General features: G+C 44.2%; 1 protein-coding gene and 1 pseudogene across 1 annotated transcript; both read right to left on the bottom strand.

The window, feature by feature from the left end:
* Positions 1-2,386: 2,386 nt before the first annotated feature.
* On the bottom strand, positions 2,387-3,876 carry LOC132425336 (toll-like receptor 2; annotated as a pseudogene).
* A 26,926-nt stretch (positions 3,877-30,802) lies between these two features.
* On the bottom strand, positions 30,803-191,125 carry TMEM131L (transmembrane 131 like). Its single transcript, XM_060012170.1, has 35 exons — positions 190,952-191,125; positions 190,214-190,284; positions 181,107-181,150; positions 118,299-118,367; positions 113,939-114,062; positions 112,490-112,606; positions 111,529-111,639; positions 90,361-90,438; positions 90,008-90,161; positions 88,344-88,402; positions 87,919-88,027; positions 86,208-86,298; positions 85,531-85,684; positions 84,801-84,971; positions 83,426-83,495; positions 82,224-82,341; positions 73,919-74,060; positions 73,352-73,461; positions 72,300-72,372; positions 69,506-69,633; positions 66,671-66,813; positions 64,807-64,993; positions 64,411-64,596; positions 63,557-63,706; positions 62,599-63,224; positions 56,604-56,752; positions 48,484-48,608; positions 45,607-45,773; positions 44,360-44,545; positions 41,607-41,685; positions 39,933-40,015; positions 35,460-35,580; positions 33,935-34,026; positions 32,454-32,593; positions 30,803-31,775 (listed from the first exon to the last, which is right to left on the bottom strand). Exons 1-35 carry the CDS (start codon positions 191,073-191,075, stop codon positions 31,500-31,502), a joined length of 4,827 nt encoding a protein of 1,608 aa, XP_059868153.1. The 5' UTR covers positions 191,076-191,125; the 3' UTR covers positions 30,803-31,499.
* Positions 191,126-222,342: the final 31,217 nt, after the last annotated feature.

Here is a 222,342-nt window from a genome sequence, read left to right as displayed (position 1 = left end):
TATCCTGGCTGACATCCAAGTTCCATACACAAGTTGTCATTTATAGACGTTGACGAAGTTTTAATGGCGTGAAGCCCCCCCGGAGCAGAGACCAGGCTCGGGGTTGGGGAGCGAGAGTCCTAGGCAGATCCGAGTCCTGACCCTGTCCCATTGCTGAGCCCTGGTGGCCGAAATCCCACCTTTGGAAGTTGGGTCCCAGCGGTAAGCAGTGAGCGCAGACGCACCGCCAGCAGGACGCACCTATGCAACCTTGAAAGCCTCTACCTGAACCTCGTCACCGCCGCTCCGAGTGAAGGGGGCAGGGGCGACCGGGGCGCCCTGAGCCGCCGGCGAGAGGGCTGCCCTTCGGGAACTGGAGCCACTGGCCACCCCGCCTCCCGGAACGCGGCCGGCCGCAGCGCGGAGCCCGCGGAAGCTCCCCGCGGCGCCCCATCGGAGGCTGGATGGCCCCGCCAAGGCCCGCGGGCACCGGGACGCCAAGGGCTGGGCGAACCTCGGCCGCACCCCCGTCCCTTTCCGTGAGGTACCGCTTCTCTCACCTCGGCGGGGCAGGTGTCCGCATTCCCGTGCGGGGCCTAGCAGACGGGGCTGCAGGAGCGTCGACGGCCTCGGGGCCGGGGACTCCCCCCTTCCCCGGGGCCGCGCCGCACGACTGGGGTCCCGGCTGCCGCCGACTGGGAAGCGAGGATGCCCGGCGCCCGCGTCCGCGCCTCGGCCACCCTGGGACCCTGCCCGCCCGGTCCGGGAAGGGCTGCGGAACGAGGAAGCCCGCCGAGCGTATTTTCGGCCCGATGTATCCGGAGAACGCGCAGCTGCCGCCAGGCCGCGCCTTCTGCCGCCTCCGGCCCGGACCTGCCCGCGCCCCGGAAGAGTGCGCAGGGACGCTGCGTGTGGCCGGCGCCCCCTTCTCCAGGGTGCGGGGACCACCCGTTCCGCGGAGCGCGCCTGTCACCTGTGGCCTGGGGCCCGCCGCCGCTTCCCTTTCCGCGGGCTCCGTCGGGTGACCGTGACCCAGGTGCTACCCCACCGCCGCCTGGTGCCCGGACCGGGTCGGAGGCGGGCGCTGGGGCCAGGGTGTGGGGAGACGCTTAAGGCCTCCGCGTGGGATTCCCCCAGCACAGAGTTAGATTTCGAAACCAACGAGAAGGCTTATTACCCAACCACTATTTTCTTGAAGCCTCGGGCACCCAAAGCCTCTTACTGCCCTGAAACACGCCGTCTCCATTCTTCTGCGTCCTTGGACGCCCAAATTCAGGCTCACGAATCATGCCTCTCATCCTCCCACCCCCACCACGACCTTTTAAACACAATTTCCCGGTCAGTATATCTCCAGGGTCCACTTCCACCCGCAAGTCTATTCTCTCCTGCATTAAAATAACTCACCAGTCACTATCCAAACCAACGCAGCAAGATTTTGCCTGAAGAGCAGATAAGGACAGCCCAGATTTTTTAAAAATTTCAATCTTGTGGCGGTCCCCTGGTGGTGCGCTGACTTTCCCTAGCACCCACCTCCCATCCCTGCTCTTACCGTGAAAAGATGTGGGCTCCCCCTTATGTCTAAGATTTTGAACATAAGTCCTTCCCTTGCGCGTTTCCATCCCTGTTTCTCAAAATGGGTAATTCCCAAAACGAAGTCTTAGATTGGCTTTCTTCATTGCCACAGAAACTAGTGAGACATGTTTGTAAGGGAAACTAGCTACCTTTTCAAAATTAAGCTGCCTTAATATTCATAAACTATATTTTATTTTCATAATTACATTTGACCTTCCCAAATTGAGATTGGAGGCTGAAGAAGCATTCTAGTTCCTCTTTGACACAGGAGGAAATGCCATGCAAATTCTAAGTGCCAGAATTGAGATTTGAAACCAGAATTTTACCCTAAACCCAGGGTTCTTTGTGTTACCCTATTCCACATGCCTAGTCTTCATCAAAGGCTCCAGCCTTAGGCAAACTTAATCTATAGGCATGAATATGAACTTGAGGGGATGGAGTCTGTTTTTCTATACAGTTTACTGATTACCGTGGGGACATTTCTCTGCATCCCTGACCATCCAGGCTCTCCAGCTGTCTGAAACACTTTCTTCTTATTACTTCAAAATCTCCCCCTCTCTTCCTCATGATTTCTCGTGTGTCCTTCAGAAAACTTCTTTCCAATTTTTTGCCCTGAAACTGAAAACCTCTGTTCTTTCTCTATATGTCTTTTCTAGTTGAGCTGCCTAGATTGACTGATGTTATTGCTTTGTAATCCCAAATTTGATTAGAATATTCTGACAAAGTTAAGTAGAAATTATGTATTTACCCGCAACTTACTACCAGTGTCATCTACATGCAGTGTATCTTTCTCTACACTCTCAGCAAAGCTATTAGCACCTTCTACTAAGGCACATCCTTATACGTGTTCAGTTCTTCACGTTTTCGAAGCACTTTCACATAAATCTTTTCACCTGAGTCTTATAATAACATGTGAAATAAATAGTTCTGATATTATTACGCATTCAGTTCAAGTGATTAAAGAACTTGCCTCAAGTCATATGGCTCAGAGCCAAGTGGCAAATCCCAGGTTAGACTCCAAAACGCCTTAGCTTCTTTTCAGTATAAGACCTCCTCTAACTGCCTACACAGCTTATTTAAAAAAAAAAAAGTTAGAAAATGAACACAATATGAAAAGATAATTCGGTAAAAAGTAACTCTCATGGTATCTATTTTTTGAGAATCTGACTGAAATTCTAAAATGAAGTTATCAAAAAACACTGTCTTGTTCACATAAAATATTTTGTAATAGAGAAAATAATAAATATATCCGTCAAAAATCACTTAATGAAAATCTGCTGTAATCCTTGCACTAATACACAGATTGTTGTACGCAAATGCTCATTCTTCAAAATTTTTCTACTTTGAAGAGATTTCAATAACATCTGTAACTTTTGAAGAATACTATTTATTAGTGCCTATGCAAAATCATAATAGTAAAACTCTGAATCAACATAGAGCTGAATTTTGAAACCTGAGAATATTTCATTTTATAGATATTTTTCTTTTAAAAACTAGAATTGTTCTTCAACTGAAACCCTTCCTGCTGGGGATGGCCTTTTTCTCAATGGGCTCCAGCAGAATGAGAATGGCAGCATCGTCGTTCTCATCAAAGAGACGAAAATGGGAGAAGTCCAGCTCGTACTTGCACCACTCACTCTTCACAAAGTTCTCAGAAAGCACAAAGATGGTTTTGTGGCTCTTTTCAATGGAGTCAATGATATTGTCGATAATCCACTTGCCAGGAATGAAGTCCCACTTGTGAAGACACAACTTAAAGGGAGGTCTGAAGTGCTCCAGCTCCTGGTGGGTTCTCCACCCAGTAGGAATCCCGTTCACTGTAGGACACAAAGGCGTCATAGCAGATGTCCCTGCGGGGAGCCTTCCTGGGCTTCCTCTTGGCCTGGAGCCAGGCCCACATCATCTTCATGTACCACAGTCCGTGGAAACGGTGGCACAGAACTCCCACGAGCAGGAACGACAGGAAAAGGGCACAGCACACGGCAGACACCACAGCTGCCCTGTGGCATTCAGAAGGCGAGAGCCGGGTGTCCCGAACCCGCTGGCCCCGCACGGAGGATGGAGAGTCACACAGGTATTCTTCTGGCCAGTCGATCAGGACCTGGGCCAGGGCCTGCTGCCCCTGTGTGAAAGACAGGAAGTCACAGGAGCAAACGAAACTGTTGCCACCAGCTTCCAAAATCTTCAGTTTTTGAAAAGAATCAAGTTGCTCCTTAGAGAAAGTTTTATTTTCTTGCTTACTTTCCAAGAAGAAGGAAGTACCTGGGAGCATCTTCGACATGTACCTGAAAATGTAAAGTTCTTTAAGATGTGACAAAATAAAAGACTATATTGCTAACATCTAATATGCCTAGTGTCTGGGAAACATTGAGTGTTAGATTGTATAGTTTGACACTGGATAAATTCAAGTATGTTACCTTTTCTGACCACTGGTAAGAGTTAAGTAAAGAACCAAGTGTACACTGACAAAGATCAATGTTAGTCAGGTTTTTCTAGAGAAAGCAACATTGTCCCGAGTTTACAGATTATTTTGTCTTAAAATCAAAGTATGTAGGGAGAACCTTTGAACTGACTGTTTCAGTTATGCTCCAACCATCAAATGTTCACTGAGGTCCGAGTATCCTGTGGATTTTAAATATTGAGAAGGGAGATATGGTATTAAGCAAGTTTTGGCAGTTTCAACTGTGAATATCTTTAGTTAATATAAAAGCATGTTTTTAAAGTTCTGTCATTGTGGAAAATTCTCATAGCTAAGCTCTGTTGTTATTACAGTTTCTGTTGGGCCTGGTCTTATCATGGAATTGCAGCCATCCCATTTTCCATTTTCCTGAAGTACAGTCTTCCAGTTCTATATTCAATAACTGATTTTCAAATCTTATTGTTTAGTTACTTCAACTTGTTTTACTATTAGTTTTTTCACTGTGGGCCTGAGTGTAAGAGTGTATTCTGTTACTTGTGATCTCATATGAAGAGCAGTATTTCTGAGTTCTAAATATTTTGGAAACTTGAAAGATTGACAAAACCTTTCAGAGTGAAATTGACCTCTTTATATGTGGTCAAAAGGTACAAATTTCCAGTTATAAGATATATAGTTCTGGGAATGTAATGTACAGCATGGTGACTATAGTTAGTAATACTGTTTTAGTAATACTGTTATTATACCTTCAAAAGTTGCTAAGAGTAGATCTTAAAACTTCTCATCACCAGAAAAAAATAGTAACTATGTGAAATGATGGATTTTAACTAAACTTATTGTGATGATTATTTCACATTATATATACATATATCAAATCATTATGTTATACATCTTAAACTAATACAATACTACACGTCAATCATATCTCAATAAAACTCGGGCAGGGGGTACACATTGAGATACCACTACATGCCCACTAGAAAGGCTAAAATGAGAGACTGACAATACCGACAATACCGAGGATGTAGAACAACTGAAACTCTCATACATTGCTGCTGGCAATGCAAAACAATACACCCACTTTGGGAAAGTTTGACAGTTTCTTATCAAATTAAATATGCACTTAATGAAGCAACAATCTCAATCCTAGGTAATCACCCACGAGAAATGAAAAAATAAGTCCACACAAAAGCATGTACTTTATTCAGAGCTAGAAATGACCCAAATATCTATCATCTCATGAACAGATAAAGAAATCGTTGTATGTGTATATGATAGAATACCACTCAACAATAAAAAGGCAGAGCTGCTGAAATATGCAAGAATATTGATGATCTGAAAAGAATTATACTAAGTGAAAGAAGTCAGACACAAACAAATACATACTATAGAATTCATTTAAATGAATTCTACACAATTCATTTAGATTTAAATTCTGCACAAAGCAAAACTATGACAGAAAGCAGGGGTATCAGGGAGCCGGGTTGGAGAGGGGATTGATTGCATAGAGGCATATGGGGACTCTTGGGGGTGATAGAAATGTTCTGTATCAGGATCGCGATGGTGGTTACATGACTGTATCTCTTTGTCAAGTTCATCAAACTGTACTTTTTATATTGATAAATTTTATTATATATAAATTATATCAATAAAACCAACTTTAAAACATCCTCTTCTCTCCAAGAGCAAAGGATGGATATATCAGGCCTCCAAAATGGAGAAGCTAACCTTTTGCTTGCCTTTTAGAGAAGGAAGGAGAAAACACCTAATTTCTCTAGCAGGCCATCCTGCCTTGCTTATAAAATGTCTCCTTTTACTTTAATAAGTTCACATTAATTTCTCTCACTTGCAACAAAAAGAGACCTGACTAAAATATTTCCTGATGGAAAGAAAATTGTTTCTTAAGTAACTCAGGAAGTCCAAACTACCTAGAAATATAAAATCTTCTAATATCATATTCAGATGGTTTTATCCCTTCTGGAATGCTCATTTTCAGCTTTCTGCCTTGGAATACCACTCCATGTGTAATCAGAGCAATTCATCACCCAAATTTTACAAAGTCCATTCCAGGACTAAACTCATCAGACTATAATGATTCCAGAAATTAAGATATTCCTAGTAAGAATGGTCTAAATGTTCATTTTTTTAAAAAAGAAAGGAAGAAAGAAGAAACAAAGACCAATAAAATCTCTTAGAGTAAAACTGACTGCTTCATCTGTCAGCCCAAGTGACTGATCTTCTACATTGATTTCAGACTTCTTGGTACCTAACTCCAAGGATTGGAAGCATCAAACTTAAGTTAATTCAGAACAGAAAGTCCATAAAAGTCTTGGTTTTTTTTTTAATTTAGAGAATCTGTGAATATTTCAGGAATCTAAAACTTGGGAAAATGAAAAAAGAGAGGGAAAGAGACTTTACTTCAAGTTCTCTGATGCACTATCCCAGATGCAAAGGGCCAAACCATGAAGATGATATATGAGGTAAGTTTGTATAGGTTAGGTCCAAATATACAAAACTCTCAAGGGCAATTCAAATAACTTTCATCTGTTGCAAGACTGGTGGTAGATGATAGAAAAGGAGATTTCAAATTCACACACAGCTGCTGAATGTGGCTGGATGTAAATTTCATGAGGTCATGGACTTTGTTCTCCTTTGTGCAAGGAAGTATTCCCAGCCCTGAGAACACAGTAGGCACTAATCAACTATTACTTGCTTTTTTAAAAAAATGTTTATTTATTTGGCCAATTCGGGTCTTAGTTGCAGCACGCAGGATCTTTTGTTGTGGCACGAGGGCTCTCTAGTTGCGGCACGGGAGCTCCAGAGAGCATGGGCTCTAGTTGTGGTGCACAGGCTTAGTTGCCCTGTGGCATGTGGGATCTTTGCTCTCCAACCAGGGATCAAACCTGCGTCTCCTGCATTGGAAGGCAGACTCTTAACCACTGGACCACCAGGGAAGTCCCAACTATTACTTGTTGAGTAGTGGATTGACATGCCTTTTCAGAGCATCAGTTGGGTCTGGAGGAATGGAGTATGGACATTGCAGACACAGGTGGGCCTGCAAAGGAGAGAAGTCTGACCAGTGGCTTCTCGCCCCAACTTCCTACCCTTGCTGCACAATAGCTGACCTTGTTTAAAGATGAGAATGAAGAAATATAGTGTATTGTTTCCAAGCACAGAGTCAGACAAAACCATGAGCAAGCAGCTGGTATCATTTTAATATCTGTATGGCCTCATCAGTCAGGAAGAATATGAAAAGAAGGCAGAATTTTATCAATTTCTAAGTTCTTTGGAGTGCCTTGGGAAATATATTGAAATATCTTAAGAATCAAATAACTGCTAAATCCAACCATGTGATGTGGCAGTCTGGGTAGAAGTTGCTGCCTTCCATGTGCATGGAAAAAATGAGCTCATGATAATAACTCAGAGCCAGGGACATGAGCTGTGTGACCACTGCCTTCTCTAGGTTCAGTCCTGTTACAAAGCATAACTAGGGTCCAGTGTGTACCAGTCACGGTCACAGACAAGAATATTGCCAGCTTCTTAGGCCATATCATTGGCCACCTCTCTATGAATGAATTCCCAAATTATGTATGATGATGTAATGGTTTCCTACGTGTGTGTAAGTATCTTTCAAAGCCTGGAGGTTGCTGTCTTCTTGGCCGTTGTATGGACAGTCATACTTGACCCAAAAAGTTTCTGGATGCAATCTCTGGAAGACTTATAATTAGTATTTATATTCATATTTTGTGTTAAGGAATCTATGAATATTTGGGTTTTAAAGACTTGTCACATTTTTTAAATTTGGTGTGTTAGAGTCAAGGTCAAGCTTGTAATTCCAACTTAAAATGTATATTTCATTTATACTTGTGGTTTTAAGTTGAAATTTTTCATTGTTTGTAGAAACACGGATTGAAACATTCATCATACATTGAAACATTTAAGAGAGCTTAAACTTTACCATATTTATAAGTGTATTAGTTATATTAGAATTGTTTAAGAACTCAGGAAAGTTTTACTAAGTCAAACAATTGACACTTAAAGAGAACATCAAATATATTACATTTATAAATGCTGCTAAAATTAATTAAAAGTTTAATTAGCTAAGTTTGTAAATGGGACCAAACAAAAGCCAAAGTCCCTTTTAAACTGATGTTTAAATTTAGTAGATTTACGAATAGTTAGTCAAACCTAAAAGCTTAAGGAAGTACAAGATTTTTAACTTAGCAAATTTAGTTATTTAGATATTAAATCATAAAGCCAAAGCAAACTCCTGAATTATCTCTTCTGCAGACAAAAAATTATGAGGACTTTTTTAAGAAAAAGCCAACATTGACAAAATTAAATTTGTCACCAAAGAAAAAATTTGCCATGTGTTTCCTTCCTCTTCTGCTGCCTATGGCCACGGCTTCCTCCGGCCTGAGTCGGTTACGGCCTCATCTTCTGGTCTGATCCTGTGTGTCCTGCCAGTGTCCTTCTGCTCCTCCCTCAGCTATGGCTTCCTTGAGCTGTCAATCACTGGAACAGATTTGACTGTGTATACATTATTTACCATGTGCCAGCTCCAGCCCTTTTAGATTGCTAAGAGATGATTTGTACTAAATGTTGGTTTATATGATGGGATTAAATCTATGGGATTAAATCCATGGTTAGGGTTAGGGTTAGGGTAGGGTAGCGTAAGGCATCATCAGATCCAGGAACTCCACTCCCTGATCAAATGTGTGAGTCACTGACTTATCTCCCCAACCTTTTGTAAGAAAACCAGTCCCTCTGAGGCTCCCAGCTCACATACGCCATTTGCCCTCATGCCCTCCTCTGTCTCTCACCATCAGCTGACCTCCTACTCCCTTCCTCTCATTTGTCGAAGACTTTGGCATCTGCTCACAGACTTCTTCTTAAGATCTTCCAGGAGCCCAGCTGCCTCACTGTTCACAAAGATGACCCACTCATCACCTCTCGGTTCCTATACCCCTTCGTCCCCCGAGCTCCTCCCCTGAACTACCTTGGTCTCTCCCTGGACCCGGGGATTACAAACAGTTGTCCAAGTTCAAAATGACTAACTCAGCCTCCTGCGTCTTGCTCAGAGTCCACTGTTCCCTCCCCTTCCCCCAACCCGTTGGTCATCTCCTGCCTTGTCTTTCTTCCTTATTTAGTGTAGATTCAGGCCAATGCCTGGTGCAAGCTGGAGCTCACAGGTGGAAGGGTCAGCAGAACCCAAGGTTCCCATCCTCTAAGCATTCTGTGGAGAGTCATACTTGGCCCCAAATTTCTGGTTCGCTGGGTTCTTCCCCCTTTTTTACAGGGAAAATACCAGCTTGGGTGTGGCCACCGGATGGTCTGAATATGCATGCCCGTTGCACAGGGGCACTGGGGGTGACAGAAGGAGGTCTTGGGGAATTGGGATGATGCAGTCTTTCTTACCTCAGAATCTCCAAGACACACTTACCACCCCCGCAAACCCTCTTGCCAGTGGTGTCACCAAACACGGAGTGGAAGGAGAGGGCTTTTCCCTCCCCCCAATCTCCAGAAACCTTCCCTGCCCTTCCGTATGAACAGCTGGTGTATTCTCACTATCATGTAATGGAAAATAGTGTACAAAAAGCTTCAAGCCCTCTCACCCCTGAGTCAGATCACCACTTCTAAATAGAAATTCTAGAGCCACCACTCTCTTTTCCTTATGTTCCTATTCCTCCTGTGTGACAAAGTCCTAAACCTGAAAGGTCCCTATGGACTTAGAGGAGACCAGGCACTTTTATTACGCTTTTCTAGCCAACCCACCTCACCCTCCACCCTCCTCCAGCCACTGGCATTCTCTGCCTCCCCACATGCTCTCGGGGATGACTTTGCCTCTTATTTCGCAGAGGAAATTAAAGCCATCCACAGAGATCCCTTCAACTTCTCACTGCTGAGCTCCTACCCACACCCACCCTCCCCTCCTGCTGCAGTAGGAGAGGGCTTCCTCCTAGAATGGCCGCCAGCCCCACCTGGTTCAATCAAGACGCTCCCTCCCTGCCATCTCAGGAACCATGTGCTGCTTAGTATCCTTTCTCTCTCCTGTATTTTCCACCGCTCCATCTCAACCAGATCATTCCTACCAGTGTTTACACATCCTCAAGTCTTTTCCATATTTATTTCAAATAAACAAACAAAAACAAATTCTCATCTCCCTCAAGCTTCTCTCTCTCTCCTCCTTCATAGAGTAACTTCTGGAAAGAGCTCTTTATACTTCCTGTCTCTGTTTCCTCACCTCTTGCCCAGTCTTTAGTCTACTCCAAGCTGGCTTCCACCCCTATCACTGCAACCAGCACTTGCAAAGGTCATCAATGACCGCCGTACTGCTAACTCCCAGATACATTGTATTCTTCCTGTTGCCTAACCTGTCAGAACAAATCTCCTTGCTGACACTCCTTCCTTCTTTGCTTCTCCCTTGGCTTCCATGACCCCACATACTTAGGCTTCCTTTTCAATGCTCCTTTACAGACTTATCCTCCCTTACCCTGTTTCCCAAGTCTAGGTCCTAGGCCACTCCTCACTGGCTGCTTTCTTCCTAAGGAGTCTCATTTATTCTCATCTCTATGCCAATACCTCTCAAATTTAAGTCTCCCATGCAGACATCTCATCCGAGCTGCAGACCTAGATGGGCAACTGCCTTCTGGAGACATGCGTCCACGTGGATGTCTCAGAGCATGTCCACTCAGCATGTCCAAGTCTGAGCTCATGATACTTCTTGCCAAGGCTGGTCCTCTCTTAGTGTTTTTTATTTCAACATGTGGCACCACCATCTATCCAGAAGCATCTGCTACAAGACTTAGTTCTGCTGATTTTACCTCGAATCCATCCAACTCCTTTTACTCCCACTTCCATCAACCTAGTTAGAGCTACCTTCACCTCTTGCCTGGACTATGAAAACAACCTCCTGATGGTCTCACCTGCTTCGCCTTCTCCGTAGCTCCTCCTTCACGCTGCCTCTAGAGAAGCCCCCTCTAATGAAAATATCATGGGAGCTGCTTATGTAATTTTAAATGTCCTAGTAGTTACATTTTAAAAGGTAAGCAAGAAACAGGTAAAACTGATTTTAATTACATTATATTTAACCCCAAGTATTACCATTCCAATATGTAAAGATTATGAAAAAAGTAACAAGATATTTTACATTCCTTTTTTACACTGTCTTTGAAATCCAGTGTGTATTTTACATTCACAGCACATTCCAACTAAGACCAGCAACATTTCAAGTGTTCAATACCCATGTGTGGCTAGTAGCTACCATTACTGGACAGTAGAGATCTAGAATGATCTTTTAACAATGCAAATCTGATCATTTCACCCCACCTCAAGTTTAAAATTCTTCTGTGGCTTCCAAATTGTTCTTAGGATTAAGATCCAGGTATTTAACATAGGCTACAAGTTCCTGCAGGGTCTGTGGTGTGGCTTGTGCTTCAAGTTCTGGTCTCTGCCTCTTCTCACCCTCACCGTCTGTGTGCTGCCACATCAGCTACATCAGACTTTCAGGTTTCCAGACCGACGGAGTTTCCACCCACCACAGACCCTTTGCATATGCTGTTCCCTGTGCTGTGGATACCATCCTCTACTACCATCCCCTCCACCATCACCAGCACCTCCACCACTAGCACCAGCATCCCCACTGCACCATCACCACCACCTCCACCTGCACCATCACCTCCATCATTACAGTATCACCAACACCTCCACCTGCACCATCACCACCACCTCCACCTGCACCATCACCACCTGCCATAGAGACTCTCACTTCTCCTTCAGGTCTCCACTCACCTTCACTTCCCTTACTCTTCAGCCTAGATGTGTGTTCCTTTCCTTCATAGCATTTAGCTTAGTTTGTAACTATATCCTCCCACATGTGTGATTAGTGCCTGTCTCTCTCACGAGGCCATAAAAAGAATTGTTTAGCTCACTATTGTATCCTCAGTGCTTACCCAGTGACTTGTATATAGTATGTGTTCAATAAAAACCTTTGAATAAATAAATGGATAAATCAAGATAATCAGGAAATAAAGAACCATAAAATGGGGCACAGAATAGAGCTTGAAGAATGGAGGAGAAGTCAGGGAACACTGTCAAGGTTGGCAGGTAGGCTCCAAAGCGGGATGGAGGGGTGGGAGCAGATGCTTATACTAAGACTGATCTTGTGTTAATATCTCCACTTGAAGTTTAATGTATGTTTGTTTAATGCCTTAACAAGTCTATGAGGCAGGCATTATCTGCATTTTAAATTTAAAGAGGCTCGGAAGGGTTCAGGACTTGTCAAGTGACATAAGTAGGATTGGAACCTCACTGTCTGATTTTAAAGTCCCTGCACCATGCATTTCACTAGATCTCCATAGACAAATGCCTATGCTTCATAAGCTTGCTAGTTTTACTCAATGAGAATAATACTATTCAATGAGAATGTGACTGAACCCTCAAATAATAGAAAAGGCTAGATTTTTCCTAGTGCGTATGTAAGTGCCCCTATTTTGTTGCAAGATTTCTTCATACAAATGTTGCCCAAATGCATTGCGCAATTCAAGTGTGATTGCCTCATATGAGACACTTAAGCAAAACAAACCTTGTCTGAAATGATACCATTTACTATTTTGAGAAGGAAGCTAAATGATGATTGTATGGGACCTTCTCAACACCAGTTGACTTTCCCTCCTGTTTAAGCGAGTTTATGCATATAATGTGCTTAACAGAAACTTGGCATACAAAGAGATCAATAACTGTTAGCTGGTATTGTCATGATCATGACCGTTATCCTTCCTGGCTCATAACAGCTTTTCCCTTATTTCCTGCATACATACTAAAATATAAGTTCATAAGAATATGCTATTCCAGCTCTAAAGGACTCACATGAATCGCTGCCATAAATCAGCTTCTGGACTGAATCAGTTCAGCCGCCAACCGTGGCCCATGCACCACAGAGCACAGATCCAACGCCGAACCCGACTGGTTTCCAGGCCTCAGCATAAAAGAGTCCTGCCCCTCGTCCACAGCGTTATGGGGACAATGGAGCAAAAGGGCCAGAGCTTTGTCGTCAGACTCGCGTTCAAACCTCTTCCACATGCTAGCGTTATGACTGAGCAGATCACTAGACTCAGTTTTTACATCTGTTAAAGGGGAATGATAGCTCTTAGCCAGGGTATAATGCCCAGAAGCTGGTACAGGCTCAGTGTTAGCTATTATTTTTTAAGAGGCATTTAAACTGTGGGAACTTAGTTCCTGCTCTAGTTTGCTGTAGGTCAGCCAGTCTAACCCAAATGTTGATGGATCAGGAGAAAAATAATGAGAACATTCGTCCGGGGGAAGGGATCTCACACAGTCACTTGCTCTGCCCACAGCCACCTTTCTATTTCCTGATTCAAGGGGCCATTGCCCCCAACACCCCAGAATCTGGGGGGACAGCGGAAATATCACCTCGACAACCATGAACCTGCCATTGCTACAGTGGGGTCTGGTCCTCCCTTAACTGTCCATCTGTCCAACAGTCCAGATTGACTTTTAGAAAGTTAGGATACTATGACTCTTGTTTGTTGTGAGAAATAATATTTCAAAGTGTTTTTAAAACAGGTCTTCCATGAAAGTACAGTAGGGAGGCCGTGTGTGCTGTGGTTACAGATAGAAGTTGTGGGTCCCCTTGCTAACTGCGTGACCCTCTCCAGTTATCATCTCTGTAAAATGAACTTAATAGGGTTGTTATGACGATTAGGCAAAGTGCCTTCTGCAAAGCACAAGCAGTGCCTGGCCTTTGGGAGTGCTATGAGTTGTTTGTCAGTAGAGCCAAAAGAATAATTGTATTTATTTTGTGGAAAATCAACTGGAGAAATGAAGCTGCCTGTCCATATCTGTGCACAAACATTCAGCATATGAAAAATAATCTTTGGTGACAAAAGTACACAGTGGTGGGGTGGATGAGAAGAGAAAGCAGACTGTGGCTCTGTTGACTGAGGAACTCTTAGACCCATGAAATTGCAGAACTCAAAGCTGTGTTGGCAGATAATAAAAATTCCGAGATAAAATTAAACAATATGAATGGGTGTGGATATCTGGGTAGATTTTTTTCCCCCCACTCTTTCCTAAAAAAGCATTTGTTTCTAATCTTAAGCTGACTGCCAGGAAAATTACCAGATAACTGTTGCCACTCAGATAATCAGATCCCAAACCTATCTTTCTGGTCCAATGAGGGCAGAAGACCCAACAGGTGAGAAAAGACCTTATCCAATGTCAACCAAATATAAAGTCACCGACCCTCCCCCCATGTCACTCTCAAAGAAGCAGGCGTTATCAAGAAAGAATTATTCCTTGAGGGACCTGGAAAGGACTAACTGACCAGAAATTCTGTATGAAAATGATGCCATAGAGAGCGTTCACTTGGACGAATAAGCCCCTTTGATAAAAGGTAAATACACTAAGGAATGTAAATATTATGGGGCTTCCGACTTTAAGATGAATGTTGTTTCCCTCTTACCAACTAGAGAAGCTCAGTTTCTCTCAGAAAATGAGGGTTTGATGACACAGGTGGAGGTGCAAATTGGGAGCAAATGGTGTGGCCTCAGGCAGGTTCAACTGGGACAATGAAGGCAAAGTATTAGGGAAGAGGCGGGGACCCCCTCAGAAGCAGAGAATAGAGTCCAGGAAAGGGGAGGGGACAGAGGAAGGAGGAGGGGAGGAACCCACTCCAGGAAACCCACTCCAGGGGAGGAACACACTCCATTTGAGAACATGTTTTGCCTCTTTGTCAAGGAACGGCTCCAGGCCACAACCGAAGGCCCAACAATAGCATACTGTTCCTTTTGGAGGAGAGAGACCTAGGACTGCTCTGGGAGGGGAAGGTCGCTGCTCTCCTTTCCAAGACCGCGGGCCAGCTCTGCTGAGGAAGCTTCCCTGCACCGCGGGCACACAGGAAGATTAGTTCTGCTTGAAATCTCAGAAACTTGCACAACTGGACCAACCCCAGCTCTGCCAGGAAGCGGGCAGGACAACTCTGTCTTGCCGCAGGCTGTCCAGGGAGTGACTTCAGTCAAATTCCACTCTTGCATCACGTTTCCAGAAATTTCAGTTTTAGGAAATGAAAGCGACTGCTCTGGGGGACCTGAACTTCCTATTGGAACCACTCCATGCCCAGCACAAGCCATCGTGCGGGAAGCCAACCCAGAAAGGGGCGGCCTGCCAAGGGAGGGTGTCAAGAGACCAGGACGGTCAGGCACCTACGAGGGGCCAGACATTGGCTTTCTGTTGACAACATTTACTCAGCGTGTCCTTCTGTCAGACATGGAATTAGTTGCTGGGGTGAACAGCACAAAGTCATGGCCCCTGCCCTCGAGAAGCTCACAGTTTTAAAAAGGAATAAATTTAACAAAACAGAAACAGACTTACAGATACAGACACCAGACTGGTGGTTGCCAGAGGGGAAAGGTGTGGGTGAGAGGCAAAATGAGTGAGGGAGATTAAGGGGTACACACTCGTAGGAATAAAATAGATAAGATGCAAGGATGTACTGTACAGCACAGGGAGTATAGCCAATATTCTATAAGAACTTTACATGGAGTATAATCTATAAAAATATCAAATCACTGTGTCCTACACCTGAAACTAACGTAATATTGTAAGTCGTACTTCGATTGAGAACAAAAACTCACAGTCTTACAGGGAAGACATAAGTTGTGCAAGTAATTCCAAGAGGGACAACATGAACATTACACATAAGGCGAAAGTCTCTCAGCATCCCTGTGAAAGATTTATGAACCCCATTTTGCAGATGGGCACACCGAGGCCCGTAGAGGTCAGAGAAGCTAGTAAAAAGCACAGTCATGATCTGAACTCCAGTCACCTAATTCCATAGCCCATGTTCTTTCTATCAGCTGCCTTTCAGTCTCTACCATGTGCATGTCACCAGGGTGAGAGCTTGAAAAACTACTCTGAGCTTCATACCTTCCGAGGGTGAAGAGCTACACAAATGGGTGGATTTGCCAAGAGTAGTAGAATGAAAAATGGCGACAGGATGTGGTGACCCCACCCTCACTGGGTCGGTGGTCTTCTGCATGTCAGTCAGTGTTTCTGGGCCTCAATTTCTTGGGAGTGTTACCTTTTTACAGGGTTGTTAAGAAGATTAAATTAGATGGTGGATGTGAAAAGTAGTTTGTAAGTTAAAACCACTGTTCTCATGCTTATTATTCTTACTACTACTTTTCAGCATTGGAAGATACAGTAGTACCTTCCTTGGAAGCAAAGAGCAGGCGTGCTTACTGCCCAATTGGAAAGATTTGAGTTCCCCAAGCTCAGCGATCCTCTGCTGTCATACACCCCACTGTGTGTGCAGGTGTCACGGGGCCCTCGTCACCCTGCCCCATGGGAATCTGGGCTCAGTGAACCATGCAAAATGCTGGTACTCTAGCTGCTGCCATTGCTGTAAGAAATTATCCCTTGTCACTGGTCTCCTGTGTTCTGCCAGCATCCATGGGACTGTGGCAAGCCAACTGGTTAGCTTGCCTTTGGGAGGTGGAAAAGGCAAGGAAACGGACTTTTCTCCAGAAAGGATTTTAGCCCAGTGTCCGACCTCCAAAACTATAAGATTAAAATTTTTTTCTTGTCTTAAAGACACTAAATTTGCAGTAATTTGTTAAAGCAGCAATAGGGAACTAATACAGCACTGTCCAGAAGTGATCGTATCTGAGGTTTTACCCCAATTGCAAGCTAACCAGTCAAGGAATGACCTTGACTCTGACACTCTGGTCTCCTTCTTTCATTTATTAACACACTTATGATTATATTGGACCCGCCCAGAGAATCTAGAATAATCTCCCCATTTCAAAACCAGCTGATTAGCCTCCTTAATTCCATCTGCAGCCTTAATTCCTCCTTGCCGTGTAACATAACATATTTACAGGGTCTGGGGATTAAAATGTGGATGTCTTTGGGAGACGATTATTGTGCCTATCACAAGTAGTAGGAAAGGAATCCACAAGTGTGACGGTTGACAAAGGGAAGCCACTTTGCAATATAACATTGTCACAAAATATCTACATGTTCGAGTCTGGCTGTCCCAATTTCTTTCATTTCTCAGGACAAGTATAACCATCACTATGAAATAAATCCTTATGAAGTCCCCTACATGAGAAATGGCTTTACTGTAAATCGAGGCCTGTCCTCATGGCTTTCATTCTGAGGCTCTTATTTGACAACGAGATTCCACTATGTGACTTCCTGTTCGTTATGTAGCCTACGTTGTAAACCAGACTATTCCAGACATACTCTCCAAGTTTGGCAAAAATACTAACAGCCAATTTCTCATGACACGGTTAAGACCAATGAAAGTTTTGTTTTATTTATCTGGATTAAGAAACACTCATTTTATATTGTCCTATTTTTTTTTAGCATAAATTTAGTTCCTACCATGGATCAAATCATATCATCCTTGTGCATAATGAGAATTGGAACTCAGTAAGAAACTCATGACAGAGTTTTAGTTGCTTTAGACTTTTCAAAACATACTATATTTAACATGTTATATTTAATGAATAATTTATTATAGGCAAGTGTCTCTCTCTTAAGTTAAACAGAACAAAGTTCTTTTCCATTTATTCGTTCATCCAATAAATATTTATTGAGTGCTCACTATATGCCAAGCAATGCTGGGGAATTAGAAGCGAACAAAACAAATCTCTGCCCTCATGGAGCTTAATTCTTGTCAGGTGGGTGGGTAGGCCAACATGGCAGCGTCACTGGGTCCCCTGCTCAGGGTCTCATCAAGCTGAAATTCAGATACTGACTGGGGCTTTCATCACAGCCTAAACCAGCAAAAGAGTCCTTCCAATATTTCTCAGGGTTTTGGCTGAATTCATTTCCTGAAGCCGTGGGTTGAGGATTTGTTTCTAGCTCAGGGTCACTGTTGGCTCCTAGGGGCCACGTGAGCGTCTCTAATACAACCATTTACTTTATGACGGCTGATACTTCAAAGCCGGAGGCACAGACAGAGTCTTCTAGCAAGACAGGGGTCTTATACAACGTGACATGATTATAGGACCGACACCCCATCACGTTCACCACATTCTATTGGTGAGAAGTAAGTCACAGCTCTTGCCCATACTCAAGAGGAGAATATTATGCAAGGGCATGAACACCAAGATTTAGGGATCGTGGGGACCAGCCTAGGGTCTGTGTGTCACATTGGGACCCAGGATGAGTCCAAAGGGGCCAGTTGTTGTGCACAAGGGAAACTCTGGAACACGGCCCCATCCTACATGTCCAGAGGGCGGAGAGATGGAAATATTTGGTGAGCAACATTAATGACCTCCACAAACAAACATGTAAATATACAACATGTCAAGTGATAATAAATACTATGGAGAAAATAAGGTAGTGTAAGGGGAGAGGGATTGATGGCATGTGGGAATGGGTATCAATCAGGATAGCTTAGCTTATGCTGCTGTAACAAATATACAGAGACCACTGAGGGTCCAGACAAGTCTCCAGGGAAATTTTGCTCTAGGTAGTGACTCAGCAATTCAGGTTAATGTAAGCTGCACCCACCTGTGGTCAAATCATCTGGAACATGTGGTCTGCCCTCTCACTGCAGAAGAAAGCAAACATCAATATTATACATTGACTCTGAAGTGCTTCAAACCAGGAGTGACGTGACTTGTGCTCAAATTCATTATCCAAAGCTTCAAAAGTTCATAAAAAACAGAAGTAAAACCAATGTAAAACTTAAGTAGGAATTAGTAACCTCACTTGTCTTGCAAAACTAAGTTAAACTAAGCTTTGCTTGTATGACGACTCAGGAAATTCTCAAGTCTAGTCTCCATCTGTGTTTGATTTTAACAAAAGCGATAAAGGGCAAGGAAGTACAGTCTCCACGTGGGCAATAAGGTGAGACCAGGATAGAAGCCTAAAGGGAGAGAGGGAGTATCATGGGGACATGTAGGGAGTGAGTGTTTTGTCTGGTGAGAACAGCAGGTGCATGGCCTTGGGGGCAGAAGCTTTCTTGGTGTCTTTGAGAGATGGTAAGGAGGCCAGTGCTTGGAGTAAAGTGAGAAAGAAGGGCAGTGTGGGAGATGGGGTGGTGGGAATCCTGTCATGCAGGCTCTTGGGGGTCATGGCTCTCACGTGTCATGGAAAGCCACGGGTGGGTATGGAGTGCAAGTGTGACACGGGATGACATATTGAAAGTTCCGGCTCTGGTTGCTCTGTTAAGAATAGACTATCTCAACACCTTGTCATTCAAACCAAAATCCCACACACTCCATAACCCAACCTTTGTAGGTGGGGCAAGCAGAGCTCTCTTAAAGCTTGTCTCTCTCAGAAGTCACTTGTAATAGGTCTCTGAGTATTGGATCGTGGCATTATTTTAGGTACTCTTTCAGAATGTATCAATTCTCCATTTCACCTTGAATAATTACTGGGCAGAAGCTTCCTATCCAGTCATTCTTAGAGATCTGATCCCATTTGCAAACAGTCACCTTTCAATGATGTGCTTTTTATGATACCATCAGCTTCGGAGGTTCTGTAGAAAACAGAGAGAGTAGGTATTTGGTTGTCTCTTTCTGAATCCCAGGCTGAAAGACAAGCCTCTATTTGAGCATGCCCTTCGGTGGCAGAAGGGAAGCGTATGAGACAAACGGCCATGCGGCGCCTGTTAAATCTTCTCCTGGAAACTAGCACACTGTCACTCTGCCCACATTTCACAGCCAAAGCAAGAAATCAGGCCAAGCCTGACAATGGGGCATGGAGTATATCCCAACCACAGGGGGTGCTGTTCAGAGAGGGAGTGGATATGATCTACCTGGGTCACTAGATCAAGTCAGTCTGGTCTGAGATTCCTTAGGAGGTCCTCAGCTTAGAAGCGCAAGTTCCAGCTGAGCGTGGGGCTCTTTGGGAAGGAGGAGAAGGCGGCGAGGGCCCAGTCACGCTGTCACTCACTCTTGGAGGAAGAGTGAGGCCAGGAAGAGGAGTGGTTGTGAGGAGCCGAGAAGCTCCGGGTCACAGCGTCTGCAGTAGGAGAGGTTCACGAAGAGAGGTGGTCTGCAGGAAGTGAAGGTCAGTTGCCTCAACGAGAGACGGCCAACGCCACTGGGGCTGTCTTCCAGCCACGGACCTCCTGCTTCAAGTCACCGGGATATGGTAAAGGCAGCAAAGCCAAGTAACGTCTGCAGCTCAGCCTCCAGCTTTCGCTGGTGTGAGCTTTTCAGTCCCATCTCACTTTGCTGTGCACAGGTCACTGTCATTTGTTGGACTGCCTGTAGCACCTCCCAGGGGCTAGGCGCCTCACTGAGGTGGGGGGAGTGGGGAGGGGGGGTGTGATTCAGGAAGGCGCACGAGGCACTTGTATCAGTACATATGCTGAAAGCAGGATGCCCAGTAGGAAGATGTCTGAGGAACAGGAAGCCCTGCCCTGTGCCCTGTGCCCTGCTCAGTGGCTGAGGTTGGGCGGGGACCAGCTTTGGTCTCTCCCAGTCCTAAGTTTCCATGACCACGCCTCTGTATTAGGCCAGCTTTTCTCACAGGAATGACCTGAGAAAAACAAAAGGCAACAAAACTTCAGTATTTAAAACATGGTGTTTTATCAACAAGGTGGGGCTATTCCACAGTTTATTCTTTTGGCAACAAAACACACAGCTGAGTCTTCCTCTGGCTGACTCACGGCTGCTGACTCAGCTTGGGTTTAATATCACATCAAAGACCCCAGTGGTCATGTTCTCACCTAGGGTGATCAACTATCCTGGTTTCCTCTGGACTGTCCTGGTTTTAGCCATGAAAGTCTCACGTCCTAGGCAACTCCTCCATCCTGGGCCAGTGGGGTGGCTGGTCACCCAACTCATCCTTTTTTTTTTTCAATTTTTATTTATTTTTAAGTTTTTACAATGTAGTGTTAGTTTCGGGGGTACAGCAAAGTGAATCAGTCATACATATACCTATATCCATTCTTTTTTAGATTCTTTTCCCATATAGGTCATTACGGAGTATTGTGTAGAGTTCCCTGGGCTATGTAGGTCCTTATTAGTTATCTATTTTATATATAGTCGTGTGTATATGTCAATCCTAATCTCCCAATTTATCCCTTCTCCCCCTTCCCCCCTAGTAACCATAAGCTTGTTTTCTAAGTCTGTGAGTCTGTTTCTGTTTTGTAAATAAGTTCATTTGTATCATTTTTTAAGATTCCACATATAAGCAATATCATATATTTGTCTTTCTTTGTCTGACTCACTTCACTCAGTATGACAATCTCTAAGTCCATCCATGTTGCTGCAAATGGCATTAATTCATCCTTTTTTATGGCTGAGTAATATTCCATTGTACCATATCTTCCTTATCCATTCATCTGTCAATGGACACTCAGGTGGTTTCCATGTTCTGGCTATTGTAAATAGTGCTGCAATGAACATTGGGGTGCCTGTATATTTTCGAATTATGGTTTTCTCCAGATACATGCCCAGGAGTGGAATTGCTGGATCATATGGTAGCTCTATTTTTAGGTTTTTAAGGAAACTCCATACTGTTCTCCATAGTGGCTGCACCAATTTACATTCCCACCAACAGTGCAAGAGGGTTCACTTTACTGCCCACTCTCACCAGCATTTATGGTTTTTAGATTTTTTGATGATGGCCATTCTGACTGGTGTGAGCAGATACCTCATTGTACTTTTGATTTGCATTTATCTAATAATTAGTGATGTTGAGCATCTTTTCATGTGCTTTTTGGCCAACTGTATGTCTTCTTTGGAGAAATGTCTATTTAGATCTTCTGCCCATTTTTTGATTGGGTTGTTTGTTTTTTTAATATTGAGCTGCAGGAGCTATTTGTATATTTTGGATATTAATCCCTTGTCAGTTGCTTGGTTTTCAAATATTTTCTCCCATTCTAAAGCTTGTCTTTTCGTTTTGCTTATGGTTTCCTTTGCAACTCATCCCTTCTAGTGGATTCTGCAATGAACTGCAGGGTGCTGCTGGGGCAAATACATGGATTTTAGCATCAGGTAGACCCAAGTTCAAATCTTTGTGTGTGCTACGTCACTTCCAAGCTGTGCGATCTTAGGGAAGTTACTTGTTATTCCAAAACAGAAACAGTATTTACCTTGTGTGATTTGTTACAAGGTCTGTTATAAGGTTCTCACCTCACCAGTCACCGTGTCCCCATCACTCACTTTCTTCCACGTTACTGGCCTCTGTTCTCTTCCTCAAACACACAAAGCTCTCTGTCCTCCTGTGCACTTCCTGTTCCTCTGTCAGGGAGGCCTGGGTATTCCCAGACAGGATCCTTCTTGTCATTCAAGTCCCTGTTTACCTGTTCCCTCCTCATGAGGCCTCCCCTGCCCGCTCACTCAGGAGTCCCTTTCCCAACACTCCCAGGCACTCTTTGTCTTCTCCCTGTTTCATTTCCTTCCAGAATGAGCTGGAATTGTCTTGTCTATTTATGACGGGGGCAGGCAACCTTCTAAAGTGGCTCCCGAAGGCCCCCACTTCCTGCTACTCATCGCCTCCCCTTGAGTGGGGGGGCAGGACCTAGGGACTTGCTCCTAACAATATGGCAAAGTGATGGCAGGTCACTTCTGAGATTATGTCCTAGAGGCATGACTTCTGTCTTCCCTTTCTCTTCCGATCTCTCTCTCTCTCTCTCTCTCTCCCCCACCCCCAGCCCGCTTGCTTGTTCTGCTGACGCGAGCTGCCCTAATGGGGAGGTGCATGTGGCCAAAAACTCAGGCCAGCCTGCAGCCAACAACCAGCAAGACGCTGAATCCTGCCAACAACTACATGAATGAGCTTGGAAACAAATTCTCCCCCAGCTGAGCCTGAGGTGACTGCAGCCCTGACTGACACCCCAAACGCAGCTGTGAGAGAAACTCTGAGACAGAAGGCCCCAAGCTGAGCTGTGCTGATTCCTGACCCGTAGAAACTGTGACATAATAACTGTTGTTATTTTAAGTCACTAAGTTGGAGGTCATCTGTCAGGCAGTAATCAAGAACTAAGGCAGTGATGTATCATTTTTTTCCCCCTCTAGATTATTAGCACCCTGGTAGAAGGGAGCATGCCTGTGTTATTTACTGTGGTATGTCCAGAGCACAAAACAAAGTGTGGCACATAATAGCTGCTCAATTTTATTGAATGAGCAAATCATGAGGACACGGGCTACCTACAGGGCACGTCAGGACAGATGAAACAAATATTTGTTGAATGAATGAGTAATTTAGTGGCCAATTAAACGTGAGGAGGGTTGGGAAGAGAGAGTGTCAGGGCTGACTTATCTGTAATTATCAAGCGCCTAGGCCCCTACTGTGGACTCAGAAGGTGGTAAATGAATAAGTTAGTAAATGAACAAACTCAGGCATAGATTTAAGGTAGGGATAGATTAGAAGTGCTAAGTTTCATGTGGACACATTGAGAAATATGGGTAAAATGTCTAACAGGCATTCAGAAATAAATCTAGCTTTTCATAGAATGTTAAATGAGAAAAGCAATTCACGGAATAGTGTGCATATCCTATTTTTGTAAAAACACATATACACAAGTCTCAAAGGAAACATACCGAAATGCTGACTGCTGTTTGTGGGTGGTAGGATTACAGTGGTTTTCTTTTCTTTTCTTTTTTTTCCTTTTGCTTATCCATATTTTCTACAACAGACAGAACAAACAATAAAGGTATTTCCACTTATTCTTAAAAAGTTGAGAAAGAGCCACGATGGATGTAAGTCAGTACCATGTAAGAGGTCATTCCCGGGGTGGAGAAGTAACCCAGTGAGAGGGAGAAGAGAGGATTATGGTTGCTGTGGGCAAAACCCCCAGCATTTGTAAAGCAAGATTTCTGGTTGGGCCAGAGAAAAAGCATTTGGTGTTGACTGTCAGCAGCACGGCCACCTCCTCTGCGGCCAAGCTCCCTCTGCCTGCCCTGACAGCCCCCTTCTCTGAAACATGTCTCAGGCCTGCCTTTCAAATCCACTTCTGGCCACACCCCAGCCTAGCCTTTTTCTCACACTTGCACGTCTACTGTTTCCTGCTAGCAACCAGCTTTTCCCAGCCCTGGAGGCTGTCTCGCATTTGCTATCTAGAGTAATATCCCACAATTATTTTCATCATCCTTCTCATTGTAGCCTGGGCATAAAATCGTGAGCTTAAGACTGCTTCAGCCTTCATCTCATCCCCAGTCGAACTTGACCAGACTTTCACTTCCCATCAGGAAGTGAAACATAGGAAACCAGCCTGTGACCTCCTCCAGTATAACCACTATCCACTTCTCCAAGTTCTGTTTCAGATTTACTCCAGCAATGATCCCTTTCTTGGCTACCTGGGTTTCAGGCCTACTAGTTACTCTGGCAAACTGTTTTTGAATAGCTATTCAGTAATTGACATATATTTGTGCCTGTGACCTTAAACCTTATTGTTCTGAAGTAGAAGCAACACAGGGAGCAAACACTGTGTTTGAGGAGCCAGGTTGGGCTCCTAGGGCAGACACAGACCGCTGGGACTGTGGGCTGCATCTAGTTCCCCAGGATGTGGAAGCCTGTCAGCGTGGGTGCCGGCCGGGTACACGGAACAAGCACTCAACTTTGAGGAACTCCCGGAATGGCGGGGCAGCAAGTCATATTTCCACTGGCACTGCAGGGCCTTCTCCCCACAAGGAGGCCCAGGCCTTGTTGGCTGTGTGGGGTTTAGACTCCATAAACCTCTCCAACTAGGGGGGAAATAAAGAAACCTTCTCCAAGACTGTACAGCGTGGTTACACATTAGGAGGGCTCAGCGGCACCTGCTACCCGTTGCTCGGACACGTGAAAGTCTCTTTCCCAGAGTGGGACCACGCGACTGGTTCCTGCCAACCAGCTGTAGGCGGAAGTGACGTATGGGCGTACTGTACGTCACTGCCGGGCCAAGCCCGGAAGAGCAGGCTGGGTCTTGTCGGATCCTCCTGTGGATGTAAACGGGGAAACTGCTTGCGGAGATGGTCAAGTCACAAGAGCACAGTGGCCTCGATACTGAGTCCCACCAGAGGACAGTTACCCTGGAGTGTCATTAGGGCCTGTTTGCGGATCCGTTTCTTTCTGCAGCGTAACCTAGCCTTTCCCAACTAATACACACTCAGCCCTGGATTTTGACACATTATTCTGATTTAATGAACTTTTTTAATTAAAGAAGGAAGGCCAACAAGTGGTTGGTTTCTTTTCAGCAGCACTGTGGTTCAGGAACACGTGATGGATTGGGGGACGTGGCCTAACCCACCGCGGCTTGCTCCTTTCGTGGCAGGAATTGCTTTTCATATTGAAATAGACTCAGTGGTCATGTTTCGAGCCAGTGTTGCAGCCCACCCAGTCCTGAGGTCACGGCGCTTGGTCTGTTCCTTCCATTTTTTTTGTTGTTGTTGTCCCTTCCATTTTTTAAACATTGTCAGTAAGTTCTGCATCTACAGCGAATGAAGAAACATCCAATTGGAATAAACATCCATCCGGATGAAATGACTCTGGGTAAAGTTCTTGTTTGTTTTCAGTTTCTGAAGTAAGAGTTTTCCTTTATAAATACTACATACATTCCAGGTAGACAAATAAATACATTTTATTTTACTGACATCTTCTCCATACTCCAGCGGGAGTATTAAATTGTTCAAATGTCTGGGTCACACAGAAATAATTACTTTGAAATGTTAATTAGAGTTTGTATAAATATTATATGTATCTTTTTAAAGTTGTATTTAAAAGGTGATTTTTATAATACTTGCCCTGTATTTTAACTAATTATAACTAGACTGCATTGCATTTTGTATGTTGCCTACGAGTGTTTAAAGACATTCTTATACGCCTTTAATCCTAGCCCAAGTAATTACTACATACCTCATTTTATAGGATTTTTATTAGGGAATGCTTAGTGAAAGTTTCACTTTGCCTTTGCCTTTAAATTATGTCATTTTATAGCATAATGTAAATTTTATTAGGACTTTAGCATTTGTTTTTTTTGTTTGTTTTTTTTTTTGTTTTTTTTTTTGTGGTACATGGGCCTCTCACTGTTGTGGCCTCTCCCATTGCGGAGCGCAGGCTCCAGACGCGCAGGCTCAGCAGCCATGGCTCATGGGCCCAGCCGCTACGCGGCATGTGGGATCTTCCCGGACCGGGGCACGAACCCGCGTCCCCTGCATCGGCAGGCGGACTCTCAACCACTACGCCACCAGGGAAGCCCAGCATTTGTTTTTAACATACTTACTTTCACCATTGTTAAATAAAATATATTTTCCCTTAAGATTTAATTAAAAGTTTTGGGAGGAGGTGGAGTGATAGTAATTACATGCTTATACTAGACGATCCAAAAAAGTATATATCAATACAAAAAAGGAAATGAAAATCACTCACAATCCCACCCACCAGATGGTGCAACCTCCCACTGCCCCTGCCCCAAATTCAGTATGGGCTCTTACTGCGTATAAACTGTATCCTACCTCTTTCATTGCCTATGTCATTCTCTTACAATGATTTTTAGAGGCTTCCTCATATTCCAACATCTGAATGTACTGTAATTTAAACCTATTCCTATCGTGGGACATTTATTTGCAATTCATCAGTGTTCTAAACACTGTAATGAATCTGCTCATACATCATAGGCAGAATAACAACCCTGCCCAAAAGATGTCCACATCCTAAACCCTGGAACCTGTGAATATGTGACTGCATAGCAAAAATATGTGACTTTGAAGGTATGATTAAGTTAAGAACCTCGAGATGGGGAGTTAAACTGGGTGGAGCCAATCGAATCAATCACATGAATCCTTAAAAGAAGAGAAACTTTCCCAGCTGTGGTCAGAGAAAAAGATGTGATAATGGAAGCATGGTCAGAGGGGTTCCACATTGCTGGCTTTGAGGATGGGGGAAGGGGGCCATGATCCAAGGAATGTAAGCAGCCTCTAGAAGCTGGGGCAGTCGAGAAAGGAGCAGATTCTCCCCTAGAGCCCCCACAAAGGAACACAGCCTTGCCAACACCTTGATTTTAACCCAGCAAGACTTGTGTTGGATTTCTGACCTACAAAACTGTAAGAAAATACATTTCTGTTGTCTGAAGCCCCCAAGTTTGTGGGAACTTTTTACAGCAGCAATAGAAAACTGATTTTTGTGCACAATTTTTTTTTACTGTTTTCCTTGGGAGTCAATTCCTAGAAGAGTTTTCAAGGTACCTAATACACATTGCCCACCAATTTACCATCTCATCAGCAATGTACAAATGCCTGCTTCACTTGCCCCTTCCCACCCTGAGACTTAAGTTCCTATGTACCCTGTTGTTTCATGTTCTTTCATTTAAATTGATGACAGTAATTATATGGAATACTGAAAGTAGCCAATTGAGGGTTTACTATGTGCCAAGCACTATCTAAAAACTCATTCATTAAATCTTCCCAGCAACTCTATGAGGTATGTTACCATTATTATACCCATTTTACAGAAAGAGGAAACTGAGGCATGGGAAATTTAAGAATGTGCTAAAGCTGGAGTTAGACCCCACGAAGTCTGGCCCCAGAGGGGATGTCCGTTGATGAGTCTCCCATTAAAATCAAAGCTCCTGATAGGCAGGGTCAGCCTCTACCACCTTACCTACTCTACTTACTGACTCTTACTCAGGTTTTCCCCAGTGGTAACATAATCCAATGTAGTAACAGTTGTCATGAAGAGCTCTGTACATGGAGATTGGTATGTAAGAGCATGTATGTATGTATGAGTGTTTAGTATGTAAGGAACTGTGGTAATTCTCCTGCCTTTGCTTGTGGTCAGCCACAGAATAATCGAAGTATTCCCTAATTATTAAGACTCACTTCTTTACTGCCAGATACTTGTGCTCACACACACCCCTCCCACTCACTCCTTTCCACACACTCCTGTGTATCAGACACTATGCCAGGCACCAGAGACAATACTGAACCAGACAAGAGAAGAGCGCTGTATTAGCGCTGATGCTGTAACACAGACCCCACACAGCCGTAGCCAAACAAGAGAGAACTTATGTGTTCCTTCCCAGTGCAGTCGGAGCCCAGGGCTGTGAGGGCAGGTGCCTCTGTGGTGTCGGAGACCCAGGTTCCTGCTCTCTTGTTGCTCTTCCGTCCCCTAGAGCAAAGATCAGCAAACTTTTTCTGTAAAGGACTGGAGTAAACATTTTAGGCTGTGCCCTGTTTGGAAGAGGAATGAGGAGTGGCTGTGTTCCAGTACAACTTTATCCACAAAAACAGGCCAGAGGCCATGATGTGCAACCCAAACCTGGGCGTCTTGTCACTTCTCTCATAAATAGACCTATTCTTCAGGTCTCTGCCGTCCCTCCCACCATGGGAGGTGAAGCGCCCCTGTCCGTCCAGGCTCAGGTGCCTGTAAGTGACACCCAGGGCCCCACCTGCCCCCTCTCTGCCCGGGCCTCGCCCTCAGTACGCACGCAGCAGGCCCAGCGCTCTCCCACCTTGGCCTCGTGTCCCTGCATCCGGCTCCCCACAGCTGGCCTTCTCCACTGCCACCTCCGTCTCCCGTGTCAACTGGCTGCGGCTGGAACAGCTGAGGACACCACAAGGGTCATGGGCTGGATGCAGTCCTCAGGGCTCCCTCATCTGACGGGTCCCCCAGCCTTTGACCCAGCCTGAGCCACTGTCTCCCCTCTGGGCCTCTGACCTACTCAGCGATTCCACCTCAGTCTTCTCTGCCGCCGCCTCCTCTTCTAAACACGGGGGCCCCTGGCTAAGTGCTCAGGACCCTTCTCCTCCCCGAGAGGCCCCAGGCAGTCCCATTGCTCTAGAACCATCTGGAGGCCGAGGATGGACGCCCCCCCAGTCTCCAATCCTGAGCTCCACCGAACTTCAGATTTGTTGGGGCCACAGCCTCTGTGCCGTCTGCACTTGGGTATGAGGCCTCCCACACCGAATAGTCCAGCACAGACCTCTCGACCACCCCCCCTGCCCCCCCCGCTCCCAACCAGACCCTCCCCCTGCCCCGGGGCTCTTCCTCTCGGTCAAGGGCATCAGCAGGACCCAGCTCTCGAGGCCCAGCAGGGGCGCTGGCCTCCCTATGCCCCTCCACCCCAGCCTGCTGGCACTGTCCTGTCACCCGCTGCTGCAGGTGACTGACTGCCGGGACTGTCCCTCCCGCCCCGCCCCCCCAGGACCTCTCTCCATCCAGCCCTCAGTGACTCTGACACTCAAATCAGATGACATTCCCTCTCCCTTAAGACACCCCAGTGGTGCCCACTGCCCTTCCCATCCTCTCCTCACAGGCCTACGAGGCCTTAGGGAGGTGGCCTCTGCCCCGCGGCCTCTGTGCCTGTGGCCCTGACTCACGGGGCCCCAGCCGCCCTGGCCTCCCGCCGCGGAGGCTTTGTCCTCGCTCTTTCCTCTGCTGGAGGCTCTGGCCCGCTGATCCGGGCACCGCCGGCTTTCTCGTCACCCAGGTTGTACCTCAGATGTACCTCCGCAGGGAGATTTCCCCTGATACCCCAGGTACCCCTGCCACCTCCCCTGCTGGTCACGTCACCCCTTGGCCTCTCACCGCTCACCAGGACCCGAAATACTCATTGAACCTTTTGCTTGCTTCTTCCCTGACCCTGCTCCTGGAATGCCCCAGCAGGACCTTGTCTGTCCTGTCCTCTGCTGCACCCACAGGCCCTGGACAGGTCCCAGCTCCCGGGAGGTGCTTGGCAAATATTTTCAAATGAATAGAAACTTCCAGTTCCCCCGTCACTGAATTTAGTCTTATGGCTGAAGATAATATTCCCGCTCAAGCGCAGCGTTTTACTTTCTTCTGTATAGAGTGGAATAAAAACTTGCTTTGGTCTTTGCCGATGGGGAATTGAAGGATCAGTGAAAGCAGGAAAAAAAATTAGATCAACGATCTGAGCAGAGAGAAGAACGAGCATCTAAATGTCTCAGACTGTCTCTGGTGGGGAAGTTTTGAATTTGATATTGAAAATGCTTTGGGGCACTTTTCATCAACCTAAATTATTTTATTTTGGTAAAATACACATAGCACGACACTTACCATTTTAACCGTTTTTACGTGTACAGTCTAGTGGCATGAAGTACATTCGCAGTCATGTAACCATCACCACCATCCATCTCCAGAACATTTTCAGCTCCTCAAACTGAAACTCTGAGCTTATTAAACATTGACTCCCCACTCCCCTCCCCTTCAAGCCTCTGGTAACCTCTATCCTACTTTCTGACTCTGAATTTGACCGCACTAGGTACCTCATATAAGTGGAATCATACAACACTTGTACTTTTGTGACGGGCTTATTTCACTCAGCATGTTTTCAAGGTTCATCCATGATGTAGCATGTATCAGAATTTCCTTCCCTTCTAAGGCTGAATATCCTATTGTCTGTATATACCACATTTTGCTTATCCATTCTTCCATCAGTGGACATTTAGGTTGTTTCCACCTTCTGGCTACTGTGAATAGTCCTTCAGTGAACATGGTGCACAAGCATCTGTTTCACTTCTTTTGGGTATATACCTAGAACCTAAATTACTTTTCAGCATTATTCAGTACTGGGGATGAGGGATTCCAAGTCGGTAGCCTGAGAGGTTTCCAGTAGCCGTGCATGCTCGGAGGTGCTCCTTGCAGGAGGGCAGTCCCGGGTTACAGTACACTCAGCCTTCGCCCGGGGTCCCACACAGCCAAGGCAAAGAGTAAGAAAAAGCAAGTGAACCCAGCATTCCACTCAAAAATCTCTCCCATTCCATTTCCAATGAAGACAAAACAAAATGTAAAAATAAGACATTTTTATTAAAAGCTGAAATGTTTTCAAAGTTGATACATGCAAACAGATAATTCCATCACATGGATTTCTAAGATCACTGACAGGCAGATACAAACCAGCCTAGCAAACACGCACCAGCACCCTCAACCGCTCAGTACTTGGACTTGGACTCAGCCTGTTCGCTCGGAGGGAAACCGGACACTTACCAGCATGTCCCTACTGCTGTCGTGCCCTTGGTGGCTGGCCTGATGGCGGGGAGGGAACATCCCTGTCACACAGAACAGTGCCACTGTTCTGCTGCTCCACCCCAGCAGCCCTGCCCACCAGGACTGGTCCGTCCAGGCAAGTGACTAGCAGCTGGCTTCCCAACACTGGAGGCTCGTTTCAATCAACGGAGCACTTGAAACAAAATCCTGGCTGCCTGAGCCACAGGCCCATTACAGCAGCATCCCTCGGAAAGCCACCTGATCAAAGTCACTTTCCGCAAGCTCCCGGGGAGTCCGATGCCCACGGAGGGGGCAATCACTGCAGTGCTTTTATTTCTCAACTCTTACCTTCTTAGAAGCCGCCCTGGTCCTGATTTACACATTTGCTGTGTCTGACACGCTCCTTGAGTTATGAAGTTAGGACACATGGATGCTTCGTTTCTATCACTGTTTTGTGAAGGATTAAAAAAAAATAGAGCACCCAGATTTCATTAAAAAATTTATTTTCATATAAAAGTGCCAAAATAACCACAAACGTCAATCTATGTCAACAACCAGTTTACGCTAGTAATCAAAACACAAGCCTCTTTATTCACACTGTTCAAAACTCGAATCTTGTTCACACGTTCCCACAGTAGCTCGAGTCTCTGGACAGTGGGAAGTTTGCGTTCCTGTTCGCGGTACTAGTCCATATGTCCAGGTCCATATAGGCACGGAATGGGTTAAACCCAGGGTAGTATTCCTTGCACATGACCGCCTGGTTTTCCATGTGAGTCGAGTGTTCCGTGGTGGGGTTGATGGGGCAGCAATTTTCATACACGTCGCTTTGCGGGGCCCAGATGGAACCAAAAAGTCCAGACATCGGAGACAAGCTTCGGGTGCTTGTGAGGTAGGGCTGAAGGATACGTGAGGAGAAGAAAAAAAAAAATAAAGAAAGAAATGTTTAAAAAAATAAAGAAGGCTTAGAAAGGCAATGGCAAGGTTGACTATGTACCCGTGGCTACCACAGTGTAATCAATCCAAGCTACCTGGACATTATTACACTATTCTCAGCCACCTGGGTGGCTTTAATTCCATTTTCCTCAAACAGAAGGTCATGAAATTCCCATCAAACTATCGATAACCTTTTATCAACCCAAGGAAGGACCCACAGGTCGAATGCCCTCCATGTGTAAAGAAGCAGCAGAGTGGGTGTCAGAGAAGCACAGAGGGTGTCCCCAGGCAGGAAGCCCTCCAGACCTGTCGCTGACACTGCCTGACCTTCCTGGAAGGTTCAGATGAAAGGTCAGCGAGGCCACAGGAACACAGCTGCATCCCAGAGGTCTTCCTGGCCCAAGTTCAACGTCATCAACAACCATCTCTCCTCGGTGTGGTTTGGGGCGTCTTGGCTGCTGGTGTCTGCAAGCCCCTGCCCATCTGACTACGTGTGAGCCCCCTGCAGAGCGTGGCTGGTGACCTAAGGGGAACAAGCCGGGCTCTGGCTGATCTGAACCCAACCCTAAAGCTACAGTGAGACCAGGATGAGGCAGGCACTGGAAAGAACCCAGGCACAGCAGGACCGGGCGGCACTGACCGGAGAGCTGATGAGGCCAGCGTGTCCCCAGGCGGTCGGCACATTTGGGGGGCTGTTCCAGGCAGACTGGGAGCTGTGGTCAATGAAGTCTGTCTGAACTTCGGCAGGACAGGGGAAGCCATTGGGGTAGTTAATGTTTTCTACAAAGAATGGGAGACATCGACAGAGGTGAACATTTTTCTGGAGACAATGGAATTCTCACTCTCAGACAGAAAGCTCTCAAGGCCTTACTATATTGACAAGTTAAAGATGAACATAAAATAATTACTCCATGACACACACCACCTGGGAAGCCCTCAGGAAGTTCTTCCTCTGGGCTTAATTTTTTGTATTTGATAATTTGATGGGACTCTTTCTAATACACAGAATACACCAAAATACTGCTATACTTTTATAGTAGTAGATACTACCATAGATTTGAATAGTGTCAAGGTTCTTACCAGTCCTTAAAATTTTCTTTTATTGCCTGTCATGCCAATGTCGGCCGTCTCCACATACACCATATGCATTGATAAAGTAATAGGAAACCAAGCCCTTCTCCAACAGCAGTAAGAAGGTATAAACCCAGCCTCACAGGCAGAAAGAAAGTTACCACAGCACCCCCTTGTGATTATCATAGAGCACTGCATATATCAAAACCCAGATAAGTACAAGCATCTTGTACTTATATTTGGGCCCAAGAATCTGCAATTTTTCACAATTTCCCCTTCAAGCTCCTTCCCTTCCTTCTGCAGCACCATCCAGGGGCATAAGCATCAGGACATGCTGAGGAACAAGCAGGTAAATGATTCTACCTCACCTGGGACTTGTTTGCCTAAAAAGAGTAACTAACCCCAGCCTCCCAATGGATAATCCAATGGATAATCCACAGTTTAGGTCCACATAGATCCAAATGACCCCGTTCTACCTAATTTGAAGGACTAAATAGATTAGGGTTATTTGTACAAGTTCCCAGACACCCGGGTTTAGAGGGCTTTTTTGGGCCATATAAAATTACATATGGCAGGCATGCTGGACCCACACGAAGAACTGACTCAGCAGCATCCTGGAAGATCATTCTCAAAGGCACATTCTCTGCAGTTAGTGTGTTGAGTCCACACTGCTTTGACTTTCTGAGAATAAAAGAATGGCACTGGGGGACTTCCCTGGTGGTCCAGTGGTAAAGAAAGAATCCACCTTCCAATGCAGGGGATGCATGCTCGATCCCTGGTCAGGGAACTAAGATCCCACATGCTGCGGGGCAACTAAGCCCGCGTGCCACAACTACTGAACTCTCGTGTCTCAACAAGAGAGCCCGTGTGCCGCAAACTACAGAGCTCAAGTGCCCTGGAGCCCGTGCCACAACTAGAGAGAGAAAATCCACACGGCACGACTAGAGAGAAGCCCGTGCACTGCAATGAAAGATCCCGTGGGCTGCAACTAAGACCGACACAGCCAAAAAGAAAAAAAGAATGACATTAGGATTGTCCAAACAGCTTTACCTTCCGGAAAGGCATTGTAGTCGTTCAATTCCAGGGGGCAGTACACACTGGGAAACTGGCCTTCACACGTTGCATTCCAATCAATGAAACTGCTACAAAAAACAAGGGGTCTAGTTTCAGAAACAGGATGTCAACAGATCAAGGAAAGAAAGAGGAGTACGATGTTATTGCCCAGCATCCTCATCGCTGCTAATTCCTCAACTCTGGAAAATTAAAGAAGTACTTTATTGTCACTGAATCAAAGACTTACTAACTCAACGCTCATCACCAATGACACAGCACTGCAGGATGGATGGCTTGGACTGGATGCCCACTTCCTTTCAATGGGGATGTAATTAATGTACAGCATAGGAAACATAGTTAATCACACTGTAATACTCTGTGTGGTGAGAGATGATGACTAGACTTACATGGTGATCATTTTGGAACGTATAAAAATAATGAATCACTATGTTGTACAACTGAAATGTAATACTGTATGTCATTTATAATTCCAAAGAAAGTCAGAGATGGAGTTTGATCTGTTGAGTACAGAGAGCCAGGGACTCAGGGAAAAGTGGGGGCAGGGGAGCTTTTCTTTAAATGAGACAAGAAAAAGCAAATAAATTATGTCTAGATAAGGGGAATGGATCAAAACCCGGCTTTCAGTTTGCCAGAGAAGTACTTTCACTTAGACTGTAAAAAACTTGCCCATGGTTAGGTGTAAAGCATGTAAGCAGGACCAAGATTTGAAAGAGAAAATTGCTCTCACTTTTAACTAAAAGGTATTACATTAAAAAAAAACAACAACAAACTAAAACCCACCCGCGTTTGTTAAGTCTAACCAGAGGCAGAGCCCGTGGCTGTGGCTTTGTCAGCACGTGGAGGATGGGACACTGCCGAGAGGGTCCCAACACCCACCCAGGGGGCTCAAACACATCCGCTACGAACTGCCACCTTCCGCTTGGGGCAAGGCCAGACTATGACTCATGGTAGATGCTTTGATCCCAACTGCAATCTGGATTTTCATTATAGAATAAGAAAGTAACTACCTCTATTATAATAAGCTGAACTCCCCAATAAAACTTCAACTGGATTCTGATTAAACATAGATATTAACATTTTCTCAAGGTTTCATAATTGAATGATTAATCTAATGGCAAGTCTAAGAAGCTGCCACTTGTGGAACTATTTTTCAATACTCAAATTATTCGATCTTTAAACTTTTTAAATGTGTTCAAGATTAATGCCAAGGAAAAATGGAAATTTTTATTCTGTTAGCGGGTAGGAATTATGAGGAACTGTTTTTGTTTTTTCAGTTTTGCCTCTAATATATGAATAGCTCGTCTTTTCAGTTTAAAAAGGAAAACACTGACGTGGTCACCGGCTGTTACTTTTTTCCTTCCCTGTTTCTCTCAATTCCTGGCTTGTAATTTTTCAGACATCACAGCTCAACTCCAAAAAGCAGCTGGCAACACCCAGCTCAGGAGCTGGGGAGAAAGCCCGGACCCGGCCGCTGCTGCCGTCATCCGGATGGAGCGCATACCTGCTGTGCACCGGGGCGGGCGCGGGCAGCACGGCCGGCCCGCTGCTCTCCAGGGCGCAGCCGAAGCCGCTGGTCACACACACGGGCTGTGCGGGCCACAGGTCCCCCGGGGGGTAGAGACCTGCGGAAGAGAACAGGCCTCTCAGCCCCCCTCCTTCTCATGCAGCCCTCGGCCACCCTTCCTGCAAGGACCAGCTCGACTTCTCCTCTCTCCAGGAAGCCCCGCCCCCAGCCCCTATCACCCGCGCGGCTTCACCGCTAGAGCCCTTCTGTCTGTAAAGTGCAAGGGCCGCGCGCTGCTTTGACCTGCACTTCAGACGGGACACAACCGTCTCCTGGCCCGGATTACGAGATCATGGTAGTGACTCAACAAGCACTGCAGGGCCTGCCTGCTTCCTGCAAAGCCCCGGCAGGATTCCCAGGACACAGCAGTGAACACGTTGACATTCAAGTGAGCGGAGACAAACAACAAACAAAAGAAGTAAGAAGCTGGGAAAACGGTGCTGTTACAGCCCCAGGGATGAGACACAAGGATTCTGTGGCAGTGGAGGGGGCCAACCTCAGCACCAAGGGAGAGAACACCCTGCACCCTGCAGGTACCGGGCTTGGAGTGACGTAAGTGAGCCCTGTTTTCCACAATTGCCCCTGAGGCTTCCTCGGGAGGGACCCTGTCCCGGCTCGGCGCTCCCAAGCCGTGGAAGCGCCTGCCTGCTGGGTGTGCCAACAATATGGTCCTGACCTCAGTTTGAACACCGTCCCCCTAAACCTTTCCAGGGGACACCCGGCTCCTGCTCTTCCCAGCAAACACCTGCAGCACCTCTGCTTGTCTCCACCTTCACCGCCACAGCCGTTGCTCATACGTGGGATGCACGGATGGACGCCAGTGGTTGGTGGCATGGATTAAAGGGGCAGACTGGCCATCTGCACATGGGCAGGAACTCCACAAAGAAAGAATAGACTCAACTATTCGAAATGCACTGGGAACCCGAAGGTCTACCAGCCAACCAGGCCACACGGGGACGGGGGGAATACATGGACAGGAATACATGGACACAACTCTCGCCTTCCAAGCAGCGTGCGCGCCCCCAGGGCTGCACCCGCATGTGGGAGCCGGCGGCAATCACCCGCCTGGAGACCCAGAGACCTGCAGCTCACGGTGGTCAGAGAGACCTTCGAGCGTTTAAAGAAACACCACCAGAGACCACGTAGCTGTCATAGCTGTGGGGGTCTCTCAAGGACGAGGTCCACCTCCTAAGGCCGCCCTGGTGTTTGGGGCCTTGCTCAGCGGTTGGGCAGGCACCCTACGGTCAGTCCTGCAGGGCGGGGCATCCTGCCGTGAAAGTCCTGTTGAGTATCGCTGGGACCAGAGGCTGCATGAGCCGATTAAGATCAGATCAACCAAGAACCGCCTCTGCACTCAGGTGCTCATGAACAAATGGACCGGAAGCCAAGACCGCACAGAAACGAGGGGTGTGTATGCTGCTTCGAGACGATCTCTGTGGGTCTCACGTTTCTTTGCTTCCTGGAATGGATGCTCTGACTGCCCACGTTCTGACCTATCTTTCCAAGGATATTTGCTAAACAAAGCCTCAGAAGATGGAGACAGGATCTCCCCCTAGAGCAACGGGCAAGTTTGCTTCGTCCAACATAATAAAGATAATGTCGCCCACCTGGGCGGCCCTGCATCGCCCCCAAGGGACTGGAGGCCTGAAGGAAGTGTGCTTACAAGATGCTCAGGCTGCTTGCTGTGCTAAGCGTCCTATTCTCTGACCCAGGAGCCTCTTGTCCTCTGGCAGAAGCTACAAAATCATGGCAGGCTAACTTGTTAGCTCGTAATAAGTAGGGTAAACGCCTCAGACCCTTCCCCGGTCTCGACAGTGATGTGATCTGACTCACGTTCAATATCATCCCTCTGGCTGCTGTGCTGAAAAGAGACGGTAAGGTGGTGGCGGATGTTCACCAGCGTTACCGTGGTGATCGTTTTGCAATATGTACATATGATGAATCATTACATTAGTTATACCCCTGAAACGAATCTAATATTATGTATCAATTATATCCCAAAAAGAAAGAAAATAAAAGACAATGGGATAGTGAGGTGAGGTGAGAAGTAGAGAGACCTGTCGGGAGGCTGCGGCGAGAAAGAATGGTGGCCGTGGGGAGAAGTGATCAGATTCTGGGTCTGTTTGGAAGGCAGAGGCAGAGTGAGACAACAGATCCCATGTGGGGATGAGGAAAAGAGTCCAGGATGACGCCCAGACTTCTGGCCTGAGCAACAAGAAAGCCCGAGTGGGAGACTGTGCGAGGAGTAGGGCTGAGCAGGTGAGCATTCTGTACGGGACACCGGTGCAGGCCTGAGGACAGATGGCACCGGCAGCTGGCTGTGCAGAAGTGGGAGCTGTCGGGGGGCTGGAGGTGGACGGACCACCAGGAGAGCACGACCCAGATGAGCATGAGAGCTGGGGGAGCCGAGGGGAACTGCACCGGGACCCCCGAGGTCACAGCCCGAGCAGAAGGTCTCAGGAGGCCGGAGTGCGGGGCCCCGGCCACGGAGATCACTGGGGTCCCGCAGACACTGCTCCGGTGTCACGGCACAGCCAGCCCCAGCGGTTTCAGGGAGAACAGGAGGAAAGGAATCTAAGCATCAGGCAGACAACTGCCCCAGGCAGCTCTCCCGGAGAGGAGGGCACAGAAGCAGCCAGATAAGGGGGCGTCAAGGGAGAGTGGCTGCTTCTGTGTTAAGGACGGGATGGGAGGTCTCACGGTATGTACGGATGCCGGTGGGGACGACCCGTTAGAGAAAACCCGACGCTGGCACCGAGCCGGAAAGGGACCCCACAGAGGAGGGCAGCCTGACAACACACGGGCCGCAGCAGGAGGGCAGCGGGGGTGGCGGGTGGAAGACGGGGCAGGCGGAGCCTCTCTCTTCCCCAGGTAACGGGAAGCATGAGCTAAGAGAACCCGGCAGAGGACTGACAGGTGGGCACGGGGGGCGGGGTGGAGGCTGGTGGCCGGCCGGCTGTGTGCGCTGCTCTCCAGTCTCGCTCATCTGCACGGCACAGGGCAGAGACACTGGAAAACTGGGCCAAACCACGCCCGTGGCTCTGCAAGGAGGGTGCAGCGCAGGGGGAGGGGGCCCAGAGGGGACGTGACAGCAGGTGGGAGGACTGAGGCTGGGGCGCGTGAGGGAGGTGCGGGCAGAGGAAGGGGACGGCACCGGCCCTGTGGACAGTGACTGTGAACAAGGGCTGTTTCTGTAGTGACTTTAGGGCCTCAACAGGGATTGTAACGGGTCATCAAAAAGTAACTGCAGACTATTAACAAAGACGAGGTAAAAAGGCGCTTGAAACACATACACACAACATGGATAAGACACTAGATGACATACGATTCTCCAACTGACGACAAAAACAAAGACAGGAGAACATGGCAGGCGTACCTGTTTTGACACAGGTTTTCTTTTTCCTCACCGTTCATTAAATCCTCTCCCTCCTCTATCACCTCCAAGAGAAAAGGTGGTACCTTCTAAACCTCCCTAAATCTTGCCTAAGCAAATTACTGAATTTAAGAGTATTTTTTCATCAAAAACACTTATTTTTATTGGACCAGTAGGCAGATCCAACTCACAAATAGTTTATTTCTGTTGATAATCTGACAGCAGATAAACTCTCTGTAACCACAGAGCTGGAAGCCTCCTGCCTTCAAAGTAAAAGTGCCCACTGTGCTGGGCAGCCTTTAGTCCAGCACGATTCACGTGAGCAAAAGCAAGAGCTCGACGGTGCCGCAGAGGGTAACAACCAGGCTCATCCTGCCACCATTCCTGAGCCTGGTTAGGCAGGAAGGAGGCGCGAGGAGAAAAGAGGAGAAACGAAGGCAAGAGAGGTGAAGGGAAGGAGAAGGAAAGAGAGGGGGCCTGGAGCTAACCTCCGGGGCAGACCCTGGGCGGAGCGGCTTCCCTCCCCGGGCCCCGTGTCCAGGCTCCTGGGCCGCCGTCCCTGCCTGGCTGAGGCCGCAGAGCTCAGCGCTTGGCCTCAGCACCGGTGCAGGAGGGAGGCTGGATCAGTGGACAGGCTTCTGAGACAAGGGGGAGGAGTGGGGACGGGGGACAGGCAGAGACACGGGAGGTGGAAGTCAGCTAATCGGGGCGCCGGACCCTCCGTCTGCTCCCCGCTTTTCTGCCACCCTAGATGGGAAAGGGAACTAACGGCGGAGGCAACCCCTGTAAAGGGGCCCCACCTTGCTCCGGGGCCACAGGCCACCTGTGCCTTGTGTCCCAGGATGGAGCTCAGGGTCCGTGCAGAAGGGGCAGCCGAGGCCAGGGGCCCTGAGGACGCCAGGGCAGAGGACAGGGGCCTTCCCGACGCTCGGGAGCCGGGGCACAGACAAGCCAGCTCTGTCTGTTCTCAAGCTCCCCGGCCAGCAGCACGACATGGACACCTGGCCGGTGTCCGGAGCAAGAGCAACGGGCCTCACCTTTATCTTCTTCAACAGCCGCAGGCCCAGCAGGAAGGCTGGGACAGGGGGCGTCCACGTGTCGGGGGAAGCTACTCACGTCTCTGCGGGGAGAGCAAGAAGATGAGCCACTGACCCTCTCTGTACAAGGAAATGCTGGATTTCTGTAACTAAGTCCGTGCTTTTTTTTTTTGTTTTGTTTTGTTTTTTGCGGTACGCAGGCCTCTCACTGTTGTGGCCTCTCCCGTTGCGGAGCACAGGCTCCGGACGCGCAGGCTCAGCGGCCATGGCTCACGGGCCTAGTCGCTCTGCGGCATGTGGGATCTTCCCGGACCGGGGCACGAACCCGCGTCCCCTGCATCAGCAGGTGGACTCTCAACCACTGCGCCACCAGGGAAGCCCCTGACTGCGTTTTTACATGAATTCTTCCCCTCAAAAACCATAAAGATACTAGAGACATAAAGGTATACACCCACAAAAGGGCTGAGGAATATTAAATTCCCAAGATCCAGAGAAGTCTTTTTTTTTTTTAAATAACATCTACCTTCAATCTTCTATTTTGGTGTAAGAGTATGTATGTATATATGTATGTATGTATTCATTCATTCATTTATGGCTGCGTTGGGTCTTTGTTGTTCTGCGCAGGTTTTCTTTAGTCGTGGCGAGTGGGGGCTACCCTTTGCTGTGGTGTGCGTGCTTCTCATTGTGGTGGCTTCTCTTGTTGTGGAGCACGGGCTCTAGGTGCACAGGCTTCAGTAGCTGCAGCACACAGGCTCAACAGTTGCGGCACATGGGCCCCAGAATGCGTGGACTTCAGTAGTTGCAGCACGTGGGCTTCAGTAGTTGTGGCTTGCGGGCTCTAGACTGCAGGCTCAGTAGTTGTGGCGCACGGGCTTAGTTGCTCCACGGCATGTGGGATCTTCCCGGACCAGGGGTCGAACCGTGTCCCCTGCACTGGCAGGTGGATTCTTAACCACTGCGCCACCAGGGAAGCCCCCAGGGAAGTCTTGTTTTAACAAACACCAACAGCACAATGCTAACTAAGGTAGTCTGCAGTTTCCAATCTGCCTTTCAGCAGCTGGCAACAACCTCCCACTCCTGGTTTACTCTCTACCCCTAACAGTAAGAGCTCGCATAGAGCTTTCCTCATCCATTCCATTTTTATGACACCACCCCCTGTCCTCTCATGGTGCCTAAAACCTAACCACACTCCTCACTCTGAAACCCTCTCCTTCTAACATACCCTCCTCTTCTCTCTCTCAGTAAATGGTGCTTGTTTATTTTGTCCGATGCTGCAGAAATCATCACACGGTGAAACCGTAAACATGTGTCTCCTAGGTTCTTGCAAACTTTTCTGAACCATCAGTGCTCAGTTTTATTTCAAGTCCTAGAAAAGAGTAGCTGGTTCCCATCCTTACTGTTACTACTGTTCTTCCTACTTTCAGGAGCGACACCTTCTAACGCGGCCGTTCACTGAAAGGACCAGCGATACCAGGGACGTCCCCACACAAGCGTGTTGTCTTGGAAAGACTGTACGCCCTGAATTATTAATAAAATCAGATTTTACTTTCTCACATCCTTAAAAGGTTTTCCTATTTTAGCCTGCAGAACCAAGTACAAAGAAGAAACACACAGAATGAAAGAAAAAAGCAGTACCTAAAACATACTGTAAAAGCTGGAAAACTAAACACTTACGTGGGATTGCAGATGTTATGAGAAAGATTCAAGGAGATGGGAGCTTCAGAGGGAAAGTCATTTTGTGAAACACTGTCTCCTGCATAAAAACAAAAAGGTGATCACAAGTTTTTATAAGCATAATTCAACTGTGTATATCCTGTGTTAAGATGCAGATCGCTAACATCGTTAACCCCTATGAATGATTTATTTTTCACATTTAATGGATATTCAGTCAATTTTTTAATTAAAAAAACTTTTACGTATGAATGTGTATAAAACTTGGATCATACTTCAAAAATACTTTGTGTTTTTGATCTTTTACACAATTAATCATATTGGGGGGGGACTTCCCTGGTGGTCCAGTGGTAAAGAATCCGCCTTACAATGCAGGGGAAAACGGGTTCCATCCCTGCTCAGGGAACTAAGATCCCACACGCCGCGGGGCAACTAAGCCCGCATGCCACAACTACTGAGCTCATGAGCCTCAACTAGAGCCCTCGTGCTACAAACTACAGAGCCCACGTGCTGGGGAACCCGCGTGCCACAACTAGAGAGAGAAAACCTGCACGCCACAACTAGAGAGAAGCCCACGCGCCACAACAAAAGATGCCGCATACTACAACAAAGACCTGACGCAGCCAAAAATAAATAAAATAAATATGTACATAATAAATACATCTTTTAAAAAATTATATTGGGGACATTTTCCTGATATTTATTATACAACCTCTGAACATAACTAGACTGAGTCTTACGCCCTGTGTTACAAGCAAGGCCATCACTCACCTTTCTCATTCTCCTGCTGTTGGCCTTATCCCCCAAGCGAGAGCTGCGCTTCTATTTTTTTATTGATGTTAAGCACCAATTTTAAAAACTCTCGCGTTAGCACCATCAGGCGTACTGCCTTCAGTGGCCAAGAAGACCATCCCCGCCACCAAACAAAACACCGCAAGCCGTCCTGCATCCAAGCCCTCGTGGCGTTCTCCAGCACACAGTAATAAACAGATGTACGTGTATGTCCGTGGGGGGTCACTAGGCAAACAGTGTCTAAAAAGGCACCTGCAGGAAGGGCCAATGATGTGAAAAAGGCTGAGAAACGGACTGAAATCACAAGTGGGCACGTGTCTAGGTTTTTATGGTGCCAGGGCCCAGGTCTCCCAGACAGGAGCTTCTTTATAGGTAATCACTGCTGGCGGGAGACACAGCAGAGGCCGCTGTAATGAGCGGGAGGCAGTGGGAAGTGGGCTGGGCTCGGGGGGAGTCAGAGTCCCAGGGCGTCCAACAAGCCACGCGAGCTCTCTGAGCCCAGGTCCTTGGAGGCACGGGGAGCGCCCGCCGTGGCCCTGCGTACAGAGTGAGCGTCCCATGGATGCCACGGTGACGCCAATGGAACCCCTGTCTCCCCCCTGTCCTGATAACAAAGCTTAACCTGTACTATGTTGACCATGACAGCGAAAAGGAGTGAATTAAATCTTTACGTAGACATGGAGGTAGGACAAACAACACTGAGTGAAACAGCAAGACGCAGCATGCTTACTGAAGCGTGATCTCCGTTATGTGAGTTAAAAACAATTCTCTGGGGCTTCCCTGGTGGTGCAGTGGTTGAGAGTCCGCCTGCCAATGCAGGGGACACGGGTTCGTGCCCCGGTCCGGGAAGATCCCACATGCCGTGGAGCGGCTGGGCCCGTGAGCCATGGCCACTGAGCCTGCGCGTCCGGAGCCTGTGCTCCGCAACGGGAGAGGCCACAACAGTGAGAGGCCCACATAGCGCAAAAAAAAAAAAAAAAAAAAAAATTCTCTGTTTTGTTGATATATGAATGTAAAATAAAGTATGGATTAAAAGAATACACAGCAAGTCCATGACAGTGGACAGTGAGTCTCTCAAGCAAGAGGAAGCGGAAGACTATAAAATATTACCTCTTAAAAAAAAAGGAGGGCAAATATGACAAAATTAAGAGTTATTAATTCTAGGTGACAGAAATATAGATGCTTCTTTGACCTTTCCTGTACCTTTAAATTTTTCAAAAACAAGGGAGGACCACTGTTCATAGCAACATTATTCATAAGACGCAAAAGGTGGAAAAACCCAAGTGTCCATCAACAGATGAATAGAGAGATAAAATGCAGTCTATCCACAGACAACGGAATATTTATTATTCAGCCTTTAAGAAGGAAGGAAATCCTGACATGTCACAACATGGATGAACCTTGAAGACACCATGCTAAGTGAAATAAGCCACTCACCAAAGGACAAGTATTGTATGACCTCACTTACCAGATACGAGAGTATTCAAATTCACAGACAGAAAGCAGAATAGAGGTTCACAGGGCTGTAGGAGTGGGGAAGGGAGAGCTACGGTTTAATAGGTACCGAGTTTCTGTTTGGGATGGGGAAGAAGGCCCAAAGATGGATGGTGGCGATGACTGCACAACAATGTGAACGCATTTAATGCCACTGAACTGGACACTTAAAAATGGTTAAAATAGTAGATTTTGTGTTATGTATTCTTTACCACAACAAACACATGTACAAGTGAAAAGATAAACGTGGAAATTCTTTGAACTGTTTCCAAGATACAGACTTTAAAAAATAATAATAATAATGGAGGGAGGCAGGAAGGAAGAAAGAAAAAAGAAAGTGGATAAAATGCAAAGCAAAGCAAGCACGGGAATGCAGAGCCCACCGCGGGCAGGCGGCACTGGAAGGCAGATCAGGCCCCTGTTCTGGGTGCCGGGGCAGGAGGGCCAGGAGGCCTCAGTCCCAGACTCACCAGGTGGCAGGAAGTGCTGAGGGCCCAGCATGGGCTTCTTGTCCCCGTCAGAGCTGCTGGCACTGCTCCAGCTGCCCCAGCTGCCCCGGCTGGCACGCACGCTGCCCGAGGAGCTGCCACAGTCCGAGCTGGAGTCTGAGCAGGACTTCTCCATGCGCTTCTTCCCCGGCTTCTGGAAGTAACCCTCTGTGGGAAGTGAGAGAGGAGTCGTGTTTCGCTTACAGAGTTTTCAACCTGATGCCACTTCCAGTAGAAGGAGAGAGGCCAAGGTATGAAGAAGGCAGGGCTCAGCTTCAGGATCTGCCCCCTCTGCCCATCCAGCGAGAAGGAAGACGCTCCCTGAAACTGACGATGGGCCCTGAGGAAGCCGCGGGGGCGAGTCACGGGCCCCACAGGCTCTGCCGTGGGCCGGACAGTGAACGTGGTCTAGCCTGAGACAGTCAACACCAATGATAATCGCGACCTAAAAGTGGTTCTGGAAATAACAAGTACTTCTCTCAAGAAAATCAAGGCTACTCTCTCGGACTGGAGACGTGTAGGTAATTTCTCTCTCTTGTATTAAAATGTCCCCCAAGATATACGTACGACTGATGCACTCTGCTGTACACCTGAAACTAACACAACACTGTAAATCAACTAGACTCTCATAAAAAGTGCTTTTAAATGTCCACCGAGAGTTTCACAGTATTATTTATGTGTGGGTGGGAAGAACCTCCAGGAAGACCGAGAAACAACGCACACGTGTCTGGAAATGTGCGTGTCGGTGTCCCACACCCCTCCCCCCCCCCCCCGCAGGACCTTCCTCTCCTGCCACCCTCCACCCCTCCCTGGACCCAGCCCCGGGGCCCCCAGGTCACCGGCCAGCAGCCCTCGGCGGAGCAGCAGCCTGGCTCTGCAGGAACCACCTGGCGCAGGGGTGTGAGGACGGCCGCTGTTCTCCCCTGGCTTTCCCCTACCTTCCTCTTTCACCAAGGGAGTCCTGTCCTGAGCCATCACCCACGGTTATTCAGCCGTCGGCATGACACAGTCGAGAGTGGCCAGATTTTAGAGGAGTGGGAGGTAGGCGGGGCAACCCTACGGGCCTGCCCAGGCTCAGAAGAATCGCAGCCTACTGTCTCATCCGGACAGCTTTCCATTCAGGCTTGGGTGAAGTGATAAGCTCTCACACTGGGCACTTCCCCGAGGAAATAACAATCAACAACAATCCCGACAGAAGCACTGTTTGGTAGCTCCACGCGGTTCCATACCTGCCTCTCCCTGCGAGGCAGGTAAGCTGCTTCCAATGCCAGCATCTGCTTTACATGCTTCCCCAGGGTTTTCCTGGATACACCAGCTCCTTAAGTCGATGTCACTGCTCAGCTCAGACCTTTCAAATTCACTGCACACCAGCTTTAATTCACTCTGTTCCGAAGGCCTGGAAGAGCCACAAAAAAATCATGTCTGCATTTTATCGTGCATACACACATACCTGCTTTCCTTGAGACTTAGCAGAGGTGAAAAGGTGAATCTGGGACAACTTGAGCCCTCTTCTCTCTGGGTCTGCTGGGAGAAGACGATAAGTAAGGGAGAGAGATTAGGAAGAACAAGATTTTGCTGTTTTAGAACGAGAATTAAGTTGGAGCTCATTTAATCTCTTCATATTTTACAGTGAGAAGAGTAAAACTCTACAGGTTAAATGAGTCCCCCAAGGTCAACTGGTAAGTGGCAGGTGCAGGACTAGAACCCATGACTCTCTGTATGTCTTCCTTGGTTTTCGTGTAAAACATGACTCTCAGTAGATGAACCTGCTCCTTGGCGTCTGGGGGAACGTCTGAGCGTTAACTGAAATCTTTTCTCATTCATTCATTTAGCAAACATTTGTGGAGTGACGACCATGAGCCATGTACTGTTAGGAAAGGTGTGGCGTCTACAAAGAAGAATGAAGTTCTTCCCCCAAGGAGTTCACAGTCCAACATTTATACCTCTCTAACTAGACTATGAACTTGCGGGAAAATCTGTAATACAGCTTTGTAAATGGAGACACAGAAATGTGTCAGAGAACGCTCCGTGAAGACCTAGGTGATTATTTCACACAGTCCAACTTCCGCACCTCATGTCACATCTGTAGGAGGACAGGTGTGAGATGAAGCCGATGGTCTCAGTGGTTTGTGACCACTCAGGGTAAAGAGTATAGAGACAGAGTATAGAGACAGATTGGCAACAGACAGTCCAACAACCACCACCTACGTAAGCATCACGTTCTCAAAACATTCTGATTACCTGCAAGCTCCTTGGAAGTTATTCTTTAACACCGTAATTTGTTTCTTTAGCATGTCAGAAATCTGCTTTCAAAAATATATTGTAACATTTAATTGGTGAAATTCCACCCTAATTTTATATCTTTCTATATGTCCACATCAGAAAAACATGCCACTTTAAAGTGACCACATAAGTCCATCAAATTTTTATGAAAATACAAGGTGTGACTTTCCTTTCTATAGGAGACCACATTGCAGCTTTCAAATAATTTAGCCCAGGGCTGCCCAGGTGGCGCAGTGGTTGAGAGTCCGCCTGCCGATGCAGGAGACGCGGGTTCATGCCCCGGTCCGGGAAGATCCCACATGCCGCAGAACGGCTGGGCCCGTGAGCCATGGCCGCTGAGCCTGTGTGTCCGGAGCCTGTGCTCCGCAACGGGAGAGGCCACAACAGTGAGAGGCCTGCGTACCGCAAAAAAAAAAAAAAATAATAATAATAATAATTTAGCCTAAATAAGAATAATTACCCATTAGTAAGTAGTATTTAATAATTTAATAATTACCCATCAATAATCTAATAATGTGTATCTTTCCTTTTTTCCTGTTTGCATTTTGCTGATTGCAGGACACAGAACTAGAGCTTGAAGCCCCCCTGGGGTCGCCTGGCCCTCCTCCAGCAGAACAGGACATTCGAGGAAGGGGGGGCACGTGTTACAGGGCTGAATCCCAGGGTCCAAGCTCCTGATCGCAAAGGGGGCAGACACTGGAAGCAGCATGTCACATGCCTCCATGCGGGGGTCCTGGCCACCACGTGGGCGGTTCTGCCACAGTTCCCTCCCAACCACAAGAGCAACCACTTACAGCAGGGTGGAGTCCCTTCCCCACGCAAATCTGGAACTGCTAGAGAACACATCTGACAGCAACACATTTAAGTACCTAGCTGAGCTCACAAGAAAGAGAAATCCCCAGATGCCAAGGCTCAAAGGAAGAAAAGCCGGAGCAGTGGAGATGGAGGGGCAAGGTGGGAGGAAACAGGCTCCGAAGCCCACTTGCGACAGGAATCAGGGAGCTCGTCAGCGCGAGGGCCACCTGAGAGGCTCCCCAGGGACCAGGGCAGAGGGCGCAGGGGCACAGGTCTGCCAGAGGCACTCCGTATGTGACATCAGAATGGATGCGCTGCTGACCTGGTGGGAAAAAATTCTCGAGCTACGGAATTTCTGTAAAATTAGGCTTGGAGAGCTACTTCTGGGAACCCAGACACATGGGATCCGCACGAACACGGCAGCACCTTAATTTTACAGGTTAGAAAAGAAGCAAGGTTTCCCAAGGAGGCTGCCTGACTGCCTGGGGTCATGTCTGGCTCTGCCCCCCGACCACCTCTGGGGCTTCAGGCAAATCTCACAGTTATCTATCTGCAGCTCACTTCCCACAGCAGAAGAACCTACCTTCTGCTGGACGATCAATCGGGGCAAAGATTCTATGCGTGGGGACTATTCTCTTGCATTATCGGGACCCCAGACAGTCAGGGTCAAGCTGGGACTGTGGGCCTGCCTGTGCCCAGAGGTCCTCTACCACCTGCTCCACCAACGCCCCTGGTGTGGAGGGATGGCTATGCTTTTTCCCTAAAACCTGCTATAGCTTTTTACATTTTATTAAGTAAAATTTTAAAATTTTGCTCATCTTAAGGGGTTTTCAACAAAATAAATAAAAACATAACCAGAAGATATGTTACTTTTAAGAATATATCTTTATCTCAAAACACAAACATCTACACTCTCATATTATCTGTATCCAACGTAACAAAAATAAGATGGAAACATAATAGCTAAATGTAAAATTATAGAGTAAATAATAGATGAAAAATTTAAAGGGACTGTAAAAATCACACACCTCAAGACCTGGGCAGCACCCCTTTTCTTGTTTTTTCTACATGCTCGATTTTTATTCCAATTTAAATTTTGTAAGTTTCCTTCTTTTTTCTCCTGAAGCCTCTTCTTCCTATAAGGATCTTCCTGCTAAAGAGGAAAAAGAAAAGTTTTAGTAAGGGTTGCAATCTACTAACACAAATAAAACCTGTGTATGGTTTTTTCTTTTAACTTTTGAAGACCAACTCCATCTGAATTCAGAACATTCCACCACTAGTGAAAACAGACATACATTTCTCAATCTCTAGTCTGTTTTCATTTCCCTTCTTTCTCTACCTCCCCTCAGCTTCTGCAAAAAGAAAAAAAAATTGTCGCCTATAAAATTTCTAAGGGGCTAAAAAGGAAAAACATCTGTTAGTAATTTATGGTCAGCTTGCCCGTTAACCTCAGCAGCAGTAAATCCTCCGACCTTCACCTGTTTATTTGGTATGTGCAATTCACATGAATTACTACTGAAGAAAAATCGTGTAAAAACGCAACTGAGGAGTAATTTGTGTATTTATGTTTTTATTTGTTTATAGATGAACTTTAGGAGAACAGGCAAAACTCCAGAGAATGCTCCAAACTAGTTTAAGCTTTTCAAGTAAATAATGCCAAGAATATGCTTGATGTTTTTTTAATGTGGTTCTGAAAAACTTAATTTAGCATGAGACAGAAATATATTATATATAATATGTATATATATATATATATACGCATATAAATAAAAATTTTTTTAATTTGGGTTTTTTCCTCTTCTAAATGTTAGGCATGGTCTACTAACAGGCCCAAGGGGAGGGGGATTCCCTTTTTAAGTAGCTCCTATCTCTAATGTCTACTAATACTTTCTCCTTTTCTTCCTTCCACCATATGCTGCCCCTTTAGCAGAAGAAAAATAAAAGGTTTTAGATGCCTGCACATTACATGTCTGGGGTACTGAAAGCCTCATGCTTCCATCAAAGCAATATGCTCACTACAAGAGACGAACACTAGAAATAAAATGATATTTTAAGTGTGCATGTGGTGGGATTATGGTATTTTTGCTCTCTTCTTTACACTCCTTTATTTTTTCTCCCAATACGTATTACCTTTTTTCTCATTCTGAAGGCATTTTAAAAACATGGTAAGTTAAACATACAAAGCCCTATCCTACAGGACCGTATGCTAATCGTTTAAGTTTGATGCTAAATAGACACATTAAAGACGTATGATCAGATGCGATCCAATGTTAAACTTTAAATACAAACCACATTTATTCAAGTATTGCTCTCTGTGAATTTCCAACTTTTGCTGTGGGGGGGGGAGAGTCTGCCCCTGCCCTGCCTCACTCTGTCCACTTAAGGGCCAAGAAAGGCTTTTCAACACAGCGAGTACCTGAACCTTTCTGTCCCTCCAGGGTCACCCACAAATAAAGGACCAGCCCCAAGTGGAGCCAGGAAGGGTGATCTGAGCAGGAGTCACTCTGGACGTGGCTGCCTTCTCAGCACAGCCTGGTTAGAATGGCATAACAGGCCACAAGAAGGGAGGCACTGGAGGGCTACACCCAGCGGGGACTTGGTGGTCAGAAGCATCGCCACCTACTGTGAGTATCAGAGAGTGAGTTTCAGGAGCACGGGGGACATGCTGGACAAGGAGGTGTGGATGGAGTGCTGGAGAAGCAGCACACACAGGAGGGCTGGGGAAGAGGGGCGTGCGTGCGTGCGTGTGTGTGTGTATGACACAAAGAGAGACCGAGAGAGAAGCACGGGGCAGTGCAGAGGCATGGGGCTGGGACAGCTGGGGGCGGACAGGCCCGCAGCGGATGCCGCAGGTGGGGCAGAGGGGAAAGCAACCTGAGAGCCAAAGCCAACAGACTTGTCAGGAAATAGGAGGAAGAAGACAGGGGCAATCGGCTCTTTGTTTTCTGGTGGGGAGGTGCCTCATGTGACGAAGCAGGACTAGCCAGCATCGGAAAGGGTCCACGCAGACCTGAAATTAAGACCAGTCTCTGTGGCCAAACCACCTGGTCTGAACCTCACTTCGTGTGACAAGCTGACTCATCTTGGGCAAGTGACTTAACCTCTCTTTGCCTCGGTTTCCCAGGTCTTCCAAAAGGCTGTTGTGAGGATTAAAGTACCTGACAGTGGTAAGCAGTTTACATAAGACTTAGCTATTATCATCATCATTGTTGAATTATCTGAACTAAGTTCTCTGATCTCCCTGAATGAGGGACAATTTAACTGGCCGCAGGGTGAGGAAATAAGATTTCCTAAGCTTTAATAGTAAAAGAAAAGAAAGAAATCAAAGAGAAATCACAGATTGACTGCACGAAGGCATTCTTAAAGCCACTGTACATAAGTCAAAGCGAATAAAAATAAGAGGGAAATGACAAACTAAGAAAAAAATCTGATACTATTTGATAGACAAAGAGCTAATACCTTCACCTATGTTCTCACAGAAAACAAGAAAAAAACAGTGACACTCAATAGAAAAGTGGGTAAAGGACATGAAATGCAAATTCACAGAAGAAATAGAGAAGGCCAAAAACATGAAGAGTTCCTCCAAAATATTTAATAATAAAGTATGTTTTTAGAAGAGACCAATTACCTCATCTTTCCATTTTGGCTTTAAAAACACAAGTGTGTTGACACTGCGTGTTTATGCCTGCAAACACGAGGACAGGCTAGGGAAGCCGCGTGTGGTACCACGTGTGTCTCTCAGCAGGGCAAGAGAAACCAGGTCAGACATTCACCTCTTAACTTAGAAAAAATATATATATTTTTAAATGTCAGTGGCAGGATCGTGGATGAATGACTTTTTGCTTGTGTTTTTCAGAATTTTACAAAAAATGAAGGAAAATGCTTACTTTTCCCTAGTAAGGGAGGCAAACTGAGATGAGAAACAAAACACCATCACTTACCTATCCCACTGACTAAGATTTTGCCAAAAAACGGTGCTGCCGAGACCAGAGTAACACAATGGCTGTCGTGCACCAGGCATGAGGGGAAACAGGGACCCTGCTTCCGGAGAGCGAGCTGGCGGCACACACCAGGGGCCCTGACAGTCGACACTCTAATTCTATTTTTAGAAACCTATAGCAAGGACGTACCAGATATACAGGCCAGACTTAGTTCATCATGCTACTATGAAAATAAAAAGTTGCAAACAACTTTAATGTCCAACTGCTGGGGAATGGTTTGGATTACGGCACAGTTAAATGATGGAATGTTATGTAACCACTGAAAACAAAGTTTCCCATTAATTTCTAACATGACAAAATTCAGAATTACGACATTATAACAAGGTTCCATATACACAATAATAATTATCCCAAGTTTTAAAACACTTGCATAGAGAAGGAAGAGAATACAGAAAAATGCAAAAAGTGGTCCATTTTGGACAGATCTTGCCCTCCCTTCTTTATGCTTCTGTAATAATCATGAATTCCTTTTCTAAGGGGGAAAAAAAAAGATCTGCTTACAAGAAAATAAACAGCCAGGGCTGGGATTAAAATTTAGTTTGCGGCTCCCAAATCTGGTCTTCAACCTCCTCTGCCAATAAATCTGGAGGAATGTTCCCCATGTGCTATAGACAGATCTGTACAATTTTCTAAGCTGCAAAGTCAGGCTCCAAGAACGTACAAGAAAAACAAACACTGAGCACTGCGCTTGGGAATGTGTTTATTGAGAATGATTTTCTCCAAATGAACAATGGGATGGAAAGTACACTCAAGGTGGTTTAAAGAAGAGCCTACAAAACTGAGCGTGGCCCCCAGAGCTGGCAGAGAGGAACGCCCACAGCTCCGCCCCCATCCCGCCCAGGTGACTACAAGCAACCTCGGAGCCCCAAGCACAGCCCAAGCCCCCAGACCCTCGGCCCCGCTGCAGCCCCCCTGCAGCCCGCACCCAGAGCAGACGTCCGTCCTGCCCAGGATCACAGACCAGGAAGGGAAGGAGGAACCCACCCAAGCCCTGGGACCAAGGCCAAGAAGGGTCTGAGTGCCACAGACAGGGATCAAGACACGGCCCGTGGCCCCCTCAACCTGGTGTGAAGACACGGCCGGGGGCACCGGCACACGGGGCAAGTCTGGACGGGAGCCAGGGGAGACTTCAGGGCTGGGGGGCATGTGAGGTGGGGGCACGGCACCCACACACACGGAAGACGGCGCAGCATCCCCAGCCTGACCTCAGGGTCCCCTCCAGACAGCCCTGCACCGAGGGCCCTGCAGTGATCAGTTCCCACCTCTCCTCCCAGGACACATCTGGGAGGGGTCGGCACCACTTAGCTTCGGCTTCCACTTCATTGCAGGGCAGCACGGACGTCCCCGCTCCCAATGTGTCCAGTCTCTCCTCCCCCAGATCCAATGACTTGACTTCCGCTCCTGATTTGCATGCCCTGTCTCCATGGCCCGGCCGGCGTGCCTGCCCTCCGTCACTATACCTGCTCCATCAAGCAGACTCGGGCCGCTGGTCTCCGCGCACACTTCAGAGAATTCACGTCACCCTTCAGTTCTAAACTCCACGGGAACAACTTCCACGTCCCAGGCCCAGGCCGGCCTCACCATGGCAGCTCTGGCTCGGTATCTCCCATCTACCAGGCTCTGCCACGTCCAAGTCCAGCCAACCCCCTCTGTCGGCAATGACCACAGTCACACCTGTCACCTCTTTGATTCTTACTACTGGGCAGTGCTTCACAAGTGCTGCTATTCTAACCACTTGCTATATTCACTCCTCCAGTCCTCACAAACCTAGGAGGCAGAGATACTATTATTACCCTCATTTTTCAGATGAGGAAACTGAGATGTTGAGTAACTCGCCCAATGTTACAGAGTAAGTGTCGAGCTGGGCTCACACCAGCTGCAAAGTCCATGCTGCTAACCACGAGGCAACACGGCCCTGACAAACATAAAAATGAAGCCCCAATTCCCCATCTTTTAGTTACCCAGACTTAAAACCTTGGAGCTGTTTTTTGCAAGCAAAGCCAGCTCCTCCCCTTTACGCAGCCAGGTGCTAAGAAGTCCTGCTGGTCTTTCTTCTACACTGTCTCCTACCTCCTCTTCCCGTCCTTCACCCCTGCTCCTGCCCAAACAGAATCTTGATTACATCACACCTCCCAGCAGAGAAGCAGCCTCCCGGTGAGAAGAGAGCTGGTATCCATTTCTGCCCTCCCCAACCCAGCCTCCAAAACACTAGGACTGATCCTTCAGAAATGCATTATTCACACATTCATTCAAGCACTCGCTAAACCACCACACTGGCTCTTTGTAACAGGTGCCCTGCCCATCTCCATGAAACTGAATTGAAAGATACTCAATTACGACCTTCAAGAAGATCGCAGTCCACAGGTTGTTTTCCATTTCTCATACACCCTCCTCTACCCGCCACCCCCTGCCCGGTTCAGGACCCTTCGATAGCATTCCATGATTTGCAGCAGGGTCCCCAAACTGGCCACCCTCAGGCCAAATCCTCCAAAAAGACTTTTCTGTTTGGACCAATGTGCTTTTAAAAATTTGGTCCTGAAATTCCTGAGCAGGCAACCTTCCCTTCCTAGTGCGTGTGCTTACTTACTTCCTTGTGTCTCCCACTGAGATCCAGGGACTAAAGTCTAAACTCTGAGTTGGCATACGAGGGCCTTGGCAAGCGGGCAGGACTCTGCCTCTGCCCTCCCCTTCCTTCCCCCTCTTGACTGAGCTCCTTCTCGGTCAGACGACTCCCTCACTGCTCCCAACCATGCCACGAGACCCGGTGGTGCCGGCTGCCCCCTCGCCTCCTCTGCTTCTCTACACTCCCCCTGCACAAGTTCCTTCCTCCTCGGGGCTTTCCATGGCCCCTGCAAGCTAAGCTGACATTCCCATCTCTGCAATCCCCTCTACTATGCACTGACTTTAGCACTTGACTACATGGAAATGTCTTTCTCGACAGACCACAAATTCCTGGTTTGGAATGTCTGCGATTTTCTTATTCGGTATCACTCTCATTCCATTTACTTAAATGAAAAATGCATGCTTTTTGTGGAGTTTAAGCAAAAATTGAGTAGCATAAAGGAGGAAAAAAGAAATCATGCAAAATCCCATCACTCAGAAATAAGCAGGTTCTCCCACTGATTATTTGGCAAACCTTACTCTTTAATGTCTTTTTAAGAACCTATGCATACATAAGGATGGGAGGACAGATGATGGGAGAAATTTAGAACACCAGGACCATGCATTATTTTTAAATATAAATTTAAGGCTCAATTTTATTTGAACTTAGAAGAAAACGAAGTAGAACCAAAGGAATGCCAACTTTCAATAACTGCTTCTTCTCCACATGATACATTAATTGCCTAAGGATCTCTCTAAGGTTAAGAAAAAGATGGTGAAAGATATTTTCTACGAAAATATCTTTTAAACTACTTGTTTTTAAACTACTTGTTTCAGTTTTGCACAGGATTGGCTAGCTACCAAGAAAGATAAAATTAAAACTTACTTTCACTTACCTTTCAGTCCCACCCCGTTTTTTGCAGATTTTATTACTATTTTTGTTTTGTTAAAGTTTTAATATTTGCGATCCACTTTGCAATCATAACTGCCCACTGTTTAACCAAAGTTCTGGATATAAAATGGAGAGAAACCTCAGAAGACCTTTAACACAGCTTCCTCAAACTTCTATCCTGGTTGGCTAAATTTCACTAACTTCATTTTTCAAGGAAGGCTCCCAAGTTCATTTGAGTTTACAGATGAATGTCTGCTGCTTTCGTGCCTGAGTGCCAGCTTCACTGGACATAATGTTCGTGTTCACATTTTCATTCTCTCGAAGATACTGTTCCACTGTTCTCAGACATTCGATGTTTCTACAAAGTCTGAGGCAAGCCTAGGTGTGTCTTTCTTGATTTTCCTGCCTTTTCAGCACAATTCTTTAAGCTTTAAGTTCAACACCTTAACCAGATGTGCCTATGTCCAATATCACACATCAGCTTTTCCTGGTGTACACAGTGTGCCTTTGGATCTTTAAATTCAGTTTTTCACTCACACTGGCAAATTTTTCTTCTATTACATCTCTGAATACTTTTCTGATCCACTATTGGGCCATTTACTGAGACAATCATTATTCTGATGTTGGACTGTTTTTGTCTTTGTCCCCTTATCTATCATCATCTTTTCTCCAAAATCTACAATCTCTTAAAATTTTTCCTCCACATTCACTCTGATTACCTCAAAGCCTTTCCTTCAGGTCAATAAGTCAATTTTCGGCCACTGAATAGGTAATGTACTATCTACATTTATTGACTTAACTTTACAATATCTCTTCCAACCTCATCATAGTATATTAATTTGCCTTTAAAAGCTAGAATTTTATTGAATTCACAGTCTATAGTGTGAAGCATTTCCAGAGTTCCCTTCAGGTCTCTGGATATGTTTTCATCTAGATTGGGATCTTGGTCTGTCTTCTGTACGTTCTACTCCTTTCCTTCATTTTTTACTATAGTATATTTGAACAGTTGCAATGCTGTTTTTTTTCACTGTGTTTATGCTAATACACAGATAGCTCTGTCCTGCTGTGAAGTAGATGAATTCTCCGAAATCCCTTTCCCACCTTTATCTGGGAACTTTAGTTCCTATGAGATACAGGGCTGGGTTCTGCTTTCTAGACACTTTGCAGTGGCCTACACAGTGGGAAGGGAAAGAGCTGGCTGGGCACAAGCTTTGCCCTCTCTTCTGGGATTCTGTCACACCAGGGCCCATGAACTGAAGCTAGAAAGGCATCCCTCTCCTGTGGATCCTGGATAATGCTTTTAACTCAGCAAGATTTTGCCCTAAAAATGGATGTTGGGTAACAACTGGAGAGGCAAGATATGGGATCTGGTTCTACTCCACCATCTTTACCCAGGAGTTAATCCACTTGCTTAAGAAAAGCTTCTCTTGAGAATAAAAGCTATCTGATATCACCAAAAATTGTTTTAGTATCTCCTGTATAATTAGAAGATAAACTTTCTGAATACATGAACCTCACCAATTATCAATGTGGATTCAAATACATAGCTATCCTCTTTGAGAAGTATGAAATACAGACGTACAGTTAGATATTTGCACTCGAAGTCCTAAACTTGGGTTTTGTTCTAATAGGCAAGAAAAAAAGGAATACAGACCTCGACTGAAGGTACGTCCTGCTTCTCAGAACATACGTCTTCTTTAGACGCTTTGTGAATCTTCTTTTCTGAAGCAGACCTTGTGTCAACCTTTTTCAAAGTTTCACAATTGTCTACTTCATTCTTGACAGGCACTTGCTGGTTATTCCCTTGAATAAATAAAAATGATTCAATTTCTAGCTAATTATTTCCATTCACATTCCCCATAGTTAAATCTTCTTCCTACACCAAACAATCTCATTTGATTTAATGAGATTTAGACTTAAGGACTGTTTTGATATCCACAATGCTCTAGAAATTTATTTTGCTTACAGGTGAAAATGTACTTATATTAAGAGTTTTACAAACAGTCATTAAAAGAGGTCATGGGAAGAAAGAGCAGGGGGCACACCATTATTCATAGCGGCATTATTCATGAAAGTCAAAAGGTAGAAACAACCCAAACGTGCATGGACGAATGGAAGGATAAACAAAATGTGGTAAATACCATGGAACGCCATTAGGAATGATTCACTGTGCTACAGTGTGAATATAATTAGCATTACTGACCTGTACACACAAAAATGGTTAAGATGAGGGAAAAAAGGAATGACGTTCCGACACATGACACAACATGGATGAACCTTGAAGACATTATACTGAGTGAAATAAACCAGTCACAAGACAAATATCGTGTGATCCTATCTGTTTGAGGGACCTAGAGTCATCAAATTCATCGAGATAAAAAGTAGAATGGTGGCTCCCAGGGGGTGCGGGGACGGAGTACGGGTAATTATTGCTTAATGGGTACGGAGTTTCTGTTTGGGATGATGAAAACGTTCTGGAAATGGATGACATGATGGTTGTACCATGATGTGAATGTACTTAATACCACCGAGCTTTACAATTTAAAATGGTAACTTTCAGGTTCTACATACTTTACCACAATTTTTTTAAGTTAGGGGAGGGAGAGAGGGAGGTAAGATCTTGGGTTCTGGTCATGACTCAGGCACGAATTAGTTTTACTAATCAGAAGTCAGTCTCTTAAGCTCCCTGAGCTCCAGTTTCCTTATTTATGAAATGACAATACCACTTCCTCTGCCTACCCTGACTGACTGTTATGGAGCTGCAACCAGAACAGACAGAAATATAAAGGGTCACCACCAAGAGACACATGAACTGCTGGAGGGCAGGGCCTTCTCCTGCAGGAAACGCCCACCTGCCCTGGGAACAGCACCCGCGGGGTGAGAACCAAGTGCGAGACAATCACGCTGGCAAGGTCTGCACCGGCAGGAACCACATGTGAAACGTGACCTTTCCTTTTTTTTTTCAAGTGACGTAATTCCTAAGTGTATTTCCTCTTCTATCTTTGACTTTGACGTATGGTCAAACAGACTTCAACCCCATCGTAACTGGGTTCAGTGATCTAATATGAATCAGAAAGGATTTCAGTACCTTCCCCTTTTTTCTTTAACTGAAAATCCCTCACGACACCTTGGCCGTCTGAGAAAGTGTAGATGCCTACGGTGCAAATACATCATAGCAGAGCAGGCTGCCGGCTCCCATCCGGCCCTGCTGAGGGGCCTGGGGCTGCACGAGGCTCTCAACCCAAAGACAGGAGGGGTCAAACGCCCTCCAGACCCTGCAATCCTGAAGCTACAAATCAAGCTCACTCAAAGCAAGATGCATACATTTCAACAATGATGCTTAAAAGGTAAGCATTCTTTTATTTTGTTAACGGAAAATTATGTAAATATTACGTAGCCATAAAAATGCTGGGGAAGCATAAATTCCTCTGCAACACAGATTGGGTGTGAGACGCCCACAGAGGAAACCATCCAGGACCGCGAATGAGCCAGGAAAAAGCCAAGAGCAAGGGAGACAGGGGTCCAAACAGAAAAAGACATCATAAACAAAGACATCACTTCAGATGCCGGAAGCCATCGGTATGAACGGAATATAGATATTCTCCTCCAAAAATGTGCTGTGACTTTCCTAGGGTCTTAATTCATGAGAAAATGGTTTTCTTCAGGCCAAGAATCGCACTAAAAGTATTAGCCATCAAAGTTTCTTAGGAAGGATCCAAATTTAATATCCAACACTAAACTACCCCCTAAAAAGGGATAAAGCACAGACTCTCCGAAAATTACTAATGCCTATTGTGGGGGCCAAGAATTAGGACCAACAATAAAATGAACTCAAATTCAGCCTTTGAGAAATTCTATCACGACAATATTCAAGAATTCAGAAATACCGTGAGCGTACACTTCATTTAAAAAATGGAGCCATCCCGTGGCATCCTACTAAGTGTGCTTACTCACAGCATTATACACTCTTCTGCCATTTATCTCACGGAGTAGGAGTATTTGAGCCACAGAGATAACAAAACAAATACAAGAACAGGAACAAGTTAACGGGCCAGAATCCTGCTTGGATTTCTACTGAATCAAATCTAATTGTATGATATATTTTGAGTAAACCACTAGATCTTCATTTCCGGTTACTAGTATCTGTGCAAATGAGACTATTTTTTGAATTTCTGCAAATATTGGTATTTCAGAAATTTTGGAGGTATCTATCTAATTCAGTGAAAACTTTCATGTGCTATTAATTTCAAGGTTTTAGGGTATTATTAAATTTAAAAGTTCATTATCCTTTACATTATTATAAGCAGAAACAACGAAAAAATTGCTAACTATTCCTGAGGCCAGAAGCAATTTGCCTCTAGCCCTAATTCTAAGTCTGTATTATTTTGATCATATAATGAAAAAATAACAGTTATAAACAGTTTGAAAAGAGACAAATTTCACCTTACATGACACATAAAGCCCTGCTGTTGTCAGAGCATCAAGAGACTCTGGACCATGTAACACATGCTTGGAAGGCGTCGCTGTTTCAAGGTTGTTTGACAGGCTGATGCCAAAAAACAAGTCAAGAGACTGCATTTCTATCAGGAATTTTAATTTATGATTTACTACAGGCCTCTCAGGAGGAGGCAGGAGAAAGAGCAGGAAAGGGGTGACACATTTTCTGTTATTCAGAAAACACTCTGTTTCTCCACAACAACGGTGAGCACGTAGCCAGAGCCATTAATATACAGCCTGGAAGATTTCGTTCTCACACAAGAAGTTACCCTCAGAAAAAAAAAATTGTCTCAGAATAAGAAAAGGCCCAGTGCTTCAGGCATCTCCAGGAGTTCTGGAGGGTTCGGGATGCCATTTCAGGCACTCTCAGGAGAAAGGTCACCTCCCCAGTCCCCCTTCCCAAAGGCAGTCTTGTCACTAGACCTGGTTCTAAGAACGTCTGTGTACTTTGGGAGAATGGCTAGAATGTGGCACAGACACTGACTGGTTTCAACTGAGTGAGTGGAAGTTCCCGAGGGGCCATCGGTTCAGCTCGCAAGACTGAAGCTGTTTTCTTCAGATTCTAGAAAGGATCTTAAAATGGAAACACAAAGTGAAATTCTTTTCAAAATAAGAAAAGAACTGATGCTCAAAGTTGGAAGGGAAAACTTGGAAGGTTCTTACGTTTTTGGTTTTCTCATTCTTGAGTGTCCTTTACACCCTGTGACCCCCTGCCTGTCGCCATCTGCCAGCTTATTACAATGCTTTCCTTCAAATTCTGACAAAGGAACCCTGAACCCTCAATATGACCAAAAGACTCCGTATCTTACCTTCAAACTACAATTTGCTTCCCCTAAATTTCTCAGTCCTTTCTTATTTTTAAAATTCTCAATTCTTTAAAATGTTTAAATTGTAAATTGACGGCAGGCCGCTTGTTTACTTTTTAACCTCTTTGATATTTTCCTAGAACAGTGATGTAAAAACAGTCAGAACCAAATACATGTCAGTGAATGGATTTCCCTGTGAGGAACCTCCTGCTGACAGATTAATTCTGGCGAGAAATACAGGGCTGCAAATTAGCACCTTTGAATTTGCTGGTATGAACATGGTGGAAAGCCAAAGTTCTTTCATCAAATCTTATGTGATCTGACCAGCAATCACCCTGATACTGCTTAACAGGCTGACAAGTCAGCTAAAGAGCAGTTTTAAAAAAATTCTTGAAGTGAGAGATTGGTTTTCATTTAAAGCATCATAAGCATACCAGTCATCTGTACAGGGAGGAAAGGTTCGGGGCGGGTTTGCCATCTACAATGATACAAGCAAACCCTATGTTTGTGGGTTCCCTTGTTCAATTTACTCACACTTGCTGAAGTGTTATTAGATACTATATGGTCATCCAGGCTCAACTACGGGCATTAAACAGCATGTACTGGACAAGAGTATCCAGGAGCACCAAGTCGAATCCTCTGACCCCCCCGGCATTACATGGCTGGCCCACGCCCTTCAAAGAGCTCTGAGGCAGCAGAAGGCCTTCCCATCCACCCGCCCACAAGGCCACAGCCCTTGCGTTCTGCAGGCACATCTACCCAGATGTCTGATGGATGCCCTGGACCACAGAAGACGCACTTCTGGAGGAGCAAGTCCCTCAAACAAGTCTGACTTGAAGTTTGTGTAAAGTCAGCCTATGCCAAATACTGTCCTCAGGCCTAAATGACACATGAAACAAGAGAAAAACCCAGCTAGACTCACTCCATAATTTCACCCTTTCACAAGAGTTTTGTAGTCTGGGCCCTAGACAGTGTCAGGACAGAAATGGATGAACAGACACCCCTCTGCCCCGCCATCAACACCCTCAGACAAGGAATGCTGCGACTTCATGGAGATCTGGTAGAGGCTTCATCCAGGGGGCGCACTCACACACTGGGGGAGAGGCCGTGGGGATAGCTGGCCCTGCAAACAGGAGTCCTCTTCAAGCGCGCGCACTGCTGCCAGGGAAATGGCACCAACAGGGAGGAACAAGGGGCACTGGGAGTGATGCACAAATCGCCCAAACCATGTTCTACTCAGAGGACCCTGCCTTCCTTTTGAATTAGAAACGTCCTTTGATGGAACATTTAAAATTCAGGTTGGTATTTTCCCTACTAAATGCATCAAGCTCATTAGAATCAGCCAATCTATTAATACAATCTTCTCTACAATACCAAGGAGTGAAAAATATGTTATTTATATTTAGATGTTTCAAATAAGATCAAAGGTAACTGATTCTTCCAGATTAAAAAGTGTCAAAAAGCTGACTCTTAATGGGAGTAGAAATGTGCTTATCGAAATGATCAGGATAAACACACAAAAATAAGCACAGGCTCTTATGCCAGAAGCCAGAGGGATCAGTTAAAGATTTAATGACAAATGTATGTGTAGGTAGGCTTCCTAGTCTAGTTTTGCTTGCATTTTTATTAACTGCGTTTGCTGCGAGAGAACATCTACCTTCTTTTAACCAAGGAACACGACCAGAGAAGAACCAGGGAGAAGGAGCATGCAATGGTGGCAGCTGTTACATAGAGAGAGTTGTTAAGTTTTGTTCCATCAGAAACATGTCATAGACTGATTGATTTCTGCAAACAGTCTGAAAAGCCAAGATAAAAGATACTTCGGGGGCTTCCTTGGTGGCGCAGTGGTTGAGAGTCCGCCTGCCAATGCAGGGGACGCGGGTTCGTGCCCCGGTCCAGGAAGATCCCAGATGCCGCGGAGCGGCTGGGTCCGTGAGCCATGGCCGCTGAGCCTGCGCGTCCGGAGCCTGTGCTCCGCAACGGGAGAGGCCACAGCAGCGAGAGGCCCGCATACCGCAAAAAAAAAAAAAAAAAAAAAAAGATACTTCGGAAGAGGTGTCCATAAATTCCAACAATACAATATGATATTCACATCATTCTAATGAATGGACTGAAAAAAGTAAACTTCTTAACCACGATGCTCTAAAAACTTGGTGTCCCGTCCTAAACTTTCCTTCTTAGAAATGGTATTTCAACATTTAGACCTTTGCTAATAAAACTTTGTGTGTGAACTAAAAATTCAGCGGCCACAGTTCAAACTAAAGTCATAGATGAGAACAAATTCCACTAAGAACAGACTGGAGACAAACAAGAGAGAAGAGTCACCAAGGAGGATGGAAAAATTACCATTATTTTTCCTGGAAATTTCTGGCAAGTCTGACTGGCACTGAGGTGAATTTCTCGGCAAGTGATTTTCAGGTAGTTTCTTAGGGGTCTTCAGAGGACAGACCTCTCGCTCCTTGAGCTCGGCTATGTTTTCTGAAATCTGAAGGTCCGTTTCCTTAGGAAACATACATGTCTGTACTCCCTCCTTCACGTGACACTCGGAAGAAGTATTACTGACAGCAATTGCGTTTTTCAGTGTGTTTTCTTCTTTACTCAGTAAGTTTTGGGGAAGAGTTAGATTCTTCTGCAGGTTGACGTTTAGGCCACCTGTGTACTTGAGGCCCACCCAGGTCTCGCCCATCCCGGCAGGGCAGGCGTCCTCTTTAGCAGCAGCCAGGGAGCCGCCTGGGGCCGAGGCCTGCTTGTCCTCTGCGGGGGCGCTGGTACTGCCGGCGACGGCTGCACTGGCTTTGTGTTTCCCGTAATAGACCGAGCACTTGTGCTTTTTCTGCGAATGGCTGTAGGTGGCCGGGCTCCTCTTCGTCGCGTTCTGGATCCTGCTCTGCGGGGGGTTTACCGGAAGACAGCTTTTCCCTCGACCTTTATCAGAGGGGCTGTAGGTATCGAGAAAGTTCTTGCAATTGCTTCTGGATTTAAGAAGAAAAACATTTAACATAAAGGCAAACCAAGTAAACCTCTCCCTCTCTGTTTCTAACTCCATGAGAAAGAAGGAGCAGTCTGGGGTACACCAAGGAGCTCTCACCTTTCGTGCTCCCAAAGCTCCAGGAGTTTAATAAACTAAGTCCTTACGTGAAGGCTACCTTATAGTGAAAGAAATGGTGCAGCTGTCACAACAGTGACTTAAAGAAAACGGTACTGAAACAAATTTGGAACCAAAATGTATATGACCTTAAAATAAAATCAGAAATGAGTCATACCAAAGGTGAGAACCCTCTCCCCACACTACAAGAATTCTTACTTGTGAGAATGGGAGCTGATTACATCCATCGGACTATTGCTTTGCTGTGAAGAGGAGCTGGCATTCTGCCTCTGTCTCGTTTTCACGAACTCCATCAGAATGTACTGTGCTTGTTGGAAGGCTATTAAAATCACACCCAACAGGGACAAACTGAGGACGAAAGCAACGGGGTTCATTACTGCCCGGTTGTGACTGGCATTAAAAAGACTAGCTCACTAACACAACATTGTAAATCAACTATATGCCAATAAAAAAAAAAAAAAAAAAAAAGACTAGCTCTACAGAAGAGCGGTGAATCAATCGATGGGAAAAGTCTAAAGAAATGCTATTAAGATTCCGTATCTTATGGATATGGAATGACTCCATAATTTCTGACATCTCTTAAAGATTCAAAAAAACTGTTTCTGAAAATGTGAATATTTATAATTCTGACATACCAGTTCAATTTTTAAAGACATTTCCAGGATAAAATCACATTTTAAAGGGTCATTCTAGTCTTCTAATCTCAAACTGCCGTTGCACTGAGCTAATAACACATCCTATGTCACAGATGATGTTCATATATCCTAAATGTTACGTATAACATTCACATCTTCCACCGGGACGGCCAATGAACATATATGGAACACAACTGTCCATTACACTCCTAGGTCCTATGACTCTCCTACAATTAGTTTAGAGAATAGTAAATTCTCTTCAAGCATACCAGGAACTACTTTGTCTACTTCACGAATGTCAAAATTCCACTCAATTCATATGCTTTGATCCCACCGGGCAATATACATTTCCAGCAACTCGGCTGGATGGCGTCTCCACTCAGTGAGGGAGGAACAGTGGAGAAGGTGGCAGCTTACCTGACAAAGAAGACGGTGAGCCTCCAGAACGACTCCTCCCAGCTGGGTCCCGGAACCACGTCCGCACACAGAGGCAGCAGGTGATGAGGGAGGGTTACGTTGAGAGTGAAGCGAAACTCCAGGTCTGCCGCGGTGGCCAGAGTCAGCTCGCGGATGACCCAGGAAGAGGTGAAGTCTGGAGTAAACCTGACAGCAAGAGGCATCTTTACGAACTTTGATGGTTTTAATTTTAGGCACAAAACAGAATAATCATAATGGCAGCAGAATTTCTTACTTCTGCAAGATAAATACTAACATGAAAACAACTCAAGACGTCTTACCAATGAAAAAAAGTTTTTCCCCACAATATAGTAAATGTGACCCCAAACTGAAATGAGGTTAAAGTCCAGTGCTCACACAATGCTGATGTCCCGGGATGTGTTGGGGTCCAAGGAAAACTGCTGACAGTCTAGAACTTCAAATCCATAACCTTGGCAATTATACCCATTAATTTTCAGAGATGTCACAGTTATAGGAAGTGGTCCGATATTCTCAACCTTAAAGTTCTTTGTAATTGATAAAATTTGCTTGCTGTCTTTCAGTTCTAGTGAGGATGAAAAGTGATATTTAGTACAGATGAACTGAAAAATTTATTTAAAATAATTTACTGAATCAACATTTACTGAATCCACAAACCATGATCTACATGATTAAAATGTAAAAAAAAAATTCAATACAAGCTCAAAGTATGATTCCTAGCTAAATTCTAGAACGGTTCTAGATTCTACTACCAGAATATGATAAAAATACTTAACTAGTCAAGGTTTTTCTTAAGTTAAGTGATCTGCCTACGTACCCAAAGTAACCCAAATCTCTTCTTTGTTCTTTTACTGATTAAAGGTTAAGGTGAAAAGTTTATTCTTCTCAGAAGCTTAATAGTTTGGATTTACCACGAGCCACCATGCACCCTGTGCTCCGGGAGCCTCATTCACACCCGACAGGACCAGTTTGGAGGGTGTGTGTGCTTCTGTGTAAAACCATCATGGACACTAGAAACACAGTTCAAACTCCCATTACATGAAGAGGTAGTAAATAGTTAAATCCTTGCAAATAATGAGAGCACATTTCATGTTGGGAGTTTAAAAAAGGAAGAAGTATCGATTTTTAAAATATTCCTATAAATTTATAACCCACAATTTATTCCATATTAGGACTAACATTTTATCTGGTTCTACGGTTTATACTCCTCCATAACTCTAACTTTCCAGGCAACTCTAAACTATTGAATGAATGAGTGAATGAATGAATGAAAAAAAATGAACACTTTGATGAAGATTTTGAATGCAAAATGGCCAGTCTTTTCAAACTCAGTGCTCATTTAGCATAGTTTTCTAAAACAAAAAAATTTACAATCAGGCATTAAAATAGCTCTACAAATTATCCAATGGCTTCACCAATCAGTTTTCTCCACAGGAAACATACTGTTACACTAAAATGCTTTCAGTGTGTTCCTGAAATTAAAAATAATAACAGGAAAACAAGACAGAATTTACCAAAAACATTCTACATCTATTGTTTTACTTTTGGCTTAGTTCTTAAGGAAGTTCTTGGAACTAATATAAATAGTTTAAAAGCATTTAATTTAAATACATGTAAAACTTAGAATTTTCTAATGGAACACTTAAACACATTTCTAAATCTGCACTGTCTGATACAGTAGCCACTAGACACATATGGCTACTTAAATTTAAATTAAATTTAAATTAAATAAATTTAAAAATTGAGTCTTTCAGTCACACGAGCTATATTTTAAGCACTCATTAGCCACATGTAGCGAGTGGCTGCCGTACTGGACAACACAGACGTAGAACATTTCCATTACTGCAAAAGGGTGGTTAGTTCACCTTCAGCCTTCTCTCTACTTATCATTTTGGTGTGATTTTTTAGGATTAGGTAACTGATAACCAAATTAACAGTTTCACACTATTTATCTTAAATATTTGACACTCTACTGGTAACTTAACATTATACTTTCCCCCCCATACCTATTATTTAAGTTGGGTTAAATATCTAAGGCTATTGTTTCTAATCAAGTGGTACCAGCCTACATATGCTCAAATGTTTGCCTGATTTCATTATTAGCATCAATACAATGAATTTACTGTAAATTTTTAAAAGAATCTTCTCATATCTCCTTTTGCTCTTGGCTTTGGCCCCAAGCCTGTCCTGTCCGAGTGCCACACACACAGACCACACACACGGACCACACGCAGGGACTCACGTCTCCGGCAGCCCATCAGTGTGGACTCGGGCACCTTAAAGCGCAGTGAACCTCCAGTGCCAGGAAGTCTCCCGCCCACCTTCAGTAGCTCTCTTGCTCCAAATCCTTCCACGCCAATCATGTCGATAACAGTCAAGTTATTCCTACAGAGAAAGGAGATGCAACTAAAAATGCACTGCAATCGAGGTGTCGCAAGATACAATGAACTTGAATTGAAAAACAAAATTTTTTAAGTTTTGAGGAAAAACTCAGTTGAAATAGTGTGGCATCTCCCGCCATCTCAGAGCACAGAAACTGCCAAGCCCGGCGGCGTCAAGGCAAGCTGAGTGGGCAAGAACCAGCAAATGACCAGGATCGCTCTCCAGTTTCCACCCGAGAATGGAAACCTATATTTTTCTAACCGGGCACCAGGGTGGTGATCAGACCTCCAAGAGACAAAAAGTGAAGGAGTAAACTGGGGGGCCACAAAGAAACATTAACAAATTTAGACAAATTGATAAAAATTGTGTATAGGGTGAATTAAGGAGTTTTCATAGTAACTGTGACTGTAAGAAATTCTCCCTTAGGGATAATTCTAGAAATGAAATCCTATCCTACCTTTCGAACCAAAGATTTAAAATAGCATCCTACAAATAGCATGTATCTACTCAAGTTCTTATCAGTCAAATAGTAATTCAGACTAGCTTTTGCCTTTTCATGAACTGAAATCAGGATTCCTAGGATGGAAAGTTCAGTGGAAATGATGTTTAAATGATGCAGACTGTACTGAAAGTCAGTTGCCATTAAGGTAAACCCTAGAAGCAAAATACACTGAGATATCTTTACACCTTCATCTAAAGGATTAAAACCTTTATTGAACCACTTAAAAGCCTTTAAAGTGATGTTAGATGAGTGATACTGTTTACAGAAAAATGTGGTGTCTCTCAATACAGAAACCACCAAAACTAAATTAACTACTATAAAAAACTGAGACTTTCTTTTCAAGCCTGGCACAGCTTAAGCTGGGATGAGGTAAAGCTTATCTCTACACTTCCCATGACCTTAGTTCTTCAACAGAGAACGGGTTTAAAAGGACACACGTTGTCAGCAGGGCACTAAAATGCTTACTAGAACATTAGTTATTAGTTTGTTCTAGTCAGCATTACTTAAAATGCTTAACAAAACAGTCTCTTCTTTTAATTTAATTTTTTATTGGAGTATAGATGATTTACAATCTTGTGTTAGTTTCTGCTGTACAACAAAGTGAATCACTTATACATATACATATATCCACTCTTTTTTAGATTCTATTCCCATATAGGTCTTTACAGAGTACTGAATACAGTTCCCTGTGCTTAGTTATCTATGTGGCAAATCTTTGATATAACACCAATATTCAACAAGTGAAGTCTCCTGAAGGTTCTTTATGATGTGAAATCTGAAACTATATTAATGAATTTTCATAGTTTGTTACATTAAAATCCAGTGGTCTATCTTGCACATTTTACCAGGGATGATTTTTGGATTATCATAATTAGTTATTTGGAAAAGACTGTTCACTGTGATATGTAGATCTTCCCAATGCTGACAAATTTCATTATACTTATAAAAATCACATTTGTTAATATCCTCACTATGGTTAATAGAAAAGTACTTTAAGTACTGAGAAGCTGTGAAGCTCACAGTGGCAGATACAAGTTTTCCAAAACTCTACTTTTCATGCGAATGCTCAAATTTTATCATTGGCAACAAACACTACCCTTGAAGTGACAGGCTCACTTTGTTCATTTTCAGGAAAATGTTTGCCAAGCACCTGAATCTGAAACCACCACAGTTTTTCTGCTAATCATCCTTTCAAGTAAAAATGGTGTTCCATGAAAAAGAGTGGCTAATTCAGCTTATAATTCAAACAGTCGCCAACGTATTTTTCTTGGAGACAACCATGGATGCAGTTATGAGTGCTTTATGGGTACTTCTTTTTTTGGCAGGGGGCGTGTATAGTTGTTTTACAATGAACAAGCAGACTCTTTTAAGAACTTTATCTTAGTGCATTTTCTTTTTAGCAGCACTCACTTGCAGAAGAACAAACTCATAGATTAAAGGAAGTCCTGAATAAGAAAGTCTTTTGCCAACTGGAATGACACTGGAAAAGCTTAAAAGATATATATAACTAAAACGTCATTAATGAAAAAATTAAATTTGTGTTAGAAGTCTCACCAATGCAGAGAGAGCTTCAACAGAGATCTGTAGTTACTGTAAATTTTTGAAAGAAGACTCAATAAAGAGTAAAGAGGAAAAAAAAAATTCAGAATGAAAAACATTTAGCTGCTTAAATCAGCTGGCAATAATTGTTCATTTAGAAGGAAGGAAAAGAAGTAAAACAAGCCAGTGGGCTCAACTAAGGACTTTTTCCATTGCCCTTTGGGGCTACAGAGAATTCCAGAAGCAAGAGAGACATGAGAACAGTGTAAATCCAAACACCACGGAATGAAAACATATATGGCAGCGTTTCAATTATTCTTCTGAGCTGAGGACAGAAAAGTAAGTGTGGATGTGTGTGTGTGTGTGTGTTCACGTGTATGCTCTGCCCTCTGTGACGGTGTTTGAGATGCCGCGGGAAGGGTACCACCGCCCTTGGCGAGGTGGGTACACGCTCCCCACGGTACAAGGCAGGAACCTGACACACAGGAGGCCTAAGTGCGGAGCCTCAGGGAGCCGCTCTCCTCAGCCACTGCCTCTCCTACCCTTGGACACAGCTCATCACTGAGGGCCTGAGTGAGTCAACGTCACCTCTTAGCTAAAGAGATTCTTGAGAGAAAGAGAGTCAGCCAGCCAATGAGAAAGGGACACACCTACCGGATTAGGATGAGGGAGGTGACTTTTCCATAGTCAGCTGGCGTGAAAACTACACCAACCCTTTTCCTTTCCAAAGGTTGCAAATGTAAGTGGAGGATGCCAAACCTGGATTCCTCAGAATGCACACCCTGCAAGTCATTAATAAATGCAATTAACTCCTACAGAACAAGATTCCATCTTCATTAAAATGCATAAACATGACTGCTGTTTCTTTAACGTCTGGATCTGACCACCCAAATCAACCTGTGGAACTTGTTTACTGCGAGAGTTCACACCCATCAAAAGTTCCTGAGCCCGGCTGAGAAGCAGAGGCAGAGGTTGCAGGACAACCTGACATGGAGGCTGAAAAGGGGACTTGCCGCCTGGACCAGATGGGAGCTGGGGCTACAGGCCTTTGATGCAAAGATGCTTTGGATGTAAAACATTACTGAGAAAACAGAGCAATAGCCTCTGCTTGAATGCTACAGGGATCTGACCAAACCACATGTCCACTGCTGAACAACCCTAAATTCTCTTTAAGTTTATAAACAAACCATCTTTATTTAGTTTCTCCATTTAGGAGAAAGATCTTTATTTATTCATATCCTCCTTTATTCTCCCCAAGATTTCTTACTTTCTCTGAATAAATTTTGTGTTCTAAAGTTAATATTCAAGATTTAGTTCTTTGGGCTTCCCTGGTGGTGCAGTGGTTGAGAGTCCACCTGCCGATGCAGGGGACATGGGTTCGTGCCCCGGTCCGGGAGGATCCCACATGCCGCGGAGCGGCTGGGCCCGTGAGCCATGGCCGCTGAGCCGGCGTGTCTGGAGCCTGTGCTCCGCAACGGGAAAGGCCACAACAGTGAGAGGCCCGCATACCGCAAAAAAAAAAAAAAAAGATTTAGTTCTTCATCATTGTGGTAGACTTTCCCTCTTTCCAATGTTTTCTCTAGCTCCTTCTCACTAAAAATAATTTATTAATTCTTTAGAACTGTAACCATGTAGTCTACATAATATTTCTCTTTTCTATATTTTTAGTTTTTAAATTTGTTTTATCCCTCAGTTATTGCTCGCATTTCCCATACTATCTGAAAGAAGAAATAGTGATGGTATTTGATTCATTTTCATTAAAATTATAAACTTCATGAAGTTTATAATTCATTACAACTTCATTATACACATATGAATGTTGAAAAAAAGCTGCCAATTTAGGGTATTAAAAGCATAATAACAACAGCACCAATTATTAAATAAAATAGTTCTTATATGCCAGACTCTGGAATATAATTAGGTATATAAAATGCTAAGCATTCTATAAACCTATGGAATCTTCAAACATTATTATGAGTTTGAAGGAGAAGACCTGGAGAGGTTAAATAATTTACCCAGGACTACATGGAGGAGCCTGGATTTGGAACTTTGAATGTCTAATTCCACATGCTCTTAACCAAAGGAACCGCATTTCTAAAAATAAACCAACAAAAATGTAGGCCTTTCTTATATGGCAAAGAATTCTAATAAGAATTTTAAGTTAAATTTGTAGTGTCTCAGAGACATTGATACTGACTATTCTTTCTGTCAGTGTAATAAATTAACAATAGTGATATCTCCTTTGTCACAAAAGGTATAACATTCTCGGGGGAAATCTTCAATCACAGATTAAAAACTTTTTGCGAGTTCCACCATTTGTTTAAATCTGAATAGAACACTGACATGTAAAAGAAACTGGCATTATTTTTGGAATTTCAAGTTACATGTGGTTAAATAGTCGTGGGACAAAATACCTGTCAGCATTTTGGACTCATTTACCTCCCAACAGTCCTGGGAGACTGCCTGGTGAAGAGAAGAATGAGAGGGACAGGGCAGGACAGGCTTGCTAACACAAGACCCTGCTGCCTAGACCACTGACAAAGGGAAAGGAACGTTACTGCTTGCGTGTTTCTTACTATAAATAACTCTCTGTTAAAAATCCACTTAAAAGCTTGCTTTGATTCGTTCTAACTCACAGTTGGAGGCTATCTGTGGCCCCCCTCTTTCAAGTTAATCTACAGCCAACAGTGTATCTTTGGAGGGTTATGGGTAGAGAAAGAAGAAAATACCCAAGGCATTTGAATACATGTGTGTATTAGAACCACAGTGACATGCATATGTGTGTCTGTGTATTTTTTTAAGAGATGCTTCATTTTTAATTGGTCTCAAGCACAGAATACCAGTGACGCACAGAACGACTGCGTGAAAACTCAGAAAGCAGGCTGCCAGTCCCCAGTTAAGCAATGTCCTCGTCACGTGGCATGTTTACTCCCTCCCTGGGTATAATTTATGCGAGACCTCATGAGGGCCCACAGGCTCAAGACTCCCAGGAATCCTTTTTTATAGAGCAGGTGACTATCACAGAAACTGGGTGATCTGCTAAAAACATGAAGCCAGTTTAGTAAGAGAAGATTTCTTTTTAACGTATTTGTTTTTACCTTATCTTGCCCTTAAAAGAATTTGATGGGGCCAAGGAATCTTAAGACAATTATAAATTCTGGGATCTCGGGTTTTATGGTTTTCTACATAGCTCTGATTCAATTGTTATTTCCTCACTCACATGAATCTAAATGATCAAATTAAAATGATTTACAGGCTCACATGAACCATGGGCTCCTGCTGCATTAGTTAATTGGAAAAAGCTGCTATGTATACTTAACTCCTAGAATATAAAAATAGAGAGCCACACATATTACATAAAGACACTTGAAACACAAATCAGTGAGGCCCATATGCTACGTGTCTAGTTGGTCAGCATTCTTTTTTCTGTTTAAAGATGGCATCCTACCCGGTAAGGGCAAGCTTTGGTGAGCTGGAATTCACTCGTTGTGAAATTAATCATCTGCACATCGGTGCCAAACCTATAAAGAAAAAAAATGTTTAAAATAGCATTCAGATCACCAAGAGAGAAAGAAGAACATACGTGTGCACATAGATACGTATGCATTTGTTTGCACACAGACACAATTCACCCCAACCTGTCACTCCTGTGTCCCAGCCCCCCACGCTGTACCAGGCATGTTGTAAGAGCTCAATAAATATTGTTGAATGAATCATGTTGGCAGCACAGAATGTAAAGAATCATATGGTGACAGAAGCTCCCAACATGAAGCAATGTTTTTTTCCCCAGATGGTTCACAGCTATGGAACCTGATAGGAAGTGACTCTCAGTCATGGACCGTTCTATCTCCCAGTGGACATCTGGCCACATCTAGAGACACTTTTGGTTGCTGCAGCTGGGGAGGTCCCACTGGCATCTACTGGGTGGGAGCCAGGAATGCTGCTAAACATCCTTCAAAGCACAGAACGCCTCTACCCCCACCCCAAACAGAGACTCATGTGGTCCAAAACATCAGGAATCCTGAAGCTGAGGCCCAGGGATGAGCCAGAAGAGGAAACATGCTAAGTGAAACTGTGACTACTGTGCAAAAATAAGATGTAACGGACGTGAACTATGATCATATTTTGTATAACAACACTAGGTTAAAACACACTGAACCACTAAACTCATTTCTTGTGTTGCCCAGAGGTCACTGTGATTTCAATTCTAAATTTTAGGAGTACATGTGAAAAATCATGATTGTAAAGGTTCCCTGACAAGAAAAGAATATTCTGCTGGGCCCTGGACTTGACATGGTAACATTCAAGACCCACACAGTACCCAGAACTGGGAATTGTCCTCAGGGGTCTGCACTGAGGAGACGGGGGCTGTGGTCACAGGCTGATCCCATGCACACCCACACACAGGTCCCAGGGAAAACGCAAAGGACGTTAAATAATTCTGGGTCTTAACAGGACCTCCCAACACCCCGTGAGAGGTCTCCACCAGCTGGGCATTACCATTTGTGCAGCAGGCGCGTGGCAGCCTCGGGCTTCGGGTACAAGGAGACAGGCAGGAGCTGCAGGGAGACTGGCCATGAGGAAGGGTTCTTCACCACAAAGTACTTCACCTAGACGTGCAGAGAAGAGAGTCAGACCCCAGGGAAGGCAGAACCACTCCTGAGATGCCCCTGCAAAAGTGCATCACCTGCATCTAACCACGAACGATCACCCAGTCAACTCCTCTCCCCTCTGAACTTCAAACTCACTCACTCCTACTGAAGCCCGTGTTAGTCAGGATGTTCTCTGTTGTTGCAGTTGAATACTTTCTTAGCTGATAGATTCTGAACTGAATACAGACTTCATAAAACGTGTTTGTTTTAAGCACTTTCAGTCTGTTCACGAGTTTTACCCCTTACTTTGTTCTTCTGACACCTCCCTCCTAAAAGCACTGAATGGCATACGTGCGTCACTTAATTTCAACTAATTTTGGTTCTAAAACAGTATCTCAAGGTGGCGATACTCTGATAACATAAAAACCCAAGAGCTGGGGTGAAATGAAGAGATGAAAAGACGCAGGACTCTCACCACGCTGTTCCTCAGGGCAGTGGCACTGAAGTTTATCACGAGGCCAGCCTCCGGGATCAAGCGAGGCAGAAAGAGAGCAAAGGGTTCGGACTCCTTGGATTTCTTCGAGTGGGCAAACCGAGTCATGCCTAAAACGTTCCTCCTGTGTAATTCGTAAACAAAGAAATTATGAAAAATAATTTTGACAGAAAAAAAGGAAATCACTTCCACTAAGAGGAACAAGGGGATCTTGGAAAAAAATGATTTATTTGGGGCCTGGGTGACACAAACTACAAGATGATCCTGGAAGGTCCTGTTTTACTAGAGAGCAAGGAAGTGCTCAAAGAATGACTGGCACACAGCGCTCCGATCAGGCAAATCTGGGACAAGTCAGCATCAAAAATAATAATGGTGGTAAGGACCAAAGAATCCATAGTGAAGCTCAAAAAGAGTGTAGAATGAACAAAATAATTAGAAACATCACCATTTTTGCAGCCATCCATTCAACAACTGATCCCAGGCAAGGATTATCAATGGATGCCAAAATCATGGGGTGAAACATTCTTAGGGAACAGGAAATGTACATGGTCTTGAATTATCATAGCACATATTACGTATTAATTGCAAAAGGAAAACTATCTACAATGGAGAGAGTCCAATGATTCAACTGAGCAATGTCAATAATGGGACAAATTGACATTTATGTCCCTCCCTCAGGTGATGAAATGATAAGGACACAACACCGACCAAGTAATTAGTACTCTTCCCCGAAATGCTCAACAGGAATGTAAACTTGAAGAAGCAACCCCCAAAAAATCCAACGTGTTGAATGTTCTGTAAGACAACTGGCTAGGACGCTTTAAAACACTGACACTATGAAAGACGAAAAAAAGTGCAGACACTAGTCTGAAGAAAATTAAGGAAACATGACAACCAAATGTAATGCATGGTCCTTGAATGGACTCTGGATTTTAAAAAAGGAAAAAGAGAGGAGGGACCTTCAAGATGGCAGAAGAGTAGGACGTGGAGATCACCTTCCTCCCCACAAATACATCAAAACTACATCTACACATGGAACTGCTCCTACAGAACACCTACTGAACGCTGGCAGAAGACCTCAGACCTCCCAAAAGGCAAGAAACCCCCCACGTACCTGGGTAGGGCAAAAGAAAAAAGAAAAAAAACAGAGACAAAAGAATAGGGATGGGACCTGCACCAGTGGGAGGGAGCTGTGAAGGAGGAAAGGTTTCCACACACTAGGAAGCCCCTTCACTGGCGGAGATGGGGTGTGGGCAGGGGGGGAAGCTTCAGAGCCATGGAGGGGAGCGCAGCAACAGGGGTGCAGAGGGCAAAGTGGAGAGATTCCCACACAGAGGATCGGTACCAACCAGCACTCACCAGCTCGAGACGCTTGTCTGCTCACCCGCCGGGGCACATGGGGGCTGGGAGCTGAGGCTCCGGCTTCGGTCAGATCCCAGGGAGAGGACTGAGGTTGGCTGCGTGAACACAGCCTGAAGGGGGCTACTGTGCCACAAGTAGCCGGGAGGGAGTCCAGGAAAAAGTCTGGACCTGCCTCAGAGGCAAGAGACCATTGTTTTGGGGGTGCGTGAGGAGAGGAGATTCAGGTAACCGCCTAAACGAGCTCCGGAGATGGGCATGAGCCGTGGCTATCAGCTCGGACCCTAGAGATGGGCATGAACCGCTAACACTGCTGCTGCTGCCACAAAAAATTCTGTGTGCAAGTGCAGGTCACTATCCACACCCCGCCAGGAGCCTGTGAAGCCCGCCACTGCCAGGGTCCCGTGATCCAGAGATAAGTTCCCTGGGAGAACACACAGTACGCCTCAGGCTGTTGCAACGTCACGTCAGCCTGTACCACCGCAGGCTCATCCCGTGTTCGAAGTATAACTACTATACTCCTCCCTCCCCACCCCCGGCCTGAATGAGCAAGAGCCCCCTAATCAACCACTGCTTTATCCCCATCCTGTCTGGGCAGGAACAGATGCCTGAGGGTGACCTATAAGCAGGGGCAGGGCCAAAATCAAAGCTGAACCCCAGGAGTTGTGCAAACAAAGAAGAGAAAGGGAAATCTCTCCCAGCAGCCTCAGGAGCAGCGGATTAAATCCCCCCAATCAACTTGATGTACCCTGCATCTGTGGAACACCTGAATAGACAGCGAATCATCCCGAAGTTGAGGCAGTGGACTTCGCGAGCAATTGTAGAGTTGGGGTTGGCAGTCTGCGACTGATTTGTTTCTGATTTTTATGCTTACCTTACTATAGTTTTTAGCACTTGTTAACACTGGGGGATTTGTTTATTGGTTTGGTTATTCTCTACTTTTCTTTTTATTATTTTTATTTTTGATTTTAATAATTTTTGAAATTATTTATTTATTCTTTTCTTTCTTTTGTCTCCCTTTTCTTCTGAGCCATGTAGCTGACAGGGTCTTGGTGCTCTGGCCTGGTGTCAAGCCTGAGCCTCTGAGGTGGGAGAGCCAAGTTCAGGACACTGGACCACCAGAGACCTCCTGGACCCATGTAATATCAATTGGCATGAGCTCTCCCAGAGATCTCCGTCTCAATGCTAAGACCCAGCTCCACCTAATGGCCAGCAAGCTCCAGTGCTGGATGCCCCATGTCAAACAGCTAGTAAGACAGGAACACAGAGAGGTTGCCTAAAATCATACTAAGTTCACAGACACCCCAAAATACACCACCAGACGCAGTCCTGCCCACCAGAAAGACAAGATCCAGCCCCACCCACCAGAACACAGGCACCAGTCCCCTCCACCAGGAAGTCTACACATCCCACTGAACCAACCTCACCCACTGGGGGCAGACACCAGAAACAATGGGAACTACAAACCTGCAGCCTGCAAAAAGGAGACCCCAAACACAGTAAGTTAAACAAAATGAGAAGACAGAGAAATATGCAGCAGATGAAGGAGCAAGGTAAAAACCCACCAGACCAAACAAGTGAAGAGGAAATAGACAGTCTACCTGAAAAAGAATTCAGAATAATGATAGTGAAGATGATCCAAAATCTTGGAAACAGAATGGAGAAAATACAAGAAACATTTAACAAGGACCTAGAAGAACTAAAGAGCAAACAATGATGAACAACACAATAAATGAAATTAAAAATACTCTAGAAGGAATCAATAGCAGAATAATTAAGGCAGAAGAATGGGTAAGTGACCTGGAAGATAAAATAGTGGAAATAACTACCGCAGAGCAGAAAAAAGAAAGAAAAGAATTGAGGACAGTCTCAGAGACCTCTGGGACAACATTAAACGCACTAACATTCGAATTGCAGGGGTCCCAGGAGAAGAAGAGAAGAAGAAAGGGTCTAAGAATCCCCATAAGGTTAACAGCTGATCTTTCAGCAGAAACTCTGCAAGCCAGTAGGGGGTGTCAGCACATACCTAAAGTGATGAAAGGAAAAAACCTACAACCAAGATTACTCTACTCAGCAAGGATCTCACTCAGATTGGACGGAGAAATTAAAACCTTTACAGACAAGCAAAAGCTAAGAGAATTCAGCACCACCAAAGCAGCTTTACAACAAATGCTAAAGGAACTTCTCTAGGCAGGAAACACAGGAGAAGGAAAGGACCTACAATAACAAACAATTAAGAAAATGGTAATAGGAACATATATATCGATAACTACCTTAAATGTAAATGGATTAAATGCTCCCACCAAAAGACACAAACTGGCTGAATGGATACAAAAACAAGACCCGTATATATGCTGTCTACAAGACACCCACTTCAGACCTAGGGACACATAAAGACTGAAAGTTAGGGGCTGGAAAAAAATATTCCAGGCACATGGAAAGCTAAAGAAAGCTCGAGTAGCAATTCTCGTGTCAGACAAAACAGACTTTAAAATAAAGACTATTACAAGAGACAAAGAAGGACACTAGATAGTGATCAAGGGATCAATCCAAGAAAAAGATATAACAACTGTAAATATTTATGCACCCAACACAGGAGCACCTCAATACATATGGCAAATGCTAACAGCCATAAAAGGGGAAATCAACAGTAATACAATCGTAGTAGGCGACTTGAACAGCCCACTTTCACCAATGGACAGATCATCCACAATGAAAATAAATAAGGAAACACAAGCTTTAAATGACACATTAAACAAGATGGACTTGATATTTATAGGACATTCCATCCAAAAAATATATACTACACTTTCTTCTCAAGTGCTCATGGAACATTCTCCAGGATAGATTATATCTTGTGTCACAAATCAAGCCTGGGTAAATCTAAGAAAATTTAAAGTGTAACAAGTATCTTTTCTGACCACAATACTATGAAACTAGATATCAATTACAGGACAAAAACTGTTAAAAATACAAACACATGGAGGCTAAACAGTACACTAATAAATAACCAAGAGATCACTGAAGAAATCAAAGAGAAATAGAAAAATACCTAGAAACAAATGACAATGAAAACACAATGACCCAAAACCTATGGGATGCAGCAAAAGCAGTTCTAAGGGGGAAGTTTATAGCACTACAATCCTACCTCAAGAAATAAGAAAAATCTCAAACAACCTACACTTACAACTAAAGCAATTAGAGAAAGAACCAAAAAAACCCAAAGTTAGCAGAAGGAAAGAAATCATAAAGATCAGATCAGAAATAAATGAAAAAGAAATGAAGGAAATGATAGCAAAGATCAATAAAACTAAAAGCTGGTGCTTTGAGAAGATAAACAAAATTGATAAACAATTATTAGCCAGACTCATCAAGAAAAAAAGGGAGAAAATTCAATTAAACAGAATTAGAAATGAAAAAAGAGAAGTAACAACTGATTCTGCAGAAATACAAAGGATCATGAGAGATTACTACAAGGAACTATATGCCAATAAAATGGACAACCTGGAAGAAATGGACAAATTCTTAGAAAAGCACAACCTTCTGAGACTGAACCAGGAAGGAATAGAAAATATAAACAGACCAATAACAAGCACTGAAATTGGAAGTGTGATTAAAAATCTTCCAACAAACAAAAGCCTAAGACCAGACGGCTTCACAGGCGAATTCTATCAAACATTTAGAGAAGAGCTAATAACACCTATCCTTCTCAAACTTTTCCAAAATATAGCAGAGGGAGGAACACTCCCAAACCCATTCTACGAGGCCACCATGACCCTGATACCGAAACCAGACAAAGATGTCACAAAAAGAGAAAACTATAGGCCAATATCACTGATGAACACAGATGCAAAAACCCTCAACAAAATACTACCAAACAGAATCCAACAGCACATTAAAAGGATCATACACTATCATCAAGTGGGGTTTATCCCAGGAATGCAAGGATTCTTCAATATATGCAAATCAATCAATGAGATACACCAAATTAAGAAACTGAAGGATAAAAACTATATGATAATCTCAATAGATGCAGAAAAAGCTTTTGACAAAATTCAACACCTATTTATGATAAAAAAAAACTCTACAGAAAGTAGGCATAGAGGGAACCTACTTCAACATAATAAAGGCCATATTTGACAAACCCACAACCAACATTGTTCTCAGTGGTGAAAAACTGAAACCATTTCCTCTAAGATCAGGAACAAGACAAGGTTGCCTACTCTCACCGTTATTATTCAACATAGTATTGGAAGTTTTAGTCATAGCAATCAGAGAAAAAAAAGAAATAAAAGGAATCCAAATCTGAAAAGAAGAAGTAAAACTGTCACTGTCTGCAGATGACATGATACTATACTATAGAATCCTAAAGATGCTACCAGAAAACTACTAGAGCTACTCGAGCTACTCAATGAATTTGGTAAAGTAGCAGGATACAAAATAGTGCATAGAAATTTCTTGCATTCCTATACAGTAATGATGAAAAATATGAAAAAGAAATTAAGGAAACACTCCCATTTACCGCTGCAACAAAAAGAATAAAATACCTAGGAATAAACCTACCTAAGGAGACAAAAGACCTGTATGCAGAAAACTATAAGACACTGATGAAAGAAATTAAAGCCAATACAAACAGATGGAGAGATATACCATGTTCCTGGATTGGAAGAATCAACATTGTGAAAATGATTATACTACCCAAAGCAATCTACAGATTCAATGCAAACCCTATCAAACTACCAATGGCATTTTTCACAGAACTAGAACAAAAAATTTCACAGTTCGTATGGAAACCCAAAAGGCCCCAAAGAACTAAAGCAATCTTGAGAAAGAAAAACGGAGCTGGAGGAATCAGGCTCCCTGACTTCAGACTATACTACAAAGCTACAGTAATCAAGACAGTATGGTACAGGCACAAAAACAGAAATATAGGTAAATGGAACAGGATAGAAAGACCAGAGATAAACCCACACACATATGGTCACCTTATCTTTGATAAAGGAGGCAAGAATATGCAATGGAGAAAAAACAGCCTGTTCAGTAAGTGGTGCTGGGAAAACTGGACAGCTACAAGTAAAAGAATGAAATTAGAACACTCCCTAACACCGTACACAAAAATAAACTCAAAATGGATTAAAGACCTAAATGTAAGGCCAGAAACTATCAAACTCTTAGAGGAAAACATAGGCAGAACACTCTATGACATAAATCACAACAAGATCCTTTTGACTCACCTCCTAGAGAAATGGAAATAAAACCAAAAATAAACAAACAGGACCTAATGAAACTTCAAAGCTTTTGCACAGCAAAGGAAACCATAAACAAGACCAAAAGACATCCCTCAGAATGGGAGAAAATATTTGCAAATGAAGCAACTGACAAAGGATTAATCTCCAAAATATATAAGCAGCTCATGCAGCTCAATATCAAAAAAACAAACAACCCAATCCAAAAATGGGCAGAAGATCTAAATAGACATTTCTCCGAAGAAGATATACAGATTGCCAACAAACACATGAAAGAATGCTCAACATCACTAATCATTAGAGAAATGCAAATCAGAACTACAATGAGGTATCACCTCACACCAGTCAGAATGGCCATCATCAAAAAATCTACAATCAAGAAATGCTGGAGAGGGTGTGGAGAAAAGGGAACCCTCTTGCACTGTTGGAGGGAATGTAAATTGATACAGCCACCATGGAGAACAGTATGGAGGTTCTTTCAAAAACTAAAAATAGAACTACCGTATGACCCAGCAATCCCACTACTGGGCATATACCCTGAGAAAACCATAATTCAAAAAGACACATGCACCTCAATGTTCATTGCAGCACTATTTACAATAGCCAGGACATGGAAGCAACCTGAGTATCCATTGACAGATGAATGGATAAAGAAGATGTGGTACATATGTACAATGGAATATGACTCAGCCATAAAAAGAAATGAAATTGAGTTATTTGTAGTGAGGTGGATGGACCTAGAGTCTGTCATACAGAGTGAAGTAAGTCAGAAAAAGAAAAACAAATACCATATGCTAACACATATATATGGAATCTAAAAAACATAAAAAAGATTCTGAAGAACCCAGGGGTGGGACAGAAATAAAGACGCAGACAAAGAGAATGGATTTGAGGATACGGGGAGGGAGAAGGGTAAGCTGGGACGAAATGAGAGAGTGGCATGGACATATATACACCACCAAAGGTAAAACAGATATCTAGTAGGAAGCAGCTGCATAGCACAGGGAGATCAGCTCGGTGCTCTGTGACCACTTAGAGGGGTGGGATAGGGAGGGTGGGAGGGAGATGCAAGAGGGAGGGGATATGAGGATATATGTATACATATAGCTGATTCATTTTGTTCTACGGCAGAAACTAACACAACATTGTAAAGCAATTATACTCCAATAAAGATGTTAAAAAAAAAAAAAGGAAAAAGAAAAAGACAGCTATAATGGATATTTTGGGGTCAACTAGGGAAATGTGAATCTAGACGGTATATCAGCTCACATAATTGCATCAGTGTTAAGTTTGCTGGGTATGTAATGGCAGTGTAGTTATATGGAGGAGAACGTTCTCCTTCGAAAAGAATGTCTTTCCTAATAAAGTACTGAGGGTTGAAGTATCATGATGTCTACAGCTTACTTTCAAATGACTCAGCAAAAAGAAAATGTATGTATGTGCACATAGATACAGACGTAGAGAGAGAGAAAAAAGCAAAAGTGGTAAAAATGTAAACAACTAGTGAGTCTAGATTGATTGGGAATATTTGAATATTTACCATACTATACTTTTCAAATCTTCTGAGGTTTGAAATTTGTCAAAATAAAAGGCTAGATATTAAAAATTCGGTGTTGAAATTTCAATAAAGTATTATGTCACAATGTCTCCCCAGTGCTGAACAAAGAGAGGTGAAAACATACTTGCAGACGTCACCATTTTTTAATTTCTTCCATCTTTCATACAGTGTATTTGCAAGTTCGGAATCCACATCCCAGGTAGACCAATCCAGAGAAAGGCTCCCTTCCCAGTTAGGATTTTCTACAAGTTAAATCAGATGTACTATTTAGATGTACGGAAAACACAATTCACTTAGTAAATAATGCCAAGGGCTGAGGGTTAAAACTTCTCAAACTGAGAGGACGGTAAAGTGATCAATGCCCCCCTGTCCTCGGATTGCTCTACTAAAAGTCCCTCTAACTCAATGGCAAATGATATATCAAATCAAAGAAACGTATAAAACAAAACTAAATCGAATTATGTGAAGGTAATAACATAAAAGACACATGGCTCATGAATACAGTCTGAAACAAGTTAAAAATCATACTCGGACCATGTTTAACAGCTTTATACCTAAAAGGCTAAACTGCTTCCACGTAAGTGCTAGTCATCATCTAAGCCGGGTTATTAGGCAGAATGCTGATGCGCAAACAGCAAGCCTCAGAAGAGAGCCCAGAGCAGGGCTCAGTCTAGAGAAGGTGCGTGTTTACATTTGTAAGCTGGTCTCCGGCTCACCTTGCCCTCTCTAGTTATCTGTTCTGTCTTGTCTGTGCTAAAGAGCATTATCAGGGCGGAAAAGTGGGAATCTCCCAAAGGAAATCTCTGTGCTATAACACTGTCCTTAGATTACATATTTTAATAAGTCAAAAAGCAGGAAGAAAACCAGGAACAGCTTTCTCTGTCAACACTCTGGCCCTCAGGCTCAGACAGCAACTAGCGCTCCCTATACGATGTTTATGCTCCTGTACTAGAGTCTTCAAACACAATTCCAAATTATTTTTTTACTAACTTCTAGTCAGCCCTTTTATAAAAGAACCAGAATCTTCCAATTGTTCCTGGCAACGAGGTTGCTATGATGATCAAATAACGTGTCTGAAAAAAATCCCTTACAAAAGTAGAGGCTAAGACTTCAGGGGGCTTTAATTACACAAGCACTCGGATGTTTCTGGAGGATTCTTAACAATTTCAAGTCGTTCTATTAATGATCATGCTCTTAAAGAACAGAATATGATGCAATGACGTTAATAGGACTAATTATTCCATCTACAAATACGAATTTTCCTCACTACTTCCCACCCAATCCCAAACTAGAGTTCTACAAAAAGCCTAAGGGCAAAATACTTACCCGCTTTTGATTTTCCCATGAAATAATGCATGCCACAATGTGCTATCACTTCAAAACCCAGACTCCCTTCCTAGATTGAAAAGTAATATATGAATAACTTACAACACAACACTAAACACAAAAATCCTAATGCACTCAAATGCGTAGCAGACGTTGGCCTCCACCTCAGCGAACTTCCCTTTGTCCAGAAGCCAGACTGCTAGAAAGGGGTTTCTTGGCTTCCTTTCTCCTTGAACGAGAGCTCTAACTGTCTATACAGGCAGGGTCACTACAGTGGATTCTGTGCAATAATCAGTGCCCACAGTGACACACACCCCCTGGGCCTGACAGACACCAAGCTGCCTTCTGAAGTCAGGATTAAATTAGTCTCAGGACATTCTTAGTAGGGTTTGTAACAAACTGTACTCTAATCCATAGTAACTCCTAAGCTACTCAGGACATTTAAATGAATGTCGCACTTCCTAGGCCCGGCAAGCAGACCTGCTGCTTCCACACATTCCTGCAGCCTGCCTGCTCCCTCCCAGTCACGCTTCCAGTATGCACCCTTTGATGGGAAAAGGAAATTTCCAAGAAACCTCCCCTGCTCAAAATATGGATGAATGAAATTAACCTTATATTTTGTTTAGCGCAATTTTAGAAGCCCTATCTTTAAGCTTTTAGCTAAACGTGAGGCACTTCTATCTATGAAACACCAACGCTAGTAAGTGAGAAAAATCATAAAGATGGTTGCATGAATGTCTCATAGTGGAAAATTAGAACCCAGCATTATACAGAAGAGCTTGGATCAAAAAGAAGCAATAACAGTAACTAAATGAAAAGAAATAAACATTAAGAAAAAATGAGGCATGTTTAAGATAAGATCTAGATTAAATACAATTTACCCAGATTTTAGAAAGCATTTTCTTAATTGTGAACCCTTTCAGGCTTTAGATTTGGCCCGCTAAGGAAATTCAAGGATTATGAGCAGCTGGGAGCCAGTTACCAGAGGTCTAAATAAAACATTTAATGATTTAGTTTATTTGAAGTCATTGCAAGTTTGTTCTAAAAGCTCAACTGTGTTTGCTACAGCAAGCACATATTCCTTGCTCCATACACTTTGGAAATAAGTGAAAATGAGATCTATCGACCTGTAATGCCTTATTTCATTTGAAAATTACCTCATGTCACTTTATGAGAAATAGAAACTCTTTTCAAATAAAGATTTCTGTATCTGAACAATTTATCATCTAAGACTGGCCGGGTAATATCCTTCAATTTCTTAGGCAGCCTTAAAAAACATGAGCTCAATAAAGTCCAAGCACCGTAAGATAAGTTAATAAAAAGAAACAATAATTACTACAAAAATTATAACACATATGTACTGTGTAAACAATACCTTGGTCGGCGCCAAGTAAATCTGTAGAGGTACTGCAAAAACAGCACCTACGTTTGTAGTCAAAAATACACGGGTGAATAGATTTATGGCAAAGTCTTTAACGGCAAGTTTCAAAGAAAATATTTTCCAACAGCCTGGAGGTAGAAATAAAGGGCCAGTGAAATTCAGAATCTAAAAAGAAAAGAAGTAAGAGAAATTACTTTCCTAACTAACGCTAATTATGATTAAAATCATTATAATGTGTGATACTAAAGTTCTTCTATACTTTGAGAAATACAATTTTACTCAGTTATTTCCAGGTCCAATATTGAAATATTTTTATATAAATGATAGGTTTCACTTAATATTTAGCATGCAACTGTTTTTAAATTTCACAAAAGTAATCTTGAAATGTTCATAGGCAGTCTTTTACAAAAACCTAGTATTGTATCATGAACCAGGCTTCTTTTTACTAAATATAATCTTTTTAGAATAAATTATAATTTATAATATTTTTAAATAATGGTAACAGCAAATATCTCTAAAAGATGTATCCTGGTCCCTTTGAGCTCCTTGAACAATAGTTTGAAAAAAATAAAGAGAGCCTAAATGTAATTCTGAAAACGTTAAAAGAAACACTTGCTTTAAAATTCATAAGTGAAAGTAAGATTCTGTAAATATCAGTTTCATAGTATTTGACACTAAACAAATCTTAAAATAGGCTAAACTTGGATAAAAATACCATGTGTACCTTTAAAACACGCTTGGTCTCCTTGGAAACAAACACATCATTCAATACAACACCACGGTCAAAATGGTTGAGGTACCACATTGACCAAAGCCCCGATGTGTTCTCATTAGTCTCTATGTGAAACTGGGTGGCAGAAGAGTCCATTCGAAAATACCTGTGAACACAGGACATGCATGCCATCAGCCCTGTGTGTACAACAGCTGTCAGCGTGCGAATGAGCCTCTAACTGCAAAAATAGTAGCCACATAACATGTCAGAGAACAAATGTAAGTACTGGCAAGGACCAGACAAGTTGCCTTCTTCAACCTTCCTGCCCACGAGTGGAGCATCTGAAGGCCAGAGGGTGCAATGGAGCCAGGACCAGGATGGCTCACAGAGGCCACCAGGCAAAACCAGGACCCAAATGTAACTCAGAAACTGTGCAGGAGTACTTCTTCCTTCTCCCACATGTGGCCGCCTGGCCTGGATCTGATCCACAACCTCCGTCATTCAGCTTCTTCCCTCCCATCCTGCAAACCACCCTTTCCTTCCTACTAGCTGTGCTAATGTAGGGAAGGCAAGTCCAGAGACAGAATCATGCAAGTCTCCGTTATATTTTTAAATCATCTCTAGATGGATTGGGGTGGATGGGGGTGGAGGGGAACCACTCAATACCAGAGAAAGCGAAATTCACCCACCCTTGAGACACAGGAGAGGAGAGGCACGCTTTTAGTGTCGGAGTGTTTTTTTTCTTCCTGTCTTCTCTCATCCCACTGTCACAGGATGGAGCTGTTTAGAGGTAGGAGGAAATAAATGTGAAGTATCAGTATCTTTTCTTTCATTATGCCCAAACAAAAACAAGATAAATGTTTTATTTGTAATGTTTTAGTTCCTTCACTCTTCTGGCTCCAATAAAATCCTTTCTTGAACACTATCTTTCCGCCTTCCTGGCTGTGTGCCCAGGAAGTTACGGAGAACGTGGTGTCTACCTACCCACCCCTCTTTCCTAAAGCAACCTCTCATTTCTTCTTTGGCGGGGCGGGGCGGGGCGGGGGGGAACACAGTCAACGCTTTGTGGCTCTCCTTTTACAAAGATCTTAAGTAAGAGGCAAGTCCTTAGGTCTGCAGAGATGACAAAAGTGAACAGTGAAGAGGCGTGGTGGAGGTGTGAGTGAGAAAGGAGCAGCTCAACCTGAGAGCACGGAGGAGATCACAGCCAAAGTGGGCCTGCGCTGCAAAACACTGCTGAGGTATCAAGTCACTTTCAAGCATTCCTTGAGCCATGGCAGGACATCAAAACACTGGTACTGAATTCTTGACTCTGATACTAATACCCAACTCTTTTTTTCTTTTAGCTATATATATGGTTCCCCCCAAACTTCAAACACTAACAAAAAGATGTGAAAATAAAAGTCTACCTTTCCCCCTGACTTCCCCATTACCTTAGACAAAGGAAACAACTGCCAACAGACTCCCAAGCATCCTTCCAGGTGCTCTAACATATACAAATACACAGATACCCTTAGAAGAACGACACTGCTGATACTGCACGCCCACGTATGCTTCTTAACACCTGCAGACGCTAGCCCCCCCGCCCCCAGGGATGAACTACAATTCTCTGTCAGTGGAGGCTTATACTGTTATGCTGCCGCAAACAATGCATATTCCTATATTACAGTTTTGAACAGCTAAAGTGTATCTCTAGATAACCTTCTAGAAGTAGAATTAAGGATCAGAGAGCACATAGGCACATCTTCAATTTTCACAGAGACTGCCAATTTTCCCTCCCAAAAAGGCTGTATCAATGTATACCCATGTCAAAAATATGAGGGTTTTTTTCTTCCTAATCATTACCAACACAGAATATTAACATTCTGTTTGACCTTCATAGATCTAAGTCATAAATTATACCTCATGTATTGCTTTAAGTTAACATTTCTTTCAGTGTAAGTGAGGTGGTGCTTGTTTTCTTATGTTTAAAATGCATTTCTTTACAGAAATCTTTTGAACTATAAGTAAGACCCTGAAGATAGGATTGGGTTTATACTCGCTAGACATTCTGCATTGATTTCTACACAAAGAAACAAACCTGGGGCAGCTCAACCTCTCTGTGAAAGCAGTATGTCCATCAGACTCATATACAACCTGGTCTTTCAAATCACCAACTGAATTACGATCTATAAACTCAAAATCCTGCACATGGGGCAGAATAAAAGCAGCATCACCATCACTTCTTCCATCACGCTACCTCTTAAAACTGTTAAGTCTGTGGAATTGAAACCGAGCCCATTCACTTCCTAAAGCCTTGCCTACGCTGTAGTTGTGAGTCATTTCACAGAAAGAACTGCAGGCATAACAACTGGATAATGAAAATAAAGAGACAATCTCCAATATTTTTAAAATCCGTACCTTTGCAAGTAAAAGAGGCAATTTTTGTAAAGTTTGTTGTGGAAGTAGGTAGGAGTACTGGTTCAAACTGCAGAGACAGGGCATCTCTCTGTGAGAAATGATGTACATCCTGTAACAAAAAACAATCCACAGTACTGCTCTTAGCTGGAGAAGACTGATCCAGTTTGAATCAACCCTGTTAAAATGACTAAGTAGCTCAGACCGGCATACAGAACAACTGCTCAGCAGATGTGCCTGTGATGGTACGAAGGGGTGCTGACGACCTTCGTCCAAATATGGGCTCGAGCAAGGGAGAATGGGTTTAAATGAAAGCAAAAAATAATAGATACAAGTGTTTTCTCCAAAATCTTCACAATTCTGCAATTCTGCAATTAAATACACACTTGTAAGTTTAAAGTACACTTTATGAAAGTATTTACAATTACCTGTATCCATAGAAGGCTGTTTCCTGAATGCAGTATATACATGTTCACTGCCGAATCATCTGTCCAAAAGAATCAGTGCAATGAGGTTAGAAGAAAGGGCCATCTCATCCTCACACCTTAATATAGTAGTTAAACCATCACATTACACATCTCTATAAAAAAATGTAACTCACTTTTCAACAAAATTGAAGTGAGGAGCTATTTTCTGTTGATTAAGTCACAAGAAAAAGGACCTTGGCAAAAAGATTGACCTGTCAACACAGGTTCTCTAAATGATGAACTACCAGTGGAAAAAGTCTGAGTTCAGGGTCATAGTACTACTCCCCTGGATGAAACTAACCAACTGGACAGCTTCAAATAAAGTTAAGGTCTCCTACTGATTAGACAGCCCCTCGTTTCCTTATTTGACAACCACACTTGGGAAAAATAAAACCCTGGATCTCAAAATGCAGGCTTCCCTTTAATCCTCACCAACAGAAGTGCTCCCCATGGGACAGGAGTCTTCTCTACACTGATGTCTACCTGGCCATTCTGGGAATCACCAGAAACTATGAACCCAAGGACAGGAAAGCTCTCCTGCTGACCCATGCCTACTACAGCCAATTCTGAGGACTGGAAAGTAAACAATGTTTGACCAACAATTAAGACTGCCAATTTAAAACTGTATTTTGGTACCCTTTCTTTCTCTGAATGTGTATATGTGTGTACATACACACACACTCTCACTTACCAGAACAGTCTTGATAACCAATGGATAAGAGCAAACCCTACATGATAAATCACACGGATCATACGTGTCTCCTACAAAATCTCTCAGAAACTTAAACTGATAAACTAGGTTATTTTTGGTAAGTAGGACACACAATTTCAAAGATAAAGTTCACAGAAATGAACACTGAAACTCACACTACTCTTACTGACCAGGCATCCAGGAATAAGCAGCAGACAACCAACTATTAGAAATATAAACAGCATGATTTGGTCAACTGAGCTTCTGCAAATCAGTAAAACAGAAACAAGAGACACAAGACTTCAAAGACTTCGTGAATATTTATATTAGATTGTCGTGCCCATTTAATTAGTTTACCATCTTCAGAACGCCAAGAAAAATTCTTCCCAGGGAAACACAGAATGGTTTGCCGTTGCCACTTAATTTATTATTTATTTATTTGTTTGTTTGTTTATTTATTTTGTTGCTGCACGCGGGCTTTCTCTAGTTGCGGTTAGTGGGGGCTACTCTTCGTTGCGGTGCATGGGCTTCTCATTGCGGTGGCTTCTCTTGTCGCAAAGTATGGGCTCTAGGTGCATGGGCTTCATTAGGTGTGGCACGCAGGCTCAGCCTGTGGCACACAGGCTTAGTTGCTCCGCGGCACGTGGGATCTTCCCGGACCAGGGCTCAAACCCGTGTCCCCTGCACTGGCAGGCAGATTCTTAACCACTGCGCCACCAGGGAAGTCCGTTGCCACTTAATTTACTCCAAAATAATACAGCCTTACTAGCAGGTGCAGATTGAGAACCAGTTACTACTACACTGTGCTAATAATGAAAGCAAAGGCTCTCTGTCGTGGATTGCAATGATACGATCTATAAGTAAATGATATAGAATGATGACACAGGTTAATCAAAATATGTTGTAACAGAAAAGTTTAAAGATTCCACCTTACCTGAGGTCTCAGATTTATCTGTAGCTACATAAATAATAGAGAGATGATCTAACAAATCTTGTGTGTTTTCTTCAAATTCTTTCGAGGCGTTTTCCATTGTTACAATTATGCTCATTTGTAGCCGTAAAACATCGTCTGATTCCACATAGCAACTCTGAGATCGGAGGGATGGAGAAAAAGGAAAAACTCAAAAATATCATCTGAATTTTTTCGTTTTGAACTTCACAGGGAAAAAAGCACTTAAGGTAAGGGCATGTGCATTTCTGAGAACAGAACATGCTGTTTTATTTTTTATTTCTAAGCAAAGAGGCAGGAAGGAAGGCAGGAAGAAAACACTAAATTTTTTATTTTACCTTTAGTTGCTGACACACTTTATTATGTAAACTGCATTCCAGTTGCACTTGCAAGAGGCTAGTGTTAGTGGTTTCTGCCTAAAAGCAGAAAAAAGGGGAGAAAGAAATTAAAAGGAAGCAAAAGGCACAATCTACTGTCAGTAATAAACAATCTATCATTTATTCAGAAAGGACATTTCTTCATTCATTCACCATATATTTGAACGTCTGCTAAATGCTAGGTAAAATTCAATTTACTGGAAATACAATAGTGAATAAAACAGAGAAAAATCTTTTCTGTCACTGAGCTTACATCTAATGGAAATCATAAGCTCTCCCTTGGGCAACATGAAAATTCCTATTATGGCAATAAGCAGATAAATATGTTCTAAATATACACAGGAACACTGTCGTTTGGCATTTCTTATACTTTTCAAATATTTTGTTCCAACGTAGGAGTCTGCTCTTATTTTAAAGTAGGTTCACCCAGTAAGAGCCAATCAACGGTTCTGATGTCTGCCTCCCATCTGTAGAGTGAGCTTAGACGCTATGAGAAAACCACAAGAGATGCCCAAAATTCAACCGGCTATCATTTTTCACGTGTGGAAGAGACGTGGATGGAAGAGACAAAAGTATACGCAAAGACTGCAGAATTTCATAAAGTTCAAAGATCTTAACAGCCACATGGGATGATATCGACATATTGTGAAGACAAAGAAATGCAAAGTCAATCCAGGGATACAGCCATTTGGGTGGGAGGGCGGGGGCAGCAGACGGCGAATACACAGAGAAGTCAGGTAGTGCAGCACGTGAGTCTAAAGGATCTCCGCTGTGAGATTTCCCCTTCTGTTCAGTGTGACGTGTCTCGCATAGTGGTTATAATCAAGGCACTTGGCTTGGCAGTCACAGTCGGAACACCCGAAAATCTCAGCAAGGTAAGAAGGCATCCCCCAAATCCTCGGCTGACTTTCGTTTTACGTGGAATCACCACAATTACGTTTAATTTGTTAGATTTATAAGAACTACCTAAGTACATTATATAAAAACACATGCTTAACCACTTCAATTGTCATTCAGCAATTAAAGTACAAAACAAGAACAAAACACAGTTGATCCTCTGTTCCATGGATGCAGACCGGAAGGAACTTGAGCCTCCTTGGAGTGTGGTATCCGAGGGGGGTCCTGGATCCATTCACCCACAGATGCCGCGGGACCAGAGCACATTACTTTTTTTTTTTTTTTCACATTACATTTTAAAGTGTAGTAAAAATTAGTTAGGGGGTTTAACCAAGCTTGTAAATAGGACCAAACATTAACCAAAGGCTCTTTTAAAAAGTAAGTGCAGGTTTCCCTGGCGGCGCAGTGGATAAGAATCTGCCTGCCAACGCAGAGGACACAGGTTCGATCCGTGGTCCGGGAAGATCCCACATGCCGTGGAGCAACTAAGCCCGTGCGCCACAACTACTGAGCCTGCGCTCTAGGGCCCATGAGCCACAACTACTGAGGCCGCGTGCCACAACTACTGAAGCCTGTGCACCTAGAGCCCGTGCTCTGCAATAAGAGGTGCGCGTGCAGCAACGAAGAGTAGCCCCTGCTCACCACAACTAGAGAAAGCCCGCGTGCAGCAACAAAGACCCAACACAGCCAAAAATAAATAAATAAATAATGTTTTAAAAAAGAAACGTTTAAAAAAAACAGTAATTGCTAGTATCAGTTAGACTTAGAGTAATACCACCTGTAAACTGAACCTCAAATCTTAAAGAAGAGCTAGATCTTCGAATATGTTTTTCTGTGAGCAGGTCCCACATTAAAGACATACACAAAGAAAGCCCACTACTCCCTGAAGCTGTGTTAATCAAAGTTATAAGTGACCCCCTCGTATCCAAACCTGATAGAAACCTCTTTGGCCCAACACTTCTCTGCCACGTCGCCTTCTCTCGGTGTTCCTCCATCCTCTTAGGCTCCTGCTTCGCTGGCTGTTCCTCCTCGGGCGCCAGCTGTTACTCACTCCAGATTCCACCTCGGCCCCCTTCCCTCTCTCCCGCGGGGGGTCTGCGACACGCTGAAGCCCCCCACGTTCATCTCAGCAGCGCAGGCCTCTCCGCACACCCACACAGGGAACCGGCGGCTGGGCGCCCCTCTGAATCCTCACCCACGCCCAGAGAGCCAGGTCCTTGCTGTGGGTCTCGTTACTCATAAAGTGGTTTAAGCCAGAAACCTGGAAACCAACCTCACTGCGCCTCCCTCACTCAGCTCCAGCAAACAGACCCAGACCCCAGGTGTGCTGACTGGACCTCCTCAGCAGCCCCTGGATCTGTTCACTCCCCTTTATTCCTAACAAACACCTGAAGGATCAGGGGTCAACTCGCTATGCCGGTAGGCCAAATCCAGCCTGCCAACAATTTAACTATAGGTCTTAACCTGACAAGGCAATTTTCTTGCCTAAAATACTCCTTCACATGTTGAAATTATGTTAAAGTTCAAAATTATGACTTTGAACATGATTAAAAATCCTATCTGCACAGTGATTTGATGTGATTTAAAGCCCAATATTTTGTCATTCTTGGTGACAAATTTATAATTTACTACGAATGAATTTATAATTTACCATGTTAAGTAAGATTCTTCTGTTAGCTGAAAACATAACAAAAATAAACTGCAACATTGTTTCGTTTGCTGTACAACATATTTCAGACTCCCACCAGGGGGAGTTCCTACACCTCCAAACGGCCCTTGAAGCATGCTGGTTTTTCTCAAAGAGAAATTTAAATGTTCATGTCTTTCTCTCCCAAAAGAACAAAAGTATTGCAATCTCGACTTAAAATCAGAAACTATAACCAAAACATGAGCCACCTGGGGCAACCACAGGCACACTGGGATTACAAATTACCTCTGAAAGGACCCCAGCTGTTTTGACATTTGTTTCGACCCCTTATGCAGAAGTGTGCCTGGGCAGATTATAAAAGAAAAACAAACAAAAACCTACTTCTCTACTTTTGAAACCTCGCACATTATTTTAATAAATTAATTCCTAAATTTGACAGCTAAAAGAAACAATAATTCCTTAGTAGTTTTTTTTACGATTTTTTTTTTTTTTGATGTGGACCATTTTTAAAGTCTTTATTGAATTTGTTACAATATTGCTTCTGTTCCCTGAGGCATGTGGGATCCCAGCTCCTTGATCAGGGATCGAACCTGTACCTCCTGCACTGGGAAGCGAAGTCTCAACCACTGGACCGCCAGGGAAGTCCCCTAAGTAGTTTTCACATAAGTGTATGATACTATTTTAGAAGATGGGAAAAGATGTGGTTTGGAGGGGTTAAATGACTTATCAAAGGTCCGAAGTTTAGTTAGTAGAAAAACAGAAAAAAAAAAACAAAACAGCAGTTCTTTTAACATAAGTCATCAGTATTTTTTCCAAGTAAATCTGAACAGGCCAAGTCTATTTCTCCTAGGTACTTAAAAGCCTAAAAATTCTTCAGCATGAAAATATGTCTTACAAAACCATACCAGGAGATAATGTAACAGTCCAGAAAATAGCCCTGTTAAGACTTCTTTTGTATGGCATATATTTTGTGGAGAAGAAGTATGAATTTAGGGAATGGGATGAAAGAGAAAAAAAATCACCTTCCTCTACTTGCTAAAAAATTGGTCTTTGTGTACCAGGCCAGGGGCAGAGTGTGATTCTGGGGGTCTGTGTGCAATTAAACAGGAAAGAAAATGATAGACAAATTTCTAAGTCATTTGAGATGACTTTCACTAACAAGAGTAAACCATAACCTGACAAGAGTATATGAGAGTCTATAATGCATTAATCCAGAGAGAATGAACAACAGATATGAAATTATGATGTTCCCAGTACTGATCACATATGAAAACCATTCATTTCAGGAACATAATGTATGAAATATAAAGAAAATTACTTAGATATATCCCAACCTGAGAGTTCTCCTTCTCATTTTTCTTCCCTTTCACAATTCTGAATGCTAAATTGTAGAAGTGCTTACAAAGGTAAGTCTCTTATACCCACGTGTGTCTCAGGAACACAGAGCCCACATAAGCCACGTGACCATTCCAGCCAGTGGCCCACACATATGGTGCTACACACAATACATTCTATACAGCAAAGCATTTTGTATAAAATGAGTGCTTTCCTGGGTCCCTTCTGCACAACACTCACACTCTTTAACTGAACTCCTAATTTAGCGTCTCCTGCATAACAGACAGGCTCAGCTGAGTTCGGTTGCTTCACCCTAATATTAACCATCAGTTGTGTTTCAGCCCTCACCACTACCACTAACCTTCTGGTTCTCAGATCTGTAATCACTGAAACAATATCAGATCTGTAACCACTGAAACGATATCAGACCCACTCACGAAAATATTTGTAAAACCCTAAGAACTGGCTGAAATGAGTTGTTTTTATTTGTTTTAAGGGAAAAAGGGTTGAATATTAGCCATGAAAAGGAACGAAATTGGGTCACTTGTAGACATATGGATGGACCTATAGTCTGTCATACAGAGTGAGGTGAGCCAGAAAGAGAAAAACGAGTACCGTATATTAACGCATATATGTGGAATCTAGAAAAATGGTACAGATGAACCTATTTCCAGGGCAGGAATAGAGATGCAGACATAGAGAACGGACATGTGGACACAGTGGGGGAGGAGGAGGGTGGGATGAATTGGGAGATTAGGACAGACATATATACACTACCATGCATAAAATAGACAGCTAGTGGGAACAAGCCATAAAGCACAGGAAGCTCAGCTCAGTGCTCTGTGACGACCTAGACAGGTGGGATGGGGGGTGGGGTGGGAGGGAGGTCCAAGAGGGAGGGTATATATGTACAATGAGGCTGATTCACTTCATTGTACAGCAGAAACTAACACAACATTGTAAAGCTGTTAGACTCCAGTTAAAAAAGAAAAGTGAATAGTACTTGGTCAGAGCAACAGATTTCTTTCCAATATATAATTTAATATTAGACATAAATAAAAATCAATTTTATCATTAAAGAAAAGCATATGTATCACATTTTCCCTTATCCACATCTTTTTGAAAAAGGCAGTGTGGCCAAGTGGCTTTGCAGTCAACATGGACTGAAGATGAAACCTTGGGGATAATCCCTACCTTTTCCAAGACTCAGCTTCCTCTTGTATAAAACAGTTAATGGACTCACAGCCATGCTACCAGCATTAAATGTAATACATATGCCAGTCACAGTGCATGAAGCAGGCCCTCAAAAGGGAGCATTAGCTTTTTCATTCACAGTTCATGCATTCATTTAGTCAAACTCCACAACAAATCATTTAAATGCTTCTAGGAAGCATTTTCCCCACATCAAAGTTGTTAGAAGGGAAACTCCTCTTCCCCAGTCCTTTGGTTTCCAAGAGAAGGGATTTTTTGTCTTAAACGTTTCAAATTCTTCTCGTCTTATTTCATAAATGGTTCAGAACCGAAGAAAAGAGAGAAGGGTCATTGACTGCACACCATCTCCCACCCCCCTGAAATGTGCCAAAAACCATTAAAGACAAAACACAATGTGGAGAACAAGTTAACACTGAAATATTAATACTTTTGGTCGGACCAAGTGGCAGTGGCCTGCGTTGTGCAATACCCTGGACTTTTACACTCTGGCAGCTGGCCCTTAACGACCACAACCTGGGCTGGCAGTTCCAGGACAGCCATGTGGGATTTCCACCTTGGTAGGTCACGCAGCGTACAGAAGTGCGATCCAAAGACAAGCAGCTATTTTTATACAATTGGCTGCCGCTGGGCCTAAAGCAAATGGCAAGTGAGCCCTGAAGGCCTGGCTCAGCCCTTGAGCTTGGACCCACACTCGGCCCAAGTTCAGGCTCTGTGATGCAGGCTGCTGTGGCTTGCCCTTGAGCAATACAGCACGGCTTTGACCTAAGTAAGCATGGCACAGACAAGGATGTGAAAGAAAGGGTGTTGCAGTGGAAAACAGTACAGTGGTCCCTCAGAACTTTAAACACAGAATTAAAATATCCAGCAGTTCCGCTCCTGGGTTTACACCCAAAAGTGACAGGAGGGACTTGAACAGGTATTTGTACACCTATATTCACAGCAGCATTACACACAGTAGCCAAATGGAAACATCCCGAAATCCACCAATGGATGAATGAATAAACAAAACACGGGATATATATACAGTGGAATATTATTCAGCCTTAAAAGGGAAGGGAGGACTTCCCTGGTGGCGCAGTGGTTAAGAACCCGCCTGCCAATGCAGGGGACAGGGGTTCGAGCCCTGGTCTGGGAAGATTCCACATGCCGCGGAGCAACTAAGCCCGTGCGCCACAACTACTGAGCCTGCGCTCTAGAGCCCACGAGCCACAACTACTGAGCCCACATGCCACAACGACTGAAGTCCGCACATCTAGAGCCCGTGCTCCACAACAAGAGAAGCCACCACAATTAGAAGACCGCGCACCACAACAAAGAGTAGCCCACGCTCTCTGCAACTAGAGAAAAGCCCACGCGCAGCAATGAAAACCCAATGCAGCCAAAAATTAATTAATTAATTAATTTTTAAAAAGGGAAAGGAAGGGAATTCTGACACCTGCTACAACATGGAGGAACCGTGTGAGCTAAGTGAAATACGTCGGTCACGAAAGGACAAATACTGTATGAGTCCATGTACAAGGGGACCTAGAATATTCAAATTCATAGAGACAGAAAGTAGAATAATGTTTATTAGGGGCTGAGAGGAGTGGGTAATGAGGAATCACTGCCCAATGGGGGACAGAGTTTCAGTTTGGGCAGACGAAAAAGTTCTGGAAGTGGACGGTGGTCACGGCTGCATAGCACTGTGAGTATAATTAATGCCACTGAACTGTACACTTTAAAACGGTTAAAATGGTGAATTCTGTGTTATGCATATTTTACCACCAGAAAAGAAAAGCGAAAGGGCAGGGGAAGGAAAAACAAAACAAAAACAAAATGGTGTCCCAGTCAGGGCTCTCTCCTCAAAATAGAGAGAGCTTCCAGAATACTATCTGGAATACTATCTTGAAGAAACTGTGTTGGGTCCAACTCCAGGCAAGCGGTATAGACAGGCTGCTCCAAATTCTCTTCCTTTTTATGCCTTATCTTTATGGATATGAGTCGGAACTGTGAGAAGGTTTATTTTAAGTTCATGTGGTTGGTCCACAGACTCAAGAGTTCCCCTCCAAATCCCTGGCCCTACAGCTATTAATCACCTAAATGCTAACCGCTGCTTCAGATTTTCAAGATCCAAAGTGGAAGATACATAGATGGGGGCAGATTTTATAAATAAAGAAGTAATAAGGATAATCTTATTAAAGAGATATGCTGTCATCTTGGGTTGAGTCAGAAAAGCAATTTGACAAAATTACTGCATGCACGAAGAAGGCAACCACTAAGGGCTGTCCTTGGAACGATTAGGCTCATTCCAGAAACCAGAAAGGTGCTAGAAGCTTAGAACTTAGAACACTCTCTCATCTTCCTGTCAGGACAAGAGGAACAAAAACAAAACAACAAAAATAAGCAAGGCAGGAGGCAGAGAGGGCCACCCTTTGGAGAAAGGTTGACATCTTGGGGAATAACTGGACAGAGCTGCAACAGAAAAGGAGACCTTGACACCCGGTTCAACAGACAGAGACAGGGACAGCCTGGAGTCTAACTCACGTGAGGGAGCAATATCTTTGTGCTTGTTTGAGCCTTAAAAAAAAAAAACCAAAAACCTCTAATAAAGGAAGACAAGTGAGATCTCAGGACTGGAATTGCTCCTCCTAAAGGAACCAGGATTCAGTTGTAGGAACTGTGGAGAAACACACTTCTAAAGCCAGGTACAAAACCCACAGTGAGAGCAACTGAGGACCTACCCGCATCTCCAAAGACTGACACAGCTCTACCAAGGATTACACAAACTCTGGACAGGCTGTGAGGGGTGGGGGTAGCGGTGGAGATCGGAGATCAGACGAAGATGCTCAGAGCATGGCAGGTGGAGGGACTGTCACCGCCTGTGCCCCGAGGGAACACACTTGCAAAGTTTATGGAATTAGGACTCAGTCTAAGAGAAGGCACAGCATCGAGGAAACCTACTAAAAGGGAACCAGGGAGAACAAGACAGACTGATGCCAGCCCTAAATTAGATGCTGGTCTATTGGGAGAGCGTCTCCGATGTAAGAGCACCCAATGCAAGGAATAGAAGAAGATTCGGCAGGCCCAGAACTTAGCAACTGTATCTCTCTTGCCTTGGGAGAAATCACAAGAAAATATCTAGAGGAACACCTAGAGGAAAAAAATAGATTTAGAGCAAAAAGGAAAGAAAACGGTTTAAAAAAAAAAAGAAATAGAAAAAGGAATGCAGCAATTCCAGCAGACAGCAGTAGATTACAAGCATTAGGGAAAAAGAGACCGGCAAAAGCAGCTGGTTAAACAGCAAGAAACTCATCTAAGCCTCCCTGACAGGAAAAGGGGACAGGAAGAGACCAGCACATCCTGCAGGCAGAACACAGCCTAGAGACAAAGAAGGGCACACGCACAAGCTGGAGGAGACAGCGTGGGGCTCGGGGGCCAGAAGCTACCTGCACTGGGCCCCAAGCTCCCCGAGTGTCAACAGCAGTTCCCCGCCAGGAATCTGCTGCGAACAAGCTCCACCTGAAACAAGCCGGACGAAAAGGGAAAAACCTTCCCAAAGAAGCAGGTTCCAGAAGCCTCTGTGTGCTCCTGGTAAGAGGCAACAGAAACCACACCACAAACAGGTCTCAAAGTCCCCACCCACAGATGTTCCATCCCTTAACAGAGCGGGGACACCACTCAGCACAGGAGTGCCGGAAACAAGGGCTCCCTGCAAAGAGGAGAGGACAGACACACCTGGTGACTGGACTGCCCCACCGCGAGGCTCTGACTCTGAGCACAGACCCGAGAATCCGAGCATCTCGGTGTCACTTCTGAAGAGAGGAGGTGGCTCCTCCCCAAACTCGCCTCCAGACAGACAACCTCTGCCCACAGAGTTTAAGGGCGCAGGTCTTGGCCTCAGAACAACTGGCATGAGCTGAAGCTGAAACCAAGGTGATGGTTTCAGCCTTCCATCCCTCTCTTTGGCAAAGATGAAGTACTGGGAACAATTCTGCCCAAAATTAGTGCCTTGAGGGCTGGGGGGCATGTTTTCCAAATTTGGTGGATGTAAGGTTGATAATCTAATATTCCTGTGTGTCTTGTTAAGATTCTAGACTTGGGCTTCCCTGGTGGCGCAGTGGTTAAGGATCTGCCTGCCAAGGCAGGGGACACGGGTTTGAGCCCTGGTCCAGGAAAATTCCACATGCCGCGGAGCAACTAAGCCCGTGCGCCACAACTATTGAAGCCCGCGTGCCTAGAGCCCGTGCCCCACAGCAAGAGAAGCCACTACAATGACAAGCCCACACACCACCACGAAGAGCAGCCCCCGCTCGCCATGACTAGAGAAAGCCCACATGCAGCAAAGAAGACCCAACACAACCAGAAATAAAATAAAAGAAATAAATAAATTTATTAAAAAAAAAAAAGATTCTAGACTCAAGCTCCACTTGAAACAAGCAGAGACAAGAGAGACTTAGTGTTGAACTATTGTAATTTCTGAGAAGCCCTGGGGAAGCCACGCACATCCTGGCAGGGGGCTTTCCGAGAAGTCCTGGGCGGGGGGCGGGAGGAGTTACCCCAGCTGCACACAGGCATGGAGAAGCTCTCTGGCTAAGACCAAAAAAAAAAAAAAAAAGGAATTAGGGAGGACTTCAAATTCTCTGCATGTTAACTCACAGGCCAACATAATTTGATATGGGACTAGAACCTTGAACTTTCATGTCTTGCCAAGGATTACTTCTCTGAATTTTAAATTTCTCCCTGAGAGTTTCATAATAGGAGAGGGTTTATATACAAAAACTTTTTTACGTGATAAATGCATTTTAGCTATGTGCCAGATACTAGGTTCTAAGCGTTCTACATGTATTCATTTATTCAATAACTATAGCACTCCTATGAGGTAGCGCTATTGTCTGTTTTATAGATAAACTGAGACATGAAAGGGTTAGGTAAACTGGCCAAGACCACTCAGGAAGACTTTTACTCAGGTGGCCTGGTTTTAGAATTCACTTTCTTATTCACTTCACTATACAGTTCTGTGATGGGGCATCCTTATAAGGCTGGGTTGTTTTTTTGTTTTTGTTTTTTTTTTTGAAATATCTTAATTCTGTTATTTGATCCCCTTTCAAAGCTCTGGTAAGCTTTATTGGATACTTGAAAAGAATCTGGGATGGGAAACAGATGAGGATATGAACGTCAGACCTGGGGCATAGTGTGGCTTTGGAGCAGATTACTGATGAATTATTATAATGCATCTCAGAGCTTTCCAGGGGAAAACTCAACTGTGCATCCCAGTGGTCCACAGAGGATCGACAAAGCAGGGCTGGTGCCAGCAGGAGAAAGAACAGGCTCAAGAAGGCAGGAGCACGGCCACGGGAAGTCTGCTCATCTCCGTGCAGAGAGGGAGGGCCATGGGCTTAACAACGGGTAAGCCCAAAGGGTCGAAAGTCCAAAACTGAGGAGCGGTATCAGGAAAGTAAACACTAAACACTAAATACTCCTGATACTCCTGTTCCTTTGCCCCAAGCCTTCCTCTACCCTCAAGGTAGAGGCAGTTGCCTATGAGTGAGCCACAGACAACGACCCTGCACTGCAGGCAGGGTGACAGGGCGGGGGCTATTGGAGGAGTTGGTTTCTTTTCTCCTTCTCTCTATGTCCTGGGTAAGGGTGTCTGTCCTTGATTCAAACATCCCTTCCATAAGAGGAAATGCAGATGGTCAACAGGCACGTGAAAAGATGAATGCTAATCATCAGGGAAATGGAAGTCAAAACCACAATGAGATTATCACCTCACACCTGACAGAATGGCTATCCTCAAAAAGAGCGCAAATAACCAAACACTGGTGAGCATGTGGAGAAAAGGGAACCCTGTTACACTGGTGGAGGGGATGCAAGTTGGTGCAGCCACTGTGGAAAATAGTATGCAGGTTTCTCAAAAAACTAAAAATAGAACTACCACATCCCAGCAATTCCACTCCTGGGTATATATCCGAAAAATACTCATTTGAAAAGATACATACATCCCAATGTTCATAGCAGTTTTATTTACAATTGTCAAAATATGGAAGCAACCTAACTGTCCAACAACAGATGAATGGATATGGATAAAGAAGATGTGGTGTGTATATATATATATATATATATATATATATATATATGTATATACATATATATATGTATATACATATATATATATATATATACACACACACACAATGGAATACTACTAGCCATGAAGAAGAATGAAATTTGCAACAATATGGATGGACTTGGGGGGTATTGCGCTAAGTGAAGTAAGTCAGACAGAGAAAGACAAATACTGTATGATTTCACTTATCTGAAACACAAAACAAACTAGTGAATAAAACAAAAAAGCAGCAGACTCACAGATATAGAGAACAAACTAGTGGTTACCAGTGCGGAAAGGAAAAAGGGGAGGGGCAAGACAGAGGTAGGGGATTAAGAGGCATAAACTATCATGTGTAAAATAAGCTACAAGGGTACACTGTGCAACACAGGGAATAAAGCCGATATTTTATAATAAGTATAAATGGACTATAACCTTTAAAAATTGTGAATCACTATATTGTACACCTGTAACTTATGTAATATTGTACATCAACGATACTTCAACTAAAAAAAAAGTCCCTTCCAATGGGCCACACCACAGTCTACCTGGGGGCCGCGAGTTAGCAACTCCGACCCTCTTACGTCAGCTGACACAGAATGTGTCTTATCAGTAATATAAATTTAGTTTTCTAGCTTCTGATTCTTATAGATCCACCAGTTCAGAACCTGAGGAAGAGAGGTGCTATCTATTTACTGGGCACCTTCAAGTCTTCTAACAAAAGTTTCTGGAATATCCTAATATAGTGAATGTTGGCAGAATTATAATTTCTTGCTTTTTACGGTCATTTATTCAATTCTCAATCATTTATTTACTATGTGTTCTGTGGCGAGGCTCTGTGCTAGGTGATAAGAAAACAAATACTGGTTAGGACACGATTCCTGCTCTTTAAGGAGCTTATAATCTTATCAAAGGAAAACACATACACAGAAACAAAAGCTTTTGCATACTATCCTTGCTAAGACACGGGTCTCTCAGGGCTTTCAGTAAGGAACTAGTCAATTCTCCAGGAGGCAAAAAAGGGACTAAGCAAGTGCTGAGTTAAAAAGAGGGTCCGAGGGTTTCCCTGGTGCCACAGTGGTTAAGAATCTGCCTGCCAATGCAGGGGACACGGGTTTGAGTCCTGGTCCGAGAAGATCCCACATGCCGCAGAGCGACTAAGCCCGGGCACCACAACTACTGAGCCTGCACTCTAGAGCCCGCGAGCCACAATTACTGAGCCCACATGCCACAACTACTGAGCCCATGGACCTAGAGCCCGTGCTCCGCAACAAGAGAAGCCACAGCGATGAGAACCCCAAGCACCCCAACAAAGAATAGCCCCCGCTTGCAGCAACTAGAGAAAGCCTGCACGCAGCAATGAAGACCCAACACAGCCAAAAATAAATAAATTAATTAAAATTTTTTAAAAAAGGAGGGGCCGAGAAACTGTTCTCTCCTGGAACACTATTCTGTCCTGCCCAGAGAGCAGAGATTTGAGAGAAGCAAATGGGGCTGATGGGGGGAGGAGACTCCACGGGCTGGGGAGATTGGGGGGCAGGGGGAAGCCGAGGAAAGGGGAACACCCCCACCCCTGGGTACCTCCTGCAGCTTCACCAAGCTTCCTTCCTGTCTCCCATTCACCAGCCCTCTATCTCTTCCCAAACTCCCACTCCACTGAATCATTCTCACTGGAGGCTCCAATGAAAAAAAGAAAAAATTTTAAATTTAAGCAATTTCCTTGCTTTAAAAGCTGCATTCAGAGGCAAGTAGGTTAACAGCGTATATTTTCCTAACATACAGTAATAACTCTCCAGAGTCTGACAGACTAACATTTTTGTGTTAAAAAAGGTAACTTTTAGCAGGCAAATAAATGTTATTAAATATGTTATGTTCCCACCCAGATTTGTAGGAATTCTTAGCTATCACACCCAGAAAATCTGTGTATTTCATTTAACTTATCCTGTAAGACATCAGGAAAACAGGGCAGCCACAGCGGCCTTTAACCTTTCCCTGTTTTTATTTTCCATCTCCAGATCCTCGTTCAGACTTCTGAAACTTAATTTGTTACTGAGAAACCTGCCCCTTTCCATTTCTCCTCTGTAGAACTGTGATTGGAAACATTCCTTGTCCTCCTTCCCACACTGAGTTTATAGCTTCCCTTCCAGACCACCGCACTTACTCGGCAGGGATCAACACCTAGGAGGCGAGTCCTCCGACAGAAACATGGGGCACCCTCCCCGAGCCTGGCCGGCACCAGGCTCCATGCAAGCTGGCACCGCAGGCCTCTCCAACACCTGTCCCGGGCGGGCAGGCAGGCACAGGGCCTGACGGCAGCACGCCAAAGCCAGGCTGTGCCAGTCTTAAAAGGGTAGCAACTCCTGGTCTGAAGTGTTATCAGACATCACACACAATCCCCAGAAATAATCTCTCCTTTACACAATCCGGTAACAGGATACTGCAGACACTCTGAAAAGTTCAGAAAGGAGGTGACAAAATATTCTTCCTGGTCACCTATGTTGAGTGTGACTGTGGTCTTGGGGCTTATTTCTAATTTTTCACTTCTCTGGTTTCCTGTGTTTTCTTATAATTACACTGTAATTTTTTATCGTCACAATCTCCTTTTGAGAGAATTCAATACTATGATACTAGGTTAGGACACACAGATCCACTGTTACTTCGTGGGAACTGTGTCGTCGGCTTTCCTCTAATTTAAAACCTCTCTGTGTTTCCCATATTGCCTTATAATTCCACCTTTAACAATAAATATTATTTTACAGTGATTCCAATAATAATAATTTAAGTTCTTTTAACTCTCTGAGACAAGGTTATTGCTATAGTGACCCTATATGCTAGATTCTGAAAGAATGACAATTTCAAATATTGTGTTGTCCAAATAAACCACTGAAACATTCCTCAAATCTCAATGTCTTGGATCCAAAACAACACTAAAGAAAACGTTAAAAAATAAAACTTCTTCTGGGCCTCCTGGTGGCGCAGTGGTTGAGAGTCCGCCTGCCGATGCAGGGGACACGGGTTCGTGCCCTGGTCCAGGAAGATCCCACGTGCTGCGGAGCGGCTGGGCCTGTGAGCCATGGCCGCTGAGCCTGAGCGTCTGGAGCCTGTGCTCCGCAACGGGAGAGGCCACAACAGTGAGAGGCCCGTGTACCGCAAAAAAATAATAATAATAAAAATAAATAAAATTAAAAAATAAAACTTCTTACTTTTTCATGAGCCTAACACAACTCTATTTACATATGACATCCCACCATATACTTTACAGTTACAATCATAGAGTACAGTCTAGCTTATATTCTACTATTCGCTTGTCAGACATTTCTACATAAGCACCATAATTGTAACTTGGAAGAACTACTTAATATTCTACTATGCTGATATATTTAAATTTATCAAATCCTTTTTCGACTGGTGAGGTTTTAGGCTGTTTCTACTGTTTTTGCCGTTATAAAAATGCTGCCAAAAAAATTTTTTTTGCATATACCTTTCCTGGAACATGAATTACAAAGTCAACAATATGAAAATCATTACCTGGGAAAAAATTTAAAGCATACTGAGCCAAGACTGCCAATCCCAGCTCTGTCCTCAACCTCCACCAAGTAACCTAAATTCTAAGACCATTCTACAATTTCTAAAATAAGAATAATTACCACCTGCCCTGGTAGTAAATCTGTTGAAGGTCATCTGGTTGATGTGGTGAAAAGGTGAAGTTAGACAAATCTTAGATATTACGACTGGAGATATGCTATTTGGGGCTCTTAACTTGGGTGCCCACTGACTCATCTACCTATGAAAAACTCTGGGGGCTGCCCTCAATGTACCAAATACTAAGGTGATGCTGAGATTATGAAAATAAAAAAGAAACAGGCCCAGGCCTAGAGAGTCTCATGGAAGAACAGTGGAGGGAGACAGCCCGGGACACTAAATGTTAAAGCAGCTTTGAACCAAGCGTCGTGGGACCAGAGCAGAGACTGGCCTGGGAACCTGGAGAGGAGGTGATATCTGAACTGGGTCTCAAGCGACAGAATTAGAAGTAAAAGTGGAGTCAGAACGGGGGAAAAGCTTATGAAGGGGAGACAGTCTGTACAAAAGGATGGCATGGTCTAGCAGTGACGGGAGGTTTGTGAGGCCAGAGATGAGAAGAGCAGGGTGGTACCCCCGAGGCTGGAGAAGAAGCTGGACCCAGGTGACGAAGGACCTTGTAGGCCACGCTTGGGTGCTTGGGCTGGATCCTGCAAACAACAGGGACCCAGCAGCGTAGTGACCAGGGAAATAACGAATAGTTTTGTTTAAGAAGATATCACCAGCATGCGCAGCAGGTGCACCGGAGGGGAGAAAGCCTGACTGGGGGATAATCCAGGTGCCAAATGATGACAGGACTGCAACAAAAGCAGAGGGACCTCAGATTCTCACTCAAACCCACTGTCACAGTGACGTCTTGTCTGCTAGGAACGCTCACTCCATAAACGTCAAAGCAAATGAAAAAGAAGGACTAAATGAAAAGGCAAATTAATTCCTCATGTCTGCCCCCTCCTTCCCCTGAGCAGACACACATGTGCAGCAGAGAGGCTGCAATGCACACCCTCCTCTCACTGAACTCAGCCCCTGCTAGAGAACTCCTGGCCAGCAGGAATTTAGACAGAAGACTAATCACACAAACACTCTCGGCTTCAGCAGAAGAGTGAGCCACTTAATCCAGTTCGACTGAGCAGGAAAAATGCAAAAGTAAGATATGGATGGGCACAAACAAAAAGGACTGGAATGAGCTCATACTACAAAAAAACTGAGATAACCCAACGATTTTTTCACGGGCACCCTAGTTTATTTCACAAGAGGGACACATTTTTTTTTTGTTATTCCAAAAAAACAAACTGAGGTCTTGAACCAAGTACAATCTCTATGACATTATAAATAGTCACACTCTTTTTCCCCCATCCATAGAAATAAGATCAAATAAAATGGACATATTTCATCTGACCATTTTCCCTAAATGTATGCTCTTTCAGAAAAGGAGGATGAAATATAAAACAATGCCCTTTTCAGGGGGCTTTAGTAAAGTTATACTCTGTGACCTGGGGTTGGGCTCTGTCCTGGGGCTTTACAGGTGTTCATTTAGCGATCCAACGAGAGACAGTGAGCTCAGTGGAAGGAGCACAGGCTTGGAAAAAGACAGACAGCGGGAGGAAACTGGCTTTTGACCCTCATGGAAGTACTTAATTTTTCCTCCAGTTTGTATCCCTAAAATAAATCCATGGGTTTTTTTACTAGCATTATTTAAATTTGATTTTGTCATGCTAACTGAATCTTTTAGCAGCTCAGGAGACAAGACCAAGTGCTGCCACAGTCCCTCTGTGTGAGGTATCATGCGGTAAGCTGCAAGGGTAAGTGAGCCAAAGTGTTCTGATTACATAACTTTCTAGTTGCTACCTTAGGAAGCAATTTTAAGTATGTGTGAGCAAAGGCCAGTGACAATCCCTGTATCTGAAAGACTCAAGACATATTCATTTCTGCCTAAACCTTCTCGCTCTTTAGCTTTCTACCAGATGCACTTTCCAGCTCTGTTCTGGAGAAGATTCAGTCATGAGCACTCCTTCCCCCACCCTCCTTCCCCGTTGAGAGAAGAGACCTCTTGAACTCAGCACCCACCCCAGATTATGGGTTCTGGACCACGGGCAAAAGGTAGACAAAAACACGGGACAGAAAGAATATCAAAATAAAGATACTCCTTTCTGGAAAAGGACAGCCGGCAACCTTACAGCCACTTAAAACACAACTTGAACGCATTTTATGTGTGCAGTTTAAATGCGAAAATATTATAGTCAGGATTTTTTCTGAGGAATGCCATAATTATTTCTTAAGTCTAAATTTTGTAGGTTTTTGTTTTTGTTTCTAGGTGTAGTAAGCCTTGAAAAAAAGACTTTAAAGTTTCTTTTTCTGAATCACTGTAAAAATGAAAGAAATTTAAACAACTGCCTTTTAAGAAATATTTTTTGATATTTAGACCTCTCAATACTGGGTTCCAACAAAAGATCAGTCAAAAAAATTGAGTTTTACCTTCAAACTCTGAAATGTATTCTACATTGTCACGTCATAAGAGCAGGGACACTGTGCTGTGTTCACTGCCCTATCACTTCCTGGAACATTCAAGAAATGATACCTAATAACTAACTGTTGACTGACTGATGGGGGGAGCTATGCTCAACAGGGGCAGCCTTAGACAGTGACTTGACTAAACTCATAGATCCCAGTATAAATGAAAATGGAGAGAATCTACCATTGGGAACAGAGCTGAAGCTGAGACAGTCAAGGAGAACGCCGAGACACTCCAATGGGGGAAGAACTGTCTTTTCAACAAATGGCACTGGGATTACTGGAAATGCATACGAAAAGAATGAACTTGGATCCCGAGCTCACACTGTACACTAAAATGAAGTAAAAATGGGTCACAGACCTCACTACAAGAGATGAACTATAAAACTCAGAAGAAAACACAGGAGTAAATCTTTACAACCTTGGACCTTGTTAGATTTGACAATAAAAGCATAAGCGACCAAATAAAAAATAGGTGAACTGGACTTCATCGAAATTAAAAATAAAAAGACAACCTAAAGAACGGGAGAAAAATACATACAAACCATGTACCTGATGAAAGTCTGCTATCTAGAATATATAAAGAACACTTACATCTCAACAATAAAAAGACAAATAACCCAATTAAAAAATGGGCAAAGGATCTGAATAGACATTTCTCCAAAGAAGATACAAAACTTATCAAAACACTCAACATCATTAGTGATTAAGGAAACGCAAATAAAACGCAAATAAAAACCACATGAGGTATCACTTCACACCCACTAGGATGGCTATAAAAAACAAAACAACAACAAAAAAACAGAAAATAACACGCCTTGGCAAAGTCGCAGAGAACTGGAATCCTCATATATTGCTGGTGAGATTGTAAAATGATAACACTTTAGAAAACAGTTTGACAATTCCTCAAAATGTGAGACATAGAATTACCACATGACCCAGCAAAATTCCACCCTTACATACACACCCAAGAGAACAGAAGACATACGCCCACACAAACTTGTCCATGAATGTTCACAGCGACATTATTCATAATAGCCAAAAAAACTAAAACAAATCCAAAAAATGAAACCAATTGATAAATGTTTAAACAGAATGTGGTATATGCCTATACAATATATCATTTGGCAATAAAAAGGCAGGAAAAACTGATAACATGGATGAAACTTGAACACACTATGCTAAGGGAAAGAAGCCAATCACAAAAGACCACACAATTCATTTACATGAAATGTCCAAAATAGACAGATCTATAGAGACAGAAAATAGAGTAACAGTTGCCAGGGACTAAGGCAAAGAAAATGTTCTAAAATTAGACTGTGAGAGAGTGGTGACTGCTGCACAACTCTGTGAGTATACTAACAGCCAGCGGGGGTATACTTTAAGCGGGTGAATTTTGTTGCATGTGAATCATATCTCGATAAAGCTGCTAAATATAGATAAAAATGCAAAAAAGGAAAAAAGAAACAAAACAGAGTTTCGTACCAGCTAAAGCAGATACAAGAAAAGCCAAGTCACCGCCGTGGTAGGGGGAGCTGGCCAAAACTCGACTCAGCCCAAGCTCATGGGCCCCTCCAACGGCAGGCCCCGGGCTGGGCCGGGAGGATATGGAAAGCCAAGTCAGGTGGCCCCCGCTTTCGTGGGTCTTAAATTCCACGAGTGAAAGAGAGAGTGGCTAAGTAAACACACTATGTGGGCGTGGGATTATTTCACCGGATACGAGTCCTAAGGGGGAAGGAAGTCAGTTGTACTGCGGGCCAACCGAGGTCTGGAACTGAATGGGAGAGACAGCAAGATCCTTGGAGAACTCAAGATGAGAGAGGAAGGATGAAGTGAGGGTTAACTGTGAGAAAAGCTGGGGGAGGGGCGTCTGGGGAAATGGCAGGCACAGAGGTCCAGGGGCAGGAGGGGAAGAGGCAGTGTGAGCAGCAGAGGGAGGGAGGCGTGGGAAGGACGGCGCCAGACCGCGCAAGGCCTTCCAGCCACACGAAGGGTTCCGTTTAAGTCCTAAATCCTACGGGAATGCACGGAGAGCAGGTGACTGACGAGGTCCAACTTGCATTTTGGGGAAGAGGACTTGAAAGGGCTGAAGCAGACGCTGGTAGACCAGTTAAGGGGCTGCTACAGTGGCCCAGATGAGGATGGCCTGGATGTGGGGCAGGGCAGAGGGCACCACGGCAAGGACGGGATCTGCCAGGAAGAGCGGATGGCAGGCACGCTCTCATCACACCAAGGCCTCTGAGGCCCTTAATTCCACGTATCCTTAAATTAACAGCATTAACTAAGGTAATCTGAACACCCGCCTCAGTTTCAATGCTTTTATCACCACTAACATGGCACCAGGCACTCAAAGCTCTCAGTCACCAGAGAAACCTGGCCATTCCCAGCTGCCCTCCCTCTCCCCCCGCTGAAGGACAGCCCCAAGATAAGGCTGAAAGTGCTCACAGGAAAAGCCCTCGCTGTCAGCACATGCAAATTAAACTTTCTCTAGGCCTTCCAAGCCCTTACAAAATGCAGGTCAGATCACAGCAGTCTCCAGGCTAAAACCTTTCAATACTGTCCCACTGGTTTTAGAACTTAAACCAAATCCAAATTTACAAATAAAAAGAAATCTTCCTTAAAATCCTGAGGAAGGGCTATTCCATTTTATTAAAAAATGGAAATAGTATGTTAAATCCCTAAGAATGACCTATTGGGTGGCAAAGCACCCAGACATTACATTACAGGTAAATTAATTTTGCTTCTCTCTCCACTGGAATGAGAGCTCCATGGAGACAGAGGTGCCAGACTCATGCCTGGCCCAGAGCAGAGGCGCAGTGAAACTGATGGTGAAGGAAAGCCTGGTTACCATGACCTAGAAGAAGTCCGAGCAGTGGGCTTTAGTTATTCATTAAAAAGAAAGGGTAGGGCTTCCCTGGTGGCGCAGTGGTTGAGAGTCCGCCTGCCGATGCAGGGGACACGGGTTTGTGCCCCGGTCCGGGAAGATCCCACATGACGCGGAGCAGCTGAGCCCGTGAGCCATGGCCGCTGAGCCTGCGCGTCCGGAGCCTGTGCTCCGCAACGGGAGAGGCCACAACAGTGAGAGGCCCGTGTACCGAAAAAAAAAAAAAAGAAAGAAAGGGTAGGTAAGGTGGTAAGCTTCACAATATGTTGGGTCAAGTGCTTTTGGAATTTCAACAGTTATCCACAGTTGCAGGGAAATATAAATAATCGAAGGGAAAAAACGGCCAACCCTATAAGCGATTAATGAAATACGCATTAAAAGAATTTTAAGGTTCCATTATATACCTACTAAGACATTGAAAACATTTCTCTCCCCTGAGCCACACCCAGGCAGGACTCATGGTAGGAGGGCGGGGAGAGGGAAAGACGCTTGCAGGAATGTCATTACCAGTGACCAGGGAGGGTCTGGCTCCCTGAAAAGCACCCTGGCGAGATTAACAAGCCCTATAAACCGGTTGGTAGTCTTTAACTACAGAATCCTCTTTACAAAATACACCCCAAGGAAACACGTAGTCCAAAGGAGAAATAAAGAAACCTGTAAAATATGTACACGGCCTAATGGTAAAAATAATGAAAAACTGGACACCCTGCAAATGACCAACAACAGGACTAAGCAAACTATGGAATATCAACACCGTCGACTATACAGCCGTTAAAAAGAAGTATACGGATTTCACTGACACTTTACATACATACATTATCTCCATATGTACCAGGATTCTTTCCAAAAGCGGAACATGTTAAAATCCCACTTCTGACTAGGTAAAAAGGTCTGTCTGTACTCTGTGTAAGACACATAAATGTAGAGGCTACAAAGTTTGGTATTTATCAGCATTCAAAATAAATGTCCTACGAAAATCACCTGTGTTTGTGAAAGCTGAACGCTCTGGACCTGTGGAAGCAGAAAGTAAGCATTTGGTAGCTGTTTTATGGACCCTTCTGCAGAGATTCTGCGAGTGCCAATGCCAGATACCTGCAGGGGAAAAAAAAAAAAAATCTATTACTTTTGAAACACATTTGACATCATGCTGAAATACCTTTCCAAAGGAAATCTGTGTTCGTCAACTTGGCCGTCAAGACTATTAATCCAATTATTATATTTATCTTCGTCCCCAAAAAACAAAAATGCAACAAAAGTTGCTGTACTTAAGCTGAATGTTCCTCAATGCGGCAAATCTCTTCAGAAATAGACAACTTTTCTGATATGGGACCACGAGTTACATGAAATCCTGTAAGAATTAGCCACCAAAGTGACAGATCTTGGCACTTAAAAGAAAGATGTCACAGATACCGCTTAAGATAAAGATTCCTGACTATTTCTGTGACCAACAACAAAATGACTCCTCTCACTCACTCCCCAGTGCTTTGCCAGAATAGGGAGCTCCCTGGGAACGGGCCCCCAAGCATGCAGTCCGTGTCCCCAGAGCAGAAACAGTCCTGAGCCCGGGAGAGGAGGAAGCAAAACCCCCAGGGGCCGCCCTCACAAGCTTCCTATCCCTGGACTGCTGGAGATGAGCGTCGTGAGTTTTGAAACCCCATTATATTTTATACTAGAAAACCGTCGGATAGATTTCTCTGTTTTGTTCTGATACCCTTTCGAGATCCAAGGAGCATTCCAGCCGTGCACCTTGCACGAAAGATGGCCACCTGGCCCGTGAGGCAGAGGAAGGAGGAGGGCTGGTTAGCTGGACATCAACTAAGCAGCCTTATACTTGAATGACATAAACTAGGTGGCAACATTTCCAAAAGGCTTTTCTTTAACACCCGAACTCCTTCATTACGTCAACAGCCAAATTATACGACCAACAGAAAAAGCTACTTACGTGATAAGAAAGAACTCCATGTGAGGAGGTATTAATAAATAAAGAACTTTCAATGCTTCCTTCTTCAGTAGGTAAGAAAATAATTCTGAAGGACGTTTTCCCCATCGCTGGAATTACCTGAAAGAAAGCTACCTCATTAGCCACTTGGAATGGCCCCTCTTTGACAAATTGTCTTTCACAGACTTTCTTCTTGACAATTCCTGTTAACAGATATTTGCGTATTCTTGCACCCTTGATTTATGTATATCATGAATCCCCGAGAATGTCCAAACAGATCAATATCCAACAATCTAAGAGAAAATATCAAAGAACACACCGCGGACTTAGGGCAAGACAGCTTTCACCCCGAGTGGAGCCACGTGCCTCATACCTTTCCTTTATCCTCCTCTTCCTCCCCCATGTGTTCAAGGGCCTGTGTCTAACACACTTCCACCTCCACTTAAGTAAAGACAACCACCGGTGTACCGACATGTTGCTACTTAGTAAAAGTCAGGGACGGCGTTTATCTGGATAGACTGTCATGATCAAAATACTGGGCTCCCCCTTACTCCACTTCCTGAGTCCCAGTATTAAAAAATAATGGGGATAGTAAGGAAAATAAACTCTAGTAGTAACCTGGATCTTCATTAAAAGTTAAAGACATTTTAAAAGTTTAAAAATTAAAAGTTAAATTGAATTAGTAAAATTAAGACTATTAGGGACTTCCCTGATGGTCCGGTGGTAAAGAATCTGCCTTCCAATGCAGGGGATGCGGGTTCAATCCCTGGTCAGGGAACTAAGATCCCACATGCCGCGGGGCAACTAATCCCACGCACCACAACTACTGAGCCCACGCACCACAACCAGAGGGAAGCCCACGCTCCGCAACAAAAAGCCCGTGCACCACGACAAAGAGCCCGCTTGCCACGATGAAGACCTGACGCAGCCAAAAAAGTAAATAATTTTTTAAAAAATTAAATTAAATTAAAACTATTAGAAGATCAGGGTTTTGAGCTCTGTGTTATGGTGCGTATTAGCTTCACAAGGAACCACTCACCCCCTTTAGGCCTGTATTTAGAAAAGAGTCCTAACCATCCTAGCACGCTCGCCAGGTGAAGAGATCACCACTGTAAACTTGTACTAGTTACTAAATGCTTCAGCACTGGTAGTCACTACGAGACAAGTAATATTAAGGTTCTTTAAGTATGAGAAAGTCGTATTGAATACACACGCATTACTACCTAGTTTAAATTCGTTAAACTTTTTTTTTCCCACATAATCAAGAGCCACCAAAATTATGAATCTGAACAACTGAAAAAATAAATGCTAAAGCAAACACATCGAAGGAAAGCGTCTGGGTAGCAGAAAAAGGGGAGACAGGCAACAGAAAGTGAACAAGCTACAGGCAAAGAAAGCAAGAAAAGCTGGCAGCCCGCCACAGCACAGCTTCCAAGACGCGTCCACACTCACCCTGCAGTGAACGGGAGGCACATGGAAATGTCCCGCAGCTGTAAACACGGAATTCACCACGACCTCGCTCTCCCTGCTAGGGTTATACGCATAGAGAATCTTTGCTGCAGGGTGTCCCAGGAACCTAGGCGGGGAACAAGGAAAAAACGCAAGGGATTGTATGGTTATAAACAAAATCATCCATCCATCCATCCATATATACACTCTAAACCCAGAAAGCTGCTGAACTTCATTACAAAGTTAAAAGCAACAATCCTATTGTTAATAAAGCATTCTATCCACAACAGTCAAAAAAATTTTTAATCCTTTCTTTTACAAGACACTCACCCCAACCCACAGTAGCACCCCAACTGATTTTTGTATTAGAAGAATTCAACCCATCGAGGCCATTGAATGCTTCCCAAAAAACAGCTAGGGGGAACTAGGTATCTGTCTGACGTGGGTCTCTAATGCAAATGGAAATATGTTTAGGTAAGAAACTGTACTCATAGAAAGAGCCAATATTCTTAGGGTTCATTTTCTGAGCAATACATTTAAAGATACTTTCGGGGGGAATGGATTTCAACTGGCAAAGAGACTGTGTTAAGTCTTATAAAAGAAAACTTAATTGTTAAACACCATTCTTCCGAGAAAAATGAAAGCTCTGCAGCACTTTCTAGCTTTGGCTGTTATCCATTTAAAGCATGAGTCTTTCAGAAAACTCTAATGAAAGCTTTGGCTCCTCCATCCACAAACATGCACACAAAAGTGTTATACATACTTTCAAAACTTTCCATGACCCTCAGAGTTAAGAATCTCTGCTCTTCAGCAAACACCCTAACTAATGGAAACCTCGATGTTGAATCTTTTCCACAGGGCTCTCCATCTACAAGGTGGGCTCTGACAAAGGAACTTCAAGAGGAAAGGGGCCAGTTTCTAGCCCAGCTGCCTGGAGCTACCTGCAATGTTCCCTCGAATCCTTTACTCCGATTGCTACTACCCAATACCAAATTCACTCCAGTTAAACCGTGTTGTGATAAATAGAGAGCCAGCAAAAATTTCACTTAAGTCATCTTTCCAGTTTTAACACCCTCAGTGGCAGAGGCCCAAATAAACGGTTCTCTTTAGTATGGCCTAGAAGTGAAACTATATTCTAAATACAGGAAAAAAATCATCTACATTATGTTTGTGTTTTTCTGATTTTGTTCCAATTTCTCTTATATTAAAAACTAGGGGTTCAGGGTTTCCGTGGTGGCGCAGTGGTTGACAGTCCGCCTGCCGATGCGGAGGACGCGGGTTCGTGCCCCGGTCCGGGAGGGTCCCGCGTGCCGCGGAGCGGCTGGACCCGTGGGCCGTGGCCACTGGGCCTGCGCGTCCGGAGCCTGTGCTCCGCGGCGGGAGAGGCCGCAGCCGTGGGAGGCCCGCTGTACCGCAGAAAACCACCACCACCAAAAAAAAAAAAAAAAAACTAGGGGTTCACAGTTGAATATTAAAAAAAAACATGTGCTTTAGGAAAAATTAAGTGCATGCTGTTTCTCTTATATACAATAGGATTTCCAAAATACTGTATTAGTGTCATCAAATCCTTGGAATTTTTCTTTCAGCTTTTCCTTCTACTTTTAATCACAAGTCTTAGTTGGAGACTCAGTATGTCCAATATGTATTTTAAAAGTCCTTAACAGCCAGTTACAAATAAAATACAGTAAGTGTGATTAAAATGTTGATTTTTTTTAGAGTGTTCTTAAATAAAACAACTAAAAATTTTTTATACTATCATAGCACTTCAGAAAGCCCTGTGTCAGGAGTACTAGGCTCACATCTGCCTTTTCCCTCAATTAAATTAAATAAATAAGAACTTCCATGATTTTAGGTTTTACGTGAATAATATGAATCAATCAGCAGTTATTAATACTTATCCTCAAAGCTTTTGTTTCCTTCACATAATTGGAATACAAGATTTTTAGTTTCAAAGGATACAAACGTCTCCCCGAGAAACACCTTAAAAAATAAGACCACAAAACTGCAATGTAACAGAGCCCAGTGGCTGTGTCCACCAGAAACCTCACCAGACCTAACAGAGAATGCTGGCTGAAACCTAGTCACCACAGTACTATTTTTATCTTATTTTTTTTTAATTCTATTTTTAAAAGTGTTATGAGGATAAGAATTTCCTTCACTAGTGACAACTGGAAGATACTCTATTAATTTAATACTACAAAAGAATGATTAAAATTTCTTATGAATGATTAGCACGTTTAATCTCAGGACCAGCAGAATATTAACCCTTAACATAAACCCTAAGAAGTACGCAGGGGGCAACTGAATAACATGATCCTGATTCTGCATCCTAGAGGGAAACCAGAACTGAGAAGGAATGAGGTTTGCTCAAGGTCAACGCCAAAATAAACAATAGCAAAACCTGACCTCGGGCAGTGAAGAAAGGAGAACTCTCTGGTTAAAATGTATATCTCATGCCTATGGATTAGACCGTTTGTTAGATGCAAGGTAAAACTTGACTAATTTTTTTAAAGTGTTCTGATTTAGGCTATATTTTGTTATTATTGAGTTTTTTTTAACTTCAGCAAAAATAATTTATTCCCATAACCATATCCTGGATCTCAATTATGAGAAAAATAGCATGGTACAATGCTGGCTTAGAAATCAAAAGATTTACTCTGTCACTTCCAGTAAAATGACCTTGGGAAAACTGCATTACTTCTCAGCAACAAATATATGAGCATTTGTAGTACATGCTCCAATACAGAGATATTTGGAAATGATTCTCTCTCTTAGACAACACCTACCTCCAATATCCTTCCAGGATTGCGGTTAAGACTCAACTCACAAGAGACAAGCTTGTACTTTAAGAACTATAAACTACTACATAAACAAAACTGAATTATCCAAGGGTGATTCAAGTCTAAAACTCAGTAACCTTTTCAAATCAAGAACTTTAAACATTCCTTTTCAACATGCTTCCGGCTATTAGAACCAGAAATTGATGTGCAGAGCTAATTAACATACACAGATAATACATACATACATCCAATCATGTGCACTGACGACTGTAGGATATTTTTATATTACTGAAGAGTAAATATACTATGGACAGCCAGTGTCCCATGAACTGGAATTGTTATCCTAATCTAAGTGTATTTACTACTAGCCATCTTGTTATATCTACCAATCTGTAACATACACTTTAAAGTAGGTTCTGCACTGAAATTTCTTTTTACAATACTTTTGACAAAAGCAAAGTGAACTCAGAATGTGAAATCAGTGAGGTTTGATTATAAAACCTCATTCTTTACCTAAGAATAAAAATATAAAAATTCAAAAACAAAAAAGTAGGCGCCTAGACTCTTGTAAAATCAGCAAGCTCCCTTCGCGCTTTTATCACTTCTTCCTTTTACAGACTCTCCTTAAAAAGCTCAACAATGTGCTTTTAAATTTAAAATTCATTATTCTTCATGGCAGCTCTGATATTTTGATGATCAGAAGGAAATGGAAAGAAGGAAACCAGATGAATAAAGGAGAGCACACCAGGAGACCACCACTAACTCACCCCAGATGCTCTCCTAGCACCATGGTTATTTCACTCACATAACTTTTCTTGTAACTGAAAAAAGTTCTTCATAAAACTGAAGTGACGTTCCAGGCTGCTGAAACAAGCAGAGTTTTTAATCCTGAAACACTCTTTTACTTCCACCTCGAAATTCGACTAACGTGAAATCACATCTACTCAGTGCAGCAAAATTCTGCATCCAGGGAGTCTTAACACTTCATTACAACCAACATGAGTCCTGAAGTTCCCTCCTGAGCACAGCTTCACCCTTCTCTTCCTTAATTTCTCTGAGTTCCCAGATCAGTCCCTCAACCGACACTCAGATCACATCCCCTTCATCTCATGGTTCTCAACAAGATGTACTACAAGGAATTACAGCTTCCATGCTGTCTTCCCCACTTAACTTGTTTCCAAAGCCTCAATCATAGTAACTAATGTATGTACAATTTTGAATCCCAAAGCATAAGGAGCAGTAAAAACTGAGTGAATAAATCAATCTAATTTTAAAAATTCAGAAACCATCAATATGTAGAGTTTTTCGTTATAAAATAACCTGCTTTGTTTCAGAAAAACAAGGACTTACTATCGACTTAAATTATACGGTACATTCATTAAAAACTAAAGAAAGGGCTAAAACAACTCTTACACTCTCCTTTTCACAAAAATGTTCCTTTTAACAAGTTCTAGGATCAATCTCTCTTCATATTATCTATATATTTAAAATATATTTAACATCATACATATACATAAGAGATATCCTGAAAGCAAAGAGTGTAAATAATAAATTACTAAAAATTATAAAGAGAAGATACTTACTGAACTCCAAAATCTAGAACTGATGGCTGAAAATGTAAAGCTTTTCCACTAAATAGCTTGTCTGAGAAGCTAAAAAAGACAAGACAAGACAGATTAATTTTTGTTGTACTTTTAAAATTTGAATGCTGAGTTAAGAGGATATACTTAGGCCGATAGCTCTCGTAAGATATAATTTTACTCCCTTATAAAGGAGTCGGAACTAGATTTTAAATGTTAAAGCTGAATTATCTGAAGCCTAATATAATTCTACAGCTGCAAAAATTTAAGATACTCTTAGATTATGGTTGGTATAACTTCATACCAAATATATAGATTCTATAAGCATTCAGATAAAAAATGGAGATAGATTTAATTTTTAATAGGCTTCATTTCTGGGCGAATTCAGGAAACATATCTATTTTCACAAACCCCAAATCAAGAAAAGACACACAAGGGCGGGAGCTGAGGGTAAGGGGTTGCAGAGGGAGGCAGCTTCGGCCTCCACATTCGTTAGACAAGTTGTAACAGGGAAAGGATCAGGAGCATAGCCAGGGTTGCTCCCAAAGGCTGAAACCATCACCAGGTCTGTATTTTTAAGATTAACAATCAAATAAAATCTCATACGGCAGGTCATATTTTCAGCAGTTGTTAATCATTACTATGATTTCATTTTCCTTCAGAACCAAAAGCCAGAAATTAAAATACTAAAAACCATATAAAGACATTAAAAAATAAGCTATAACAATATATATACATACTTAAAGACTTAAAATACAAAATATATGTAAAAATATATATAAATATAAAATATATACACGTGTGTGTATCAAGAAAGTATTAACTGTCATACGACATTTCTTTTAAGAAATTCTTTTTTTAAAAAAAAAAACAGTAGGTCCTTGTTGGTTATCTACTTTAAATATAGTAGTGTATACTTGTCAACCCCAAACTCCCAATCTATCCCTCCTCCCCCATCCCTCTCCCCTGGTAACCATAAATTCATTCTCTAAGTCTGTGAGTCTGTTTTGGTTTTGTAAATCAGTTCATTTGTATCTTTTTTTTTTTTTTTTTAGATTCCCCATATAAGCGATATATTTGTCTTTCTCTGTCTTACTTCACTTAGTGTCACAGGACATTTTAAAAGCCATGTACTCCAAAAATACTTAACTGGAGAAGCTCCTAAATGTAGCATGCATAACTGTTTTCAGAGACTCAAGTAAGTTTTCCAAAATACAATCTTTCCATGTTCTCCTCCCGCAAAGTAGCCCTCCAGCAAGCACAGTCCAGAGGCTGGTCCAGGAATAGACATTTGAGTTTGAAACTTGCCGGCCCACAGAAACGCTATAACCTTCAGCAAGCCCCTCTCCCATTTTTCTTGAAGGTGCAAACAATACAGAGAACCCCTTCCAAGATCCTCATCTCATAGGAAGAATCCTGGTTGCAATCTCTTCTTCCTCTCTCCACTTTTCTGTCTCTGGGTAAGCTTCCCTTCCCCCATCCCCTCTCCTAAGAATCCTTTCTCTGCTATCTCTTACCTGTATCTCCTTTATTCTACCTCAGCATCAACTGTATTAATAATAAAGGTGACCTCAGTGTCCATCTGCCAACCTCCTCCCTCGTGTCCAGCTCGGGCAGGTGAGAGGTATGCTATTTACTGGTCTCTCTCAAGCCCCAAAAGGCCAGTACTAACTCCATGACTTGCTTGCAAAAAAAGGCCACAAACACACACCCCGTTGCCTCCAGAAATGTTTTAAAGAGCCACAGGAGGCGACATAAAGAGTTGTCAACATCAGACGCACCACAGTCACCCCCACTCCAGACAGAGATGGTCAGGGCTCAGCATTCCAGAAGGAAAAGAAAACAGGCAACTTCACATGCCAAGAATGATCTTAGAAAAGTCAGGCTACTGTATTAGTAAAAAGTAAAATAACTAATGAGAGTCTTCTTCCTGCCTTGGGTACTGAAAGTGGATTTATCATCAGATTTCACACACAACTTCTGAATGAAGACGAGGTTTTGGAGGATTTAAGTAATTCACCCAAGATCACATAGTCACTAAGAGGCACAGCCAAAATTCCAATGCAGATCTGTCTATCCAGGTCAGAAACCTGAACCCTGCATGGAGTTCAAGTCCATCCAAGTTCACATGACCTACCCAAGGAACCAAGGCAGTGTCACCTGCCAGGACAGGGGCAGGGCTTCAGAGCTGAGACCCAAAGCCGTCACTTAACTTCTCAAAAGTCCCAGCCTTAGTATCTGTAACATGAAAATAACAACGGTATCCACCTTATAGTTATCATGAGGTTAAAATGAAATAATAATGCCTTTGCTACACGCCTGGCACATAGTTAAGTGCAATAAATATTAGATCGTGTTACTAAGAGGATGACTGTCATCTAACAGCAAAAGCAATGAGAACAGATGGAGAGGCCAACTGAGCGTGGAGTCAGAGCTGACCTCAGGATTTAGAAGTCCCAAATGGGGTAGTAGTAATTATCTCTGAATAGAACAAGTGAAATATAAACCTGGGCTGTCTCACACCATAACAAGAGTTTTCTAAAACCCACGAGCAGGAAGTTTTTCATACCCGGTGAAAATCAGACATTTAAGCAGTATGGCAGAAACTTCAAAGAAACTATTTTTTGACCTCACAATGGAGAAATAAAACCATGTCAGTATTTTTTCCTAAAAGTCACAGAACAGATTTATCTTTCTCATTTGGTCAGTTTCAGCTCACTTGACTTTACAATCTGGAAACCAGATCAAGTTGTACAAGGAGATTTAACATCACTATATGAGTTAAAAAGTTAGTTCCCATAGATAAAACCATTTTAGACACAGGTACTGACCTGGAAGGATCTCACGCACATACCTATGACCTCGAGTATTAAAGACTGACGGGGGAAAAAAGCAGCAAACTGCCAAAATTTAGTCAACCATGGACATCAACAATTATCCTCAAATATCAGTGCTAGCTAGGAAATCATAGGACATCATACTGTGTTTAAAGATGCCAAAGTTTTCATTTCTAAATCGACAACATCAAAGAAATAACTTAAGCCTCAAGAGCTTCAGAAATAAAAGATACACTGTCTTCCCTTTCCTTTTTCTCTCAAAAATCAGCATTACCCTCTTCACATCTGTACCCTTAACAATACGGATGATTCTTTTATGTGGAAGTCCACCTGGCCTCTGGTACTCTTAGGAGTCCCCACATCTGCCATAAAATAAAGGCATGCATCTTGTAAAACTAAATTATAAATTCATGCCATGTATTTCTAACTCTCACCCTTTCCCCATCTGCAAGATGATTACAAGGAAAAGCCCTTTATTAAAAGAGAAAAATAAGAGCGAGCCTGTTCTGCTTCTACAGCAGGAACGAGGCACAGAAATAAGACATAAAATTGACAGCAAACTGAGGCGAGGCACTCTTGTTATATGGACCCCATCCCATGCCCACTTATTCTGAAGATGCCCTCCTCCTGCAAAGAGTCGCGCCTTCCCTCAGCTTCAGGACATGTGGACAAGGAATTCCACACATGCTTTTTTGAAAGAATACCTTTGCTTAAGATTACCTGACTTTTTTATCTTCTTTCTCTCTCTTTTTTTTAACTTTGGCCATTTTTTTTCTCTGTATATAAAACAAAGAAACACAGTTCGAAAAAGTGGCTAGTAAGAGGAAAGAAATTTCACTAGAAATGAGAAGACCTTGGGTCAGGTCCCAGCCAGGAGCTCCCACGTGACACAGGCTTGGTCTCCTCTTCAGAAAATCGAGGGGGCTGGGCTGGATGATGCCAAGATCCTTAGAAAAGCACTCGGATGCCCAGTCCTCCTTCCTAGGAAAATTAAATCGATCTGCGAATATCAGACACACCCTTTAAGAAAATTCAATCCAGTAACTTGGATATAAAAATGAATTAACTATAACCAACTGTTCTTGCCATTCACAAATGTTATCCAACCAAAACACATCATTTCAGACGCAATGCTCCTCCTCTTGGGAACGAGCATCAGGGCCCAGGGGCTCGGGCCCCTGCCTCACAGCCCTCGGCTGAATTCGGTGTGGCCCAGCTGCACGGGGCGCGGGCGGCCGGCTCAGAAGAGTCTCCCCTGAAGATCGTGATCCACGAGGCCGGGCCAGGCTTGTGTGCCAACAGGCAAAACTCAAAGATCAAGAGAGTTCGAAGCGCAGGGGAGGAGACACTTACTGAAAGAGTCAGGAAAGGCTTCGAGGGCTGGGCTCCACCGACAGCAACCCTCAATGGAAACTGAACCAAGGCACCTCCAGCCAAGCTAACAGCTTGAGGAAGCACAGGTCACTTTGGAGAACACCCTCTGAGCATCTGGTGGCTCCAGCCAGATGCAGAGTGGGGAGCACAAAGCCGGGCGGGGCAGTGTGAGCAGGGAGGAAGGAGAGCGCAGACGGGAGTGCAGCCCTGAGACTGAGAAGGCACTGCCACTGACAAGGCCACTGCATTGTTAATCCCCTTGGACCCTGAGCAGGAAAGAGGGACTTCTAGGACTCAGCTGCTATTCCCAGGGACCATGGAGGAATTCAGTACTTCTCCCTTATGCAATGGAACTGGAACCCACCGCTGTACAGATATAAGAAGCCCCAGCCTGCAGCAGCCCTTAGGAATCTTGCCCACAGTCAGACTGGCCACCGCAGGGCAAGGCCTGCACAGCCCCACCAATGGCACTGACGCTGCCCTGAGTACCCCTCGGACCCATCGGTACCAGCTCTAGGGCCTTCAGTTGAAGAACAAACGGCCCAGGCTGCATGATTTATGAAATGAGCTCTGTAACTACACGAGTTATAAAATTCTACATCATAATTTTGGTAGTACAAACTGTGTTCTGCTTTACTTTTAATTTAAAATTACTTCTCCCCAGAAGTCTACTGAAAGGAAAAAAATATGAAATACACAGGCATGTCTACTTAAGTTAGAAATGTCATTCTTCCTGGTAAATTAACTATTCGCAAAGAACAGCTTAAAAATGGAGGCAGAGGGACTCCCCGGCGGTCCAGTGGTTAGGACTCCGCACTCTCCCCGACGAGGGCACAGGTTCAATCCCTGGTTGAGGAGCTAAGACCCCGCAAGCCGCAAGCCAAGAGGCACAGGGGGGAGGGGGAAATGGAGGCAGAAACTCGTATTCTTCCCCATTAAATTCCCAGAGGGGAAAAAAGTCATTTGGTAGTAGACGATTTTCCTAGTTTCTTCTACTGTAGAAGCCCTGGGCTTCAAAATCAAAGTCGAGGAAAGTCCTTGGAGCAGTACCAACAGTGGTCTGTTGGAGGCGGTCTCACTGACAAGAGATCTGGGATTTCAAGCCACCTGGCGCGGTGACGGCCAACCCCTCCAAGGCCAGGACAAAAGTCCTCCACAGCAGTCCACCCCCTGAGTTGCTGATGTCCTTCTCCATCCAGAGGAGGTGTTCCTTCTCTCAAAGACGACCCCTACCTCGCCTTTCTGCGTGGGTCCTGGGCTGATTCCAGGGCCTCCCAGCCCCATCCTGCCCTCCCCAGGGTTTTCACCATCTCCTTACCCGCGCCGTCTTGCTCGTCCACTTACACACGTGAAACTCACGCCCCTTCACTTGAGAAGAGGCCCTGATGCTTCTCACCCGCTCCAAGCCCTCTCTGCCCTTCGCAGCAAGCTGCCGGTGAGAGTACCGATGACCGCAAGCACGTCTACCGAGCACTTACAGCGCACGGATGCTGTGTCAAGCGCTTGCTTACCCCGTGTAACCCCGTACACCCTGTGGGCACTGTTAGTACCCCGCTTCCACACACACGGACACAGACGCGCTGAGCGCTCGATTACCCCGTGTAACCCCATACACCCTGTGGGCACTGTTAGTACCCCGCTTCCACACACAGGGACACAGACGCGCTGAGCGCTTAAGTGACCTGCCGAAGCCCATGTAGCCCACTTAGCAGCCGGTGGTTGAAGGGGACCGTGAACCCGGCTCAGAGCCCCTCCCCACACTGCCTCCGGCCCCCTTCTCTCCCGCATCGCCCCCTCCCTCACCGAGACTGCTCTTGCTAAGGTCTCCAGGGATAACAAGCTGTGACCTCGGGGACCGCGCTGACTCACTCTCGGGGCTACTCTCTCCCGGAGTGCCCTCCCTTGGTTTCTAAGCCGTCCCGCCCAGTCTTCCTCCCACCCCTGGGGCTCCTCCTGCTCACCTCTCCCAGGTCACCCCTTCCTCCGCCCTTCCTCAATTCTCACTCTTTCTGGACCATCACACTCACCCCTTAGGCTCACCCATCACCAACAGGCTGATGCTTCCCATACAGACATCTGGATGTTTCTGGCTGTCCAGCATCTAAGCTTCCTTACCACATTCACAGATTTGCCACTGTCACCCCTGCTGAGCTGTGAAAGGGCCAATGACAGGTGACCTTGAACAACACTGGGGCTCAGGGGCTCCGCCCCCACACAGTCAAAAGTCTGCAATAACTTTACAGTCAGCCCTCAGGATCCGCCCCCTAGCTGCGGTTCTGCGCCCACAGGTTCCATCAACTGCGGATCGTGTAGTCCATATCGATAGAAAGAGAGCACGTCTAAGTTCACCTGCACAGCTCAAACCCGAGTTGTTCGAGGGTCAACCGCCCTAGTTTTAGTGGCCGAGCTTGCTGCCGGGCGCCAGCACACGACCTAGACTTGGCCAGGCTCACCGGCCCGGGGCAGGGCAGCGGCTAATGATGCCACAAGGGAGGAAGGAGGTGGGGCTGTTCTGGGGTAGTAGCCACCACAGACGGGGAGCGGCAGGGGCCGGGGCGTCCTCAGCAGTCTCCTTCCAGGACACGCTCTGGCTGTGGTTCTCGCTGCAAAGTCCCCTGCTTGCTCGTTTGTTTTCTGAGCCTGGTTCTTAAGTCTTCCTCGAGATTCTGTACGCTGCCCAACATCTTTTCAATGAATTCCTTTTCTGCTTAAATCAGCCAGGGTCGGTTTCTGTGGTCTGACTGATTCATTTCCCAAGCCTGTGTATCTGTGGCCTGGACTCCTCTGCTGAGCTTCTGACTCGTGCTTCCATCTGAAGCGGACACCAGCCCGCAGACGGCCCCCCGGAACGCCCAAACACAATCCAAGATGGAGCTCAGCGTCTTCCTTGGTCTCCCCAGTGGTTCACGGCGCTGTCTGCCCCTCCTGGTGAGCGACAGCCAACCCGCCCAGCCGGGAGCCCTGCTGACACCCTGACTTCTCTACCTTTCTTAACTCCACACGCGGCCGACACTGAGGGCTGTCCTGGCATCTGACACGCTGATACCACACAAAGCCATCCCCTCCTTCTAGTCTCACTAGCAGGACCTTACATTCAAAAGACGTTACATCTGCACGTTAAAGAATTTTAAATATATTATTGCGTTTACACATTTAATCATACCACAGTCCACATGCTATAAAGAACGCCTTTAGTTAAGTGGTTAAATAACCATGCAAAAACCTATAAAAGAAAAGGCCAGTAATTAAGCGTGTGTTTCCTACTCCCAGCCCAACTTTCTCTTTACTGTAAAACATGGCTTCTCATCTACAGTTTAAAGACTTAACATCTTTTCCTAGACTCTACTATATGTTAAAATAGTTTAAAATGATTTTTAAACCTGCAAAATACATTTTGCACTACCTTTCAGCTCTAAGACAAGTTAGCATGAAAAAGTAAATCAGTACTAGACGTCTCCAGCAGTAACAGTCTTGGCCAGATGCTACACGTGGTGAAGAGGAAGCCAAACAGAAATTCACACAAACGATAAGTGAATGGGGAGACTGGGAATGAAGGCCTTTTCCTCCTCAATCATAAGTGGACAATGCCAGCTTGTGCAATACGGTAGCTATATTTAGAAAACCAACCAACGTGCCCATATAAATTTAGATATTAGTTCTCTGAACATGAACAAGCTGGTTGGTTTTCTTTTTTAACTGAACAATTGTTGACTTACACTATTGTTAGCTTTAGGTGTACAGCAAAGTGATTCTCATATATACACGTTCTATTTCAAATTCTTTTTCATTATAGGTTATTACAAGATACTGAATATAGTTCCCTATGCTATACAGTAAATCCTTGTTGTTTATTTTATATATAGTAATGTGTATCTGTTAATCCCATACTCCTAATTTATCCCCTGCCCTTTCTCCTTTGGTAACAGAAAGATACTCGCTGACATAGAGAACAAGCTATTTTTTAAAGCTCAACTATGACCCTTTAAGCAACTTGGTATATAAATATCACTTTTTCTTCAACAAAATAATTTTATTTCCTAACACATGGCAAACATATATATCCAATGTGTACTCATCTTGCACATTTATTCACAGATGACTTCCAAACTACAACCGCCTTGATATTTAAGCAGGAACTAAACATTACCTTAGTTGATATGAAAAATGCTTTTAGATGGATAACAGTATGAATATACTGGATTGGTCATAGCAGAATTTGATTAATTAGATTACTTCTATCAACTTAAAGCTTGGGAAAGCCACTACTTTTGCATCTGACGCTCTCAGACGAATAGGATGCAGCAATATCGGCTTGTATTCCAGAGAAATTCCTTTAGTTTTTCTGGTGATGGAACCACCATCACCAGAAAAAAAGCGGCAATGTCAAATGCCACCAACACTAATTCCTTCACTCTACCTGCATCAGACATTACCGCAGCCAAGGCAGTTTGACCTAAGAATCCAAAGAAGAATAAGAGGCTGCCTGACTTCCATGGGCCTACAGTCTCACATATCACTCAAGGTGGAGCACAGTCCAGAAGAGGGAAAGATGCTGTGAAGCAGGTTCAGAAAAGCTTTCTGGACGAGACGGCGTTGAGCAGGACCAGAAGGCTGGATGTGCCGTGTTCAGGTGAACATGGAGGAAGGGGTTCCCGACAAGGGAAACACAAGTGACGGCGCACGGACTTCAGGAAGGTTGGTAACACAAAAACGGAAGAACCTAAGGGGATTTCTTATAGTTTCTTGGGAGGATGAAAGAGTCATCCTATATAACTTCAAGGTCCAGAACAACATCTGAATTCAAACACAATGCACTGATTGACTTTTTTAATCCCAACGTGAGCAAATATATCAAAACAATGTCAGGCAATTACGAAGAATATTAGCAATATTGTCCCAAAAAATCTAATGAAAAATGCCTAAGCGTTTTAACTGTCCTTTGAAGGGCCAGCCCTCCTGGCCATGGCATCTGCGCGCTGCAAAGAGCAAGGATTCGCGTGCTCTGAACATGCCCCTATTCAACAAGCTCAAGTCCTCTCCCTTTAAAAGAGAAAAACAAAATCTACCCTCTGAATGAAAATTTTTTTTGAAAACAGGAATGTAGAAGAAGCTCTTCTGACTGGCCTGTCAGGCTTTCCACTTAACATACTAACACAGAGCCCACACTTGCCCACAGAGCATAACTCACTACTGCCAAGCTCACAGCTTACACGATAGAATTCCACCGTCAGCATGGCTTAAACCCTGATTTTTCTCATGTGAAGCCCAAGGCTTACTGACACTGGAGAAACCATCCCGAGTGTGCCCCGAAAAACAAGGACTCCTTAACACGGGACAGAGAGACTGGGGTTTTCTCCTAGGGATGGAGGGGCTGGTAACTTAAAAATGTATTATGTCAAAACCAATTTGCCCTTGAGAAATAATGGTCACGGTGTCATGGTTTCTCCCACAGGGTTCTGTGGCACAGACTGGCCCTCAACATTCCTTCTCTCTTTCTTCCACTTCGTTTTTGGCTGGGCACATTTCCCAAGCTCCCTTGCAGCTAGGTATGGCCACGGGACCAGGCTCCAGCAAATGGGGTGTAGGGTCCTGTGGCGGGTGCCAGGAACTCTCTGGCCCTATCTCCACCCTTCCTCCCATCCGCAGCCATGAACACAATGCCGCCACCTCGCACCCTGAGGACCAGGCCGGTGCCCTAGGCGAAGGAATGTGGGGATCCTGGGGGAGCGGGGATCCCTGAAGACTGCCTGGAGCCAGAGGCAGTGTAAAGCATGTTTTAAACCTCTGGTACTTTGTAGCTCTGTTACCTCAAAAGTTAAGTCTAATTGAAACAGCTCTCACCCTTTTCAAACATCAGAACTGCCAGGGGCCACTGCTCAACAGAACTACCACTATCCAAGAGCCCCATCCTCCCAGCCTCTGCTTGCCCTGGGGAGGTGGGTCCAGCACTGCCAGCCTTTCGTGTGGTCCAGAACCAGAGCTTCCCAATAAATCAGCAGACTAAATGGCTACAGCAATAAAAGTAACCCAAACCTGACAGCAAAACAAAACTTCTAAGCAAAGAAAAGACGGTTCCTGCTGTCCCACACTGGGAAAAGCCAATGACTACGGTGGTGGCCTACGGTGGCTCTGGTCACACACTGGTGCCAACTGAGAAACGCCTGTATAGGAACTGCCCTCAGGACCGGTAATACAGAAACTGCCTTCTAGTTTAGAACCTATCGTTCTGCCTCGTAACTGCGCATGTAGGGACAAGTCTCACACAGGGACCTGTCAGGACCTCTGTCAGACACTTCAGGGAACCCAGACCCACGTGACCACAGCAGAAATAAAAGAGGTGCTGGAAGGAACACACAGGTGATGTCCCCACCTGGCCTTCTAGGAACAAAGTCCGGGCAGGGGCCTCACCAATCACAGCCCAACACCAAATACACTGCGGGGAGGGCAAGGAGTAAAAATTATTCTACTCTTGAAAGACTGCTTGGAACTTCCTCAGTCATTGATACACATGACTTTCTTCCCCAGGGTGACTGCAGGAACCCTACAATGGGGAAAGGCTATCTTCCTGCCCTATTCAAAGTCCTTCAACACCGTGACAAAGTGCAGAGCTCTTGCAAAACCAGAAGAGGAAAATCGGGGCCAGACTGTGTCCTGTTTCCTAGTCAGGCTTGGGAGAAAGGAGTCCAAAAAAGGTTACGGCAGTGAAAGAAAGAAATCTGCTGAATTCCCAGGGCCTAGAGTCACTGGGTCCCCAGCGGAGACCAACTCACAAAGGTGGAATCAATGAGCTAGATGAGTACAAGAGATTGTTTGTGTGACCAGAATTTCAGTTTCCAGTACTATAAAGTTAAGATATCACCCTTAGACCCACCGTGAAGATTAAACGAAATCTGTGTGTAGAGAGCTTCGCAAAGTGCCTGCGGTGTGGTGGAGGCGGGTGTCTGTTCTAAGGGCAGCAGAAAAGCAAAATGGTAAAGATTCATGTTCCGATTTCCATGGACTCTCCAGAAGCAAATCAGGACAAGACCAAAAATGTTTCAGAATCTCACGTACTGAGGAGGGGGCGGCTTGAGTTGGGGGGGAGGGGCTGAAACACCTCCGACAATTCCCGTGAGCTGACAGCACCGGGCTGCTCTCAGCTGGAACAGCAGCAAAGTAGCAGGAGCCTCCCTTTCAGTTCAGCCCAGGGAACTTAATTGTTCTTAATTATACAGATGCCACTCATATGCAAATAGTGCATGAAGGGTTTTCCTTTTAAATTGTAATTTTTCTTTCAAACCCTTGAAGCACTGAAGTGTTACTGCTGAAGAAAGAATGGCCCCGAGGTCGTGGGGCCCAGGAGAGAGGCCCCTGGGCACAACCTGCCCTCCCTTTGTACAGCCCTGCGCCTGTCCAGGGTCTTGCTCCCAGGTCTCTAACACCCTCCCCTCTCCTTGCAGCATTCTCCAGCCCAGACAAGCACGGTGTGAATCCCACACGGGTTCCAGAGCCCAGCAGAGCAGGGAGGAACAAGGATCAGCCAGCGGCAATGCAGCTCCAGCCCTTCAATCCTTCTGTCAATGAACACCAATTGCAAAAGAAGTCCAGCGCTCCAGTAAAAACTGTGTTTCTAAGATAATAATAGCAACTTGGGGGAAAAAAAAAAAAGCTGCCAACAAGTAAATAAGCGGAAACAAAACTGTCCTGTGCAACATGATTACAACTAAAAACATACAGAGGAAAATGAAAAGGCAATAACCAAAATGTTAACAGGCCACGTTAGGATGGGAGAATACTAGTAACATTTCCCTTTCCCCCCGGTTTTCCAAATTTGTTACAGGGTTCAATGTCTTTGAGAATATTAACAGTTTTCAGTTATGTGCTTTTAGAAAACTCAGGAGCGATAGGAAGGTACATTCTTCTTAAATACAACCTGTAATTATTTCTTTTTATCATTCAAGTAACACATTTGCACATTTACAAGTTATCTGAAAGCTAAGGAAAGTTTCAACTCTCAAACACTTCTTGTTACTTTGCTCCACTTCCCTGACTCTCCTCCACCTCTTTCAACAGAGACCCCCAGGCTCCAGCCCCAGGCCTTCTTCTTCCCCACCTACAACCACTCCCTGGCTGATGTGACCCAGTCTCCAGGCTCCATCACCTGAAATTTACATCTCGGGCCCAGCCCTCTCAGCAATCCCAGTACTCTAGCTGCCCACCCACAGGTCTACTGGGATGTCTAAAAGACATTAAGAAAACTCTTCACCCCTGCATCAACAGCCATCTTGGCTCAGCTGTTCCAGCCAATAATCTTGGAATCATCATTGACTGCTCTCTGCCTTACGCCCACATCCATCTATTGGAAATCCTGTGAGCTCTGCTTGCAGAACAGATCCAGAACCACACCGCCTTCCCCACCTCCACCCAGGCCTGGGCACCACCCTCTCTTGATCTTTTGACCACTGACTGCAATTAACTGGGCTCAAGTGGCCTTCCCACAGTCTAGGTCAACACCGGCCAGGACAGCCTTTTTGAACCGAATTCAGCTGGTCTCACCGTTCTGCTCAAAGCCCCCAAAGACTCCCCATCTCACGGGTCTCACAGGAACTAACTCCACAGCACACTCTCCCCATGACTCACCTTCAATTCCCTCCCACCTTGGGATACTCTGCTGTAGCCCAAGGTCTTCTGGCTGCTCTGTAAACACTCCAGGCACAAATTCCCACCTTACAGGCCTCTGCACTGGCCACTCTGTTTGGAACATTCTTTTCTCACGTGGCCTCATGGCAAGCTCCCTTACCTCCTCCAAATCTTTGTAAAATCTCACCCAAACACCCTGCTTATAATGACAGCCCCACCCCACGATCCTCATCCTCTTTTTCCTTGCCCTATTTTTCAACTTTCTCCACACTACATATCACCTTCAAACATCCATACAAGTCACTTGTTTATTATACTCAGATTTGCTGTCTCTCTCCCACACTCTATTAGACTGCAAGTGCCACCAGGACAGGGATTTTGGTCTGTTTTGTGCAGAATGCGTCCCAAGCATTTAGACAACAGTTGCTCAACAGCATTTGTTGCACAGGAGAAAAACTCTTCAACTGGTGTCACGGATTTTTAAAATCACAATCCAGGCCGCAGACTATCTTTTTAATTATCCAGTATAAAGTTAGCCTCACCAAAATATATCAGAGACCACAGGAAAGGTCATGAAAAAAGGTTTCCTAAATTTCAATATAAACCTTGACCAAATCTAACTGTTTAAAAAAGGAGAAACAAACTATGTATAGAAAAATTTTAAAAACCAATGTCAGATGCCACGGAGCAATTTTAAAAACCAATGTCAGATGCCACGTGTGCCACAACTACTGAAGCCCACGTGCCACAACTACTGAAGTCCGCGCGCCTAGAGCCCATGCTCTGCAACAAGAGAAGCCGCGATGAGAAGCCTGCACACCGCAAAGAAGAGTAGCCCCCGCTCATCACAACTGCAACGAACACCCAACGCAGCCAAAAATTAAAATAAATTAATTTTTTTAAGTTACCTTTTAAAAAAACAAAACAAAACCAAAACCAATGTCAGGCAAGTTATATTTTTTATTCACCTTAAAAAGAAAAAAAGGTCTAGTCATGCCAAGGGTATACAAATTAGAGTGACTTACTAAATTACAAATGCCGCAATTTTTAATAAAATGCCGAGACAACTAAGGAATTAAGAAACAGAGAGGATATTGAGTCTACTGAGAAAAATAAGGCCTTGAATCAGGCACTGAACCATGCAGAGATTAGGCTAAGACCTAGGACCGTAAGAAGAGACCCTGTCTGTTAACCCCTGGCTTGGGGAAGATCTTCGGGAAGCAGCATCCCAGGCCTGGGCCTATTCAAACCTTCTAACTAACATCGAAGCAGCAACATGCCTGAGATGCCCATTCTGGTTCCATTGCTTGAATCGGTGGATTCATAATCCCAGAAGGAAGAAATAAATCTAAGCCTATATAAATAAACAGCAGGTACACAAGAATAGAGGCAAGCTGAGGGGACGCCCGGCACCTGATCCTAAATCTCACTTCTGCTACCTCAGCTGCACTCCGGGTTCAAGCCCCAGTGGGGAGATGTGTCCCCCACACCCACATCCAGTCCCCCAGCTACCGTGGTGGCGAATGTGGCCAATGTGGGGATAAAAGATCTGAGGAATGGAGAGAAAGTCCCTGACTCTGCTTATTCCCAAAGCCAACAGCCCTCCTTCTTCCAGGTTGTGAGAACTAAATAATAAATTCCTTTTAATCGGAATCTGTCACTTGAGGCTGAAAAGGTCCCAACTAACAGTTAGATGAACCCAGTAACTAAAACCTAATTCGTGAGATTGGGTCCAAAAGTCAGGAACACAGGTAACCTCTGGAACATTAAAATACATTTTATGACTATTTATGGAAAAAAAAAATGCTTTCTGAGAAATAGGGTGATTCTGCAAAAGCCCTAATCATCTGCATCCCCATCAAAAAACTGTCCCTTAAAAGGTACACACTATATTTTCTTTATAAAAGAACCACAGCTTCTATTGAGGGACAGAGACATTCTAAAATTAGATTGTGGTGACAGCAATCCAACCCTGCAGATACACTAAAAAAACACTGACCTGCACACTTTAGATGGGTGAATTGTATGGTATGTGTATTATATTTCAATAAAGCTGTTTCAAAAAAAAAAAAAGCAAGTACACATGCCAGCCTCCTAACTCAATCATCCTGTCAGGATTCAACGTAGGAAAGGAACCAGGTCATTTCTACAGATGCATCTTCTCAAACACGTAATGGAAGCCCCACAAGCTCATTTCCTTTGTGTGCACACAGATGCCTCTTATGCATAATGAAAATGCCATATGCAGATACGTTTGATTAGCACGTCCACGTTTCCCATTATTATGCAGCACTTTGTAACAAGCTGCCGTTAATGCCTGCCTATTATCCAAGTGCAAAATCATTCCGCCTAATTTCAAGCAGCCTGGCAGCTGCAGGGGAAGAACAGCCTTGCCCTCCAGTGGAGGCCCATTTGACATATAACCCCTGTTGCTACAAGGACCCCAATCATCTAGAGCTAATCAATTTCAATCAAGCAGGCACATCTGTTAGCATGTACCTTCCAAATGCCAGCATGAGAAGACGAAGAGAAGGGGAGAAATCAGGACTAGTGTTCTGGGGTTTGGGTTTTTTTTGTTTTGGGTAGGTTTTGTTTGTTTGTTTGTTTTGTTTGTTTTTTGGCAGGGGGAGGGAAGGCGGTGAAGAAATCAAATAAAAGCAGAACAGATGCTTACACCAAGAAATGTTCTCCCCTTGCTGTGTCCGTCCCCATACACTTCTTCGTGGACATGTGAGCCCTGATCCTTAAACCACCTGGCCTCTAGAGCTCAATGAACTCCACTGCTACTCAATAACTCTGAATTTGCCAGTTCTCCAAATAATCCTTTGACCTCTCTTCTGAGGAGGCATTTCCGTATTTCAAATAGCCTCCATTGTGGTTTTCCTTTAACTATAAACAGAGATAAGAAAATACACTAACAGTACTTCATACAATGAATCAGGGAATTATACTGTGACATTCCATAGTTAGTACAATAACTATGCTGCATATAAAGTATTCCGTTAAATTTTTAACTCTCATTACAAACAACTCAACTTTTATTCTGCATTCAGTAACACTTTTCAAAATATATTTCTTTCCTCTCTTAATAACAAAAGAAGGAAATCCTGTATACTCCACACTAGAAATACTGCCACATTCTGGCAGTAGTTACAGAATTAATCCCTTGAAATCCAAGAAAAGGTAAATCCTCTGCAGCGGAATTTTACAATATGTAGCTCCTAAATATTTCCTTCTTTTTAAAAAGAATCATCATAAGCACCAGCTTGTAGCATCAAGAAATTACTTAGTCCGCTGGAATTCAATGTGGCCACCTCTCAGGATAACCAGAAGCAGCTTTTTAAAAATATGGATACCAGGAATCCACCAGTTCCTCCTGGATCAGAATCTCTAGGGACAGAGCCTGGCAATGTTCTGGGAATAACGTCCCCAAGCAATCCCACCGCCCTTGCACCCACTAGAACAGGAGTAGGTGTGTTTGGGAACCACAGATCCATTCATCCATCTATCTGCAGCTCATTCTGAGATCCGTCCAGCGATACTTCTGTTTCCAATGCAGCTCATTCCCATTATAAAACGTTTCAGTCTCCGCAAGAGTCAGGTGGCAGGAAACACGCTAGCTGTTTTAAGCAGAAAGGGATTTTAATTTAGGGAATTAAGTGCTTATGAGATCACTGAGAGGCTCTAGGGAGCCTGCTCTAGGCTGGGGCTCCAGGAAGGAGCTCCAGAGCAACAGCGAACTGCCCCACCATGGGCTCTGGCCTCTGTCACACGGGGAAGGTGGAGCCCCTTGGGAGGCTGCCCTGGAACCACTGAGCCAGGAGTGTCCCAGGACCTGAAAACACCACCAGATGTCCTACGGCAGATATCCACTGAGTGGGAGGGTGGGAAGAATCACTCACTCTAATGCTCCAGAGGTTGAACTTACATGAGCTGCAAGTGCTTTGATGCTACTGCACTGAATGGTGGTCACCAGAACGCAGTCCAGTGGGCCAGCCTACTCTGAGCAGAGGCCCTCACCTCTAACACACACCAGTGCAGCACTTGCCCCCAGGCAGCCTCTGACCCCCCAAGTCTCCCTCCCCTACCTGACCTCCTCACCTCCTCAGGCCTCTCTCCTCTCCGTTTAGCCTTCCTGTGGGGACAATGCTCATTCAGATCCCACAACTGTACCTAATGATATCTTTTGAATTTCTTCTTCTTTAATTCAGCTCATAATGCAGCCAATCTAGATCTTTTAGGGTCCTGATTTTTATCATCCAATAAGCTGACTCTTTGCCCCCAAATCCTGTCATTCACCAAATTAATGATTCTTGAACTGAACAGATAGGATTAATTTTTAAAATATACTAATACCACCTTCACTGGAAAATTCTAATATCGCATTATCAAGATCTGACCAAATTCAACCAGCAACCAGCATTTTTTACATGGTATTTTCTGGGCTACATGTCCAACACAGCATGAGATGCTACAAATGCCCCTGACCACAAACAAGGAGTTGCTATTCTCAGAGAAGTAGCAGAGACTTAAGAAAAAGGAACAGTAGAAACAGCGAGAACTTTACGTGTTGCAAATAGAACATCTGACACCAATATGAACCATGAACTGCTCAGACCTGACATAGTGATGGTGATTCTTAAAACATGGTCTCATGAAATGAACATATGGAAACATCTTGTGTAACAGCCCACAGAGTCCACTTCTGCAATCAGATCTTAGTTAATTCAATACACTGTGTGACTCCAAACATGGGCATATGTCAAATCTGAAAACTCTCCCACAGTTACCCGGATGGGGTGGGGAGGGAAGGCAGATCTTTCGAGCAAATGAAATCATTCCTGACCCACGGAGCAGGCCAGAGAACATGTGTGTTCTCTTATGAGTAAAATTAATTTGGTATCGCATTTTTACCCACATTAAGATATCCCCCCGAGGATTCACTCTTCTCTGCTCATTGGTTTTTTACCTCTTTCAACCCACTCCCTTCCAAAGCAGCAGCGTCTGTTTCTAAATAAGGAGTCCACACCGGTCTCTTACTTTACATGCTTACTTCCGGTAAGTGGAAACATATACACCGAGTGAGCTGTCTTCAAGGTATGGTTGAAGTGGTGGAAGATGCACACCCACAAATGTTTGCTGATTTAAGTGGAAATTTTACTTTCATTTCTTTTGTAAAAGGATTCCAGCCCATCTACCACACTTTAGAAGCATGCTGTATGCAATTTCCTTAAATAGAAAATTCAAAGTAATCCATCATTTCTTTTACTACTGCAAGTACAACCAACTCTATGTGGGACGGAACATTTCCATTTTGTACAGATGAATGTCAAAGTTCATGGACACTAAATTCAGTGTAATTTCTCATAAGCACCAAGATAAAATGAATCACAAAATATCCCGGAAATCACCAATGATCTCGGAACAGACAACAGTGGTGTCCCGAAGCCCTCTGGACGGTGAGGGTAAAAGCAATGGAAGGTTCTTCCTCACCTCCCAGGACCCGTCCTCCTTAATCCAGAGGATGCCAGCCTCCCAGACCACTAAAAAGTTTCCCCACAGAAAGGGAGTAAAACTGCAGTGCCTCATGTGACCCACAGCGTACATGTCAGATAAGAAACCATGCTGCACAGCCGCATAGCACAGGGAGATCAGCTCGGTGCTTTGTGACCACCTAGAGGGGTGGGATAGGGAGGGTGGGAGGGAGACGCACGAGGGAGGAGATACGGGGATATATGTATATGTATAGCGGACTCACTTTGTTATAAAGCAGAAACTAACACACCACTGTAAAGCAATTATACTCCAATAATGACGTTAAAAAAAAAGATACTGAAAAACACACATTAATTTAAAAAAGAAAGAAAGAAAGAAAGAAGCCACGCTGCTGCTTTTCCAGAGTCTAGCCTGTCTCAAGCCCACACTCTCCCAGGGAGGGAGCGGCTCCCTCACCCTCCCCCAACCCACCCGCAGCAAGCCCTTTTCTCCCTGTGCTCTTTCTATTAGTCTCAGAAACTCTAAAACTGAGGCATATGTTGTAACCGCCTTGTTGATTGTACAGCAACTTTAATACAAACACTACGAGACAGGCCGAGGAAGGGAGCCTCCAGGAGGCAAGACCAGTATTTTCAAGGAAGTGAGAGTAGAAACATAGGAGAAAATGGACACGAGGGAGGTATTTCCTCACGTTCAAGTCAGTCTTTCCCTCCTCCACCTGCTTTTAAACTGACACTTGTTCTCACTGTTTTTAATTGTTTTACTGTTTTTAAACCTAGAGGTTTCCCCCTACATTTTTTCGCAGGTGGACGTTTGATCTGCATTACTGCAACCAGTCTGTACACTCTATTTAAAACCAGTCCTCTTTTTTCAATATTTTAAAACATGCCACATGGTTTTCTCCAGTCACTGGAAAAGGATACACTAAACATAAAACTCGGGTTTTTCAACCCACAAAATCTACCGATGCCAAGTGCTAGGAGCTCAAGTATGGCCTTACTCTCTGTTCTGTTTTCATAGCCTAGGTTCTCCCTATCAATAAATTTCCATTTTTACAACTAAATAACCCGCTCTTTGAAGAGGCAAGCTGTAACCTGTTTTATATTATCTAGTGCCAAAATCTGAAAGTAAGCAGAGGCTACACTATTTCACCCCCAGTTCTAAAAGTCCAAACGTACCACAGAACTCGTGGTGAGGGCCTATCTGGGCCGCAGCAGGCCAAGGAAACTCAGAACAGTCCACAGGACAGAGCAGCTGCTCACACGACTGGTACAGCCGACACTCGAAACACACAGGACCAGAAATGAAAGAATCCTCTCAAATTGCAAAAATATGGAACCGAAGAGATGAAGTGAAAGAGAAACAAATGCAAGACGGTTCACTAAGGCAGGAAAGGCTAACACATGGACAGTGGCCCATCAATGCCTGGACCGCGTGCCGGTCACACACGCAGCACTGTGGAGGGCGAGGCACCTTCCGGACAGCTGGTCTTAAAAGGGGCCATCCTCACACAGAGACAGGCCCCACCTCCCCGCCACAGCACATCACTAGAAACCGGAAGGAACGTGGAGCCGATCACATGTTCCCATAGGAACTACAACATTACAACTGTACAATCAACGGGTTACATCCCGGTCAAAGGCACCAAATGAACAGCAGTGACAATCTGCACAAAATCTATGACACAGCTACAAACCCTCCAAATATTTAACATAAAGTGATCAAAATCAAGCCCAAACACTGAAATTTTGTGTTAGAAGTGACCTTACAGACCGCAGGGTCTGAATCTCTCCTTCGCCAGGTCAGGAAATGGAAATCCAGAGGACCACTTGCCCACCGCCAGGGATCTAGTTAGAAGCCAACTGAAAAACAAACCCAGGCCTCCTACCAGCCAATCATGTGCTTCTAGACAAGCGTACTTTCTTTACAAAAGTCCCTGGAAACAGGCAAAAAACACACACCGCTATATATATGCTGTCTCCAAAAAAAAGACATACGTAAAAAACATAACTCCCATATAACACATTTCACCTGCCAACATCAGTCATTAAAAATTATATATCTGTGTGCTTGTTATTAGCTACCATTTTTCTTTTTGGTGTTTTTTAAAGTTACAAAGTACTGGGAGAAGGCCTGGACTGCCCATCCTGAGTAGCCCTGGCTTTTGGCCATCCTCTCCTTCCAGTTAGAGGCTTGGCCTCTCTGGCCAACAGGACCTGCACGTGACCCAAGGCAGGTCCATCGGAGCCCTTCCCCGGATCACACGCACCAGAAGGGAATTCTTGGGGTGGGAAGCTTTGAGAAGGGCCACCTAGCATAGCCAGTGGCCAAACTCTCCACTAGACTTTGAGAGGCCGAAAAAGTCAAACAGAAGCGAAACACAGGAGAGAAAGACAGCCTCCCCACACCTAAAGTGAGTTGTGCTGGTCAAACAGTCTTAGTGAGGAGAGTGGGATAAGGACGATTTCTATCCTCGTGGTTCTTTTCTGAATTCCCTAATCTTGCTACAACAAACATGGCTTTTGTAATGAGAAATGTCGTAAGAAAACTCTGTCATGAAGGGTAGGTCTGGACTAGGATGCACTCCCTTTCCTGACTGCCTAAGCCTCTTCTGATTGGCTGAAACCCTGGGTATCCCCCAGTACACATGGTAAAAAAACAAATAAAACTTTCTGCTTAAACTATGAGGCTGACTGCAGGGTGAGGGTGATAGCTTCTTTTCTGGGTGTGGCCCCCATTCAGACATAAATTTTATTGTATTATTTTTTTTATATGATTTCTCATCCCTAATTTATTTATTTATTTATTTTAATTTTTGCCTGCATTGGGTCTTCGTTGCTGCGCATGGGCTTTCCCTAGTTGAGGCAAGCAGGGGCTACCCTTGGTTGCGGTGCACGGGTTTCTCATTGCGGTGGCTTCTCTTGTTGCAGAGCACGGGCTCTAGGCGTGCAGGTTTCAGTAGTTGTGGCACATGGGCTCAGCAGTTGCGGCTCGCGGGCTCAGTAGTTGTGGCACACGGGCTCTAGAGCGCAGGCTCAGTAGTTGTGGTGTATGGGCTTAGTTGCTCCGTGGTATGTGGGATCTTCCCGGACCAGGGATGGAACCCGTGTCTCCTGCATTGGCAGGCGGATTCTTAACCACTGCGCCACCAGGGGAGTCCCAGACATAAATTTTAATTTTAACACTAGCTAACTGCAGACCTTTTCCCACAATCCTATTGATAATAATATGTTAACTAATGATCACATGAAAATTCAACTCTAAAACTTGAGGGTAATTACAAGCATGCAACCTCCTTTCTGACTGCTCTCCTCAGAGCATCCTTCAAAACAGCTAGCCAACAAACTGTGCAAAGGTCAGCCTTTGCATTTCTAAACCTCAGTTCCTCTTCCTCAAAGACTTCTTCTTTTTACCTCAAGTCTTACCTTTGGAATTGCATCAGATCTGGTTTCCTTCTCCACAATGCAGTGATGTTTTCCTTCAAATTTTTAATTTTTTGCTTACTATTATGTCTCTCTCCCCTCTCCACCTCATTCTTGAGACAACTGTGCCCTTCTCCAGCCTTAGGCAAACTGCCTAAACTCATGTTGTATAGAAGGAATCCCATTCGACAGACAGCAACGGAGACAAACTAGGAAATCCCTAAATTTCACAAATACTTCTACTTAAACAGCAACACAATTCTGGCAGTTTTAATTAACGTGGTTTGCCAATGCCTGACATAATATTTGGGAATTATATTCATAGGAAACTCTATTTCAGGTCTTTTTTTAAAATATTTATTTATTTATTTATTTGACTGCGCCATGTCTCAGTTGCGGCACGCAGGATCTTCACTGCGGCACGCAAACTCTTAGTTGCAGCATGTGGGATCCAGTTCCCTGACCAGGGATCGAACCTGGGCCCCCTGCACTGGGAGAGCAGAGTCTTAGCCACTGGACCACCAGGGAAGTCCCATCAGGTCTTATTTTGACAGGAAATACCAAAGGCACGACAAATGTCCACGGCAAAAAAAATATAGGTAATTGTATAGTCACATGGTCTTCAATTTTTTTTTTTTAGACCAAAGAGAAAACAGTACCATAGAAATATTACACAAGAGTTAAGTGAATAGACAAAGCCACAAAAACCTACTCAATCCTTAAGTCCTATAAAGTCTAACCATCAACTATCAAAGTGGGCTAAGGGAAAACCCAGCAGCCCACAGAGGCCGTGGGGATTTCCTCTGACTTTTGTGAATCACCAAAGGCAACTGAAGGTAGGGCCTCAGGCAAACCCAGAGCAGAAAGTGGTCCGTGGGAGGTGGGAGTGGGAGGATGGGGAGGCCCTGGGGGGGGGGGGGGCCGTAAGGAACAGAGTGAGAGTAAAGGATGGCGTGGCATTAACAAGGAGACCTGGGAGCGACCACCTTCTGGGCAGGGTCTCCAGTCATTCGAAGAAACACACTGGGGACACAGAAATTTATCAACAGCAGAAGGATCTTGCTCTTAAGAACGTCATCTCACTTCATCTAGTGCAGACAAGCCAGAGACTAGAGAGATGCAGGTGGAAGGCAGAATGTTCTAGCAGAGGGAGCGGCGGCTGGGGGAGGGGTCAGGCTTCCTGAAAGCGACACCCTGGGGACCCAGATGGGAACGCTCTTGGCACTGAATCCACCTCTGCTTCCTTCATCCCGTCCCTTCCTTGCCCTGGTGTCCAGCACACGGCCTCCCTCCCAGCCCGCCTCAACCCCACCCCGGAAGGAAAGAGACTACCTTTCTGAGGCCTCCTCATACTTGCACATAGTGAAAGCCAGCACACCTATTTGCTAGCAACTTATGAACTTAGAAAGTTGAAATTAAAGGGCACAACACAGGAACTCAAAACCCACAAGCTGAAGCTTCAAAGGTGAGAATGTCCCATTTCATACGAGGCGGTTAAGGGTTCCCACTCCTCTGCTCCACATTCTCCCCCAGCGCCTTCCCCGCAGCCGACACACAGTCGCACTTGATTCCTCACCGTCTTCACGACTTACATTCCACATTCCCTCACGTCCCTCACATCCGAAGAGGAGGCCAGAGGCCTCGGCACCTGTACGATTCAACTCTAAGCCACTCTGCCCTGAGACGTAGCCTCAGCAGAAGCACAGACACCAAAAATAGCAAGAGTTGTGCTGGGTAGGAGAGTTACAGAATGTTTTTCTTCTTCTCTGTATTGCTGAAAGACTGTGAAATAAACGTACATTTCTTCTGTAATAAGAGTAAGAAATAAAGAACAAAAGAAGACCAACAGCAAAACAAAGCGCACAGGCTACAACACAGACATGACGCTCAGTGAAATTAAGCCAGTTCCAGAAGGACAAACACTGATGATTTCACCTACATGAGGTGCTTAGTGTGGTCACAACATAGTGACAGACAGTAGAAGAGTGGCGGTCAGGGGCTGGGGGACGGGGAATGGGGAGCTAGTGTGTAAAAAGCACAGAGTCACAGTTCTGCAAGAAGAAAAGGGTCCTGTGGATGGACGGTGGTGGTGGCTACTCAGCGGTGTGAAAGGACCCAATGCCACTTAATGATTAAAACGGTAAACTTTTTATTATATATATTGTATCACAATTAAAATAAATAAAATTTATTTAAAGGGTTTTTTGATGTTTGTACACTACTGCTTCCGTTTGTTTTTTGTTTTGTTTTCTTTTTAACATCTTTCTTGGAGTATAATTGCTTTACAATGGTGTGTGAGTTTCTGCTTTATAACAAAGTGAATCAGTTATACATATACATATGTTCCCATATCTCTTCCCTCTTGCGTCTCCCTCCCTCCCACCCTCCCTATCCCACCCCTCTAGGTGGTCACAAAGCACCGAGCTGAGCTCCCTGTGCTACGTGGCTGCTTCCCACTAGCTATCTATTTTAAGTTTGGTAGTGTATATATGTCCATGCCACTCTCTCACTTTGTCACTGCTTCTGTTTTATGTTTTGGTTTTTTGGCCGCGAGGCATGTGGGATCTTAGTTCCCTGACCAGGAACCGAACCCGCACCCCCTGCCTGGAAGGCGAAGCCTTAACCACTGGACCACCATGGAGGTCCCAATAAATAAATTTTTAAAAGGAACAATCTTCAAGAATTTATTGTATCTAAACTAGGGTCCAACTGTATTTAACACATACTTTTCTCGAGTAATGCACAATGGTCCCAGCAATTATAACAGAGACTATCTAATTCCTAACCAGAACAGTGAGGGTGGATATGTGTACTGAGAGAATCTTGCCTGGAAGGCCACGGCCCAGAATTTTCCCTGGAGAAGCAGCCAGCCCCTTCCCTCCCAAGGATACCAGCACCATTACCCACGACACAGCCGCCGCCACCATTCGCTGAATCCCCAGCACATATTCACCTGATACATGTTCTCTCCACGCCCACAACCACCCTAGGACAGTAGGTACGGTCTCCAGTCTACACATAAAGAAACGAGGCCCAAGATGACATAGCCAAAAGCGGCTGAAGCCTGGGCATCACCCACCTGGGGCCAGGCTGCTTCCCAGCGTGGACCCACCATAAACCCACTGCCCCTGAGTCACAACATACACACACACACACACACACACACACACACTTCCCGGGGTGGACTGCAAGTCTCTCCACCCACTCATTACATACACGCTGGACCCCTGCTCTACAACTTCACGGCACCATGGAAATACTGGATCCAAAGACTTCAACAGAAAAAGCGGAAGCTACAACCACCCCCTGGAAGGTTCCGCAGGGCTTCCCATTAACTAACTCCAAAGAGAAGGGAAAGGAGAGGTCTGTGTGGGGCTGCCCTTTCCTGAGCTCACAGCAAGGCTAATTGTCTATTTTTAAGATGGATGCAAAGTGAGCACTCTATCTTTGAGGTTTGTTTTAAGATAAAAAAAAATCTCCCTTCTAAATCTTAAGTAAAACTGGCACCAAGAAGGATGGATCATGGATGTGCTTGAAGCCTCCAGAGACCCCCACCACCACAGTCCGCTCAGAGGAAGAAGCGGGTCTGGCTGTCCAGCACAGGGAGGGCCCCCTTCCTGGCCCCAACAGGAACCCCTGGGCCGGTGCTGTTGCCTTCATCATTCACGTGGCCTTTAGGCACCGGGCTTTACCCTGGTGGTTCGTTTTCACATGCATCAATGTAAACTCCCTGTGGTCAAGGGCTGTCAAACTTCCCTATGCATCCACGGCATCTAATCCTGTTTCCTACGCATAACAGACACTTGGTAGAGCAGGTTCTTCAAAGAAGCCTTGTGTAAAAGGAGAGTGTGATCGGAGCCAACAGGCCACCTTCCTAAAGACTCAGTGAATTTCTGTCTCAAAGGCTGATCAGCCGCTCGGCTCCGATGGGGACCAACGAGGATGGCGTCAACGCATCCGACGGCCGGGGGGCCGTTTCCCTTTGTCCCTGGCTGCTAAAACTGGCCAAATCATATAGGCACTAAATTCACGTATCTGCTTTAAAATTACATCTGCCTGTTGTTTCCCTCCTATGCAAACCAAAGAAAATTAAAGTTTCAAATTGCTCATTCTCCATATTGTAAATGTGTTGGCCAATATACAGGTAAAGATGGCCAAACGCCTTCCACAGCAACTGAAAGTGTCTCCCTGCTTTCACCCCAGCTTTTCTCCTTCTGTGGTGTGAATGTCACCTGAAGTTTAAGTAAAACTTCACAATCTCTGTGGCAAGAGTAAAAAGTGATTGGATTTGGGTACAAAGTCTTCAAGTTCAAAAATAAGTATGCGGGGCCACCACATAATTTTCTATCACAGCTTTTGTCGCTTCAGCAACTTTCACTGAAAGTGTGGCCGCAAGCAACCAATTCAAAAAAGACAGTATTTACACATGACATCACAACAAGCGCTGTCAAAATCCCAGAGAATTTTCTCTATTAAATCTCTAAGCAAAGAACCAAAAGTACTGCATACGACTGCCCCATCTCTCCAGCTGACCAGCACACTCAGGAGGCCCTCAGCTACGTCTCACCTCTCGAAGGGTGCTGGGTCACACCACCCGTGTAACAAGGCCCTCACACACAGAATTTCTTCCCCCATGGGATGGCAAGGAGAAAAGTATTGCACATACAGACTAAAAACTGATCACAGCATAGGTAAGAAAAGTGGTCAAAACTTTAAAATACAGCAAATAAACCACGGGCTCAAGTCTCCCAATGTCCGTATGGCCCCAACAGCTAGGATGCCCAGGTGCCTGCCCTGACGTGAGACAAAGAGAAGAGAGGAGGTGCCGTCGGCAAACAGCTAAATGATCGGCACGTGTGTCCCCCAGAGTCACAGATACCATCAAAAAGCTGAAAAATGGTCCTGGTACATCCCAGCAATACTGCAAATAGAGTCTGGGCACCAAGTCAGCCTATTGGGCTTTATAGTAAACACATACCAACATACACCAAAACCTGTCATTACTTTTTGAAACTGTCACACATGATTTTAATCAACAGGAAATTTCTCACCTTACCCAATTCTCCCTTTGTACACATCATGCTAGAGTCTCACCAGTCTATACCCTTCCCCTGCAACGTCACACACGTACATAGACCTTCTCTCCAGGGTGAGCTAATGTTGAGACAAAAACAAAGTTATTCACTGTGTTTTCAAGCTTTTCTATTCCAGTAACAGTTTCCCTGCTAATTACACCTGCTTCTTATTTTCAGAGACCTTGACACTGGGCTCAGCCCCTTCTGATTCTATTTTCTCTTTGGATCTGCTCTGGGATGTCCTGCCTCGGCCCTGTCCTGCCTTGGCTTTTCTCTTATACCAAAACACCACCTTTCAAAATACTCAGCAGCATCTAGCAGTGCTCTCCAAAGGCGCTCAGGAGGTGAGGAGACACTTTTACGTTAAGTTCTCAATCTGGTGATCACAGCACAGAGCACGTCCAGGGGAACTGGGGAGAAGCCAAACACCTGCTGACCAGCCTCAGTTCTAAACCTGGACACGGCTGGGGTCAAATTACCGCCCTGCATGTGCACCCCGTTCTCCAGGCAGGTCTCAGCGCTCACTGAAAGCCAGTCAGAAGCTGTGACAAAGCGAGAGAGTGGCATGGACATATATACACTACCAAACGTAAAATAGATAGCTAGTGGGAAGCAGCCGCATAGCACAGGGAGATCAAGTCCGTGCTTTGTGACCACCTAGAGGGGTGGGATAGGGAGGGTGGGAGGGAGGGAGACGCAAGAGGGAAGAGATATGGGAACATATGTATATGTATAACTGATTCACTTTGTTATAAAGCAGAAACTCACACACCATTGTAAAGCAATTATACTCCAATAAAGATGTGAAAAAAAAAAAAAGTTCTGCTCAACAGAAAGCTTAGTGGGTTCTTTTTGCCCCGTTAAGAAACACACACTCATATTAAGTTTAGGAAATATGGAAAATCAGCGATAAACATATCACCCTGAAACCCCAACACTCAAGTTGGGCAAATTTTCAAGCCATAAAAATAGGGTTCCAAAAGACTCCTACTCCATGCAAAGGCTTTATAAAGTGACGTTTAAAGTGAAAAATCACAGAGTGAGTTAAAAAAGAGGCTATAAGGGCACTGAGTAATTTGACTGGGTTATCACAGGAAATCGGCAATGTACCAAAATAGATTTTCAACTTCTGGCTAGCAAAGTTTGGGAACACACGATGGCATAAACACACAAACTGCACAAAGAATTATCTTAACTGTTAAAAACCTTCGTAGAGGGTTTCTTTCAATGCTACCATATTTTTCACAAGCCTACTAGGAACCAAGCCTCAGATGAACCTAAATGCCAGAAAAGCTAGTGAATAGATTCCATTCAGTTTAGCTTTGAACTGAGTACCTAACGTGCGCCAGGCAGGGACAGATCCACTTTTGCGGGGTTTGCCACTTATTGCTTGCGGGGTGGGGAAGGGTATTCTTTAAGGGAAAAAAATACACACGATACTTTACTTTTGAAAATTTAATAAAAAGCATAATCGTGTGAGCACATTCCTAGGCTCCCTCCCATTGAGAATGAGTGTGTTTGTGCAGGTGGGAGGAGGGGCAGGAAACGCTTCCTAGAGGAAGGATGTCAGACAGAAATCGACCTGGAGGAGGTACAGGAGGAAACCTCCAGGCTCAGGAAACAAGTCCAATGGTGAGAAATGAAAAGTATATAATACCAACTGGGGCCTCTTAGATTAAAATTACAAAGATTAAGAAAATACTGACTGGACTTCCCTGGTTGTCCAGTGGTTAAAGACTCCACGCTCCCAGTGCAGGGGGCACGGGTTCGTTCCCTGGTCGGGGAAGATCCCACATGCCACGTGGTAAGGCTAAAAAAAACCCCAACAAAATAGTGGTACTCAGGGCTGGGAAGTTTGTGGGCAAACCAGCAATCCTAAAACACTGATGTGAGAAGATAAACCAGAACCACCTTTCAGGAGGGCAATTTGGGAAAAAGGCTTCAAAACATGCCCACTTTTTGACCCAGCAATTCCAGTTCTAGCAATGCATCTTAAAGAAATGATTGTTCAAAGATGCAGATGCAGTGCGGTTGGGTTTTTTTTCCTTTTAAATAAATCCCATATATAAAGTATTAGATTTGAAATTACAGAAAATTCATATAATGTACTACAAAGCAGTCGTTAGAAGTGATGGTCAGAATATATTAAGTTTAAAAATCAAGCGAAACTAACTCGAAAAGATATCTGCACCCCCATGTTCACAGCAGCATTATTGTAATAGCCAAGAAATGGAAACAACCTAAGTGTCCACCGATGGATGAATGGATAAAGAAGTTGTGATGTGTGTGTATACACACACACACACACACATACACACACACACACACACACACTGGAATATTACTCAGCCATAAATAACGAGGAAACCCTGCCATTTGCAACAGCATGGATGGACCTTGAGGGCATCATGCTAAGTGAAATAAGTCAGGCAGAGAAAGACAATACTGTATTATCTCGCTTACATGTGGAATCTTAAATAAAATTTAAAAAAACCAAACTCACAGAAAAAAAGATCAGGTATGTGGTTACCAGAGGTGGGGGATTAGGGAAGGGGGAACTGGAGGAAGGTGGTGAAAAGATCCAAGCTTCCAGTTTTGAGACAACGAAGTACTAGGAGTGTCACGTACAACATGATGACTAAGTTAACACAGCCGTATGGTATCTAGAAAAGCTGTTAAGAAAGTAAATCCTGGGAGTTCTCATCAGAAGAGAAATAAGTTTTTTCATTTTTTTGCTTTTTCTCTTTACTGTAGCCATATGAAATGATGGATGTTAACTAAATGTGCTGCAGTAATCATTTCACAATATATGTAAGTCAAATCACTATGCTGCACACCTTACGCTTACACAGTGATGTGTATCAATGATATCTCAATAAAACTAGAGAAAGAGGGAAAAATCAAGTTACAAAATTATACGTGTCAAATAATCCCATTTTAAAATATATAGTAAAAATAATATACTTTATTAATAGAAAAAAAGTCCTGGCAGGATACATTAAAACCTTACAGTACACAACTCAACAACAGAGATACAATGAATCCAATTAAAAAATGGGCAGAGGATTTGAACTGGCATTTCTCCAAAGAATATAAACAAATGGCCAATAAGCACATGAAAAGATGCTCAACATGACTAGTCATTAAAGAAACGCAAATCCAAACCACAATAAGATGCCACTTCATACCCACTAGCACATCTATAATCAACAAGTTACCTTATAAGTGCTGGTGAGGATGTAGAGAAATCAGAACCCCTGTTCACTGCTGGAAGGAATGTAAAATGGTACAGACACTTTGGAAAACAGCTTAGCAGTTCCTCAAAATGTTACACATAGAGTTACCATAGGAACCAGCAAATCCACTCTTAGATAAATACTTAACAAAATCAAAAACATATGTCCACACAAAAACCTGTTCAGCAAAGTTCACAGCAGCATTATTCATAACAGCCAAAAGCTGGAAATATCCCAAATGTACATCAATTGATGAATGAATAGACAAAAGGTGGTACAGCCACACAACAGCATATTATTTGGTAATACAAAGGAAAGAAGTACTGACATATGCTACAATGTGGTAAAGCTAAATAAAAGAAGCCAGTCACAAAAGGCTGACCACGTACGACATGATTCCATTTATACGAAATACTCACAATAGACAAGTCTATAGAGACAGAAAGTAGATTAGTGGTTGTCAGGGACTGCAGTGGAGGGATGGGAAATGACGGCAAATGGGTATGAGGTTTCTTTTTGGGGTGATGAAAATGTTCTAAAATTAGACAGTGGTGATGACTGCACAACTGCTAATATTCTAAAAACCACTGAACTGAATGCCTTAACAGGGTGCATTTATGTGGGACTGTGTGAATTACATCTCCATAAGGCTGTTATTTTTTAATGTTTTTTACGTTTTTTTAATTTATTTTTTATTGAAGTACAGCTGAATTACAATGTTGTGTTAATTCCTGTAGCTGAATTACAATGTTGTGTTAATTCCTGCTGTACAGCAAAGTGACTCAGTTATACATACATATACATTCTTTTTCATATTCTTTTCCATTATGGTTTATCACAGGATATTGAATATAGTCCCCTGTGCTATCCGGTAGGACCCTGTCATTTATCCATTCTATACCTACCAGTTTGCATCTGCTGATCCCAAACTCCCAATCCAACCCTCACTCCCCCTTATAGTTGATTTACAATATTGTGCTAGATTCTGGTGTACAGCAAAATGATTCAAATACATACAAACACACACACACACACACACACAATGCTTAAAGCTGTTTTTTAAAATACAGTAGTTATTCCCATATTTTATGGTGGCTTTAATTTTCTTCATATTTTATAGTATTTTCTAAGAAAACATTAACAGGCATTACACTTACCACCTGGGCAAGCTTGAGTGAGTACTAACTTTAACTCTGGTTTCCTATTATTAAATGGGGATCGTAGCGATACCCATTTTAACAGCATCTAGCTCATGAGATGGAATAAATGAGATTCCAATTGTAAAAGGCTTTAAAGAGTATCTAACATAAAGCAAACACTTAAAAATTAGCTATTATGATTATAACCTTTAAAATTAAAACACGATTTCCATTTTGAAAATGGAAACATGTCCTCCTACTGATGTCACTACACATTCTTGACTCGTTCCTCATCGTTTAAGAAGCAGTTCCCTCATTAGCCGACACAAATGCCAAGTACAAAGTAACTGAGGTGCGAAAGTAACACAGCACTTACTTAACGACAGCCTCTGGCCCTATCAGTGAGCATCTGCTGTTGAGCAGACCCCACACTACAAGCTTTGTGTGTGCACTATATGTATTACACTTTCTCGGCACACTCTGGGAAAGGTACCATTGGTCCCTTTTTACGGAGGAGGAAATCAAAGCTTGCAGGGATTTATCTGATCAAGGTTGTCCAGGGCAAGGGGCTGAACCAGGATTCAAACCCAGGTTTATGCTTTCAAAGCCTATGCTTTGCCATATCCAAGGGATCTGGTACCTGAAAAAAAGCTGTTCAAAGGAATCCACTTAACGTCCACAATAGTGAGAGAAGGAAAAAGAAAAGGAGAGAGAGAGAGAGAGAGAGAGAGAGAGAGGGAGGGAGGGAGAGAGACTTATCTGGGACTTTACGCCTTAAAAATATAAAACTAAGTTATGAAAATAAGTGTTTTATAGTTAATAAATTTTGTTATAGTCCCAACCATGCCCTAAATCTCAGTAGAAACAAAAAATGAGTCAAAAGTTGAGAATTTTTAGCATAATTCTTGACAAATACTAGCATGATATGACAGAAGTAATTTTTGCTAAAATATTTAAGGGCTATATTAATTTTCACAAGAGCATGCCTCAATGTTTTGACATTTAAACCACCCTCTTTTGAAGCACCAAATACATCATCTGTGTCCATTTTCCCTTCTTCCATTGCCAACACAAAGACACTGGCTACCAACCAGATGGGAAATGGGTGGAACAGAAGCTAATATTAAGCAGGAAGGCATGTTTGAATGGAGACCATGTTTACAAGTGTTTCATTTATTGCTAAATATTTTTATAGTATGACAGTGTCTGCAATACTATGAAACCTCAGTAGTGAAAGTCAGAGAAAAAGCAAGAAAACAAGAATACCTATACTGTTTTCCCAATACTTAATCTGCTCACGAAATGTAACCAAACTGAACGCATTCTGCCCTTTTTCAATTTTCAATTTACTCATTTGATAAGTATATTTTGATTATTATATCTTTTCAAAATTATCAAAAATGACAGAGTAGAGGTCCTATCCTACCTACTTGAGACTGAGAACAGAAATAAGCTTTTACCGGTCAAACCTCACAATCTTCTCTAGTGAATACACAGGTAAAGGCATCAGCAAAGGCATATACCAATTCCCCCCTCAGGCTACGATGACACAAAGTATCTGTAAATGCAAACAGCTTGAAGTAGGAGACCACAGAGCATCCTGACTTTCTCCATGGCTCCATCTACTTCTTCAGGCATTCCCAATCTCTCTAGACTCCTTGATAACTAAAACCAGCAGAAAAAATGAAAATTACCTAAAGATAAAGGCATACCTGAGTGTGACAAACTGGTGAGTTAAAACCCCACCAACATCTACTGATAAATGCAAAGGGCCTGCATATCTCAACTGGAAAACATTCTTTGAGCAGGAAGAAGGCAGAAGACAAGGAGATGTCAGGAATGTTATGGACAAAGGCTCAGAGAAGAATGGGCCTGGAAAAGTGAAGTGATCTGAGGAAAAAAAGAGCATGCATTTTTGGACACCATATTAAAATTTGGCAACTATCCTTTTTTGTTAAAATATTGCTAAGAGGGCTTCCCTGGTGGCGCAGTGGTTGAGAGTCCGCCTGCCGATGCAGGGGACACAGCTTCGTCCCCCGGTCTGGGAAGATCCCACATGCCGCAGAGCGGCTGGGCCCGTGAGCCATGGCCGCTGAGCCTGCGCGTCCGGAGCCTGTGCTCCGCAACGGGAGAGGCCACAACAGTGAGAGGCCCGCGTACCGCAAAAAAAAAATATATATATATATATTGCTAAGAGGCTTAAAAATATTGAATTATGTCATCTTTCCAGGTATTTTAACTAAGGAAAAATAAACAAATAAATGACACCTGTCTTCCTCCTCATGCTTGCGCCCATACCAGGCCTTCCTTCACATTTTTGTTTGCATAATCCCAAAAAGGATTTGGAAAAACTATGTACTCCACACATTTTGAACTTAACATTCAAAATCTCACAAATGGTTGCAAAGAAGATGATTTCTGGCATACTGTAAATATTGAGTTTTAAATAAAACTATTACATCACTTTTCAATGTATCTCTTCTGGTCTAAATTCCATCACCACCTCCCACATACTAACATACATTTAAAAAAATAAATGAATTGACTCTTTAAGAGTTGGAAGGACTTCCCTGGTGGCGCAGGGGATAAGACGCTGCACTCCCAATGCAGGGGGTCCGGGTTCGATCCCTGGTCAGGGAACTAGATCCCACACGCATGCTGCAACTAAGAGTTAGCATGCCACAACTAAGGAGCCCACATGCAGCAACTAAGACCGGGTGCAGCCAAATAAATAAAAAGAGTTGGAAATTGTACATCATTCCCCTTTCTCCTTGATCTCATCTGTCCTTTCCACTCTCCCCAGAGTATTCCATTCTAATATACTTTTATGCTTGAAAGTCCATCACACCTCAAATATCTGTAAACCAATTGAGATTTATGTATTTAACCATACAAATCAGTGTTAAAAGTTTCTTCTAAATTGAGGTAAATACAATTAGCATTGTAAGGACAAAATTGACCAAAGAAATATTACAAATTATTCTAAGTAAAATTTTACTGGAAATGTACATCTTAATTATATGGATGGTACTCTCTCTCCCATTAGTTTATTCTTTGTAGGAGATTAATACTTATTACTGGAATAAGACAAGACGCCACATACAATGTAGGATTGCGTTTAGTTCTTATAGATGCAGGCACTGAGCAAATGAGCTCACATAAACAGGTAGATGGAAATGGAAAAAGATTTTTCTAGCAAAGAAAAATAATATGCATCCATGGCTGTGATATTTAATAATCTCTCAGCTGGCCACTCAATTAAGTCTTCTTTCAATTTTATTGGAAGAATGGGAAATTTATTTGCAGAGGATCGTTTACCCGGTGCTTAGAGTCATTCCCTCCCGCAGCAGCCATACCAGTTTTTCGTTTGTTTGTTTTTTGTTTTTAATTTATCCATTTATTTATTTGTTTGTTTGTTTATTTATTTTTGGCTGTGTTGGGTCTTCGTTTCTGTGCGAGGGCTTTCTCTAGTTGTGGCGAGCGGGGGCCACTCTTCATCGCAGTGCGCGGGCCTCTCACTGTCGCGGCCTCTCTTGTTGCGGAGCACAAGCTCCAGACGCGCAGGCTCAGTAGTTGTGGCTCATGGGCCTAGGTGCTCTGTGTCATGTGGGATCTTCCCAGACCAGGGCTCGAACCCGTGTCCCCTGCATTGGCATGCAGATTCTCAACCACTGTGCCACCAGGGAAGCCCACACACCAGTTTTTTGATCATCCCTTTGCTCAGCACCCTGAGGATGAGGTGAGAAGTGGGTGAGAGGTGTGCCTTCCTTTTAAAGAGTGGTAATTCTGAAAGGAGAAGTGTGAAAGGGGAACCAGTAGGCTACCTGGGCCACAGGCAGGTCCATTTTAAGGCTGATTATACGCAAGATGAAGAATCTGAAACTGATTCCCTTTAAATGATCGGTGCCAGCATATCCCTCAAAAAGGCTTCAAAGTACCCCCAGGTGTGCATCCTCTTGGCTCTGAAGGCCGTTGCTCTAAGACTCCTGCATGGATAGACCTCAAATTCAAAAGCCGGGAATGACAAGACGGGGATGATAAGGAAGCACAGGACAGAGATTAAGAAAAAATTATCCAAAATCTGATTCGAATTTGGGCTGTTTCATACACATATTCTTCGACAAAGGAGAGTCAGGTGTCAAAATTATAATGTAAGGATGAGTGTTTTTGTACCCTCTCACATCATCAGACTTGCCTTCACTTTAAAATGAAAATTTAGCCCTCTAACAAAATAAACACTGCCGTCCCTTTCCTGACAGATCATATTCCAGTTAGCAAGATCAAAACAAGGGCACCATAAAAGCAGCCGCCGGTCTATTACAATAGAAATTCTGATGCAGCAATTTCAACGTTGGCTGCCCATATCCTGATTCAATTACTTTACGGTGGAGCCAGTAGCATCAGTATTTTTTTTTTTTTAACTCCCCAGGTGATTCTAAAGTGTGGCCAGGATTGAGAACCGCTGAACTAATTAATAACCAAATATTAAAATTTGTTGTTAATTGTGGAGGGGTGATGTACATTCCTGATTTGTAGATTAACCCAAGGTTAAACTATTTTAATTTTCATGATGTATTATTAATAATTTAAAAAGCATTATAGTGATAGAGTTCTATACAGATAAAAATGTACCAACTTTTTAAGTCACTTAAAAGAGGAAACATTAAATCAAATCCCTCAACTGAAGGAAACCTATGAGATACATCTTCAATCAATGTGTGCTGGGAATTTATTTAGTGGATGACATTACCTACAATACAGAGGTGAGAAGAAAATATTAAATGAGAAAACATTTACAGAACCTAGGACATCGTTTGGTACATAGAGGAAACTCAGTAACTGTGCTTTATGAGTTCTGAACTTAGGATTCAAATGGAACATCTATATAATTTTCTACAGTTCGAGTCTTCATTGCCTTCTTTCATTTGATTTATTGTGACTTCTCAGATTAAAAAAAAAATAACACGTTCAAACACAGGTATAATACACATACCAAAATTTGATACTTGGACCCTCCAATTTTTCTAATCCTCCTGGCACAAACCTCAGAGCTATCTTTGTTAAACTCATGAAAATACTATGAACATATAGTCAACACAACACACAGCAGGGTAAAAACTGAAAACTGTCTGCCTCACTGTCATTCACATACACCCAAACATCCCTGTCACACCCAAATCCATTCCCCAGAGGTAGCGCTGAATGCTGCCTGACTTTGCCCATCAGTTCCTTATTCTAACCATCATTAAATGTGATTCATTGCTTCTTTCATACTCTGCTTAAATCCACTCAGGTTCTACTAAGTCCATCCTAGGTCAGGCCTTTACCAGCGCCCCCGACTATGCTCAGTGTCTTTTAGCTGATCTCCCTGCCCCCAAGCTGGTTCCCCCACAATCCATTCTATGCATGTGTCAGTTCTTAGTTGTCAGTCACAGAACCCTTTCTACATGTTTTACAGGCATTTACCGCGGCAGGGGACTAGGCTGTCTCCTAGGCCTGGGGTCTAGGCTAAATCACATTACAAGACTCGTCTTGTAAGGGAGCAGCTACCAGCACCAGAACCAACCAGCTCCGCCGTGATCAGAAAGCTGCCTCTGAAGCCACACCAGCGTCAAAATGGGTATTTCCAGCCTTGCCTCTTTTTTTCTCATTTCAGTGGCAAATCCAAGTCTTGCTAGGGGCTCACACTCTAACTGGCAGCACTTAAGTCAAACGTCCGTGCCCTAACAGCAAGAGAGCCTGGTTATATGGTGTGAGGGCTTCTTATGTTTGGGGGTGTTGCTGTGTATTCTCTGTGGAAAGTCAGGATTCACAATACAGAGAGCTACCCAAATATGGACAGGATGTTCAAAAGATTCTGGGAAACCACAAAAGAACAGAGGTCTATGACAATGAGAAGAAATTCATCTTTCTAAATTATCACTTTGACCACAGTCTTCTAGGAAAGAAAAAGTATACGTGGGCATGGAGATGTGCTGTGGGTAGACAGACAGCCTCCAGCTCCTTCGGGGTCTGCCTCGGCCACCCACCCAAACACAGGCCCTTCAAAGGGCAGCCCACACCCAGTGACTGATGGAGACAGGGTGCAAGAGCCCAAGACTGGACAGCTCTGATGGGCGCGAACACTCCGAAGCTCCCTGTAGTGCGGCCAGGCTCTGCAGACCCACAGGCAGCTGACTCTCCTCCCTCCGCCCCATCCTGCTTCTGCCCCTCCCTTCCACGGGCATTCATCCTTCATAAACATCTTGTACACCAAACTCCATCTCAGCAGCGGCTTCGAAGGGACCCACACGGAGACAGAAAACCCCCTTCAAGAGCTTCCAATTACGGTTACGGGGATGGTTTTTACTCTCCCACCCTTGTTTCTTCCTCCATTTCAGTCTTAGACCTGCAAACAAAATACGAAATGCTCACCTTCAGTCATCTTCCTGAAGCTTCCCCAGTCACTTCTTGGTTAAATAAAGTCCATTCTCTCACAAACTCCTCCATAAGGGCTCAGAGGTGCAGAACTCCCTGAAGTTGTGTATGCTTAAAACTGTTTTTCTAGCTTTGATACTTGAAGGACAGCTTGTCTGGATATAAATCCATGGTTGGCACTTAAAGATCTTTTGCAACTGCTGCTCCACTGTGGCCTTGATTTATATGTCATTTTGAGTAACGTGATAATGAGCAAATCCTTGTTGCCCTTGTACATTATTCAATCTTTTTGCGAGGAAACCTTGAGAATTTTTTTTCTTTTCTTTGAAGTCGAGTGCTTTTTCTAGAATATATCTCCACGTTGATCTTTTTGGGTTAATTACCCCCAAGTACTTGACAGGCTCTTCCAATTTATAGATTCAAGTCTTCTTTTATTTTTGGAAAGTTTTCCTGGATTTTAAATATTAGTACCACCACACAACTTTGTTTTTCTTCTTCACAGCCTAATTATACATAAGTTGTTTCTTTGCTATCATCTTCTACTTCACTTTCTCTCTGATCCTTCTTGCTTCATGGAAAAGTTTTCATTTCTCACACAAGAATTCAAGCTATCAAAACCCGGTATAACACATCCATGAGATTTATGTTGTCACACAAGAAAAACCCCTCTGCTCTGGCCAGCAGTGCCCTGGCAGAACCCTGGGTCTCACTTCCAATGTGATGCCCCTCATTCCTCTCAGGTCCTCTCCTGCTTATTTCAAGAGTCTCTCTCTTACCATTGTGACTCCAAGTTACCTCCATTTTTCTGAATCCTTATTATTTTATTGCCCCCCTCATTTTAGTGGCATGAGACATATTAACCGGGCAATAAAATTATAGTACTCTCTCATACCACTGATGTGTCGTGGGCTTTACAACTCGTTTTCCAAACAGAATGAGAGCCTGAATCCTGACAACATTTTCTTTTCCTCTTCAGTACATAATGTGCTTTCAACTTCTAATTCAAGTAATACACAAACATGTGTACACTCACATTATAATTAAAGAATGAGTTCACAGTTTTGGAGTTCATTACAGACAGGTATTACACTGCAACTACTTATGGACAAAAATACATATAAGTTGTCTTCATCCTCCCTCCAAGGTCCCCTGACACTTGCTCTACACCCTATAGTATGCGCCTAGCCAGCCCTAACCTCCCCTCCCACAGGCCCCCTAGAACTGCAGGCACTCTCACAGCTCAGCAAGGCTGCTCACTCTGGAAAACAAACTGAGATTCAACTGAGCCCATCCATCCTTGACAAAGGCGTACGGTCGGGGTAAAGTGAGGAAGAGGCACAGAGTGAAGGGTTCTGCTTTTCATATACCCTAAATGTCCCTAGTTTGTAGAAAAAGCCTTTTGGTAGAAGAAAACCTGGTAACCCTGTTAAAAGAATCAAAACATTTTGCTAGTTCTATGGAATAATTTAAAAAAAACATCACTTATAAGAAAATCTATATTACAACTCAGACTAACCAAGCCACAAAATAATTATCATTCTAACAAGCCAGTTTTTCTCTTGCTTAAGATAAAACACAAAGAACCAACACATTTAGCTTTCACTATTCATTTAAAAGCAAAGACTTGGGCTTCCCTGGTGGCACAGTGGTTGAGAGTCCACCTGCCGATGCAGGGGACACGGGTTCGTGCCCCAGTTCGGGAAGACCCCACATGCCGCGGAGCGGCTGGGCCCATGAGCCATGGCCGCTGAGCCTACGCGTCCAGAGCCTGTGCTCCGCAACGGGAGAGGCCACAACAGTAAGAGGCCCGCGCACCGCAAAAAAAATAAATAAATAAAAATAAAATAAAAGCAAAGACTTCAATATATTTGAAAACAGTATTTATTGAAAAGCGGTGAGTTTTCTGTTTTTTCTTTCTTTATTAAAGATTTGCTTCTAGTCTCAGCTGTGATTCTTCCATAACATAACCTTACACTCATGACCCTCAATCTTTTTCAAAGCACTTCCATAACCAGCATAGTATTAAATTCTTGCAATGAGGCCGGCAAGGCAGACATTAGCCTTATTTCGTCTGTAGTGAAATAAACTCGGTAGTCAAATGACTTGCCCCAAATCGCATCACTAGCAAGCTGTAGCAGCCAGGTTCCCTGAATCCTTGTCCTAGCTCTGGCCATGAAACTGAATTAAGGCATGAATTTAATACACACCTAACATTTTTTTCTGAACTATTTAATATTTTGGTTTATATCCTAGTACTTGCTTTAAATAGAATTTAGTATAAATAGTGACTGAATTTGAAAACGACGGTCACCGAGACAGAATCTACTCATCTTGCTATATTTTAAATAGCTGTCCATTTGCGCCACTTAGCCTACTCCATTCTATCCTACCTAATATGGTTAACCCTGTGCTGGTTTATGTTTAAAAGCTATGTTATGCTCCAAGGGCAAGAAGGAATAATAACCAAATCCCTGAAATGTGAAAATTCCTTTGCATTCTAAAAAGGGATAAGGGAAAAAATGAATTGAACAAGGAAGTTACAGCAATGGAGAACACCACACGAACATTTGTTAAGTGTTAAGGTTCTTGAGAAATTTCCTAAGTGAGAAAGTACTCTCTGAGTTAAGTGTGAGAAACTGAAATTATGTCTTTGCTTTAATATACAGTTTATACAGTTTAAGATTAACCTTTAGGCATCTCTGAGTTTTGCCAACTAAAAATAAATCTCAAGTATTTGGGTCAAGAGAAATAAACATAGTCAGGAAGACTTAAAAAAAAGATCGTCCTGCAAGATGAGACTTTGCAGTAACTGGCTTTCTAGAAATTTCATCTCTAGGAACAGGGTCATGGACCCCGTAGCTATCCTCCGAACAGACGGGAATAATGTGAAAAATCTAAGATGCAGATTTCCCAGGAGTGACAGTAGAGAGTTAGAGCACTCCCAGGGCAGAGAGATCAAATAACAAGAAGTTATAAACACTGAATGCTGCAAGTATCCTCTAACAGTCAAAGGAATCTGCGCAAATTGTCTCCATACCAAAAGGGTACTGTATGACTAATACCAGCCTCACAAGACAGTCTCAGTAATTTCCAATTTTCTCCGTATCGGCAGATCTTTTCAAAAGTAAGGTTAAACTGAACTTTTTCAGTGGAGCCCATTTAAATGAATTTCAGCCATATTAAAAGCTTCTGTGGTTTAACGCCTAGTTTAACACATAATTCTTAAGTGGACCAACGTATAAGTTAAAATATCAATGGACCTTTGTGTTAAGTCCCAAAGAGCTGAAACAAATCTTATACTCCAGAAGTGTGGGATCTGGTGTACTGATAATTAAAGCCTACTGCGACAAAGAGGATGCTAGCTACCAACCACAATAGCTGTTTTTTCCTTCCTCCTTAAAAGAAATGCTTAAGTAGGCACGTGGCTGCAGAACAGACTCCTTTCCCCAGCCTACCTTTTGACTGAGATGCAATCATGTGACTAAGTTCTGGAAATAAGATGTATATTGAAGTTTGGGGACTACCTCCAGGAAGTGACCTTAAGGTGGGAAAGGGGGGGGTAGCCAAATGCTACTGCCGCTCCTTCTTCCTCCCTGGAGAGGATACGAACGTGACCCTGCAGGGTAAGCAGTCATTTTAGACCAAGAGACAGAAGAGCCACAACCTTGGTGAGCACGGAACCATCACAACAGCCCTGGCCTGCCCACTGCACTCTCAGATAAGCAATCTAAAGGTAAACGTCTATCTCATTTTACCCACTTCTATCTTGTTTATGCCACTGAGTTGTCTGTCTCGTGAAGCTGATCCTAGTCTTGATACACTGCTTCCCCGGCACAGTAGATGCAGTGATAGTAACAATAGCAGTGACACCTGCACACACACCGGGACAGCTCTTACCACGTGCCAGGAAATACAGTGGATGCTTTGCACACATTATCTAATACTGGCCACAACCTTGTGAGGTGGGCATGCTAAGTCCCACGTCCTCATTAGGCATCCTGCACGGTCAAACAGAAGACCCCTGTGGTGTCTTCATTAGCGACCTGACCTATTCTCCACCAATCCCCACCCACCTCCCAAGAAGAACCTTCAAGAACCATCCCCTTCTCCTTGCTGTTCTGAAAGTCCACAGCAGGCTTGGTGGACCCCCTTCATCGTCATGTTTTAAGCCTTTCTCTGTCTCCTTATCAGTTACCATCTTCAACCATTTTCAATCTTCCAGGATTTTTTGGAAATTTCTTATCGACTGGTAACTCCTCTCCCAAACACTTGTTTACTATGGGCTCTTTCTACCTTTTAAATTTCTATCCTGTCATATTAAATGAGGTCTTGGGAGAGAGAGGAGACGAAGTCACTTGGGGCCCAATTTTCACAACTAGGAAAAAAAAGTACGCGTGTGTGTGTGTGTGTGTGTGTGTGTGTGTGTTCTTCTTTGGGCTCAACAGGCTAACACAGGTCCAAATCAACAAGATGAAACCTTAACAAGACCAAATGTAAACACTTACACTTAAAGTTTTGTTTTTCTTAAAGAAGGTAATTAACTACCTAAGTATGTACTGAGAAAGAGAACTGGTAAAAAGAAGAAAAAGGATAAGAGAAAAAGAAAGGCTTAAGGGGTTTTTGTTTTGTTTTGTTTTGCATTTGCATCATGTTCTAAGCGGGAAGAGACAGTGCAGCCGCGCTAATGAAATCTTAGGCTTCATTAGATCAGAAGAGTCCAGACAAAAACAGAAATGAATTCACTCCATATGGCATCACTGGGATCTCAACTGAACCCCTTTAGCCAGTACTGGCCAAAGTTAAACTAAAAAAAAGTTCCGACCAAGTTAACATTAGAGCTGAAAAGCATGAGGAATAAGTTAGCCTGAAGATGTTTAAAAAATAATTAGGTAAAATCAACCAAGAGAGGAGATTTGACAACCGTCTCCAAATCTGTGAAGAACTATCTGTCCTCCGGCAGAGAGAATGGCCGTGCTCTGCACTGCTCCGCAAGGCGGACTGCAAACAGCTGGTGGAGGCCAAGACGGCAGACGGGAAACCCCATCGCAGGACAGCTCAGCCACGAGACGCTCAACGACGAGAAGTCAGCGTCAGAGGCGGTGAGCTCCCCATCACCCGACACGTTCAAGCCGAGGCTGAGGAACCAATCAAGTGTAGAGGACGCCGTAAAGGCACTGATTTCTTCATCGGCAGAGGGTTAGGCGACTCCCACCGGGCCTGAGACTCCAGAGGACACGCCGTGGCCTGGCCATAGCAAGCTGCTGGGCGGGTGGGTGCTGGGCAGCTTCCACACACCCCCAGGGGTCTATGGGGGCACCAGCGCCTGAGATCTCAGCATCCCTGACCATGGGAAAGGGACGGCCCAGGACCAGCGGTCCCAAGCATAAGGCGCAGTCTCAGCACCATGAAACAGTGAGTGCAGGCCTGACCCAGCCCTCTATACTAACAGAAGAAAGAAAAAAACGTCTAGGATAAGCCAGGTAAAGGTTTAGGAAAATCAGAGGCAGCCCAAGTTCTCTACGTAAGACTGCATTCCAACCGAAAGACAACAAAAACAGTGAGGCTTCCACACTACAAGGCAGAACTGGCCCTGCCGTGCACGACTGGGAGGTTTCTCTTAACTCCAGAGGGTTTTGGGTTTTTCTTCAAGAAGGGCTGGCAAAAGCTCCAAGCTGACACAACTGTAAAGTTTGGAAAAGACTCTCCTGCATATGTTGTATAAACTTCTAAATGGCAACTTCTCAATTTCCAGCTTCTAACCACTAGTTTCCAAAGGGATTGAAAGGGAAAAAGATGAAGTCAAGCGGGAGGCCCAGCCTTGTCCAAAAGGGCCGAGTGAGAAGAGCCTGGGGTCCCAGAGGATCATGGGATCTCAGGTCTTCCTTGTTTGCACTCTGAATAAATACTAAGGCAGGAAACGATTTGCATCCTGTGAAGACAAAGTTTAAAAGACGTGTATTCACCCTCCACCTCCCTACCCACCTCCAAAAAGACACACTACACCCACTCTCTCTCTCTCACATAGTGCAATTATCCATGTATGCTGTACTAAAGAAGGTGCAGCCTCTATTCCAGAATCCTGTAAAAAACATTGTTATGAACCAATTCACTAAAACACATGTTCCAGGATTTCAAATTAAGTAGTGAGCCGGAAATGAGTGGGAGAGCCAGGAGAGCTGGCCTCGGCCCCCTTGGCTCTGCAGCTGCAACCCTGCTTCTCTGCCCAGAGTGGACTTTGAGGAACAGTTCCTAGCCAGGGAAGGCCCCTCACGGTCTCCCCAACCTCTTGGGGGGCAAAAGCACATAAAGGGCTGGAGGTAAAGGGCTCCCTGCACAGGCCTCCTGGGGACCCCCATCTCTGTCCAGGACCCACTGAGCAGTGTGTGTGGATACAGTGAGATGCTCTCTCTCCAGCCTCTGCCCTCTTCTCCCACCCGCCTTCTCAAACTTACACAGACTCGGAGAATGGCAGGCACATGGAAAAGGAGCCGTGCCTTAAACGTGGAAACATAAAAAGGCAGGGAAGGAGGCAACACAGCCTTTTTCTTAATTTAGCCAGAAACTTCAAAATGCTTGAACACTGGCCTCTGCTACCAAAAGCTTTAAGGATGCTAACAGAAGCTGAATCTACGAGATGTGGCTCTGGACGTTCATTCTACAATTCTTTCAAGATTTCTTCATGGGGCTTCCCTGGTGGCGCAGTGGTTGAGAGTCCGCCTGCTGATGCACGGAGTGGCTGGGCCCGTGAGCCATGGCCACTGAGCCTGTGCGTCCAGAGCCTGTGCTCCGCAACGGGAGAGGCCACAACAGTGAGAGGCCCGCATACCGCAAAAAAAAAAAAAAAAAAAAAAAAAGATTTCTTCATGTTTGAAATGTTTCACGAGAAAAAGAAAAAAATATATAAGTATTTCTGCATTTTGAGAGGCATCTTTGCGAACACAGATGAAATGGTAAAAAGTGGAAAAGAGCACAGTCTTTGAGAAGAGCCAGGCGCTAGTGTTTGTCATCACCTTCTAATTTCAAGGCTGTGAGTTCAGCGCCCAAATTAACTTGCTTTTCTACAGCAGAACCAGCAGACGTGACTCAACTGTGACGTGGAAAATGCTTTATCTGAGATGCAGGCTTCAAAAATAGGTCTTTGAAATGACAAATAACATAAAATATAAGACCTAATTTAAACAAATTAATTCTCCAGGTAGATGACCCTATGCAGCAAAAAGTTTCAAACTGGGTGACGGAGTCACGGGTTTGTGACCAGTTTGTCTTGGGGGCTGGAGGAGAGGCGCCTAAAACACAAGCAGCAGGAGGCCTGACTCGGAACAAGCTAAACAGGAGTATTTCTCGCACATGACTCATAGGACCTGACGTCCCGGAGCAGGTGGTCCCGGGCAGGCTGATTCCACGACTCACTGACATCATCGAATTCCCGCCTTGCCATTCCTTCAGCATCACAGCCCCACTGCTGTTCTGGAGACGTGAGGAAAACCTTCCCAAAGTCCTCAAACAACAATCCCTTCAAAACTGTCCTCGTAACGTCCAATCCTGGATCGGTCAAGGGCAAAGGCGAGGGAACCACCATGAAGCTGTCATGGTCACTACACACACGTCTATGCAGAGGGCGCCGACTCAGGCTAACTGCCAGCAGCCCCTGGGGCTGAGGGAGGGGGCGGCCTTCCCCACAGTGGGGGCTTCTTGAAAGGCAAATATCCCTTTGCCTCAGTGGGCCTCTCCATCCCCAGTGTAACAGAGCAGCCTGTGTTCATCATTTGTATTCCAAGCTCCTACAGCAAATTCTGCTTAAATACAGCATTCAGTGATTTTAAATGGTTTTTTTTTTTGAAACTGTAGTTTAGACCCAGCTTCTAGGCAAGTACTATTTGATACCTTTCTAGAGAATTCCTAACCATTAAATCCACAGCCCGATCTATGTTGACACCCTCACTCCAAACAGGATTCTCTTCAACCAACCACTTTCTCTCTTTGGTTACCCCACCCCAGAGCGCGGCTGGCCGGGCATCACGAGCCTTGCTGGCCCTCGAGGAATTGTCTTCAGACTTCTCCTCTGGCCAGGGCTGGCCTCCACGCCCTAAGTCAAGGCACAGCCACATCCTTTGAACAGGCTGAAGCAGTTCACACTTGTTTGGTAAAGAGCTGCTACCCCTCCCCCAGGACCCCCTCACACCTCCCCAGGATGGAGCAAGTAAAGGGCAGACACCTGGCAAAGCAGGGCCCCCAACGCCACTGCCGCCGTCAGGGCATCACCTCACGCGCAGCAGGGCGTCAACTCTCTCCCAGCCCTTCTAACCCACGGCTCCTGGTAAATAAATAGCTCTGCACGATTTTCCCCTTCCCAAGGCCTCAGAATCCTCCTTGGCAAGAAGACAAGTTTCCACCCTCCAGGTGAGACAGCCTCAAGCAAGGTCTACCTCGGGATGCGAACTGCCTCAGCGAAGGGGCTCTCCCTGGCTGCCGTGCTCAGATGCCATCAGGGACCCTGGTTAGCTATTCTCAGTCTGTTTCCCCTCCTTATTGTGAGTTTCCCTAAGCCAAGATGTCTTATTTTTTAATGTATCTTATGGCATAAGAGGCAAAAATAAAAATAACACTTCACTACCAAATGAAAACACTGAACTACTTCAAGTGTATTCGTCCAGACTACACAAGTGATCCTGTGCAGCATCACACAGGTAGTTCCACGTCTGGGATAGCATCCCTGGGAGGTGTCATAAGGACAAAACGAAGTAATATAGGGAGAAGCCTATCACAGAACCTGGCATAGAACCACTGAATCGACATCACTCTTTAAGATAAATGGTTCCAGGGTTTCCCTGGTGGCGCAGTGGTTGAGAGTCCGCCTGCCGATGCAGGGGACGCAGGTTCGTGCCCCGGTCCGGGAAGATCCCACATGCCGCGGAGCGGTTGGGCCCGTGAGCCATGGCCGCTGAGCCTGCGCGTCTGGAGCCTGTGCCCTGCAACGGGAGAGGCCACAGCAGTGAGAGGCTCACGTACCGGGAAAAAAAAAAAGAAAGAAAAGATAAATGGTTCCATTATTGAAGTACAATTGACATATAACATTATATTAGTTTCAAGTGTACAACATACTGATTTGATATTTGTATACTGCAAAATGAGCACCACCATAAGTCTAGTTAACATCTGTCCGTAATTTTTTTCTATTAAAAATTCAGTATCATGAACCTCTTTCTCTCACAAACATTTCACTACGACATTATCTATACGGATGTACTGCTGGACACGTAGGCTGTTTCTAATTCTTTCCCAAAATAAATTAGGTTGTTTCTAATTTCTTCCCACCATAGAAAGATGAACATCATTTTAAGTATGTCTTGGTAAACTTAGCCTACTGTTTCCTTAAGACACAGAGTATAATTTCTTTAAAGCATACACACACTTTGATATGTGCTGCATATTCCACTCTGAAGAGCTTCCTTTACACGTAACCTTTTTAATCCTCACGCAATCCTGTGACTGTGAAGTATTTAGTATTACTGTCCCAATTTTACAGATGAGAAAACTGAGTCTCAAGATCACATAGCTGGTAAAGCCAGAGATCGGGTTCAAACTCTGAGCCTGCGGCCTTAGCCGCACTACTACTGGCTTCTCAAATGCAACAATTCCTAAAAAAAGGATTCTCCCTGGAGAAGGGGCAGGTGCAGGCCAGAGCACGGTCCCTTGATGTTATACGGCAGGTGCAACTAAAACGAAGACAACCTTCTCGATCTCACAGCAGGTAATATTGGAGTGCTTACGTGTGCGGCACTGTTCTAAACACCTTACGTGTATTTACTTAATTCTTACAACAAACTGCAGTAGCTACTATTCATAATACCCACATTTGAGGGAAGGGGAAACTGAGGCACAGAGTTTGGGCAACTTGTTAATAAGTAGGATGTGAGGTCCAAACCCAGAGGGTCTGGCTCCAAGCACATCTTCCAGCCCCTAGGCTACTAACTACCTTGAGGATGGGAAAAATGCCCTTCCTCCCTCTGGTCATCCTTCCCATCTCCACCTGAGTCTCACATCTTACTTCACAGCTCTCACCGGGACAGCCTCCAAAAGCTATGTAAGTTTAGAAAACTCACATACTATAATAGCGTGAATAATTCTTAGATACTAAAAATCCTTATTTGGGAAACCAAAAGAAACCTTAAAAAAAAAGTACTCTACAAAAGTACAGATGTTCCTCCACTTACCATGGGGTTACATCCAGACAAACCCATCCTAAGTTGAAAATATCATAAGTCGAAACGCAATACACCTAACCCACCGACTGTCAGCTTAGCCCAGCCTACCTTAAATGTGATGAGAACACTTACAGTAGCCGACAGTTGAGCAAAATCATCTAACACAAAGTCTATTTTATAATAAAATATTGAGTATCTCATGTAATTGATGGAATACTGTGCTGAAAGTGGGGTGCAGAATGGGTGTCTGGGCACGGAATGGCTGTCTGTATCGGCTGTTTCCCCTCGTGATGGCGGGGTTGGTGGGAGCTCCGGCTGCCCTGCCCAGCATCACAGGAGTGAATCGTACCTCTTACCACTAGCCCGAGAAAAGATGCAAATTCAAAACTCCAAGTACAATTCCTACTGAATGCGTATCACTTTTTTTTTTTTTTTTTTAATTTTTGGCTGCATTGGGTCTTCATTGTTGTACGCAGGCTTTCTCTAGTTGCGGCGAGCAGGGGCTACTCTTTGTTGCAGTGCACAGGCTTCTCACTGCGGTGGCTTCTCTTGTTGCAGAGCACAGGCTCTAGGCACATGGGCTTCAGTAGTTGTGGCACGTGGGCTCAGGAGTTGTGGCTCGCAGGCTCTAGAGCACAGGCTGAGTAGTTGTGGCGCACGGGCTTAGCTGCTCCATGGCATGTGGGATCTTCAGGGCTTGAACCCATGTCCCCTGCATTGGCAGGCGGATTCTCAACCACTGCGCCACCAGGGAAATCCTGAATGCGAATCACTTTGGCAACATTGTAAAGCTGAAAAATTGTAAACTGAACTACTGTAAGTCAGAGACCACCTGTACTACTAAAAAGTAATACAGAGATTAACTATATTAAATGTGTATGGAGGGCTTTTACTATGTTTTAAAAGAAATAAATGCACAGACCATACAAACTGGAATAAAGTAACTAACGCAACAAAATATGTAAAGCTGCCCCTAAACAGACTGACACGAATAAAAGTGATTTTTACCAACCTCCTGAAGGATTTTACTTACAGAGGGACAGAAAACTGACATGGACCACTGAGAAAACAATACAAAAGACTGGAGCTCTAACTTCATACTATTAAAACCTATAACCACATCTACCTGGTCAAAATCCCAAAGTTGAGGGGAGGGCATAGACAAAAAAAAAAAAAAAAATGCATGCAATCCAGGTCCTCTAGCTGTTCTTTTTCTTGTTCCAGTTTCCTATTCTACTTACTTCTCCCCTTCTCTCCTTTTATTAGTCAATATTACAGGTGTGCAGGTCTCCTGAAGCATCTCTCTCCTTCTCCAGTTTCCCCTCTAGCCCCAATTCAAAAGCAGAAACAAAAAGAAAAGAAAATGTAGATAGTGTTGTGCATTTAAGTGAGAGATGGTCCTTAAACTCAACAAGAGACCAGGTTACTTGATATCTGTGCGTCCATGAACCCTACTCCATATGCCACAAATACACTTCTGAACTCACAAAAACAATGCCCAGGACGCACCTCTGAACTGGGTTTTGTTTTTGTCGTGCTTGTTCCCTTTAACTGTCAGCTCACTTTTTCAACCTGGAATTTCGGTTTCCAACGGGGAGCAACACGCTTTTAATGGACCCTTACTGTACCCACGGTTAACTTTAAGGAGTTTAGGCAATTAGGAATAACCTCCCTTAATTATGGTCTAAATGTGGTGAATTAATGAAACCCATTCCCAACTACCTAAACACATTTCAAATTAAAATGAAGCCTGAATTTACAACCCAGGTTAAATGGATTAAAAGATTAAGGGCTAGAGTGCAAGGGCTTTCTCCACCTCGCTCTCACATTTCAACCTCTAATTACCCCAGCCCTCTAATGACTGGAGGAGTCACTGTGAAAGCGCCTAATTACCCAAGAATTACGCCAACCATAACCAATTTCAAGATCACAGATCAGATGTTCCCAAAACATGAATCTGCTAATTAAAGTTACATGAAAGTCAAACCAACAGGCAATTTGGATGGGACATCCATCCACCTGAAAGCAGACTGATGGATGAAGTATTAAAACCCACAGTAGGGCTTCCCTGGTGGCGCAGTGGTTAAGAATCCACGTGCCAATGCAGGGGACACGGTTCAAGCCTTGGTCCGGGAAGATCCCACACGCTGCGGAGCAACTAAGCCCGTAGGCCATGACTACTGAGCCTGTGCTCTAGTGCCCGCAAGCCACAACTACTGAGCCCGCGCGCCTAGAGCCCACGCTCCGCAACAAGAGAGGCCACCACGATGAGAAGTCCACGCACCGCAACGAAGAGTAGCCACCGCTCGCCGCAACTAGAGAAAGCCCGCGCGCAGCAACAAAGACCCAACACAGCCAAAAATAAATAAATGAATTTATTAAAAAAAAAAAAACCCACAGTACCAGCAGCTATGCCTCACTGTTGGCACTATCAGACACCCAGATCACTGCAGTCCAAACATACGGAGGCAGAAAGAGACTCATCTTGATTCAAGCATTTCCAGGGAAGAACAAAAGGATTCTCCCTCCAAACCGATGAATGGCTCACAGGGATGTGCTTCAGCATGTGCGTCACCCACAAGGATTCACTTGCTGGGTTTAAATTGGGAATGAAGCAAGTTTAAGATACTGATACTTCCACATGCCGCCCCAACACAGCACACATGGCCTGACAGCATTTTCAGTAGTTGTATTTTTCTGAATTCTAATCATTAAGGACTGTGGTTTGATTTCAAGGCTTTGCCTGTTTGCTAAACTTCAGTGTATACCGAAATATTCTTCAACCTTCCCACTTATTTCCCACAAGTTAAAAAAAAAAAATCATAAAAAATACTTGTCCCCGGCGCCCACAGTTTTGTGTAAATAAAGAATTCCCATGGATATGCTCTTACAGATACACAAAGAAATAATTTAGAAATAAAACCCATTCGACCAAAAGGCCAGGTTCAATGAGTCGGTAAGAAAACCCATGGGCCCTAACGCTGTCCCTGGCGCCCTGGCAACCCAAAGCTGTGTGACCCGTAAGTGCAGCTCTCAGAATGAAAACGCCCAGCCAGTCCAACACCCAAAGTTACTTCCCGGGAGCCCCAGAGTTCGGGGAGGGCAGGGGAAGCAGGTGAGGGGACCCTCAAAGGGCTCACAAATGAGTCTCTGTATGTAATAGGTTGAATCGTGTCCACCTAAGATGACGTGCCGAAGTCCTACCTCAGACCTCAGAATGTGACCTGACTTAGAAACAGGGTTGCTACAGACATAATTAGTTAAGATCAGGCCATACTGGGGTAGGGCAGGCCCCTGACACGATACGACTGGTGTCCTTTTAAGAAGACAGACGTGTGAAGACACGGAGACACACAGGGAGAGCGGCATGTGTGGCAAAGGCAGAGGTGGTGGCATGTGGCTGCAAGCCAAGGGACACGAAGGTCACCGGAGAAGCAACAGAAGCTACGAGGAGGCAAGGAGGGATTCCCTGCGGGTTTCAAAGGGAGCGCGGCCAACACCTTGGCCTCGAGAACTGAGAGAAAACATTTTTGTTGTTTTACGCCACCCCGTTTGTGGTACTGTGTTATGGCAGCCCTGGGAAACTAACACAGCACACTTGAACTTGGGCTTCTTCCTCCTGCCCTCCTCCGTCCTGCCCCTGCCGCTGGCAGACACTCCCACTGCACCACGAAAGAGCCCCAGGGAATCCCCGTCTGTGGCCTGCTTGGGGAGCACAAGGCAGGCTCAGCCAGCCCAGGCCCTGGTCCAAATTGTCTCCCTTCTCTCCAGCTCCCACCCACCCCTGGGCACCAGCCCCGCTCCTGCGGCCAGGCCAGCACGCCTGACCCAGGGGGGAGGGGGGAAGGTCAGGCAGGATGTGCAAGTGCCCTTCAGTGTGCTGCTCCCGCCCACCCCAGCTCCTCACAGAACTTTTAGAACATTTCTTTCAGGTTTTTTTTTTTTTTTGTGTGGTACGCAGGCCTCTCACTGTTGTGGCCTCTCCCGTTGCGGAGCACAGGTTCCAGACGCGCAGGCTCAGCGGCCATGGCTCAGGGGCCCAGCCACTCCGCGGCATGTGGGATCTTCCTGGACCGGGACACGAACCCACGTCCCCTGCGTCGGCAGGCGGACTCCCAACCACTGCGCCACCAGGGAAGCCCCATTTCTTTCAGTTTTTACTGAAGTAGTATCCTGCCCCAACAAGCCCCGTACAGACTCACACTCACACACACACACACACACACACACAGCCACGTGCCCAGAGGGAGCTGGGCCAGGAGGCAGACCCGAGTACACACACACCCTGTACTGCCAGTGGCCACTCCCATCCCATAACTGAGACTTTCTGTTCCTGGGCCAAGGTTTCTTGCCAGACTCACTTCCCTTATAATGAATGAATTATCCCAGAGAAAGTTCCTCAGTTCTCCCTGGAAGCCGACCTCGATAGCCTGCTGGGGGACAGTGGACCCCGACGGGGGGAACCGATCCCCACCCCGGACAGAGCTCATTTAGGAAAATCGGATCGGCTGGCGGAAGGCTGGTCCCATGAAAGGAATGCAGGAGTCCTAGGTTGGCTCAAACCCCGGGCCAGCGACCAGGAGCCGCACTGAACACAGCCTGTCTCCCAACTGCCACCCGCTGCTTCACCTCCAAGACCATTTCTGCATCTCGTTATTCCACCTTCAGCCAAAGGTGGATTTTGAAATGTGCTCCCTTAGATGCCTCATCCTGGACCAATGGCATCCAAGTCTGGACTTGAGCCACATCAGAATCCCCTGGAGGGCCTGTGAAAGCAGCTCGCAGGCCCCTCCCTGGAGCTCCTGATTACGCTGGGCCTGGGGTGGGGTCCGGAAGCCGGCCTAACAGGTTCCCCGGTGGTGCTGACTCTGCTGGTTCCAAGACTGTGCTTTGAGAAACGCCGCCCTAGCCCCTCCACTCCGCACTGGGCACAAGTGACAGCTGGTGGCGCTACTGCAGCCGGCCTGCCCCTCCTTCCCCCTCTCCCCTGCAGTGTGCGGAGAGCACCACTCCCCAGGGCTGGGGTAAACCCTGCCAATCCAGTGGCCCCACCAAGCCCTCGGCCGGGGAGGGGTTCAGGGTGAGCGTGGACCCATGCTGACGTGTGAGGCGTAAGCGGAAGTCGCTGAGGGGCGCTCCTGAGAAAGAGGCGCAGGAGGCAGGCTGTCCTAGGCTGCCCATGGATGTTCAAGTGGGCGGCCGGAGGCCGTGAGGCCCGGGGGGAGCTGGGCAGGACCGGCAGCCAGCAGCACAGACAGGTGGGAAGGACCCGGCTGCCCGGTGCTGACATCCACCTGCTCAGCAAACCAAGCCAGCACCACCCTGCTCCCGGCTTCTTGTTAGGTGACATAATACATTCTTTATTGTTTCAGCTGGTTGGGTCAGGGTTTTCTGTTACCTGAAGCTGAAAATATCTAATCACAAAGCAAAGCAAGCTAACAGGATAGCACGTCCGTCCAGGACAGAGGGCAACCTCTCAGCACACATGACAGTGGCGTATGTTCCACAAATAATCCTAAAATTCCAGATTTGAACTTTGCAGACCATTCCAAAAGCTATGCAGCTGACAGTCAGTGGGTGTGCAACACCCAGAAATAGTGTAAACTGAAGAAGGCGTCTAGCACCCCGTAAAGGGTTACTGAAGACCCAGCTCGGGTCTGTCTTACGAGAGCCATGCTCATTTTTTTCAGTGGGTTTCCCCCCACTACTAGAGCTCACCAGAGAATTCAATTGTTTTCACCTATCACTCTTCGACTTAGCCTCCTTCTGCAGAAAGCAGGTACCAGTATATCTAGTTGTGAAAATGATCTTCTAACCTATTTCACTTCAGAGACAAGGTAGACAAGCATATCTAGAAAGGGGACACCTCAACTTATGTGCCTGTCCTGCCACCACACAGCTCTGTGATCTTAAACTGTTTTGCCTTTATGAACTCATTCCTCATCTATAAAATGAGAATACCAGCACACATCCACCTGTTTTTTTAAGGACAATGCATGTGAAAGTACTCTGTAAACCATAAAGTACAAGGGCAATGACTTAAATCCAGTTTTGAATGGATTACATGGATTAATATGGCCTGATTTTGAGAGATAAAGATAAATCATGTTCCCAGAAGAATGACTTCACAAAAAATTCACAGTACATACACACACCTGCCGTGACTATCAACTGGAACACTGCTGCATGTTACTCAAACTGGACTTCACCTATTATCAATGATTTAGCAGCAGCTAAAGGAACCAACATCCACAGGGCACCATGACCCTGAAAGTCACCATTGTACAAGGCACGACATCAACGTGGATTAGTTACTGTGCACATTTTCACAGAGGTCAGCTCGGGAGGTTGTGTCTCCGCTTTTACAGAAGCTGCTCCCTGGGAACTACCTTCGACAGCGGCCGTGGGCTCCTCCGGACATCCCACAGGTGGCAAATCCTCTTTTCTACTGGAGAAGTTTAGTTTTAGCCCAACAGCCTCATGTCCTTCAGAGCCGTGTTTACTTGGACAAACTGGGTAGAAACCACAGGACTTGGAGTGAGGGAAAAAGCAGGTATGGCCCTAAACCCATGCTTCTCAGACTGGGATAAGTATCTGTGGAGCAGAGAGAGAATGCCAGGAGGTAAACCCGGCCATCTTCCTGAAACATGAATTTTATTAAAAGATTTCTGGAGGAAAAAAAAAAAAAGGAATAACCAGTGAGTCATTTTTAAATGACTAAAAATTCACAATAAATTTTTAATTTTTTTTTTAATTCAAAGAATTTTCATGCTCACAGCAGACCTTTCAAAAGTCCATTCCCACTACTCTGGGGAAAGCATTGGGAAGGACTACACTTAGCAAATGAAACTTCTTCTTGCATCATTTACGACGTAGATGCAATGGCAAACCCTAAAGTAATGGTTCCAAAAACATCTTTATTGAGCACATCTGAGAAATACTGTCCAGGCTACCACAGTAATCATTTGTAAAGTGCCAATGTTCTTTTGTTACATTTATTGGGGGGGGAGGGATCACTGTTACTCTGGAGTCCTATTTCCTCTGTGGAAGACTCTAACAACAAACTCATAACTTGATGACAATTCATTTAAAATGAGAGTAACAAGCTCCCAGGAGACCCCATTATCTCATTATTGGTGTTCCTAGACAGAGAACACTGCCTTGGGAAATCATATTTCTCCTTTGAACCCTGAAATCCCAGGCTCTGCCCCCTTCTTAAGCAATAAGAAGCTTGGTGTCACGACACGTCTCGAACACCTTTACAGAGCTAATCAACACAGCTGCCAATACTTTGGGCTCCACCTAGGGTATCTTTATTTCTCATCGACCCAAAGCACAATAAAGAAGGGCCAAACAGCCACAATGTCAGCTGGTCTCTTAAGACCTAAGTTGGGTTTCCAGCGACAAAACACCTAAGTCTCTCTCTTGCTCATAGCACTACCTTCTCTCTTGTCTAAAATAAGCTTCTCCGAGTTTTTTATACACTTTTTGACCATGTGGTAATTTCCGTGGGCACGTCTTCCCAAGCTGTTGAATCTGCCTCACTCTTTCTTCAGAGCACCCACCTGACTGCATGGACTCCATAGTTACTTCCCTGTTCAATACTGTGACAAGTGTGTAAGTAATCAGCCAGGCCACTGAGTGCCCTGTGGAAGGACGCCAGCTGAGGGTCGGACTTTCGGTGCTGAGTTTAGCCACTTCTCCTCAAGGCATCCCTAAGTCTAACGTAATCAACGCTGAGGTTCTGGCACTGGGTGGCCACATTTACAGAACACACCCAAGCTCTCCAGACTTCAATTCCCCATTTTTGTTTCTGGAATATCAACATTAATGAAGTGGTTTGCCTGTTTTTGTTCTAAATTAACCTTCAAAATACACCTGGAATTATGAAAGTTGGTTCAAATATATCTTTTCCATATACAGATACAAATTAGCACAAGCCTAATCACTCCAGAGTATGTAAAAAAATATATCCAGGAAAAGTAAAAATTTCAGTGAAAATCAGAATTAAGATTCTGATCCTATTATACTATTTTTCTAATTGATTTCAATTGAGGGTTAACGAATTATATAAGTGTCAAAAGCTTTGCTAGAAATTTCACAACCCCAAAAAAATCTGAAAGGGGTTTTGTGGTTTAACAAATTTAATATATACCAAGAACCCTGTTTAAAAGCTTGTATTCTAAGGCCAACACCTAAATTATGAGCCCTATTACAGTCAAAGGAAATTCATTTCACACTGTCAGGACCACAAAGACCATGACTGAACGCATTCACTGCACCCCTCTCGGGGCCACGTGACCCTGTAGAAGGTTCCACAGGGTACACACAGATAGAGCTAATAACCCATTCTCGTTAAAAATACGCCAACTGCAGGCACCCAATTTAAAAGCTACAACCCCTAATCCTAGTACCAGTACTGTGGTTTCAATGGCAAATACGGTTTGTGTGCTTGGATATGAAGAGCAAGTGAAGCATGACAAGCAATCAATTTAAAGGACTTAAACACAGGAGGGTGCAGCACTTCATTTAGCACCTCCTCTCCTAGGTGTGAGGTAGTGGATTAGGTGCCGGGGGGCCAGCTGACTGAGACTCACACAGGTGGGTGGGCATCCAGAGAAAGGCAATTTTAAACAGAGGAGTGAACGTCCGGGCTGGCAGAACTGCCATGGTGCGTGTGGAGCAGGACGGATGGAGTTAGTCAGGTGAGAGGTGTGCCAGGGAAGAGGAGAGCGTCTCGGCAAAGAGAGAGGGAGAGAGGCCGTGCATGAGGGGAAGCGAGGCTGGAGAGGTGGCCTCTGTGCCATGCTCAGAAGGTAAGGCTGCTTGTAGGAGGAATGACGGGCAAGGATGCACATCCTTTAGATACATCACTTGGGTAGGAACCTGGAGAACAGACTGGGGTAGCTGTAAAACCAAGGCAGGAGACCACGTGAAGAAGATGCAGCCAGACCTGGTGACCCGCTGGGGACGAGGCCTATGAGAGGAGGCAAGGGGCGTCCTGATTTCTGAATAATGCAAATGAATGCACGGGGTGGGGGGGGGGGACACCGGCCAGCAGTGGGGGCGGGGCTATGCCAGGGGAGCAGCCGAAGGGGGGGTCGGGGAGGGCCATGGGGGAGGCCGGGAACCTGAGGGGACTGAGCCCAGGAGCTCAGTTCAGGACACACTGACTGGGCGGCACCGGAAAGCAGAGGAGAGCTCGCTGGGCAACTGCACAGGTGCAACCCCTGGGCAGAAGGTACCACCGAGTTCAAGTTCCTTCTCTCTCTTTAAAAACCCAAGAGAGCAGGCGCCATCACCCAGGGAAATGACAGATGGGAAGAGAGGAGCGTCCAGGATGCAGCCCTGGGGAGGCAAGTTCAGGTTAAAAATGCCCGATTCGGGCTTCCCTGGTGGCGCAGTGGTTGAAAGTCCACCTGCCGATGCAGGGGACACGGGTTCGTGCCCCGGTCTGGGAAGATCCCATATGCTGCGGAGCGGCTGGGCCCGTGAGCCATGGCCGCTAAGCCTGCGCGTCCGGAGCCTGTGCTCCGCAACGGGAGAGGCCGTAACAGTGAGAGGCCCGCGTACTGCAAAAAATAAATAAATAAAAAAAAATGCCCGATCCTATCAACACGTAAGGAACTTCAACGTTGTGCTAAAAACACAGCTTTCGATTTCTGAAGAGAAACAAAGAAAAGTGGAAAGTAGTTCCCTTCCCCATGGGGGCTCTGAGATAACTCACTGCCAGAAGGAAGCTCCCTGAAGATTAAGTCGCTTCTGTCTGCAATTACAACTTTCAGTATGTTGCTGAAAGGTTAACGAGATTTTCTTCATGTTCTGACGAAAACGGTTTCAGGAGAACACATGTTGCTGCTGCTACCAATCAGATAAAAGTACATTAAAAGAAAAACAAAACTAAAGAAACCTTCCACAGACACCCCCTGGCCGGTCAGTATTTACGATTTTTACCTAACCATTTTAAACGCAGAGTTAATATACTATTCATACTTTGCCAACGCTTAAACTTTTCACATTCTAACAAATATACCCCAAAAAGGCCTTTTGGAGATGCGTCCAGAGAGTCAGACCAGCTTCCCAGAGAGTGTCAGCTCTAGGAAGAGCTGCAGTCAGCTCGCTCTCCTTTGCTCCCCTCACTGAATACCCAACAGCAATCTTTCTTTCTCAGCAGAGGAACAGATTACTGCTGATATGTGAGAACACCCAAGAGAAAAATGAGGATGGAGAGGAGAGAGGGGAGAACGTTTTTCAAATACTGCTTTTCTGGCTTTCAACCAAGTACAATTACATAGCATTCACAGAAGATGGAGTCAAGATAGTATAAACAAAATCTTCAATGAGGCCAATTACCCTAAAAGCTTTCCAAACTCTGTTTGAGATCACAGGCAAGCTGCTCTAGAACCCTGCGCCCCAGAATCTACAGTGGTCCAGCCAGGACCCCGCCTTGGCCAGTCTGGGGGGAAACACAGAGTCCCCTTCACTGCCCAGACTCTCTCCAGTGACAGAGGTCAGTGCCACTGACACTTTTCCTAGGACTACACTTTTCCTAGGACGTACTGAGACTCTGTTTTACGATCAAATCTATTTCCCAAGTTAGTAGCTGTTCCTCTACATGGGTTCTCTCAGAGACAGAGCACTCGTTTTGTGGAATTCATATGTGCTGCCTGTGCTGACTTCAAGTTCACCTTAATATCATTAAGGTTAGCGTAGCAGGGTAGTAATTAAAATGAAAATCACAAAAATGTTTGAAAAATGTTGTAAGGAGATACTAATGACTTCATAAATAAGGTTAAGAATAAATGGCATTTAGGGCAAACCTAGTCTTGGCCTATAACCCAAAGTATAAAATAAATATCCACGACGTAAATAAATAACTGAATAAACCAATAAATGAGAGAGAACAGACCTCTTCCATACAGAGGAATTCTAAATAATTTATGGAGGTGGAGCTTATTCCACTTAATGACTTCCCTCCAAAGAGTGTAGTATGGAAAAAGGTAAGAAAAGAAGAACTTTAGTGGAGAGAGCCAACAAACAGTACCTCAGCCAGGTGGTCAAGGTCAGCATCAAAGTGTAAGTCACGCTGACAGTCGATACTCTTGATATATGAGGAGAATGGCAACTTATAACTGCGGCCTTCCTCCCCCAAACCCATAACCTCGATCTAACCATGAGAAAAAACCTCAGACAACCCCAAATTGAAGGATGAACTCCTCAGAACTGCCACGGTTTCGAAAACAAGGGGAGTCTGACAAACTGTCACAACCAAGAGGGACATGACAACTAAATGTGGTCTCCTGGATAAGAGAACATTAGGGAAAAACCAGGGAAATCCGAATAAAGTGTGGAGTTTAGTTCACACGTTGGTTTCTTAGTTGTGACCCAGGTACCACAGTAACATAAGGCATTAACACTGGGGTAAACTGTGTGAAGGGTAAATGGGAATTCTCTGTACCATCTTTACAGCTTTTCCATAAATCTAAATCTATGCTAAAGCAAAAGGCCTAATTTAAAAGTAGCAAGAGATTCTACGAGCTTTGAAGGTATTAAAATCTTCATTTTTTAAAAATCCCAACTGCACAGTAGAAGGTAAATGAACAGTAAGTACTTAGGTGACTGACTGACCCATCACAGGACATCAGACTCAGAGAGAATTCATTCATTAGACTCAGAGAGAACACCAGAAGCTACATTTTCAGAAAATGGACACAAAGAAGGTTTTCTGGTTGCGGCATCCAACCTCCATCATCATCTTGCCTTTACACAAAAGGCAAAAAACCTCAACAACGACAACAAAAAAAACCCAAGAGGCTTGGAAGTCCAGCTAAGAGGAAAGGGACTAGGGATAAAATAACAGCAAAACACTGGAATATTTGATATTGAGAAGATTAAAACATATAAATCAGGGTGGACCAAACTGTGAGTTTTGAAATCAATTCAGTAGTGGCAACCAGCATTTTTTTAACAAAAGAAAATGGAACAGAAAAGTTCCGTGGTTGTGACGGCTACACAACAATGTGAATGTACTTAATGCCACAGAACTGCACACTTAAAAGTGGCTGAAGTGGTAACTGTGATGTATATTTTGCCACAATTTTAAAAAAATGAAAATAGAAAATACAGTACACCACAGGCAGCAGAGGTAAGCACTATTTTATAAATAAATAAATAAACACACATGTACCTATTCATACATCCACATATACTGCCTGTGGGTAATAAGTAATCATGATATAAAATGTGTCTTTCATCCGAGTCACTGTCCAAAAGTTTGAAAGCCACTGACTCAATTCCCCCTCACCTCTACACCCTCACTCTGGTCGTCTGTGTCAAAAGAGCACGAAGGAGACATCCCTCATGGTGCGGTGGATAAGACTCCGTGCTCCCGATGCAGGGGGCCCGGGTTCGATTCCTGGTCAGGGAACTAGATCCCACATGTACACGGCAACTAAGGAGCCCACGAGCCACAACTAAGACCCGGTGCAACCAAATAAATAATATTAAGGAAAAAAAAAAGAGCGCGAAGGATAAAATCTACTTCACACCTTTAATTGTGACAGGAAATGGGTGAATAGAAACTAGTTCTAATTAATAAGAAAGAAGAGAAGTACACCTCTGAAAGAGGAAAACCAATGCAAAGGCACGCAGAACAATGCCCCTGGAGATGCAGCCCGGCCTTCCTAGCTCCACACTCACCTCAACTGCCTACCTGCATCTTCCCGGGACAGGATGTGTCCCATCAAGCCTGAGATTCCTAGAACAACCAAGGAGAGCTCCTGACTGCCCTCTCGCTAGACCTTTCCCATCACCGTCATCGTCACCCCAGATGCTCCAGCCAAATCCGAGCAGCCCTCCATGGTTCCTCTTTCTCTCACTCTCCACAACTGAGTCAACCCAAACTCATCTCAGAACCTTCCACGTGCCTCTGTCCGCACCACCTTCAGCAGGCACCAGCGTCAGCATTCCTCAGCTCTTTTTGCTCCCAGACGCTCAGATAGGATTGTGACAAACTCTGAACTCTGCTCCGTATATTTAAGTAATCCCAACATTCAAAATGCTGTACTACTGAATCACTTTGCTGTACAGCAGAAATTAACACACTGTAAGTCAACTATACTTCACTTAAAAAAAAACATACATGTAAGTCAAGGAGAAAAAAAAATTTTTATGTTATACTATGAATTTGAATGTTTGCAAAGAATGCAATTTCTGGCCTATTATAAATATTGGCATTTTTAATAAAACTCACTTTTTAAAATATATTCAAAGGAATCTGAATACTATATAATGATATCCATCATTATTCATTTTTAAAAATATACAGATAGGCATTCCTGTATTGCTGGATATTCCCTCAAAGAATTTTAACCTAATATAGCTTTATGTGCAAAGCCTTTTTCAACAAAACTATGGGTATAAATTGAGGTCTAGGGGTTTTTTAAATATCCTGTGACCACAGGGTCTAAGTGTCAAATTTTTTTCTTCTGAATTATCATAATTTTTATTAGCACACAACTGATCTAACAAATTTTACAAATTTTGATAGTTAATTAAACATAAGAGTTCAAATTTTATTGCAAATGCATCCTTTAATGAGATTTATGGAACTTTTTCCCCTCAATTGGTTTATACGACTATTACTGCTAGAATGAGACAGGGTTAATTAGCATCAATTTAATCTTATTTTCCTTGTCCCTTCTTTTTTTTTTTTGTAATGTAAACACTGAGAAAGCTTGTTCACATAAATAGATGTGAATGGAAGGAGATTTGTTACAGCACTGACCCTATACGCTCTACACTCCCTCAGCATTTTATCCACAAATCACTTTTTGATGGTCTAACAACTGACAATTAGATTGGATTCTCCTTCAATATTATAGAGAGTAAAGATTTGAAAACCACCAAAGTTACTAATGAATTCGTCATCCAGAATTAAATCACTTTCTCCTAACCAATACCAACACTTCAAATTGTCCCTTTGCCCAAGATGAAGCACAAAGCAGGATCGGGGCCCGGAGAGAGGTCTGCCTTTGTTTGGCAAAGTGGAGAAGCGAGACTGCGAAAGAAGAGGTGGAAAAGGAGAACTTGTGACCTCAGACAGATCAGTTCTAGGAGAATATGTGGATGCTGGGGATCTAGAAGCTGATTCTCTGAAAGTTATCCCCACGCCCAGGTACCACTTAGAGTCTTCAGGCACCTCCAAGGGACCAGATACCCCAGTCTGACAACAACTAACCAAGAGTGCCCCGTGACCAAAGCATTCCCTTAAAAAATGTAACTTACATCTTTTGATTTGCTGGCCCCTGCTTAAACTCTTTGAACAACTCATCCCACACTTAAAGAAATTAAAACCGAACCTCCTCACTATGGCCTCTAAGGTCCTAGCTCATCTCACTATCCTATGAAACCACACTGGCCTTCTCCACGTCCCTGGATTGCCAGCAGTGTTTCCCACCACAGGCCCCTTGCACCTGCCATTCCCTCTGCTTGCCGCCTGGCTGCTCCCACACAGCCTCCAGACTTCAGCTCAAACGTCACCTCCAACCACCTAAGCATGCTATCCATCTCCTTATTCTCTACCACAGCAACTGGATTCTTGATAGTTCCTATTGCAAGCATAACTATTTTGTTTTGTTTACAGTAACGTCTGACTTCCCTACTACACGCAAACAGGTTTCGTTCAGTGTTTTACGTCCAGCACCCAGCACACTGCCTGATGCTCAACAGATGTCCGTAAACAGAATGGTGTATGCACGCCATGGGAAAGTGAAGTTAGAGGGGGCGTGTTTTAACAGCTTTCTGTGCAACCTTATTTTAAAACAAAGCCATATTCATTATTAGGGAGTATAGATACCCCAAATGCCAAAGAGAAAGGTATATCACAGATAATGTTAAATACATAAACACAGACATATCCCAAGACTTCAGACAGCATCCAAAGTGGGCAGAGAAACTTAGCGTGGATTTGCTCCCATTTTTTTTCCTTACCTCTGTTCTCGAGACTGTTCCTCCATTTCGTCTTCAGAATCACCCTATTGAGAGAGAACAGGCTTTAACAGTTGTTTCAAAGAAACACAAAATTTCCCAAAACACAAAAACAGTTCTTCAAATCCCACAGGGGTGGTGAGCTTGTCTATAACAGTGCCTGGTACACAGCAGGCACTCAATAAATACTTTTTGAAAAAAACAATGACACTAGAATGGCACCACTGAAAGCCAGAAACTCCCAAGTGATCCGTTAGATGTTCACTGTAAGTAAACATCCTACCTGTTTAAAATCGCCACCAAAACACAGTCTCAAAATTGGTTTGACATCACTCCTCTCTCCAAGAGCCTTTTTTTGGTGTTTACGGTTAATCGCACAAGATAAAATTTAACGATAATTAAAATCCCCAAACATCAAGAATCCCCTAAATGAGCACCTGATAGATTTTGACTTAGAAGTGGCATAAATATCTCACTCAAACGCGCTTCCAAAATCTTCTCTGAGACCTACCATGCCACACTGTGACCAGAAGCCAAATACCAGGTGGGTAAAAAGAGAAGGTGTTTGCAACAGAAGCAAAAGGGCCGATCCAATTAAACGCCGCCTCGGCGCTTGCCCGACACCCGTGCTCTTGGCACGGCTCTATCCTCTCCCGAAGCTGCACCGCTGGCTGCGGAAACACCCACCCTTCCTGTGCCTCCAGCACCCCCAGCCTGAGGCTCTCCTGGTCGCCCTGACCCCCATCCTCCTGGGCCCAGACCCCGCTTCACTAACGCCCTCTGACTGTTAACCCACTCTTGGAGCCACAGGGCCCCAATCCCTATCTGCAGCCCCAGCTTCTCACACCATCACACATGGAGATAAACACCAACCTTCCCACAGGAGCCAAGGCTCGGGCAGGTTAGGTCAGACCCCACAGTACGTGCAGGACCACTTAACCCACAGCTGCGGCCCCACCGCCAAACACCTCCAGGCTCTACGCACTGTCTCCCCAGAAACAACGACACCAGACTTCTCAACGCCAGGGGTCCCTGCCAAGGGAAGGGCCCCCTTGTGTCGAAGAGGCTGTCACACTCCCTGCCCCTGGGCAAACCTGAGGGTCGTCCTACACTGCTCTCCTGCTGTCACCTCCAAGCATGGAGATCTACCCACTCATCAGAAATACAGCTCAGACCTGTCCTTCTCCATCCCTCCTGCCGGCAAATCGGCCCAAGCCAACAGCACCCCAGGCCTGCACTACCACTGCTGACGGGCTTTTCACTCTGTTTAAGACGGCCGCCTTTCCAGGAGGTGGAGAAAAGGGAACCCTCATCCACTGCTGGCAGGAATGTAAACTGGTGCAGCCACGGTGGAAAACAGTATAGAGGTTTCTCAAAAAAACTAAAAATAGAGCTACCATATGACCTAGCAATTCCACTCCTGGGTATATATCTGAAAAAAAAACAGGAACACTAAATCGAAAAGATACATGCACCCCAATGGTCACAGCAGCACTATTCCCAGTAGCCAAGATACGGACGCAGCCCAAGTGCCCATCAACAGATGAGCTGATAAAGAAGATGTGATATACACACACACACCCCACACACCACACACACACACACAGACACACACACACACACACACACACACACACACACTGGACTACTACTCAGCCATAAAAAGAATGAAATTTTGCCATTTGCAGCAACATGGATAGAACTGGAGGGTATTATTCTTAATGAAATAAATCAGACAGAGAAAAACAAATACTATATTATATCACTTACATGGGGAATCTAAAAAAATACACCAAATTAGTGAATGAAACAAAAAAGAAACAGACTTACCGACATAGAGAACAAACTAGTAGCCACCAGGGGGAGAGGCGAGATACGGGTAGGGGACTAAGAGACACAAACTACTGTGTATAAAACAAATAAGCTACAAAGATATACTGCACAGTACAGGGAATATAGCCAATATTTTATAATAACTATAAATGGAGGTAACCTTTACAAATTGTGAATCACTATGTTGTACGCCCAAAATTTATCTAATATTGTACATCAATTACATCCCAATTAAAAAAAAATTTTTTTTTAAAGATTGCTGCCTTCAACCCAGCCTGTGTGCCACTGTGAGACCAATCTTTTTCAACATCAGTCCTTACTTACGGACCCAGCAGTCAAGGTCACCGTGTTAATCTCTGCTCAAGAACCAACCTCCAAGCTCCTGAACCTGGAATTGAGCAACCGTCACTTGACCTTGAGACACCCATCCCAATCTCTACAGCCACACTTCAGCAGGGCTCTGGCTCCCATTCAAAGCATAAAACACACCTCCCCTGTGAGGCTCTGGGCTAATGCAGGTCTCTAAGCGGCCACTCCCTCCCCAAAGCCTTAACAGACCCTCCAATACACACTGCTCCTCTCTCCCTCCTCTCCGTTCCTACATTTCAGCACTTGGATCCAGCTTTATTTCCCCAACAACACCGAGCTCTCAAAGGGCGGGGACCAAACCCCGTAATTTCTCCCCACTCCCTCTTGGCAGTCCCTCCGGACCTTGCTAGGTATTCTAATTCTCTCACAGCTTTCAGGGGCTGTCTCAAATACCAAATACAGGCCCCCTCAAAGAGACCTACCTTGACCTCTTGAAGTAAAACTCCCATCACCCAAATCTTCCTCCAATCTGCCACCATATAGCATTGATGCCCTTCTAACAAACTGCATAACTTATCACTTACTCTATTTCTTACTTATTATCTATATGCCTCCACTAAACTGCCAGCTCCACAAGGGCAGAGATTTTCTTTTTTGGTTCCCATGACATCCCCAGTACTTAAAACAGTGCTCAGCCCACAGTACACGCTCCATAAACGTCTGCTGGGCTAAGCACAGTCTAGGTGTTTCGTAAATACTAGTGGGTATCGCCCCACACCTGTGACATGGCTATCATCAAAAAGACAAAAGATGACAAAGGTCGGTAAGGATGTGGAGAAAAGGCAGCCCTCACTGCACTGCTGGTGGGATTGTAATCTGGGGCAGCCCCTATAGCAAACAGTACAGAGGTTCCTCAAAAAATTAAAAATAGAACTACCATATGACCCAGCAATTCCACCTCTGGGTATTTATCCAAAGAAACCTGAAACACTAACTTGAAAAGATATATATACACCTATGTTCACTGCAGCATTATTTATAATAGCCAACACACAGAAGCAACCTAAGTGTCCACTGATAGATGAATGGATAAAGAAGATGTGATATGTATGTACACTGGAATATTACTCAGCTATAAAAAAGAATGAAATCTTGCCATCTGTGACAACATGAATAGACTCGGAGGGCATTATGCTAAGTGAAATAAGTCACACAGAGAAAGACAAATACCATATGACCTCACTTACTTGTGGAATCTTAAACAAAACAAAACAGAACAGAACACCAAGTCCACAGATACAGAGAACAGATTGGTAGTTCCCAGAGGCAGAGGTGGGGAGTGGGCAAAATGGAAGAAGGGTGTCAGAATGTACCAACTTCCATTTATAAAATAAATAAGGCATGGGGGATGCAATATGCAGCATGGTGACTACAGTTAATAATACTGTACTGCATTATTTGAAATTTGCTATGAGAGTAGATCTTTTTTTTTTGAGAGTAAATCTTAAAACTTCTCATCACTAGAAAAAAAAATTTTTGTAACTCTGTATGGTAATGGATCTTAACTAGACTTATTGTGGTGATTATTTTGCAAAGCTCCAAACACAGAATTATTATGCTGTACACCTGAAATTAATATAATACTTTATGTGAATAATAGCTCAATAAAAATTTTTCCAATAAAAATATGTTAAATACCAGTAGATATAACTTTTTACACGGGCCTCTCACTGTTGTGGCCTCTCCCGTTGCGGAGCATAGGCTCCGGACGCGCAGGCTCAGGGGCCATGGCTCACGGGCCCAGCCGCTCCGCGGCATGTGGGATCTTCCCGGAACGGGGCACGAACCCGTGTCCCCTACATCAGCAGGCGGACTCTCAACCACTGCGCCGCCAGGGAAGCCCAGATATAACTATTTTTAAAACTTCATTTGGACTTCTCTGGCGGCGCAGTGGTTAAGAATCCACCTGCCGATGCAGGGGACACGGGTTCGAGTCCTGGTCCGGGAAGATCCCTCATGCCGCGGAGCAACTAAACTCATGTTCCACAACTACTGAAGCCCACGCGCCTAGAGTCCGTGCTCTGCAACAAGAGAAGCCACCGCAATGAGAAGCCCGTGCACTGCAGTGAACAGTAGCCCCCTCTCGCCACAACTAGAGAAAGCCCGCGCGCAGCAACAAAGACCCAGTGCAGCCAAAAATAAATAAATTAATTAATTAAAAACAAAAATTTCATTAAGCAAACCTTCCTAATTCAAAACATAACGTGAAATTACTTCTCTCAGACACAGACACCTTATCACCACCATACTACTTTCCTGGTCAGACTGGTCAGACTGTGCTAAAACTCAGACAGTAGCAAAGTGGCCTAAAGCTTGGGCTCTGGAGCTAAACTCCTCCTGGATTCAAATCCCACCACTGCTGTGCGTGTTCTTATCGCCTTGGGCAAGTTACTTACCCTCTGTGTGCCTCAACTTCCTCATCTGAAATCAGCTCACAATACTTCATAGCTTTCAGGATCTTAATATGAATTAAGACTCGTAAAGGGCTAAACAATGCCAGTAGTATTCAACCCATGTTGGTTCTCATTTTTCTATGTTAATAGTGGAATTTGATTCAACCAAAAAGAAATTTCTATGACAAAAAGATTTCCAAATGCTAGTCAATGCTTCCCAGCCTGGGGCGAGAGACTATTACCTCACAGGGTACCTGAGATACTCATTGTGCCACTTCCTGGTTCACTTTCTACCCATTTCTGATATCTACACACTCAGGCTTAAGTGGGCAAAATAAACAAGACGCGGGATTTTTCAAGGCAGAAACATTCTTATTCATCACTGTACCGCAGGGGCCTATCTGGGTCAGGCCCAGGCCAGCTGTTTGCTCGATGGACTAACAAGGCCAGGATCGCACAGCCTCACCATCCCATCCCAGACCAACATGCTTCTGCATCAGGGAACGGCTCCTACTCGGCACCGATGTCCACGTCCCAAACCCAACCACGGCCCTTCGGAGTGAGGCTTCTCACCCCAGTAAAGTCTGCATGGACTAAATGAACAAACTGTAGATTGCCCTTCTTGCTCCTAGAACTGATTCAGAAATGTGATTAGTAAACAGTAATAGGAACGATGCCTAAGGCATTCCACCTGCCATCTTCAGGAGTGGCTAACTTCATGAATAGGGGAACTGTTCAAGACACTGAGCACAGCCTCTCCTCCACCAGGAAGAACCCCTGAAGGCCTAATGCACGCACAACATCGTGGCCACAACGGGGCACCCAAGCGTAGATGCCCAAACCCTCTTAAAGGGAGCCCAGTTAGGGCAACAAGGCACACACAAGACAAAGGAAAAAATCCAGACACTCGAGAAACTCAAAGGGGAGGAGAAATGGAGACAGCGCCACGGCCAAGCTAGGGGTCAGGAAGGACTGATCTCGGACAAACAGCAGGGCAATCGCATTTGTGCTTTCATTCAACAGATCCATGTTGGGCCTGCACGGTCAAGGGGCAGGCGAGTGTCCCAGAGGACTGAGCGGAGCTGCAGACAAGGTCACACTGCAAAAGGCCCCGAGGGCCACAGGGGGTCATGGAAGTTTCTGACCTTGAAGGCGGAGGAAGAAGGTGCACAAAGCAGTACCTTGCACACAGACAATCACTTCTTGCCAATAAAACATTTGACGAAAACATTTGTTTGGCTTCTATAACATCACCACTCTGGAGTCAGTGCGGTGAAGCATGAATGAAGTAGAGTCAGAGAAGAAAAATCCCGTAAATCTAAGAATAAAATTACATGTTTTTTTCTTCCTTCTCATTATCACCATGGATCAAGTTTTAATGTTCTTAGACCAAAACATTTTACAACATAAAAGAGTGTATAACAAAAAGGTATGAATAATGTAACTTATCTATGCAACTGCTGGGCATGTGCTAGTACTGAGTTATCTGCACTAGTTCAGCCCCTTCAAAGCAGAAAAGCTGTTCCACGCTCTCCAGGGACCAAATCTAGGGGTCAGATGAGATACTGTCAAAAAAAACAGGTAACCTATATTAAGCGCTTACTAACTTCAAGGCACTCAATCCTCACAAAATCCTCTGAGATTGGCACCACTATTAACCCCATTTTGCAGATGAAGAAACCAAGGACAGAGAGGTGGAAAGCGATGGAGCCCTGAGTCAAATCCTGGAAGCCCAGCCAGAGGGATTTATAAGGCTGGCAGTTTATAACAATTCAATTATTATATCTGGTTTTACTAATGATGCATTATTCAAGTTCTTGGTCACTTAAGAGACCCATTAAAAAAAGAAAAAGAGGGCTTCCCTGGTGGCGCAGTGGTTGAAAGTCCGCCTGCCGATGCAGGGGACATGGGTTCGTGCCCCGGTCCGGGAAGATCCCACATGCTGCGGAGCAGCTGGGCCCGTGAGCCATGGCCGCTGAGCCTGCGCGTCCAGAGCCTGTGCTCCGCAACGGGAGAGGCCACAAAAGTGAGAGCCCCGCGTGCCGCAAAAAAAAAAAAAGAAAAGAAAAGAAAAAGGCCCAATCTATAGAAAACATGTCCAAAATAGATAACTGTATAAATGTTAGTATTCAATTTTTTAATGCCACATCTTCGGACGCTCCTGTTTCACTGATCATTGACAAATCTTCGCTTCTGAAGCCATCTTTTAAGTCTTCCTGAAAGGAACCCAACTTACAAAGTAGGCAGAAAACCCGCAAATTTACATAACACCTATAAATATTCTCTTTTCAACAGACTCCCTGACACACATGAGGGAACTTTTTCTGAAAAAATTCAAAATACTTTGAAAAGAATTCCCTAAAAATAACTCTCTTCAGAACTCTGCAGTTTACACACACACACACACACACACACACACACACACACACACACACACGTGCAGTTTAGATAGATATGCAGCTTAGATAAATATAGACAGACAGACCCATATCTATCCTCACCCCCACCGAGGTACATGTAGGGTAAAACAGTCTCTAAAAAATACACATATAGATGGAGTATTTAGAAAATGATTTTGAATATCAGTTTCACTTTCATTATAGCTTCGATTAAATGAGCTTAGTTATAAATGCTTCTATAGTAAGTATTCCAGAGAACAGCTTCTAAAATTCTAACATTTTTTTACCAAAACAAACTGTATTATACATATAAACAAAACCAGAAATTAAGATTTACATCAGATCATTTTTGAGCCTATAAGTAAAATCATTCATCATATCAGGGGCTTTGACATTTCCATCTCTGAGCACAGAGACTGAGCCTTCGACTAATGCTGTAACAAATGAAAGTCTATCATTTCCTTTCCTTTCCTTTCAGTCTGGGTTGGCTTCCTACACTAACCAGGAAGAGGTAGAGGGTACGATTGAGTAAAAATGCAAAAATGTATAGATATACACCAGTGCTTCTCAACCGGGGCAGTTCTGCTCCCCAGGGACATCTGGCAAGGTCTGGAGACATTTTTAGCTGTCACAACTTGCGGGGAGGGAGGAGTGACTGCCACTGGCATCTAGCGGGTAAGAGGCAGAGATGCTCCCAGGACAGCCCCCCACAATAAAGAATTCTCCAGCCCAAAACGTCACTAACATCTCTGCTGAAAACTCTAATATACACAAATATGACTATACTGCATTTGTGAAAAGTCAATATGCCAAATGTTCAGCATGGTTCTCTCAGCAGGAGTTGAGTGATTTCTATTTCGTTCTTTTCATCTTTCTGCATTTTTGTAACACTACACATCTGCCCTTTACAATCAGGGGGAAAAAATCTATTTAGGAATAAACTTTTAAGAGAAGGACAGACTATCTGCTCCCCATCCTGACGGGGCTTTTTCTCCAAGGACTGGTCTCTTTCAGCCTGCTGGCCTTCAGGGAAGGTCCAGTGCTTTTTTCCTCTAAAAAAAATCACCTCTCCACCTTGAAGCTGTTATTCATTAGCCCTGGTTAAAACGAATATTCCAAATATCTCAAAACCAGCCCTCTAAATGTTCCACATACGAGGAAGAACACTGAAATGTAAAACTGCACAGCCTCGCCGGTGAAGTTATAGCTACACATCCTGTTTTCTAAACAGCCACAAGAGACAACATAGAATTAAGTGCTGCCACCAACGTGAGAAGTAATGAACATCTTAAAAATTACTGGCACACAATCTGAGTAGTCCCTTACAATTCAAACCACTCCCCCACCCATCCAAAACATGCATTTGGGGTCACTACTGTCGCTGATGAAAAACAGTCAACAACATTATATTTAAATGTGTACATCTGCAGTCAATGAGAAATTCTCCTAAAAGTTAAATCTTAAACACAAAGGCTTTGCAATACTCTATTGAAGCGGTAAATCTGATGATGCCAGATTCCCAACAAATCATTAGTAATGATTTTTCCACATGCAATCATTACATCACACGGGGGGGGGGATACGAAACCTGAAATTCAAGTTCTTAACAAGAGGGTGTATTCTAACACAAATTAAAGGCACTTGGACAAAACCCAAGATTACAATCCTTTAAAGTCACATCTTCATCCCAAAGCTACTTAACGCTAACGGCAAGGACCACTCTCTAACATTTCTGAAATCAATATTCCATCCTCCCGTGGTCCTCAGGCACACAGGACGGCTCACGCAGAGATCAGGCACGGGTCCCTCGCCCACCCCGGACCACTGGCGGCCGAGGGGCCCGCCCTTCCCCTCTGCACCGCCGCCGCCGGCAGCGGCCCTGCTGAGGTGGCCTCGGCTCCCACCTCCTGAACTTGGGGCCGGCGTGACTCACGCCCTGTCACATGGCACGGGAGGAGGCCAGGCAGGCCACCGTGGCCAGGTGTTCAGGCTCGGCCCGACCGTTTATTTGCCTTGCAAAGTGGCCCGAGCGCCGGTGCCGCCGTGGGGGCCGGCGGCCTCCGGGCCTCTCCTCCCTTGCACCCGCGCAGCCGCCCTGTCACCTGCCCGTCCTCACCTGAGTGGGCAGCAGGAGTTCCCCTTCCTCCGCCTGCCACAGCTCCACCACGTTCGGCAAGGGCTCGATCGCTGCACCAACACCAAAAAACACACCGCGTTTTTAATGCACGGAAAAAAAACGCTTCCTGTTTCCCGATTGTCCCCCCGTGCACCCGCCTCACCAAAACAAGCCTCCCTTCCCTTCTAGAAGCGGAGGCCACCCGAGGAGCGAGCCGAAGATCGGAACACAATGGACGGGGTGCGAGCCGGTGGCCCCTCGGACGTGCGGGCTCGGGGGCTCTAGCGCTGGGGGGACGGAGAGGAGAGGCCACCCCGCGGGACCCTGCGCTCCGCATCCCGCAGCAGCTGGGACGGGCGTGTGCGGGACACGGCCCGGGCGGCCAGGGAACAAAGCTGCAGGAAGCCGGGCCGCGGCGGGGCCCCAGCGCGCGCCACACAAAGCGGGGGCTGCGCCCAGGGCGCCCGGGGCCCGCGCACAAAGGCTCCGAGGCGCGCGCGGTTAGCGGTCCGCGCCGCGGTCCCCGAGCCCCGCGACTTCCCAGCCTTCTGTTGGCGGGGAGCGGAGGGTGCCGGAGGGGACGCCGCGGTGAGCAAAGGGTACCAGCCCGGAATTGCAACCGCTTTCCTTCCTCCTTTCCCGTTCCTCCCCTCGCCCTCTTATAGCTTTCAGCAGTTCCCCCAAAAGAAAGGGGGGGCGGGGTGGAGAGGGAAGCCAGCGGAGCGGCGCCAGGCTGACCTTGTCCCTGAGCCCCTCCCGGGCGACAGCAGGGCAGGAGAACCTGGAAGACGCCCAGCAGGAGGTTCACGGCCGCGGCGGTGAGGCAGTAGCAGCCCGGCTGCGGGCGTCGGAGCCCCGCCATGCTGCTGCTCGCGCTCCTCTGCGCTGCTCGCCGCGCTTGCCTCTCGCTAGCTGGCGCCCCGGCCTCCTCGCCCCGGGCCCGCCCCCGCGCCGCCTGCCCCGCCCCTCCCCGCGCCGCGTCGCCTCCGCCGCCGCCGCCGCCGCCGCCGCCGCCGCCGCCGCAGCTGCTGCAGGCCAGCCTCGGGCGCGCCGCTTGCTCCGCGCGTGTGCGCCACAGATAGGGAGGGACGGAGCGCGGCGGGGCGCGGGGAACGTGGACAATGCGAAGGCCGCAGCCGCCGCCCCGCCCGGCTCGGAGCACATGGCTGCGGGCCCGCCCCGCGGCGCCCTGCGGCTACCCCCCTACGAGGCTGCGGGGCCTGGACACGTTCCGCGGGCGTGACAGGGGCGCCGAGAGCTGGCGGGAGGGGCTCCCGGGCCACTATCGCCAAGAACTTTGGGGTGGTTTCCGCTTTGTTTGGGCACGCTGGCCACGATCGGGTTATTACCCACAGGGGCAGGGGCGGCGGTGGGAGGTGGAAATGAGGAGTCGCCCAGCAAGAGGCCCCAGACAGGGTATTAGTGGAAATAATGCAGTGGTTGTCAGGAAAGGCGAGTGCTGCCACATGGCTACTGCCAGTTCTGCAGCGAGGATATCCGGTGGCTGCAAAGTCTGTAATTTAGAATTAAAAAGAGCTCTCCCAAGACGCGAGAGGCTGACCTCAGCGCCGCGTGGCGGTGGTGGGCCCGGCACCCTCTGTGGAGACGGTCCAGTTTGTGACAGGTGGGGAAGCCTCTTCCTAGGGGGTTTAGAGCTTTAAAGACCCTGCACACACTCCTTTCGGATTCCTATTGCAAAATTTAGTCAGCCTCTTCTGAAACCTGGTTGGGGTCAAGGACGTGGTGAGTTGCTGTCTCTGACATTCACGGGGTAATATAAGTGATACTTGGAAATACATTTTTTGATGCCTATAACTAAAAAGTACGTCTAAGATCTGAGATCTCTTTTAAGTTAATATCATGCCTTTGCCAGTGGTATCAGGAGCAAGGTTTTTTCAGGGATCTATTTGCACGACCTGGAAGTACTGGCAATCTTAAGATATTTTTAATTTGCTGCTTCCACAGTAGCTTGTATGAAATTCAGAGAATATGAGCCACGTAGAATGAAGAGGGGAAGTGACCGTGGCACACCTGTCTGCTTACATTGATCCTCTATTTAATTGCTTCTGGTGCCTTAGAGTCTAGACAATGGCAAAGCAGTGGTCGAATAGCAGGGCAGATGCGGAGAAGGACTAAATCAATTATGGATCCTCTCTTTCCCAAGGACATAATACAGTACTGTGAACCCAATCTCACACTGTCTGGGCATAACTCTAAACAAGGTTAAATAGCCTAATTGCTTGGCCAGAACTAAACATTTAAGAAGATTAGCACAAATATAAAACCTCGATGTGAAAAAAAAGAAGGGCACTTTGCATTATCCACTCTCCAGTATTCTCTCTGTCCCTTGCCTTTTTTTTCTGTGTTGCCTGCCAGCATCTACCTTTCCTTAGCAAGGATCTCCAGTCCCATCCCAACGCGTCCCTTCTTTTTTCTCTTAGTTTCACTTCTCTAGGTTTGCATTTGCCCCTTGGGCTCTGAAGGTCTTTCTTCTACTGTGTTAAGGGGGCCTTCTATGACAAGAATACTTGCCCAGCCCACTTCGGCAGTAACTGCACTTTCAAAGTTTGTTTCTACATGAAAGTTCTCTCATTGGCCTATTTATTTACAATACGTATTTTTAAGTCCACTTATGACCATACTACTTAGAAAGGAAAGCAAGCAAACATCAACAGCCTAACAGGTTTTATTCAACAGGTTTAATAAACAGACACAACCCAAAACTTTACCAATTTTTAAATTATTTTACTTTTTAGTAAAAGTCTTTCTCACACCAACCAGTATCTCAGAATCAATGGAAATGGCTTAAAAGATAGAAGAAAATTGCTATGGACCATATATAAACACAGCTCTATTTTATCTTCTACTGAAGCTTTTTAAAGGCCAGCTTAATTTTTCAAGTTGCAGTCTTGTGAACTTTACAAAGTTGGTAATGCTATTTGACTGTTGTTCAAAAAGCCAGAAACATGTATCTGCAGTGCCATGAGGTTGGAGAGGGATACAGGATTACACAGCTGTCTTCTTAGATAAATCTGACCTACTTAGCCTTCTCTGGAGGTATTTTTCATGCTGACTCATGAACAACAGGAGAGTTATGGCCCATTAAGTAGCATCCATGTTTTGAAGTAAATTTGTTCTCCAAAGAAGAGTCTGTGTCATTTGTGCTGTATTTCCATTATTCCCCTGTGGATAATAGGTATTCTATTAGAGCTGGAAAAACTTTGGCTATTATGCAATAGCCTAACTGCCTCATTTTACAGAAGAAACTGAAGCCCAGAAAGGATGAGAAATATCCAAGTTATAGTGGCAGAGTTATGGAGAAGTATGTATGAAATAATGTTAACTGGAAGAAAATTAATGTAAACATGAATTAACTCAATACGCAAATTATATACAGAAGATTAAAGGGTGGAAGAGACACAGGAGATATTTCACTAGAGTATATCAATTTTAAATTAGATGCGTGTAATTTTTTTTTAAACCACTCCTAATATCAACTAAATCTATACTTATTTTAAACATGCAAGATATTGACCATGCTTTTGACTTACTTTACCCTTGTTCTTTTTTTCTTAATGAGTACAGATGAAAACCAAGCAAGTTTATAAATGTGAGTTATAGCTCGACACATCCCACGTAAAGTTGACGGGGAAGGGTCAAGCCCAAATCACTTATATCTAATCCAGAGAAGATTCAACACACCAGGTCACAAGGTGGTTGTAAAGATTAAATGAGATACTGTAGGGTAAGCATCCAGGATAGGGGCTCAATAAATGCTAGTAATGGTATTACCCTGTGTTCACGTTGTGGGGACGTGCCAGACTATCATGAGTACGGTAAATTTGACACTGATGTTCAGTTACTTGAATTACCTATTCATTGCCATTCACTGTCATCTCTTATCACTCAGACATGCTGGAAATGGGAATGATTAATGAAAATGTACAGGTAACAGCTGCTTTCTAGCTCACCTATTCATACATTTCAGGTCTCACCCCAGTAGAGACAACAAAACTAAGTCTTTTATCAAATCATCACCACCGTCATTGCTGGGATGCAAGCCTCATCCTTGCCTGGGAGGAAATGCCCAGAAGGGATGGGTTTTGAGCTTGGCAGAAACCTAGGGATTATGGTCAGGTACTCTTGAGATGCAAACCTCCCCCTTGACTCAAAGGGACCCTTCTTACTCTTTCTTCCATTTCATCTCATCTCTGGAAGCATCAATTAAGTATTCACACCTTTCTTAAACTACTCTGTTGTGGTTTTTTGTTTGGTTGGGTTTTTGTTTTTGTTTTTGGCCGAGCCATGTGGCATGGGAGATCTTAGTTCCCCGACCAGGGATGGACCCCTTTCCCCCTGCAATGGAAGCACGAAGTCTTAACCACTGGACTGCCTGGGAAGTCCTATTCTGTTGTGTTAATCCATTGTCCTTTTCTGCCGTGGGAACATCAAGCAATTTGAGGGAGCAACAGTATTCATAGTTAAAAATCGTCATCTTTCTCCATGTTTTTTTAAACTCATAAAACTGTACAATAAAAAGGGTAAATTTTACTGAATAAGAGTTAATTAAATTGATTACATTTATTAGATAGCTTTTTAAAAAAATAAAGACAATTTTTAAAGAGAGGCTAGAATGTGATTTACACAGGATGCCTCGAGTGTGGTCCTGCTACGTGTTTAATTATGATTAAATGAATGATACATGAGTGAAAAAAAAAATAGTCACCTTCCCAGCCACCTTTGCAACTTGGCATGGCTATTTGACCGACTTCTGGTCATTGTGATGTAAGCAGACTTCTACTGGCATGGCTTCAAGGAAAGCTACTGTTTTCCTGATGAAGACGAATAGACTCAGCTAGTACAAGAGTTTTGCTCCGTGTTCCTCTTCCTGATGGAATATAGATGTGATGCCCAGAGGTTTGGCAGCCTTCAGACAAGCCTGAGGACACAAACTACCCACTGAGGATGGTGCACTAGAAAGGCAGAAGTCTTGATCCTAGAGGAATTATAGAATTGCTAGATTGTCTACCTTTTAACATCTTGTTTTGTAAGCAAAAGTAACCCCTTCTTATTGTGGTCAAGTTTTCTGTTACTTCCTGTCAAAAACAATCGCAAGTGAGAGAAAGAAAAAACTTCACCAATACAAAAATGAAAGTGAGCCATAATCATTAACAATAACCAGTCTCAAAGATATTAACAGAATGCTCATATAACAAGAGGAAATAGCAAGTAATACTCGGTTTGTTTTACAAGTGCAAATTAAAAGACCTATCATGTATCATTTTATATCAACTAAATTAGCTAAATGAATAAAAGCAACAAAAGTAAATACTGATTAGAGGGCTGCAGAGAAAGTGTTTAGCACTTAGTAATCTAGTTTATTCTCCAGAGGACAGTCTACTCTCCCCAGGGCCATCACTGTAAGTCTGTGTCAATGGAACTCCCGTCAAGTGCAGCAGACAACTCTTTCTACCATCTTCAATCTGTCCCTACCTCCTCAATCTGCTTTGCAGCTGCTTCTTCCTGTGCAAAACCTTTGAAAGTAAGAGGATCCCAGGGCTTGGTCCTGGATATTCTCTCTCTCTCTCTCTCTCTCTCTCTGAATTCATCCAGCCCCAGTATATTTAAATATTATCTATAAGCCGACGAGTCTCAAGTTTAGAACTTTGGCCCGAACCTAAAGTTCCACACTCGTATATCCATCCAACTGCCTGCTTGCCATCCCCACTTGAATGGCTAATAAGCGTCTCAGACATAACATGTCCAAACTCTTTATTGTACCCATCCAAACCTGTTAAATCCCCACTCTCCCTAACCTCCAGTCCATGGCAGCACCATCTACCCAGTTGCTCGAGCCAAAAGCCAAGGAGTCATATTTAATTCCTCTTTCCTTTACAGCCTTTAAAACTCTCAGGAAGTCCTGAGGCACTCAGCTCCAGAGTATTTCCCTTACCTCACCTTTCTTTCTCCACCACTAGCCTGCTAGCGCCCCATCGCTCACGTAGACTCCTCCAATTGCCCTCTACTGGTCTCTCTGCTTCCACCCTCATCACTTATATATATGTCGGCTGTGCAATGGCCAAAATGACCTTTTTAACATAGAATTCATATTATGTATTAATATGAAACCCTCCGGTGGTTTCCCATACAATTAGAATACAATCCAAACTCCTATCCTTGTCCTGCAGGGAGCTGCGTGATCTGGCCCTGCTCACCTTTCTGACCTCATCTTCCACAGCTTTCCCCTTGATTACTGCTCTTCAGCCCGGGGGCCTTTGTGTCCACCGAGCTCACCAGGCTTGACCACCACCACCCCCGCCCCACCTCAGGACGTTTGCACTTGCTGTTTTCTCTTCCTGGAAAGCTCTCTGTCCTGATGAGCACACATCTGGCTCCCTCTCATCACGTACACTGGGCTGCCAGGTATGCTCATGCCTGGAGCGCCCGAGAAGCGGGGCCTGAAATCCAGCCCTGATGCACCAAGCTGGCCCTGGCTCCAGGCTGCCTGCAGTGAGAGGAGCTGCCTTCTGATTCCACAAGGGCACTGACAGGCCAGACCACATGCCCATGATGCTGCATCCTCCCAGAGGGGGCAGCTTTTTCTAATCAAAATATTCTTTCTTTTTTTTAAATTGAAGTATAGTTGATTTACAATGTTGTGTTAATTTCTGCTGTACAGCAAAGTGACTCAGTTATACATATATACACACTTTTTTCATATTCTTTTCCATTATCATTTACCACAGGATATTGAATATAGTTCCCTGTGCTGTACAGTAGGACCTTGAAGTTTATCCATTCTAAACATAATAGTTTGCATCTTCTAATCCCAAACTCCCACTCCATCCCTCCCCCACCTCCCCTTGGCAAGCACAAGTCTGTTCTCTATGTCTTGTGAGTCTATTTCTGTTCTGTCGTTAAGTTCATTTGTGTCATATTTTAGATTTCACATATAAGTAATATCATATGATATTTGTCTTTCTCTGACTTACTTCACTTAGTATGTTAATCTCTAGGTTCATCCATGTTGCTGCAAATGGCATTACTTCATGCTTTTTTACTGTTGTGTAGTATTCCATTGTATACATGTACCACATCTTCTTTACCCATTCATCTGTTGATGGACATTTAGTTTGTTTCCATGTCTTGGCTATTGTGAATAGTGCTGCTATGAACATAGGGGTGCATGTATTTTTTTGAATTACAGTTTTGTCTGGATATATACCCAGGAATGGGATTGTTGGATCATATGGTAACTCTATTTTTAGTTTTCTGAGGAACCTCCGTACTGTTTTCCACAGTGGCTGCACCAACAGTGTAGGAAGGTTCCCTTTTCTCCACGCTCTCTCCAGAACAAAGTATTATTTCTTATGTCGAAAGAGAAGGGAGAACTGTCACTGGGCACTCACTTTACATTCGTGTCTTATGTAAACCTGGCAAAAACGCAATGGGATTAGCCTTATTGTCCTTATTTTACATGTTAGAAACTGAAATTGACAGGGTAGATTGTTAATCTGGAGTTAAAATTGGACTCTAATTCTACTGCACCATACTGTCTCCAAAGATAAAAAAGCAAGAACTCACTTGGAAACTTCCATTTTTTCCCCCATGTTTCAATTCTATTTATTTTAGGATGCTTGTAGGAAGGTTAGAAAAGTCTATGAAGGCCCAGCTACAATGATTAAGAATAAGTTACGATTTCACAAATAGCTACAAACCATACCCCATCTGTACAATGTCCAGGTGATAAATTAAGGTCAATGTGAAATTCAGTAAAATCTGTCATTTTTCTTTTGAGTCTCCACACTTTCGGACATACAGATCTTGTCCCTTTACTGATTTGTGTACATAGTAGCTTACAGTCTATTTGAGAAAGTTATTTGTGTAAACTTCTAAAATAGTGACTCCATTAACTGATTTGTTTATACTTGCTATTAAAATGTTCTACTTGGGAGTTCAAAATGTAGACCAAAGAGGAGAATTTATTTTTCTCTTCCTTCATTTCTTTCTTTCTTTCTTATTTGTTATTGGAAAAGATATAGAAGTAGATTTCATTCAGAAGGTTGGCAAGAATTGCAATTCTGTAAATTGAGTCAATTTCTTGTTAGATGATCTTGGAAAAACTGCTTTTTTTAAAGTCCCACTTAAGCTATAAAACAAAGCCCAGCCTTAGTCTGGGAAGCAGAAATAGTAAGCACTTTTTCAGCTCCATTTAACAGTCTAAAGTGATTCCATTGTAATTCAGCTTCCTCTTCTAGAAATAATGATAACCTTCATATATTGCTTATGTCATGTCAAGCCCTATCCTAAGAGCTCTGCTTATATTAAGTCATTTAATCCTTCCAGCAAACATATGGGGTGTAGGTACTATTATTAGCCCTAATTTACAGATGGAGAAATTGAGGCACAGATCATAAAGCAATAAGGTGCAGAGCTGAAATTCAAACCCAGGCTGTCTGTCTCTGGAATCCACATTCTTCACCACCAGAGCAATACCGCCTTTACTCTCATGTGAATGGACAGTGATGTAATGGTGATCATTAGAAATGTATAGAAAGCACATGGAAATTGGAAACACTGAATAAAGGCCATTATGGCACCAAGAAAACTAAGAAATTCTCTTTAAGAGGATGTCAATACTGTACAACCAATTTCTGGTCACTGAATGTGTCATGGTTCCAGAAAAAATGGCATGCTTAGTATTGGAAATGGGTCTGTCTAGGTGAGGTAACCCTGAATTAAGTCATATGAACTTCTACATATTGCTGTAGAAGCTCCCCAAACTAATATCATCTATCAAGTTCCATTAGTAGATAGGATTCTAATAGTAGCATTTCAACAACACTTATCTGACTTACCCATCTAAACAATCTAACTGAAATTTTGGAAAATGCGTTTCACGACCTTGAACAAGGCACTTCACCTCCCTGGGCCTTTTCTCTTGACTATAAAATGAAGCCATAAAATGATGTGACCTCTAAGGTCCTTTCCATGTCCTGCGTTGAATGATTTTCTGCCCAGACCTGATGGCTTGAGAGCAGGAAGCCTGCATTTTTTTTATTCATCATTTCTTACTATTCCAAAATCCACTGAGTAAAGCAACTTCACAGCTTCCTGAAACTGCGTGCTTTCAGATTACAATCATGTTAAGTTTGGCACTTAAAGTTCAAATAAAAAGCTGCCAGGTCAGCAGCGGGGAGCCAGATGTTATGGTTCTGACGTGATAAGGGGGATTGTTCTTGCCGTTTCTTCGGACCTGTACTGCCAGGCTCCAGCCACTGGCTAAGGATACAGTCAGCAGAATCTAGGGTCCTGTCTGGGGGGCTGGGCAAGTTACCTAACCGCTCTGTGCCTTAGTTTCTCACCTGTAAAATGGAGATAATAATCATCTACCTCATAAGTTGTGGCAGAAAAATGAGGTCATATATATAAGCCTGCAGAAGAGTGCCCGGCACATGTTGTTTTGTTGTTGCCGTTTCCTGTATTAAGAAAAACAAAATGAGAACTTGAAGGAGGTCAGCCCGAAGAGTTTGTAGGATCACAGCAGGAGAGAAGCTCAGGTTGATGGCCCAGACGATGCTTCTACCGAGTCAACGTTAATGCCAGGCCCACATGAACAGAATGCCCTCATGTTGTGAAAAGTCTCCACTTCAGTTCTTTTATTTAGACATGTGTTTCAATTCCCAGGCGGGCAAGGCAATATAGGGCTTCCTTATTTTCCCTCCAACTGCAAAATAAAACTGCCCAGCCATTGGGAAAGGAACATCTCGATTAAGATCTGATCTGCATGATCAAACAATACACGCTCACAGGGCACAACGATTCCACGTCCTGCTAAACTCAGACCTCCCACACACCTCCCTCGGGAAAGAAGAGGCACACAAGCGATCAGGGGTCTCCACTGCGCGCAAACTCAGTTCGCCGCACCTCGCCACCCTCGCCGTACCCTGACCGCCTGGCAGCGCAGGGGAGCAGCCCTAGAAACCAAGCAGCAGGCAAACAAAAGGCAGGGCAAGCAACCTGAGCAAGCCGGCCGGTGCATCCCTAACTGGGGCACAGCTCTGAGGCCAAGGGCAGAATCACACACAGCTGGGGGTGAGCCTCGCACCGCGGCTGCAGGAGCTGCAGCCAGAGGACCGGAGAAAAAGCCTCCAACGTCAGCCGGCGGCTCTTCGGAGACACCTGGCTTCCCAGAAAGTAGTGAGAGGCGCACGACGGAGAAAGCACACCGTCTAGGGCTCGGGAGACAGGTTCAGTCTCAGGGGGCTGCGCCCTTGGTCCCTCCCGCGGCCCTGTTTCCTCTGTGAGCGCTTTAAACCGGGAGCTGCGGGTAAATGACCCGGGGAGTGGAAGGTTGGCGAATTGGTTAAGAGACTTTGGCAATCACCTGTGTGTGAGGAAAGCAGGGTCTAGACTAGAGCGGTACTGGCAGTTTTGCTAAATGGCAATCGAGTTTTTCCCGCCAGTGTGTAGGCAAATTCTTCCGAGCCAGCCCAATAGATTTGAAGAAATGACCCCCTTCCGCTCCCCTTGGAAATTATTTTTGCTCTGTGTTAAAGATCATTCCAGTCCTGAAATTTTTTTTATTGCTAAATCAGCCTCAATTAAAAGTGCAACTTAAGGGGTTTCCCTGGTGGCGCAGTGGTTGAGAGTCTGCCTGCCGATGCAGGGGATGCGGGTTCGTGTCCCGGTCCGGGAAGATCCCACATGCCGCGGAGCGGCTGGGCCCGTGAGCCATGGCCGCTGAGCTTGTGCGTCCGGAGCCTGTGCTCCACAACGGGAGAGGCCACAACAGTGAGAGGCCCGCGTATAGCAAAAAAAAAAAAAAAAAAAAAAAGTGCAAATTAAGATAACTCTGCAGTATTATTTCATAATGATTAAATTAATGACAACAAAAACGCAAATTATTATGAAACCCAGTGTTGGGAAAGATTCAAAGAAGCCCACTCTTCACAGTGCCAAGGACAGGACAAGTTGGTACTTTTTCTTGAAGGCAACCAAATACAGAATAAAAGCCATAAAAATGATTATACCTTTTGACACAGTAATATTCTTGGAAATTTATTTTGAGAAAATCATTTTAAATGAAAAATATTTTACAAGATATTTATGGCAATGTTATTTGTGATAGCTCCAAACTGGAAACACCCGAAATAAATCCACTAACATGGAAATGGCAACGATAACTATGATAGATTTGGTGAAAAACTACTCAGTACAGTGAGAAAGATATAAAAGGTTTTTAAAATACTGTACAGAGAAAAAAGTACACACACGTGAGGCTGGAGCAAAAGGGACTTCTAGGCAATAAAGCCGGGAAAGGGTGGCGGACAGTGTTTCTTTTGGGCAGAACATGGGGACTGTGAAGTGGGAAGGGAGGTGCAGCTCCACTTGGAAAGGTGTAAGTGGCAGGATCAACAAGCACATGGCGCGTGGATTGAAACACAAACCAAGACCTGAAACTGTAGGAGAGGAGGTGTGTGAGGGGTGAATTTGGTAACCTCAGTGGGCCAGGGGATCAGTGGTCGGTCCTCTCTCTGCCCCTCCAGTGAGCAGATAATCCAAGGCACCTCTGAAGGAGGAAGCCGGTATGCAGGTCAGTGTCTTCGAGGGAGAAGGGATCTGAACAGGAAATGGCTAAGACTGTCCTAGTTGTCAAAGGAAGTTGACGTAATGAAGACAGGACTCTGGGAAAATGTTGCTCAATTATTAAGACCTAACACTTCAAATCACCTCTGAAAAAAAAAGCCGGGGTGGTATCTTAAAACCAACAGGTAAGAGGTCAAGAGGATTACATGGAATAATACGTGCAAAAGCACTGTGCCAACTGAGAAATGCTTGGTAAGTACTTCCTCTGAAGACTAGGGCTTCATTCTAAGGAAGAAGCCTGCAAAGTTAGCCAGTATGTTCTTAACTCTAATCGTAAATCAATAGATGACTTTATAAATCCTTACAGTTTTAGTTTTGACCAAGTAGTGGTAAAATCATATGCTTGTATCTTCACCATTTAACCATGTTGACTCTTTTCAAGAGATTCCTGGTGATCTCTAAGCTAGCCATAATTAAATTGATTGAGTGAATTAGAGAAATAATCTAAAACGCCAAATCAACTATGATTGGCTCCATGATGTTCGTATTCTGCGTGTTTTATGTGGACAAATTTTTTTAATTCTTTATTGAATTTGTTACAATATTGCTTCTGCTTTATGTTTTGGCTTTTTGGCCACAAGGCACTTGGGATCTTAGCTCCCCAACCAGGGATCGAACCCGCGCCCCCTACATTGGAAGGCGAAGTCCTAACCACCGGACCACCAAGGAAGTCCCTATATTCTGAATATTTTAAATCCAACACCACTCATTCATTCATTCATTCATTCATCCAGGTCAATCTGGAGAGAAGTGCTGTGTCTGTGTAAGCAGGGTAAACTATAAGGCAATAGGAAGTTACAGAACACTATAGACTTTAGGGAAAGAGAAATACGAAAGCAGGGATACGTTATACAAATTGTCCTTTCTGCTGATCAAAATGAGTAAATAACTTACATCTTTGCAAAAGACAACATTTGATCTTTCTTGCTAAGCTTATCATGCGGCCTCACAACGCCTGCTGAATTACGCTCGCTGCATGCTTGCACTTACACGCACTTACGTGTTTCCTTAATGTTCAGCTCACCAGGGCCAAGACTCAGCTTCTACTTCTGCCTGAGAGATATCAAGTTTCACTCCTGTTGTCTGAATCTTCTATACCTCCCCCCAACCCACCCACCTTCTGTGCCTTATTAAAATGAACACTTTCTTTTGATTTTCTTCTTGGGACCACTGGGTCTAGGTTTTTTTCCCTACTGTTGTCAAACATCACCTGTGTCTTTAAGCCCAGTGTCTGAAGGGATAGAGCAGCACTTCTAGCTGAAAAAGGCAGTCATCTTGATTTGATACCGGTTTATCCTTGTGATGAAAGTACCGTTTCATTTTTGACGGCCTTAATTTAGCATTTATCCTGGGGGTTGGGTTTTGTGTTGCCTTTACGCGCGCGCGCACACACACACACACACACAGACACACAGAGCCTAGTTCTTTTTAGGCACCTCTCCAGCTGTGAGTTTAGCAAGCCTTCCTGCTAATGGGGAGACAGACAGAATTACTGCTCCAAACATTCCCCTGCCACTGATCCAGAACATGTGTTATCATATCACACGCTCTAAATTGATTCCGAATCCCTGCCAACAGGGCACAGTCTGCATTCCAAATACCTAAGGCCCTGAGACAGTGAGCTGTAAAACAGAAATAGGCCATGCTTCCTTCTTTAATTTGATGTAAGCATGAGTAAGTTTGCCAAACATATTTGATTTTTAGAATTTTTTTTTTCTGAAAACATAGAGTAGCCCACAAAATCTCTATACCTTAGTGACAATAGACTTTATCCTGAAAGTCCCCAGCCCCCCAATTCTTAATGTCACTTCCAATCTCTTGGTGAAGGGTGGTTAACAGGAAATAGGGCAAGACTGAGGGGAGCTCACATTTAAGATAATAAAGTGACTCTCATTCAACTGGTGAGAGACGTAAACAGTCTGGCTATGATGGTCTCCTGGGAGTAGAGGTCTAGGATTTCAAATGGTATATAAACAGTTGCAGAATCTCTGCAATTACTCTGGAAATGAACTCCTAGTCCAGATGGCAATGTAAGGAATAATCACCTATTTTCAGTCCTGTGCTATCCTGTATGTATGACCTGAGCTACTGTCAATTTATTTCTTGTTCAGAATAATTGTGTAGATTATCGAACAAATATCGCTAAAACGTCTTTTTATTTTTGCGAGTCTTGAGGACTGAAGAGTGGGAGTTGGGAAAAGAAAGAGTAAGTGTCACTAGGAACCTGGCATTGGGAACATCCTGGGGATAAGTAGGGCAGCTGGTTGATCTCAGAAGTTCTGAGTCCCAACTTGGTTACCATGGTCATACCATTCCACCCCATAATTTCACCTGGCAAGGTCTCCATTGTGTCATCACTCCTGAACACTACCCCATCCCACTCTTCTTTGATCCAACTCTTCCTCACTAGATCCTAAGAGATAGCCACATAAGCAGACATAGGTACAGGGAGTTAATACTTTGTGACAAATGGGATAATGCCAGAGGGTGAATTGCCAGGAAAGTACTCAAACATTATAGAAGTGGGTTCTGCATATTTATGACTTAAATTTCATTGTATATGGAAGAGTGGTAGTATCATGTTGGCATGGCTTGGTTTTCCCCAAATGTATCAGCTAGTGCTAACTAATAAATAAAATCTGACTAGCTGCACAATTACCCCAGCTGATTTTCAGGTTTCTCTGGCATAATGAAGACATTGCTCTGCTAGCCTTCAGGAGGCCTGGCTTCCAGGACCAGCTTATGGTCCCCCAGCTGAGTGATTTCCACTCACACCCTCGAGTTCTTTTTTTTAATTTTTATTTTATATTGGAGTATAGTTGATTTACAATGTTGTGTTAGTTTCAGGTGTACAGCAAAGTGATTCAATTATACATATACATATATCCATTCTTTCAGATTCTTTTCCCATCTAGGTTATTACAGAATATTGAGTAGAGTTCCCTGTACCATATGGTAGGTCCTTGTTGTTTATCTATATAGTAGTATGTATATGTTAATCTCAAACTCCTCTAATTTATCCCTCCCCCCACCTTTCCCCTTTGGTAACCATAAGTTTTTTCAAAGTCCATGGGTCTGTTTCTGTTTTGTAAATAAATTCATTTGTATCTTTTTTTTTTTAGATTTCACATATAAGTGACATCACATGATATTTGTATTCCTCTGTCTGACTTACTTCACTTAGTATGATAATCTCTAGGTCCATCCATGTTGCTAATCGCTAGGTCCATCCATGTTGCTGCAAATAGTATTATTTCATTCTTTTTTATGGCTGAGTAATATTCCATTGTATATATGTACCACATCTTCTTTATCCATTCCTCTGTCAATGGACATTTAGGTTCCTTCCATGTCTTGTTGAGTGCTCTGGTTCTTTAACAGCAAGATGGAGGAGTTGGGCTGGTGTTGCACCCTGAAGCTCTTTCCTAGGTCTGAAGTTCAATGATCCTTTTCCTTACTGGTCTTTTCTTCTCTGAGATTAAAGATTTAACTGTACATTTCTAGATTGATTTGTTTGATATTGCTAATTTCAAACCTTTAAGAAATGAAAACAATAATGTTTGAAGGAGGAGTGTATATTCTCAAAATAAAGGAATTCAAACTTTATTATACAATTTTTTTTATAAAACTGATTTTATTTTTTTAATTTATTTTATTTATCTTTGGCTGCATTGGGTCTTCGTTGCTACACGTGGGCTTTCTCTAGTTGCGATGAGCAGGGGCTACTCTCCATTGCGGTGTGCAGGCTTCTCATTGCGGTGGCTTCTCTTGTTGTGGAACACGGACCCTAGACACGTGGGCCTCAGTGGTTGTGGCACACAGGCTCAGTAGTTGTGGTGCACGAGCTTTAGAGCACAGGCTCAGCAGTTGTGGTGCACAGGCTTAGTTGCTCCATGGCTTGTGGGATCTTCCCGGACCAGGGTTCAAACCCATGTCCCCTGCATTGGCAGGTGGATTCTTAACCACTGCATGACCAGAGCAGCCCTATACAATTTTTTAAAGGTATAATTATGTCTGTTTGGGAGAGGCAATACATAAGATTATAATAGGAAAGAATGATTCACGTCTGTTTAAGTATAATAGGTGTTTTCATTTCCTGAAAAGTCAAATTATGAACCATTTTATAAAACTAGATTTAAAGTCTATGGCAACAAAAGTGGATTCTTCTTAAGTATCAAGACATAAGTCTACATATTTTTTAATTTATTTGTTTATTTATTTTTGGCTGCATTGGGTTTTTGTTGCTGCACGTGGACTCTCTCTAGTTGCGGCAAGCGGCACATGGGCTCAGTAGTTGTGGCTCGCAGGCTCCAGAGCGCAGGCTCAGCAGTTGTGGCGCACAGGCGTAGTTGCTCCGCGGCATGTGGGGTCTTCCCGGACCAGTGCTCGAACCCGTGTCCCCCGCATTGGCAGGCAGACCCTTAACCACTGCGTACCAGGGAAGTCCAAGTCTACATATTTAAAGTCCCCCTGGAGGAATGTTCTCCTATGTTTATTTCTCTGTATCCTGTTACAACAGATATCATGATCAGCACTTTGCTATAAAAGCCACTGACCGTAAGTATTTGAATTCATTGACCTGGGTCCCAACCCAGAATATTGGAACTCTCTGGAAGGAAGGAGATCTGCTTTAGTTGATTGTGAGATGAGAATATTTAAGAGCCATTTGAAAAAGGGCTGGAGAACTTTCTCCTGTGTAACCTGGAACAGGAGCCAGTTGGTGGTGGTGCAGTGGCAGACAGGGACAGACAATTTTCAGTAGGGAGGTCAAGGTGGGCCTCAGTAAAAAGATGACATTTGAGCAGGAGTTAACTTTGCAACTAGCTGGAGGAAGAATATTCCGGGCAGAGTATACCCTGTGGCAGGAGTGTGCCTGTGGAAAGCCAGTGTGGCCGGAGCAATGTGAGATGGAACATTTGGAAGATGCGATCAGAGGGCAGAATGTCAGGCAGAGTGAGCACTGCCTCCTGGGCCATTGTCAAGACTTTGAAATGTACTTTTACTTTGCGGAAAGATGGGGAGTCAGGAAAGGCTTTCGGCAGAATGACCTGATCTGATGGACATTTCGGGGGGATCCCTCTGGCGGCAGTGTTGAGAGTAGACTGTCCGAGGGCAGCGATGCAACAATCAGACTGGGGGCTAAACGGGTCACCTAGTCTAGAGATTATTAGTGACTTGCAGCAGGTGAGAGCAGGGGAGGGACTCAGAGGTAGTGAGATTCCAGATCTGTTTTGGTTTTTTTTTTGCAGCACGCAGGACTCTCACTGTTGTGGCCTCTCCCATTGCAGAGCACAGGCTCCGGACGCGCAGGCTCAGTGGCCATGGCTCACGGGCCCAGCTGCTCCGCGGCAGGTGGGATCTTCCTGGACCGGGGCACGAACCTGTGTCCCCTGCATCGGCAGGCGGACTCTCAACCCCTGCACCACCAGGGAAGCCCCAGATCTGTTTTAAGAGTCAAGAAGATTTCCTGACTTAGATTGTTTGTGAGATGTGAATTTTAAAAACGGAGCCAAGAATGATTCCAAGCGACCCCAAGAGTGGAGTCGCCATCAGCTGAGATGGTGGTAAAATAAAACTTCCAACTCCTCCACAAATCTGTATTTTTCCTTGCTTTAAAAAACCGTCAGGACGAGGGGAAGATGGCGGAAGAGTAAGACGCGGAGATCACTTTCCTCCCCACACCAGAAATACACATACACGTGGAACACGTGTTCCTACAGAACACCTACTGAACGCTGGCAGAAGACCTCAGACCTCCCAAAAGGCAAGAAAGTCCCCAATTACCTGAGTAGGGCAAAAGAAAAAAGAATAAACAGAGACAAAAGGATAGGGACGGGACCTGCACCAGTGGGAGGGAGCTGTGAAGGGGGAAAGGTTTCCACACACTAGGAAGCCCCTTTGCGGGCGGAGACTGCGGGTGGTGGAGGCGGACAGCTTCGGGCCGCGGAGAAGAGCTCAGCAACAGGGGTGCAGAGGGTAAAGCGGGGAGATTCCCGCACACAGGATCAGTGCCAACCGGCACTCACCAGCCCGAGAGGCTTGTCTGCTCACCCGCCGCGGGGCGGGGGGGGGGGGGGTGCTGGGAGCTGAGGCTCGGCCTTCAGGGAGAGGTCGGAGCGCAGGGAGAGGACTGGGGTTGGCAGCGTGAACACAGCCAGCAGGGGGTTAGTGCACCACCGCTAGCCGGGAGGGAGTCTGGGGAAAAGTCTAGACCTGCCGAAGAGGCAAGAGACTTTTTCTTCCCTCTTTGTTTCCTGGTGTGCGAGGAGAGGGGATTAAGAGCGCTGCTTAAAGGAGCTCCAGAGACGGGTGCGAGCCGCAGCTAAAAGCGCGGACCCCAGAGATGGGCATAAGACGCTAAGGCTGCTTCAGCCACCACCAAGAAGCCTGTGTGCGAGCACAGGTCACTATCCACACCCCCCTTCCGGGGAGCCTGTGCAGCCCGCCACTGCCAGGGTCCCTGGATCCAGGGACAACTTCCCCGGGAGAACGCACGGCGCGCCTCAGGCTGGGGCAACGTCACGCCGGCCTCTGCCGCAGCAGGCCTGCCCCGCACTCCGTGCCCCTCCCTCCCCCCCCCCCCCCCAGAGTGAGCCAGAGCCCCCGAAGCAGCTGCTTCTTTAACCCCATCCTGTCTGAGCGAAGAACAGACGCCCTCCGGAGACCTACACGCAGAGGCGGGGCCAAATCCAAAGCTGAGCCCCGGGAGCTGTGAGAACAAAGACGAGAAAGGGAAATCTCTCCCAGCAGCCTCAGAAGCAGCGGATTAAAGCTCCACAATCAACGTGATGTACCCTGCGTCTGTGGAATACATGAATAGACAACGAATCATCCCAAATTGAAGAGGTGGATTTTGAGAGCAAGGTTTATGATTTTTTCCCCTTTTCCTCTTTTTGTGAGTGTGTATGTGTATGCTTCTGTGGGAGATTTTGTCTGTATAGCTTTGCTTCCACCATTTGTCCTACGGTTGTATCTGTCCGTTTTTTTTTTCTTAATAATTATTTTTTATTTTAATAATTTTATTTTATCTTACTTTATTTTATTTTATCTTCTTTCTTTCCTTCCTTCCTTCCTTCCTCCCTCCCGTCTGTCTTCCTTTCTTTCTTTCTTTTTTTCTTTCTTTCTTCTTTTTCTCCCTTTTATTCTGAGCTGTGTGGATGAAAGGCTCTTGGGGCTCCAGCCAGGAGTCAGTGCGGTGCCTCTGAGGTGGGAGAGCCAACTTCAGGACACTGGTCCACAAGAGACCTCCCAGCTCCACATAATATCAAACGGCAAAAATCTCCCAGAGATTTCCATCTCAACACCAGCACCCAGCTTCACTCAACCACCAGCAAGCTACAGTGCTGGACACCATATGCCAAACAACTAGCAAAACAGGAACACAACCCCACCCATTAGCACAGAGGCTGCCTAAAATCATAATAAGTCCACAGACACACCAAAACACACCACCAGACGTGGACCTGCCCACCAGAAAGACAAGATCCAGCCTCATCCACCAGAACACAGGCACTAGTCCCCTCCACCAGGAAGCCAACACAACCCACTGAACCAACTCTAGCCCCTTGGGACAGACACCAAAAACAACGGGAACTACGAACCTGCAGCCTGCAAAAAGGAGACCCCCAAAAAACAGTAAGATAAGCAAAATGAGAAGACAGAAAAACACACAGCAGATGAAGGAGCAAGATAAAAACCCACCAGACCTAACAAATGAAGAGGAAATAGGCAGTCTACCTGAAAAAGAATTCAGAATAATGATAGTAAAGATGATCCAAAATCTTGGAAACAGAATACACAAAATGCAAGAAACATTTAACAAGGACTTAGAAGAACTAAAGATGAAACAAGCAACGATGAACAACACAATAAATGAAATTAAAAATACTCTAGATGGGATCAATAGCAGAATAACTGAGGCAGAAGAATGGATAAGTGACCTGGAAGATAAAATAGTGGAAATAACTACTGCAGAACAGAATAAAGAAAAAAGAATGAAAAGAACTGAGGACAGTCTCAGAGACCTCTGGAACAACATTAAACGCACCAACATTCGAATTATATGGGTTCCAGAAGAAGAAGAGAAAAAGAAAGGGACTGAGAAAATATTTGAACAGATTATAGTTGAAAACTTTCCTAATATGGGAAAGGAAATATTTAATCAAGTCCAGGAAGCACACAGAGTCCCATACAGGATAAATTCAAGGAGAAATATGCCAAGACACATATTAATCAAACTGTCAAAAATTAAATACAGGGCTTCCCTGGTGGCACAGTTGTTGAGAGTCCGTCTGCTGATGCAGGGGACACAGGTTCGTGCCCCGGTCTGGGAAGATCCCACATGCCACGGAGCGGCTAGGCCCGTGAGCCATTGCCACTGAGACTGCGCGTCCAGAGCCTGTGCTCCGCAATGGGAGAGGCCACAACGGTGAGAGGCCCATGTACTGCAAAAAAAATAAATAAATACAAAGAAAACATATTAAAAGCAGCAAGGGAAAAACAACAAATAACACACAAGGGAATCCCTCTAAGGTTAACAGCTGATCTTTCAGCAGAAACTCTGCAAGCCAGAAGAGACTGGCAGGACATATTTAAAGTGATGAAGGAGAAAAACCTGCAACCAAGATTACTCTACCCAGCAAGGATCTCATTCCGATTTTATGGAGCAATTAAAACCTTTACAGACAAGCAAAACCTGAGAGAGTTCAGCACCACCAAACCAGCTTTACAACAAATGCTAAAGGAACTTCTCTAGGCAAGAAACACAAGAGAAGGAAAAGACCTACAGTAACAAACCCAAAACAATTAAGAAAATGGGAATAGGAACATACATATTGATAATTACCTAAAATGTAAATGGACAAATGCTCCCACCAAAAGACACAGATTGGCTGAATGGATACAAAAGCAAGACCCATATATATGCTGTCTACGAGAGACCCACTTCAGGCCTAGAGACACATACAGACTGAAAGTAAGGGGATGGAAAAAGATATTCCATGCAAATGGAAACCAAAAGAAAGCTGGAGTAGCAAGTCTCATATCAGACAAAATAGGTTTTAAAATAAAGACTATTAGAAGAGACAAAGAAGGACACTACATAATGATCAAGGGATCAATCCAAGAAGAAGATGTAAAAATTGTAAATATTTATGCACCCAACATAGCAGCACCTCAATACATAAGGCAAATACTAACAGCCATAAAAGGCGAAATCGACAGTAACACAATCATAGTAGGGGACTTTAACACCCCACTTTCACCAATGGACACATCATCCAAAATGAAAATAAATAAGGAAACACAAGCTTTAAATGATACATTAAACAAGATGGACTTAATTGATATTAATAGGACATTCCATCCAAAAACAACAGAATACACATTTTTCTCAAGTGCTCATGGAACATTCTCCAGGATAGATCATATCTGGGTCACAAATCAAGCCTTGGTAAACTTAAGAAAATTGAAATTGTATGAAGTATCTTTTCCGACCACAGCGCTATGAGACTAGATATCAATTACAGGGAAAGATCTGTAAAAAATACAAACACATGTAGGCTAAACAATACACTACTTAATAATGAAGTGATCACTGAAGACATCAAAGAGGAAATAAAAAAATACCTAGAAACAAATGACAATGGAGACACGACGACCCCAAACCTATGGGATGCAGCAAAAGCAGTTCTAAGAGGGATGTTTATAGCAATAAAATTCTACCTTAAGAAAGAGGGAACATCTTGAATAAACAACCTAACCTTGCACCTAAAGCAATTAGAGAACGAAGAACAAAAAAACCCCAAAGTTAGCAGAAGGAAAGAAATCATAAAAATCAAATCAGAAATAAATGAAAAAGAAATGAAGGAAACGATAGCAAAGATAAATAAAACTAAACGCTGGTTCTTTGAGAAGATAAACAAAATAAATAAACCATTAGCCAGAGTCATCAAGAAAAAAAGGGAGAAGACTCAAATCAATAGAATTAGAAATGAAAAAGGAGAAGTAACGACTGACACTGCAGAAATACAAGAGATCATAAGAGATTACTACAAGCAACTCCATGCCAATAAAATGGATAACCTGGAAGAAATGGACAAATTCTTAGAAATGCACAGCCTGCTGAGACTGAATCAGGAAGAAATAGAAAATATGAACAGACCAATCACAAGCACTGAAATTGAAACTGTGATTAAAAATCTTCCAACAAACAAAAGCCCAGGACCAGATGGCTTCACAGGCGAATTCTATCAAACGTTTAGAGAAGAGCTAACACCTATCCTTCTCAAACTCTTCCAAAATATAGCAGAAGGAGGAACACTCCCAAACTCATTCTATGAGGCCACCATCACCCTGATACCAAAACGAGACAAGGATGTCACAAAGAAAGAAAACTACAGGCCAACATCACTGATGGACATAGATGCAAAAATCCTCAACAAAATACTAGCAAACAGAATCCAAAAGCACATTAAAAGGATCATACACCATGATCAAGTGGGATTTATTCCAGGAATGCAAGGATTCTTCAATATATGCAAATCAATCAACATGATACACCATATTAACAAGTTGAAGGAGAAAAACCATATGGTCATCTCAACAGATGCAGAGAAAGCTTTTGACAAAATTCAACACCCATTTATGATAAAAACCCTGCAGAAAGTAGGCATAGAGGGAACTTTCCTCAACATAATGAAGGCCATATATGACAAACCCACAGCCAACATCGTCCTCAATGGTGAAAAACTGAAAGCATTTCCACTAAGATCAGGAACAAGACAAGGTTGCCCACTCTCACCACTCTTATTCAACATAGTTTTGATCAGAGAAGAAAAGGAAATAAAAGGAATCCAAATTGGAAAAGAAGTAGTAAAGCTGTCACTATTTGCAGGTGACATGATACTATACACAGAGAAACCTAAAGATGCTACCAGTGAACTACTAGATCTAATCAATGAATTTGGTAAAGTAGCAGGATACAAAATTAATGCACAGAAATCACTGGCATTCCTATGCACTAATGATGAAAACTCTGAACGTGAAATCAAGAAAACACTCCCATTTACTATTGCAACAAAAAGAATAAAATATCTAGGAATAAACCTACCTAAGGAGACAAAAGACCTGTATGCAGAAAATTACAAGACACTGATGAAAGAAATTAAAGATGATACAAATAGATGGAGAGATATACCATGTTCTTGGATTGGAAGAATCAACATTGTGAAAATGACTCTACTACCCAAAGCAATCTACAGATTCAATGCAATCCCTATCAAACTACCACTGGCATTTTTCACAGAACAAGAAAAAAAAAATTCACAATTTGTATGGAAACACAAAGGACCCCGAATAGCCAAAGCAATCTTTAGAACAAAAAACGGAGCTGGAGGAATCAGGCTCCCTGACTTCAGACTACACTACAAAGCTACAGTAATCAAGACAGTATGGTACTGGCACAAAAACAGAAAGATAGATCAATGGAACAGGATAGAAAGCCCAGAGATAAACCCACGCACATATGGTCACCTTATCTTTGATAAAGGAGGCAGGAATATACAGTGGAGAAAGGACAGCCTCTTCAATAAGTGGTGCTGGGAAAACTGGACAGGTACATGTAAAAGTATGAGATTAGATCACTCCCTAACACCATACACAAAAATAAGCTCAAAATGGATTAAAGACCTAAATGTAAGGCCAGACACTATCAAACTCTTAAAGGAAAACATAGGCAGAACACTCTATGACATAAATCACAGCAAGATCCTTTTTGACCCACCTCCTAGAGAAATGGAAATAAAAACAAAAATAAACAAATGGGACCTAATGAAACTTCAAAGCTTTTGCACAGCAAAGGAAATCATAAACAATACCAAAAGACAACCCTCAGAATGGGAGAAAATATTTTCAAATGAAGCAACTGACAAAGGATAAATCTCCAAAATTTATAAGCAGCTCATGCAGCTCAATAACAAAAAACCAAACAACCCAATCCAAAAATGGGCAGAAGACCTAAATAGACATTTCTCCAAAGAAGATATACTGACTGCCAACAAATACATGAAAGAATGCTCAACATCATTAATCATTAGAGAAATGCAAATCAAAACTACAATGAGATATCATCTCACACCGGTCAGAATAGCCATCATCAAAAAATCTAGAAACAATAAATGCTGGAGAGGGCGTGGAGAAAAGGGAACCCTCTTGCACTGTTGGTGGGAATGTAAATTGATAAGGCCACTGTGGAGAACAGTATGGAGGTTCCTTAAAAAACTACAAATAGAACTACCATATGATCCAGCAATCCCACTACTCGGCATATACCCTGAGAAAACCATAATTCAAAAAAGAGTCATGTACTAAAATGTTCATTGCAGCTCTATTTACAATAGCCCAGAGATGGAAACAACCTAAATGTCCATCATCGGATGAATGGATAAAGAAGATGTGGCACATATATACAATGGAATATTACTCAGCCATAAAAAGAAAATGAAATTGAGCTATTTGTAATGAGGTGGATAGACCTAGAGTCTGTCATACAGAGTGAAGTAAGTCAGAAAGAAAAAGACAAATACCATATGCTAACACATATATATGGAATTTAAGGGAAAACAATGTCATGAAGAACCTAAGGGTAAGACAGGAGTAAAGACACAGACCTACTAGAGAATCGACTTGAGGATATGGGGAGGGGGAAGTGTAAGCTGTGACAAAGCGAGAGAGTGGCATGGACGTATATACACTTCCAAACATAAAATAGATAGCTAGTGGGAAGCAGCCGCATAGCACAGGGAGATCAGCTCGGTGCTTTGTGACCACCTAGAGGGGTGGGATAGGGAGGGTGGGAGGGAGGGAGACGCAAGAGGGAAGAGATATGGGAACATATGTATATGTATAACTGATTCACTTTGTTATAAAGCAGAAACTAACACACCATTGTAAAGCAATTATACTCCAAGAAAGATGTAAAAATAAAATTAAAAATAAATAAATAAAAAACGTCAGTTTGCTAAAATAACCGCTGTGTCATCCCAATTATCACTCCAGTTTATACCCAAGCTTGTTCTTTTGCTCACACCATTCTTCCTGCCTGGGATAATCCCCCCTCTTCCCATCACTAAAAGGCTGGTTCAAGTCCCACATCCTGGAGTAAGCCTACCCTGACCACATCCCCAGCACAATACTTCTGCTGTTGTCTTCAATGTCCTCTCTGTAATGATTTATTTTAATCCAATAATACGATTTATGGGATCACTGTTGAGTTTTTTCCCTCAATAGCTACTTTCCCTTAAGTTTTTACAGTCTTCCACTTCTTTTTTTCCGGTTTTATTGAGGTACTGACATGAACTATAGCATTAGTTTTAGACGCACTGCATAATGATTTCATATGTGTGTACATTGTGGAATGATCGCCACAATAAGTTTAGCTAACATCCATCACCTCACATAGTTACAGTTTTTCTTTTCTTGTGATGAGAAGCTTTAAGATCTGTTTTCGTAGCAACTTTCACATATTCAATGCAGTATTGTTAACTCTAGTCACCATGCTGTACATGACACCCCCAAGACGTATTCATTTTATGCCTGGAAGTTGCTGCCTTCTGACCCTCTTCATCCACTTCTCCCACGGCCCCACCTGCTGCCTCTGGCAGCCACCGATTTTCCGCTGTCCATTCTTCAGCTTCTAATTCTCTTACTCACCTTTCTCACTGAGAATTCACTCAACAGTGACTGCCCCAATCTGAATACCATGCACTTTATCAGTGGTCATGTTCCAGGCCTGGGCTGTGCCTTCAAGCCCGACGGCGGCGTTCGTCCAGCCTGGGGGTCCCCTCCTTTGGTCTCACCATCACAACATCTTCAGATGTTTCAAGACAGTTAACAATGAAAGCCCTGCTCAGCTGGTGCTCTGGCCCCCGGCCCGGGGCTTGGAGCGCAGACGTCTCCAGGGCTGTTTCTTGCCTTCCTAATCCCTCACGGCACTCAACTCCCGGAGAAGCACCCAGACTCGGAAAGGGCCAGCTCACCTGTCACAGGACCAGAAGTTAAAGAACTTCTGGGAAAAAATGTTGGTGTCATTTCCACTTGTCCTCTTGTGTAGATATTTGTATAACAGGGAGAAGGGCAGTGAACTTTAAAAGAGGGAAGGGAATCCTCCTTTTCCCAGGCTCAGTGTTTCTCTTCTCCCTCCAAGTGAAGCTTCTGGGCTTCTCATCCAGCCCCATGATTCCAACTCCCACACCCTGAACTGTGTCTTTGTCCCCAACTTCTCTTCTGGGCACCATGTTACTGACCACAAACCCACGGTTCTCCCTGGAAATGTGTAGGCTTCTCAAACTCCAAGAATTCAGAATCGAATGAATAATCTCTTCTTCCCCTGCCTGCTTCTCTTCTTCCATTTCCTCTCTTGGTTTCTTGCTCAAGGTCAAACTAATGATGTCACCTTCAACTCTTTCTATTCTCTTAATACTAGTAAGTGCTACTCTGAATTTTCTCATAAATGTCTGGCCCTCTACTCCACTCACAAATGAACCGACGGGTGTTAGCTCGAACATCCCTTTACTGCAGTTCGTCTTGATGTTGCTGCCAGGGACCCCTCTAAAACACAGATTTGATGATCGCCCTGCCTTAAAACTTTGGATGGTTTCCTCTTGCCTACGGAATACAGTCCACGTTCTTAGCAGAGCCTGCGAGGCCGTCCTCTCTGACCTCTGGCCCCCGCCTCCAGCACTTCTTTACTCCCACCCCTCCCCCAGCCACCCCCCACTCCAGGAGTGAACTGACTGCATTTCCTAAAAGGCTCACTGAATTTCCCACCTCTGCTATTGCTATGCTATGCTCTCTCCACACAGAGTAGCTGACCCCTTTCTTCCCTTTGCATTTCTACTCATCTTTCAAGACAAAAAGATGTTGATGTATTCATTCAAATATAATTATAGCAGTCACCACCCTATGCCAAATAGGGCAGGAAGCTACCTTAAAATCGGTAACTGTCACCCCCGCCCTCAAGTAGCAGCAGAGTTTTTGAGCCAGACGGATGGACAGTGGATTTTGTAACTACACGAGATGATCAGTGTTGTTGGCCCGGTCCTTGTCGCCTGGGGGTACCTCCTCCACTCTCGCAGGAGGGCTGGCGACCCTCTTACCTATAGAGGTAGGGCTGCTCACCCTCTCTTCTGCATTTCCCTCAAGTAAACTTGATCACCCTTTTCTGATCTTACGTGTCTTTGTACCCCTGGTACATCTTCTGTGCGTGTTTCAGAACCAGGTGGCAGTGTCCTCATGAATACTGACCAGAGCCACCTGTGTCTTCCACTGGACCCAATCCGAATGGCAGCGAGCACCAGGGGCAGCAGCAGTAGACATCACCTCCTAAAGTCCTCATCTAGATCTAGAATAAACATCATTTCTCTAGCAAACTTCCTAAAACTTTGTTTTCTAACGCATTTTTATCATGCTTTTCCCCCACAGAACCTACAGCGGCTTCCCACGGCTGATAACGGGACTGTAACTGGGACACCAAGTCACTGATTCCTCTGTTTCCACCCTGATGTTGGGGAGAGGAGAATGTTGCCCAGAACTGGCACAGAGGGGCCCTGATTCATCCCATCCATTATATTCACTGAGGTTAATGAGACCCTCTTCTGAGACACAAGTGTGTCTATCTGTTGTTCAGACTTAGAACACAGTATTTCAACCAAGTAATTTCAAACATGTATTGACTGTTAAGCGCTTGGTGACCATGGCTTACACATGCATATGACCAGGTGGTCAGATGGTTTTCCAGTTCTGAGGAATTGGAACCTTTACTTGAAGGGCACTTTTAAAAGGGATAGTTTTAAGACAAAGTGTAGTTTGAAGAAGATAGACTTGTTCTGGGTGTGGCTGTGTTGGTGTGTAGGGCCAGGGCACTCAGAGGACACTAAACAATTAGGATTATGCCCATGAAGGGTGACAGGCAGGGAAAATTCAGGGAAAAGAGAATTCATTCATTCATTCGTTAATTTTTGTTTAGAATTTTGATGATATACCTTCTTTGCAAACCATTTGCAAATCGTTTGGGGGGGGTCACAGCCTGGACGATATGGCCAAATTCAAACCCACTCAGACCTTCATCTTCCCCACTTGAACCACATCCTCAGCTTAAGTCACAAGTTACTCTCACTCTAACTGGCTGTGCCTGCCCCTGCTTCCACTTTTGGATTATTCTGCTTACCAGGGGCTAGAATATTACCTAAGACCTACCCATCCCTCATTCATTTATTCAGTCAACAAATATTCACCGAGGCTCCACGTTTATGGGACGATGCTGGGAGGGGCCACGAGCACCGGTGAGCACCAAGCTGGTCTCCACACCAAACCTGTTCTTATTTGGGTGCTTTTTCCTCCATTAAGGCTTCATTCATAGTTTAGCCAATATTATCTGAACAAAAGAGCAAGTCACACACCTGCCATGAGGTATGACGACAGCTCAGGATATCCGAAATCCAGTCTGCTCTGGAAGGTGTAATTAACATCCTCCTTTCTGTCCACACTGCTGTACTGTCTGCGCTGTAAGGAACTAAGGAAAGAAATGGTTTTCTTACTCTGGACTGGAGTTTTGGATGAGACTAGATCCTGGTGGCAAAGGGATAGTGGGGATGAGAGTGAGAAAGACCACAGCCTCCCTGGAACACTAGCTGCTTCTCACTCTCGTGATGCTAGTCAAGAAAGCTACTCTGGGGAACTCTTATTAGGTTTTGTTTTGTTCTGTTTTATTTTAAATAGAGTTCATAGACACTACTACCAGATTTCAAAACTCTAGTGGTATAAATAACTTTGGACATGGTTCAGAGAAGACCCTCGGTGAGAACCACCAGGACTAAAGTGTGGGCAAAGGTGTCTATTAATAGACAAAGAAATGGAAATCGCTTAGCTTGGGGGACAGCAGGTTTACAATAAACTTAATCGTGATCTTTAGCGGATAAAAGACCACAGAAGAGCAATGGACCTGTAGAAAAAAGACAGTCTTCCAGCTACTCCATTTTAGAATCTCTGTTTTTAAAAACGGGTGAGAGAAGTACACATAATTTTGTTATAGTGAGGTTGAAAAATGAAGGGTACCTGAACACTATGTGCAGGGTGTGGTTTATACAAAAAGTAGGAAGGAGCCTCTGCATTCAGAGTGCTAAAGGATTTTTAAAATAGGCATCAAATGTACTTAATGCCACTGAGCTGTACACCTAAAAATGGTCAAAATGGTAAATTTTACGTTACATATATCTTAAACACACACACACAAACATCCATGAAATAAGGCTAGAGCTAACACCTTCCCAATTGCTAAATAATGTCACTTTTAGGAAAATTATTTCACAGCACCCAAAATACACCAACTCCCGTATTTTTCTAAAACTCCTATAATAGCCTCAGTTTTCCTGCAAAAGCAAAGGATTCTTAAAAGGAGAAATGCAAACTGTTAGCACATAGCCTTCTGACTTGAATCCAGACGCAGAGCGATTCGATGTAGTGGAAGGTCAAAGCATTGTCTCCTAGACCACCTCTGTGCAGAATTTCAGTCAAGGCTGGGGAACAGTATACCCGGGAGGCTGGCTGGCTGGGTGGGACAATATTTTTTACACCAGGCCAAAATGTCTAAGAACGGAGTGGAGAAGTATGAATTCTTGGGCTTCTTCATTCTTGAATTTTCTCCTTCCAGATCCTCCTTCCTCCGCTCCTGAAATTAGAACTTCTTTCCATTTTGTTCGTGGAACAATCAGTGGTCTAACTTGTAAACTGAAACTACAGGGGCTACACAGTTTCCTCTCCCAACTGTCTTGACAGGAAGAACACTGGCTTTCTTGTCCAGCTTGAAAATACAGGCCTTTTCTAGTTTCAATCTTCCAGTATATAATTTTACATGAAAACAGCTCAGAATGACTTGTAAGAAACACGAACGTGTTCCCGCAAAAGAAAATCTTTTCAAATCTATCTAAATATATATTAATATATTTTAGATATATCTATATCTAAAAATCTTCAAATGGTCTAAAAACTCTAGTGTCTCCCATCCCCCTTTTGTAGTGCCTTTGAGTTATTTCCATGGGGACCATGTCTGTGCATCGGCTGTTGTAAACTCTCCTGTTTTCCTAGGCCCCTGCTCTGGGCGTGAAGAGATGGGCCAGGGGTTACTGACAGGCCCTGGTACCGTGCTTAACAACACAGACTTCAGAGACTACTGAGTTTGGGAGATTATTTTCAGGGCCAGCTGTCATTTCAAAGCACAAGGTGAGATTCAGTGTGCCTTCCTATCTGCCATTACCACAGGTGCCCTGCAGTGACTTAAAGAAAAAGGACTTTTTGATTTTGGGGGAATAAGGTCAAAAGCCACCCCCAAAGCCATTTTTGAGCTGATAAGGGGAGTCTTATTTCAGTAAAAGGCACAGAGTTTTGAAATTAAGGTTAGCGCTGAGAGGAGGAAAGTTATGAATTTCTTTAATTCACTTGATCTAAAAACCAGAACACAGCTCAGAACTCAGTGTCCAAAATTTGGATCCAGGAAAGGTATTCCTTTGTCAGGAATTCTACTTGAAAGAGCAGAGGCATGCCTCTTCCTTTCTGGGTAGAGTATTCTACCCAGAAAACTCTTATGGGGGGGCTCAGGGGTCAGGGAGAGAAGGAGGGGGCAGGAATCAAGAGGACTGAGGGTTAACTCTGTCCTCAGTCTCATCCACTAATGGATGGTCTCTTGTTTGTGAGATTAAAAAGAACCCATCCCAGGAACTAAGAGGCCTTTGAACAAGGCCCTTGAAGTCCAGCCCCAGCCTCTTCTGCAACCAAATAAATGCTAAAAAATGTATTTGCTGCTGTAGCAGTTTTTAAAAAGTGATATGGATATATACACATTTTTCTTTTTAAGAAAAAGCAGACTCTGCATCATGCCTCCCACTTAAAAAGTATAGGCCCATTCATCTTTAAAATGGAAGGCACGCTGCAACCTGGATGTACAGTATGCTAAATTAAACAAGCCAGTCACAAAAGAACACTGATTCCATTTACGTGAAGGACATAGAAGAGTCAATTCCTAGACACAGGGAGTAGAATCGTGTGGTTGCCAGGGGCTGGGGGAGGGGGAATGGGAGTTATTGTTTAATAGGTACAGAGTCTCAGTTTGGGAAGATGAAAAAACTCTGGAAATGATGGTGATGGTTGCACAACAATGTGAATGTACTTAATGGTACAGAACTGTACACTTAAAAATGGTTCAAATGGTAAATTTGATGTTATGTATAATTTACCGCAATGTAAAACATTTTTTTTTTAAGTGTAGGCCCTCATCTGGTGACAGTTCTCTTTTCTAGATATTTTAACCTGGTGTAATCCATGTCTGGTTCCCAAAATATACTGCAAGACTCATAAATTTGGTTTGTCTCTTAGTAAATATCTTTTTTAAAAGTTTGTATATTTGAAAGTTGCCAAGAGAGTACATCTTACAAGTTCTCACCACAAGAAAAACAACTTGTAACCATGTGAGGTGACCGAAGTTAACTAGTCTTATTGTGGCGATCAATTCACAATATATACAAATATCAAATCTTTGTGTTGTACACCTTAAACTTATACAAGGTTATATATCAATAAAACTGGAAAAAAGGTTTGCTTGTTAAATTCTTGTGATGTATTTAAGGAGTCTGTTAATTAAGTTTAAACATAGTATATGAATAAAGAAATATTATATTAATATTGTATTAAAAACTCATAAGATCTGAGTGATTCATGCTCATAAATTTGGTTTAGCTCTTAGGAAATGTCTTCTGAATCGCAACTGGGAACATAACAATGACTCAAATCACACCCGCCGTCTGCCAGCTGCCTGCCCCCGATGGAGGTGCACAGCTTACTTCTACAATTAGCCTTGAGCAAGAGTTGATTAAATGTTTGATAAAATAACTTCTTGGAGGACGTTGCTTTCCTCCTACTTTCCCACCCTCTTTCCCTCCTTCCTTCCCTCATGAACACCACATAAAAGTTTGTAATTTTTTTTCCTTCTTTTTAAAGTATTAGCATCAAAGTTGGATGAGAAATTCATTCCTTTCTGAATGCAAACTGCCCACGTTCCAGTCCAGAAATACCTCTGATCTCTCTCCAACCTAGGCAGCGACCTTTTAAAGAGCTGGCATCTCATCCGTCACCAAATCAGGGTCTAAGGTGCAAAGGACACTTCCTGTGTGTCTTTCCCCCTATGTGGTTGTTTCTTAGGGGGAGGCGGGCGGGGTAGCGCGCTGAGAAATGAAGCCCTCTTGTCCCCTAGTTCCTCTTTCTGTTTCTGCAGTTTTCACTTCCCCTCCTATCAGAAACCCCCCTGTGGCTGTAACGCTTTCTCCCCTCCTTTCCCTGTCATTTCTTTTGCGTGTCTTCCTTGACACCTCTTCCGGGCTGGTCCCCATCACCCCACTACTGCTACTTTCTCTGTCTTCACATCTTGATTTCCA

Source organism: Delphinus delphis, chromosome 5 (assembly GCF_949987515.2).
Source record: "Delphinus delphis chromosome 5, mDelDel1.2, whole genome shotgun sequence".
NCBI lineage: Eukaryota > Metazoa > Chordata > Mammalia > Artiodactyla > Delphinidae > Delphinus > Delphinus delphis.
The sequence above is the reverse complement of the archived record's forward strand: the minus strand, read 5'-3'. Positions and strand labels throughout refer to the sequence as shown.

Bases quoted from the DNA above. Each gene is read 5' to 3' on its own strand.
- TMEM131L (XM_060012170.1), bottom strand. From the start codon at position 191,075: ATGGCGGGGCTCCGACGCCCGCAGCCGGGCTGCTACTGCCTCACCGCC. The intron at 118,368-181,106 runs GTAAGGAAAAAA...TGTCTTTTTTAG, and splicing joins GAACAGTCTCGAGAACAGAG to CTTCTCAGACAAGCTATTTA. The intron at 90,162-90,360 runs GTAAAATAAAAA...CTCCGATCTCAG, and splicing joins AAGTGTGTCAGCAACTAAAG to AGTTGCTATGTGGAATCAGA.